At 40.3% G+C, this 288,358-nt stretch overlaps 5 protein-coding genes and 1 long non-coding RNA gene across 12 annotated transcripts; 4 read left to right on the top strand and 2 right to left on the bottom strand.

The window, feature by feature from the left end:
* Positions 1-11,666: 11,666 nt before the first annotated feature.
* LOC123000006 (1-phosphatidylinositol 4,5-bisphosphate phosphodiesterase beta-1) lies at positions 11,667-122,806 on the top strand. 3 transcript variants are annotated; one of them, XM_044377431.1, is made up of 34 exons: positions 11,668-12,417; positions 17,056-17,133; positions 44,579-44,647; positions 74,326-74,466; positions 75,223-75,302; positions 77,974-78,027; positions 79,617-79,692; positions 81,759-81,859; positions 82,711-82,877; positions 88,292-88,438; positions 89,732-89,889; positions 92,345-92,427; positions 92,738-92,822; positions 96,255-96,429; positions 97,836-97,922; positions 98,403-98,473; positions 98,848-98,944; positions 99,111-99,195; positions 99,552-99,676; positions 99,850-100,004; positions 100,105-100,269; positions 100,908-101,007; positions 101,203-101,307; positions 101,423-101,538; positions 103,635-103,773; positions 104,320-104,373; positions 104,542-104,761; positions 106,712-106,880; positions 108,157-108,233; positions 108,358-108,447; positions 108,591-108,648; positions 108,824-108,910; positions 109,719-109,743; positions 120,627-120,745. In XM_044377431.1, the coding sequence occupies exons 1-34, from the start codon at positions 12,319-12,321 to the stop codon at positions 120,635-120,637; spliced, it is 3,549 nt and encodes a 1,182-aa protein (XP_044233366.1). In that variant the 5' UTR covers positions 11,668-12,318; the 3' UTR covers positions 120,638-120,745. The 3 variants fall into 3 exon arrangements, 2 of the variants coding, with proteins under 2 accessions (XP_044233366.1, XP_044233365.1); XM_044377430.1 differs by lacking the exon at positions 109,719-109,743 and having other exon boundaries at positions 11,671-12,417; positions 120,627-122,806; XR_006407870.1 differs by lacking the exons at positions 108,591-108,648; positions 108,824-108,910; positions 109,719-109,743; positions 120,627-120,745 and having other exon boundaries at positions 11,667-12,417; positions 104,542-104,751.
* Positions 122,807-127,116: 4,310 nt separating this feature from the next.
* LOC122999679 (1-phosphatidylinositol 4,5-bisphosphate phosphodiesterase beta-4-like) lies at positions 127,117-199,740 on the top strand. 2 transcript variants are annotated; one of them, XM_044376804.1, is made up of 40 exons: positions 127,117-127,365; positions 130,987-131,026; positions 147,462-147,528; positions 163,853-163,950; positions 168,619-168,699; positions 170,084-170,143; positions 173,203-173,346; positions 176,722-176,801; positions 176,925-176,978; positions 177,102-177,183; positions 177,296-177,396; positions 177,929-177,986; positions 178,948-179,056; positions 179,748-179,958; positions 180,249-180,342; positions 180,581-180,660; positions 180,802-180,886; positions 180,985-181,075; positions 181,183-181,278; positions 181,595-181,740; positions 182,338-182,430; positions 182,560-182,698; positions 182,989-183,073; positions 183,728-183,852; positions 185,038-185,089; positions 185,693-185,795; positions 186,087-186,251; positions 188,266-188,470; positions 189,399-189,487; positions 189,744-189,900; positions 189,994-190,043; positions 190,742-190,807; positions 191,939-192,054; positions 193,877-193,952; positions 194,086-194,261; positions 194,455-194,556; positions 194,705-194,762; positions 195,134-195,220; positions 195,770-195,806; positions 196,635-199,740. In XM_044376804.1, exons 4-40 carry the CDS (start codon positions 163,867-163,869, stop codon positions 196,709-196,711), a joined length of 3,714 nt encoding a protein of 1,237 aa, XP_044232739.1. In that variant the 5' UTR covers positions 127,117-127,365; positions 130,987-131,026; positions 147,462-147,528; positions 163,853-163,866; the 3' UTR covers positions 196,712-199,740. The 2 variants fall into 2 exon arrangements, with proteins under 2 accessions (XP_044232739.1, XP_044232740.1); XM_044376805.1 differs by lacking the exons at positions 127,117-127,365; positions 130,987-131,026; positions 147,462-147,528 and adding an exon at positions 157,048-157,350.
* On the bottom strand, positions 180,252-186,080 carry LOC122999682. Its single transcript, XR_006407802.1, has 3 exons — positions 185,920-186,080; positions 185,697-185,811; positions 180,252-180,333 (listed from the first exon to the last, which is right to left on the bottom strand). It is a non-coding gene; the product is annotated as an uncharacterized LOC122999682 (long non-coding RNA).
* A 558-nt stretch (positions 199,741-200,298) lies between the features above and the next one.
* LOC122999680 (ankyrin repeat and KH domain-containing protein mask-1-like) lies at positions 200,299-202,348 on the top strand. The gene has a single exon (XM_044376806.1). It carries the CDS (start codon positions 200,424-200,426, stop codon positions 201,900-201,902), a length of 1,479 nt encoding a protein of 492 aa, XP_044232741.1. The 5' UTR covers positions 200,299-200,423; the 3' UTR covers positions 201,903-202,348.
* Positions 202,349-202,964: 616 nt separating this feature from the next.
* Positions 202,965-208,916, top strand: lamp5 (lysosomal associated membrane protein family member 5). The gene is made up of 6 exons (XM_044376807.1): positions 202,965-203,513; positions 204,020-204,198; positions 204,774-204,905; positions 205,335-205,431; positions 205,963-206,151; positions 207,733-208,916. The coding sequence occupies exons 1-6, from the start codon at positions 203,453-203,455 to the stop codon at positions 207,906-207,908; spliced, it is 834 nt and encodes a 277-aa protein (XP_044232742.1). The 5' UTR covers positions 202,965-203,452; the 3' UTR covers positions 207,909-208,916.
* Positions 208,917-212,946: 4,030 nt separating this feature from the next.
* On the bottom strand, positions 212,947-287,640 carry pak5 (p21 protein (Cdc42/Rac)-activated kinase 5). 4 transcript variants are annotated; one of them, XM_044329376.1, is made up of 12 exons: positions 287,492-287,640; positions 251,176-251,399; positions 249,247-249,291; positions 229,865-230,704; positions 224,733-224,942; positions 223,993-224,134; positions 223,718-223,872; positions 222,400-222,533; positions 216,615-216,741; positions 215,985-216,110; positions 215,740-215,874; positions 212,947-214,920 (listed from the first exon to the last, which is right to left on the bottom strand). In XM_044329376.1, exons 2-12 carry the CDS (start codon positions 251,377-251,379, stop codon positions 214,765-214,767), a joined length of 2,274 nt encoding a protein of 757 aa, XP_044185311.1. In that variant the 5' UTR covers positions 251,380-251,399; positions 287,492-287,640; the 3' UTR covers positions 212,947-214,764. The 4 variants fall into 4 exon arrangements, with proteins under 4 accessions (XP_044185311.1, XP_044185309.1, XP_044185310.1 ...); XM_044329374.1 differs by lacking the exon at positions 287,492-287,640 and adding an exon at positions 257,928-258,551; XM_044329375.1 differs by lacking the exons at positions 249,247-249,291; positions 287,492-287,640 and adding an exon at positions 257,928-258,549.
* Between the last annotated feature and the right edge of the window lie 718 nt (positions 287,641-288,358).

Here is a 288,358-nt window from a genome sequence, read left to right as displayed (position 1 = left end):
AGTATTTGTCAGTAGTTTGAAGTGGCTGTGGCTTCCTTCTGTCATCATTTTGACATGCAGGTAATGAGTTCTTTCTGACAGAGTGAAACTGGCCCAGCTGCAGCTCTGCAGGTGAGTGATGTCTTCGACTTCCTGGCTGTGAAAGGGCTCTGTGTGGTCCTAGTTTCTTTACATCATACCCAAAGGTGTGCAGATCGGTAACCTGTCATCCATGTTGCCATTTGATATTCAAGAATACTTAGTTGATTGTTGACATTACCAACTGACCTTTTTTTGTTTTTGGTACCGCTTGTGCATGTGCGTGTGTGCATGTATGTGTGTGTTAAGCTTCTGTAGAGGTGTATAGTGTCCACAGCTGTGAGGTAACTGTGCCTATAATCTGTCTCACCAGAACTGTGTAACCTGAGTTAGAGTGAGGTTAAGGGTCAGTTATTGAACTTGAATTACACTGGGAGAGGCCTCCCTCGGCCCCTCACCACCCCTCACAGAAACCCTGTGGGGTTTGTTTGTTTTCTCTCCCAGTCTCTCCCAGAGCTTACCCAGTCCTCTGTAATGAGTATTTAATACACACCCTCAGACATGTTTACACTGCATGTAACAGCACTGGCTGTGTGATCTTGCAACACATTCAGACATGTGTGTCAAAGTATATGCATGTGCATGTGTGTGTGTGTGTTGCTGTGTGCATGTGTATATATACATGCATGCATGCGTGTTCCCTTTCATTCCAACTCCCACCCTCTATTTTCCTCATTTCTGAAGTCTGTAGCCTGAGGGGAAGAACACCTGCCAGTTTTTTTCCCTCCTCAATCTTAGATAAGACAATAGAAGTAGTAGAGGTGTTTGGTTACACACAGAAACAGAGCAAGGAATGAGACATATTAAAACCTCCCCTGTCTCGCCCACAAGGTCACTGCAACACTCCAGGTGTGAATAATATCAAAAAAACAAATTTTTGTGTCAGTGGAGTCGGGTTAGAGAGCAAAGGAGCTTCAGCGTTTCACTTTACACTCATAATTTGACCTGAACCACAAGCCCTGGGCCCCCTCTGCAAGCTGTTAAGTTTTTAACATATCGTTTTTCACTGCACATGTTCCGTGTTATGTTAGTTACCAGGAATTTGGATTGAATGGACAATGAAGTTCCTGAACCTTGAGAGAAGGAATATTGTTAATCGTAAGCAGAGGAGAGCCACCAGGTTTAACTTAAAGTAATGCCACAGCACTCTCTGTTGGTGAGCTCGCTGCATTGTCCCACTGGAAGCATTGAAAGTCCTGGTATGAAAGCTTTGGTCTTTTTATAGGCAAGAAACCACATCCCTGGCTTCTTTGAAGAGCTCGTATTCACTAAGTAGTAGTTAGGCCTGCCAGTACTTACTCACAATTTTATAAGTATGAGTGGTAGAGGAACTCTTTGAACTGTACCCATTTAGAATCCCAAGGCTGATGGTTTCATAATACAGTAGTAAATAGACTATAGTCACATAATCAGCAGGAATGTCCATGAATTACTGTTTAAGGGTTTTCACTTGCACAGGTGGATAAAAAAAATGTCTATCTATCTATCTATCTATCTATCTATCTATCTATCTATCTATCTATCTATCTATCTATCTATCCATCATCCATCCATCCATCCATCCATCCATCTTGTTCTCATGTTACTGTCCTAACATGCCAGAGCCAGATGGTGGTGCTGATCAATTTGCTTCATCGTATCTAATCCCTGTTGGATAGTTGGTACCTAATATACAGTATGTCGATTTTACACACATAACACACAGCTATATAGACATACAGAATTTTTACTTTGATACTCACTGCCAGCCCAGGATGTCAATGTACACCAGAGGCTGTAGACACGTACACAACACAAGTATTTGTAAGAGGAGAAATTGCTGTGGGCCATACTTGTTTTGGGTCTCTCAAACCACAGCAGAAAGAACGCAGGACACAATAAAACTTTGAGCAATAACATTTTTCAATTATAGTAAAATTGTAACCACTTAAGACTAAATTTGGCAGCATGCAGGATTCTAATTATACACTTATAACACATTAGACATTTGGTATGCTTCCAATTTTCTTCCAATTCATTGTTTATTAAACAAATCATATACAGAATGATACATTTAAAATGATACATTTTAAATGGCAATTTCACTGTCAAATACAACCTAAATCCTTCCTTCAAATATAAATATAATATAAATTCATTGAAATTGGAAATATCTTTTTTGTAGAACCTTTTGGTTATATTCAAGGGTAGTGTCATTACTGACAATTATGAATATGGATTGATTAATTATTACAATAAATGTTTCAATTGGGGTTGAGCAATATACTGTGAGATCTGCCTTGCCACTTGTAACTTTCTTTGAGAAAAACCAAGTGTGTTCAGAATATTTGTTATATAATAAAATCATTGGAGCTTAGTGTGTGGTACTGTGGTGGCTGTATCTGCTGTTGTATTAGCCCGTCGTGGGCAAGTTTGTAAATCAATAAGCAGGACTGCTATGTTTTTTGCATCAGTGTGATGAAGCACCTTGATTTGTGTGGTAGTTTGTCTGATGTTTTGTCCAAAACAGACAGACTCTTTGAAGAGTTAATTAATAATTAAATAAAGAGTTCGTAAAATATACTTTAATATATATCGATGTCGCAATTTAAAATTACATATACTATGATAGAGGATCTTATCCATATCAGCTAATTCTATTTTCAAGTCATTGTCTATTACACAGTCTTGTTTCTTACGGACGTTTGTCCTGCTATAAAATTTCAAATACACTTTGAAGGACTTAATGAGAATAAATTACAGGATTTCAGTGTCCTGCTTTTTTAAGGTTTAAGAATGTAGATTTGTTTCACCACGTAGAAAAAACTCATCCAAAAGATGTGCTAGAGCTGGGGTGTGTGTAACCAAAGTCAACGTCCAGAGCACAAAAAGGGGTTCATACACCCAAATCAATAAGATATTTTCTTTATTTTTTTGTTGGTTAAATTGTACAAGCACATGGGAAAAGGTGTGAAAAGGGTGTGCTAACCCATTTTTGTGCTTTGTAGATTTATGTCAACCAATGCCCATTCATATACCATGTCTTAAGGCTGTATACTGTATAATGGACAAATATGCAGGATATTCATATACAGTACAGAAATTATTTATACTGTACAGAGTGCTCTATGCAGGAATTATTTGCATTCAAAGTATTTCCTTCATAATGTTCCTGGACTCTGCCAAATTCAGTTATATTACACACATGCAGACCAATGTGAAAACACATTATCACAAGGTGCACTGGCAGGAGAAATCCAGAAGATGCTGCTAATGTACTGCCTTTGTACTGTGTGATTCTGTTTGGGTTCATACAGAGGACAATGCAGACATCAACTTAAATAGACCTATTGCCATTCCCAGAGGCTTTATTTATACATTCATATAATATAATCCACAGAGTTCTTTCTCTATCACATTTGAAAGGCCAGATAACTGATTCAACAATTTTTTAAATTTAGTCTAATCAATTGTCTTAGATTGATGAGAATGTGTTGTGAACACAGACATGTTCTTTGCACCCTGTTAAATCCAGCATGCTCATTGACCACCCCTCCCCAAAAAAACCATCTGCATTGTCCTCACACAGAGCTGTACCAGTATTGAACTTTGATCCCCATTTGTACTTCTACTAAATGGAGTGTTAATCAGTTTGAGCTTTGACTTCCTGGGTTTTTTCATACATACACATATTAGTCTAATAAGATTTTACATGGATATATCCTGTTAACATCAAGCCAGTATTGGCATCTCTAGCTGAATGATACAGCAAAATGAACAGTGGACACTTGAAGGTGAAGGGGCAAAAGGCACACAGACTTAACACATTGAGCTTTATCAGAACTCATAATTCAGCATATTTAATGGTATGCTGAATGTGCAGTTTAGGAGAGATCTTGAGTTAACACTGATAATTAAAGCTCCAGCAGACAGTCATTTAAGAACACCTGTTCCTCATCATGCACAAGTAGAAACCCTGCTGCACTGTTGTTAATTCTCTCTCGATATGAAACATATTAAGCAAATCATCCATCTCACCTTCACAGTTACACCAGTGTGAGAGCCTGTTGAGGTGTCTGTTGTCTGTATGTGTGTATTGTATCCGTGGCAGGTTCTGCAACCTTAAGTCAAGTCAGGTCAAGTCAATTTTATTTATATCACAAAAGAAGTTATCTCAGGGCACTTTTAATATAGAGAAGGTCTAAACCATACTCTTAATTTAGAGACCCGACATCACCCCATGAGCCAAAACTGGGAGATGGTTCCACAGAAGGGGAGCCTGATAGCTGAAGGCTCTGCCTCCCATTCTTCTTTTGGAGACTCTAGGAACCATAAATAAGCCTGCATTCTGGGAGCATGGTGTTCTAGTAGGGTAATAGGGCACTATGAGCTCTTTAAGATATGATGGTACTTGACCATTAAGGGTTTTGTAGGTGAGGAGAGGGATTTTAAATTTTATTCTGGATCATACAGGGAGCCAGTGCAGAGAATCAAATATGGGAGAAATATCTCGATCTCTTTTCCTAGTTCTTGTCAGTACACATGCAGCAGCATTCTGGATCAGCTGGAGAGTCTTTAGAGACCTGTTGGGGTAGCCTGATAATAAGGAATTGCAATAATCCAGACTAGATGTAACAAATGCATGGACTCATTTTTCTGCATCATTTTGACATTGCCTGATTTTTGTAATGTTACATAGTTGAAAAAAGGCAGTACATGAAATTTGTTTTATGTGTAAGTTAAAGGACATCTCCTGATCAAAGATAACTCCCATATTCCTTACAGTGGTGCTGGAGGCCAGGGCAATGCCATCTAGAGTAGCTATATCATTAGATAATGTGTTTCTAAGGTGTTTATGACCAAGCACAATAACTTCAGTTTTGAAGTTCTGAGTTCAGTAGCAGAAAATTGCAGGTCCTCCAGGTCTTTGTGTCCTTAAGACATGTTTGAAGTTTAGTTAACTGATTGGTTTCATTGATAAATATAATTGGGTATCGTCTGCATAACAATGACAATTTATGGAGTGTTTCCTATTAACATTACCTAAAGGAAGCATATATAAGGTGAATAGTATTGGTCCAAGCACAGCACCTTGTGGAACTCCGTGTCTAACTTTTGTGTGCATGGAGGATTCATCGTTAATGTGTACAAACTGAAATAAATTTGATAAATAGGGCCTAAACCAGCTTAATGCAGTTCCTTTAATGCCGATTAAATGTCTCAGTCTCTGTAATAGGATGTGATGAACTCTGGTATCAAATGCAGCACTCAGATCTAACAGGAAAAGTGCACTTTGTCTGATGCAATTAGGAGGTCATTTGTAACTTTCACCAGAACTGTCTCTGAATCCTGACTGAAAATCCTCAAATAAACTGTTGTTATGTAGAAAGTCACACAACTGGTTGGCAACTGCTTTTTCAGATCTTAGAGAGAAAGGGAGGGTTAGATATAGGTCTATAGTTGGCTAAAACACCTGGATCTGGAAAAGGCTTTTTAAGAAGAGGTTTAATTACAGCTACTTTAAAGGACTGTTGTACATAGCCTGTTAATAAAGACAGATTGATCATATCTAGTAAAGAAGTGCTAACTAAGTGTAAGACTTCCTTAAGCAGCCTAGTTGGGATGGCGTCTAAGAGACAGGTTGATGGTTTAGATGAAGAAATCATTGAAGTTAGTTCAAGAAGGTCACTTGGAGAAAAACAGTCTAAATATATATCAGGTTTTACTCCTGTTTCTAAGGTTACTGTGTTTAAGGATAAATCAGTGTCGGTTGAGGGCAGGAGGTGATGAATTTTCTCTCTAATAATTAGAATTTTATCATTAAAGAGGCTCATGACGTTGTCACTACTGAGAGCTATAGGAATACATGGATCAATAGAGTTATGACTCTTTGTCAGCCTGGCCAAAGTGCTGAAAAGGAACCTAGGGCTTGTTTTATTTTCCTCTATTAAGGATGAGTAATAGGTGGCTCTGGCATTACAGAGGGCCTTCCTATATGTTTTAAGACTGTCTTGCCAGACTAAACAAGATTCTTTCAGTTTGGTGGAATGCCATATCCTTTCAAGTTTTCGTGATGTTTACTTTAATTTGCAAGTTTGAGAGTCATAACATGGAGCTAACCTACAACTCCAAATGTTTGTCTGTCACTGACTGACTGAGTGATAACGTTACACCATTGATGCGGTCGGCCCAGTGTTGGAGTTTCCCCATTGGCTGTTGCTCTTTCAAAATGAATTGGCGCAAACAGTTTCAATTACACCCTCAGGGGGCATTTAGAGTGCAACTCACTGAGCGCAGCCCCAAAATAAGTTTTAAAAACACACATTTACCGACCGTAGCGTCTCGAAGGCTTTGACATTGACAGGAGCACCAACCCAGATATACAAAAAGATGCAACAGATCCATTTGACCATTTTTCTCCTCGGCTGCTGTCTCAAGGAATGTGAATATTAATATGACTGGGGGCAGTGGATTCACACACACCCTGGCCCTAGGAATATATTTGACTCTGTGTGTCACTGAGTGGGGAGAACCTGTTAGAAACCACTTAACCGGCACAGGTTCAACAGCAAGGTCAGTGCAGCATCTGGGATATTCAGTGTGCAGATGACAGCACTATTGACCTCAAGTGGATTTTGAATGCAAACAGAGTCCTGAGTCTGGTCTTGAATACAAAAAAGTTGCAAGTCACTCTTTATTTGGGCAGTATTCTCTCAAATGCAGATATCAACCAAAAGAAATATCCATCATCTGACTTATTGAATCGTAATTGCTGGTTTATAGGCTAAGTCAGTGTTCCCTCCAACAGAAGGTAATTCATGGACTAGCCAATGGGTGCTCGAAAACTGGGACAATACCATCAAAAGCCAACAAAAGATTCTGAGGATCACTTGTATCCAAAGATACTAAAGTAAGTACCAGCAAACTGAAAATGGCCAACAAAACAAGACTAAGAGTCTACAGCCATGCCAGCTACTCTGTGAGGCTATACTTAGGCACTGCAGTCCTTTGAGCTGAATGCTCATGTTGGCATGCTAATATGCCCACAAAATTAGCAAAAAGTACAGCTGAGGCTGGTGAGAATGTAATACCTTTTGCAAGTATTGGACAAATGTATATTTTGACCAAATGGTGGCGCTAGATGGAAGTCTAGCATCACCATTTAGATCAATAAAGTTATTACAAATTTGTGTGCCACATGCCATGTGTGTACCACATGGTATGGCAATCAATCAAATAGTTGTAGAGATACTGTATTTCAATAAAAACCACAAATGTCAACTTCATGATGGCGCAAGAGGAAAAGTCAGGGGATTACCAAAGTCAGTAGAATTCATCCTCTGGGGGCCATGACTGTATAAAATTTCATGGAAATCCATTAAGTAATTGTTGAGTGTGGGCCAAAGTGCCTGACCCACCGACCAGCAGACAGACCAACATTGCCATCCCTAAAGCCATGTTGCTAGCATGGCTAAAAAGACTACAGCAAAATGCAGCACCAACTGGCCAGGCCAAAACATTTGTCTGTCAGACTCCCTAAAGAGAACTGCTACTCTCAGATGAATGAAGGTTAGAGAGTCAGTGGTAGATCTGTGAAATGTTTTGAAGATAACATCAAAACCAGCATGAAGAAACTGGGAAGATGCACTCCACACAGAGACAGACTGGAGGTAGTCAGTTTCAGAAGGAACTGTTTTTTTGAAAATGAAATGAATACTGTGCTGCTTACAGAGGACAAGCAGAGGCTCTGTAACATGAGATTGATCCCCTCCACCAACTAGACAACCGCTGTCACTTGTCTATGAACATAGTGCAACACAAATTGTGATGCATGTGTGTATTTTGGGTCACTTGACAAATCCACATTGCTTATTTGATAAAAGCCTCCTTAATTCTCATCTCTGCCTCATTTCCTCCTGACACATCACTGATTGTTTTCTAAATCCGCATCCGCATTTTATTCTCTTTAACAAAAAGGAAAGAAAAAAAAACACTCCATTCAGAACTTACGAGATTTCATTTTAAAAGCTTAGTGTTTATCAGAATGAAGGTAATGGGAAATTTGTGGTCTAAGTGCTTTTATATACTGACAATCCAATTATTTCCCATTACTGTAGGCCTTGTCTTTCACACGAAAGCACTTTGGCTTATTTTAGAGCTAGTTGGAACCTGAGGGCTGATAGGAAGACAGATGACGGATACCAAAGTCTGAAGCATTGAGGATAACAATGACTCATTCACAGTATAAAAACATTTGTGTCTCCGAACAATATAGATTTGTTGTTCTTGCCCGAAATAAGTACCTCTGGTTTTAAATTGTGACTCATCAGAAAATATTGTCTTTAAAGGCTAATTTTTTCTTCCTGGCCTTTGTATTTCTACTTTTTCTCCCTCTCTCTCTTTCACACACGCACTTATATCCCTCTCTCACTTTCCTGAGCTGTCATCCAACTCATGACTATTCAGGGCCTGGTCCCCAAACTGTCACTGTTAATCAATCATTAATGACAGGAGGCAAACTCAAACAAACTACTATTAAGACTGACATGAAAAGCGCCAGTCAGGATTTGACAGATCTGACTAGTTTGACATGTCTGACGGTCAGCGGCAGCCAGTGACTGACCACAGAGAGACACAGAGGGAAAACTGCTTGGAGGACTCTAAGAGTCTGTCGTCCCTTTTTGGAAATGGCAGAAAATAAACAGTGTGGGTGGCACAAAGCCTACAGGGGCTCTATGTTTTATTTAATAAGAAAGTTAAACTTAAAAAAAGTCCCAAAAGCGGTGACGCACTCTTGACTCACAGAACTTTGAAGAAGTTTAGTCATGAAGAAGTAAAAAAACCTGAAGGTGTGTGGGCACATTTATTGCCCAAACATGGCACACTGCTTTATTTAAAGGGGACCTATGATGCTTTTCCTTATTTTCAGTCATATATATAATGTTCCAGTGTCAGCTGTTCATATTAAAAATGGCCAGAGTGTCAAATAATGAGGTAAACATATGTAGAAGTAATCTCTGTGAGCAAAAAGCAGCGGCTTCAGATGCCCTGAACGCTCAGTTTCCAACGTTTTTTTCTATTTTCAGCCTGAGCCAACGTCAGCTAATGACAGATTTCTTTATATGGTCATCTGCTCCACGTATAGCACACGAGTTCACTGCTCTGCTATGCTAACAGTATGGCATTTTTCCATTGTTCTTTTTTCTTTGTTCTTTTGATACGCCTTACGGTTCATGAGTTATGTGAAACATGTAATATCTGACCACATGGTGGCGCTATTGGTCCCATGTTTTAATGTGTTAAGCATTCCCACATGGGACACCTGTCCATGTAGTATGAATACTTTAGCACTTTTAGTTTTTGAGATACCACCTTGCATTCCTCCATACATTCCTCCCACTTTCTGTCATGGACTTTTTGTGTTTTGGGGTTTTGGTTTTGTTTGTTGCAGATAAGAGATTGTAGTGTTGCTTGGGTATTTGAGTTGTATTCATAATCATTCTGGTGGTTCTATGCAGGTCAGTTTATTATGAAGAGTTTTGTGTTTTCTGGGTTTTGGGTTTTTTGCTGTGCTTGCTTTGCCCATCTACACACCTGCCCTGCATCTAGCATCGTTAGCCCTGCCCTGCTTTGTGTTTCCCCACACCTGCCCTGTATTATAAATGAACCTTTGAAGAACAATAGTGTGAATGTGTATATTATGAGAACTGCACAGTTCTCATGGCATGCTGAGACCTGTTGGGCCGGCAGTGAAGCCCAAGGGGACTTCCTCAGATGTCTTGTTTTGCCCGATCAACAGTCCCAAACCCCAAGATATTCAGAAAAGCAGCAAATCCGCATATTTGAGAAGCTGAAACCAACACATCTTTGGCATTTTTTCTTTAAAAAAATAGTGAAACAATTATATGAAATTAAACATACTTGCTGATTAATTTTCTTCTGATCAACTTTATCAACCAAACATTGTTGATTATCACATTTTTGACATTTTTACTTGGCCGTGAACTAATAAAAAGTTCATATTCATGTGTTTGGTACACATCTAGAGCTAAAGAGGCCTAAATCACCTGACTCACCAGAAAGCAGCAATTGTATTGGTATGTCAGGTAAATAGTTACATTTTGTATTTAAAAAGTCACTTAAGCATTTCATGGTGAAGTTCTTGTTACCTGGAATAATTAGGAAATAGGACTGACTGTAACATGAACTAGAAAATGCATTTCTTGTGGAAAATGCGTGCGAATGCTGACAGCTGAAATTACTCGCAAAGCATTGCTGAAAATGCAGAAATCTGGAATTAATTTTATTTTAATAAGCTGAAAACTCAAATGCATTTCATTGCACTGCTAAAAAACCTGGAAGCTGAAATGTAAAACCTGCAACATTGGAAGCTGAACTGTATTACCTAAAGAAGCTAAGAGTTGAAATACATTAATAGAAAAAGTGGAAGCTAAACTTTAATACTTTCAAAGATGGAAGTTAGAATAAATTGCCTGAAACGACTGAAAGAACAAATGCTTTGTATTAATATCACCAAGATAAACTGAATGCTTGTCAGCATTCACACTAATTAGCATTCTGCTAATTCAGTGAGGAACATGTTTCATTTCCTGTAAATTCTTTACAATAAAAGTCTGCCATTATTTATTAATTAAAAGCTTTTAATATAAAGCAGTAAAACAGGAAATGTTGCGTTTGCATCGACGTAACTTAGCATGACTCTGATATGGCTGCCCCTTGGCAGGCTTCTAGAAAGCTGGCCAATCAGAACACAGTGGGCTCATCGGGAGGGGGCCCTTAAAGAGACAGGAGCTAAAACTGCCTGTTAGAGATGGAGGCTGAACTGAGGAGCTGCATAAAGGGCCAGTATAAGATAAATAATGAATTTTTTGAACTGTGAATCATGCAAAGCTACTCTAGCGGAGTCCAAAAATAACAATATAGAACTGGAAATGAGCATAATGGGTCCTCTTTTACTCTTCAATTATATTTTCCGTAAATGAAATCTCCATAAACGATTGTCTAACTAATATTTCAAAGCCTTCACCAAACTGCCAAACCAATCTTAGTTACTAACTTTTTACATTTTTATTTTAACTAAATAAGTGAAGCGTAGCCTGCAAGCTGCTTCAAGCAGTCAACTCAAGTCTGCCGCTATATTCCCATCGCATACACCTCTCACTGCGTATATCCTACCCCCTTTCAATCATGACAGTTTATTTAAACTTTGAGTGTTCTGTTCTTTCTTTGCAGCATGCCTGCTGCCACACTGCTCACCTGAAATCTATGCTGCCAGTTGCTTCTGCTGCCACTGCTACTGCTGTTGGTACAGGATTATGAGGCTCACTTCCACCCCAGCATCCAACTGTAGGTTCTGAGTTTATGTCTCCCTAGGGGGAAGTTACTATCATCTCTCCCCACTCCACACTGTGCTGAGCTCGGCGCTACTTTGTGGGAAGTCACGAGGTCAGAGCCCTGACACTAAAAATCAACGCTGTACATATTTTATGTTTTTCCTGTCATGCAGTGAAAATCATAACAAAAAAAACATGTAAAGATACGGTGATTACTCAATAAGGACACCCGAATACAAAATCCTTCCTCTATATCTCCCAAAGAAAAACTACTGCAATTTCACATTGAGTACACATAATATTTTCATAAACCCAGAATAACCAAACAAAACTGTTTCATACACCTGTTCTGAGGGTGACATAACTCCCAAGTTTTTTTTCAGCCGTGGCATTACATCCGGTCGAAGCTTGGCCACAGCTTGGCCATTTGTCCCCATATATTGGCCCTGTATTGCCTCGGACGCACGGAGGCGCTAGATCACTACTAGCATCGATCCTGTCCCTGCATTGACTTGTACAATTTTAAACCAGACGTGCAACTCATTCAGACCCCCCTCCTTCTCTCTCTCTCTCTCTCTCTCTCTCTCTCTCTCTCTCTCTCTCTCTCTCTCTCTCTCTCTCTCTCTCTCACACACACACGCTCTCTCTCTCTCCTCGTCTTCGCTTCAGCTGCATGTCGCTCAGTCAGTCAGTCAGTCAGTGGCCCCGGTCCGCTGCGCCTGCGTCTGCCTCAACAGCTCTCCAAAGCCGAGACGCGCCACCGCCGTCGCCAATGCGGGCATGACATACTGGCAGCAGTAGTGGGCTTCCGTCTGCCTTACAAAGGAGGGGAAGAGAAATAAGAGTAGAAGAGAGTGAAGTGACTCATTTCTACCCCTGCCGTGCGTCGAGAAGAGTAGATGAGTCAATGGCAGGGGCACAGCCTGGAGTTCATGCGCTGCAGCTCAAGCCAGTGTCCGTGCCAGAGAGCCTAAGAAAGGGCAACAAATTTATGAAATGGGATGATGTAAGTAATTGCGAGAGAGACCGGCTGTGAATCTTTCTTTTTTCACTGCCGGCTTATTTCTGCACGCTTTATTTGCATTCACATACCACTAGGATGTATTGTATAATCTATAGGCTACTCATGCAACAGTAGCCGATAGATTTAATTGTCAGTGGAGACTACAGTGAATGGGACTGCCTGCCTTTGGCTTGCTGGTTAACGGTTAACATAAAATGCAGCAGCTTTAGTGTCTGCTGACATGTGCTTTGTTTACATATCCCAATGTACAGTACGTGCGCGCGAGTGAGTGCACGCGTGTTTGAGAGTTTTGTGTGTGAGAATGTGCTCATTTAATCAAATTAAACATTTGAACTAAGCTCGCCGCTCCCCCTTCACTGGAAGTGTTTGATCAATTAACTACAATTAATTAGTGTATCGGGGCTCAACGCGCGGTTCATAGTGTAACCACTAAGCAGGAGTTGAATAACGACGGTGTGTTTTGTTTCTACAGTCCGTTATCATTCGCCCGTACTCCTGGCAGTCTAGCTGTAGAGAAATGACCTTGATTAATATTGATTGCACACTGCTGTTTGAGTAGCCGGTGAAAACATACAGTAGTGGCTTTTTAACAAACAGCTATGGCTGCACTGCACCTCCCCTAAATAACAAATGAACACAAACCTCTAATAATCCCGTAGAGACTTAACATAGCTGTTGCATTCAAAGCTGAGTTTAAACTGAGTGACCTTATTACACCTAATTGACGTCTCCATCCTCTGTGTTGCCACCACAGTAGCTCTATAGTCTGACAGGGACTTTCTGTGATATTTGTTTCACATATTTCCGCAACCCATCTCATTTGAATAGCTGCTTGCATTCCTCTGGTTTCGTCATACCTTGATCCATGTGTATTGTGTGAGCATTTGAATATGAGCACTGTCATTCCATCAAACCGCTTGCTCTTTTTCCTTGCTGAAAATGCAGAGAGAAGTCCCCACCTGTAATTGTTGTTAATTATAGTGTTATTGTCTACTGTGAAAGGACAGTAATAAAAATCTCAATTCTCATTTAAGATCAAAATGTACACAAATCTTACATGTAGATCAGTATAGATCAGATTTGTGATGATAAACTGTTTTGTTTGCACTAGTTTTATATGAGTGCCATTTTGAAATATAGTTTTATGAGATCATCAAAGACAGCAGTGAAATGATCTTAATCACTGAGCTCAGGTGATTCAAGCGCAGCACAGATGGCTTTAGTAAATAAGTGTTTGAGGAGTGTGAATTTGGTCAGTACAGGTGGAAGTGATGCATCTTTGCATTCATGTCAGTCTGTCAATCATCAATCTTATATTCAAACAAGAAAACTGAAGTACTTCCTTCACTAGTAATTACCAAGGAGTGTGAACTTCTTTCGGGTCTCTGGTTGGTATGTTGTGAGAAGGGGTTTGAGATGTACGTTTATTTTTCCTAACAGCTGTGTTTGTGTACTGTAGTTTATACATGTGGGCCTATCTACCAAAACCAAATGCCCATCAGGCGTTTCCTGCGAAAAACACACACCCTCCAACACAGACGTACGCACAGATACTTTCTCTGATTCATTTCCCATGCACTCCTTCCTTCCTCTTTCCTCTCTCCGTATCATTCGTGGAAAGAATCACAGAGGAAGACAGGGACAGTCTGAGAGAGAAAAAGCTACGATAAATTTTGAGTGAAAAAGGACTGAATTAAATCAATTTTCATCTTGTCATGGTTTTTGGATGTTGGGTCCACTTCAACCTCTCTTAACAAGACATCTTACAAGCACCTGACAATTCTAATATTTGACTGAGTACAAACTTTAATTTATTGCTTTACTCTGGAAGGGATTTTTGTTAGTTTCAGGGAAAATTACAGACTTCGCCTCACTGCTGAACATTCAGTGGAGACAGAAAGGTGTGCAATTTTATTTACTGTGTCAGGATGGTATACTGCACTGTATGGAGCAACAGCCATGACTTGTCTGAGTTGGTGAAGAGAAGCACCTCAGACTTCAACACACAGCGTTTGGTGATAGACTGTTGAAAAAGAATAGATAGCAATCAGACAACCTGTCAAAACGTTGGTAAAATCCTGGAAGCTTCAGACCTGTCCGACCTCTCTCACACACCTTGTATTTTAGTCGCTGCCACAGTACTACCACTGTAGCTCATGAAATCCCTGGCTGTAGTTTAAAACATTGCCTGGCAGATTATTATCTGTCAGTCACTTCAAATGGCAGATCTAGCGCCATTGTGTGTCATATTGCTGCTTTCCGTTAAGAGAGAGTGGAGGGCAGGCAGACATCCAAAGCCTCTAGGAAAGGGACCCTTCATCTGAAAGATCATTGACAGAAACTGGCAGGAAATATGTGACAGATGATGGTGGGTCAGCGTAAACCCAGATTTTCGTAAGCTTATGCTTGTATCAGGCATTTTGGTCTGATGTGTATTGAATAAGATATTATCAGGCTCAGCGGGGGATCTTAAAATCCCATAAAAGTAGTAGAATGTGTCATTAGCATACAGAACAGAAATATGCTGAGCTCAAATCTCCTCTCTAACACACCCCCTTAGGTGATGGCTAATGGTACAGACGCTTCACTAAAAATAATGGCAACGTCGCCTGCCTGGGATCGGTTCCCTAAGGGGTTTTTGTACTGTTTTGTAAGTCAGTCACTAATCTCATCTTATTTCAGCAAAAAGAAGGCCGCCGCTGCCTAATGTCTCCCCATTAATGACAAATCCTCAAAATAGTCAATTGACAATAAAAAAACATGAGCAGTACCATTCCGAAAGTAGTAATCTCTAAAATCACTCTAAAGTCTAATCAGCAATGTTATTAATACTCGTGTTTTCCTTATATGTGCAGACCCATGGGAAAATCTTTGCTAAGAGTCCATAATGACTTAATGTGTTTGTAGTGGTGGCCATGGAGAGTTAGGACATTAAGAAAGAAGCTGGTGAAAATGACTGCTTTCACATCATTAGGCAGATTCCCAGTGCTCTCAAGCCATCCTCTTTCTTTTTCTCTGACAGCACATACAATCCATCAATCGCCATGATGTGACTTCTTAACTTGGTTTATTGAAAATATAAACAACTTGTCGGTAATTTTATGAAACTCACGATCATTTGATAAAGTCTTCATGGAGTAGCCGATGTCTTCATGAAGGATGGCAGAGAGATTTTCATCTGTAAAAACTGAATTGAAGAAAACCGGGCTGCGGATCGTAACTTGAGTGGAGATCAGAGATTGCGGGGCTGCAGTTGATATGAGACGCTATATCTAAGAACTGTGAACATGAGGCTTTTTTCCTGCCCTCAGGCTGTAAAGCGCTGTGTGCGAGCGTGTGTATGCTGCATGCGTTTAGTGGTATGAGCTGTGTCTTTTGTAATTCAATCAAGCTTGCAAAGATTGTGCAATCATGTGAACACAACCAAAACGATTCCTCTTGAGTCTCTAATAGATTTCACGGGAATGGTGGGTTGCCATAGCAAACGTCACTATAGCAAATGCCTCTGATGTGACAGCTCACCATTTTCAGCATCGAACGAGACACTCATTTACTTTCTGCTCTCTACCCTTTCTTTCTTTCTTTCCTTCTTTTTTTCTTTCTCTTTTCCATATTTTTCTATGGGTTCATAAATGTGTGGAATTCAGTATTAATCTATCAGGTGTGCCAGGTTCCATAAGCTGTGATTGACTTGTTTAGACAGTATGAAATGATTTCAGAGCACTAATGGTCCTCTACACCCCACACAGACTTTGACTCCTCCACTGTCTACCAGCACCCAGCTCAAACCTTTCATGATACCCTACACTGTGTGTTGCACAGGGTCCCACCCAAATATGACAAGCGTGTAACAGATGCAGACCATTAGCTCTATCTCCCAATGCTGTGATAGGGACATCATTAGAAGCCTTATGAAGACACTTTGAAGATTTTCTTGCTCTGTGCCGCAAATGCAGTTTTCATCTCTCTGATCTCACAGCCATGGCTGATTGAGAAGGACAATATGCTACTGTTCAGCTGAACCACAGCCACTGTGGACACAGAAAAAAAAAGCAAAGGCTCTTTCTTTTTATAGAAGCATCCAATAATATCTGGTGTTGCCATGTATGCCTCAGGGTCAATCTTTGTTTGTGTGTGTGAGGCTTGGAGCTATCTGTGTGTATGTGGGAACTGAGGGAAAGCGTTTGTCTGTTACAAGAGGGGAAAATGGGAACATCAGCTGTGAAACAACCTGCACTTAATGATGGCAGTTGTCTCAAATATGCGCATGCACACACATTCGCGCGCGCACACACACACACACACACACCAAGCTCCTTAGTCATTTGTGGTGATGCCAGGTCATAGTGAGGAAAGTCCTTTACTACCCTAGAAGGAAATTATTATGTGCATGCTCACAACATAAATACCACTTTTGGTGTCATTTCAAATTCTAGTATGCATGTGGGATTACAAGAACTGCGCTTTGATACTGACAAATAAATTAATTGATTTACCCAGAGAATATTCTGCTATACACTCAAAAGCGCTTGTGTAAAAGCACAGATTCAGACAGGCATACACAGACATAAGCAGACACACACATTGACTCCAGATGTCTTTTTCTTTGTTTTCCTCCAGGATTCTACCACAGTGACCCCGGTGACTCTAACTGTCGACCCTAAAGGTTACTTCCTGTATTGGACCGATCAGAACAAGGTGAGACAATGCACATCAACTATTTTGGTCTGGCCAAGCCTTGAAGCTTGCACTTGTAAATTTCACCTGAGACACTGGTTCTCCAGTGGCAGTCCTAATCCATCAACCCTTTGGATACATTCAGATCGACAGTAGCACTACAGCAAAACAACAGGAGTGTGGGTACAAGAAGATTAGAAGATTACATTTAAACCAGGAAGCTCAAATTTTAAGGCTTATTAAGCAGCGAGACCCACACAGCAGATTTTAGTCCTTCAAGCCCAGATTCAGCAAGAATTGTTTTCCTCTCTCTGTTTTGAAATAGGAAATATCAAATTAGCACAATAGCATGACGTACATGATACAAGGTAGTGCACCTCGATTGTGTGCTTGCACATATGGTTGGCTGCCCCAGTACGTTGCTGGATGCACTGCATTGCACTGCAGTAAATTGTTGCCTCAGTGCCAATCTGAATGTTCTCAGTGAGTAGTGAAGGAAGTAGGAAATAAGTAAGCGTTTTTATGCCCTCACAGAGATATAAGGAGCTCCACAGTACTTTCTGTTTTGTTGCTGTCTATAGTCAAAATGAAAATCTATCCTATAAAAAATCCTATATAAAATCTAGCCTTTTTTTTGGGCATGAACAGGTGTCAGCAGAAGGTATTGTGTGCACCTGCAGGCACAGAATTGAAAAAATGGAACGGACACATTAACATGCTGTATACATTAACGTTTTGGGTCATGATGTGGGTCAGCTGTCACGGAATCGATTTCTATAGTTGGAATTGTGTTTACAGGGAATGTTACAGTGCTGCAGGGTTGGAAAGCTGATATATCACCACAGTAAAGGCATCATTTGCTCACTCATTTCACAGACAGTTGCTTGAACTATCCGACTTTGTCATGTACCGTCATTGCATGATCCAGTACTCATTACCATGGCAACCACATTAGAATTCTATGACAGCCGTGTTACGCGTTTCAGTTGTAATAATTATCATAGTACACCTAGGATTAGAAAAGGTTTGGAAGCTGTCTGGGAAACATTTAAGCTTTTGGAAACAGCGTCCGGAACTGTGTTGCTTTCAGACTACTTTCAGGATCACTCTATCGTGTATCTTTGATTTGCTTTTTTTTTTTTTTTTCTTTACAAGGCATGTTGCTTAAGGACACTGACCCATCTTTTATTCATAATCTAAGTGCTCCACCAGGAGGCAAGGTCCTTCCTATCCATTTTGACTGAAGCCAGTGAAAGAGCAGCGTTGGAAAAGGGACAGAAATCTGAACTGCTGCACCTGCAGTGCTTAACTTGACACCTGTGAGAATATTCCATAGCACATTGTGTGTTTTCTCCTCCCCAGTTATGGCAAAGACTTCAGTAATAACCAGGAACAAGATTGTGAAATTTAAGATACTAGATGCTATCAGATGCAGTAACCTTATCAAGCACGTGACTCATTTTAACCTTGAAAGCGTGTAATTGGCACAGGCTACTACAGTTTTGTCAAGTTGTTATATGCTCTGTTTTTTTGGTAGTTACATAAAACTATATATAACTACAAGTATGCCTATCCAGTTTCTATATTCTCAACGGGCTTAACGTGTTCCTGCTCTATTTGTGTGTATATCTGTATCAGCAACGGCAGTCAGAGGTAGACTAATTAATAGCTACCATTGATTTTATGTTTGCCTAGATGAGGGTATTTCACTGCAGCCTCACTAAAGCATAGACAGGAGTGCTGAGCATGACTTTACCTCTATACACACACGCACTTCCATACATAAATAAGCACACACACACGTCATTTATGAGTGTAGCGCTACTCCTGTTAGGTCATTGAGGAGGGATCCTATTATGTTTAAATTACAATAATACATTATATGTAGAAAAAGAGGGATGCCTTCAGGGCGTATGTTCTGTTCTGCCGAACAATCAATGAGGAAAGACTTCTCATTCTGGAAAGAGAGAATATATGTATATCTGTGGTCAGAGATAACAAGCACTGAGTGTGATTCTCCACTAAGAGAATTGAGAGAGGCTCTTTGGCATCAATTTGTCATTATTTCCTGTGCCTCTGTCATAAGGCGAGGATTTTGAATGATGAGGCTTTTGTGTGTGTGTGTGTGTTTCCGTGTGTGGGTGTCTGTTCTGTCTCCCAGCATTGAGCGCAGTCCTGCTGCACGCATAATAACTCAAATTGATATCTAGCACAGCCCGAATGAAACTCTATTAGGGCATAAAGAAAGGCACCCGCTATACTCCTGGATGCCATTGTGAACACAAAACTGTGTCTGTGTATGTGTGTTCATAAAGATGTCATGTCTCATGTTTTCCCTCACGTTTATTCATGATCGTTTTGCGCATCTGTTCAACAGGCCAATTTAAACAAGCTACGATGCTCTGTCCAGTTTTCAAGTGTGTTTGTTAGAGACACAGCCTGATGGCCTGCAGAGTAAAAGCATTCCTCAGATTCTTCAGAAGCACAGCAGAACTGTACTCAGTGTGCCTACTGCGCCCACTTTCAAACACACATTGTCACTGATGGCTACAGCTTTTAGTATTTACTGTATTTTCAGTGCTGTTATTTACTTGAGGCCTGAAACAGGACACGTTTAAAGCTAATGAAGAGTTATTGTGCATTTGAAATGCGTGTTTTCCTTGAAAAGTTTGATCAAAGGAAACTTTTATTATGAGCTTATTTGATCAACACGTTAAATTAACTTTGTTTAATCTGTATCCAAACAGAAGTTGTGGTTTTACAGGGAGTTATGTGGATGTTTACCCCTGTTTCAAGTCTTTATGCTAAACTATGTTAATAATCTGCTGGCTGTAGCTTCTGAGATCGGTATCAGTCTTCCCATCTAACTAGATGTCGAAACTATTCCTTTAAGGACATTAATAGTGTGTGTAAACAGTATCTTGGCACGTGTGAGACACTGAGACAGAGAGAGGGGATGAGCAATACATGAACTGTGCTGCTAATCCCAAAGTTTTTCTTTCCTAACTAGTCATGGTTTCTTCTATTATAATCTATCCACACGTGGATTTCAGCCATGTTTTAAGGTCAAAAAGGCAAAGTTTAGTTTTGACAGCAGCAGAAACTCAATGTCACATCTGTTTAGGTGAGATGTTCTGTGCCTTTTCTTTCTGGCTAGCTTTTAAGTTGATGACTCAAAGCTTAGGGATTCCTTTAGTTTCATCTTGATACCTTTGTTGTAGTCACAGTAAGTCATGCTGACAAAACTTCAAAAAGACAGTATTCTGTGCAGATGTTGTCAAAACTGCAGTAAAATACTTTTATTGTTTCTTGATTGATTCTGTCGAGGTAATGGAGGTGACTTAACGATGGCGGCAGCTCAGGAGATGAGCTTAGACACCTTGGATCCAGAGATAAGCTTAATTAAATTTTTCGCTTGCCTGCCTTCACTGGTGGACAGTTGCAAAACAGGAGCTTAAACAATGCTACTCTTGTTGAAGGTAGTTAATCTAGTCTGCTATAGTTGAAGTGTATTGTACAATCTCTCAAATTTTCTGCTGTCCAAACAGGTGCAAACTATGTGGATTCTAATATGACGTGAGCTCAGATCCGCAATATCATCAAACAGAACCGGAATATATTACACAGTGATCCATCCTTGCAGAAATTGTTCCCTGGACCTCCTACTTTTGTCTCTAGAAGGGCTCCCACCCTACAAGATAAGCTACTCCACAGCCATCTATCGCCAAAGACTTCTTGGCTTCACAAACCTATGGGCAACTTCCCCTGTGGCAATTGTTTCCATTGCATCAATATTTCTAAAATGGACAGATTTGTGGATGTGTTTACCAATAAGACATAGGAAATAAATCACTTCGCCAACACTTCCTTTCTGGTATATCGCCTCGAATGCCCTTGTGCACTTCTCTATGTGGGGAGAATAAAAAGGAGATTTAAAGACAGACTTGGGGGGAGCATAAAACTGCTATTCTCGCAAAAAAATCCAAACTATCCTATGGCTGTTCATTACAATCAAGTGGGACATGGGAGCCCCCCTTCCTTGAAAGCGGTTGCCCTTGAAGTCATACCTAAACATATAAGAGGTTGCAATAGACTAAAAAAACTCCTTCAATGAGAAACATTTTGGATTGTCACACTAAAAGCCACTAAGTCTCCAGGATTGAATGATGAGGTAGACTTTCTGTAGCTTTCTATGTGCTTATACTATCACCAGTAGTTAGAAGCTATTGTGAAATTTTAATATTAATTAATCTATTAAACATTATGTTCATCTAATGATCATTGACTATGATCAATCCATATTTATAATGCTTTTATACTTTAATATTTTACTGCCACTTACTTGAGCATAATGTAATATTCTTTGATCTGGCAATTTTGAATATGCTTGTTCATCCCTTATATATGCCAACTTTGCAATAGACTTTATCACCTGCTTTAATTATTTGGCCATTCTGCAGGGGATCAGATAACTAATGGTCAAACTGATATTTGTCTATCTACAAATGGTGTTTTCTTGTATATATTTATTTCTCCATTGAAATGACTTAATGTAAATCACTTATTGTTGTTGTGCCTTATTGTAGATTCATATTTTTCGGGCATGTATGCATGTATGGGGCCCATGCTGTTGTTTTAGTGCCCTCTATTAGTGAAGACTTAGAGTCGATACGTGTTGGTCTGCTTGGTTGCCTAGAAGCTTGAAGAATAAATTCACAATATTATTTCACCTGAAGACGGAGTGTCTTAGTTTTTTTCCATGGTTGAATGCACCACTTAAAAAAAACAAAGCAAGCAAGACTTCCTGGATCTCGTTTTTTTGTACTTTTACCTGCCCCACTAAAGAGCACCTGTCGTATGAGCCATCAGAAGCATCCCACACTTCCTTCTCTCACTGTAAAATAATGTCAGCTGTGTCTGCATTTCTGCAAGGGCTGTATTTTTAAACAGGGTGCTGCTATGTAAACTCCTGCAGTCATAAGTCTCCCATGTTTGTATGTATGAGTGCATTTGGCCAGCTCTTCCTGTTTCTGCATGCTCTCTCCTTCACCTTGAAAGCTCCACTGTAATGAATGCGCACACATACACACACACACACACACACACACACACACACACACACACACACACACAATGTACAAACACTTTCACAGACAGAGAATGAATATAATAATGATGGTGACCTATGACAACATCAGTAACAATAACATCAGTAATGTAAATGAATACCATGCAATGACCTTATGTCAACACATTTCCACCCTACGTTAGAAATACATTTACAATAGTGTCATAAATATTGGTGGAAAGTCACTATATCTCCCATCACTGTAAATCACCAAAAGTTAGTTTCAGTTCAATTGTTGTCAGGTTTCCTATTCTATTAAATGAAAGCCTTCTATGTTTAAAAGACAAACAGGTGAGGTGCTTTCCCATATTCGAGGAAAAGAATACTACACTTAATGACAGGGAACTTAAATATTTTTTTAGGTTCCTGATTCAAAGTTTTAACATAACACTTCCTTTTGGAATGATTACAACAATTCTGCATCAGTGACTGTGAAATGGGTAATTATGTAGCGTCTGTTTAAGATCCAGCGTGTGAGGATTTAGTGGCATCTAGCGGTGAGGCTGCAGATTGCAACCAATTGATTACTCCTCCCATGTCCCTCCCCTTCCAAGCGTGTAGGAAAACCTACGGTGGCCATAAAACTCGCAAAAATGTGAAATGTTTGGTTTGTCCGTTCTGGGCTACTGTAAAAACGGTGCAACATGGTGGCCTTTGTGGACGGGGGTCTGCTCCCTACGTAGATAAAGGGCTCATTTGGTAACGAAAACGCAACGATTAATATTTTCTTGGGATCATATACTAATTAAAATATACTTGTGAATATTATATTCCATTTCTGCCAAGTCCATTCTGCTAGATGCCATTAAATTCTACACACTGGACCTTTTAATTGTATTGGTGACTGGCAAATTTGTACAGCTTCTATTTTTAGAGTGTGGTTGTTGTCATGATGGTTCTGCTCACAATAGCTTTGCTTAGAAACAAGGCAGAAATGGCCTTTAAAATCATCACAAGTATATCTCTGAGTTACTTGACTTGATCCATTATTGCAGTGACATACAGCAAGTCACAAAGTTACCGTTTCCACTGGCCACTATGGTTTACTACTTTACATATCACAGTCACAGTGCCATGGTTACCATGAAATCAGCCTGAGGTATTTAGAGCCAGCTCATTTGACCACATTTACATGTATGCTATGCTTCAAGAAACAAACTCATATAAATGCAGCATACCAGCGTACAACCTAAAACACCCATTCACACACACACACACACACTCACATAGCCACACACATTCCTGTAATGTCCAACCAGGAACAGGTGCTTCTTTAGGAGGTTAAAAATAATTTTTGCTCCTGTTGGTTGAGCCTGTTTTGAAGGGGAGGAGCTATGCAACACTGAGAGGTGGACTGACTCAGTCAAATTAACAGTCTTTTGGTTTAGTTGCCATGGTTGCCATGCAACAGCACACACCTTGGAAATGTCACGTTCTCTTTCGGCCCCCGCTCATATTCTGAAGAATGTTGCCACTTTGAAACTGATATCATTGTTTCCTTGTATGCATGCATATGACTGTGTGTGGTTGTGCATTTGTGTGTGTTCTCCAAGGCAGGCTGTGGTTATGAGAAAAGGTTAAATGCTTTCTCTTGGGAGATTTATGTTTTAGCAGTGTGCCAATTTTCAGGACATTGACTGGACAAGCACTCAGCATATGGCATTGAATGATGTTCAGGGTTGAAAAACAGTTCACCCCACAACGAGACTCACACAATTGCCAGCGGGTGTGTGTGGGACATTTCTGAATGAGCCTTGAATTGACCTAAACTCAAGCATGAATAAAGCAGTTTTATTTTTATGTTAAACCTAATACACATCTGATGCACGAACACAAACACACACCCTCTTCTCTCCGCTCTGTCATAGCAGAGTTCACACATCTGTTTCCCCCAACACAGCAATTTTCTGTGATTACCAAGGCTGCTGCTCCTCCACCTCCGTCAGCACTATATGGGAGTGAGAGAGAAGGCATAAATCTGTAGCCAGTCTACTGAAAGTGAATTGTGACCTCTGCCAGCCTCTTATAGGCTGGCACACCGAGGCCCTATTTCATCTGTAACACCGGAGAGAAACACACAGAAAAAGAAAAGGAAAAAAAGAAGAAATAGGAAGAGGATGAGGACGATCACGATGAAGAAAGTGACTTTTGTCATGCCCTGTTTTGTTATCTGTGGTATGGTATCAGTTCATTTACTTAATGAGTCTCCTTCGTGGTAAATGATTTAGGCTGGTGTTGGTGTTGCATTGATTATGATTGGCTTTTAGCAGATTTGGACCTTTGCTCATGTAAATTTATCATGAAATTGTTAAAAATGGACAGTTTTGTAGCCAGCCAACCTAACATGTGTGACTTAGCAATAATGAGGGGTATTGACACTTTGTCACTAGTAAGCATTGAAGATATATGTCTAAAAATCCATAAAATTACATAATTTGTACTGTATTTGTACTCTAATCACATGTACTTGCATTTCGCAATCTTGTTACATTTTGACAGATCTGCCTTTCCAGTTGGGTTGTATCCAAATTATGTGTAGAATTCAGGTCACAAAGGGAGTTTGATGACCTCTGATGGGTGCTGGCTCAAATGTCTAATTTTCCTGGCATGATCAAGTGATAAAAATTAGTTTCCGATCACAAGTGTAAAGGCAATCATAGTTAATGTAGCATGACCAGTAATAGAAAAAAGGCTGTTCTTAACAGTTTTAACATTGCTTTACTTGATGAGAGATTATACTTGTTAAGTGACTGACACACACACACAGTACTGCCTCTTTGTCATTTTGATCGATTACTTATATGTGCTGAAATCAACTTATCTTGTATAATTATTATATTATATTGTATATTGCCACATGAAACATTGTATTGTGTATTGTCAAAAAAGATTTGAATAGGCAAAATTATAATCACTCTCACACAGGATTGTTTCCTGAAATGCTGAGATCTGCTCTAGGCTAGGTTCTTTGTCAGTATTGTGCTTCATAAAACATGACTTTTGGCTAATTCTTTCTCATGAAAGCAGAGATAAATCTTTCCAAATAGGGTAAAATTGCTTAGTTAAGATATTCAGTCATTACCATTACTGGTAGTGAGAGGGTTAGACATTGCTGTCAACACTGAATGGTTACAGCTCCCAGCAAAAGGTCAGAGCAGACAGTTATTGATATCGGCCATAGATGTCTCTGTACAGTAGTTTTATAGACTTTATTTATTGGTTTTCAGGCGCTGGACTAAAACTGTTGTCCTCATTGTCACTGCAGCACTTAAATATTATGACAGTTAGGCAGGCCACTCCATGCCATGTTGTTTGGGAACAGCAAATGTTCCTACAGTGAAATGTAAAACAAGGATTGCTTATTTTCATCTTGCAGTTTTTATTAGGTGACATGAACTACAGTTTGACACAGGGCACCCATCCTAAAATAGGAGAATGTAAACTGTTGACCTGTCTTTTTTGTAGGGCTGAAGTGTAACATAGAGAAACGGTGGTCTTTGTATGTGTGGCACTGTAGAGTGAATAGTTCTTTGTCAGAGATGAGAGTCAAAAGCAGAAAAAGAAGAGTGTTAAAAGAAGAAAAGCACTGCCAAACTCTTTTGGATTAGCAGTTCCTGGGTGAATTCAGAAGGCTTTGTTTGTGCTTGAGTTAGCTCTGTTTTACTCCTTGAATTCAGATTAGGACTTATTTTCCACTGCTTTCCTGTATGTTATCTGCCAGGACCTATCTATGTCATGCATCAATGCAACAGTGTGTTGATTTGTTTAGATACGAGCATGCATGGCAAACGTCACAACAATAGTGAAAGATGGACTCCGCTAAGCACTCAAAAGTGTGGCTTCACTTTATTCAAGAAAATGACAAGGCAAAGTGCAATGCAGTTAATAAGTTGTAAGTCAGGTTGCACATCAAATTTGACCAAACATTTAAGGAAACTCACCGTCGATCTGGAAGAATGTCAGTGTTTGATGTCTTGCGGTCTCCTAGCCAGAGTGTGTCACCAGCCAGTGCTAGCACCTCGATAGGACCTCCAGTAGAGTCATGGATACCTGTATCTATATGCATGTACTGTATTCCTGTTGTCATTAAGCTGTCGCTTTTCTTTTCTCGACTTTTTCTTGTTGCTCAGTAACATACAGGAACTCCTCAGCTGCATCCAGACTGAAAACAGTTCTGTGTAAAACATTACAAGGGGCTGTGTTGGTGGGGGCGTGTTGTTTAAAATGAAATATGATCCAGCAAGTCTGGTTGGAGTAATAGATTATTGCATTTAAAGGCTTATCAGAAAAACACTGCACAGTGCTTTGTAATAATCACAGACTTGATTTTACAACTCTGGAAAGTTATCACACTGCAACCACATCTGCAGTCCGTGTGCAAATCCACAGCTGTCCGCGGAACGCCGAAAGCATGAATTGGCGTTTACGGTGACAGCACACTGTCGTTGAGGGAAAGATGAGACAGAAAGTATTCAAAACAAAAGCAGAAGACTTTGAATTTACTTATTTTAATAAAACTATAAAAGTCAAAGTAAACGCTTAAAAAAATAAAGATATTTTTGTTATCTTAACATTTGACCTCTTTTTTTTTACCATATTGAAATTGAAACTGGGGATCGATAAGAACCAGAATTGATAATCAGAATCGGTAAAATTCAAACAATACCCGACCCTACTGCTCTGTGCTTGTCTACTGGTAAACAAACACATGCTAGAGCAGGCAGGCACACACACACACACACACACACACACACACACACACAAACACAAAGTAACATTGAGGAGAGACATGGTTCTGTTAATTTCCTCTCCTAAACAACTGGAGTCCGTTCACAAAAGTTGGAGCCACAAATCCGGAAAGAGTTCTAAACAGTATCGGTGCCAACACTGTTCATTGTGAATTTGAGCAACTCAGCTGAGTCTGCCAGGGCAACGGAGGTGACTAAATGATGGCAGCAGCTCTGACTGGGAGGCACAAGAGGGCAGCTAAGACACCCTGGATTCAACATTGCTTGTAAATGATGACGATGATGCAGCAGCAACTGAAGGATAAAAATTATGATTTGCCCAAAGTCAGCAATAATATTTAGGAATGTACAGGGGTTGGACAAAATAACAATAATACCTTAAATTGAATGCAGTCTTATACAACAGCCTTGCAATAAATACTCCCCTTGTGCAGCTTATGCTCCATTCTTGTTGTTAATTTGTTAAGAGAGTGTTGAATCATTCAGTGTGACTACCAACACCTCTAAACACAATGTTGATTTTGAATACTCTGATGTTTAAAGGATAACATCTGTAATTTTAGTATCCTCTTATCACTGTGATTAGTGTCCATGACGAGTAAATCTGTTTTGTTATTGCCACAGTCAGAACCTACCATTGTCTGTTCCACTGCAAGTTGATCGTATCAACCATTTTTTAAGAAATGTACTGTATATTTCCCAACATGACTCTTGTAAACAAACAAAAGTTATGGTTACATTCAGTGTTACTCACCGAAACCTACTACATGTATCCTTGAAGTCTAACAAACATGTTGAATGCATTTCCTTCCTCATAAAACATTTCCAAAGCAGATTTTCAAAATATTTTAAATTGGGATTTTTTTGCATTCATATGCCATGGGCATGTTTGCTTGCGGTCTTCTTTTTCACTTCCTTTGTTGACGCATTGCTTTGTTTCCTTGCAAGTTCATATCATCGTCGATCAGTGGAATACCACAAAACCAACAACAGTATGTGAATTGCTTTGGTGCGTCCGGTTGTAAAAACATGGTTTAATAGCATCACTAAAGGTACCTTTAATAACACCACAATTATAATGTCCTTGTACTTGTATGAAAAAGTATGTGTTAGTACTAAATGTAAAGAGATGGTTGTGTGTATTTCCCTCTCATTTTCCTTTTTGTTTAAGGAACTTATTCCTAAAAAGTGTGTGTTAAAGGAAAATGGTATTTGTGTTTTTAATTGCTAAACACAAACAGCGTTGTAATCATTTCAAAATCATTTAATGATAGTTTACAGCCTGTACACTGGCACAAAATTTATGTTCAACTCGACTGAACATGATGGCCCTGTATTGTAAATGTGACTGGAGAAAATATGATCGTATTGCAGTAATTCATTAAAGTGCTCCAGTAGAATTACATCAGTTACATTACAGACAGGCAATGAGTCATCTGTAAAAACAAAAAAAAAAAAAAAAAAAAAAAGATTGAAATCTGAAACTTATATTAGTCATAGATGATATAAAGAGTTTACAACAAAATAGATGGTCTAATATGATTATTTTTAGACTGAGTGCTTGTGTACATGACTTACTGTCCAGAAACTCAAGGCTCATGATGGCCTGACTGCCTGGTTAAAATATGACAGCAGAGTGAAGAAGATGATTAAGCTTCTCATTGTCTCATGAGTCCAGGTATTTATAACATTTATGCTGGCCTATTTCTGGGCAGCTTATTCAAAAGTGATCTCTATTATGTTGATTCCTTTCATCTGACACAGTTCACACAGAATGCAGTTTGACATTAAGTGCTCGATATTTGTATGACGGGTACGTTGCACACGGTCACAGGAGTAGAAAAGAAGAGCGGGAAGAGAGACTTACCTTTGATGAGGATGACTGAAATAATTACTCTGCTTACTTCAGCCGTCATGTTCCACTCACTTGAACACTGTCAAAAAAAACCCCTCTTATTTAAAGTGTAAAAAACTTAAGGAAGACTTTCTAGTGCCAAAGAAGGGGCTTAATGAAATTTTGATGCACAGTACTGAGATGTATGGTTAAAGTTGATGCTGTTAAAAGTGACTTTATCTCTGTTCAGTAGACTGCAGTCAGCTGAAAGGTCTGCTTCATGCTGTATTTTGTTAACTTCTGTCTCTACCTTTGTCTGTCTTTGCCTCTCTGTGCACTCTGTCATTGCACATCCTGATTACCTTTTCATTATTACCTGCCCGGTTTCATATATTGGTTTTGCTGCAATAATAAGATGCGGTGCTCTAACAGTAGCGACCCTTATTACACACCAGTAATGTTTCTTGATGAAATGACAGTTGCTTCTCTTTTATATTAAGAATTGTTTTTGAAAGACGATTAATAGTTAATCTTTGCCATTGCTCAAGCTTATTGCTTTTTCTGATACCTTGCTGAGTGCAAGGAACAAAACTCAAATATTAATACATACAAAAAGTTATCCTCTGAGGCAACTGAGAGTGATTTTATCACAGGAAGTGAGTTGAGCCAAATGTGAATCTTGAACATTTGAACCTTTACCATAAAACATCAGGAGCATGGCTCTGTAGTTTATAGGCCCTCAAGCCGCAGCATTTACCGGCGTTTTGAGTTGTCATTCTTGCGTAGCTATGATTTGAATAGATTTAAATGTGTGGCAGAAACCAGGCTGCTGTTGAGGCTGTCAGTTAGATATTTGCATGGCTGAGACAGAGCTGAGCTGTTGGTTGAGCTCTGCATCACAACACAGCTGAATCAGTTGGAGTCAGCTTGTTTATGCTTGTTTTGTTTTTTTTTGTTTGTTTGTTTCCCTCTGCGTCGATCTGGCAGTGCCAGCAAACTGAACTAGTAAAGAATGCCTGAAGTGCGTAAATGTCTAAAAAGTGCATAATGGCAGATTAAGATTGTCTACTGTAACCATTAAATGTATCCCTGCCTTCCCCTTATATATTGAGGGGACTTTAAATTTACCATGACACCACTGAGTTTATAAACAAATTATGGTATCAGTATACTATGTGGTGCAACGTGTAATCTGAGCATGTGTGGATACCCGTTCCGAATGGCCACACCCAAACCTGCTGTCGCAGAGAGCGACAAAACGCAAGGAATCATACAAATGAGGATTATGGTGTACCCTCTCAGACAGTCTCTCCTCAAAGGCTTTCATGGTGTTCTATTCAATTTCATGCATAAAAAGTGAAGGAAGGAGCTGTCTGAAGAATGAATAAAACAGAGAGAGAGAAGTTCAAACCCTGCTTCCCTTCTTGCACTCCTCAAGACTCCTGACCAGTCGTTGTGTGAATGATTGTTAGATTTCAATTGCAAGATGAAGCAATGCTAAATGTTGCAAGCCTTTTATTTAACGGGCACAGGTGTGACTTTTGTGTAATCATTAGCCAGTATCAGTAATTTGTCCCACATATGAAAAAAAAAACAGTACCAGTCAAAAGTTTCTCATTCCAGAGAAGGGGGAAGGTGTGTACACGCTTGTAAACAAAAAAAAACGAATGTGTTGATTCAGCCGAGCATTTTCACCATTGTTTTGTCCTCTCCTGTCCCTAATTAATAGTGTTATGAATGATTTTGCTTTGCTCACAAGAGTGTGTCTTAATAAGATGATGGCTGCACATTGACTGTTATGGTGAAAAGTCAATAAAATATGTGGATCTGTGGTTTGTGTGTTGCAATGGGATGATCTGACATTTTGATGATGGGGTCAGAAATCAAAGGTTATAGTTGGTCACAGTAATTTATTAGATCTCTGATAAGTGTTTCTCTGAGGTAGACTGGATGCTACTGTTACAGGTCAGAAGGGATAAATTAAATCTCTCAGTCATCGATTTGTTCTATTAGTTTTAATTATGCTAAATCAATTGCGGTAGAGAATTTATAGCTTAGACGTTTAAACACTCATGCTTCTAGTAAACTGACATTTAAAATTTGTGAGGACTGTGTTTTATGAGTCAACTGGTACACAGCGAGACAGACTGACTCTCTCTCTCTCTCTCTCTCTCTCTCTCTCTCTCTCTCCTTCTTCCTCCATTCCCTTCTTTCCACCTCAAACGCTAACCCAGCCCAGTTGCCATGACAATCCAATCCATGCAGCTTGTTTTTTGATGCTGCAAAGTACTCAAAACCCCCCTGCTGCTGCGATTTGACTGCCATCGCTGTACTAAGCCAGGTGGCTGCTATCCTCAGGGAGCCCTTTCAAATAAAGGCATTCAGCCAAAAGACTTTGAAGTCCCACTGTAGACAAGCTCTCAATAAGAGAACACACTTCCTGCCTGTTTCATCCCAGGCTTGGCCGGGGGAAGCTTAGATGGAGCACAACCTCATGTTGCTCATCAGTTTGTTGCGGTGGAAATGCTACAAAAAATACACAGTGAGTTTTAATCCTCAATTCAACTCAGTCCAACTCTCAATAAAATAATGTCGCAGAGATTCTTGGCTGTCAAATAAAGGGATTAGGATGAAATGTGTGATCAAATGGTGTTACTGGAAGCTAATCTTTGAACAGATCGTACTCACAGTCATGTACAGACAAATCAAGCAATTTGAAGATGTCACCTTGGGCCCTAAGGAATTGTGATAGGTATGTTTTTCTCATTTTTGTGACTTTTCACAGTCCTGTAAAACATTTTTATGCTAACAATCACACTCTACTTTGGAGTCTCCAGTTCAGCTGACTTGCTGAATTTGTCTCTTTTCTTGTAAAGAGAAAATTACCCAAAATGCACACAGAAAAGACCATTGTTGAGATTTGAACCCATTTGATTTTTTTTTCTATAAGTACCTGTGCAAAACAGTTAGCTATCCTGCTACACATTTTTTGATTCAATAATCAATAATTCTAACACATTAGAACCTTTTATATCATAAACAGTGCCGTTATAAAACACAAAATACACAGGAAATCTTAAACTTAACCTCAGAACATTTAACTGCACTGTAAAGCAAACTAATCAAGATGAAACGAGGACACATCTCAAAAATGAGAATCAGTTCCTTGCTCATGTTAGCTTTAGATTTAAAGTCTAGAATAGAAGAATACACATCTCCGTTGTTAAGCCATTAGATTTCCCTTTAATTTAGGATCTTTGCCTGTGCAGTGTGGGTCATAAGTTTACCAAGTAATGAAGTTCTCCCATTCTCTCTCTCTTCTCTTTCATCTACGCTGTCGCCAAGAACAGAAAGATGAGAAGTGAAATTAAAAGAATATTGAAGTCTGAATTGCACATCTTAAATTAGCCCCTTCTCCTCTGAAGAATGTTGTAAAACTGACACAAGTTCCCTACCTTTGGCAAACTCATTATTGTTGCTATTCTTTCGTGTGTGAATATGCCAGCCTTAGCAAAATGGCTACATCTGCTGACAATAGGAAGGTTAATGTGAAAAATTAAATGAACATACACAATTTTAGGTAATGCACATTTTGTCAGTGTGCAGATTGTTGAACTATCAGACTACTACCTGTTCAGGAATGTTGAAGGAGACTGAGAGTAGCGTGTGAGTTTCAGCATGCTAATAGAAAAATCACTTTAATGTCTCAAGGTTAGAGTACAGACCAACACGATGAGCCCCTTCACTTTTTTTTCCACCGCACACTATAAGCACATTGCATTAATTTATTTATTATGTGAATGTATATAGAGTTGTTATTTGTCTATTTTCCCTTCCTCCTCTTCCTCTCTTAACTAATGTTTCAAACAGGTTTTTCTGCATTCATTGAAAGCCTCAATAAATGTTATTTAACTCATTTTGCTGGAGGAATCAGGCCAATGGATGGCTTACACTCAAGTCCCATTTACTAATAGAGCAATTATAGGCTTTTTGCTTTAGAACTATTTCCACTGCTTCCTGCACATAAATGAATGACCAATTGCTCAAGTGGGCGACTGGAAAGAAAAGGTCTTTAACTCCATTTCAAAGAGACAGACGCAGAGCGGTCATTGGGATAGTAAGTATAGATAATCACAGAGAGCAAAGAGTGAGTTTTTTTTCCCCTCTCGACTGGTCTTGTTAATCATTTACAAGCATGTTAGAAAGGGCTGCATGTCTCGTGCTCACTCTAAGAAACCCTGAATTGTACTCGTCTCATATTGCGACAGCTCTCTCAGACAGATTTTTACTTTGTGTTATTGATTGCTTCGATACAGACTAATCGCAATAATTACATTAGATGAGCTTCTGATGTTCGAGAGGGCTGTAATTCCCACAAGCTAGGGGTTTCTGAGTTTTCATGCCACCCTGCTGCTTTTCACTGAATTCCTTTGTACTCTGTCGCAATTATCCAGCTGCTGTCTCTCCATCTCCAAATGTTCATGTCAGACGGCTTATTAACAACACACTGAGGGACTCATTTTGGCCTTTATTTTCGTTTATTAACATCTCTACACAGACACTTACAAACTTAGGTTAGGAAAAAACCCCAGAAATCCCCTTTATCCACTATCATAGCAGTATGTTTACTGTATCTTACATTGTAGAATGACCCCTGATTGTTTTTTGACTGATAAATGGTGTGCTGGAGTGAATCCTGCCAAGCAATCTGTTGTCCATCCCCGAATTTCAGGTCCCTCAGACTCCCCTCTTCCTCTCGCCGTTCCATTTCCGCTCGAGCAATTAAGTGTGTCACAAATGTGGGTCAGTCGCCTTTCTTTACCCATTAAAGTCAATTCAGTTTGGTGGAATGATAAGAAGGTATCAAATTTAAACAGCTTGGAGGTGCTCTGGGGCAAGACAAAAAGCACAGCAGTCTGCCATACTTAAAATACCAGCACCAGCTCCTCTCTGAGAGCCTTCCTCGAGAGTTACATGACGGGAGGGAGAGAAACGACACCTGGCGCATTAGAAGAGAGGACGAGAGGGACATGGAGAATTACTTTTCATCAGTACATTAGGAGACAAGCTGAGGCCAGGGTGGCAGTGAAACCTTTTAGACAGATTTTCTCCATTTGGCTGTCTGATTGTGTTCTGCTGATGGTGATATGGTGTCTTTGTTCTATTTTTTGTATCAAATGCTTTTAGGACCTATTGACAAAGACTCATAATTGCCTGTGGTTTCTTTGACAGGAAAGAGGATAAAAAGGCACTTTGCTTCAGAGTAGCAGCGGGTCAAGAGTAGAGCCTGACCAATACATCAGCATGGCTCATTTTACGTTATTTTATTATATTTTACTATTCAGTAATGTCAAGGAACAAGAAATTGCAGTAGAGGAATACAGATATGTTTGAGGTGATTTAGAAACAGTGAGGCTGTTACATAGTTTGGCCACCAGAGAGAACTAAAAAGTTTATTGGCTGGACCGCAACAGCCGGGCCAGCCCTATAAACACGAATGTCTGTGACTGAGTGATGAAGTTACACCCTTTGCCTCAGCTGGGTGTCACCATGAGTCACTATTTCCTATATCTGTTGTTTCAAATTAAAAGCCCTCTAGCGTTTCATACACGGTCCAGCCGTATACTAGGTTTTGACCTAGTCTTATTTTAGCCATGCTAGCGGCATGGCTCAAGGGACAGCAATGTCAGTTTGTTGGTCAGTTGGTTTATGACCAATCTGACATACCTAAAGAACTAAAGACAATTTGTGTTTTGTGCTAATTAGCAAATGTTAGCAGGCTAACACACTAAGCTGTCATTGTGAACAAACATAACCTCCTAAACATCATGTTAGCATTGTCATTGTGAGTATGCTGACATCCACATTTAGCTTAAAGCACCGCTGTGCCTGGTACATTCTCACAGAGCCGCTAGCATGGCTGTAGCAAGACTTAGTTTTGTTTAACTCTCAAACATCCATACTGATATTCACCTCAAAAACCCAATATTGGTCAGATTCTAGTCGAGAGTGCTTATATATTCAGTGGCTTCAGTGACATGTCTTGATAAACACTTTCAGTGGGGACTTAGTCAAACGGTTCGGTTGACATCGTGGAAATGACACAGAATGTGTAAACAATACTCTTAACTGTGTTTGGTGTTTTAAATCATCTTTTGGAAAGTATTTTGTTTTGTATGTAAACCTTATATCCTGTCCTTTACTCTCTCTCATTGTACTCACGTTGTATTTAGTGTTAACATGCACTGATCAAACTGTTCAAGTTAGACACAAGAAAAGTGTAAACGGAGAAAGAAGGATAACTAGAGAGTGTTTTAAGGAATGATCTTGGGGAGGAACAGACACAGATACAGAGAGAGTGACAAAAGCTTTGCCTGCAGAAAGAAAGTGAAAAATGCATTTCTCTAAGCCGTCCGCTTTGTCCTGACTTCAAAGGGCCCGTGGATTGCACTTAGGAGGTGTCTAAATGAGGCGATGTGAAAGATGAGAGCCAGAGCTGCACTGTATCTGCCACTGGCAGTGATTCTCAAAGGACTTCAGTGGAGAGCCCCAGCAGAGCACAAGCACACACAGGCACACTGCTCACTTGTAGCTCACAGTCTTGAATCGAGAGACGTGTTGTGGTTGAACATACCTTTCAGCCATTGCTTGAATGCCAAGAATTTTATTTGTGTGAAAACTCTCTGCAATGACATGGTGAGTTTAGTATTCAGAAAGAAGAAGAATATAAGGAGAGGTTGTATAGATGCCCAGAGGAAACTGTATTTTCTGACTGAATAGAAAAAAGGTCTGACATAAAAAGGTTGCATGTGTGTGCAGGTGTATTACAGTGTGTGAGTGTGTATGTATTGCAGTGTCTGTATTTGTGTCTTGTCTGGCCTTTAATTACCTCAGTTGAAGCTTTCTGGGGATTTTTTATGTGTTTGTGCATTCCTGCACTCTCACTCTCCAAGGACTCTGAAGGGGATCTCAGATGTTTCACTGCAGCAGATAAGAGTCATCCACAGTGTGCCTGAAGGAAGCCACACAGATAGAGGAGCAGACGTAAATGGTGTGGAGAAGTCAGGACGGAAGAAGACGGAGGAAGGGATGGGAGGTGGTGTGTTAGCATTTCTGTGTGTGTGTGTGTGTGTGTGTCGGCAGGGGATCAGACAAGATGTGAACTGTCATCCAAAGACATGAGAGCTGCTGTTAAGATGCAAGAAAACAGGAGGGGAGCACGAAGGGAGGGGAGGATGAGGAGGACTAGAGGAGGCAGATGTCCAGAGAGAGGATAGGTGAGACGAGTGAGACAGAGAGGCACATGTCCAAGACAGCGGAGGCAGTGATGGACATGAGAGGATAGAGTACGTGAGGGAAGGGGGAGGGGGGAAGTAAAAATCCAGCCAAAAGCATAACAAAGACGGAGCGAGGGAGAACAACAGAGGATGATGGACAGATGAGGGAAGCAGCTTTGCTTTCTCTGTCATCCCACTCGGTTCTGCTATCTATCAGAGAGGAGTACACTCCCTCCAGTATCCCTCACTACACTCCATCCGTCACTGTGTGTGTCTGCGTGTGTGTGCCCGCGATTTGATTGGTCTGGCACGCTCCAAGGAAAATGGTGACCAATGTGAGCTGAAGAGCCGGTCACATCATCGCTCTCCGTCACAGAGTATTTATAATGACTGAACACAGCAGACACTGCAGATTGATGATAGAGAGGAGTTGGAGTTTGTGTGTATATATATGCACAAGTGTGTGTGTGTGTGTGTGTGTGTGTGTGTGTGTGCACGCGCATATGTGTATATATGCCTATAGAGTTGTTCGTGAGCATGTGCTTTACCTGATGTGTGTGTGTGCATGTGTGTGCAAGCATGAATGTGTGCGCTGATGTATAGAACAAAGCTTCCTGCGGCCTTTATCTCAACGTTGGTTGTTTTGCGGAGCATGTCGGCTGCTGATAGCCACTATCAGCCACAGCCATGCTTCTCCACCGCTTGGCCTCAGTGATTTTTTTTTTTTTTTTTTTTTTTAACCACAAAGCTGTTCCTCCCTCACTCCTCCCTCTCCATCTTTCCTCATTCCTTCCCTCATTCCTCCTGACCTCTAATCCATGTGTCCTCTCTCCATCTGTCTGACCGTGATGAACTCAACCTCAAACTCATAACCAAAGTCACATGAACCCACATATTTATGACTTAACTCTACATGTGTATTTCAACCCACTGAAAAGGCACATTTAAATGTATATGTTGATGTGCATGCTACATGACAATGAGGGTTTAGTGGAATAGGAATACCCGTAAATCCAGAGAGATACATTCTTATCGTATTTGTAGATGTGACTGGTGAATCCTGATCCTGATTTTGACTTGACAGACAACTTAAAGATGTGAAATCACATAGGGTGCAAGTAAATTCTACATTCTGAAAGATCCACAATCCCTCCAGTTTGCTTCTATATTATCCTTTTTACATTACTATAGTGTTTGTGAAAGTCTGTACCTACATTTTAAAAACAGCATGAAGTCTGTGGAAATTTGGCCAAATGGTCCGTGTGTAATCGCTGTCTAGGAGGACAGACATGGCAACCGACAACCAATGAGATCTTAAAGTAATGAGACATGACTTGAAGGCTGCAACAGGGGATGACTGATGTGCATTTAGTGACAATGAACAAGGTATTAAAGGACTAATGTAATGCTTATTTACAGTATTTACAACAAAGCATGACAGACTGCACAGAGAGGATGAGGAAGGGAATAGGACCAAAGGCAGTGCCAAAAAATTATATAAATAAAACTCGTTGTAGCTTGTCAGCATCAGTCCAGTTCAAAACAAACAATGTCTCTGTGTACCCACAATGTCAATTCCCTTTAAAATACTGTAATACAAATTGAATTCGATAGTTTTAACAAGCAAAGAAACACCAGTTTGTCAAAGATACACAAGCAGAATGAACAAACAGGGATTTTTTGGGGGGTTTGTTTTAAGGAGTGGATTGTTTGTGAGTTAACAACTAATCCAATCAGTTTAGGTCAGATCAGGACAGGTGTGTAGACCAGGTGTGACTGCACCTGTTAAAGATAACAGGTAGATAAAGCGCATGAGAGAGATACGTACTTTATAACTACAAAATAAATAACTCTCTCACACTCTCTCTTGTGACAAATCTCTACCTGCATTCACAACTTTTAAATGTCAGGGTAAAATTAGGGCTCAGATAAAACTGTGACACATCATGGCTTTAAGATTGTCAGAAGCATGCTGGCATTCACTTGACCAGGTATTGGGTGTACAGGGGTCAGTCGAAGTGTGAGCACAGCTGAGAAGCCTTTGCAGGATTAAGTAAAAAACAGTGCAGCCCCACATGGTGGCTGGCTGAGATCTCTGCATCAGCACAGCACATTTGTCGAAAACACAGATTTTGCAGCAGTAGAGGTTAGGGACAAACTAGCCTAATTTTTTAGACATTTCTCAGAGTGGGTGCACGGGTAGCACAATTAGCTGCACAAAAAATTTAAATTAAAAGAGACTTTTAGGCTTTGCTCGAGCTTATGTGAGTTCAAAATCAATTTCACAGATATACAGCCAATGAGACTCTGAAGAAAAATACACAATTGTGTCGGGGGTAACTGCTTTCAATTCATTTTAATGCCATTGTAGTGGGAATTGTCCTTTGTGGATTGCTCGCAACAGAGCATTGATTTGTTTGAAGATTTTATTTCAGTTTTTTGATGTTGTACTGGAAGAGAAGGGAGAGGGAGAACTGGAGATAGAGAACAGGGTGGATGGATGAAAATCAGAGTGAGTAAGTTGCTCAGTTTAAATAGACCCTTGGGCAGCCCTGTGGCAATGTCAGGCTCTCCAATTTGGCTCAAGGCCTTTGTCATATGCCGTACCTCATTTCTCTCCCACTTTTGCTGTCACTCTCCACTTCATACTGTTTAATAAACCATTTAATCCATGGAAATAATTTTAAATGTAATAGATCTTCTTGTGAGTTTTAAGGCATCGTAGACTACTGGTAGGAAGCAGCATTTGTGCTATCAGTGCAGAAGATGCACACATGTATACTGTATGTGCATACATTTAAATGCAAAATGTACACAAAATCATGTTCCTCCTACATACAAACTTTCTGCTCTTTTGTCTGGCTGTTGGCAGCTCTCTATCTCTTTAGTCAGCCACTTTAGGTGAGGGGGTTTGTGACTTTAACACTGTGGGGCTGTTAAGAGTTGCTCTATAGGAACCCAAGAGTGGAGCAGCAGAGTGAATGTGACTCTCAACTAAGTTCAAGTGCAGCTCTCCACAAACCATTTTCCCTCATAACAGTACATGTTTCCTGGCAGCCAAGTGTCACTGGAGTGCCACTTAAAGTACAGGCATAGCACCTGTGCAGCTTTGGTGTGTTTTGTTCCAGATAAGTATTAGTTCTGTTTATGATCGCTCCTAATGAGCAGGTTTGCACCTTGCATGGCAGCCTCCGCCATCAGGGTATCAATGTGTGTGTGTGAATAGGTGAATGTTTACATGTATTATAAAGCACTTTGAGTGGTCAATAAGACTATATAAATGCATTTACCATTTATCATGATTTGGCGACACATCCATGCCCAGAATCATCTGTTCCTGTGTCAGTGGGCCTTTGAAGACTCTTATCCAAAGAGAATGCAGGAGAGCACTTGGTTATGCAAAAGTCTCATGTAGCTCTGCACCACATAAAACCCAAAACATCTCATCTATTGTATCTTTAACTTCTGTTGCATTCTTCTTTGTGTATTTACAGGAGGTTATTTATGTCAAAGAGATGGCATCAAGGGGTTAGGGGCCACCCTGACACATATAGTCTGTGTGACCTCTTGATACAAACTGGCAGAAGTCCTGAGAGCACAAAACCACATATGATTGGGCAGCAAACTGATTCAAGACATGTACATGCATGGTCATAGATAAAACATGACGCTATGGAATTAACCATTAAATGCTTGTTAGTGGATTTATGATCAGTTATGATTATATCTTTTGTTCTGCTTTTTTATTATTTAAATAGATAAAATTATGTTATTTTAGGTCATTATTATTACCAATTGGATCCCTCAGATCATCAAGCATGTGTCTCCTCAATATACCCAGAATTAAACCTAAATCAGGTAAAGGTGCATTTAGTCACTATGATGCTGTTATCCGGGACAAACTGCCCGTCGACCTGAGATCTGCTGCAACTGTATCTCATTTTAAAAGCAATCTTAAAACAATGTTTTTCTCAGGCTTTTGGTGGTTGTATGTGTATGTGTGTATATGTGTGTGTGTGTGTGTGTGTGTGTGTGCCTTTGTATGCACCTGCTGTAGTCCATGTGTGAGTGCTATAGTAGGAATAGGACAGGGGTTATAAAAACTGTATGTACCATATGTGTGTGTGCGTTGTATGGGTGGCTGAAAGGTTAATTTATTTATATGGAGTATTTTATATATGTGTTTTCTATTTCATTTGTTTAATATGTTCTGTGTTTTACTGGAAAGCACATTAAGTTTACCTGTGTATGAAATGTGCTATACAAATAAAATTGACTTGACTTGACAAATAGCAGCACGAGAGACAATGCCGTGTATTTTCCCAAGCATGGCCTTGGTACAATAAACACAACAGTCCTGCCTCAGATGTCTCCCCCCTCGTTTACTTTGCGCATATTCACCTCTCCCTCCTTCCTGCCCTCACTTTCTTTGCTCCTTGTCTCCGTTGCTCAGCAGAAGCCCTGAGCCCTGTGGAGTGCATATCCATTTTCAACCTGGAGGTTGTCAAGCATGCTGTTGGTAAATAAGCAAGCTCACCCATAGCTGTCAGTTGACCCATTTCCACTTATCCTTTTCCCCATCTCCACCTTCTACTCCATGTTTCCTTAACCTTCTTTCTCACACCAGCGCATCCTTTTCTCTCTTGTACCACTGTGAAAGTGCGTTGCTTCAAAGGGCAATAGAGAGACCAACCAGCCTGGCCAGCCTCTGCCATTTTCGATTCTCAGTAAAGACTGTTTTATTCAAAACACCATGTAACAGATTTTCTTCACAGTTAGCCTCAAGTCAAGTTTTATGTATCACATTACATACGCAGGTGAGCTCAATGTTCAAATTAAAGGATAGCAAAGAGTGGTCTAACACAAGAACATGGTGTATAAATGTACAAAGCGCCTGAAGCAGAGGCACATTTGACAACAAAATGACTCACAGATCAATGATGAATTTCCTGCAAAGTTTCAAATAAACACCGCACTCTTTACTTGCTCCTTGGAAAAGGAATAGGTTTCATTTTAAAAGGAAGGCAGCATGTTGCAGATGTTGTGGGAACAGCAGCTCCACAGCAGAGATAGACAAACAGGAACAGAAAACAGAGCCCAGGGCCAGCGCAGGTTAAGCATGTTCATTAATTTCTGTGGTTTCTCTCCCGCTGGCCCTGCTTGCTTCCTGGACGTGCCACGGATCTTAATAGGCTTTGGATCCCTGCTCACGGTTTTGTGGCACACAGAAATGCCCTGAGACAGAGAGGGGGATATAAGAGACAAAAAGACAGAGCGAGAGAGGGAGACGGTGATAAATAAAGAGAGATGACAGAAATTAAAAGATAAAGAACATATTTTATAGGAAATAGATGAGAGAAACTAGACAGGAGAAATAATGGCTGGACAGCTCGACTGAAAGAAAGTACTTTAATTAACAAACTGTGCAGTGTCTGCAATTATTAATCCAAGTCAATATCAATAAAATGTCATTGGCATCAACTTCTATTTACATCTGCACACTAAGCAAGCCTCTACAGACCAAAACAGATGCTGACACAGGCCTTTAGATGTCACAGTAATGGCTACATGCGTATCATCTTAGTTGCACACTGTGTAAGCAGCTTGTCACCCATACAGGCAGTTTGCTTTACCTTTAATGAGTCAGCTGTACAGGTTAACACTTAACTGATGACGCTAGACCGGCTTAGAGCTGTGTTAACTGTGCAGGGCCAGAGGGCACAAAAAGGACCCCATCAGCGAGCTGCTTCCTGAAGCCTCACTGTTCCACCAGGCCCCCATGCGGAGCTCCGTCTCTCTAAAGAGACTTCAAAGGCAAGCATTTGCAGACCCGATGTGGGCGTTAACCTTTGACTCAGAGGCTCTCTCTGTGCACACAGGGATAGCCTAATTGATGCTATGCACCGCAGAGAAGGAATAGCTTGTCCTTGTGGGTTACAGCTGTAGAATAGAGTGCTTTAATTTCTGTCTCTTACAGCATATGGAGACAGACTGTGCCTCTAGCACAATGACAACCTTTTTTATGATCTCTGCTGAGCAATATTTACTCTCTATAGTTGCAAGAAGTGCAGATTTTTGTCTTATTCAACTTTGGACAAACAAACTGATCTGTGGTCCCCATACAACTTTTTTCCATTCATTTCTGTTAAGTGGCAAAATAACCAGTCCATGCATTATTTTTGCACCTTGAGAAGAAGAATTTGCAGAAGACAAAACCCCGTACTTAGATACACTCATACATTCATATTTTCATAAATAAAAAGATTTTTTTGAATAAAGTAAAGTAAAAATGAGTAAAAATATTATTGGGGACCACTAAGGTAGGCATGGATTAGTAGGCTGGGTGCAATTTTCCACCAAGCCCATGGCCTTTAGATAGACAGATACTGGTTGTGCGGCTGGAGATACCGTCTAGCCCCTGTCGCTCCTTGTCTCTCCTGATAATCCTGAGTGGACACACAGTTCACTCTGGTTAATTTTCCACCTCATGTCTTGGCTCCCTCCCAGAGAGATTGACAGAGCAATAATCTAGATAAAGGGATGTGGTGACTGAAGGAAGGTACCAGAGGCCTTCTGTATGATTGGATTTGTGTATATTTACTGCTAACCACATTAATGGTTGTTTAAGGGACAATAGCTGTGCAAATTGCACAAAACAGAGCTGGCTGATGGGTTGTTGGGTGCGTGAATGGACAGACGGATGAGTTTGATGGATGCATAATTCATGCTGTATGTGTGGTGTGTGTCCACTTGTAGATGGTTAGTTTTAAAAAATGATATCTGTTATTTAAGAGGAAGGAAGGAAACTTCAGTATTGTTGTTGTGGAAGTGTTTGTATCGTTGCTCAAGAACCACACAAAGACATAAAGAAAGCATTAAACATTGTTACTTGTTGTTGCAGACACTGTACAATCCAATACACAATCAATAACAATTATACCAATATCCAAATACCAAAACACAATTATCTTGTATTTTTGGAGAGAAAGCATGTTGTTTAGCCAGCCCTTCCTCTTAAGCCAGTCTCTTCTCTAAAGATTGCAAACACAAACCAGACAGCTTCATACTTCTCCAGAAGCAAAGTTAAAAACAGTCCAGTCCCTAAATGGACACTTGCATAAACTGTTACTCCCTCTTACAAACAAGTCTGGTCATAGGATGATCTCACACCCTAATGGGCAATAATTTCAAACAAGGACATGCTTCAAATTAAGCTTGTGATCTCATGATCCACACAGTTTCTAAGACATTAGGCTTAAGGCAAAGATATCTCAAGGTAATCCCAAAGGTGAGCAAACAACCCTCAGATAGAGACACGTTCAACTAGCCTAGGTGTAGGATTTCTTATACTGCAGTGTGACAGTGACATTACTAACACATTGAATTGAGAACAAACATTGACCCCTTACTTTGAAAACAACATTTGTTACATAATATATACATGAAATACATCAAATGATAACCACTATTTGAATCTCTCTCTCAAGCTATGCAAGTGATTACAAGCTTTCTGCTGACACATTTGTATGTTGTCAATATTTCACTGCTCTTATTTGAACTCTGTCCCAGTTTGCCTCGGCATCATAATAGTGTGATCTTCTTTGTGGCACGTTGGCGAAATGCTGGACCTGTAAGATGGAACAACAAACTCTGACATGGCTTCCCACACTTTTTTGTCAATAATTAATCAACAATGGAACCTATGTTTCCATTTGAATTAGCAGTGATATCGCTACTGCCGTTACAGAGAGCCTTTCTTAACTGATTATATTCATGATGTTCTGATCTAATTTTAAGACTGACTTCATTACAGTGGCATGTTGTGTCTCTTTGCCAGTTGACTACCACTCGCACAGCTGAGTCCGGCCAAGCTGTGGCAAGGTGTTGTGGCAGAGCATCATGCAGCACCATAGAACATTGTTTATGTGTGGAGTGTTTTGGTATCCAACCATGTTTTCCCTGCCAACATTGAGTCCAGTGGTGTGTTGCAGCTAAGGATATTACCTCTCGTGAAATATAATCGGGGCCTTTTTCTTTGGTTTCTGGTATGCCACACCAGACAAGTATCAGATGTTATGAGGAAATTCTCCAGAAATCTATTTTGAGTATTTGTTTGTGCGCTTGTGAAGAGCCAGTGCTCATTAAGTCAGGTCATTAGTCAACATGGGAACATTACATTTTTGTACTAATTCCGTGCATGACACTACAATGACACACTGAATGACTCCCACATGACATCCAGTAATGAGGCTAATGTGTGTCCGAACACATTTGTGGTCTTCACAAACACACAATGCCTACAGCTACAGGTGGCAGGTTTGGAAATAGAAAGGGACACTGAAATTTTTCTTTGCCCTTGGATTCCAAAAAGCTCCCATGGGCACAGAAAGTGTTTGTACCCTGAACTGTCTTTGAAGGGTTGGATTTAACACTTGGTTGACATTAATACTGATGTAGCTGTGTTTCTCCTTGTTTACAGGATACAGACCTACTGGATATAGCATACATAAAAGATGCCAGGAATGGAAAATGCACCAAAACGCCAAAGGTAAGCCCATTAGTTTGAGTTGTTTGCCCAGAGTCAGTTAGAAACATGGATATGCATGTAAAACGATTTCTTCAGATGTGTTTAATATCCACACCTTATAGATTTTTCAATAGTTTCTCTGTTGCTCTTGTTTCTGTCTGTTGAGGTGCCTCTGGGAACACAATGAGCAATGTATTAAAAGGACAGGGCAGACTTTTTTGGGGGGTGATGATACACTTTGTAAGTGTTTGTTTTTGCACAAAAGTAAAAGCGAGTGGGTGTGAGTCTGACCATGAATCAGAAAATGTCTTTATAGCTGTCCAGCCAAAAACTCTGCCCTGGATCGGAATGAAATCAGTTCAGACGGTTGTAATGATTAACATCTGATTGACTTGTGTGTCTATACCTACATGTATATGAAATGGGTGCAGCTCTTTGTATGGGAGGTGTAGTTAACGACTTTCATAACTTCATATTTCGCATTGAAGTTACTCTTGATTGATTTGCATTTGTGTGTAACTGTGTGTGTAAAGCTATGGGTGCCATTCACGATCCATCTGCACACGTTTAGAATAGCTTTTAGACAGTGATGGGAAGACAAAAGTGAGGACGTGTGGATCAAATGACACTCAAGACTGACAAACATGATTCAAATTCAAACCCGCACAGGAACAGTACATGGATGGTTTCCCGGGAAAGCACGCCTGTCCGGGGTATCATAATTGCTATTTCACAGCTAATTAAAATGCTGTTGATTTTAAGCAATGTGAGAAGAATGTGTACACACATTTTTTTAATCTGGCACGCTGGAACTGTCAAGGAATTTGGCATATTCTGGAGCAGTTACGAAGCCAAATTCAGTTCTCGCAGTTAATTTCCCACTTACCAAGCAATGATTAGAACAATAACCCGCATTCTTATCCACTCACTCTGTTACACATCCCTACATAATGACTCAATTTCATCTTGCTTTTGGTTCTACTCAATCATGTGATGAGGTGTTATTATAGCAGCAGCAGCAGTCTTCATCGGTTTGACTCGGTGCATCGGGAGAAGCGGGTGGGGGTCGCGCACTGCTGCTCTGTCTGGGGAGTGAGTAATGATGGAATGAGTACAATAACACAGAGAGGATTCATGCATTTCTAAACAGCTTACAGAGTGATGCTACCCAGGGAGGAGACATGACCACGTGATAGGTAAGATGGTCGAAGCATTGGAAATCCATTACTGGGAGATGGAGTGGTGATGCACCCTGGGCATTGTAATGGGAGCACCAGTGAGACACACTGTCTGTGGAGTTTGATGAGATGAGGAGAGGAGAGGAAGGGAGGAAAAGGAGAGAGGGAGGGGGGATAATGAAGAATATGCAGGGATGAAAGAAAGGAAAGCAGAGAGAGTAGAAGGAAAACCAAGAAGAGATTTTTTTAATGTAAGGATGAGAGAAAGGATGAGAGGAGAGAAGGAAGGACTCAAAGATGATGTGAGGTCGAAGGCGAGAAGTACAAATAACACCAGGCAGCAGTTGCTGTAAGTGGACAGCTCTTTTCATGACTTGCCTCTCAAGCATTTTGTCCCTCACACTTCTTAAGAATCTTGTCAGAACGTGAAAGGATCACTGTGCTGTTAACTTCAGCTTGAAAGAAATGCACAAAGGCTGAAAAAAAGATGAAAAAAAGATGAACTGTGGTTTTGCATTCATTCATACATTTTCTGCAGGCGTTTAATGCTTTGAGGGCACATGCACAAAAATACACTATAATGACTGTCATGGCAAAATAACATTTTAAACAAATTTGAATCAACTCTGGTTAAAAATGTTGCCTTGCAATGAAAATCAATGATACTGATCAATATTAGTGATCCGTCCTCTCTGTCTCTTTATCTACTGTGAGCATATGAGAGGATTAAAATGAGGAAGCAACTTTTCAGATTTAAACTTAATACTCTGCAAGTCGACTGCACATAATACTCCTATTTTTACTGTCTTGTTGTGTCTGTTAGTTTTATATTTATATGCCCCTCTACTTTTTTTTTTATTGAGCTTGTAATGCTCCTTCTGCTCACACTCAAGGGCTCCCTTAGCAGTATTCATTCATTCATGCAAATTGCAGGAAACCAACACACTCACCGGGATGAGATGAGATGTTGGACTGGCGATGACATGTCTCTGAAAGCTTCAGAAGTGCTTTCATTGAGCCACTCAAGAGTCCCGCGTCTCAGCCGAATATTGTCAGACTCAGATACGATCATTCTCAACATACTGGCTCTGAAATGGGCTCCAGATGGAAGGGCTGCTTTGGCTCACCTCTTTTGAGCTCTCATTTCTACTACAGCTCAAGTTTCTTCATATTGTCTTTGAGAGATATCGGAATTTCTGTCTGAACATCATTTAGATTTGGAGCACGCCGCTGTGTTCATCGACTCATCGCAGTGTGTGGGTGGCTCGTCTGACCTCTGATGAACTTATGCCACCCTGCCCGTGGGCTCCAGCTACTCAGTTATGAGTCACACCATTTCCCTGTTGAGATACACACACACACACACACACACACACACAATACACAAATACATCTGATAGAGAGGAACACTCACTATGATTTGTACATTGAGTGCATTTACAGCTCATAGACACAAATCTCACACCGGAACACAAGCGCACATACGCTGACTGGGATAACAAAGCACGACAAAAGCAGTGTCCTTTGTTCTACCATGTTCGGGCTGCTGATGCTAATTAGCATGTGTCCACCCCATCATCATTCAGGCTGATTAGATTGGCCGCTTGTCAGAATGACAAGAGGCAACCTTTGTTTGACGGGTGGCTCCAGAAATAAATCACACACCCTCAGGTCTGGTGAGCAGAGCACTAATAATGATCCACTTTGTATACCCATAAATAGGTGGCAGATTTTCCATGCCCAATGCAAAGAACAGAGGAATAAAAGCATTAGCTGTTGCTTCTACGCTGTTGTGGATATCCCGGAGTATTAAAAATGTGGTGGCAAAGAAGTATCTGTTTCATTTTGGTAGTGGCAACTCTGTCATCAGCTGGATGAGCATAGATTTGTTTTTTCCTTCACTTTGTGCACCTTAAGTATTCAGTATTATTCAGGAGTATCTTTGCCCATCACAAACTGTCAGTTTCAAAAAGCCAACATTGCTGGACAGTGAATGGAACAACAATATCCATGTCTACTATACAGTTCTTAAATATAAGAAAGGAATAATTAAATGACAGGGTCTCACAAACGTTAATAAGTGTTTAGCTGATCTGTGGAGAGACGTACATTATATCTGACATTTCTCATTCCTGAACCAGCTGAAATTTCATGGATGTTGGCTTTCCACTGATATTTAGTGGCCACTAAAGACAAAAGAATACCACATCCAGTTTCTAGTTAAATAAGGCCATAATTATCTGACCAGTTCTCAAGTTCCACATTCACTTCACCAGTGGCAGAAAAAAGACAAAACAAAAAGAAAGAAAAAAAAGCATAATTTACTTGTCAAATCATTTGTTTATTTCATACATTTGTAGGCAGTAGGAATGTTCTATACATTTGGTTTAAAAAAAATGAGTTGAGCCTAGATTGAGATCAATCCATGTCCTTTAAAATGTATTCATTGTTCTACATGTGTTAAAGCCCCTGGCCACTGATGCAGGCCCCACTGTTCTAAACCATCCATTCATACTGTCCCTTTATTAAATCAGTAGATTAGCTTGTTCCCGCACAGCATGTTCCCTCTCCTCAGCACAAACCAAATAGCAAAAGCCAATCACATCTGCGATTTGGTGTGTGCAGCTTACTATACAACTAACTTCTACACAACAGTTCACAGATAACTTGTACTCTGTTCAATTCTACCTCCTGGCACACTTGAGAGGGGCATATTGTAAGGCTCTCTCAGTACTTGTGCTTTCTGGAAGTGGTCTTCTGTCTGAATTGTTCTTTATGGGCAGAACTGTCAAGAGGAAAATGTAATCAGTATCTCACCATGCTGCTTACAGTAGGTGTTTGACAGACAGAATTACATGCTTCCTCTCTGTCTCTTTGACAACCAAACAGATATCTGTCTGTCAAATGTCCTTCCTGTGTAGTTCAGGTTGTAATATACATCTTTAAAATGGAAAAACTGGGTGATCTCTATGGCAGACTTAATTCTCAGGTCTCTCCATTTTTTATAATGGAGGTAACACAGTTGCTGTAACACTGTGGGTGGGCAAAATGTGCAGACAGACTGTGGTCAGATAATTATAATATCCTTATCTTACCACAGCACGGTCTTCCACGTGCTAGGTGATTGTTTTGCTGTGTATATGTGTGTGTGCATGTGTATGTTAAACAAGACATGAGGATCAAATAGCATCCTATGATGACTGAGGGCGATGCAGCAGAGGCAAAGGGGTTTGGCTGATAGTTCATTCAAAATAGGATTTTTTTTTTTTTTTTGGCTGTAGTAATTTCACACAACACAGGCAGGCTTGCTTGTGGAGGCTTGTGCAAAAGGATTAATCACAATCAACTGAGAAGGGAGCAAATTGATTTCTGGAGTGCTGTCAGAGTATAGTTTACAAAGGTAGTCCGTCTGGACTGCTGCAGCCACTGTTATCAGCTAAGAAACACATGGAATTCACTCACAACTGCAAAACAAAGTCACAAAGCAACCATAATCATGCCGCTGCAGTATGATGTGTGTAATTTTGAAAGATATTCAAGGTGCTGTACATCAACAGCGACACTTTTTTTTATACTTTAAGTTCCTCTCTTGGCATTCCTTAACTAGATTGTGAATAAAAATGTAATGAATGGGCTGAAGTCGGCAGCAGTATCACGGCTAAGATTTGCCTTCCCTCTAGAGCTATTTGTTCCTTCAGACTTTTACTGTAAGGTGAGAGGAAGTGGCCGCCAGCTTTGTTACAGTCTAAGTTTGCAGCAGAGCTGCTAAATACAGAGCAGCTTGTATGTCCCCAGCAGTGTAACAGGATCTGGGAGAGGCCAGCAGGCCATTATCACCACCGCTCTGTCTGGCCAACAAAGTCGGCTAAAGCTCTATCTCCCACAGCAGTAAGTGCTTAACAGCTCCTCCGAGTACACAGCAAGCTACTGTAAGGTTTAGATCCCCCCTCTGTAATATACTTATTCAACGCATATTCAAATCAGCTGTGTTGTCAGAGTGTTTAAGGCGGTGATTACATAGCTCAGACAGTAAACATGAAACAGGGCAGACAGTATTAATATCCTGGCATTTATTTTGGGCACTGCAGAGCACTGGCTTTCTTTTTCTTCTTTTTCTTTCTCCAAAATCTTGTTACAAAATACAAAACAGCCCCAAGATCCTGATTCAAGTGAGTATGAGCTCAGTTAAAACGAAACTATGAAACATAAAAATAAAACAAAAATAATATTAACCGCTTCTTTAAATACATTTGTACAAGTGAGGAGGGCTTTTTTAACCGACTCTCTACAGCATGTTTCTTTGGGGGGCATTAAGGCTCTTGCTGTGGCAGTGTTTATTTCCATCATCGGTGCTGTCTGGTGTGTATTGATGAAGGACAGGGTCACAGTATGTGCTCCAGCTGCAACAATCACAGCCCTTCAGATCTATCCACCTAAGAGTGGGCAAGGCCTTTGTCTGACCCTGGACACAGCTACAGTCTCCGCATGACAAGATGAATAGCAGAGAAAGCGTGGAAATTTTAGATAATATGGGTTCAGTAACATTTCATGGTGTGCTTGGTTTATTGTGTGCTGTACTGTACTGTGTACTGTCAATATAAGTGTATGCAGTTACAAAATTAGTGGAGGGCACTCCATATGCAGTATATGGACCTTGGCTGATATATGAAACCTTTCTCATCACTGTGCAGAGGCTTTCAATCACAGGCTCCATTAGTGTTTACAATAAAAATGTAAAATCTCTCACTAAATGTGAGCTAAGAACAGCTTTGTATGTGTATTCTGGTGCTGGCATATTGTACATCGTGATACTCAACATATATAGCAAGTCCAGCTGAGCCATGTTTCGGCTCATCACCGAGCCGCTGATTGATTTATTCGTGTCTGTGCACACGAGTGTGTGAGTGGAGAAAGGTAACATCTCTGCTACATTACGTAAAGGTGTTATTTTCAGTATGTCTCAATGATGTAATGTGTGTGCGTGTAAACATGAGCCTGCGCTGCATGATGTAACACAGTAATATATATGCAGACCCTCTCGACCATCGTCTCACTCGCAATCCCAGAGAGACAAATTGTAATTCAAACTCTGGCCTCACCTGCTGCAAAGCTACACAGTCCCCTGTAGTCAAAGGGAAATAATAATTGTTCCCTGTTTACAGCCTGACATGCAGGGATCAGTGTTAACCTATGAGATTTAGTCAGATGGATGTTGGCAGCACATCTTGCTCACACTGAGGCTGTAGATAAGTGTCACGCGGCAGTGTGTTCAAATAGTGGACTTGAGACCATTAGTGTTTTGCAGTGTATTAATGATCAGATCCTTAAGAATGACAGTTGTGCAAATGAGCGCTGATGGTTTGAGAGATGAGCAGCTGAATGTAAAAGGAAACTTCAGGAGGACAATCAATGATAATGAGTCTCTCTAAAGGCCTTTGTTAGGAAGGCTGAGCATGTGTGTGTGTGTGTGTGTGTGTGTGTGTGACAGAGGGAGAAATAGAGATTGAAAGCACACTATATCTCTGGCTCTGGTACTTGTAGTGAAAAACTTAACCTTACTACGTGGTTCAGGGATGAAACTGGAGCTTTAACAATCAGTTGATTATGATGTGCTGCTTTGTCTTATTTGATAATAAACTGAATATCTTTAGGTTTTAAATGTCACCTTGGGCTTTAGGGAATTTGAATTGAATAATTAATATACCAAATAATTACTCGATTGAGAAAATGATCTGCACATTAATCGACAATGAAAATAATCGTTGATGCAACATTGATTAAACTCACATTCATTTTTCATTATTAGCCATAACGCTTAAGCAGACTCACTGTGAATCTCATAGCAAGTTTTGCCAACTAGTATCATAAATGTTGTTTATTGTCTCGAACCGAGACTTTGAAGCAGTTGTTTCTCTAATAAGTTTCTCTCCATTGATCTGTCTGTTCTCTGCTGGTGAAGAGTTGTGTCATTTAGGAAATTCAGATAGCTTACCAGTAAAATCAGCTGCACAGAACCATGAAACTGTCTGTCAGTTCACAGGTCTGGAGAGAGAACTCCCACACACTCCCGTTTTAGACATGATTCACACACACACACATAGACACAACATGCGAGCACACATGCAGTCATACTCACGACACATTGTGCTCTGTTGGCCACTGAAATAAACATACCATAATGCTACCGAAGCGTGTATCGTCCCCCCTCTCTCTCTCTCTCTCCATTTCTCTCTTAGTCAGTCTGGCACGCTCATTAAGAGTCAGCTCAGTCAGTGCCAATATATGAAGGAGAGATTGGAATCCGTTTCTCCTGACTATCGTTTTCATCAGAGGGATCGGCTGTTAGGCAAATGGCAGCTTGCAGTAAGAGGTGATTAAAGTAAACGAGCATCATTGATTTTCATAAAAGAAACTGCAGCACCATTTGTCATCAGTCAAAGCAAAGCAATTGATCTGTGCCACTCATCAGTGTAACCTCTAGGTGAGCACCAGAAGTATGAAATGAGATATGGGCAGGGACCAAAAAAAAAAAAAAAAAGCAAAAAGCAAAGAGAAGGTTAGCATGATTGACCCTGTAGGGTTTGGGTTTTATTCTTCAGTCAATTACTTAGATGATCCCTGCACATAGATGAATTCCCCCGATGTGAGGCACGCCATCTCATTACCGCTCATGGAGAAATCGAAAGTGATGCTCACTCTCTACCTCAGAAGCTTCTCCTGTTCCAAGATAACATGAGGCCAAGCTGCTGGACCGAGATAAATGAGGAAGAGAATGACCGAATGAATGAACAGATGAAATCAAGACTCTAATGAACAGAGCGGCCTTGTCAGCACAGAGGGAGAGTTACCCAAGTAGGTCCAGAGATGACTATCTTGGTGAAAAGGCCAGGAGCACAATGGTGCACCTGTGCAGGTAAAGTTCCCACCTTTAGCAGAAACCCTGCTGGAATGTCTCTGGCAAACTATTCACTCTGTTAAAGCAGCCCCGGATAAGAGAATTTCCTGAGTTTGTGCATATTTTTGCTTTTCTTTGTATTATCTTAGCTTGGTGCTGGAAAGAAAGAGGGGACAAGGGATATGAGTTTTGTTGTCTGCTTTATGGATCAGCCAAAAGAAATAAGAATCATTTTTCACACTAAGCTTCACAAACAAGCTGTAATATCCAATAATAGAAGGCATTCACAGTGTTGTATTTGTTTCTCGGTTGTTCCTGTTATTGAATTTAGTTAAGACAACTCCGTGGGCTGTGCATTGTCTCAAAGAAATCCAAACAGAAGACCATTGGTTAGATGCGATCACAAAATCTCATTAAATTACAGAGCAAATCAGACGCACAGCAACAGGAGACATTGTAGCAGGATGTTTTTGTAAGACAAAAACATTGTAGCAGCACTATTAAAAACAAGACAGATCAGTAATGTTTCTATTCAGTAAAGGTTGCAGTGATGGACGTTGATCTATAGCATTTGAAGATGAAGGTATACATCACACCATGTCTGAGCAGCCGGTGCAGCAGCTTGACTGAAGGTCAGAAAGTCCTGAAAGAACAAAAATACAGAAAACCATCAAAGTGGAAACAAATAAATTGCTGTACTGCTGGCTTGCGATGACCCTTTCTTTAGTCACTATGCTGGTGTCAGTCTATTCCAGTGGAACTTGGCAAGCCACTTGATGCCTGCAATGAAATCAGATGTGACATTTTGTTAACCCAGCAAAGGTTGTCTCAGTGGAACTGGAGCTGATCAAATAAGAACCAGTCGAGATGGGAGCTCTCATAGAGAACAGAGCCACTGCCAGCTCAAAGTCAGCGTTTTAGCTGGTGAAGAAAAATCGGTGTTAACACAGACACCCATTTGTCTTTCATTTTAGTTCCTACAAGCAGGGTAAGGTTACTCCACACCCACAGCACAAAAACTGTAGGTAGATAGATTGATAGAGAAACAGACAAAGATTCATCAATCTGGCGTGGAACTTGCCCTGTGTCCTCTGTTGTATGAAATGCACTGTGGAAAGACATATAGCAGCCATGACCCTAATAGTAACTCATTTTGCCTGCCACTGACTGGTGACTCACCATAAGTCTACAATAAGTGGCTTTTAGCAGTCCTACTATTGACTGATCCCAGTCTCAATTTAGCTGTTCTCCCATGCTAATCAATCAGTGTGCCGTTGTCAATATATTGGACCAGATGCTCATTCCTATCAGGTATGATTCCAGTTGTTACTTAACATGCTGATGTTTGACTACATTGGGTAACCTTCCACCTTATTTTGCATAATTCACAGGGAAGTTATTGATGATAGTGATAGCCAGGATTGATTTACTGGTTTTTAATGTTTTAGACTATAAATGGGGTAAAAAACCAAACCTGATTTTATATGGTGATAAGAATATCACAAATAATGGCTGTAACAACAAATGATGGAATTAACTTCCAGTGGAGACATTCAATGCTGCTGCACACACACATTGCCCACTTTGCAGGTGAGTATGAAATGTGAGGGTTATGACCAGTCTGATGGGTCTGTTACCATGGAAACCATATGGTGAAGAGGACGAACATGGAGCTAACAAGGGCAGGAAAGGTTCTCTGACACATGGTAGCTTTCCATTTGACAGGAGAGCACAGGAGCAATCACAGCAACTACTAATTAACTCTACTGCCATCTAGAAATATTCACACCTCTTTCCTTCTCTTCACTTCTCTTCTCTATCTTCAGTCTGTTTTGGTTGAAAAGCATATGTCTCCATGAGTTTAAGGAGTTTGTTTTAATTGCAGTAATTGGAGCAACATTTGTTGAGATCTGTTAGCTGTTCCAGACTTGTGATTCTAGTAGTGATTGAGGGAGTTAAAAAGTTTTTTTCTGCTTGACTGAATACGGCTGATTTTGTTTCATTCTGTTTCATCAATAATCAGACTTACCAAAGAGCCAGTGTTTTGCAGCATCTGTTCTTGCGTAATTAAACCAAGCAAAATTGACTTTTAAAGCACAATTGCTTGGACCTTTCTGCAGTCATTGAAGTGTTAATATATCTGCAGTAAGCTATTAGATGGACAGGGAGATAAGAAGCACCACTGGCGCAGCCTCAGCACCATTTTCATGTTAATTTCCTTGAAAGATTTTTGGAGAAATGAGTCTTTGGCAACAAACGTCTCAAATGACTCATAACTTTAATTGAAAACTATAATCTGCCTTACTTGCTAATGATTGCGAATGCTAATGAAGGAATGTTAGCTATCATTGATCATTTCAAACTGTGGATATCTCATTTTGGAAACAGACTCTGCAATTGCATAGTTAAATAAACATCCAGACATGCCTGCAGGCAGAAGCAAGTTTCTCCCCTTTTCCTCTGTAATTTGTTTGGATTTAATTGGGGCGATCAATATCTCCTCCAAGTTTCCCGCCATACAGTTATCATCCATCTATTCATAATAGATATGTGGTGAACAGATCATGGAGGATGGATGAGATCAGAGAGCAGTTCTTGGGTATCCTTTTAATTGCCGCCCTGGTCACACTAGTCAGCTCCTAACACCATTAATCACATAGGTGAGACCGGCGGACGGATCGCACATGGGTATGTTTGTGTGATAGTTTTTTGTAGCTGTATGTATAAATGTGTGTGTGTATTTTAGGGTCCTTTCCAAGCTGAGACACAAAGAGACAGGTGACCTTTCTCACTCCCTCCAACGATCCCTTCCAAGCACACAAGCACGCCAAAGACTTAATTGGTTTTCGATAGTAAATCTCAGGAGGGTTAGTAAAGAAAATGTCTGCTGCTGCTCCAGAGACCACAGAGCTCTCTCGAACTATTTCCTGTCCAAAAGACCGGAGTAAATGGAGGCGGAGAACACTTTCAATTTTTTTTCTTCTGTCTCACTTGTTTTTCTCTTTGAATGGTGTTTAGTTCAACTAAGTTTGGATCAGAGAACTTAGATACTTTGTTGTTTCTGATCCTGAAAGATTTCACTTTCTGTGCATTTTCTTCCACAGGAAATGCTTTTACATGTTGTAGCCAGTTGTTTGGCTAAAAAAGTTCCCTGACTTTCATTCTGCATTCCACATGGTTTTGTGACTGACAGACTGGAGCTCTGATTCACAAGTTTAACACTTGCCAGAGATGCTGACAATGCTCTGTGGGGAAAAAAACATGCCCACTTAACTGTAACAAGTACTGTACTCTAATGTACAGTTTTAAAATCATATTTTCTTGAAAGGAAATGTCAGTAGTATAAGCCAGCTTTATGTCTTTTTTAAAAAAACAAACATTATTACACCAGCCTTATACTAAATTGTATTATCTTTTCATAAAGTATCTGTAACATTCATTACCCAGACAGACCAGTCCATTGGCATTGGAAAACTCCACTTTAAACAGCAATATCAATAAAGGTATTCTGCACAAAACAGGTGGAATTTTTTCATCCCACTATGTAATGTAATGTACTGCAATTATGGAAACATTTCTTCAAGCCAAGCTACACTGCTCAAAGGCCCATTGTTACATACTAGAGGAAGCACCAACATATAAAGCGACTGCCAGGCATTGAGCTTGAGAAGGATATGATGATCTCTGCCAGTAAATACTGTCCGTGTATTGATTAGTTCTGTGTATGTTGATGATATTTGTACAGTATCTTTGAGATATTTATCCACATACACTCACAGTTAATGTGAGGCAATTGAAATTATGTCCACCAAATATGATAGAAGTTTTCATATGTCCTACTTCAAGGTGGAAGGGAATGGATGTCTGATTTGATTTGGCTGAAATGTTTTGGCTTGAAATGGTAGACTGATGATGTTGCAGACTTGTTTCTTCTGCAAGTATCTGTTATAATACAATAAACAGTGAATATATGCCTTTTGATTAGAATAATATTGCTGTAAAATAGATGTACACTTGCAGAGTTGTGACAAATTGCCACAAAGGTTTGTTTGTGTTCCTGTTACATTACACTTGTCATCATTACAGAAACAAAGTGTGCTCCTGCAGTTTGATATGAGTGTCAATTTTAAAGTGTTTGGGGTGAATAAGAGGATTGATGAACACAATGTTTGTCCAAAACCCTTCTAGCCTGTTTCCATAATTTCTTTTTTACTCCTGAAGGACAGCCAAGAAACAAAAGCAATTTCAGTGACTTTAGTGAAAGCTCTCTCTCTCTTTCTGTCTCATATATAGGCTATAAAAAAAACGCCAAGCACTTTTAGCAGCAGATTACAAGTCAGAGGTTTCAATCAGCTGTTTTGAAAAGTCTATCTTGTTAACAAGCAGCAGACATTTTGTCCAGACACATCTCCTGCTCCGCTTTTAGAAACCGAGACTGGCTAATTAAGCTTAGAGGTGCCATAGGTGCCTGTTGTCTGGAACAGAACAACCGTGGACTGATAATCATCTTTTATCAGAGATCGGTCACACAGAATCAAAGCCAATCAGATATGGAGGCTAGTTCTGCATGGAGTGTTGATTCCTCTCATGTGTGTCATTAACACCGTGGCATCTTGAAATGGGGTGTCCCCAGATCACTGTCGGCTCAATGCATTAGCTCAAACATAGACCATAGGATTAAATGGCCATTTGAATATTGTTAAATATCTAAGAGCTTGTTTAAACATTCAGTAATCCTTTGTTGGCAGATCAGTGGAGCACACAGATGCCATACCAAATGGGGCGTTATGTGAAGGTGGTAGGTGGCTGGCATGGCCTGGCCTGGCAGATGGTCTGGGGATGTCGAGACAGCAGGCTCTCTGTGTCACGACGAAACTAATGATGGCAAAAGGCTAAATGATGACTACAGACAGAGGATAAATCACAATTATCACTGCACGATGCTTACCGAGGATCCTCAAATGTTTGTAGAGGGATTTGGAGACCCAATTAGGACTGTTTATGCACAGAATTATGTCACCCTGTAAATTTTGCTCTCTATGCACAGATGAGTAGTGTGTGAATTGGCTTGACAGCATGGTGCTAAACAACTGTTTCTTTAGACTGTTTTGTGAAGGCCAGAATGACCCATCATAACTTGCTTTCTGAAACACACCCACCCCCTCCCTTCTCTGTGATTCCACAGAAAGTGTCCCATCAAAAATAATGAGCTTTGATGTGAGTATACAGAGAGCATTACCTTAATGGTAGGCATGAATGCCCCAGGAATGTAACATTGATTTTGTTGTTGTACTCTTATGATAATTAAAAAAAGGCGAAGCCACATTAGGTACAAATATGAGAAGCGTTTTAACCTTCCCTTTTAGTCAGAGCCAGCAGAGTGGCACAGCTCTGTTAGGTAAAGGTTGCTGAGGTGTCAATGACATCCCTAATCTGTTATAGCTTCAAACCAACAAAAACATTAGCTAAAAACTTTCAAGTCTCTGAATAAATAACTTCACATTCTACATAGACTCTCAGGTCACACTGTCTCTTACCTAAAGAAAATCTTGACAAAGCTTTCTTCTCTCTTTGTCTCATCATCAGTGACTGCTCTGTGCCTGCAAAAAATACATATAAACAGAAATAGCATTAAAACTTGCAGTTGACGGTTTGACAGTGACTAATTGACAGTGAATTATACAAGAACACAGTTTTTTCACAAAACCAGCTTGACCTCCATCCAATTAAAATGTATTTTATGATAACTGCCACAACAATAATCTACCTCCATGTTATGGCTAACTCCTGTCAGTTAATCCTTTGGTAATTAAGTTTACTGGCAAATTTATTTTAAACTTAATACTTTAAACTTTAATCTAATCAATCTGCTATTGTTGAAAATATGACAAAGTTGAGAATATTTTAACATCAAACATTTGAATTATGTCCATTAGTTTAGGATTTTGACTACTTGATTTCAGTCGTGTAGTCTAGTGTGTATACTGTGATGATTCCCTCCCAGCCTTGTACACACCCATCCCGGAACGACACATAACCACCACCACACTCACTAACGCATACCGTAGATGCATTCACACATAATTGAGAGAGTTCTAAAAGACTGGGTATGTGTTATCAACAATTTATTATAAGCAACACAAAACTTTACCAGCCTATGACATTTATAGCTGGAGAGATTTAAATGCTTTGGACTGACTTTCTACTGTTTTTATATTAATCACCATCCCTGGTGATTCCTCATGGCTGGAGGAGACAGTCATTCACTGTTTTGACAGTCAGTGGTGCGCTTCACATGGGGGTTCATCACAATGATAGATCTTTGGGCTTCTTAATCGTGGTCTGGATGAGAGTGAGAAAAAAATACACAGAGGAATGGAGAGGAATTAAAACAGTATGTTCACTTATCTTCCAAACCACTGTCAAACTTGTGCTATGTATCAGATTAAATGCAAGGGAAAGCATCCAAGAACTGCTGCAAGACAAATAAGCTTCAGAGACAGAACTTAATAAATAAAGGCTGGAAAAAGCACTTATCAACATCATCAAATTATGCATGCTGGGTTCACTGTGTGTCAGCCCACAAGCCCTCGAAAAAGGATGGAACACTTACAGACGGCCCAGCTCCTGTTCCACCTGGTCCAGTTTCTTGTGTTTGCTGGCAGTATCCTTGGGATGGGGTAAGAAAGGGAGGTATGGGGTCATAATTAGCCTGGTCGTCAACAAAACTTTCCAAATAAGTTTGTACTCAGGCATCTGAGGTGTGCTTTGCCTCCTTGCTTGTATGGCAGAGCTATGGCTGCTCAGTCATGTTGTGACGTACTTACTTGGCTCAAAAAGACTTACAGGGGGCTCATTGATGCTGATGATCATCAAATTACTTACTTACATGGGACAACAACATTGTAGATCTCTTGTCTGTGCATTAGAGCCCTGCACAGGCCAAAAACACCAGCCCTAGCCCAGCCCCAGCCCAACAAAGTCTGCAATTTTTCAGACCGAGCCCGACCCGAGACCAACACCAATATCATTTTAAGCTCTCTCTGATGTGTGCTCTCTCTGGTAGACACAAACATTACATTACATTACACATATTTCATCAGTGTTGTCGTAGAAACACGAAACATTATTAAAATGCAAAATTTATATTTTATTGAATCAAACTTTTGAAGTAATCTTATTATAGGCCTCAAACATAAATACCAGTGCCACCGACAATCATGCCCACAAATATTAATACCAATTGTCCATTACAGAGAAGCATAAGCATTCAGTAGAGAATACAGCCAAGCTACGTAATCCAGCAGCAAATGAGTAAATAAAGATCTACAGCCAACCTTTCTTTGATGTAATTTTACAGAAACTGAAGAACAATGTTTCAAAGTACTCTTTGCCAAATGACTAATGTCAAATAATATAATACATGTAACAATATTTCATACAGTGGCCTATGTGCACTCTGCACATAAATGAAAGCACAGTGAAAGGAGAGTCTGACCCAAGCCCGATCTATAAAAAATAAAAGAAAAGGGCCTGAGTCCGGCCAGAATCGCCTCAGCATGTCAGGACCCAACAGGCATAAGACTTCCACTGTGCATACATTGTTCATAAGACTGAAACCCCTTTCACACTCAGCCGTCCTGCAAGTGATGGTCTGCATGCATCGTATGAGTGGTTTTAGGCTTTCAGACTCACTGTGTGGGTGCTTGAGGAAATGTTTCATACCATTAACTGCTTGGTCTTCACAAAGATTGAACCGCCTGCACAGTGGTTTCACTTGTGACTCACCACGCAGTATGCCAGGTGTTAATGGCCAGTTGCTTGTGTCCAGAATGCTGAGATCACGAAGCATTTCACCTTCAAATGAGAGGCGTTTCTCCATGTTGTTAATCAGACTTTGTAGGAAGTGCTTTGCATTGATTGGTGTGAGCTCTGCATTTGACTCTAGGGAAACCGATCCAAAATGTCCCGAAGCCTGTGCTTTCAGTGCCTCCTCCGATTTCTTTGAATGACGCCAGCACTCTGATGGTGCGCTTCAGAAGCCTTTCTGCTCTTAAAAGTGTGATTTAATGGGCTTTGAGTTGCTGAGACAGGTTTGCAAGTTCAGACAGTGCATCCTACATGAGTCCAAGATCACACAGAAATTCCTACGACCTCCACACAGCCTTCACAGCTGGCCACCCATCGCATATTTAAAGCACTGCTCATTTTCAGGACTTGTGAGCCCACTTCTTGTGCTGCGTCCAGAAGTTCCCCTGAATTTTGATTGGACTGACTGTAGAGATTGTGGATCTTCTCCATTAATGCTTTGAAGTGGTTGATTGACTGAACCTCATCCACAAGATTAGATACAACCAGTTCCAAACAGTGGTTCATGCAGTGCCATGTGAAGAGGTTAGGGTATCTTGCAGTCAGCCTGGTTGCCATGCCAGAGTTCTTGCCTAACATGATACTGGCTCCATCAGAGACAAATGAGACCCAGTTTTTTTTTAAGCCATTCTTCACTGAAGTCTGCATTGTCCAAACACTTGATTAGAGTTTCCTGTATACTCCCTGCCCTTTGGCTTTCCAGCTCAACCAGCTCCAGAAACAAAAACTCGGGAGTAGCTCCACTTACAAAGGCTTTCATATTGACAATCATGGCAGATTTGTGGCTGAGAGATGTAGCCTCATCAATGAGGACAACTTGCTTGAAGAAGACACAGTGCCATTAACAATTTTTTTCTGCATCTCTTTTGCTATGTGTTCCACAATCTTTGTGGAACTGTACCTTGAATGCAGACTAGTGCCCACGTTGGCACAATTTTTTTTCCTGAAGCTCAATGAGATTTTCATGGCCAGTGAAAGGTTGGTTCAGCATCTGTCTCAGCTAAGACAGTCTCTGACACAGCTCTCACCATATTTCCAAGTAAATCCTGTCCACCCTTTCCAGTGAACTCCTTAGCTATTTCGTGTGCCCTGGATGTCTGTTGACGTCAAATCTTATTCCTCAAAGAGGTCAGGGCTGTTTCTCTGTGTTCTTGGAACCTGAGAACTGGATTTTACAGGAAACCCACTCCTCAGATATGAAAATTCTTTTTTTCTGTGAGGCCACCAGTTGATTTTGTAGTGCTGCAAATAACACAACCTGGAAGTAAACAAAAACATGACTAATTAACATCATCATACAAGTTGTCTTTTTTTGTATCTACATTAGCAATAGCAACTAGAGCTGAACAAGGCCAAAATCTATTCAAAAGTATTTAATAAACTGTTTACAAACTTTGCACCATGGCTAACCAATGCATGAAAAGGAGATGAAAGGAGACAAATGTTCCACTCCTTGAATAGCTCTAATTATCTGACAACTATTGATATCTAACATACCATATAGTAATTTAATGGTGTAAAAGTCTGAAATTACTGCACCTTTAAGATGACCATGAATTAACAATACTCTTATTTACATATAGTAATTGACTTTATGTTAATACCACAGCTTTCCACAGCTTTGCATATTGGATGATATTTACCTAACTTTCTGTCCCTCCACTCTAACCAAGGATGTCTGTTTTAAAAATCCCTGACTCTCAGTATACAAGGCTGACCAGGAGTTCTCGTCTAGAAAGGAACATGGAGATATACAGTGCGATCAAAGCACGCACATACACATACACACACACACACACACACACACACACACACACACACACACGTTTTGTTTTGGTGATGTTACTAGCCTAAGAGTAGGTTGAACTTAAAGCCCCTCCTATACGAGAAGCCACCACATTCTGCACTTCATAACACAGACAAACAGTGCACAGAGTGAATTTTATGAATGGAAGTGAATGGAGGAGATGCCTTCCCTTGCAAAATTAATTTTATTGCAGTTATACTCTGCCTGGTATTTGCAAAACAAAAGTTCTGTCACAAAACTATATTGTTACATATCCTTTCACATTTTTTAGTGTATGCTAAAATCCTGTAGCTTTCTTAGTGGGTACAAAGTGTATACCTGCGTATCACGTAGATTATACGTAGGTTTTTTTGGGTTTTTTTTGCACTCAGTTTTCTGTAAAAGACTCAAAACAATACTATACCACCGGGATTTCTTCTTTGTCCTCCCAGTTACAACTCCACCACTGGTCACAACCTGCAGTAAAGAAACTTTGCATCCTTTACTCCACTTCTACTTATCTTTATTGTACTATTGTTTGTTGTCCCACAGTATACAGCTACCATTTCATAATATGTTCTGACCACATCATCACCCTGGCTGTGACCAATCCTCATTATTAGGTAATATGTAAACAAGAAATGCTCATAATGCATGGTTGGACTACATCAAAATAAAGGTTTTCTGTAGTGCCCTGCCGTTACATTTTGTGTCTCTGCCATGTGGCCTTATTTTAGAAGACAGCAGACTTAGTGAGAATTGTAGGCCATCTACTATATTATTGCACAACTCCTGTGCGTCATTCATATTAACCTAACAAATCCAGACAAAGCCATGTCTCTGGGATGAATAAAGCCAGGTCTCTATGTACGTCTCCATAAGCTGAAAGACAAAGCACAGCCCCATCTCTTCAGCTTCTCTATTACTTTATACAGCATGTCGACTACTTCTGATGCTACACAGCCCTCCCCCTCAGTGTTGCAAGAATGTCCCCCAATAAACCCAATTGGTTCTGGTCAGAATTATTAAAGATGTCATTGCGGCTGGAATCTGCTTAGTGTCCTGTACGCAGCAAGGAGCCCAGCATATTGAAGTATTTTGTCAAGAAGGAAGGAAGGGGGGGTTGTAAGTAAAGATGGCAAGAATGGAATCAGCTAGAGGGAGAGGACATATGCTGCCTCCTTAAAGCAGCAGCAGTGGCAGAGCATCTACAGCCTGAAGGCTGCACTGTGCCAACAGGGACTCATATAAATTATTTACTCCTGGACCCCATTGTGGACATTCCCCCTGCAGGGCCTCTCTCCATGGGGCTCCTGGCTCTCCAGTCCTCCAAAGGGAGGCCATTTTCAGCCTCCAGTCCTCCCTTTAGAGGACTAGAGGCTGAAAATGGCCCTCTTTCCAAACACACAGCCTGATGTACTGTGAGACTTTGCAGGCCTCTTTGAGGAAAAGAGGTTGATTTTGATGGAGTAGCAGGAAGTATCTGTTCAGATACAATCGCGGAAGACAGAATAGTGCCAACACCTTATGAAAAAGACTTGTCCGCCCCTGGTTCTTTTCTCAGGTTGGATTGGTATTGTAACATTTCCTGTGTTGCTTTGAAAAGCCGGATATCAAATTATACTGCTTGCTGGCAGTATGATCTACCATTGTAGTAACATCAGATTTCTTTTCCAGAGGGGAAAGATTCATGAAGTATTTGTCTATATTCTGTATGTGTTTAAACAATTAATCAATAATACTGATCATTGGACAATTTATCGATCCTTCTTGGTTGGGAGGTCAGAGTCACTTTGAGAATACAGCAGGTGGAAATTCAGTGATTCGCTCAAAGATGCATCAAAATGTGGCCACTTGTTCCAACAGTCTCTTGACTGTCTCTGTTCCTCGTCTATTTTTGTACCGACTGTGTTTATTAGTCTTTGTGCGGGTGTATGTGCATCTGTGCTTTCTTAGATGCTTCTTAGGTGCACGTGCATGTGTTGTTTCTATGTGTGGATGTTATGTGCTGATTGCTGTTAACATTTTCTCAGCATTTACAGAGGTCTGCCTCAACTAAATTAGAGCTTCTATAAGGCTACAGGATAATTACTGTAGTTATGTACCTGCCAGTTTCTAGTGCCAGGGAGCTGTTTTTAGTGCCACCTCCTGAAAGACCACCACTTGATGGACAGCTTGAACAGAATGGGGTTCATCCACCTCACAAATTGATGCGAATGAGTCAGAGAGAGTGTGTGGGAGTAATGACCAGAATACCTGCAACACGCTGAGATGGAGGAAGTACTTTGAAGTAACACAGGAGAAAAATAAAAAGCAGAAATACAAACTTTATAAAGTCTTGAGAGTTACTTTAGGTGAAGTTTTTTTCTATCTTGTTTTTATCTTACCTGTTTGTTCATTATTTGTTCAGAATTGTAGCGAGGTTAAATGTCTCTGACTGAAAAGATCACATTCAAAAGCTCTCAACAATGTGAGGGCCAACCTATTTTTTTCTTGATTGTTTGAAATCTGGCAACATTTGCCTGTTTATAACATTTCTCAGTTTTGTTTTTGGCAGTATATCCTTTCATTACACAACCCCTTTACTTCTCATGCTTTGCTGAATACTTCCACCACACGAGCTATGTGTTTGATTTGATTGCCAGCTCAGCTATTTGACTTGTGTGCTACTAAGTTCCCAGTTTTGTTCGGTAATGAGAAGTGCTGAGCTGGTGAGTCACAGTGGTTGATTATTTTTCTCCTGCTGGAGTTCATGTGGTGTATCTGAGGTCAGCTCCCTCCTGTCTGCCTCTGCCTTCCTGTCTGCCCAATGTGAGCTCAGTCAGCGAGAGGAAGAGTGCATGCCAGGCAGACTGCTTCCACCTCATCAAACCTGCCCCTTGCCCCTTCTGTCTCTCCATCTTTCCTTCACAATGATTCACACACAGCTTGAATTGTCCTCTTGCCTCTTTTTCTCTGTTCATTCTCCTTCACTCCTTCCGACTATCTCTCCTTCAGACACCGACCTACTCTTAGATGCTTACAAGCACTCAGTGTGGTTCACACACGCAAGTGTATGAACACATGTAAAATTTATAACCTCATTTTGCTACTGCGGACAAAACGTGCCCTTGTAAGAGATTATTATGCAGGTTACATTACCAGGAATTGAGGTGCAAAGGGATTCTGTAACAGAGATGTGGCGAGCCTCTTCTGTATAATTATCCTCATGTCCTGCCCTCCAAGCTTTTCTATTCCCTCTTAATCCAAGCTGGCAGTCTGCTTTCCTACAGTTCTCTCATTCCCCCTGTGACTCAGGCATCTGCTACAAGAGTCTGTTTTTAGCCACTAATGTCAGTATAATCTTGTATTCTCTTGTGTCGTGTCCAGGTATTGGTTTACGTTGTGATTGGGTTTCGTGAACATGCACATTAAGTCTCAAACAGCTGTTAAAGAAGTTTTTTTTAACAGCGAAGTCAGTCTTAGGGGAGTTTACAGAGCATCTACCATCCACCTTGCACTTGAGTGTAAACATCTCTCTTTATGGCTGCCACATATTGTATCTGCAGCCACCATATGGCTCGAGCACTTAAATTTTTGTCTTAAAGACCCTGTAGTTAAAGGGAAAATCTCTGATCCAAATACAACCGCTGAAATTTAAAACACACATTGATTGCCGGGTTATTTGACACAGTCCTATTGTTTGGATCAATCGAGAGAAATCCAAGCCCTTGTATTGCATAATTGACTACACACATGCAATTTGTGTGTTGAAAATTTACTTAATTTGGCCTCTAAGGCATTGCTCCAGTTGTAATGTTGGCTGGAACTCGGGGTGTCGTATAGTCAGAACTGCAGTAGTCGCCCCGCATATGTTCCTCATGTTACCTTGGTGCCAGAGAAAAGATGATTTCTCAGTAAGATTGTCCAATTTCCTCCCCTATTTCTGGAACCTTATTCAGTTCAAACCCCTGCAGTCATCATGTGCAGTCAATAGAGATTCTTTACTTATTTGTTTTTTGGAAAGATTGTGGCTGTTTGACTATAAAATGAAAAACATTTGTTTAGCAGGCTGTAATACAATTGTTTATTTCAAGAATGAATTGATATGAATTGAAAGAAATTATATTACAGCGATTATGAAGTACAGTAAGGATTTCAATTACTTTGTGGTAATTGATGAGCTATTTAATTGTATTTGGTGCACACACAAACACAAGAGCAGACACCATTCTAGTTTAGGAGATGAGTTATTGGTAGAAGAAACGTCAGAGGCAGTGAGAACTCCTCCGTGGCCAATTCTTTGTGACAGTGTCTGTCGGGTGACAGTTAAATCAGATGATTTAGTTATCAGGGGGGCTGTGATTTGCAGTCAGATGCTGTCAAGCATTCCTTATGTTTCCAATGAAGAATGTGTTTCTCCTCGATGACACAGCACCCTGAATGAGATGTCAGGAGTTTTTATAGGCTGGGTGGCAGACTGAATTAGGAGTTTCTGCCATTTTCTGGCCCGGGCTGCAGGCGCAGCTGTCAACAGCTGTCAGACATTGCAATTTTATTTCACTTAAACACCGTGACAATGGGCAGGTGACTTTTGTCTTCCTTCCAAATTTCCTTGAAATCTGTTCTCGTGTAGGTGGATGTCTTCAGTGCGTTGAGCCCAAGATCCATCCCTTTTATAGAAATAGGCTCAACAGTGCAGCAATTGTGCATGAAAGTTTTATGCAAAACATTAATGCGGAATTAATTTACAGTATAAACAAAGTATTGAAACATAAAACAGAGAGAAAGATTGTCTTAATGCCATTGTCTTCTTGCTCTAGGTATGATATGATATCTCTGAGTGGTTTAGTTAGTGTATTGTGTGGAACCAGGATTACTTTTACAAAATTGTAAACATTTCTGGAACGAAACATCAAACACAACTCAACTTATGAATTTCTATCTAATACCTTTTTGCCTGGAGTCTGGAGTCTGGCTGCCTGCAGGCATAATGAAAGTTTGACAGAAGTCTAGCTGTGCAGTAGAATAAAGTCTGATCAGTAAGAGGAATTATGGCAGTAAGTAAGCGCAGTCCATGATTAGATTATTGGTGATAAAATGAAAAATACAGTGGTTGCGTAACTGCTCTTTTAAAAAAAATGCATTTTTTCACATTCCCCTCAAAGTCTGTGATGCTCACTGTGCGTCATGAGATGATTAGCATTGGGTGTGAATATAAGACCACTTCTCCAAGACATGAAAATGGGTGCCTGTCAGCACAAGTTATTGCTGATGTGCTGGCATTTTGGAAATGGCGTGATATGTGCTCTCTGTCTCCCCTCTGTCCACCCCTCCGTCCACCCCTCCGTCTCTCGTTTCATGTCTCACTGCTTCGGGGTTAATGAAATGCCCCTATTGAAGAGCTGGAACGAGGGCTTTCAACCTCCTCCCACACATTTTCTCAACCTGTGCCTCTATGCATGAGCACCAGAGACGTATCACCACTGACGAATGTATTTCCAGTGGAGAGCTAATGCTGATCTAAAGCTTTGCAATTATCCCTTTAATCAGGATGTGATTTTTGTTATTTTAATTCCCTTCTTAACCATTATACCTCTCAATCAAGCATATACAGGGTAAAGAGAAAATATTTAATTTAAGAGGGTTAACTTCTTAGGATACTGCAATTTAAATCATGATTTTCCTCTTTTACTCTGCCTTGAATAGGCTACTCAGCATCCTTGAACTCACAAACTGTGACTACTGGTACTTCAGTGATGGATAGTAGCCAATACAGCTGCATTACAGGCAACAGATCCAGATGGCTTAAAGGGAAATAAGTATAATTTAAAGAAATTAGCATCATTTAGGCATACTCAACCAGTAGCAAACTCTTATCTAAGATTTTTGAGAGGGTCTTTTATGGCTTACGATATCAGGGACACACACACACACACACACGCACATAAGCACAGAGCAAGATGTGTGCACACTTAGTGCCATACTGTGGTCAGTGATGCATCACCTGACAGCTGACTGATGAAGCGCTGACCTTTTACTCCTGGCCTTGTGGGCAATTCTCTGCCTCATGAAACTGTGGTGGTTTGCATCCACTGACAATTGAGTGCTCAAATGAATTATGACCATGTGGGAGAATAATAAAAAGAAACAAAGACAGTGAGTGAGCCTTTCAGACGAGGGGATGAGGGGGATGAGAGCAGGATGCAGATAGAGGGAGAGAAAGAAATGGATGCCCCAGAATCAGAGACTGCCTCCTGATCCCTCTCCGATACCTTCCATCTCATCCTCTTCTGTTCTCGTTTGCATTCTTTGATCATGTTTACAGTGCAGGTGTTTGCGAGAGGTTTATCTGTAGCTTATCCCCAGTCTGTAGACACTTTACTGTATAGTAGCTATGTTTCACCGCAAGCTAGAAAAATTAGTCAGGCAGTTTTCAAGCTGAGGAAGTTTCACTGCAGAGCTGTAAAGGGAGCAGGCAGCTCTCCCATCCACGTGTGAAAAGCTGCTGCTATTGAGGCTGAATCAAACAGGCTGTTTGATCAGCAGAAAATCTTTAAAGCTGAGCTACATGGTGTTCCCCTGTAGCAGAAATGCTCCACACTGTAGTTCCCCACTGTGAGGGTGTGAACTGTAATATTTTTAATTTTTTTTTAATTGAAATTGTTGGTGTCTTTGCATGTCTTTTTCTTTGTGTGTTTGTGTGTTTGCACGAAGCTTCTACAATCTGTTTAGCTGCAGGTCTGTTTAACTTTTGATTACATTTTTAAGTGTCTTTATGTTTGTGACCTGATTATTTACCATTCTGATGCACTGTAGATGGTAATACTTTGCTGAGATGTAACTATATCACACATTTTGCTGTTGAAGTCCAAATCATTTACAGGGCATTAAAGTTGTGTGTAAGAGGAAAAACAACCCTTTATTCTACAGTGTGTATGTGTCTGTCTGCATGTGCTTCCGGGCTACAGTTTGAGGTATCTTGATGCTTGAAGAATGTGATATCTACATTTTTGCGACTGTACTTGTGTGTCTCTGTGTGTGTTTCTGCATGCATGTGTGTAGATAATTAGGAGGGCCATTTGCGGGAAATAGCTTTAGCTTGGTGAAAAAAACACGGCTCTTTCTTTTAATGGGATCAGTGTTGTGTCTATAGACAGAAAGCACTAAAACATTACATAGATAGATGCAAGTTATGAGGTGGCTAATGTTTAAAACATGCTCTACGGATGCAGCATGACCCTCTTAAATAAATGACTGCATCGCCAGGAGAGGGAGTCGTCTTAGGATTAGCTTTGCTGCGGGTGAAATGCTCTGCAGACTCTGTGACTCATACAGGCAGATAAACAAGAAAATGCGTGTAACAGCAGATATACTTGCACACACACACACTTACACAAATCCATCACACTACAATAAATCCCCATAAAGGTAATTGACTTAAGGCAGGTCATCATTTAGCCACCGCTACGCATCTATTCCCACACATGGGTGCACATAAACGACAAAACACGCGCACAGTATTTGGTTGGCAGAATGAGCACATCACCCCCAGCTTGATTTCCCATAATTTCCCTCCAAATGCCAAAGGCTTTTTGCTGCGCCACCAGCAGCATCTTGCCGCTCTGTTAGTTAACAAGGCTAGCCAGCAGCAGGAGAATTGGTGCCCCGCTTGTAACCTGCATGCAGTCCTGCTTCTCTACGGCGTCTTAGCTCCATAAGTTAAGCTGTACTCATCTGAATCCTGATATTAAAGTTGGATTTATAACTGTCAAGCCATCCTGCTCATGTGAGGTTATGTTTGGCTCTACCTGTGGTTCTCTCGGGTTGAGAGATCCTTAATTGGGTGTTTTTTTTTTAGATGAAGGGATTAGGAATTAATGAGGAGGTGTAGAGGGGTGAGGTCATATGGGATGACATACAGTTGATAATGGCTACCAAATACCAAACACAGCTTATATAAATAATAAAATGTTTAAACTTAACATCCACTAAAATGCTGAGCCCCTAAAATTATTTCTAAAGCTCTGAGCTTTATAAACATCTTCCTGCTTAACAAGTGCAGACGCTTTAAAAATGCAATGCGAACTACCACAAGCTGCACAGCCTGGCAGGGTCAACCAAAGTGCAGCCATCCTCAAGATACCAACCAAAATGGCTTTTTTTTTTTTTTTTTACGCACACGTTGTGAACGTCTTGTGAGAGTTTGGTACATTATGGAGAGAAAAGTAGTTTCCACATGACTTCTGAACAAACTGTAACATCAATTTGTACACCAGCAGCACCTTCCTTGAACGAAGCACTGTTCACTTATTAAAGCAGCTATCCTTGACACCTAATCGATTATTTCAACTGCCACTGCATATTTTTTATGGGAAACACTTCATGAAACATGAAATATTGCCACTACTTCAAACTACTCCAAAATAAGAATTGCTGTGCTTCCTTTGTGAAGTATCACCTGTTCTGCTTATTACAGACACAAATATAAATGCATATTGCAAGTCTAGTGTTGTTCTTTTTTCACATTTTAAAGTGTTTTTCTGTCAGGGAAGGGAAGATATAAGCTGCAGGCTTATAATGTCCTATAGATTAACTGCACCTATAATTTGATGTGCATCATCTTAAGCTGTTTATATACGGTATCACAGTTCTGTGTTGTGATATATTAAAGGCGAGTGTTGAGTCGCATGTGTGTAGGTAGTTGGGCCATCATCAATCATTCATATTGACATTTCCTTTGATCTGATGTCCCCACACATACATGTGACTGTGTGTGCAGTCAGATGTGTGCATCTTGATTTGTGCCTGCTTGAGTACAGCACTGTGCATGTAGACTCTCGTGTGGATGTGTGTGTGTGTGTGTGTGTGTGTGTGTGTGTGTGTGTGTGTGTGTGTGTGTGTGTGTGTGTGTGTGTGTGTATGTGTGTGCATTCACGGTTGTGTGTTTCCAAGCTGGCGTGTGTGAGTTTAGACAGGTGCAGGCTCCCTCCCTCTTATGCTGCAGGTTTAATTACCTGAGGTGTGGCTGACTTCCCTTTGCCAATCTGAATCCTTACCCTTGTGCCTAACAGAGTGTGACACAGTTTGAGTGCATAGCTGGTGACAGGTTGGGCCCTGTGACAAACTAAGGCAGGAAGAGGAAGTTTGTGTATTTCCTCAGGCTCCAACTCCACCTGAATGCTAAGTCTCTGAAAAGAGTTCCCACACTGACAAACTGCATCTGCTAACATGTACCATAAATGCCTGAATAAACACATACTGACAAGCATGGATACACATCACACATTCACACGCATGTGCTCTGGAAATAGTAGACGTTTAACATTAGTGCTCCATGACTGTGTTATACAGAGGCTTAGCTCTCGAAGTGAAGTATGTTGTGAAACACAAAACCATCTTCTCGCTTCAACCACACTATCATTCCAAATCCCATCCCAACCACCCCCCCCTCACCACCCTTCTCTTGTTTGGCTCTAAATCTCCCATCTTTGTGGTAACTAGGACCTCAGGCATGCCTCCAACGGCTCCCACAATGCACCAGCACAAATTACATTTTACTCACATGGCTGAGCCCCCTCCTCTCCTCTTCTGCGCTTCCCTTTTCATGGCTTTACTTCTTTCTCTCTTCATTTTCGCTCCTCTCGTCTCCTCTCCTCTCCTCCTCCTCTTGTCCAGCAGGGTCCGTCTCCCTGACATCAGCTCATTTCTCCCCGACTAAGTCCTATTCCGACTTAACTGCTGATATATCTCCAGTTGATGCGCTGTGAGCGCCTGCAGCTCCCTCCGCGATCAACCCTGTGCTGACTGCTTATGAGGAAATGAGCTGTATGTTCAGCTAATGGCTACAAGTAGCATCAAAACAGTATCAAATTGCATCGACGTTCAAGTGCTGTAATAAATGAAATATGCATCTTACTGCCATCTTGTCTGTTCTCAGAAGCCTTTCATCTTCGGCAGTCTGCCAAAGCATCCCTCAAAGGGTACTTTGGCATTGTGTGTTTTAGCAAATTGAAAGTGGCTTTTATGCTTTGATTGATGGGGTTGGTGGCATTCAGAATACATAAGTGGACAGTGATGGATTCTCATTCAAATCAGCATTTTGTGTGCAATTGATTGGTGGTCAAACCCAGGATCATGTAACCCTCAACCATCTTGAAATGAGAAGAATCTGTCTGCATATTTGCAAATCACACACTGCTGAAAACCTGTAATTTTTTTATAATGTGCAGAAAATGCAGTTAGTTGTCTCTCCTTCCATTCTGGAAATTATAGGAAGGCATATTTTTTTTTGAGAAAGTAGCTCTCCACGCAGCCACATTAAAAATGCTCGTATGAGAGGCAGGACAGACAGACAGGCTGTCAGAGAGGGAGAGATTCTTGAATAGGGACAAATTATCGCCTTAGAAAAGTTGCATGATAATAATGGGCGTCACTAAGCCGCGCAATTTGATTGGGGGGCGTGAGGGACGTGTAGAGGACATTTATCAGCGTGACACAGGACACAATGCTCTTTGTTTGATTGGTTAAATTAGTGGGAGCTCATTTGCTTTCATGGCAAAATCCTTTACAGTGCTTTTTTTGTTGTGTTAATTAAGCCGGAGCAACCATTTTGTATGCTGCTAGGGTACTGGGCCGCAAAGGAGAGAGAACGATCATTGTTATTCCTCTCTTGCACCTCGGAGGCATTGTGGTTTGTTTTTTATATGATCTGCACCAAAGATGAGCCGCTTAAATGTATATTTTCTAAAATTAGTTTGGTTTAGTTTTCCTCAGACAATTACCTCCGCTGAATACACATTCTTCAGAGTTTTTCTCTGTGTGAGCTGGACTGTTGCCAGCATCCAATGTCTCGTTACAACAGACAACAGACTTCTTACAACAGACTCATTTAACCTGCTGAATTTTTTGGATGATTAAGGTTACAGAGGATTAAGGCTGTGTTAAATCTGAAGATTGCATTACTCGGGGTGGAGGGAATGACTTCTCATAAATTTGCAGTATCTGTTACAGCATTTATTTAAAACCTTTCTTAGCGAGAACGGTATCCTCATGCAATCTCCCCAGCTAAGTGAATTCACTGATGAATCTTTATGAAACATTTTGACCTGTGATGTTACGGTTGGTCACAAGGTGCTGCTGTGCATTGGCTGCTCTTCTCAGTAACATCTTCCACAGTGAAGCTGAAAATATGATGAGACGAGAGACTGTTTACCAAAACTAAAAACAAGGTTTGAAAACCAGTAATCTCTCAGGATTTGAAGAGTAATCGCAGTGTCACTGATAGCAAATAACACCATAAATCCCCTGCAGATGTTTTGTGGTAATTTTATACTTTGAGAGTAAAAGTTACCACCACCTGAAAGTTCAGACTTGTCATTTATTTAATATCAGTCTATTCCTACAGCTCTGTAAATTTGTTTACCCTAGAAAATTCTTCTATCATAGTGCTGTGTAATCTGTTATGTTTGCTGCTCTTATAGCCTGAAGTATGGAACACTGTGATCCATTGAGGCCGTAGCCTCCCACCTCACTTTTCACACTGTCTAAGACAGCTGACCTCTCATTAATTAAAAATCAGCTGTCAGACAAGGTGTGAACTACAAAATACTGACAGGCCTTGTTTCAGTTCAGCACATTTAGAGGGCGATTTTTGTTGTGAAACAACATCAAGCCAAAATACCATGACACAGAGCAGTACTCTCTCTTACTTCCTCCAAAGAAAAAAAACATGTCTTTTTCCATGGCCTGTTTTATGTCATTTTCCTTTCCACTAATGGAAGTTTGTTGGGGGTGGTGTTTGGATGCAGGTCTGGCTGATCTGTTCCTCTACAGTGTAGATGCAGCTGGGATAAAAAGCTCATATGACATCACGGGGACTGATGTGATTGATATGAAAATGCACCTTACACCTTCACTCAATGACTTTCATTGGCTCAGTTTGATCTTGGTGATCACACGTTTTTGTCTGTGTTTGTGTTTCGCTGTTAAGGAAGCTAAGCTGCGTGAGCTTCTGGATGTCAGCACCCTTGCGGGGAAGATGGAGAACAGGATGCTGACGGTGGTGAGCGGCCCTGACATGGTCAACATCACCTACTTGAACTTCATGGCCTTCCAGGAGGAGACGGCTAAGGTAAATATTTTGCACTAGAAAAACTGATGAGAACGATGATAGTGATAACTACCTTGTTAAAGATACAACTGAAAGCAGCTGTTAAGTGCAGTGTGTATTACTATTGGGTGAAAACCTTGTTCCCTCAGCTTTAATAATTTCAGTGTTTTAATTGAGGTCTTAAATTCACATCTGTGTGACTTGACTGTTGAAATGTTTTCAACTGAATAAAGTGATATTCTAGGCATGCAGGGACATTGTAATACAGATAACACACTGAGGAAAAACATTTAAAAATGCCTTTGTTAATATTCCAGAATTGAAACTTTGAAATAGCAGATGGTTCAATTGACACAAAGGTTAATTGAAATTATGAAAAAGCTGTGTAACAATAATGTGATCAGTATCTCAACTTCCTCATTTTATAGGTGGTGATGAATAGTTGAAAGGGTGGGATTAAAGCAAATTCCCATTTATTCTCTGTTCAGTTAGGAGGCATTTTAGGCTTTGGATAAAGGCACCATTTGTCTTATGGGTGAGGCTTGAAACCTAATGTTGAAATAAACTTATATTAGTGTGTTTTTCTGATGTCAAATGGAAATCATCAGCTAACCCACATGTGTGAACTAATGTCTTCATTTATTCCTAATACATAACTGAAGTAAGAGACCACCTCATTTAAGTCCTCTGCACGTTTCTGTGTGTGTGTGTGTGTGTGTGTGGGTGTGTGTGTGTGTATCTGTATGTTTGTGTGTTCATATGTTTTATTTACTGCAGGAATGGGCAGAAGAGCTGTTCAGCCTGGCGTCCAACCTTTTGGTACAGAACATGTCCAGAGAGGCCTGCCTTGAGAAGGCGTATGTCAACCGCACACACATGCTCTCTATGCATACAAACACGCATGCACACGCAAGCAGTCACACGAAAAATGTTAGTACACAATCTTTGAGATAAATATGATGATAAGATCTGATAGAAACAAACGAAAAAATGTCAGTCACCACAAGCGTCTTATCAGCTATACTGCATTTTACATGAATACAAACAGCAGGAAAAAGTAAATGAGACACATGACTGACTCTAATGCCAGATGAGCTCTCCCACTACAACAGTCTGAATACACAATGAGTGCTTACTTACAAATGCATGCAAAAACATATTTGTAACATGCATATGCAGTCAGTGCACAAAGTATGCAATAAAACATCATTAACCAGCACACAAAGACAACTTTACACATATACAGCACAAGTATATATGGACATGTACTGTACACACACACAAACGGGAGGTAAGAGGCTGCTTTTTACAGCTCCGCAAGGCAGCCTGAGGGTTTAAGTTTATAAAGGTCACTCCGCCTCACACCGATGGAGAGAGTAAGGAGAGAAAAAACAGACAGGAAGGAAGAATGGCTGTGAATAAAACAGCTGAAAATATGTATTAGTTCATGAACCCGACTCTGTGTATCTCAGTTGGCTTATCTGCGTCTAAACCAGCAAAAAGTGTGTATATGTGCCAGTGTGTCTGAGTACACGTTCATATGGTGCTGTAGCTTTTATTTTTGTTGCTTTAATGACATAATGACAGACCAGTGACAGTACAATAGATCTGTAAACAGGTCAAATTGTTGCTTGCAGCCACACTGCTGGTGCCTAACGATAAAAAGGGAGCCACCAAATCATTGGGTCCAGTCTATTACATAAATCAACCCGCTAGCCCTCATCAGTGACTTTTTGTCCGATAGAACAGTTTTTATCATCAATCACCCTCACACCACCTCTGATCCTGTGTAATAACTGTGTCTAACGGCTTACATGACCACATTCATATTGATCTGATTGGAGCACACACACACACACACACACACACACACACACACACACACACCAATCTATGGTTCACAGCTGATTCATCTGTGCAGTCAGTGACTGAGTGAAGCTCATGCAGAGTGAACTTAAATATGAATCTGCCGTATTGTATTGAGAGAATATGACAGGCTCTGCTGGGTGACAACTCCCAGCTGTCTGATGTTTATCAGTGAACAGAAGCCATTAACTCGCACCCCTGAGGAGGCTAATTGACTTATGAGACAATAAAAGTGGCCATCGACCACATAGAACAGAGAGTTGAACAGAATTGAACAGAGCAGGTTTCGCAGTCATGCTGGTTGTTCACAGCAGCAGTTGTTGTGCACCGCTTGCTTACAAATAAGGCGATCCTTTGTCATACCACCACTACAACATGAGGAGGTTTTATTCCTGAAGTGATGTTGATGTTCCTCTGCGTGTGGTTAATTCTTGTCGCTTGCTCGTGAGGCTGCGATACATACTGGGGGGGGGGGGGGGCAGCATAGATGGGAAATGTTCCCAGCAACAGGAAACAAAATGGGAGCCAGCACGTCTTCAAATAGCTGCTTGCTACAAGATTTTCTTTTGACATAAGTACAATAGGACGTAGGCTGCTCCTTGAATAATGTGGCCCTGTGCATCAGCTATTAGGTTTAAAATTGCATGTTTTACAACGGGATGACCTATGACTGTGCTAGCAAAGAGGGCAGTTACCAGTAGTTTTATATTTCTTCTCGAGACAAAAAAGTGGATGCTGAGAAATAAATATTTGTTTTGATTTTCATACCAAACCTTGCTGGTTTGGTATTAACTAGAGGAAGAGAGAAGACAGGGCAGGCAGGAAGAGAAACAGGGACAGAGGGCTATCGAAAGAGAAAGCAGTGAATAAAGAAAAGGATACAGATGCAAGTAATGTGTTTTCCCCCACTCGCCTTAATGAATAATACAAGCACTTGAGAAGCAGAGGACGGCATCAAGAAACACCTAACTGTTCCTTCCTTGTTTCTTTGCTCCCATTGCTTTCTCTCTTATCTTGCCTTTAGGGTCATTTCCTTTTTTTAAAAACCAATCTACTTTAGTGACGTCAGCTATTTCTTGGCCAACACTCACTCATGTTGTTCACTTCACATTTCCCCTTTTCGGAGGAAAAGCACCTCAGACAAAACCCAGTCTGGCCCTGTTAACCATTACAGTTGCCAGTGACTTTTCCTGTGGCAACCGGCCTGCCCTATAAAGTGGACACTGTAATGGATATTAATTATTAGCCAGCAGCCACTTAAAGCCCAGCCTGTAATGATGGCTCCTGTTGCAGCTAAGCTATTTATAGCCCAGGCTGCGCTGCCTGTGTTGCTGCTGCTGCTGCTGCATGGCTCTGTGCTGCCAACTGAAGACTTCCAGGGATTAGCCAAAATACTAACCTGTCATGTAAACACAGCCGAAATACTCTTGCCTGTGCAGTCGAACGCTGTGTATTTTATAGTCACACCACGGTGATGCACGCTCCGTGATATGAATCTGCATACTTGCTCGCAGACAGACATGGCAAATGGTTCTGGATGTTTACATCAGTCACACATGTAAACTTAGGCAAAACAAATAAATCAATTTAGGCCAGTACATTACTCACAAAGACAAACGGCTGTTTACATGTTGTGTAAGGTGTGTGCTCTGTCCACTGCAGATACACTCGACTGAAACTGCAGCTCAACCCTGAGGGGCGAATCCCCGTCAAGAAGTAAGTCTCTGTGACTCATCCTTCTCTCCCCTGCCACCTCTCCGCTGTTTTGATCAATTAATGTTTTCCACTGCCTTCTCTCATTATTATCTGTCTGCGTATGCTTCAGTTTACACACATTTTGTATATGTGTGCATTTTTTAGAATATGTTATACCATCCTTGCAGTGAAATTTGCTCCATTATTTCTACCCCTGTCCTCTGTCTCTCAAGAGTTGACCCTTATTGGTTCTGTGCATGTGTGTGTGTGTGTGTGTGTGTGTGTGTGTGGTAGCGTGCCCTGGACAAGCTCTGTTTATATCCGTCACTAACTACAGCTGAAAAAGTGCCAGTATGTGATGACTGTGAGAATTTCCTTTTTCGTGTAACTTTTGTGCATTTCAGTGTTTTTATCTGCAAGTTTGTCATCAGCTCATTGAAAATCCAACTCTCTCCATCTCCATTAGTCAAGTCGAGCTTTCAGGCAGGCAACAGTGAACTTCTGCGATAACCTCCCTCAGAGCCGCAGAGGAAAACAGTGGGTGTCAACACAGAGAGGCAGAGAGACACTCCTTGCCGTTTAGGGAATTAACCTCCTAGCTGGGAGGACATGTCAGCTCGACTAATGTCAGCTTGACTCCATTCCCCCACTGAGCATACAGTATGTGTTCATGGATCTGCACTGGCATACCTCTGCATGTAATTAAAACAGGCTATGGCCAATGGAAACAGATCAAACAGCCAGAGGTAGCTGTAATGATACCAGAGTTCATTGCAGTAAATCAGATTTATTGTTCATTGTAGAATAAAACAGCACAGTAGGCCCACCGCACAGATAAAGCAATGCCTTTCCCTGCACTCAGAAGGATTTATGAAGCAGAACAGCATATGATAGTTTCATTTTGAGTTATTCGGGTACATGTGTAGTGAAGATGGGAATATTTTCTCTTCATGTCTTTTGTTTATTTAAACAAGAGAAAAGGTTAGAATGGCATAAGGACTTTCTTAGAAACTGTGATATGGTAATGATCATAATGATATGAAGAAAGTTGTGGATGCAACTTCATAACATTTTTCTTTTTTTATATTCTTTTTAGAGAATTGCACACAAACATTTTACATGCATATGGTGTTGCTATCTGGAGTTTAGGTGAACAGCAGTATTCAGTGTACACATGTATCACCTTTGCACGTCTACACTCACTTAAGTCAGTCAAACCCATTGATTGTATATCAATGAGGGAAGACAAACTATCAGAAACAGCTCTGGGTTTTTTGTTCTGCAAATAGTCAGTTATAATTTTTCATCTAGGCATTTTTTTGTCTCATTTTGAACTTTCAAACTGTGTTTTTTTTCCTGGAATTTTTGGTTGCATACTTTCCTAACGACCATATTTTGCATTGTTTTTAGTTTCAGTTTTTTTCCACTTCAATTCTATTACTGTTTCCTGCTGCTTCAACATCATTTTCTCACAGGATATCCTCGATAAGTATCAGTAAAAAGCTATGATAATTTCATCAGTTTGACACAAAGTATCTTAGTGAAAACCCCTCTATCTGTGTGGTATTTTCTGTGATTACTCAGAAGGGTGTGTTTTTGTGTCCCTGCAGTATCTTCAGGATGTTCTCAGCAGACAGGAAGCGCGTGGAGACAGCCCTGGAAAACTGTAACCTCCCTTCTGGCAGAGTGAGACACCAAAATACTGAATTCCCCTCTTTTTTCAGTGTTACTGTTTTCTCATATTTCCTCCATCTCTGAACCTGCGCCTGTTTGTGTCCCTCCTCTGTCTTAGCCTGTGTCTCTTATCTTAGTCTCCGAGCTCTTTCATCTTCTCCATCTATCCATCAGTCTGCCTTCTCACCATTCAGCTCACTCTCTATCCTCCTGAAACAGCAGCTGATTGCTGCTTTGTTCATTTGTTTGTTGTCTTATTTTCTGGATGTCTGCATGACTTCCCACTCAGAACTGATTTAGCCTTGTTTATAATAAAACAAATAGACCCAGTGGGAGCAATAGAGATGACAAAAGCTGTTTTATCTTTACTTCTCTGAGATATCTCTAGGGAGAAGGTGCCCCCTCATGCAAAGAGGTGTAAACAGTCCCCCAACACAGCAAACAATCTCTGTATTCCAGCAGTAGCAAGCAATTTGCATATTTGGAAGTGGGAAAAAGCAGTTTAGCGGAACCGAACGCTGCTAAAACATATGCATGTACAGTGGGGCAGACACATTGTAGTTGTAAAGGCTTCTGAAGACGAAAAGACAGGCATACACACACACGTACACACGAAACAAGCTATACATAATTAGCACAAGGAGAGAGCAGGAGGTAAAAACGTGTTGCCGTATGAAGGTCTGGTGGGATTTGCTGTTGTTCCAATGCGCAAGTAATTACAACTAAACGGTAGTGCTGTTAATCCCTCAGACACACACACTAACAGGCAAAAGCGCATGCACAACACAGCTCACACCAAGGTCTTTAGAATGACTCATTGAGTATCGGCGGGGCTTGACCTGCATCCCCCTCCCTCTGTGCATCCTTCCTCATCTTCTTTTCTCTTGGTCCTTTCTAAGAGTGTTTGGTTCTGCTCTGTTTCTTGCTGGCACGATGCTACCACTCACTGCGGAGCACGCTGTGTTTTCATCAGGCCCGTTTTGGCTCGGATAGCTCTATAAGGAGTCCTTGTGGCTGTGGCTTTTTGTTTAAGTCAAGGTGCAAATTCCATGCAGTCATTATTTGTTAGTTCTTTGCATTTGAAATAAATATTTGTGGGTAATCGCTTCCAGGGTGGAGCCCAGAGGTCGGAGTCAGCTAAAGAGCATACCATTGCATAAAATATGTGTCTTGCTTATAGACACATGAGGAGGGTTGATAGATGTCTTACAGTTAAACAGTCAGCAACAGTGCACGGCATGATTTTTACAGAAAATATTATTTAAAGTGCACAGACTGTGTAAGTCAGACAAATCATGCTGAAGAAGGGCTCTTTCTGTACAATTTATGCAAGAATGGGTTAAAAAATATGATGCCTGCTTAAGTGGCAAGTGCAAGTAACTATAGAAAACATGGCATTCAACAATTTTCTCTTACATAAAAACAAATTCATGAGTGGTCCAGGCCTGTTATATGAGTCATGTGCAAATAGTCAGCCGTTCTCCACAGGTGAAAACACTTGTTTGACTTTGAGAATCATAACGGCTGTGGATTTGGATTTGAATATGTAACCAAATAGATTTTTTGTTCACTGCAACAATGTGATGTGCATCATGGCTGCCAATTTACTGTCAAGTTTTACAGAGGTCTGCTTTTTTTTTTTTTTTTTTTAAATGTTTTATTAGCTTTTAGTATTTTTATTTTTATGAGAATTTGCTGAATTCTACTCGGAAAACTTTGTACAAGCACGTCTTAAAGAAAGAGAGGGTTGGGATAAGAATATGAAAATGTTCTTGCATGAAGTCCATTGCGTGCAAACTGAAAAATTCCACAGAAGAAGCAAGAAAGCACACAAACAATACCAAAAAGAAGTGATAATATTTAGCAGTACTAGAGGACCACTGGATATGTCTTTTTCAAACATCTCATTATAAAGCAGTATTTTTTTTGTTTATTTGTTTGTTTTAAGTATTTGGGACACAAATGAACTTACAGATACCATAGATTTGTAGTTCTTGGCCCCATGCTGCCCCATAATTTGTGAATGTATGCATGTACCATCATGTATCTGATCATGTTACTGTTGTTGTCTGCTGCAGAACGACTCCATCCCCCAGGAAGACTTCACTCCAGAGGTCTATAATATGTTCCTGAACAACATTTGTCCCCGGTCTGAGCTGGACCACATCTTCTCCGAAGTGTAAGAACCATGTTTTTCTCAGTTGTGTCTGCTTTTTTAAAGGTCTGTCCGGGAAGTACTCATCTTGGCAATCACCAAAGAATACAGACATTTCCAGTTGGGAAGAAAGGTTGTTTGAAAAAGTTGAAACAATGTGAGAGTGATTAATTTGATATTAGTTTTTTTTACAGCCATCTGTGGCTCTTTTCAGACTGCCAGCAAGATAATGGTTTCCAGGGCAATATGGCTTTTCAGGTTTAAGACACCTGCTTTTGCCCATTAGAGTTATCATAAGCAGTTAATTAGTATATGAAAATGTGTTGTAATGGCCCTGGTTGTGACTCCTCAAGCCTGGACATGTGGCTCCTTGTGCTGCAGAAGCAGATCTGCCCCTTGGCCCAGAGGGACTCAGACCATCAGCCGAGGCAGCATGCCAGCACGACCGAGGCCACTCCAAGTCATAAATCTAGATTTTAATCACAGTTAAGTGAGATGGCATGAGAGCCAGGAGGATATGGAGATTATAATTTAGTGGAACAGGCTTAGATATGAAAGACGTTTTAATCAAATCTCATGATTTACTCAACACAACATTTAATCCTCAGCTCCTTTGTGCATCTGTTGCTCTCCCTCTCCACATCTCTTAGTCGCTTTAATTACCGCTCCTCCAGCCATCATTTCTCATTTTATTTTCTTATATTTCAATTTTTGAATTCTGTTCTTGTTCAACACGTCGCTTAGTAATTATTCCCATGTTTTCTCCACACTTGCCTATTTGTATCCCCCCCTCTCCTCTCCTCTCCTCTCCTCTCCTCTCCTCTCCTCTCCTCTCCTCTCCTCTCCTCTCCTCTCCTCTCCTCTCCTCTCCACAGCGGGGCTAAGAGTCGTCCATACCTCACTGTGGAGCAGATGACAGAATTCATCAACAATAAACAGCGAGACCCTCGCCTGAATGAGATTCTCTACCCTCCTCTCAAACCAGAGCAGGTCCAGCTGCTGGTGGACAAATATGAACCCAATACCTCGCTGGCACAGAAAGGTCAGTGGCTCAAATGTCTGTAAAAACAAATGCAGGCATACTAACATGCTTATGTGTACGCCTAAACACACGTAAACACAAGAGTCAGGAAAGTTTGCCATTGTGTTTTGAAGTAAGAAAAATATTTGGAAAGCACAGGCAAACACCAACCTCTTCCAACGCTCCACTCCAGCTCCCACCACCGATAAATTTGGTAGGGTTGTTGCCATAGTGACAGCCCTGCTGGTGTCCAAAAGCTCAGAAAGTGAGGGAACATAGTGGGATGCCAAGGAATTGGGATGTTAGAAGTTTAAGAAAATAAATGTTATTTACAAGAGTAGGATTACAAGAATAGGATCCTTGAGTAAAGAGAGAGTGTGAGAAAGAGGGTGTGTGTGTGTGTGTGTGTGTGTGTGTGTGTGTGTGTTTGTGCTGAAAGATAGCTTGAACAAGTGGCAAGTGGATTGCAGCAGATAACTTGTGGCACTGTAGTATACAAATGCACATTCAAATATACTTATGTGCACACACAAACACTGTTCAGGAGTGATATTCATCTTTCTGTTCACTTTCATTATAACAGTGCTTTACTATGTTTTATCTCTGTAGTTAATGTAATTCAGAAATCTCCTTTTTTCTTTCAATCTTTCTAAAAATTATGTATTGACAGAAAAAAACTAAATATCATATATGATCCATAATATGTGGAAAAGATGATTGTGTTGGTTTAAATAACAAATAATCCTGTATAAAGATATCTACAGTGACAGAGAGAGCTCAACGCACTTGAACTGAACGAGCAACAACTTCTCACCTTGCTGTGGCGATGTACAAGCGGACCGCGGGGTGTGTCAGTACGTTGTGACATCACTGTAGGTTGTGATTACATGTGCAACAGAGCTCACTTCAGACTACACCCAAACACCCCCTTCAGTGAGGGTGGGTGTGATCAGAGAATAAAGAAAAGAAAAGAAAAATGAGGACTGAAAAAGACCCTAGTAGTAAAAGGTATCTATCTACAATCTCCAGTTATATCATAATAATGCAATCTGAATTTTGAAACTAAAATAAAAACTGTTTGCTCATTCTCCAACGCTGTTAATGAGTGGTGGACTTTTGCAACTAGTGCACTCAGGCATCTTCATCAATGTGGAAAATTTGCGATATAGCAAAGCTCAGTCTTGCTCTGAATGACTGATTTATGAATGAATTTTCATCACTTTCATGCAACATACATGTTATCAAATTGGCAACGTATGTCTCATTAAAAGTGGTGAACATATAGGTAGCAGTAAAACCGTCTACCCGCTGAAACTAAACACACAATCAAACCAGATGAATAATCATCATCAACACAAAACTGCACATTTGAAAGCACATAAAGAAGCAGTTTTAAGTTTAAAATTGGAACATCAAAAGTGGCACCAAATAATTCATGAACAACCGACATGGATGAGCACAGTGAATCTAAAACGCCTGGACACGTTGCACTTTCATGTTGTCTGAAGTGTCAGTGGACAGCGAGCTGCCAAAACTGGAGAACATCCCACTCCAGATATCATGCATTAAGGTTGGGTATGTGCCAATTCACATTTTAACTGTGCTAGAAAGTGTGTTGTACAAGTGTGCCAAAAATGGTGACTTATTTTACACCATGTTCCCTTTATTATCTAGCAAATAACTAGGTTGTTTTTTCCCATCTGAAAACACAAAATATGTTGAGAATTCCACCTCTATTTGAATTATTTATGCTTATTCGTATAAATATATATATATATCTTATCAAGTGTTAGGGTATTTTCTATTTCATGGCCTAGAAATCACCAAAAACCAAAATAAAGAGCTGTAGTCAGGACCACAAGCCCTGTCTTTTTCAAATAGAGTTTAATGTCAGATCTGTGTGCACAAATATTTTAAATTTGAATGAATGGGATTTATTGTTACATTGAAAAATTGTTAGATTCATACAACTACATCTGAGCTGAACAATATCACTTTATGCCACAGGATGAGTAAAATGTTTGTGTTTCCCATGCAGCAGCAGTGGATGCAGCTCAACCTTCATAGTACAATAGACCTGTTGATTATCTACCTACTGTTCATCCAAAACCTTTTTCACTGTGATGCAGATCTGAAGTTTAGTACATGGCAGAATATATTTTAAAATATTTGGAGAACAAACAACATTGTCTGGAGGCTCTTATTAAATAGAGTTTCTGTTTTAAAATTAAAAAATGCTTTGTTTCTTTGTTGTTGGAAGCAATTTGAAAATATTAATAAAGATAATGCTGGAAAAAATGCTAATCTTTACTGCCAGAAGAGATTGTTTATCTAAAAAGCTGTTCACTATATCATCATTATGCCAATCACATTTGCATGTTTTATTACTGATTGCATTTAAACTAAATTGACCTCATCTAACTCAAGCAGAGCACAATTTTAATAATCTCTCCTGAGTAAAATACATCCTTTTGTGGCTTTTCAAATGTGTGACAAAATGAATCAGGAGTCCCTAAATCATTTTTAAACCACATTCTAATATCCAATTTGACCGCCCAGTGGTTGACTCTGATCACCGTGATGTGCTCGTACTGTGATGGCGTGTGTGCTCATCCTGTCCCAGGCTCTCTGGAAGCATGCCCTTCTCTGTCCCAGTGACAGATTTCCCCATGTGAAGTATTTATCTAGCCGGAGGAAGTGCTGCCATCTGCTCTGCAGAGGGGTCCAGAGTTCCACATGCTACCTTCACACACACTCATACACACACTTTTTCCTCTTTCAAGGACACTCACACATGCATGTAGAAATGTACATAGATTTATGGGTGGTTATGCACATACTAGGCATTTACATTTAGAATTCACTGAAAAAGCATTTTGTGGATGCATAGATGTATTCGCCTTCGTAGGTCCTGTTTAATTTAGGAGTAGTAAACATTTACTTTAAAATGTTATCTTTTCTGCTTACTCTCCTTTCTCTGTCTCACTTTCTCCATTTCTATCTTCGATTGTGTGAATATTACACCCTTCATTCATCTTTTCAGTGCTCTCTCATTGTCTTGGACTACTTTAGTCTGTGCTCGCTCAAAGGTTTCAATATTATTTGAAAGTGAATGAATAAAATGCTAAATGAAACAAGACACTTGAAGTCTCTTACATCTAAAGTGGCTGGTAGCATATCATTGCATATTCATCTTCAGTGATTGTAGAGAGGAAGCTCTTTGTCAGTGGTTTTGTCAGTTGTGTCCACTCTTGTCTTACAGGTTATCATTAAAATCAGAATGAATTTCCTCTGCAGTGTCCTCTTTGCTGAACAGAGTCCTTATTGTGGCTGAAAGCCTTTTTTTAAAAAAATGGGATTTGGATGTAGCCTTTCATATTCTCCTCCTTTCAGATCCAACTTCACCATTCAGTCACACCTTTACAATCTCACTCAGGTACACCTCTAATCCCAATCATGTTAACACCATTTTTCTTCGTAAGACCTACAAATGTCTTGGGATCTAGGGAAACTCTGTGTCTATATCTGTGTGTGTGAGTATGGTACAGAGGTTAAGCCTCAGCCTGGCAAAAGGAGGTCCTGGCAGTCACCAGGGAGTAAGACGCTGAATGTGACTGAGCTCAGATGTCACAGACAGCAGCCAGCGTTAATTAGTCCAGCAACTCTGCAGAGGGCGGCACCGCATTAATTAGCATAAAGTGGCCGGAGGGACCTGCTGCACCCGTCAAGCTTGCATCACTTAGCATATTTAGCATAACGTCAAGTGAGCGTGTATGCGCGTGGGTGGAGGAGGCTGCAAGTGTTTTAGGTTCGCTTTGAGCACTTGCTATATGCTGAACAAAATGTAATCCATGCAGGTGCGGTGTGTGATGTGTATGGTAATGCATATGGAAATTTTAATCCTGTGTCTGGATGATTGGAGATGTGAATGTTTTTCAAATGCTGCTTATTACTTATTTATTCAGCAGTATTCACTTTCTACAGCACGTTCAGTGAAGACATGATCTCAGTGATGACAGCAAAAAGGCAAAGCTTAACATGAGTGACCTTGACAAAGAAATCAAACATGGAAAGAACAGCTTCAGGGTAGTTTTCTCAGATCCCTTTTTGGCTTATTATGGACAGTAGCAGTGTTAGTGGAAGCAAGTAGAGCCTGAAGTGTTGAAAATTATTTGTGTATTATAAATACTTGGTGAAATCAGAGGAATTTTTATGCATTTATCAAGCTAGCCACCTTGAATTTTTCTAATAAATGCTGATAACATCATAATATGTAAGAAACTGAAACACAGAAGTACAGCATAGGCTTTAAGGATTAACCACAAAGGCTTTCAGCAGACAGTGAATTAGGCCTCCTGCTAATTTGAACTACTATTGTAATCTCAGTGTGGCTTTAATTAGTAATTAGGACCATTTTTGTAATGTAACCTCTAAAAACATTTGAACACAGTCTTCCAACTGTTTATTTGAATGCGCCTGCAAATATTCTTTATGTACACAGTAGATTGTACACACAAACATATGCTTAAAGTATATACAGTATGTGTACATTTATACTGCATGGCTCTAGGGATGGCAGTTGGCGATTGCTGGTAGTTTGGTGGGTTGTTCCACCACTTTGGTCCAGACTGGAATGTCTTAACAATTATTGGATGGATTGCCATGAAATTGTGTACAAACAGTCATGGCCACCTGAGGATGAATTCTAATGACCTTGGTGATTTTTCATCACACCACCAGCAGGTCAAAATTTGGACTTATCCAGTAAAATATCTCAACATTTCTTATTTGGATTAGCACAAAATGTTGTGCAAACATTCATGGTTCCCAAACAATCAAACCTTAATGTTACAATGTTACCATTTCATTTGGCTTTTATCCAAAGTGAGATACATGTGAGAGTTAAAACAACACAGGCAAGGATCTAGTCAGGATAGAACAACACAAGTGCTATAAAGCTAAGTGCATAGAGGCAATGCATAGAGTGCATAGAAGAGGATAATATACATATATGTATTTTTTTTATAAGCCCATCACTTGCGGAGGTGTACGCAAAAGAGCTGGTTCTTTAGCTTTTTCTTAAAGATCAAGAGGTACTCTGTGGATCAGATCTACGGATCGGAACTACAGAGGAGAAGAGTCTAGTTAGCGACTTAGGGACCTGTTGTCGTGGTGGTACAAGGCGCCTTTTATTGGCAGACTGTATTGAGCAGGAGGGAGCGTAGACCTGAGTGAAACAAGTATTTTTTAATGCATTGAAGTTTTTTTAAGGGAGTTTTTCATTATTCAAATTGAGGGTCTAAGGACAGAGGATGTTTTATTGCTGTACATATTATAAAGCCGCCTGAGGCATACAAATAAAAATTGACTTGACTTGACTTTCCAAATTTATCATCTTGAATAACATGTCTGTGCGCTGTGGTTTGTTTGTGCAGGTCAGATCTCGGTGGAAGGCTTTGCCAGGTATCTGAGTGGTGAGGAGAACAGCATCATGCCCCCTGAGAAGCTGGACCAGAGTGAAGACATGACTCTTCCCCTTTCCCACTATTTCATCAACTCATCACACAACACATACCTCACAGGTACACACACACACTTCACAAATCAAAAATCTGTTGCGTATATAAGCTCTGCCTGTCTCTCTGTCTGATTTGCAATCACAGACTCACACTCAAGCTGACTTTATTCCTGACTGATTGCAGACATGCATCCTCATTCATCCTCACGTCAGCAGGTCACTCGTTCATTTATATATACAATTATGGATGCGCAAGTGAATACACCCGACTTTATACCTCACTGGTCAGTCAATCAAATGTGCTGGCGCATATCAGGCCCCCTCTTCTGCATTACCTCTCAAGAGGTTATCCAATCAAGTCATGCCATGAGACTCAATTCATTGATATTCATGAGTTAAATATTTCTTTAGACTGGTAGTCACAGTAACTGGCTCCCGGCAGTGCACAGGCATGGCAGGCACCATACAGAGGCCATTTTCTCTTCAATGGATATTAGAATTCATCTATTCAAATCTATTCTGGGGGGAACTGGAGAGCATTGAATCTTTCAAGTGGATCAAATTTCTCCAGCGATGGAAAAAATGGAATTTCTGTAATAGGCCAGCCTCATAGCCTGCGAAATGAAGAAATGAGAAAAACAAACAACAGGTCCTTGATTTCCTCCTCACGAACACTGTTTTTCTTTATGTATTTTCATTGTGACACATTGTGATATTATAGTAAGCAACAGAGAGATGCAGTAATGCAGAATACATGTCTGTCCTTGCTGTATTTATATTTCACGACTTTATAAGAAAGATCCACAAATGATTATAAGACTGACAGCAGCTTGTGCAACATATTCATTCATGTTGATGTATTTCCATCCTATTGTTCCATTGTAAATGAAAGTAATGTTTTGTGCAGTGTACAACACATGAACTCATTATGTAAAAAAAAGTGTTTCCCTAATGGAGGTTTAATAAGGATGTCTGTCAAGAGAAGAGAAAGAAAGAGTGAGAGGAAAATAAGAATAGGAATGAAAAAACGGGAGGAAATGGATGGTGCTGCCTGAAATGAAACACAGATCTGCCTCTCAGTTTGACACAGTTTCCACCATATTGCAGGAAAGCATGCTGCTTATGCGAAGAGATAATTGCTTTGCTAATGGTGACAGGGTGATGAGATTTGCCTGCTTCAGATAACGACGATTGTATTGTTTTACTGCACGCTAGTAACTAATGTGGTTAATGAGCTCTTGAAAAATGGGAGGACATGCTTTTATAGGCATCCTGATACTTTTGGGATCAATATAACAGTTACCTGAAGTGGTGTTTGTTTGTTTGTGTGTGTGTGTGTGTGTTTACTTATGTACAGCCGGCCAGCTCGCAGGAAACTCTTCAGTCGAGATGTACAAACAGGTTCTCCTGTCAGGGTGCCGCTGCATCGAACTGGACTGCTGGAAAGGTCGCACCACAGAAGAAGAGCCTGTCATCACTCACGGCTTCACCATGACAACTGAAATCTCCTTCAAGGTAACACAAGTGGCGTAGACTGATAGCGGTTCAGGCGAGGGGTTGAGTGGGGGTTTGGGGAACAGAGAAAGAGGGAGTGTGGGCTGAAATCTGAAAGCTGTAATCCACATGTTGTATACATCATCCATCTACTGCAATAAACACTGATTGGTCGGGAGAAATGTCAGTGCTGAGGTTTGGCCAACACCCACAACCAACTGTGTTTTAGTTCAGTGATTCCCAACCTTTTTGATGTTTTTGTCTGAATCCCACATCCCTATCAAATTAACTCAAGTACCCTTTCATTGACACCACCTGTCATGTTTCAAACGTGTTCATTTGAATTGATTTTAAAGTGGATGTTGTTGTTGTACTCTTAGATATTTTGGGGGTTAAGAAAGGGCTCCAGTTTCTGGGTTTTTACCTTTATTTCTGTTTGGTAGAAATGTGTTTGCCCCCTAGTGCACACAATAAGGTGCAAGTGTGTTGGCAGGCATTTATGTGTGCAACAGGGCCACTGCTGGCCATTTGGGTGCCCTAAGTGTAATTGCTTCATGGTTTCTTAGTCCTGTGTCAAATGTCCTTGTTAGATTTTATCATATTTCATCAACCTCAACTTGTTTTTTCTAAGTCAAGTTTTAGTTGACTAAAAGTCTTGGCATTTTAGTCTTATCTGAGTCAAAGAAAACTGTAACTATTTTAGTGTAGTTTTAGTCAGTGAAAACTATTGACATTGTAGTCTTTTTTGGCCTTCAGATTATATTGAACATTTCAGTCAATCTAGTCAAGCCAAAACCAATATTTTTTTACCGTCAGGCTTAACTTTGTCAAGTGCAATCAAACAAAGCACGGGGAGAAGGGGGAGGGGGGCACCATAATTCATTTTATTATTTTGAGCAATTATGTATATTATATTACCTATAATGGTCTAGTGGTGCCTATTGTGGTTGAGCGCAATCTTAAATTTAAATAATTCATCATTATGATTATTAAGATGATCATTAGACTGTTTTGGTGCCCCCTCCGGCACTTGGTGCCCTACGCACAGCATGTGATGTGTGTGTACATAGCAGCGGCACTGATCTGCAACTTCAAACACCAAGACACCAAGGTGCAGTAGCTTATTTTTTTAAAAAAAGATGTAAAGCAAATGGAAAGGGAAAGCTTTAGCTTTATACTGTAGGTGGTTAATTCTGTGTATTGTTCATGGCTTTAATAACATTATATACAGCAGGGACTATGACACAGATAGAAAAACAGACAGATAAAGAGTCAGACACAGAAGATAAAATGAAGTATGGAGGAAAGTGGGGGAAAACAAAAAATTGGGCAAGCTTGCATGCAACAGATGGCAAATCGAAATGGACAGGGACACACTGAATGGCCCTAAAGAGAAGCGCTGAGGGGCGCTTAGCCGAAGACTAAGAAGATGAGAGGACAAAAATAATAAATACATGAATAGAAGGAGGGTGTGAATAGGGCAGAGTAGGTGTCAGGAGATAAAGAAAGAAGGAAAGGTGGGTGGATTGATTGATGGAGGGAATTTAGATCTAATGAGAGTAACAGAAGAAGTAGAACATGCCTAATGGAATTAGACTGGGAGTGAAATACAAAAAGAAGGGTTGTGAAAGACAGTGGATGGAAAAGAGCTACAGATGGAAAAGGTTCAATTACAGACAAAGATTTTTATTGGAGGAGATGGAGCCAATGGAAATGAAGGTATTAACTGAACTGACACTGTTGTTAATGGTGGTGTAATTGACTTAGACAATCAGTGGCTTAGAAATCCGATAACAGATGTTGAACTGTCTTCACTGGATTTAAAGACTTTATGCCTCAGCTCCCATTTCCATAAACATGTCCGTGTTGAAATTTGTGGGATATGAATGACATAGCACTCTGCTTATCATCAGCTACTTAGGATTTACTTTTCCAGGATTTGCTTCACATTATTAACTTAAAAAATGTAACAGTATGTTGACATCCAGCACAGACAAAAAAGAGCTTCACAATAGAAATCCGCTGCACTGATGTTACACTGATACATGCGTTTGATACACAAAGCCACACGGAGTAGACCGTAATGCCATGCAGACATATTGCATTTGGAATAAGGCAGGGTTTAATTTATTTTTCTGCACCACTGAGAAACTATCTTCTTATCTGATCACTGTTGCTATTGCTTTCTCCTTCATTCATTGATTTCAACAGGCATGTTCACTGGGGGCAGCCCTCATGCATCTTGGGAAATGTAGGGAATCACAAAATTGTGGTTATGAATTTTTCTGGCTCATATACGAAATCAACAGTGTTTGAAGTTTTTCCTTTCTTTTGACTCTATAGTGATAGCATTTATTGTTGTTACTGTGCATTACATTTCTAAAATTATAGTAATAACATTCTGTCCTAAGTGTATTCAACATAATTTATAGTTATATTATAATTTCATATTTTTCCTCTCTGTTTGTGTATTTAGGAGGTGATCGAGGCTATCGCAGAGTGTGCCTTCAAGACCTCACCCTTCCCTGTCATCCTGTCTTTTGAGAACCACGTGGACTCGTAAGTCAGCGGATCATTTGAAGTCAGCAGTGCAAAAACTATGATTGTCAAACTTATTGATCAGTGCTGCCTATCATTGGCTGGTTTAACATCAGTAGGCCACATCAGCTTCTGTTTGTATCAGCTGTGTAAACATCTACAGAGCTTTAGGGCAGTAATTCTCATTTCTCATCTTGGTTGTTTGAGCTATTAATGGCTCCAAGGGGCTTTTTAGGATACATATTAAGTATATATTTGGCATCTGGAAAAAAAATTCATGATGGTGTGTATGTTTGTTTGTTTGTTTGTTTGTTTGTTTGATGGCTCCCAGACCAAAGCAGCAGGCCAAGATGGCAGAGTACTGCCGGTCAATATTTGGAGATGCATTACTGACAGAACCTCTGGAGAAATATCCTGTGAGTACATAAGATGCTCAAGCACATACACACACACACAAACACACACACGTGCATTTGCTCACACACACATTCACACTTTGGTGCTCTCTCTCTCTCTCTCTTTCTCTGGCTCATGCACACACATACATACGACATGGCCAGCAGCCAGGGATTCAGCAGATATTATCACACAGATGAGTGCACAGAAGAAGTGTCCTTGAACACTGCTGCCCAGTATGTCACCCATACAGATATATATTCGAGAGCCACGACTTATTTCGCACTCACATGTACACACACACACACACACACACACATATATTAATTCATTCGTTCACATACACTGCTATTTCTCTGTAACTATATCTCTGTTTCTCTCTCATTCTCCATCTTTCTCGCATACAGCAACATATCGACATGCCCTGTAGCACCTGGCAGAACGTATTGTCGTTGTTTTTCCTGACATTCTGTCACTCCGGGCACGCTTCTAAATGGCCTCCTACATACTTTATATCTGTCTTTCTCTCTTCTCATTCTCATTTTTTAATCACGGACACACACATACCTGTGGCTATATAGGTGCCATGGAACTTTTAATGATTCATCCCACAGTGATTTTTATTCCTCTGCATCACCTCTCCGTTATCATGGGAAAGACCGCAAAAGACAGCCGTGTAAGATTAAATGTTCAGACAAAAGTGTTTTACGCTGTAATCTAAACGTGGCTTTTCTTGGCAGCCCTTTATCTGTATCTCCTCTGTTGCCATGGCTACCAGTCAAAAGCTTGCTTTGTCCCTTTGTGGCAAAACTCTTTTTTTTCTCCCCCCAAAGGCGCCTTTGTGTGTAATGACGCAGGCACTTACGTGAGGCAAATGTAGACACTTGTCGCACACACTCTGGCATCCCTCATGGTGTCTGGGACACACATGAAAACATACCATATATACAATCCTATGCACTTTAACATACCACTTACTTCCTTCGCGTTATTCACCAGGGATGTCTTGTCACTGTTGGTATGACACTACAGAGCAGCTAAAGTTCCCAGCAGTCAGATGCAGCATTATCTCACGCACGCAGGGAGCTCCTCTAGTGCTTCTGCCTGCCAAAGACACAGCCCGTTGAGAATTACAGCTTTCTGACTGGATTTGACATTGAAGTATTATCAGGGAGAAGCCTTTTCGAATGGAGCGGAAGGGGGAAGGAGAAGGAGAGAGATATGAGAAGACAGACACCAAGGGAAAAGTTAGAGAGGAGACAGAAGGAGAAAGTGCCGTTGAGGAATCAGATTACTTCCACAGAGCATGTAATAACTGGGAAAGGTGAGAGCAATGACAACCACCCCCCTCTGGCGTTGAGACAGCCGTGTATACAGCATATCGAATGGGATATCAGCTCCATAAGTCCATAGGGGCAGGGGCAGATAGGGTAATATAGCTAGATTGGTTCCAGCTGAGCCTAGGGTGAGAATAAAGAGGATTACAGTTTTCTCAAGCTCCTCCTGTATCGCCACCTCACAAAACTGTCATTTGTGGTGAACAGGAGAGAAAACCTGGTAACTATGTTTTTTATTTTGTTTTTGTTTTTTCAATTAAGCTGAGAACAGTCTGCTCCTAAAAAAAAAAGCTGAAATAATTTAAAAATTTGATTCGCTATGAACATGTTTTCCTGTTTGTTATATGGCTCTCATCACTGCATTCATTATGCTGATGAAGGCTGAATTGCCAAAACATTATTTTCATTATAACTGCTGAAAAAATATGTTGAGAAATAAAGCTATTTTTCTTGCAATTTGTTCAATCTTGATGAGGCTTAGTTTTAAGCTGCAGACAGACCAGAATTGGCAAGGCGAAATGTCCTTGCATGCAGAAAGCAGGCATGATTGGTAATAATGTGGACAGAAGAGCGAGCATAAGCCGCTAGAGCTAGCATGGCTAGCAGGCTAATAATGACCGTCCACAAATTCAAGATGATACACCTATTTAGCAAAACAACACTTCAGTGTCCTTGTACTTGTCGGCACACAGCACAGCTCTTACTCTGCTACTTGTGCTCTTTCAGCGCAGTTATACAAACAGGATATAAACAGACAATACATTTTAAAGGAAAAGCCAGTGCCTGCTTTTCTAAAATGAGCTTGACATTGGAGAGTCTTGTTATTTAACAGGTCAAAGTTCAGCAAAGGCGCCTGCAAATCTGCCACACTTGAAACACAATTTGTCAGCTTTTTGAGGGCTTTAAAATGATGAAGGGCAGAGCGAATATTCCCAAAAAAGACTGGTGCAAGAATGACTGAGTGTTTGCTTTTGCCTCTGAGTTGAGAATTTTCTGTTTCTACCAGCTTTGTTGATGCCCACTTTTCACTCCCTTATTACAGCGGAGCAAAAAGAGGTTTGGAGATTTGGGCCAGAAAAGCTTAATTGAATCCACCCTGTTAAGTTGTTGTTTAAATCAACAGGTTTTGTGTGGTGCATTTGAGTGGAGTCAAGATTACGTGCCAAATTCAGTGTTAAACTAGTTCCATTTAAGTGGAACTGTTTGAGTGAGGCCAAGGTAAACAGGATGTCTAATCTTTGTCTTATCGCCTCTTAGTGGAAAGGTGAGCATGAGTGTGTGTGGGAGCTAGAAAAGTAGGTTACTGTATGGAGCAGCTTGGCTTAAGTTTGGAGTTAAAACCACTGTTTTCTTGCTCCTGAAAGAAGTAAAAGTAAAAGTAAAAGTAAGAAACATTTAAAGTTTGGTTATGTTTATAGCTGATATGTTGTAAACACTGTGGTTGTGCGTGTGTGTGCGTGTATTCAACATCAGTGCTGACTTTCCCAATAATGCATTATTAATATCCCTAAACACTGTGATCCAAAAGCAGTGTACCCCATAAATAAATCAGAGATCTGCCTACTTCTAGTCAGCTCCCTTGAGAGGCTGTGTGTTTGTGTTTAACGCGCAGTTTTCCTCCAGGAATCTGATTTTAGTGTTGGAAGTGTAAACTTCTCAGCTGTTACATCAACAGAATTTGTAATGCTCAGCGCGGATCCTTACGGTCACTAACAAGCTCTATTCAGCAATATTCCATCGTGAATTTTTAACAGAATAGGATTTTTCCCTGAAACTGCCATGAATGTTAAGTAACTCCCTCCAGTACATATCATTTTATAAAGTTATAAAACGCAGCTTCAGTATTTTGGTCTTGTAACTGGCTAATTTGTCTCAAAACTTTGGTAAAATATGGCCGTAAAGGAGAAATCGCTGGCCATATACCAACATTTTGGAACTGATTTTCATAGTTTTGGTTACAAAAAACCTCCATAGCTCCATCCTCCACAAGATCCTATAACCATGCAGTTGAGTATGACATTATCTGCAGAACTTCTTCTGCACTTGTTTCTTCCTTAATTAATCTGACCTTTCTATGATTTTCATTACCTCTTTCATTTTCTACACCCCTTCCAGATGGAGTCTAGTGTGCCACTGCCCAGCCCGATGGAACTGATGGGGAAGATCTTGGTGAAGAACAAGAAGAAACATCACAAGACGGGCGGAAGCACCAAGAAAAAACTGTCTGAGCAGGTGTCTAACACCTACAGTGATTCTTCCAGCGTGTGTGAGCCCTCCTCTCCTAGTGCAGGTGAAGCACTCCCATCGACACAAAAGCACACACACACACTCACATCCTACAAACAGAGCCATCAAGTCACACTGGGACCACTGAGTTATGATGTTTCAGTTGTAAAATGTAGCCTGTCTGGGTCCATCTGCACTATGGACCGACACCTCTGTGCCGTCCAGAAACTGAATCAGTGGAGTGAAACAGTGCTATTGTTTATCATTCATCATTTTCATGGCCCTCTCCATCAGCTGAAGGTATTATAGGCTGTTGCATACACACGCTGTCAGGCATATACCCTGCTAGTCACTGGGGTGTCTTAAACACTGGCCAGTAGTGGCCTTCATTGTGTGGGTGTGTGCATATCACTGTGTGTACATTATACTATAACTGTCTGGTAAACCTTTATATATCTCAATTTATGGATTTAGGTATTTTCACAGCTGCTCTCTGGTTTTAGTTTTCCCTTATCATTCATATATGCTTTGGAGGAGGCCCAACTTTATATGTGTGCTTCGTATGAGTGTGTGTGTGTGTGTGTGTGTCAGTGCATGCATCAGTGTTTTCTTTTCTTTGTACTTTACATTTCCCAGTCTTTACACATGTTTATACATACATCATTCAGCTGTAAATAACGATAGTTTTTATGATCAATCACATTTCCTTTTCTCTTTTTGCTGAGCTGCAAGCTTCACTCTTACATTAACACACACTGCCCCCTGGTGTAAGAAAATAAGCAGCACAAGTATTTGACTATTTTCTAACTGTCAGTAATCACTTTTACTGGTGTGTACAAGGAATTTGAGATGGTTAATCTGTGCTGACAGACTATGAGACAGTCTGTCCAAGGGCGTAGGTTTGGTTTCAAAAGAGGGGGTGAACCCAATGACATTTGTGGTTCTGTAAACAGAGAAAAACATCTCTAAACACAACAATCAGGAAGGCTATTGTCTCCTTCCTTAGTTTTGACTGGTGTTCAGTTGCAACATCATTCATTAAAAGTACAACTACACATTCTCACCTGTAAATAGAAATAGAAATTTCATTATTTTTCCCCAAAAAACATGCAGAGGAGGGCGAGTAGTTTTTGACCATCCTGCAAACTCCACCAATCAGAAGTTTAGGGCTGCCTCTATGTGCCCTGACAGCCAAAATTTGGGGCAAAAAAAAATGTCCTGAATCTTGCTGCTGCTCACAAAGCATGGTAAGAATTGAAGACAACCTAGATGAGTGTATCAACACTAGATTTTGGCAGCTAGACAGTAAGATCACAATATTTAGAGAGTTTTTAGTGAGTAAATGAAACTGAAACTGTAACAGTGGAGGGGACAAAACCAGCATTTTGAAAAGCGAGAGCAGTAGTTTGACCTTGTATTATTGTAAGAGACTGGTCTGTTGTTTATGAGTGTGTTGTTTTCTCTGCATAGGTTCAACCAAAGAGGAGATGGCAGATTCCTCGCAGCCTTCTGAGGGTGCTGAGCTCAGCCTGAGGCCGCAGGGCAGAAAGTCTATTGGTGAGTCAAACATAGTACATGACCTCAGACTCAGTGGGATATCTTTAGTAGAGCTCTCATTAGGCTGGCACAAAAGCTATAGGTCAGTTCGACCATTACGCTGTATTAATTTCCTCAGTCAGTGTGACCTCAGACTCAGAGGCAAATCTTTAGTAGATCTCTCATTATGTGGATACACAACAGGCTGGTCCAGCTGGACCAAAACAATATTAAAATTAATTTCCTCAGTCCATGAGCAACTTGATTTGGGAGCTGTCATTGTAAACCTTGTTTGTCTTGCTGCTTTAAATGTAATGGAGGCAACTGATCCTAGATAAAAGACTTGTTTAAAAGCTATCAGCTTTCAGGCCAGTCTTCCTGAGTTTTTGCATGTCCTTTAGTTTGTTGAAACATCCGTTACATTTAAACAAATTTAACTTTGGTTTGTTTGGCTTAATTTATTTCATTTGTCTCTGATCAAATCTGTGGCTATGATTTTAGGTGAGGTGGAGGCAGAAAGCGAGGATGAAGATGATGACGATGACGACTGTAAAAAGGGTTCAACGGATGAGGTGGGTTTCCCACAAGTGACACTCAACATTCACTACAAATACCAGTAATCATTAACATTTACTGTTCAGTGTACTGTTTGCATGTCATACGCTACGGCTGCCCTCTAGTTAACATTTTTGATGATGCGTTTTATTCCTACTGATGTGTCTCTTCAGTGTATATCTTGAAATGTGTTTTAGTCTATGTCTAGATTTAAACTGTCTCTGAGAAGCCCACAATCTTATTTACTTTTTACAGTATACAGATCTTCTCCGACAGATCATTTTGGGTCTAAGAAGCTCATGAAACAGCTCCTTCATTTCTTTTAATGATTATAACAAACCTTTTGTTAAAATATTGTGTTGCAATGCATTTGGTGTGTTCTCATGTACAGGGTACAGCAGGCAGTGAGGCATCTGCCACCGAGGAAATGTCCAACCTGGTCACCTACATCCAGCCAGTCAAGTTCAACAGCTTCGAAGCTTCTAAAAGTATGTAAGAACAATGAACAGTACAGTCCAACAAGAGATAAGATATGTGCTCACAAAATTAAAAATCAGCTACACAGAAGAGCTATAAACAAGTGTTTTTATAGAAGGAGTAAATTTAGTCTTTGTCTATCCAGTCTGATCAGCATATCACCTTTTCTGTTTACAGAGATCAATCGCAGTTTCCAGATGTCGTCCTTCGTAGAGACCAAAGCTCTGGAGCAACTGACCAAATGTCCTGTAGAGTTTGTGGAGTATCCTTCTCAGTTTTACTGAAACAGTGGTTTGTACTCCTTAATAAAACTGACAATGTTTGAATCTAATTTGCATTAATGTTATATTTCTGTTCTTTGAGCTGTGTCTGTAGTGCACATACTGTAGTATGTCTCATTATATTCCTCATGATTGTTTGTTTCATCTTGTTAAATTAAAGTAATAATGGGATAATAATGATATACATATAACTGTGTGTAATTTGAAGTCATTAATTCTACTAAAGTCGTAATACAAGTAGAAGTTGAAGAAATAGTGGTAGCAGTACAGTAATCACAGTAACAGTTGTATTTTCTAATACAGGCCATGCAGAATTATCCTTAACCAGTTTGTTCAGATACAACAAATTGCAGCTGAGCAGGATCTACCCTAAAGGCACCAGAGTGGATTCATCCAACTACAACCCTCAGCTCTTCTGGAACGCCGGCTGTCAGCTGGTGGCACTCAACTTCCAGACCATCGGTGAGGGAGGATAGTGACAGGCATTTTATTAGAGAAAAAAGTATTAATTGGTCCTCTTGATATAATCATTTTCATTCAATAAACGATAAATTAAAATGATAAATTTTGTCTGTTTTTATTAGTGTTATTGACCCTCCTATATTAACTTTTGTTATTCTGTTCTCACTCCACAGATTTGTCCATGCAGCTGAACCTGGGCATGTATGAGTACAATGGAAAATGCGGCTTTAGACTGAAACCTGAATTTATGAGGCGGCCGGACAAACACTTTGACCCTTTCACTGAAAGCACAGTGGATGGGATAGTAGCCAACACATTGTCTGTGAAGGTGTGTGCATGTTTGAGGTTGCCTGGTTATCTATTTTCACAGTTCTCTTTCTGTCTGATCATATTTATTTCCTTCTCTCTCCCATGTTCCTTCCTTCCAGATCATCTCAGGCCAGTTCCTGTCTGATAAGAAAGTAGGCACGTACGTAGAGATAGATATGTTTGGCTTACCAGTGGACACCAAGAGGAAAGCTTTCAAGACCAAGACATCTCAGGGCAATGCTATTAACCCTGTCTGGGAAGAGGAGGCCATTGTCTTTAAGAAGGTCAGATAATGGTGTTGTGCATACATGTGATGACATACTTAACACAGTTTAAACTGAGTTTGTTTTTGCTTTTTCCAGAAGTGTGATACGAATGTATTAAAGCAGAAAATGAAATAACATAAACTGATATAGGTGCTGAAGACAATGATGCATTCACCTTTTAGATAATGATCCTAGAATATTGTAGCAGTTGATCTTAAGAGTATAAGACCCTTTTACAATATAAATTACTCGTACTAGAATACCTCTCTTAAATACAACCAGCTGACATATAAACACAAAAAATCTTTAAAGAGTTTAAATTCATCACTAAGGGCAAACACTGCGTATGCTTAATGAGATAGAGACAGGTGAAGCTAAGAATTTTGCAGTTCAGGAAGTACAGTATATGCTAATGGGTATGCTCATATTAATGGCCATGCATATATACGTGCTCAATGTAATGTGTAAAAAGTTTTAGAACTACATGGAATATAAAATGATAAAAGAATTTCTGGTGAAAATATCATAGAATAGTCGCAGTTAGTGGTGTCATTATTATCCAGATTGTGTGTTTAAGTGTTGACGATTTGTTTCCACTTGCTCTCTGAACAGCGAATGACATGTAATACTGAGTGCATTTTATACATTCTCCTCAGGTTGTTCTACCCACACTGGCTTCAATAAGGATAGCAGTGTTTGAAGAAGGAGGGAAGTTTATTGGCCACCGTATCATTCCTGTGTCAGCCATCCGTCCAGGTTCGTTTCAACACTTCCCTCTTTATCTACCATCATTCCAAAACAATGAGAAAATAGGAAAAAGCAAGGGTATTTTAGCATTTAAAGACATTAGATCATAGACAAGAGGTCAGAAACAGCATCAAAACAATTTTATATTCTTTGCTGATCATTTCTGACAACTGATAGACCCTTAATCTGACTTTAACCCTGCAGGCTATCATTACATCAGCCTAAGGAATGAGAAGAACCAGTCCCTGACGATGCCTGCTCTTTTTGTATATGTAGAAGTGAAGGATTATGTCCCTGACACATTTGCAGGTGAGTCTGTTGAACATATTGAAACCCAAACTGAAACGTTCAGTCCAAAAAAAACACTTTGGGTTGAGTTTCACGCTCAGCTCAGCTGCTCTGTTTTCTTCTCATTGATCCTCAGACGTCATTGAAGCCTTGTCCAATCCCATCCGCTATGTGAACCTGATGGAGCAGAGAGCCAATCAGCTGGCTGCTCTCACTTTGGAGGAGGGGGGAGAGGAGGAGGGTGACAAAGAGGTGTGTGTATTGTTTATACATACAGGTCATCCCACATCTGTGTGAGCTCTCCTAATTGTTTGTTTTCATGTGTGGAAAGCTTTATTCCTGCTGCCACTGATCAGTTGCTGATAGAGATGAGAGGTCCCTCAGCCAGCTGGCACCTCTCACTAACTGGTTTAGAAATTTAAAACATATGGTGAGTAGAATGAGATGATGCAGGGAGAACTGGAGTTCTCTTTCTTCAACAAAATCCTATTAATATGTAATTTAATAGAAGCAATATGAGGATTTTTTTTTCCTTTTTTCTTACAAAGTAATTTAAAACTCACAACCATCTACCAGCATCATTATAGTCAAAAGATGGATTATGAGCCCCGGCTTGCACAGATCCCCGTAGATATTATCAACAGACTTTGTTTTGGCCATTTTTCATTCCCAGTCCCTCCGTGATAAACAGTACTACAACCACAGCTGCAACACAGTATTGTTGCTGTGTTTCATCAAGCCTCTTCCCAGCGTCCACCTGCGGGCTTTAAGTTGTATGCTTGTAGGAAGTGACACATTTGGTTGTCAAAAATCAACACTGCACATACCACCATTCATTTCCTACAACTCTGTCACATTAGTTGTTCGACTGAAATGATACAAAGGCCGATAACTGATTTATCTGGATACTCCGATGCAACCTCTTCTATGGTGTGTGACACAAGTTATCTGGCTATGTTGATACTCTGCTGTTCAGTGACAACAAATAGAAATTTGGCCAAGGGTTACTTGCTTATTTGTGGTATCTACACTATGGTAGATCTAACCTAGACTTTATCTAAACAGCAATCCTAACTCTAATCCTGACGCAGGCACTAAAAATGTATAAACTATTACTACTACTGCTGACTAACTGGACTGATGTGATTAACTATAAGCAGTAAATATGCCAAGTATATGAATTTAAACCATTAATTTAAATTTTCAGTGACCATTTAAATTTAATACATGCTTTAGCTTGAACATTAACTAAATGCCAAGCAGCTCAGAACATCTTAACAAGTCATTGCTGCTTTAGAGAATGTGATGTTCTGTTTTGTTCCCATTGACATATACAAGGACAGATTGCACGCAAATATCCCACACTAATGGGCTATCAACATTACAACAATAGCAGGAGAATGGATTTTATGGATTGTGGGAACTTGTAAGTGGGGCATTGATGGTAAAGTAGCAGCGATCTTTGTTAATGGTGTTAGTCATTTTAAACGTACTTGACGGCGAGTACAAGCTAAAGATTAATGTTGGTGCAATCAATGGATTAATGTTGGTGATGCCTGAGGAGATATGTGAGCAACAATTTCTAAAATTGAAGTAAGGATACATTTAGGATGAGAGGCAAGGCAGGATATGGGGTTATCTTGGGTTATTAGAAGAGGGGGCTGGAAAGAAGGGTTGGTCCTGAGGGGCTTCCTTTATCTGATTTACCAGCTGATATGATTACCCGCGAGGATGACCGACGGCGAGTTGCTTCATGCTGTGACCATGGCAACAGTCACCAAAAGTGGTAGAGCATGGGAAGGCAGAGCACAGTGTGAGGAGATGAATGTAGAGAGAGCAGGAAAAGAGAAGAGTAGATCTGGCCAGCGTGACTAGAAAAGATATATTTTTTTTTAAAAATTGCATTAACCTTTTAGAGATAAGAACATATAGTCCAAGATTCAGCGGAGCCTAGGGGAAATTAGGATCTGCTGAGTCTCGGCACAGGAAGCCATGCTGAGAGTGGGTTACCAAAGCTATGTCTACAAAGTATACTTCAAGACACAGGTACAACAAGAGACTTCTGAAAGCAGACACCCCCAGTGGAGGAAATCTTAAATAGTGTCATGGGCTTTGCAAGCTCTGTGACAATGAAAAAGGAAATATTTTATTCAAGTCTAAACTAAGAAGAAGAAAAAGAAATGTTGTAAAGACTTTGTCAGTTGGTAAGACAAATTGTCTAATGCAAAGGAGGGTACTTGTGTTTTTTCATGTTATTCTGCATAATATTGAGAGTCAGCGCTGCATTCGGTTGTTTTGAATGACAAGTGGGATTGATCCAAATGTTGAATTTTTCATGTGATGGACAGGTGGAAGCAGGAAGCGATGCCCCCTCAGAATCTAAGGTGGACCAGAGGGTAGCATTGCCTGCAGAGAACGGACTGAGCCACACACCTATTATCGCCCCAAAACAACCTTCGCTTGTTGGCCACCAGCCTCAGTCTGCAGGTACTGTATAAAACCAGCCTGCAAATCCCACCACCACATGTGCAGTAGCTAAAATTTTAAACATTATACTTGCATTATAATTATACTATAGCAATATAAGCCTTTATTAGTATCACTTGGAAAGTCGATTGTTTTAAAATATATCATGATAGACATCACTTAAATTATTTTGGTATACAGTTACAAGTCATGTAAATTTACAAACCCTCGAGTTTTGCATTTTTTTTTATTTCTGTTGTTAATCATAATACACCCATAATTTATCTGCTAATGTGTAATAGACAATATTTTTTATCTGCCTCTAAGACTGTATTGATAATAACAGTTTTTCCCTGTATCATATGATTATTAGTTCTGATTTCTGCATCTGTTCATGCAGATATACCCAAACCCTGTTATTTATTTATATCAACAAAACAACTGCTGAAAATACTTTCTTTGTTGTAAATACACAAATCTGAACAATTTCAGTTAAGTTCCAAGATATACAGTCACAGCTTTACTGTAAAACTAACTTGCAACCTAACCTGGGAACTTGGTTTACAGGCTCTCTGAAACCATCAGTGAAGACTGAAGACATCATTCAGAGTGTCCTCACTGGTAAGGTTATGACCTCTAACCCCAGCCTTGAGAACTTGTTGTTGATTGCCGATTTGACTCCTTACTTAAACTGAAACTATTTCAGTATTTATCTGACCTTCAGGCACTCAGACTCACTGGTTTTGGTGGTCGTGTACATGATACTCATGGAAATGATTTTGCCTTCAGAATTGGAGGCTCAGACAGTGGAGGAGCTGAAGCAACAGAAGGGCTTTGTTCGAGAGCAGAGGAAGCAGTACAAGGAGATGAAGGAGCTGGTTCGGAAACACCACCGCAAGACCAGCGAGCTGATCAAGGAGCACACAGCTCGTGTTTCTGAGTTACAGAGTCAGCATCAGCGCCGGCGTTCCGCCCTGCAGAAGAGCCACAAACGAGACGGTAAGAAAAGGTAGGTAGCCCTCCTCTTCTCCTGTTCAAACTCTTCTTCTGTGCTTCACCTCTTTGAAATCTTTCCTGCATCAGCACAGCTAAGAAAAAAGAAGCTACTGGCAAAATGTAGACACAGTGTCACATTGAGAGATTCCCAGCAGTTAACATTTTCACTATTTACTGTAAAAAAGGAAGGTCACTCATGGCTCCCACTTTTTTTAACTGACTCAAGTCAAGGTTGAAAAGTCATAAAAACATTAATTACAATGCTGTAATATATTGTATACTGTATAAAACATTAATTTTTCCTACCTCCTTCCTTTTGTTTTCTCCCTTTCTTTATGTCCTCCATCTAAAGAAATACACAGAACATAATTCACTGTAAAACACACATCAAAATCTACTGCAGCATATTGAAATGCAACAACACACAAACACTATTAGGCACACACATCCTCCCAGGAAAGAAAAAAGGCTGAGCTATGTGTAGAGTAAGAATGAGTGGATAAGGGCTGCTCCAAGCCTCAGGGACTCATTCAGGACCCTCAGGAGTCCATAACCCTGAAAAAACAGAACTGAACACACAGCAAAGATTACAGTCCGCTCAGACAGTGTGGAACCCAGAGGGGCACTGCAAAAGACAGATAACACATTTCATCCAAGTTACTGTCAGATAAGCGTCTCTGCTAATGTTTGAAATGACCTCAACATCCATGTTCTTTGTATCACTCCCTGAGAAAGTTCTCTGCAAACATGTATAAATGTTATTTTGATGACCGAAGGACGTGCGGTCATGAGAACATGTTTTTGAAAATCAGTGTTACAAATGCTTTGTTGATTAAGGTTCAAAGGTTCAAGGTTAACTTTATTGTCATTCTAAGGCCGCATACTATAGAGGTGCACAGTAGAATGAAACTGTGTTGCCTGGCTCACATTGACAACAAGCAATAAACAGCAATACAAACAGATGTAATTACCAACCAGCTAATATGAATATACACATAAATAAACATATATATACTCTACATACCAGATGACAAGATGTTGAGATTGTTGAGTCTTACAAGTATAATTAACAATAAGATGACCTTTGATAGAAACATATGCTGAATGAGAAAAACCAGTAGCATCTTTTGTGTCTGAGGAAACAAGCCAAGTTCCAGGTTTACGGATCACTGACGACATTGCTTTATAAATCTTTTATTGAGTCAATTTTTGCTTTTTCTTTCATTTGCTGGTATGCATTTCCCAACTTCAAACATAAAAACTCATTAACAAGGGTGATGAAAGTCAGTAGCAATATTATCGGCCCTCTGCAGGAACTGTTAAATAAAGAGATGTTAAAGAAAGCAGAACCCATCGTATCTGACAGTAACCACCCCCTGCACTTAGAATTTAACTTTCTGCCCTCTGGTTCCTCAGACAACCATCATAAACAACTAGCAAATATAATTTCTCTTTCATACCCTCTTCCATTTCACTGCTCAGCTCTGTAAAGTACAGGTGGCATCAGCACATCTCCAATCATGTCTATTTCTCCTCTTTTTCCTTCACTAGTAGTGTAATTTTTTACTTCATGTGTTCACCTTTTACTCCTGTATTTATGTGTTTTTGTCTCGTGTATTTCGCCCTGTGTTGCTGTTTTTTATTGCTACTGTGGCAAAACCAATTGCCCCAAATAAAGGTCTTGAACTTGAACATAAACAACCGGACAATTAGATAAATAAACAACCGGACAATTATATTAGACAACTAGACAATTATGAAGCATAGCAGTTTTATTTTATATAAAAATACATATCTCATGCATTCATTTACAACATCAATAGAGTGAGTAAGGACCACTCTACTTTAAAACTGAGGCAGATATCTTAATCTGTGAATGTTCTGTTTGTGTTTGTGTGTGTGGCTGTGTGTGTGTGTGTGCATATGCGTGTGTGTGTGTGTGTGTGTGTGTGTGTCCGTCCAGCCGGTCCGAACACTCTCTGTCGACCCTGGACCAGGAGCTATGTGAGCTGGATCAAGAGTGCAGCCAGAGGCTGGCAGAACTTAAGGAACAGCAGCAGCAACAGCTCCTCACACTTCGCCAGGAGCAGTACTACAGTGAAAAGTACCAGAAACGAGAACACATCAAGCAGGTACTCACAAACACACACCCTAAATACACATATATAGATGTGACAGAAGCTGGGTTTGCTCATGGTTAAGTAAATAGTTAATTAATCAGATTGTAGCAAAGCTGTCTCATACTGTCTGCTAAGCTACTATATCTCTACTTTTTTCTATTCAACAGCTGATCTCTGTTGTTCTCATTTACTGGCACCATTGACAGTATGCAGTATGGGCAAATCTCTTGGAAATGCCATTTGCATGCACATGCAAAGCTCCAATTTACTTAAAAAATGTTGTTATTTGCAGTGAAATGGCCTGATAATTGGCAAATCTATGAAAGTGGACATCAAGATTTTTCTCACATCTATACTAGCTAAAAGTGTGCTATTTCCAGAAGGTCCACAGAGTATTGTATAATCATTGGGTCTAAGGATAGAGGATGTTATATGCTGTACAGATTGAGGCAAACTTGTGTTTTGTAATAATGGGCTATATAAATAAAAATTGACTTGATTTGACTAATTGTTTAGTCTATGCTGCGCATACTGAAAGACTTGAGTCTGATTTCCTGTCATTTCTGTACATCTATTAGCTGCCTATTTATGGCCACCATACTTGAAACTCATTTCACACTTGTCTCTACTGAACTCGTGTACCCTTGTGAAGTTGTTGTGGCAGATTGATTAAAATGTGTTTATCTATGGAAGGCATAAATGCACTTTCCCAGTCTGCAAAGTTGGACTGTTCCCAGACAAACAGTGCATATAAAATTATATGTGTATGTATAATCAAGTGCATTCAGTATTTGGCACTGGAATAAACCAGCACACATATACTGTACAGTACCACACACATACAGGAGCTTGCCCTGACTTGTGTGGGACTGGATAATTTGCTGACTGCCTCCTGCCATCCTAGTGCAAAGAAAAGCGAACACAGACTATCCATATTAAACAAATGAGTAAACAAATGCTGCTCTAGGTCACTCCCTCCTCCCCATCTACATTATTACAGCCATCGTTCTGCTGCCTGTGCACATGTTGTGTTGTATGGTGTGGAAAAATTAATGTCTTCTGCTCCAGTACACCTGCACAGTAAGTACAGCTGAAGCATTGGACAGGTTTATTCAAGCAAATGACAACAAACATATTGGAGATTGAGTTGTTTCCCGTATCTGAATGCTGTTTAATTTCAATCAGAATCTTTGAAAAATGAAAAGCAGATGTTTCCTGTCTCACTCGCTTCACCGTCTTTCGTTCTTAGTGTCACATTATAACTCATCCTTTATCTCTCTCTCTCTAGCTGGTTGAGAAGTTGACCACTATAGCAGAAGAGTGCCAGAGTGCTCAGCTCAAAAAGCTCAGAGACATCTGTGAAAAGTAAGACTGTGATCATTATACAGCTCGACATATATTCACAAACGCACACCCAGAAATCACATTAACATCATTAACATTTTCACTCCCTCTCTGTCGTCCTCTTTTCCCATCTCACCGTCTATAGAGAAAAGAAGGATCTCAAGAAGAAAATGGACAAGAAAAGGCAAGAGAAGATCAACGAAGCCAAATCCAAAGACAAGAATGTAACAGAAGAGTAAGTGTCTGTATTTGAACAGGAATTGTAAATAGTCTGCTTTCTTGTGGGTTTGGATTTTTTTTTTATTTGGATGACCACTAGATGTCACTAAATACTAAAGATTTGTTTTCTCTGTTTGACTGTTAAAATTCTCCCCACAGAGAAAAGCTGGAGATCAACAGATCGTTTGTGAATGAGGTGGTGCAGTACATCAAACGGGTAAGAGAGGATATGGCTACGGTTTGCTAGAGAACATATAATAATGATTATCAACATAAAACATGTGTAGCGTTTACAGTCAAAGTCAACAACTGCCTTCAAAAAACACTATTAAAAATTCATATTCCCTCCTGTCATGCAAAGACCTTATAGTATCTGTGTGTGTTTTTTTTAGTTGGAAGACGCACAGAGTAAAAGACAAGAGAGACTACTGGAGAAGCACAAGGACATCCGTCAGCAAATTTTGGATGAAAGGCCAAAGGTAAGATGTTTACTATGAAAATGTTTTTAAAAAACCCCTAAATGGCCACAAAGTGTTCATTTAAGATGTCCCTCTGATAGCGTACATCAATTTTTCCTTAATCCCATCACATACTTACCACAGTTTTTGTTTAAGTTACTGGTGTGAGGCAGGATCCACCCTCAGGGTGTCCAGGGTAATTGCATTTGGTCCCTTGCATGTGCAAAAAATAAATAAACTCCCATTGGAAACAGCTGGTTGCAAATGGAGATCTTGCAGCAGATATTTCAAACAAAAATTGAAAACAACTGTATAAAGACCTGTATTAACTGATTATTGAATATTGGCCACCAGAAAAAGGAGATTTATACTTTGGTTATTTTGCAAAGGCTCTGCATAATGCTTTGTCTGATTTATACTGTAAGTTTTGAACAGATAGGGGGAATAGGGGGAATGTAAGTAAATTGTTCTTGACCAAAACTGTATCTCTAACTCTTCCTGCTCATTTTTACCACTAGGGGGAGACTTGGGCCAGGTTTAGTAAGATGCAGCACTGGCTCTTTTGTGCAAAACTATATGGTGGACATTGTTGAATATGGAGATTGTTGCAGCCTCACAGAATAATAGTTGTGTGGTTTCATTTTAAGGAATCTTCCTGCTCATATCAGAATATGTCAACCCAGGTTTATATAACCATACGCACAGTGCATACAGTATCAATATGTGAAAGAGGTGGATGCATTAGTGTGTTTGTGGGAGTTTTAGCATGTCTGCTTTTCCTGTTTGAGTTGCACAGTTCCCAATCTTATCATTGTGACTATCATTGTAGGATGAATGTGCAGCTGAAGAGCATGGTAAGACCATCATTGCACCCCAGTGTTCAGTATTAATACAGCATTGGTGTGGCAGTATTAATATGCAAGTTTTTACACACCTCTGCCACTGACTGGCAACAAGTAAATGTGCACTGCATCTCTGTAATGGCTGAGACCTGCCTGGCTATAAGATATAGCTTAATACAATGCATAATGTTGTATGAATTACTATAATTATGCCAAAAATACAGTGTGGTTTTATTACTGTAAATTTTGTGGTAATCTGAATAGCATGGCAGTGTAACATCATAACAGGTGCAGCAGAATGGTGAGTATAGTGAGATCACACCCCAGTTGGAGTGCTTGTATTTGATCTCAGCTGTCGGTGTGGCCTTTGCGCAAGATCCTCTATACCACCCAGAGAGTAAAAGTGACACAACTTACCCATTTGTGGTTTTAAAGTATAGTCAGCCAGTCTGACAGTGGCACAAAATTTTGCACCAGGATGTCTGTACCCTATTAGGAGGCATAGTTTTGTCACTTGTGCATATAGCATAAGTTATCATAATCTAAAAGTATATTTCTAATTATGAACATGCAATTTTTCATGTAGTACTGCAACATCCGCTAAGATACAAAAGTATAAATTTCTCCTCTCTTCTTTGTTCTACTTATATTTCACTCTAAATATCTCTTATTTTAAAGACATTTATGTATTCTTCTGGGTTTGTTTGATGTATACTGTATGTGTTAATGTAGATGATGTTCAGGTTACCAAGAAATCACCAATGATTTTTGCAAAATTTGTAATGTAATCCAGTACAAACCGCATTGAAACCCACTGCCAGTATAATTGAGATACATGTGTTTACAAAGGAGAAACTCTGATGTGATCTTCCTCTCTTGTTTTTACTCTTGTTGTCAAATGAGGAGCAGAAGAGTATAGTGTACATATACCACATCTATTCAAGTCTAAATCACAAGTACTCTGTCAGAGACAGTTCCATAACCACCCACTCTCAAAGTGACAGCTCCTTGTGCCTTTGAAACCAGTTCGAGTTGAGTGTAGGAGGTGCAGTAAAGACATCCAGCCGAACACCTCATATTCAGTAGGTCTTTCACATTTATCCACAAAGCTGCTATGTTGCAATAGAGGTAAATGATGTAATGAGACTAAACCGCTGGCCAGAATATGTTAAATAGAAAATGGGATGGGCAGAGAAAGAGATGATTGTATTTGCCTTGTTAACCATCTGCTTGTTGTGTAAATCACTCAGGTTATTGAACTATGCTCCTTGTTATGTGACTACCCTTATAATTGTTTTGCTAGAGCATTCTTGTCAATAGTAACAACATTATAATGACTTCAGCGCAGGCTGAATATGAGCCGTATGAAACAGGGTCATTGGGGTCTAATCAACATTGAATTATGCAGGTTTCCTCAGATGACAGAGGGCGATGCTGCTGCTCTCAGTTGCTGATCACTTCAGTGTTGCAATTAGATTTCAGCCTGTTAGCAATCATTGTTTCCCACAAAATTGCTACTGATTATCCATCACCTAACCCACTGTCAGAATCATCTACTCTAAATCAATATCCGGACCATGGCAAATTTAATTCTCTTAAAGGAGGCTATTACATAGTAATCAACCATTTCTGCCATATCTCTTCTCATGCAACGACAGTCATCAGTATGCAGGATATGCTAAAGACGTTAGAGGACACAACTCTGGAGACAGCTAGCAGGAAACGCCCAGGGTTATGTTTGTTAAAAAATTCAGGATGCTACCCACAACATTAGGATACAACAACCAAAGTTAAGAATTTATCTTTTATGACATGATATGCTTAAATGGAATGAAAACCTCTCAGCAAAACAGTGTAGAGCAACCTCACCACAGTGACTGATTTTCACAACCATGACAGCCTCTGACTTATGCTCATCATAAGGGAGAATTTCAGTGCTTCTAATAAGGAAAAAAAAGTTCCCTCACAGTAATTTTAATGGACCAAAACATTTGTTTTCATACTGTAAAACACAGAGGCTATGACTATTTCCTCTGGTCTCTGTCACAGATTTTTTATTACACCGGTTTTTGGCTGCCCTGATTTCGTGTTTCACTTAGTTCGCACTCTCTTCAACTCTGTGAGGTTCACATCCCTGAATGCCATTTTCTTTTAAAAGCACCTTTAGAGACTTAGATAGCCAGAGGTTCACTGAATCATGATTTAGTGGGAATATCATTGCCGTTCCAATGTGTATTTAACTTAGCTGCTATTATTATGATAATTAATGTTATATATCATCAAAATAATATGAACTCACTAACACATCCCAGTCCGTTCGGTCCGTGTTTTCCCACCTCTCAAGCAGTACTTACTTACTTGACTGGTACTGTACATGTTGGTTACAGACAGCTCTGTATATTAAGGCTGCTTATTAAGGAAGCTCTGCCTAATAGCATGTGGAAATGTCCTTGAGGAAGACACCAAACCCAAAACCACTCCCAATGAGCAGATTATTGTCCTTGCATAGCAGCTCCAACAACATCTGTGTATGAATGTGTGTGTGTGTGAGAGAGAGAGAGAGAGAGAGAGAGAGAGAGAGAGGATGAATATAAGGCATTGTAAAGAGCTTGGCTCTTGTGATAAATACTGTGAATGCAATCCATTCATTGTGGTTAAAATCGCCCAAAATTATATTTGGGGTAAAGGGAGATATTGTTGACAACTTCTTTTAGTTGGTGAATTAGCTCACAGGAATTCCCTTCATCAGTCTTTTGATTATTGGATTAACAGACAGACACTTGAACATAGAAAGCAGAAAAGATCAGGACTGACATACAGGATGTGGAGAGCTTCATTGGGGGGTAATTGATGAGGGCATAAATAACCAGGGCAGAGCTACTAAAAAAAATACTTGTGTGTCTCTACGGCTGGTTTGTGTGTGTGTGTGTGTGTGTGTGTTAGTCTTTATGAATCACAGAGAGGAAGATACAACATAATTTCTCTCTCATACAGTTCTGACCCAGTTTCTCCTCTGGGCTGAGAGCAGCCACTAATGGACAGCTATAACCATTCCTGGTGGAGACCCTGAGAGCTGAGCAGCCCACCAGTGTTAATGCTACACTACAACTGTAGTGAGTGTGTGTACACAATTAACAAACTAAAAAATCTCTATCTATGCAAGAAGGCAACTAACAGCTTAAAGCAAGCCGCAATAGGCATAATTTCCAAGCAATTTGAAGTTGAAAGGGTGCGAAATGGAAGAGATACATTATTCTGAGCTCCGCATTATTAAGAACCCGCGACTCCTTTTTTTAAGTAAAATTGCGTGGTCGAAGCCCTTTTTGTTGATAGCATGAGGGTCACGTACTAAATGGTGTGAGAAAGGAGAGAGAAAGAGAGAGACATGGCGAGGTTTGTCGTCACTCCCAGCATGTTCACTCAGGTGTCAGTGTCCTGCTAATGATCCAATCAAAACGCCCCACAGGAGTCAGCGGTACCCAGCACGATGGCAAATGATGTTTCGGTACACTCTTGATACCCTATATCATGACATGTTACTATTTCTCATCCTCTATTTTCTGTGTTATAGCCACAGGGACAAGTTCACATTGCCATGTGTCCACCTCATATTATTTGCATGTCACGTAGATCATAATCATCAGTATTGTCAAAGCAAGTTAAAAATTTATTTATCGTTTGAGATGTATAGTTTGAGACTGACTCTCAGAGCAAGAACTAGCAGCTAATCTTTCACTTTACCATTCATTAATTAGAGTTTTGACTTCTTGTCTAAATATCTTTAGTGCTGGTGATGATCTGACTGTTCAGAGTGAGTGAGCTGAATGAGTTTAGGGGAAAAAATCTGCAATTGCTTGATTGCACAAGAACGGCCGTTTTAAATCCTTTCTTAACAAAACTTGTTTGTTTGTTTTTTTTCAAATTGGACCCAATGAGTCTTTTAAGGGCTTTTGACTGCTTATACATCTAACCTGTTACAGCTTTTTTTCTAAAACCATCCCAGATGTGGTCAGATTGTGTTTTTGTTGACCCAAAAAGGACAGATAAGATGGACAGCTAGTGAAAAGGATTCCATCTCAGCATCTTTGAAGGTTTTTTGAAGGTTTTATGGACTAATAGCTCACCACACTATATTGTAAGTACTAGTCATTCCCTCCACGGGGTTTTCTGGCTGTGAAAGGTGTATGAAATAGTGATTTGGCAATGTGTTTCACAAGCATGTGCATTGGTGTATGTGTGTGTGGTGTGAATCTGTGATATTATGCAGGAGACGTGCTGATTCTTTCTTACTTAAATGAAAAGCAGAAAAGAAAAATGATGGTGTCTCCCCACTGTGCAAGCCTTAAATCAACACGCAGATCTCACACACACAGGAGCTCACATATATGCACGCACACACTAATTTGTTCGACAAGCAGGAGTCCTGTGCGGTTGTCATGGAAACTCGGGTCCCCACTGCCCCCCCCCACCCCACCCCCCCACCTCTTATATCCTCTTCTATCCTTCATGACTCTCTGCAATCTGTTAATTTGGAACTGAATCCTCATGACGCAATAGCAGGGATGGTTACTGGAGGTGGAAGAAAGCAGGAAGAGGAGGGAGGGACAAAGGGAGTGGGCGCAAACAGGTTGGAGGAGACGTTGAGGTCTGAAGTTGAAGAGGAAGGAAGCAAGTATGTGGCAACCTTCTCTCTCCCTCTCCCTTCACTGTGTGGTGTAGGGGTGGCCACTATGTTCCCTCATCACAGACTTTGATCTGCATCATCTCTGCCTGGCGGGTTTGCATCAATAATGCACTTGTGCCCATGCATACACACACACGCAGACACACACACACACACGATACCCACAGGGAACACTGAGTGCAAACCAGAAGCAGTGAAGTAAAATCCATTGTGTACGTGTGAGTGCGCGTACATGTTGCATGCTTGGTTACTCTTCTTGCTCTATTATGCTAGATGCTTTAGATCAGTGCACGAGTGTTCATTATGTATGCCCACATGTGCTAATGAAGCTCTCCGGGGTTATGCTCTGTCTAAGGAACATTCACTACTGAACTCACTGCTGGAAACTGTCCTCTCTACAGTATGATTTCCAGGTTTCCGTCTTCAGCATGAGCCACTTTTTTATTCATTTAATCTGTAGCACAGCAAGAGAGAATGTAAAAAAGAATTGAGAAGGGAAAAAAAAAAAGATTGATTGAGATTTCAGTTTTCCAAGAATTTTGCTCAAAAGCTGTATACTTCAGCACAAAAGGCAGTAGGGTGTTACAGTTACAAAGTAGTTGTTACAGTACTAAGAATCCTGTTGAAATGATGAATAAGAAGGACTTTTAACGTTTTGAAAAATATGTTACCACTTTCATGTCTGTGTGTTAACTATGGAGCTAGAGCCTGGAGTTGGTTAGCTTAGCTTAGCCCTAGTTCTACCATGTAACTCCCTGTAAAACCACAACTTTACATTTTTACATTGCAGTTTGGAGGTATGGGTTTGAAGAAATCACAGACAACATACACACATACAAATCACAACACTTTTAACTTTGGAAGGAGCTGTTTCCCCTTGCTTCCAGTATTTATGCTAAGCTAAGCTAATTGACTCCCGTAACATTCTCTTTGGGACAGCAAGCAGCAGGGTTTCATGAAAACAATTTTTTTAAAGGCATCAAAAATAATCATTTTAGTTATACTTGTTATAAAAGTTGACATTTCATTTCACAATAATAGAGTCATGTTTAAAAAATGCCACATTATATATCTTCTCCTCTAGTTAACTGCGTCTGATCAAGAACATCTAGATAACACCGAGCACATTTCACAGCTAACCTTCCCTTTTGAACCAATCCATCTAGGGGAAACACTCATTACATGCATGATGGAGGTATGCAGGGATGTTTTTTTAAATTCCTGGACGTGAGGAGAGGAATCTAAGAAAAACAGCAGATGAATTATCTGAGAGGAGTCAGGAAAGGGCACTGACGCACACACACACACACACACACACACACATACACACACACACACACACACACACACACACACAGGGATAGAGTAGATGGAAAGGAGCATACAGCCCGTTCTGTGGAGCGGTTACTTCTGTCTCTCTCTTTCATTACTTGTGTTGTTCTTTCTCTTGCCGCAGTTCATTTTCATAGTTATGACCAATACAGTGGAAAGAATGTAAATGAAGGAAAGGCGTTCTCTGCCCTTGCGCTCACTCTGTCTCTCTCGCTCAGTCTTACACGCTCACACACGACTTACACACATTGCTTGACAAACCTTTCTCTTCCAAAAGCCTGTAATGCTGACAGGGTGGTGACCCTGTCTCATCTCATGGACATGGGATCTTGGGTTTTGCCTAATTGGGCTGTGTTTGGATATGCAGTATAGCTCAAGGTCAGGACACACACACACACACCTATACACATCACACAATCTAAGGCTATGCTTTGCTGGTTTTCATCCATGGCAAAGAAGACATTTGTCATTGAAATGGTCTGATGAAGAAACTTGCAAAAACATCAAACAACCTTCTTATTGTGACCATAAGACGAGGCACAGCTAACATAGCTGCATAGATGACGGTTGCCGGCTGAAGGCTTTTTTGTGGCGCTGCAGCAGGCGTTATGTCACAGCTCAAAGCAAAGAATTAATTTGGCTCTTTGGAGGCCTTCTCTGCTTTCTGCTTCCCTCGATAGCTTCTCAAAACGAGGACAGCTGGTGAAGAAGGTCACTGAGTGCTGTATTTTAAGAAAGGCAGAAATGTGTGTGTCTGTGTGTATGCGTGTATGTGGTGTGTGTGTGTGTGTGTGTGTGTGCGTGTGGTTTGTTGACAGATGACAGGTCTTCAGAGATGAGAGACAGATTTAAAAGCTGGCTAGATAAATGCTGCTGGTTGGTGTCCAAGCAGAAACTGGACCGCGCACACACACACACACACACACACACACACACACACACACACACACACACGTACTAATACTGTATGCAGGCAAGATACATACTCAGGAAAAAGCTCACATATGCACACAAAGACTAAACAGGCAAATGAACACTATTCTGACCTTGTGGGTCTCATTCAGTTTCTAAAGGACTATTGCTATTAAAAGCATCACAGTTGGTTCACAGTTCAAAATGTTCAAGCTTTTGATGTCCCAAGTCAAAATTCAATCTGACAAATTTTAACATCACAAAAATTAACCAAAATGTAGCTCCACCATCTCCAGGAAGCCTGAAGAATAAATTTCACAAATGCCTTTACTCCTATTCCCTGTACTCTAACTGTCAAACTGATAAGATGTCAGTTGGAAGGTGATAGTCATCATGCCATAGATCCAAGAAAACCTCAGAAGATAGCAGCTCTAGTAGCTGTCTGTTTTCCCATCCATCTTCCTATAATTCCCTAAGATTTTTATAACTCAAGCTGTCCTTTGGTGATAGCAAAGCGCTGTCTTTGTCGCTCAGCACCCTGACTCTAACAGACGGCTGTCGCTGTTTGCTTCTGAGCTGTTGATTACACACAAAATGACACACACATGCATGCATGCAGATAGACACATGCGTGTGTCTTTCTGAGAACTGCCTGGTGCCCCTCAGACACTTCTGCCCCCTGCTCCCACCACCTCCTTCACATGTGCCAGGGTGTCGTCAGATGGGAGAAAGATGACAGTTTTAATCAGAGGGTGTTTGTGCCTCAGCAGGCAGGGTAAAGGCAGGCTGCACATGTACATGCACACACACACACACACACACACACGCAGCGTGCAGACTGTCCCACCCCTAAGTAGGTCATGCGCAGTGCAGAGCGGGGAGAGAGAGAGAGAGAGAGAGAGAGAGAGAGAGAGAGAGAGAGAGAGAGACAAGCTGTGGTGCATCTTTTGCCATCTGGTTGTGATGTGCTGGATGTCCGCTCTGTGAGACCCACAGAGAGAGTGAGGAAGAAAAAAAGAAGGAAAAAGAGAGAGAGAGGGAGGGAGGCATGTTCCAGAGAAGGTGACCTTGAGTTGCTGTGCTTGGTAGGGGCTTTAGCAAGCTTGGCTGTACCACTCAAAACATCAAAAAGACAAGTCAAGAGCCCCTTCATTTTACACAAAGACAGACAGCATCATCTGATCTGGCTGATTGAGTCGGCACTCAGTCGAAGCAACATTAAACTCAGGTTTGGTATTTTCACTTTTTAAGTGAAGATAATTTCAAATGTACTAACTGCACTCTTTTGCATTTTAAGAGTCTTTTTAAGGTTTTGTGATTATTATGCACAGACACTAGCACACAACTTAAAAAATATGAGAGGTCTTTGTACAAGCTTTTAGCTTCCTACCTCCTGCACAAGTGTTTGTTTACTTTAGTTTTGTCTAAGTAAGATATAGTGATAAATTATCTGATGATAAATATCACCAGATAATAAGTAAAAAAGCCTAAAAATCAAAAATCATGCCAATTTTTAGTATTCTACAGTTTCTGATACATATGATACTCGCTAAAGGTCAGTGCTCAAAAAGTATTGAGGTTCTACACTCACCCCTAGTCATAATCTACATAATCTGATATCAAGCTTCAGTATTGCAATGCGTTTGAGTGCAGGGAAGGACTTTGCAACCATCACGTTGTATCATTGTGCTATGCAGTACTCTCAAATGAAATGGATGTGCCATCTCATAAGCTGAAGTGGAGAGTGCGGAAAATTGGAAAGTCGAGAGAGCACAATGGCAGTCCTTGACCTTCATTCTGTCTCCTCTCTCCTCTCCTATCCTCTCCTCACCTCTCCTCTCCTCACCTCACCTCTCCTCTCCTCTCCTATCCTCTCCTCTCCTATCCTCTCCTCTCCTCTCCTCTCCTCTCCTCTCCTCTCCTCTCCTCTCCTCTCCTCTCCTCTCCTCTTCTCTCCTCTCCTCTCACCCAGTCTTTAATATTCTTAGGAATGTTTCTGAACGACTGAGGGCTTCTCTGTCAGCTGTGAATTTCATGGCCACTGTATTGGCTGGAGGCTTGCTGGAGGTGAATTCATCTAGGAGAATTCAGCTTTGTGTTTAGTAGCTTTATCCATCTAAAATGGCCGCAGGACTGCGTATATATCACAAACTTTTGCAGATTCATGACATTCACTTTGCAGACCTTGGCTTTTGCTCTGCATCAGTCCATTGTGCATTTTTAATTAAGATTGTGTTAGAAATTGAAATTGTTTGAGTTAGAAATTGGTTGTAAGTCTGAAGTGGGCCCTTAATTGATCAACGATCCATATTCTCTCTGAGAAACCTCTGTTGCAGAGGTGTCTCAGAGAGAATATGGATCCTTTATGAATCCTCTCAGAACTCGCAGGTATTTTCAATAACTCATAATGCTGATGTGACGGTATTGAGCTGTGAGACTCTGACACCATTCATCTTAGCGGCTTTTCTTTTAATTACTGCTCTCCCATGGGAGCCAGTCGGGTAGTTAAACAGAGAAATCAGCATTACAGCAATTATTGGCTCACAATGAAATGAATACAATCTTGTCATCTGTAATCATTGGGGGCGTCTATGCCTGGGAGAAAACAGCTTCTCCTTTCCAGCTCTCAGTGCAGAGAGGGAGTGAACAGTGAACATGGATGCCAAGGGAACCCTGGTCTACCTCCAGGACATCCTATCCAAGGCCTTATCTATCACTCTGTCTCCAATCTTTCCTCTCAGTCTCTGTTGTATGTTATGGAATAAAGCGGAATTTCCATAAAAACAATCTTTAGATAACAGTCATGGGAAAAAACTGTGAAATGTGAAATGGCCTCAAGTAGTGACGAACCCACAGAGAATTATTGATGCAGCTCTATGGAACATTTCAGCTCATCGTTTGAGTTTAACAGACCACACCTTAACTGGTTTGGTTCGCTCTCATCAGTGTCCAGAACCAAATGGCAGACAGAAGAAGTTAGCGACTAGTGGTGGTGAACATAGTGGAGCATTTAGCTGCTAAAGCGCCTGATATTTCCCTCAGGAGTTGGTGGACACCAAAACAGAGCTAAAACAAAAGTGCTTATTGGAGTTGAATGCTAGTGTTGCTCAGTGATGTGTAAATAACTGTTTGCTTACACATTGGCCATATCAAGTTAGCAGATGTTTTATTCCATTACTAAAACATCCCGTGCAGGTAATGATTTTCACTCATGCTAGTATAGTGTATCTCTATCTGTATCTCTATTTTGCGACCTCTACCTGTATATCTCTATATACATTTCCCATTCTGGGAAAATGGTCTCAGACTTTTGGACTCTACTGTATATCGCTACTTAGTTACATTATAGTTGCATGGAAAAGAAAACAATGTCATGTTAATTCGTTGGTTCCTTGCATTAAAATGGTTGGTATTCAATAATTGAATTGAAAAAGTTTTTAAAATCTAAAACCTGATTGTTCCATGAATCTCTGATGTTGCTGAGCCTAACAAGTTAACAAGCTATATACTTTGGCTACCTGTGGTTGTTGTCACTGGTTGTATTCTTTTGCTGGTTGTTCCTCTTTGGCAGGAGGTGAAGCTGTGGTGGATAATTTGAGAATGACTTTGCCTAAAGAGGAGATAATGCAAATAAGTGGAACTAGCTGTTGAACTTTCAAATCTATAGGCTACTTTTTAACCTTTATGTACACAGGGAATATACATGTGGATGCTTCCAGTCCCAGTAAAATCATGATCTTTGACTGTTGAGCATCCCGACTGAAATGGGAGACCAAGTTTCTTGCTCAGGGGAACATCAGCAGCTTGTGAAAGAGGGGAAAGATTTTCCATAACTTCCACAGGGATGTGATCTTCTTGTCACAAGCTAGTGTGGCTAATCAGACCCAATCCAAAATTTAGTCTTCTAGTTGTATCATTTTTCCTTTTGTAGGAATTCTTGGCTAATATTTACGTTCTTCCTCCACAGCTACAGAGTGATCTGGACCAGGAGTACCAGGACAAATTTCGCCGGCTACCCGTTGAGATCCAGGAGTTTGTTCAGGACAGCAGCAAGGCCAAACATTGCGACGATGGCGTCCATGGAAACCTCATGGTTTCCCCGACAACAGAGAAGTTCAACCACAAGGCTTCGCACTCGGAGGACGACATGGAGGAGGGATCGTCGGAACGAGTCTATGACACGCCTCTTTAGAGATTTAACCTTGGCGCTTTGCTTCACACAGGGACACTGATTGGTGGATGTGTTTGTGACCACAGATCTAGGATGAGACTGCCCCAACTTCGGTCCTAATTTTAACCAATGGGAGGATTAGATCAAATCTGAGCCTGAATTGGTGAGTAGAGGTCCTCTCTACGTAGAGTGCAGTCCTGTCCAGAAAACCGTTTCATGTAAATAGTACCTTTTGTGTATTTGTATGTTACCTGTATGTTGTCGTCTCTTTCGGTACGGCCACAGGATGTGTTACAAGGCACTAACTATTTGCAGGAAATAACTTACTTGAACTATTGCACAGAGAGAGTAGTTTCTTTTTATTATTTTTTATTATCATAATATTGGTAGTAGTGGTGGTCAGTAAGGTGTGTGGTGCCAAGGTTTTGAATTCACTTACAGTGGACATTGTCATTTAAGTGGAGTCAACTCATACTGTAAACCAACCACTGCATATTCAGCCTTTGAAGCTTCCATCTTTATAAGATTTAGATTCACCCCTACATATTTGCACTGAAGGCTCACTACATAACTATGTAACTTAAAATAATTTTAACCCAGAGGCACTGGTGGCTTGCTGGTTCTCGATTTTGTTCTCACAGAACTAAGCCTATGTGTTGCTGCTATTTTGTTTTAATACCCATCAGTTTTTTAATCCTTATCGGTTTGTACAATATTAGGCATGGTAATAATATGCAGTGCTGTTATTCTTTTTTTTTCTTTCTTTCTTTTTCTTTTTTTTGGCTAGTTTTTAACAAGTTGGTGTTGTTTGTGGACACAATTTTGCCCAGAGAGGAAGTCAAGGGAAAGTGTTGTACAGTATCTGCATGTATTTGAACTAACTGTAAATGTTACAGTAGCTCTGTAGCAGAGATGTTTATTAAATGTAACTAAACCTGCAAAACAATGGACCCAGTGTGACTTGATACATCACTGTGGCATAAACTGAACAGGACTGAAATGAGTTAAGACACAGCCCTCTCCTAGATCTAACAGCTGGCTCAAGTTAACATGTTGCACATTGTATTCTTTACTGTTGTCCCCTTGAACTAAAACATTCAAACCAGGATATTTAAACAGAGGAAGAGGATCCTGATGTAGTTTTACAGAAGTGGCCTTCCCCTTAAGTGGATCATTGTGTACCTACTGGTGGGGAATGTGTGTGTTGCTCCTGTATATACAGAGCAGATGCCTGGGACCACATGTGTCACCCACTGGCATTATTCACAATATTCACTCACTATTTGTAGCTGCATCAGTGTTTGAACTGTGGAAATAGTTCAGTTATGTTAAAACAGACTCCAAACGCTCAGTTTATATCTGTAGAGCACCAGCGGTAACATGATCTTATGAATAACTGAACTGTTTCCTCTTTTTAACTGTGCCCACTCAGTAACCATAAGGGAGTGTTTTTGACTTCCTAACTGTCCAGTGCCATTTAACTCACTGGTCTGTCATTTGATATCAAATCACATTTCAGCTGATTTTTCCTTTTAAAAAAAAACAAAAAACATTAAGAGTGAAGGATTACCTGACATGTAAGTACAAACTACTTTTTAAAAAGACGACAGTTCATATTGATGTGAGAGTCCTGTGCCTTTGAATAGGTTTGCCTTGTTTGATGTTGAATGTGTGAAATGCATCATTGTTTAAATTGCCATTATATTATATTATACAAAGCTGTCAGATATTAAATAGACCGTGTGCACTTTTTAGTACAGTACCACTACTGAGTAATGCTTGTGATGAGCAGTATTTGACATGTGTCTCGTAAGAAATGCGAGACATTCCTCTTTTTGTCTTGAACCACTTTATTTAACAGTCCCCCTCCCCCCTTCATCAATTTAAGTGTATGCACTCTGGAAATGTAAATGTATGTATGGCATAAAGGATAAAACATGAAGTTGATAAAAAAAAAAAAATAGTGTAAAGGGAATTTGCCTGTAATTAAAATAAATGTGGCTATTATTGTACATCGCTGGAGTGAAGTTGTGTGTCCTTTGATTTTTTTGATTTTATGTTTTCATTTTTTGGTGTGGGGGGTTAATTATTTGTCTTTTATCAGTGTATGTGATATATTTTGAAGTGATTTGTTCATCATTTTAATCTCTCTATGTACAGCTGTTCCATCACTGACTTGCATTCAGTTATCACACATTTCCTCAGCAGGCCTGTTGTTGTTGTCTTATTATTTTGCATCAAAGCAGTAATTGCATGTGTGTTTTTTTTAATTAGTTTGCCTCCAAATTCGTCAGTTGACACTGTCTTGTCATGCCTTATTATTTAATTTTAATTAGAGATTTCAATGTTTAACCCACAGTCCTTGTAACAAAGCAAAGACTAAGAGAATAAGAGCACAATAGAGAAGACTGCAAAGTATATTGTAAATACATGAACACATGACACATTTCAAGCATTGATCAAAACCCAGCTATAGAGAGAGAGAGAGTGTGTTTGGCAGCAACTGTGGGCATGTGCGTATGTAGGTGAGCACGTATGTGTGCGTTTGGTATGTATGTCACACTCAGGGGCAGGGGGAAGCAGGGGGGGAAACCCTTAATGACCTACTTCCTGTCATCTCCTAGGTAACAATATCTTTTAAATAAGCCTGAGAGGAACATGAAATCGAGCACGTCCATGACTGAATCACCGGCCTCCACTTTACTGACTGAGAAGCACTGAAATCACACAGAATTATTAGTATTTATTTTAAAAGGATAACACCTCTGAATCATGCAAATTTACACGATTAGCAATGCAAGACCACCTGTGTCCTGAGTATACAAGTAAGAAAGCACGGTGTGTCCAAATGCAGCACATGTCTGTATTGTATTGTATAAGGTTTTGGAACATCCTGTGCCTAAACAGTCAAATTAATCATTGTATTTTGACTTAAAAATCCACTCACACCACAGTTATATCTATTTTTTTTTTATTTGAGCATGACCAATGATAATACACGACCTGTTTTTAAAATCTTGAACAAAATCTTTTCAAACAAAGCTTGTTGCGGACTGTGTGCGTGTGTTGATGTGTTTTCGGTGTGTAAGCCTTTGAATTAGGGCTGGACGATATGGACAAAATCAAATATCACGATATTTTTGACGAAATACCTCGATATTGATATTGTGACAATATCATAGGGATGACAATGAGATTTTTAATAAATAATCATCAGTAATGTGGACATAATGACCAAGTGGGTAAAGGCAAATAATAGAAAAGCTAGAACAGTCCAGTACGTTCAGAAAATTACATCACTTCAAGTAATGCAGCCTTTAAAACCAGGAAAAGACAACACTTATACCATATCACAATATCCAGTATCTAAGACGATATCTAGTCTCATATAACGATATCAATATAATATCGATATATTGCCCAGCCCTACTTTGAATGTGAATTTTCAGCTGTGTGCACACGTGCTAGTGTGTGTGTGTTTTCCAGACTACATAAACACTGTCCTTCTCAGTCTCAGCTCCTGAGCAGAATCCCAACAGGCAAGAGGAGATAAGACAAGCCTGGTCGCCCATAACAACCACTGTGACCATTCAGAGGCCTCCATGCATACCGCCAACTAGGAAGTGAGCTAATTAACCCTGAGTTCAGGACGGAAGGACAGCAGCTTTTTAATAAGATTCTCTGGGTTATATAAACAGTGACGCCCCTCCAAACTCCCAGGAATATTATCGCCCTGCGTCTGTCCATCTGCTGCGGGGAATGAGGAGGAGGAGGAGGTGTCCTGTAACTGGGCTTTAATGAGGCACACCAGGACAGCAGAAGTGAAGAGGACCACAGGGCGCTGCTTGGAAGGTACACTAAAAACACACACAGACACACACACACAACCACATGCATACTGTAGATGGACATATAAAGGCATTCACAGACATTTTAAAGTACTACTTGAAAGGATCTTTACTTACTACTTTCAGTCTTTGGCCCTTTCCGCTATGCCTCAGATATCCTGATGTAAACCTAATTTAATCCTAAACCCAAGGCATAACCCTAAAGTAATGTTAACATTAAACCTTACTTTAATCTTGCCTGAATTAAATTCTGATTGTAATTCCTACATTATCCCTAAAACCATGTCCTGAAACCTAAAATCAACCTCCTTTAAAGGGATGTGGACGGTCAGAGTGGCCTTGCCTCAGAGGATTTTCCTCATTATTATTTCACCGCATCGTTTTTAGACAATTTAGAGTTCATAAGTGTAGAAATACAAGAACATGTACGCACAGAATCAGAGGCTTTTTCTTTCTAATGTCACAACACTTATAGTTTGCTTATGTATTGTGGCACAAGTCTGTGGAAAGAAATTCATCATGTAATGGTTAACCTTTAAAGGAGTACTCCATTGATTTTACACATGAACATCACTTTACTTGTCACGGGGGTACTGCTTGCCTGTGTAATGTCCTCTGTGGGTCTAGAAGAGCTTTCGAATGTCTGAGAAAATAATGATGTTTAACAGAAAGCCTGCATTACAAACCGGGGCATTGAGTTTGAAATACGTTGGCATTTACCAAACAGGGAGAGTCTCATGTTGCTGCATTGATCTTGACCATTTTCTAAAAATCTGTCTCTCCCAAGTGCTCCAACTTTAAAGAAGTGCAGCATTAACTTGCTAGAATACCCCTCAGAAGTATAATGCGTCACCATTTTAGAGACAGAAGGATGTATTTCATTCATCTATAGCCCCTCCAAGACCATATTTTCTCATTTTATACCTGCAGTATATTTAATGTGTCCATCCTGATGCCGCTTTACATCAAAATCTAGCTGTAGCTGCTCATAACTGACTTCAATTTAATTCAGCTTAACATAATGTAGACTATGAATTTAACATCATAATGATTCATGTCTGCCTAAAAACTTTGGTAACTCTATTTTAATGATGTAAAAGCTAAAAGAACCATCTGCTGTATCACTGCAATGGGATTAATATTACATTAAGTGATGCCATTGATAGAAAAAAAAAAAGTGCAATGAACTGACTACTGAGCACCTCTGAGACACACAGTAAGTGCACAATAGTAGAAACAGAGCAGTATGGGATTAAATTAGTGTCATAATAATTGAACAAAATCTCCCAGGAATCAAACAAAACAAATTTAATTGAAAGTGAATAAATATAAATTGAAACAAACAAACAAAAAGTATAATAAAACTATACAAAAGTGCTACATTTGATTACAATATTCTCACTTTTTCTTTCACTGATCTGGATTTCTCTCCTTTTTTTCTATTTCGCTGCTGAATTTTTCAGTTTCAGTTCTGAATTTTTCAGTTCTGACACAAAGCTCTCATGATGGCAGGTGTCACAGGGCTGCATCCACATTTAACATTTATTTTGGGGGGGACAGGTCAATGAACCAAATTGGTATAAGTGACACAATTTATGACTTACAACTAGGCTATAATATTTTCTCCAACTAACTAGTTGAAGCTGGAAAATTCAGAACTGCTACTGAAACTTCAGCAGCGAAACTGCTGTGATTGCAAAAGAGAAATCCGAATTAGTGAAAGAAAAGTGAAAAATGTTTCACTCTTGCATAGTTTTACTGCAAGTTTTGCCTTTTAAGTTATTTTTTGGTTTTCAGTTTATTTCTATTCACTTTCATTATTCATTTTGTTTTGTTTGAATTTTGGGAGATTTTGTGCAATTATTATGACACAAATTTAATCCCGTAGAAGCAGCATAATGCAGTGGTTCTCAAAGTGGAGTCTGGGGACGCCCAGGGGTCCTTGAGGGGGTTCCAGGGGGTCCCCAGCGAAAAGGGGGATAGTTTATTTTCATTATAATTCCATCTATAAGTAACACATTGACAGAATGTGTGACTATTTTGGTCATGGGTTTCATACACGTTATGTAATGAAACATCTAAAAGCAAAAATATTATCAATTGGGGGTCCCTGGTCTAATTTGTGTCAATTTAGTGGTTTTTGACGTGAAAAAGTTGGAGAACCACCGGCAACCAGTGTGTGTCTTTGCAAAGGGAGGAGGGGGAGGCACTGTTTCAACGCATGGCGGCTACAGTAGTCAGCTGTTAGAAAAGCAGGGAGGAGCTGGATCTGGTTCTTCTGGATGACTCACTCTGTCAACCCTAGGCACACTCATTCACTTATTTGCGCACACGTACAAAAACACACGCACGCGCGCACACATACACACACAAACACATTCACGCGCAGGCACGTTGTGGTGGGGGGAGGAGGAGGAGGAGGAGGAGGAGGGGGGGGAGGCACTGCCGAGCCGAAGAGGGGTTCCTAATCAAATCGCATCAGGACCGTTCATTCTCCACTGGAGGGCGAGTGGTACAAGAGCACCGGGACACTCCGGCAGCAGGGAGACGGGATAGAGCCGCGGCAGCAGCTGGAAGGCAGACAGGCAGCCACACAGAGAGAAAATCCCGACCCGGACTCTGCAAAGCATCATTTCTTTCCGCCGTCGGATTAAACCCGCCCCCGTCTCCAACATCACCGAAATAACGTAAGAAACAAACCTAAAGCTATCCGAAATGTCTCTCGTAGCTGCTAACGGAATATTCAAGAGTTAACTGTGCAGACTGCTCCCGTTAAACGTTGAGCTACACTGTGTGTTGAATTTAACGTGTTTAGTTCGGCTGGATGCTGTGGACACACAGGACCTCTCATTTAAACCCCATCACGCCAGCTTTCAGAGGCTCACTCCAAATCCTCCTCGCATCATTCAGACATCACACATCCTCTCTCTGCCCTCTCTCTGTCTCTCTGTTTCACACACACACACACACACACACATACACTAACACACACACAGCTGGAGACAGTAGCCTTTGCTAGCTAGCTAGTCAGACGCATAAAATAGACATTTTAGCAATTTGATATCGAATTTACTATCGCAGCGGCTTATCTTCCAGGTAAATACCGTACAACAGAAAGCCGCTGCGGCTGGAAAACTTGATGAAATGCACGGGTTATTGATGTTTCCAACGGCTGGGAGGCTAGCCAGTGCGGCTAGCTGTAGCGGGACAGAGCAGAAGCCAGCCGGCCGATGACAGGCACACTGCACACTGCACAGTGGCCATAAAAGTCAACCGACAAACCGACATAACCTGGCTTTTTATGCTTGCTATATTTACACACGTGTGTGTGTGTGTGTGTGTTTGTGTGTGTGTACCCTGTGGTTTGCTGTACTGTATTTTTGCAGTGTGTTGACCTGCCAGAGAATTTTTGTACAATATGTAATTTAATGTGTAGAGCTGGTGCATCCAAAGACTGCTGCTGTGAGTCTGGGAGCTGCAGCTGCCATGCATACATCCCAGACGGCAAGGTGTCATTGCTTAGGGCAACCGAAAAGTACTGGTTTCTTACGGGAACTGGGTCTATTTAATGTCCAAATCAGTGCATTTTCTGTGTCATATTAATGTTGGTTCAATTAGCAGTACAATGTTAGAATAATACATTTAAGTGTTAGATCTACAAATATTGTGCCTTATGTTTTGTCTGTTTTCAATGCATTCAGTACATGCATTCATGTTCTCTACATGCATCAAATGAACAAGCAAAGATGTTGAAAGTTGGATTTCGGTGTTGATACCTTGATATTAATTCAAGGTTGCATCAGTGTCAGTTTGCTGCCTGGAACTTTTTATCCATTTTTATTCACGTGAAGATATATATATATATTTAAAAAAAAAACGTCTTTCTGTGATGCCAGAACAAATGACAGCCTTGCTTGGTTTGACACAGAGTCAGACAGCAGGTTTCTATTTTCAAAATCTGTTTTATCACACGCACCCAGAGGAGAGAGCATGCTGTTTGTTCAAGAACAGCCTGCGGGCAACTCCATAGGCTTATTTGCAGTGCAAATAGTACATAATGTGTTTTTGCGTTCATGGTTTTGCTTGGTTTGGCCGCCTCCAAAATTAATTAATGAATGGGTGTAAAGTAGATGGTGCCTCAACAAAAACTTGTTGCATCAGCTAGTTCCACTTGCTCTGTCCACATACCGTCTGATACATTATGAACCGATCTTTGCAGAGAAATCTGAATTTCCTCTTGTAAAACGCAGCACAGGTATATTACAGTGCATTCTTAAATGTTGTTTGGCCACTATATCTAATCTCACCAGGCTTTTGAACATGGGCCGCAGAGTGTGTCGGCCTCTATTATTGTAAAATTACAGAATGTTGTGTCCCACTGCTCCTTTCGAAGCGTGTCCTCTGCTGCCCATGAAAGATCGCGGCCATTATGTAAAGAAAAACAAATTCTGCTCTGGCTTATTGACATTGCCGCGTAAACGTTTCACTGGTGATTACAGAGGCAAACACTACCCTCCCTCACACAATAACAATCCCTTACCTGTGGCTTAAACCCAGACTGTGAAGCATTTTGATGAATAGAGGTGGGCTAAGAAGCTTAAAGGCTAACTGAGGGTGTGCAGGTGTTTTATTATTTTCTTTTTTTGGACCAGATGGCATTGTAAGTGTTTTAGTGTCTTTGGTGCACCTATTGATCAATGTTTTTGATAAATTTTAGCTTTTTCCAGGAGGCTCTGCCCATTATGGTGCTATCATGCCGTATGTTAATTTGGTAAAAGGATGGCTGCATCCCTATTATATTTGACAATTTATTCATTTTAATGATGTCAGGGACAAAAATTGACTGCACTTTTTGTATCTTATCATGATGGAAAGCAGCCAGTAGTCTACAATTCAAATTGAATGTCATTTCAGTGTTGCAGATATTCTGTAATATCCTGTTCTTGGTAGATTTTGTGAGCGCTGAATCTCCCACTTTTTAGATTTTGCCAGTCTAATTTTGATACCCAAGAAATTACCTACTTTATTTAAACTTGCCGGTCCTGAACTGACAGGTGTAACTACATACACAGTGGGTCTGCTCGCTGATTTGTTTTAAACTGAGTGAATTCGCCCTATGGTGTCCTGCTTGAAATGTATAGCATGGAAGTGAGCTCTGTGCAGTGCAGCGGAGGGTCGTGCGCTTTAATTTACTGTTCGGAATTGGATGGATTGAAATCGAATCGCAGTATTTTTTTGACATCTCTGTGCATTTAGCCGGACAGAATAACAATATCTTTGCTTTGAGTCACGGAGAAGCCAAAAATCAAACTTGATTTCAACTCTCGGATGAAAAGAGAGCATATAATGGAGAGGGAGGAAGGTAAAACAACATCTCAGAGTCTTGGCACACATATTCCGAGCCTACTGTAGCATTGCTTTTTACAGTTTCAGGGTTGACAAATGTGACCGTTGCAGCCACACGTATAAGGTTGATCTTGCTTTGAAACGTGTCTGAGGCATACTTTGCTCACTGTTGTGTTTTTCAGGATGCTTATTGTTCTATGGTGAACTTGAACGTAGCTAGGGCTCAGTCCAAACAACAATGAAGAGAGAAAATCTCTTTTTCTCTGTTTTCTGTTACATTGGTGTACTTGCCAACATGATATTGAATTGCTCAAAGTTTAGAGATTTATTCTAGCGGTACTTAAGTTGGAATCCCTCTGCCTACCAGTTTACTGCACATCTCGATTGCTTTCTTTCTTTTTTTTTTTTTTGAAGGCTGGTGAGCTCCCTTGCTTGTTTATTTTCTGCTGCTTCTTCTTATAATTAGGAAGGTCTGGTTTTGATTAGCTCGGCTGTCTCCAGTTCCATCCCTTTGTTTTGATGGGGCTTTTAGGTTTTTATCGCAGTGTAGTTCCTTCCCACAGCAGCCTTGACAAAGCTGTCAGTCATCCCCATAGATGTTTTAAGGCCTCACAGAGAGATAGGCCAACAGAAAAGCAGACCGGCACACCGACAGACAGGTCTAGTATCGTGGTAGTATGTCGAAAAACATGTTGTATCACAGCCTTTGTTGTTAACGTCTGACTAGCAAAGACTGCGGTGAAGTTGCTTGTCGATCGTGTGATTAACTTTACGTTTTCCTTGGCAGTGGCGTAGCGGCATGTGGTATGTGCTCGTCTCTCTCCGTGTGTTTCGGCCTCAGCCTCTGCCCTTCCTACTGTATAGCAGGGTTTAGACCTCAGCCAAATAAGTCCAGATTCAGTCCTCTGTGATTTATGAAATTCTCTCCCCTTCTTACTGTATATCCTTTTTTGTCTCTGCAGGCCAAGACATGAGCTTCTGAACGTTATTGATGCTGAACTGGTGAGTTTTGAGGCTATTCACTGCCCATGATAACTGCAGCAATACACGTTTCTTTTTTTCTCATGTTATTTTTATACAATCCCAGTTAAAGTTCTGCCTAACAGCATTGCTGGCTAATAACCATCTGGTAGCAATTGTTGAAAAGGCTCTGTTCCCAGAGATTGTTTAGTATAAACCTCTATGCCTCTATAATATTAGTTATTTCTTTCCATGGCATCCGGTTCACGATGCATATTAATAACCTAGTCTGCATTAAGTCAGTTGATTAAAGTGTTTGCATGATGTGTATGAAACATATGGCCTCATTCAGCCTGTAGGTCTACCTGACAGGTTATGTAACCTAGATGTCTCTGTGTGTATTCTAATGTGTGCTGGATGCACAAAAAAATCAAAGAGGAAAACAAAAAAACAATGAACAAAAAAGATGAGGAATGATAACAATTTTCCTGCCATCCAACATTTTGCACAGATATCCATTGGACTCTTATTTAGTCGGGGTGTCACGATTTCAATTCTAAATCGAAATGAGCGTTTGATTTCAACCTTCAAAATCACAAGCGTTTTTGCGATTCTCCTAGAATTTTTTTCTCTCCGCCACTGCCTAATTGCACGTGTTTGGGATCCTCGTTGCTTCTGCCTCGCTGCCACCTCAGGTCTGATAGGCAGCGTTATCTCCTTGGCTGAGGAGATGCCACCAGCGTCCTGGTTGTCCATATCCTCTGGCTGTTCGACCTGCTCCTCCAGCTACTCTGGGACATAGCGTTTTTTTTACGTTTAGTGGTCTCTCCGTTTGGTGTTCCCCCTCAGGTAACAACAACAGGAGGCAAGCAGCAGAACGAAAAGTAGCCACCTAGCTAGCACGTAGCATAGGAGCAAGAGGGTATGTATGTAGTAGTGATGACAGGTAAATGTCATCATGTAAGGCCATCCTTGGCACTGAAGTGTATTCAAGATACGGAGGCCCATTAATGCTCTGAAAAGAAAACAAGGAAAAGTTGAGAATTACAAAAATAAAAATATTGATGATAAATTATGAGTTTTACTTTTGAAGTGAAAATTATGAGATACCAAGTCAAACTTTTAACATTTTTTTTAAAAAAAGCAAAACTTAATTCATCAAAAAATTGTACATAAATAATAATAATGATAATAATAATTATAATACATACATACAACACAAAACATAAAGAAAATAACAAGTCTGTTTTAAAAGAGTCCAGGGTCTGGTGGAAGAAGAATTGGAAAATGTAAATGACAGTTGTGAGGGCATAAAACCAATCATCTGTTGATCTTTACAATTCAAGACTTGATAGTCTAACAGTGGCATAGCCATCAAAAGTCAAATGAAATCATGGATTTGGAGAATCATGACACCCCTATTATTTAGCCTTTTTGCTACTCTGTCATTGAGACCTCATTAGGGAATACAGACTATTTTTCCTTCATAGTGTTCAACACTGCAAACGAGTAGCACTGAGAGCTGGATGTTATTGGATTTGTGTTGAATGATGTAAGAGAGAGGCCTAATTTTTCACTGTATTTCTCATATAGATAGACGGATGTGCCGTGTTCGACGGTCCACAGCCAGACATCACTCATTGATAAGCAGATTGCGTGGCCGCTGCCGTGTGCTCCCTCATGCCAAGCTAGAAACTGTAATGGGGCAGAGAGGTGATTGCTCTCTGTGTAATGTTCTGCATTAATGATGTAAATCTGCATTAATGATGTAATGTGTAGCATGAAGGCTGTCTGTTGGCTGGGCCTGATTAATTTTCATATATTTCAAGATTTATTTTTATAAAGGAGAGATCTATACATTTTCATTATCCCAGAGTAATGTTTGCCTCATTGTAAGTGCCATGTAATTAATCAAACATATGAAATACAGTACGATGATGAAGACTAGGAAAACACTACTATAATACTGTCAGGGGCTGAGCTTTTTAAAAAACGAGAGCCCATAGTATTTGTTTCAGGAATTGTATTATGAGTCCAGTTTAATTGCTTGAATTTTCCAAGTAAACAGCAAGAACTGAAACATTCAGTTATTTCAACAAAAAACTTCAACAGTTCATTATTATTTTTCCCAAGATGAGGTTGCAAAAGCATCAATACAGTGACAGAGTAAAGCAAAGTAAGGCATTTTTATATCATACACAGTTGAGTTTTGTCTCTCATTCATAAATATGCTATATTGCATCAACTGAGATTATCCCGCTGATTCCTTAAACTTGCATGATACCACTGGGACTGATATATTTTGTATGTATTAATATTCAAATTACTGCACTAGAAAAATCGAATGCTTATACATTCATTGTAGAACAGGAATTCCGAAATAATTATTCCTGCGCTGCGATCTTAAAGGACCGCTTTGCCATTTTTCTCTACTGATATGAATTATGGATATAGTGTATAAAACAACAACAGTTGTATTTAACGTTCTCTTGTGCCTCTGGGGCGCAGCTGCAAAATCTGTTGTTGTTCTGGCACCAGTGCAGTCATTTGACGTGTACAGTGACGTAGTCGGGGGCAAGGAAGAACTACAGGCTTTATCTGTAGTGGTGCCTTCAAGGACGGTCAAATGTGGGTCTCCCAAAACCCTCTGCCTACCATGTTACGCTAGCGCTAGGGAAAAGCAGAATACCATAGTACTAAATACTATAGCTGAATATCGTGCTGTGTAATCAGACACAACAGACTGTGGAGGAGAAAGCGGCCACCACAGCGATGTTACAGCCATGGCTTCACAGTACTGAGTTTCTCCGTGATTCCTAACACAGACACAAACAAACAACTAGCTTTACAATATAATGTTGGAGCAGAGATGTGGCACTACTGTTACAACTTATGAGGCTAGATATAGTGCTGTGGAATCAAACAAAACAGAGTGTTGTAGAAGGAAAGCGACCACGGGAGCTACGTTACAGTAGTAGCTGAAAGAGATATGCTACAGCCAGAGAGGCTTAGCAGCATCGACCTGTGACCAGTGAGGATCGTCGGAGAGAATGGAGACAGACCGAAAACGCTGCACTTCAACAAACTTTGCGGTGCTTTCGTAAACCTGACTTAGTTTTCTGACAGACTATTAAATCGGACTTTAACTCTGATTACAGAGCAGCGAACAGTGACTGTGTTTAGTTACCTGTAAGTTAACTTATGTGGATGCATCCAGCTTGAGCACAGTCTGGAGTCCAGCTCCTCGTCGTTAAAAATAGCTAAAAGAAACAGTGTTAGGTTGCTGTTTTTCACCCCTTCATCCGTGATCATTTCCCAAAACAAACACAACGGAGACAGCAGACTCTGAGGCCAGCGGCAGCTCTGGCTCGTGTGCAGCACTCGGTAAGTTTGCAATGATTCCCCTTAACTGACTCCAGCGTGCCGTTTGTGTTATGGGTCTTGCACACTGGTACGATATATCCAGACTGGATGAGGAAAAACACTTTGTAAATGAAAATAAGCCTCAGTAAAGAGATATAACGCTGTTGTACTCGACCCCTGCGTTCTGTAAACACACCATCAGTAGTTGATTGGATGGGACAGGCGCAATGCATTCTGGTTGTTTCCCCTTTAAGAGCAGTATGGAAAATCTACAGCCTTTTTCTCAGTTTCCTCTAGTCATAGGGCACCAATTTCAAAATTAACTGCACGTTTCTACTACATAGGTGACCTAGTTTTAAGAAATCCTCATATTCACAGTGATGAATTTTCCCTTTAAGTCATCACCTTTAATAGCCCAAGCCTATTTTTTGTATAATGTCTTCCCCTCCTCACTAGAATTTATGATTCCCACACACCACAGGATTATAACACACTCAGTTTATAAATATCCAACATATTTATATGACTTTACATGCTTCCAGGTCATTGTGTCTGACCAGGGCTTTGATCCTGGGTTCCCCTGCTGTTGGGATTTTTTAAAAAACCCACTAGAGAATTTTGGGCCTCATGCCTAGGACAGATTCAGTAAGAGGAAGCAAGCACTTTAACACTTACATGCAGTTTTTCCATTTTGTCTTAATGTGCCGCATGTTTGCAAAGATATGACAGAAGGAAACACACTTCCTCTCTTTATAGTCGGAGGATTAAATGACTCACAATAGACATAGTTTATATATCTCAGCTTTGTGGTCGTGGTTCAGTTCACTCCAACGTGTATTTAGTACAGCAGAAAAAAGTGCATTTGCTGGTGATACAGTGGCTTCTTACAATATACAGTATATCTCCCAGCAGAACATGTTAAATCTTCAGCCTCTAACCACATTATGTAATAATGTAATACAATACACTTTCATACAATGGAAATTTTTAGAGGTAATAATCAAAGACATCAGGCTAATTATCAATTGTTTAATTAAAAAGCCTTTAACCTTTCAACACTGCTGCACTATCAGCACAGTCAACATAACCTAAATCAATTCCATTTGCCAGTGTTTGCATGGATCCAGTGCCCTAAAACGCTGTATTACCCTCAGCTGCATTGTCAGACATTGATATTCATTGAAAATATGGATGCGACAGTCACTTACTTGAGGCTGTGTCAAGGCAAAGGAGGTGTCACCCTCAAAGAAGCTGCATATTTAAAAAGTGCTAAAAGTGCTAAAGAAGCTTGTTTTGTCATATAAAAAGTGAAGTAAGGGGAGATGTTTGGAATCACTAACGTTTATGATTGCATTTGTGCAAGTCAAGCCTCAAGAATACAGCTTCAGAGACTGTTGCACAAGTCGTGATATATAGTAAGAACACTACAAACACTAACAAGAATTGATTTAGACACCTTCCTGATATATTACATGAAACACTTAATCGTGGTGGATGCCTAGTCCTACAGGCCTGTGACACTGCTGTAAGGCTCAGTAAACTCAAGCTCTGCTCTCTGCACTGATAAACTACTCAACTCCACAGTTGTTCAAACACAATAAAGCCAATCAAAACCTAGTCTCAACCTCATTGGTCCAGATGTTGTAGTTTAATATGAGAGCACACTGTTTGCTGCTTAAAGAATGAGAGAGAGAGAGAGATCAATGATGAGCGAGTGTGTCTTCACTACAAGGGTAAGTGTGGCTGGAGGGTGAATATAATGACAGGGGTATTCTCTGCTGACTCTCAGCCAGCAGCAGAGAGAGGAGGAGAGATGGATAGCGAAAGCAAAGCGGACGGAAAAGAGAGTGAGCCGTTTACTCTCACACCAACAGATGGGAGCTGTAGTCATCAAGTCAATATTTACTCTTTCTTAACAAAAAATTGGCAGCTTTAGCTTAGCTCATTCAGTCACAGGCAGCGGGGGCATCCTGGATTGTGTGAAAGAGTCTTCAAGGAGTAAAAACAGCGCTCCACTGGTAATAATTGTAGCTCGGCAACACGTTCGGCTCTAAAAATACATTGCAATTGAACAGGAAAGCTATTAGCCACCCCTGCACGCTTTGATTCTTCCCTCCTTCCACCCTCCTTCTCCTGTTAAATGCACACACGCCGGCAGTGTGCACATTCACTTTACCCGTGGCTCAATCCACTACGGGGATACATGTGAACGCAATTTGCACTTCCAATTAAACTGTCGACCTTCGCTCCAGAATGCAAAACTTGATTTTGTACCATCCTCTCCTGGATAGCTATTATTACCCAGCCAGCCCAATAATAGAGAGAATACAGCTTTACAACACACTGATGAGGATCATTGAAGTCAGCAAAAATAATGAGTGCATTTATCACACTGTCAATATTTGAGGGGGGAAATTAAGAAAGCTGGAGCGACATTTAAAGATAGATCGATTTTTATATATCGTCTATTAGTGTACTGATTTATTTGTTTGCGTGACATAAGCAACCAAGCCAAATCAATCCTGATCACTACACATGCCATTTCCAGCATAGAGCAGGTTGTGCTTTGGGGTTTGCAGAGCTGGTTGTGGGATGAGAAAACTGTTCTCAGATACATATAATAGATCTGAAATGATTGATTGATATAAATGATTAGTCGATCAACTTTTTTGATGAACATTTTTGATAAACGATTGATTGTTTCAATTATTTTTCAAGCAAAATTTCAAACATTTGTTCTAGTTTCTCCCATGTGAACATTTGTGGCCTTTCTTTGTCACATATTATATGATAATAAACTGAATATCTTTATGTTTTGGACTGTTGCGCAGATAAAACAAGTAATGTGAAAATAGTAAAAAAAATGTCCTTCATAATTTCCCAGAGCCCAACATCTCTTCCATTGTTTTGTAGATAAAATGATTTATTGATTAATTGAGAAAATAATCAGTAGATGAGGTGAAAGTAATCATTTTCATTCATAATAATCAATAATCATAAGCAATTTTCCCAGCAACCTCAAACGAGTAAGCTACAAATGGTCAAATGTGAAGTTGCCGCTAACACTTTATCAGTTTATAAATGGTTTAAGAGTATTTATTAACAGTTGTAACTTCTCCTATAAAGACATATTTTTTATAATTACAACTACTGTGTATTGCTAAATTGTCATTCATTATCTGTTTATACACCAGCAACCACCTATGGGTCCCCACAGGAAGAGTTAAAGTTGTTGACAAGTACATTAATAAACATTTATGTCAGCTTATGACTCCATCATAGTGTGTTATATTTATTAAATGTTTATATACTGCTGATACAGAGGAACTCAATGTAAAGTGTTACTAAGTCGTCTGACCAACAAACTTAACGTGTTTTAGAGAGGACCTCGCTTATTTACACGGAGCTAGAGAGCAGAGTGAAGGAATAATAAGCCGAGAAGCTGAAAACACAGCAGAATACATTAGGCTAGGGTTAGCCTAAAGCATGCTGCCGAGCCTCAAACACGGCTCCAACACATGACTCGTTGGCCAGATCAGATGACTAGATAAACAGCAGGAATGTTGCTTCTTCCTCTTTCTACAGCTCTGCTCTTGTCTGTCTGGAAAAAGAGAGAGTGAAACGCTGCTGTTGTGTGTGTGTGTGTGTGTGTGTGTGTGTGTGTGTGTGTGTGTGTGTGTGTACAGTATGTGCTAGAAGAGCATCTTTAATCAGCCCACTACTGTATGAGATAACAAGTCTTAGCAATTATGTAACATTTAGCAGCTAAGCTTATCACTTCTCCTGCTCAGCTAAGTTGAAACACAAAATACAGAGCACAGCACAATTGTCTATTTTATTATTGACTTGCATAATCTAATGGCTGCGAGGGGATGTCTGGTTTTATGCAGATACAGAGTGGAACAGCACCAAGTATTTAACTCAGGCCTAATTTATGTCTTTAATTGTTTTGTGCATTAAAAGACAAAGTGGATTTTAACAACATTTTTGTCGAGTGTTCTTAGGACTTTACAACTCATAAAATAAAATAAAAAACGCTCCCTGAAGGACTGAGGGAAATAAACAAATTTTAGGCTGAGTATAAACACTCGGTATAACAGGAAAACAATTCCCTCTGATGGATTTCTGACCAGTGACAGATATTTGAGAAGGCCCTCGGACATTTTTCATCAGCCAATTCTCTCATGTCATTTAAACAAACCTCTGGGCTTAGCACATAAATCCATTAGATGGCTATCATAACAAACTGTGGAAGTAATGTAAAGTTTAGACAAGTGTTTCAATCAAAGCACATCATGAGACGAGTGTTGTAAATGTTACTTTGGCAGATGTTGGGAGACATTTTTTTTTTCCTAAATGACACCGTTGTACTGCCTGAGGAAAAATGGGAAATTATACTTTATATATCACATATTTTGTATATACAGTTTTCCCAAGCTGCATTGTGTTTATTAGATTGTTTAAAATATACAGAAACTGTTTCACCTGTATATAGACATTGTATGTATATATGACGTTTGTTGTCGCTATATGTATTTATATTTTTTTCCTACTTCCTTTACATAATAGTCATATATTTATGTTTACGTATCTCTTCAGCTTTGTTGTCTTTGCTTTGGCTGTATGTCCATGTGTATCTCCTGAACACTGTTGTGTTTAAGTACATCGAGAGCCACTAGAAACCAGAGTCATATTCCTTGTATATTCTATCTAATAAAAGATGAACTATATAGTAATAAGATGTGGGGATAAGAATACCTCGCACAGGTCATTTATTAATCTTTCAAAAGCAAAAATGTTTTAAAATCCATCACTGATAGAGCCTTTGAGAGATTAATATTTTACATAACTTAAAGGGGACATATTGTAGAAAGGGAGATTTCCATTTCTTTTTGATTATAAAGCATGTCTAGATGCTATATATATATATATATATATATATATATATATATATATATACTGTGAAAGTATCAAAACAATCAGTCCACAGAGAAATGCACACAGCCCAAATACAGAAACTGTGCCTTTAATTGAGCTGTTTGGACTTCTGTAAGGTTGTGATGTCACAACTATATGCTCAGTGTCTCCCCCCCACCCCTCCTGAAAGAAACAAAATATGTTTATTTTTGTTATTTGACTAATTTATGTGTACTCATTTCATTTCAGCTCAGTGTGAGAGTCTCTACTGCGTTTTGCTGTCATTTATGGTCACGTTGGTTTATCTCCTCTTCTCCGTTCTCTGTATGCTACAGTTCGTTACCTGTGGTTGGCCTGGGCATGCGTCACTCAGAAAACAGTTAGCCAATCAGAAGAGAGGGGCATTAAGCAGACACAAAACAGCCTGTTTCAGGCTGAGTGAGACAGAAGGGCTGCATCTGTGGCTTGTACCCCTGTAACTAGGTGCTTTTAGACCATAAAAACATGCAAATAGACCACAAAAAAGCAAATATTAAACTGGGAAAAGCGCATTATTAGACCTCTATAACTTGCATGCCACTAGAGCTGAAACAATTACTTGATTAGTCAAATGACAGAAGATGAATCAGAAACTATTTTGATGATTGATTAACTGTTTGTTTAATTTTTCAAGCAAAAATGCCAAATATTCACTTGTCTCATCTTCTTTAATTTTATTTTATTTTACTGGTCAGCCTAAAAAAAAGTTTTTCTGGTGTTAGATAGACCAATGTTTCATCAATTGATTGAGAAAATAATCAGCAAATTAATTGATAATGGATATAATTGCTGCAACGCTTAGTGCCGCACTCCATAATGGTCCTATCTTGTTTGAACAGAGACAAATTGAACATTCATGTAATGAAGACGAATGTTTGACAGCTTGATCTACATCCCTAAGCTTTCTTTTCAACAGATAAATCCAGCAACAGATTCCATGTCTAAAAAAGGATAAAGTAACAGTGAAGTGCTGCAAGTTTTCAGATTTGCACTTGCACTTTCGCGATGGCTTCATCTATAGAGTGTTCCACGTCAAACCAGTAAAAATGTATAATAGCTATCAGTATTAGCTGAGGTTGGCTGGCTTTCTATCATAGTTGTTAAAGAACGTGGAAGGAAGGGGAGAACTGCTCTCCATGTGTGTGATGTGTGTGTGTGTTCAGAGAGACCCAGACCTAATTTTGTCCTCGTTAAAGACAGTCGTCTATCATTCTCCAAAGCACGAGAAGTGATGTTCTCTCTGACTCACTTAGGTATGAAACTCTTACCTCTCACCTTTTTGTCTATGCCTGGATTTTACTCTCTCTGGCTGTCTTTCTCTCTCTTTAGCCCTCAGGGAGCTGGCTTCTTGACAGCATCACACAGAAAAGAAAAAATTGAAAAGTCAAAGTGTATGTGAAACGGTTCAGTGTGTGTGCATCTCTTTCTTTATCCGACCGCCTTTCTCTCTTCCTCCATCATTCTCTGCTTCTCCCAGGACGCCTCTCCTTTTGTCTTTACCTCCCATTTCAATTTCACCCACGTTCTAGTGAGAAGACAGTAAGAAAGAACGATGTTTCAAGTCATTCATCCCATTCAAGCCAATGCTGGTCTTATAGTTGGTTTGTAGTTTTTTTATTCTCAGGTGTTTATAAATGTATTCATCTATTTCTTCATCTGGCACATTCACATTCTAAAAAAATACAAAAATAATTAAAATATTGGTACCCTTCCACCAAAAAACCCCCTAAATTTTCTCTGTATTAAGTTGAAACTTAGCACTTTCTGTAACTCTGAATAAGGTTGTTTTGTAGATGCATTTTTGATGGTCACGCTCAGTTCTAACTCCAGTGACAAAAACATTGCATTTCCTGTGACTGCCCTACAATAAAAACCCCTCCTGTGTTTCACCAGTTGAACGCTTATAATGGGAACTAGCGGTGGCAGGAAATGTTCGATTTGCATTAGTAGTGGCATAAGCTCTGATACAGCCTTTGGAAGTGAAAAGTACAAACAGTGAGGCTATTATCAATGAGATAAAATTACAAATAGTAATGCTGGATTACATGCTTCACTGTTTCCTGTGAATCCCTCATGTGTGAAGGCAGTTTGAATCCAGGGTGGGAATGGCAGGCCCCCCTCACTAACAATGAAAACTACAATGTAGAGAGATAATTACTGAATGTTAAGATATTAAATGGCTATTGTTGAAATATGCTGACCATAAACAGTATGGAAAACAGGGTTCATTCATTTGGAAGTTCTAAATTCCTGATGTTCATTTTAAAATTTACACTAAAAATTAAATTATTTAAAAATTGGGTGTCAATGTTAACAGTTCACAGCAGATAAAATGACCTATTTTTCCAAATTGTGTGCAAAATCAGTAAATCTTTGTCTGAAAAGCTACAGTCTAAAAAATATGGCATCTTTTGGCAGCTGCAGATTATGCAAAGGTGAAACAAAATTAGGTTGGAAATTTGCATAACTGTTAACCCTATCCACAAAAGGCTGGCAGTGAAAGTCATGTAGAGTTGTACAGTTTAAGTCATACAGTACCACAGTGATAAGTAGTTCTTAGTATGAAGTTGTACTACATTATAAAACAACCAATTTCATTCATGTAATTTAATCAGTCTCTCTAACAGAATCGTGCTTTGAAATGAAGTTGTAGTGTTAGAATACATCCCTCCTATCTATAGGTCTCACTGCTGCAGATTTCTGGCCACAGAATCAGCACTTTTCAATCTGGTGACCCCCACTTCAACCTTCTCAGAGACCCTGTCACCCTATGGGACGCAGCTGCATGATAAACAGGGGGCTGGGTTTTCTCAGAGTCACTCTCCAGTTAGAGAGTTGGTGTTGTTTGATGTCCCTTCACATCGACTCTCAGGAGAGTAATATAGAAGAGGAAGATAGCTGCCATCGGGGACGAAAAGGAAAGTTATCGCCTTAATATCCTGACAGGTGCTGTACATGGCAGCAAAGCAGCCAACAGTGAGTCCCACTGAGAGCTGTATGACAGGCTATGGGTTCGGTCGGTCTCCTGAAGTGGGGACATATGCTGTTAGCTCTTGATCTACCCAGTCATTCTCTTCACATCTAAACTAGCAATAACAGTTTTACTCATTATTATGTTATGGAAGGTATCATGAATATAAAAGATAAGCTAACAATATACCTTAAAGTGCCAGAGGTTTGCGTTTCATTTCATTGTAAGTGAGTTAAAATATGCAAAATACCATAAATTGTTATATGCAAAACACCATAAATGATCATAAAATTAATAAACCAAAAACAAAATGCACTTTAAAGTGCTGGAGGTTTAGAGTCAAATAGCCTCAGTGAATGTACTTCTCTTGAAGCGCTCACTCAAACAAAGGTGTCTACACCTTCTCCAGAGGGCTTTTCCTCAGAGAAGGAAGCTGCTCGGCGAGGATCATCTTTAACAACATTAGAGACGTTTGGTGAAGTTGAACTTTATAAACTGTAGAGAGAGATGGGAGGGAGTGGCCAGTAATTTTAGTCTTAGCCTTAACTATTTTCTCTCATGCTTTTGTCTCAGCAGCAGTCAAACTACCAAACTGAACTATGATAGAGAAAATTAGCACACTTTTTACAACAAATGTGTAAAACTGGACCATAGCCTTCCTTGAAACACCATATCTTTTGAGCTTCCGCAAAAAATATAATCTATGATGAGACAACTTAACTATTTTCTCAACGTTGCTTTCCCATTTAAGGTTTGCTGAGATTATAGTGCCCAGAAATGTAAACTCTTTCACATTTTCAACTTGTTTCCTGCCAATTACAAGAGGCGGTGTCCCTCACCTCTCCTGAAATCTATGATCATCTCTTTAGTTTTTCTAAAGTAAAGCTGGAAGGGTATGATAACTGCACCAGCTCACATGGTTAGACACCTCTTTCCTATATGCTGATTCATCTGCTCACATTACTAACCCGAGCAATGTGGTATCATCAGCAAATTTAAATAATTTAACTGAGTCATCACGAGTACTACAATCATTGGTGTACGAGGAATAAAGTAGTGGAGAATAGAAGCAACCCCGTGGAGCCAAGTGGTTTAGGAAAACATTCATTCATTTTAACCACTTGCTTCCTGTCCTGCAGCAAGTCAAGAATCCAGAAACACATGGCGTCATTGACCCCAATTGCACTGAGTCTTTGAAAGAGTTTCTCTGGAGTTATGCAATTAAAAGCGCAGCTGTAATCGGACTAGTTTAAGAAGTTAATGTCTGATCTCCTCGACGATAAAAGGCTGAGGGAAAAGGGTGACGGGTCTCTCAACAGGTGTCACTGACCGAACAACCATTCACCTATAATAAAACTAATTTAATTGCATTTGTCCCTCCAATTTATCTTTGTATTGCACTTTTTCCTGTCAGACTGCTTTTCCTAACTCATATTTCACAGCTTCATACATTACTTTATCTCCACTTTTAATAGGACCCTTTTTATTTTAACATAGTATACTGTAAGACCTTTATTAAACAAGAGTTTGCTGTTACTTTAGAGAGTCACCGGCTCAGACTGGATACAAACATCTTCACAGTAATGTGAGTTTCTGTGTGCAGGTGCGCTATTTTTAGATGAGGCTATTCCAGGGATCATGGATAATGTCACTTCCCCTGCCATATCCCATCTTGTGATACCGGTGGGAGTGTGTGTGTGTGTGTGTGTGTGCTTAGGTACATTTATGTGTGTAGTTGGCTGTGTTAACAGTGCTGTCCTTTTAATCAGCACCCCTGTGTGTTTCCCCTGTTGAGCTGTCATTGGTTGAGTGATGACGGTAGAGCTACCACTGTTTACACCATTTAAATCCTCATGCAGGCAGGGGTGAGATTACCAGCCTCTTACCTGTTGCCCTAATCAAAGGAATTATTACCGCACTGCTAGATGTTACTGGAATAGCATCCTCTAAAAAAATACGCACACACTTACACAGAGGGTAAAGAGAGAGAGAGCCTTTCAGGTAGCAAAGCACATACATCCTTTGTTTGATAATGTGTATCCATCACTGGACTATACTAGCAGTGGTGCTTGCTGGGAATTTCCATGGTAGCACTTTAGCGCCCTAGTCTGCCAGTCCAGTTTTTTTAGTATTGAACACGAGCAATATTTACTTTTAAACCACCAGACAAATAGAATTAAAAATGTGTTAATATAGCATACACCCATATGGCCACTCAGCAGCATTTCAAGAGCCATCAGTGGTTTTAGTTTTGAAAGCTGCTGCTTGAGGCTCACTCTTGCTTTGATGTATGGAGGATGCCTGGCAAAAGACCAAAACATTGTTTCTTAAACCTAGTCACAGTATGAAGGAGTTTACTACTTTCTTGACATCTGTCTTAATCAATAAGCTGAGTGTTTAAGTCCTTATGAACCTACATCGGGGCATCTTAGCTGTCCCCCAGTCCAAGCTGGTTAACGGGGTTGCCCGGGGCTTTGCTGAGGGGGGGCCTAAGGCTATGATCTGCCTGAGGAGATCCCTATAGCAAAATTATTGTCAGATGTTTTAAAGTCATACTTGTAAAGGGATGCTAATCCTATTATTTTCATGTTATTTTATTTTTTTTCATCAGGTCTTTGTTTTTATCTTCTTTTTGAATTATTTGCCATGTTTAACTCCTTCTTTAGATTTTTGGTTAGTTTTCTGTTTAAGTAGTTTTATGCTATAAAGCATTTTGTAACTTTTGTTCAGGAAATGCTCATTCCATATTGTTAACCATCTTTTTTTCCCCACAGAAACAATGTTTCAGATTCTCTAAAAAGCTGATGATCAATTTGAGATAACCACACATTTCTGATTTAGTAGTGGTTTCAACATTTAAATTAGTTACTAAATATATATCAGATGTCCCTTGCATAGTAGAATAATGTCTCATCTGTCAGTTTATCTCTATATAATGTATCTGTCTGTCTGGATTCTATTTCTGTGTTCTCACCAAAATGCTCAGCGCAACATAAATACTGGCCTTTTTTGGTGCAGAGTGTGCACTGATCCTCTACTCGGGCTGTAGAGGCCTGTGAACAGCTCTTGGCCATTGAGACCACTTGATATGTAGAATATTTGATCCACATAAGAGGCCCATCCACATGGAGCGTAGAGGAGGGAGAGAGAAAGAGAGAGATAGAGAGAGAGAGAGAGAGATGATAGGAGGCAGATTACTCCAAAGACAGAATGGATTGAGCAGGATCAATATTGTGTGGAGATTACCTGTCCGACAAATATTGACTCTTAAAATCAGTTCCTGATTGCCAGTTGTTTTCTTTTAATTCATTCATGACATAATTCCCCTCTCTTATCCAAAACAAAATATTACACTCCAACACTTTTGGTCCTTTAAATGTGGTTACATGCAGCTAAATGCCATAATATTCTCTGTATACGACTTGATGAGGTGTCCTGCTGACCGTTGTATCCATTTATTCAAGCCCTAACAGAGAGCTTAATAAGTGCCTGTTGGACCAATTGTTGTCTCACACAGGGGCAGACGTGGCTGCTGTGTGTGTGTGTTTTACTTCTAAAATATATAATGATGTTTGGGGTAAACTGAAACATTATAAATTCATATTATGAGATTATTTTGGGTAATAGCCATTATATTTCGTTGACCTTAATCTAAATAAGAGGTTATTTAAACTAAGCTGTTATAGCATGAGTTTCTTTCATTCATAATCCTTCCATTGTGCTAGTGTAATAATCAAGGACCTCTCCTTTATATTATATTACTGTATAAAAATTGCTTTCAGCACTGAGCCACAATAAAAATATTTTAATATTTATTCATGATGTGTAATGTTATATATTCCTCTGACTATTTTTGTCCACGTTTTATTTTATGGGTATACATGATGGGTATCATTAAGCATCTATAAAGATGATTCCCCCTGGGAAAAACACAACATTCAGGAAATAGCCATACAGGCATTAATAGCAAATGTTTCCGGAGTAACTTCTTAATAATGTATTTTCATGCAAATGCTGCAGAAAGTGTACTACAGCGCAAGTTTCTTAAAACTGAAATGATTATGAAATTAGAAAAATGTACTATCTGTCATTAGGCAAATATTTCAGTATTGTAGTCCTTGTAGACATAGTGGATGAGGTTAGACCTTTGTTCCTGTTCAACAAAGATTGAATGGCTTCCGTTTCATCCTCTTCAAAATGTACCCAAAAGATGTATTGCATGATAAGCCCTCTGTGAAATGGAACAAAGGGACCAGTCACAGGATACATTTTTTTTATTGAGCTTTCAAAAATCAACATTAATAAGCTAGGATAATCCCAGATGTAAATACAATCTGCCGAACAGCAACTTTTCCTCACTTAGTTGTTGAAATCTATCCTGCGCTGTCTGCGCTTATCTAGGAAAGTTTATCTTGCAAAGTGATTGTATAAAGAAACCATTACCGCCACAGTTCCTGTCCTGCACTGGGAAAGTCTAGATGTAGCTGTGATGATGAGGTGAGGAGAGACACAAGCAGAATCGCAGTCATTGCTAAGTACAGGAAATGTTATGGAATTTATCTTGTCTCCAGTGTGGACATAAGGATATACGATGCCATGCCAAGTGGAGAATTATCCTTTTTCTCTATACCTTCGTTCCTGTTCCTCTTTTTCTTCCTGTCTCTCTGCTTGTTCGTTTGACCCAATCTGTACTTTATGTACATTTACATTTAAAGCTTTTAGCAGACTCTCTTATCCTCTGTGACATACCTACCACTCAGAAGCTATAGCAGAGCAGATGCGGAGGTGGTGCCGTTTGTCTAATTTGCCAGCTCATTTCCACCGCTCTCTCTGACGAAGGCAGCCTTTCTTAAGGGAAGCAGCTACCTATTAAAAGTTTATATAGCAGAAGCCAGAGGAATGATTAAAATTCTGCACAAGCCAAATAGGATGAGGAGCATGAGGAAGGGGGGGGACTGATTATGCCCAAGTGTGTGTTGTGCGTGTGTTTGTGTGTCAGTGTCTCCCCCCGAAGGCATCAGAAGCATCTGTAATATTACTGCAAGTGTACAAGCTGATGCTGAATAATGAAGTCAGCAGCATGTTGGATATCTGTAGATTACACTCAACATATTTTGTATTTGTCCTTTTTTTATTAATTCCCCATTTTTCTTCCTTCTCCCCTTTTCTCTATCTTTCTCTTTTCAGAGTGGTCCAGTGCTGTCCTCCAGTGTTTCCCCTCCCCTGAGTTTTCTGCCCCTCTGTCTGTCACCTGGTAAGTATACTCACATTCACCCACTCTCCTACACAGACAGTATACAGTACCAAGGCTTTCAGTGTTTTCCAGTCCTTTACGTAATCACCAACTCACAGTGCCTTGAACCGCAAATTGCTGTCACCTTTAAAAAATAGAGCATTGTTTCTTGGTAATGTACATGAAAAGTCATTGTGTGACATCAGCAGTGTATACAGCATGATAGCATGGCGGGTAGGAAAAGTCCAACAGACAATACTTGATGTCACGTTTACACAGTGTCTGATATTAAAGTGATGAATATAAAACTGCATAAATGAGACAATAACACAAAGTTAAAGAATACGCTCAACCAAACCCTAATAAAAAATCTTGATAGGTTTGATCACAGAGCAGCTTGAAAGATCGAATTATGGTACAAACACTCATTTTCATATTGTTTTGACACACCTGGTTATACTGACAAACAATAGAATAGAAACATTTTGCCGTTGTCAATACATTGCCAGCTGGCCTCACAGCAGTCATACACCTGTTGCATGTCACTTCAGTTACTTTCATATAATTTCACTTCAGTTCAGTTTGAATTATCATATAACACACTCATATTAGTGAAGAGTTATCTGTCGCCCACTGAGGCAGGACTCGCAAAGATAAGAAATGATCAAACACTGATCTATCTATGTTTTGTCCGTGTATAATTACTCCGACAGTGTGTGTGCAAATGCCAAGGACAACAGCCTTCAATTTTGAATGAATACTTTATTGTGCAGAATGTGAATCTAGCATCAGAAAGCTGTCTTCTATATTCATGGTGTTGCCAAGCAAAATTTGGAGAAAAGCTCAATTTTTCCACGTTAAAATGGACATACATACTATTATTAAGCTAACAATTGAGTCTGGGCTTTTTGCACGTACCTGAGAAAGCAACAACACAAGTCAGCTCTAATGTATAATTCCCAGCTATCTGTGATCGTCAATTATAGGACTTGTTTACTAGAATCAAGGGACTTGGTGGATCTGTTTTTGTGTGTGTGTGTGTGTGTGTGTGTGTTACTTTTAATGACGGGGGCTCTGTTTAGAGATGTGTGTTCTCTGGTAAAGCCTGAGGGGGTGTTTGGGCTGGGTGGGCTAGTGAGTCCCTCTGTCTCTATAAATACACACTGGGATCCCATTCACAGGCTGAAATGTTCCTGTTTTTGTGTGTGTGTATGGTGTATGTGTGCGTGCGTCTGCATGACGCCGCTGCAGCCAGGCGAGCTAGAGGCTATTACTGGCCAGCAGGGTTGCTATGGAGACCAGTGGTGTCAGAGAGGAGCAACATCTGTGGAGTGTTTGTTTGTCAGACAGGTTTTCCTCTTTCTGTATCTCTCTCTTTCCCTGTCAGTCTCTCAGTCAAAAACACACTACCTAGGAAAGACTAATGCTGACTGAAGTTATAGAGCCTGATGCTAATTATCCAGTCTCTCGTCATTAGTGTTTTCAATCAATGGTAAACATGGCACTTGAATACAGAACAGATTTAAAAGCTGTAATTTCTTGGGCAATAGTTCAGCTGCCTATGCTCAATCATGCTCGCAGTAGGCCCTCAGGCTGTGTCAGTCAGCAGGGACTCGGGGACTCTTTTCACTGGGTTTACGCCAGTGGAAAGCTCACATTCTGGGGAAGCATTTAACCCCTGGCCCCTTCATGCTCCCTCTCTCCACAGCTCTCCTCTCTATATGGACATGTTCTATTTCCACAGCTTCTTTCTCTTGGCTGCCTTATCGGCAGCTCAGCAGGGCATAAATTCTCTTTTAATAGGTACTTATTTGGGCAATGGGAGAAATCCAATATTTTCAAGCAATCCCTACTCCCTCCTCCTGTCCTCCCCCTGCACTGTTCTCCTTGTCTCAAACTCTCAAGCTTCTGTTTATTACTCATTTCACTTGCCGGGTTATTCCTCATTTCCCTGTGTCCCCCTATAAGATAACAGAGGACAGCAGTCACGGAGAACGGATGAAGGGTTGCATTTTAGGCTAAGATTTCGGAAGTGACAGTGCAATCCCCGAATTGAGTTTCTTTTTTTTTTTGAGTATTCATGAATTTGAAACATTTTAATCCCCTTAAGGTACTGTCCCACGTCCTTTATTGGGCTGCTTTGCAGTTGCCAGCACAAACGGGTTTTAATATTAAGTTTGAAATCCAAGATGATTGAGTTTATCCGGGAAAAACTGAATCCTTCTCATATGAAATTCCGAGGTTTCTCGGACACTTCCCATAGGTCAACCTGAATATATTGTGTGTGGGTGTATGCGCATGTGTATGCGTATCCTTGATATGTTTGACCATGTTTGGGCAAACTTGGCCGAGAAGATCCCTCCGCAGGGTATGTGTAGCAGGGCAAACCGAACCTTCGACCTCCTAATCTGGTCTAAATGAGACCGTCACACACACAGCACAGTGCCGCACAGCACAGCGCAGTGATGTAACATAGTAATTTTGGGATAATTTGGTATTTTCACTCTACAGGCATCCCTCCGCAAAGGCCAGTTACCTAACGTCCATGCCCAAATTAACAGGCTTTTGCAGGTTGCCCTGCGCCCACCTTCGTCACCTCCAAGTGAAACATCAATCCATTTGTGCCAAGATTAGACTAAGCCTTGATTTAGATTATAGTTATGTTATAGTTCGGGCTGTGTCCTCATATGCCTGCGGACAGATTATAATATGGTGTCAAATAGCCATAAGTGCTTCCTCACTATTTACTGATTGAATTGTGGGCCAGCACAGCAGGAAAAATGATGAAGTGTTTGGAGAGAATGCAAACTACTGTACATTAAATTTGAGAAAGTTTCAATTTAATTTCTGTTCTGTCAGTCTGTCAGAACAGAGATTTGTGCTGCAGGATGCTCACAGGCTCACTCCTCAGTCACATCCACATCACTGATATCTTTAGCTTTTTTTAAAATATGTTTTTTTCTTCTCTTTCCCATCTTTTAAAATCAATTGCACAGACTTTAAAGTCTTTCTAATACCAGTGTTCCGGTGTGACGTTTTTATTATTAACCAGACACGGATACCATCTCCTAACGATCACCTCATGAAAAATGATCTTTTCCATATTCCATTCGGTTGCTTCAGTTACACATATCCATCACTGTGCAATCACTGAGGATTTCTCTTCATATTTTTAGCCTCTATTTGAACCATTAATCACAAATCTTTGTAGCATTTTTCCCATACAGAGCTACTTGAAACATGGCTGAAAATGCGATTCCCTGAGTGATGTAAAAGTATTTTCAGCACTGGCAGTCATGATGCATTTTGTTCTTGCCTTGAGTGTTAGTCTAGTATAGTTATAGTTCTACGCTCTTGTAATGCCCCATTTAACTGTGTCAAATTCCTTGTGCGCCCCATTATACTTGCAAACAAAAGTTAATAGTATTACTAATCAATCTCTGTTTACAGATAGCAGGGGAGGTTTTCCACCAGAGAGCTGTGTCCCAGTCACAGGGTTGGGTTAAGTGTGTTAATGCTTCAGCTTGGCCCCTCTACCTCATTACATTCAGGGAACTCCCTGACTAAGTGCCTTTTTAAAGAGACACACAAACACGCACACACACACACACACAGTAAAACACGCAGTGCCTCTGATTAAGATTGCTGATAACCCGGGGGCAGCCCTAACCCCTCTCTCACCTCCTTCCCTCCCTTCCTCTCTTTCCCTCTGAGGGGCCTCAGTGTTCCCTCAGTGAGGGAAGTCGTTGCCCTCGGGTCAACAGACTCTGTCTCTGACACCGACACACACACACAGACACACACACAAATATCCACCATTTGGCAAAGGCTTCGGGCCATCATTTATTAGGTGGATACTCCGTCCATTAGGCGATGTGTTAAAGTCTTTGTATAACTCAATTTGGCAGAGAGTGGATGTGGATGGCTACAGGTGTATATATGGAGCTCTGTTGGTGATGTGTATGTGCATGTGTCCCAGTATAGGTGAATGTTTTATGAACTAATTTACATCTTATAGTAGGAATGAACCCTGCACACTGACCCTGACAAAAGATCTTGTGTTTGAAAGTGAGGAAGATCCTACTGCTGTATTTGAATGTCAGACTCTATTGTAGTCAGTATATTCATTTTCACGTCCATGCACACGTTAAGTATGAGTTTTGTGTGTGCAGTAGTAAGGACTTATATGTGCACATATGTTCTGTTGGGCCACAGCCGGGCACACCAGTGTGTGTGACTGAAAGACAGCCAGTTTCCATCGCAGCCTCAAGTTAATTATGTAACCCTGGACCAGTGAGTGAGCGCGCAGGGTGATCTTCAACTATAAAAGGCAAAGAAGAGGGTAGAAGAGGGTCATTTGGCTTGGAAAAAGACATTCTTCCTTTCAACAGCATAATACGTCCTGAGCCATAGTCCCAGAGAAACAAAAGTGATTGCAGACTTTTGTACGTACAGTACAAGAAAAGCATATCTGAGCCAACAGACATTAGGAAGTATTTTTCTTATCTCTATTAACTACCGATTTCTCTCCAACAACCATTATGCACAGAGTGGTCAGTTTTGTTCTCCATGTGTGATCAGAGACCTGATAGATAGATGTAAAATGCAATAATTTATCACTGATTCTGACAGATGGAACTTTTTTTACTCTACTGGTTGTTGCATATTTTGTAGTTTAGGAACAAGAAAGGCTAATATGGATGGTGGTAGTAGCAGTGTATCTAAACCCAGCTGGAATCCCTTTTTTTTTTTTTTTTTTAGATGCTGAACACCTCTTACCTGCAATTTCCCCGTAATTCATTGTGCAATGATGTAGACTGTACGTGTTATATCACTTGTTTTCTCTCACATATTTACACCTGGGAGCTGCCAGATACTCTTTCACAATCTAATGTTAGCCAATCACCAGCTCCCTTGGAGTATTTGTTTACCTTGAGTTGCATGCCCTTGATCAAGGGCAAAATATCTGCTCCTTTGGTTTAAATGCTGTTTTTCCTACTCTGTCTGTAGATACAATTTTGCAATCCCATCACAGTCTTCTCTAATGTGTAGGGTAACACTATCATCTGAATAGTAGTGATGTGTTTCCTGTCAGTCATTCTTTGAGCTGAGAGGGTTGTGGACAAATACCCACAGACAGACATATACAGCCATACACACAGTCACACACTGCTGGAGGGTCCACCTAATCCTTAGCTAACACTCCACAGTCAGTGAGCTGAATGGAGCCCAAATATAGATCAATTGAACTGAGCAAAAAAAAAAGGAAATTTCAAAGAATTTCGGGAATTAGCTGTTTGTTTTCACCATTCAGCTTTTCCACTCACTCCTCTGCTCATTTACTCCTCAGTCCTGCAACCCTGTTCACTCATATCTTTCACTCGCAGAAATGTTTTGTGTAAAATGTAGCTCATGTGTTACATTAGGCTGTAGTTAAACACAAGGAGGTGTGATAGCCAGTGAAATCAGAGATCTTAAACAGGCAAACATGCACACAGGATCTCCATCCTTGTTAAGGCAAGTACATGTTTACTTAGCGATCACCGTCGTTACCGTTCAATGACTAAATGAAATGTAAAAACAGAAGCAGGCGATAGCAACATTGATTTCACTGCCATATGTGCTGTTACAGAGGTCGTCTTGGTGTTATAAAAACACTATATTCCTAGCTGAGGGCTCTCATTGAATTAAAGGCAACTTTTATCAAGTGTAAACAGTAGAATTTTTATGGTCTCGCTTTGTGTCACAGTATGAGCACTGTGTTAGTGATGTGGTAGCAGCAGAGTATGGGCAAACGTGAACCCTTCTGCTAACTGGATTCCATCTGATAGGGCAGAGTTTAATCTAATTCAAGGTAATGCAATTGAGCAAAACTGCCACCACCAGAATGTTTTAGTCTGTCTGTGATCTTGAATAAATGTCACCTCAGAGCAGCAAACCTGTTGAAGTTTGCTTCCAGGATATTTGCGCGCGAGTGTGTGTGTGTCCTTTTGTTTTTTTTTGTGTGTGTATCCTGGTTGGTGGTTGTCTTGCCGGAGGTCATAACACAGACTGTTTGGTGTTTAACTAAACCAGTTGACCTGAGGTGTGTTCTTTTCTTTCTTGCTTTTTCCTCTTTTTTGTGAGTACTGGAAACACGCCATGTCAAGGGGTGGACACTGTATCACACAAACTTGTACAATATAATGCAGTCGAAAAGTTCCTGCAGTAAATGCTGCCTTTCTAAAGCTTGTGTTCAGTTTTTTTGTTTCAAATATGTCAGGAATGTGTTGATACAACAAAGGTGTGCCTTTTGAGACCATAGTTTGAGGTGTTAGATTGCAATATATGTTTTCATGGCGGTGTAATAACTAGTCCAAATACAGTAGTTTTGTGTGTCGGTATTTTCCTAACCTTGAAATGAGCTTCGTCCATTCCCTGGTATTTATGTGTAATGTTAAGGACATGGTGCAAAAATGTAAGCTCCATGCAGATGAAGCAGTGCAAGGCAAGGTGGCAAGGTGTTGATATTCTGTTGGCTCTGACATTGTACTGAGAATAAACACAAGGCTGTTTTCAGTGCAGAATAATAACACTTCAATCTAGACACTTTTCAACCAGTAAATGTATTCAGAGCATCATTTGCGGACAATGATCCATTGTGCTTACCATGATTAGATATTGTGCAACCAACACCAGGCTATTGTAAAATAACCAGACAGACGTGTGTTTGGGCATACATGAGACTGGTTTGGTATAATTTATTAATTTCTTGGTTAATGTAAGACATTCTGAAACTGGAAATACAACACAGAAAGAAATTGTAAGACAGTTAAAAGTTCACTTCCCTCTTATTCTCATGCTTTTTCTAATTTTCCCTCTCTTTCTCTCCTCATCTGAAAACCCCAGGAGAAGGGAATAGCCACGTGCATTAGAGCGTTCTTTCCAAAATGTCTGCCAAAGTGCTGTTTAATTTTTAACTCTTAAGATGCAATTTTAATTGCAATATGATGTGATGCAGCAGAATTATGAACCTAATTGGTGTTTGGTAGTAGTGAGTAGAGGAACAAAAAAAAATCCACTCTAGATAATCATGTTAAAAGGATTATCATGAAAATTGTCAATTTGTGCAAGCCAATAAAACATCTTGAACATCTTAACCTACTGCCTCACTCACAGTTCTGGTAGCAGTTGCGTTATTACTACATGTAAACTAAATCTAATTAAATGTAACATAATTAATCACTTAAGTGAAAAAAGTGAAGGCAAACAGCAAAATGCAACATTTTAAAAATGTATTATTTATACTTTTACTGCAGCCCACAACAGAGTCAGTAACTGCACATAATGGTTATTATCTGCATTATTGTGTTGAAAAATGTGCCTAAAATGACAACACTTCAAATACTCCGCAACTAACTTAAACTTCAACTTCAATGAGCCACTTGTGTGCATCATACTGTACACACAAATGCAGTTTGGAGACTTACCAAGAGCCATAAAATCATTGTTAGAATAAGTGGCCTCAGTGGTATTTGATCCAACCATTGCAGAGTTAGTATTGTGCTCTGTGCACTGAGCTAAACAACCTGTTTGTGTTGACCGACAAGGCCGGCAGAGAGAGGTGATGTGTGGGAAATGATCAGTGTTATTTGTCAGAACCTGAATGTGATCTCAATAGGAATATGATGCATTGAAGAAAATCTGGCAGAACTGATAGACTATATGATCAGTATATGACAGTGCATCAAAATCCAGTATTATTTTCTGTATATGGTTCAAATTGGGGATAGCGCAAGGATGAACCATTCAAATTTGTGTTGCAGTTAATCATCTACTATAACGGATGTAGTCAAAAATATACAATCGTGATTAAAAACGGATCACAAAATCATAAAACCTAGCTGCGGAATTAACATTTTAGTCATAAATATAAATAGTATTGCTTTAGGTTTGTGTCTCATACTTTATTATTAATGAGAGCACTGTTTTAAGTCTTGATTTGATGCCCTTTACTGTTCTTCTATATCAAAGATGGTACATTGCTTGACATCGCTGACATTTTGTGTTAACTGTCTTAGAGGGTGATTGTCAGAGCTACTAAACAAACAGATTAAGGTTCACATCTTTGGCTTTTTGACAATTGAACATGACGGGCATGAAGAAAATTGTTCTTAGTGGCGGCGGATTTGTATTGGATAGCAGAAAGTCAATGTAGGTGAGTTGGTAGATGTCCTAAGATGGCTTCAGCCTCAAGGGCTGCTCTGACCCTAATAGTGAGAGAAGAAGACTGATGGTATTGTTGAGGGAGAGCTATGAAACAGTGTAGGGGGTCTGCACAGGCAACTTTCCATGTCTTTTTGCAGATATGCACTGTGTGAGCGCAGTGTGTAATTGAAAAGCAAAGTACTAGTATTTTCAGTTGTATCTCTGTATTGTTACACTGCACTAACAAAAGCACACTTTCATATACACTTGTTTTGTCATTGTCAGTCAGTAGTTTGGAACCTTTTGTTTGTAGAAAGACTAGAGGGATGTTATCGGTGGCTTCACTTCTACACTCTCTTAGCTGGAAGACAAGGCAAATATCCTAGACAAACAGATAAGAGGACATGATGACACTTGGTCCTATGTACAATTGAGATTAGAATCCAGGATGCAGCAGTGAGACAATAATGTGACTGCATGTTCATGTGCCAAGAAAGCAGCTACTGTATAGGGGAAAAAAAATAAGGACCATGCTGTTATCCTGCCAGACATACAGTAAGTGTTATATCTGACTTGCACCTAATACTTTGCCGCTTCTGTTTGTTTATAAAACTTGACAAAGCCAACAGTACAAGTGTGGAGCAGTACAGTGGAACAGCACTGAAAATTGTGATGCTGCATTACCGTGTGTGCAGAGAATGTACACAAACGCTCGGCTGGTGTTTAAACAAGCCTAACTTTCCCGACACTCCTTAAAGTTCCTAGAATTTGAGGCAAGTGCAAATAATAGAACGAGGCAGTATGCAAATGTATTTGGATTCCCTGATGAACAGGTTTAAGAAGAACATTGAATGATTGAACATTTTGGATAGAAGAATGTTAGAAATACTGTTAATTAGTCATTGTGTTATGTAATTGTTATCATTTATGTTTTTATCTGAAAACAAAGCCACTTGGTAACGTTTGCTCGGGGTTTGTTATGACCGGGTAAAAGGAGTCAACCTAACAGACCTTTTTCGCAGCAGGCATTTTGACATGTCAAAGCAGGAAAATTACAGGCACATTTAATAACATGAATGACAGCTGAATCCCACTCTTTTTTTTTTTTCCCAAATTCATGACCATGGTATAGTGCCTGATGGTTCATAAGTACGGCTTCTTTCACCTGCGCTTGTCCTGCTATGACAAGTCAAAATATTTGCAGCCTTTTGTGGCGTTGGTGTAGGTTAAGCTGCTCAATCAAGGAGAGTGAAAACAGATGTGCATCATTAGGTTGTCTAAGCAGGGAGTGAGTGGGCACTGTCAAGTTGTAGGAGGAAGGGTAAATCTGTCATGTATGTGCCTATACAGTCGGTATGTGCTTATCTGAGCGGGTGGTACATTCCAGCCAGGTGAGGCTAAGAATATAAAATGGCAATCGCTGGTCAGCAGTAGCAGCTTGCTGTGAGGCTGCAGGGTTTATCTGTTGATTTTTTTTCCACCAGCTTTTTTTTTTTTTTTTTTGGCTTGGACCGCTGCCAGCAGTGCTGCTTTGTAGAAGAAGAGTGTAGGGAAAAGATGTAAATGACTCTTTTAAATCTGATAGGCAGCTCTAAATTTAGGGTGAAAATAATCCCACATCATCTTTTCTCAGAATGGACAGATGAGTCAGTGCAGGTAAAGTTCACCACTAAATAACCTTTTTTTCTGCCTTAATGCTTCATAGCCGCAGATAGAAAAAGACTACGTTTGAAATACATTACTTAAATGCTTAAAGGATGTACATGCAGTACTCTGGCATGCTCATGAGTGAAATGGAGCTTGTGAATTAATGTTTGTTCATATATTTTTATAAGTTAGGACAGTAGAGAGATATGGGGTATGAGATGAGAGATACAACAAAGGTCCACTGCTGGAATCGGACCTCACAGTTATGTGGCATGTGTCTTAATCAGTCGGCTACTAGGGCGTGTCATGAATTAATGTTTTGATTTAGAGACACTAGCCTTTGGTGTGGAATTATGGGTGGCAAAATTGTATGATACATGTTTGTTTATCTAAAAGGTACCCTCTTAGCAAAGCACTTTTAAGTCTGACATTTTGGGAAATATACTTTTCATTCATACCCACGGTTGGACGAGAAAATCAACAATTAGTTTCATCCCTGTGCTCTTTGCAGAGGTCCACGAAATGTATAGTGTAAAAAAGACTGGAAGTGGGGAGAAACGGCTTGCTCAGCCCATAAAAAGTGAAAAAAAAGTTTTGGAGTTCTGCAGTTTTTGTCCTAAAGATACAAATCCATAATATAATTTATATTTACAAAGTAAAGCAAACAGAATCGGTCCAGCCTACATCCAAGACTTGAAACGTTTTTTAAGTCGAGCCATATATGGTCAAACAATGAGCACCTGGGAAATCATTGTTAAGTTGCATGATAAAGATCGTCATATACATCACATATATCTTGTGCTCTAACTCCAACCAGCTGTTTGAGTCTGACGCTGAGTAAAGAAACCACGTTTGAGGCTACAAAAGGAGAAGACAGCAGGAAAATTATGTTTCACTGGAATTTAAATACTTTAAATACTTTTTATTAGCCATTGATGCAGTGGATTTTTGTTCAGTTCAGCTGATGGACTGCACTGTCCTGTTCCAGCTGTTATGAATCAGGATTTAGAAGTGGAAACCTTTTTGCCTAGTAGACTAGTGATTGAGTTTACAGTATGTACGGTATTACATATAGTATTCTGGTTATCAACCTAGGAAAGATCACATACAAGAGAACAGAAAAATAAGTAATGAACAGGATATGGACTCAATTTATTATTTCAGGGCACATTTTCTTGTTTTATTTTAATAATGTTAGTATTGGACTTTGTAGCCCATAACTCTAAATTAAGGTCTGTTTTCTGGTTTATCAGAAAAGAGGGAACCTCTTGTCAATCTAGATATTGCTTAGGTGTTGGGCTTTATCTTTTTAAATCTGGAGATTCTCATTTCCCATAACTAAATATCTTTATGTAGCAGTATTATTCAAAACATAGGCTCAGATGGTTCAGTGGGATTAAAATTTTAAATGTATACATGAACATTAGGTTGTGATTTGTACTGTAAGATTAAATGAAGCGTAAAGGCCTCACAAAAAAGCCTATTTCCCCCATCCAGTTTTCTCTGGTTTCACTTGATTAACAAAGCTGCAAAATATGTTATTAGTAACACTGGAGCTCTTTACTTGATACCTATTGTGTATTACGTAGTGAAGGAGAGCTTTGGTTATTGTGCCAGCCACGTCAGATATGCCACTCTGTGTGTTGTTCACTTGTGTCCATTTGAGTGTGTCCCCAGTCAACCCTTCCACCACTGGCTGACTGATGTAACTGTAGCCTAATTTTAGTTTATGAGGTGTGGGACCGCTGGGTGTTACCCTAGCTGCCATTTTAGACGAGGAAGCTGGGAACAGCGTGCCTCACGGGGCTCCTATCTATCGTAATTATCTCATTGTCAGGGGTTGGACAGGGGGCTCGGACCTCACTCGCTTCCTTCAGCTTCCCTCGGCTCCTCACGTGCCCACTCACACGTCCAGGAGCTCAGAGGCCTGATCTGCATGCTGGCATGGCCTTACAGAACCTCCGCCGAGCTGCTATTGGACAGATCTCATCCCGCTGAGGAAAATGTTATCTAATGCATACTGTTGAGAGTGGCAAGATCTAGGCTAATATCAGACAGGACAGCACAACCCAATTAGTCCAAATTAGATATGTAATTTTTTTTTCCCTATCTGAATCATTTTAAATCAGGTTTTGGAATATGTTACATGTCTGTCAGATTTGGTTTAGTATTACTGAATGAAATTTGGACGGCGTGCAGCCGATTTACAGTAGCTTGGGTTGTGTTATTGGCGCCCTGTGTGGCCTCAGTTCTTAAGCTGCACAGGAAGTGTGCATCTGTTTTCATCCCCCTAACAGGATGTGTGTGTCTGTGTTATATATGGTAGAGGGCTTGATTTGATGAAGTATGCCCCCTTTTTGCACATCTCTACATGTATTGACCTGGCTGCTATATCTCCTGTAGCTCTGTGAGGTATAACAGACTTCACTTTTGGCCCAAAATGAGCTAAACAAATCAGCAAATGAAAGGTAGTCTGTTGGGTCCACCTCTCATGTCAAGGGTAATTGTATCTTTTTAATGAACCTTCATGCGCGGGTGAGATTAGCTCGTATTAGCCGCCGTATAATTGTGCGCTCTTTCGGAATCACTCTGTGTTTTCATAATGACAGCTTACAGACATCTCAAAAACCTTGCTTCATCTGCATTTGTCATGCCAGGGGGGTAGACTGTAGCCCACCCAGCCAGGAGTTTTCTGTAGCCTCTGTTGATGTTGTCTGTGATCTGTGTTCCCCACATCAAAAGCAGACACCCCCCCCCCCCTCCCCCCCCCCACCCCCCACTACTCACCATCCTGTCCCCCAGCCTCTCCAGCCCGCCTCTGTCACACACAGCTGTTTCACTCGTCCATCTCTCCCTGCCCAACGCTGTTCTGTTTTATCTCTACGCTTCTCATGTTGCACTCTCTCTTCATCTCTCATCTCTCCGTCACATCTTTCTGTCTCTCACCTTTTCCTACCTCTCACCGGCTTTATATTCTAGCTCTTACTTTTAGTTCACTGCTTTTATTTTCTCTTGACCCCTCTCTTGTCAGTGCCTTTGCGCATTCGTTTTTCCTTTCTCTCTCTCCTCCCATCTGTCTCTGAGAGTTACTCTGTTTATCCCTATTTCTTTTTCTTTCTCTTCCGCCCATCCTCTGGGCTCCCTCTTTGTCATCTAAGCCATCAACATCCAGTACCCTTCTGTTTTTTCCCTTAAAGGAAAATGGGTGGTTTCTGCATGAAATGTGGCACTTCAGTTTCTGCAATATCTGCAGGGAGCTTACACTCAAAGACACTTGCGCACACATATGCAGACACACTAATAAAAGTGTGATAACAAAGGTAATTTGCACCTTCATTACACTGTTGGAGTATTTTAAGACAATTGCAGACGCACCTATCAGAATTTATATGATTGTTCTGTATTAGTATTATTTTCTGTCTGTTAGACAGTGTCTGTATGTAATTATTATTAGAGTAGCCTAGGCTGAAAGACCTCCTAATCAAAATCATATCACACCTCAGAGTATTCCCATAATGACTTAATACCGGCTGAGCTCTTAGACTATACATAGTGTGTCACGTTCTCGCTCTCCGTTTTGCCTGACACATTTGAGGCTGACGTAAGGGGAGCCTATATTTGAGTAGGTGGTGTCATCAACAAGATTACAGTTTCTTGTCAGGACCCCCCCCCCTCCCCTCCCTGAGCCGGATGTCTTACGTGACGATACACGTGCAGGTGTGTCACATGAATCAAGCCTGACTTGCTTTTTGTATTTGAAGAGAAGTACAGTGCACATCCAGACTGTTTTAGGCCAAGTGCGAGACAAAAGTAGACTTAATGGAAAATTCCACCCTCAGATACTCTTTAACTGTCAGATATGCTCAACCTGTGTTGTTCAGTCCCACCCAGAGGTCATCCTGCGATGATGTCGCGCACCTACGTCCCCTCGACCTGCCTTGTTTACTTACATTTCACTACTTGTGTCGTTGCGTCTTACAGCTCCGATGCATTCCGGTGTAATGAGGCTACTGGTGGAGAAACTGGTATCGCTGTGTCTTTCACAGTGAATTGCTCCCATTGTTACTAACATAACAGTTTCCTGGGGTTTGTTTTCCTTCAAGCATGAATAGAAAAATATATCTGCGCTCTGTATTGCAACGTAACAGCACAGCAACATCTGCTTTCTTGGTTAAAACAGAAACACTGTGAAGCTGAATAAGGTATTTGTTTCGAGAAGTTGTTGTGGAGGGTTTGTCTTGAGATGCAAGATATTTGTTAAAACTTGTGCTTCTTTTATCTGACCGGTAACTGCACGATCAAGTGATTGTGATTAGGAGCGAAACAAAGAAATTTCCATTCATGTCTTTGTGCATTGGTCAGAAGCTAGCTCTATATCTTGTCACTTAATAGATCATTACAAATTTGTTTAAAATCACGCTGCCTAATGTAATAGGCTGTCTCTTTGTGCAGGGAGAGTGTGGAGAGATTAGATAAATTAGGCTACAAATAAATAAAAAAAAAAAGATTTCAGACATGAATAGTCACTGCAGTTTGAAATGTGAAATGCAGAGTAGAGTATATCTTGGGAAGTAACCCTGTTCATTCATTGTGCGTTTGTATTTCCAAGGAATATATCGAGGTGTATGCTTCCAAATCCAAACAGTTAACGCTCAGAGTTTTTATACTCAAAGTGAGAGAGACGAGTGTGAGCATGAACTGCTTACCAATAAGGTTTTATTGGACTGATCCTGTTACACTACAGTGTATATGTTTAAATATCTGATGGTTTGGAAGTCTCATTCATATGGTTATTACATATTAAAACCTGCACAATAACTCACACTTCAAGGTGAGAAAATGTGAAATCGGTGTACGTGTAAAGATGTTAAATAAATGTAATTATTGTAGAACTGCAACGATTAGTTCATTACTCAGTTGACAGGAAATTCATCTGCATTATTTTGATAATCGAATATTCATTTGACATTTTTAAGCAAAAATGCCAAACATTCAATGGTATCAGCTTCTCAAATGTGATGATTTAATGTTTTATACATGATAGTAAACTGATTATCTCTGGGTTTCGGACTGTTGGTCAGATCAAACAAGATATTTGAACACGTTACCTTGACTCTGGATAACTGGCATTTTCCATTATTTTTGGACATTTTACACATAAAATGATTAATTGAGAAAACAACTGACATTAATTGATAATGAAAACGATTGTTAGCTGCAGCCTAACATTAATGATAAATAAGCTGTATTTTCAAATGCAGTGCTTTCTGTATTGCTTACTGTAGTGCTTTTGTTGATGTGAAACTAATGTGTTACATAATAACATATGAAACACATTAGTTTCGCTACACCTACATTTCTTCCTTGTATGCATTGCATATTGCAGACCAGCGGTTCTCAAACTTTTTGCTGTCAAGTATCCCCACATTGATACACATCAGGCCGCAGACCTGTATTTGACAAGCTGTAGTCTCAGGGATCCCCATTTGATAAGATTTAGTGATTCCATAACTGTCTATACTGTAGATCGGCAGATTAACAGCGAAGACTGTGAAACCCATGAACGGAAGAGTCATTCTTATACATTCTCTCATTGGGCTAACTCAGTGTCAATGAAAATATGAAAAAGGGGACCCCCTGGAACCTCCTCAAGGATCCCTAGGGGTACCTGGACCCCAGGTTGAGAACTGCTGCTGTATAATATAAGACTTTTTCACAAATAAATATCCACATTGATCAGTTGTGTTGTGTTATTCATATTTTAAACAAATGTATATCTTTTTTTTGCATTATACATGAGGTAATTACTGTGGATGCAGACATCAGTTGTTGGCTGAAGGGGATCTGTCTGTCTGTGTGCGACTGCTTTTTACTGTTTCCTCTGGTCTGTTCTTGTTACTGAAACATTAAGTGGATCTCATTTATAACCCTCAACTTTTTTAATGCTGTGACCTATTTATCATTCCATCCTATTACTCAATTTTCAGTATTTAATTTCTCGTAATGAAAAGATAAATCAAAACATTTAAGGGTTGTCAAATTCCTATTTTGGATGTGTTGTGGGCCAATGGCTTTGGTACTGTACACACACCTGATAACCTCACCAACTACAATATCTGCTCTCACATTTTTTGTATTTTATGTTTAACCCAAAAATAGTCCCGCACATCAGATCTAGTTGATCGGTAAAAAGGTCTTACATGTCACTCTGTTTTGTTATCTCGTTACTCTATTTCTCAGCAGAGGTTATTTTTGGATGAGCCTCTGGAGGGCCAGGTACAGTAGCTGTGCTCAGTGTATGGTGATGCTCATCATCTCTTTATGAAAACAGGAAAGAGGAAGACAGATATGAGTGTTCATATAGCAAGGGTTGTATCTTTGAAACTGCCACCTTTGCAGCCCTTTCCTGTTTGTTGCAGATATTTAACTGATTTTCTCTTTCTCTCTGTCTGTCTCTCTTTCTCTGGCTCTTTTCTCTGTCTGTATTTCTTCATTTTATTTTATGTCTCAGGTTCGTGAGCAGCCATGACAAAGTCCTACGAGTTCAACTGGCAGAAGCACCTGCCTGAGTTCATGCAGGAGGGTGCCTTCTTCGACCGGTTTGATGAGGTAAAAATGACACATTTCTCTGATGTTTATGAGGTTCCTACAAAACGTAATGAATCAATGAAAATATACCAGGCTGTGACTGTAAAAGCAAACAGCCGTATAACCCGTTTATGCCAGATTCATGATTGATTACATCATCACATGACATTCTGATACAGTTAAGATTTGAGCTTGATGTCCTGGATGAGTGTGTGAAACCTGTGTTGCAAGCTATGAGTTTGTCATTAACCTTGTTGATACTGACATAGATTATTTACTATGTCCTATTATCATTCTTCACCTTAATGACTGTCCCCAGGTCAGTCATTAGTGTGGACAGACACACACCCACATACACACACACGTTGTCCTAGGTCACTTTTGGGGACATTACATAGACTTACATTAATTTCCTGGAGACTTACCCTAATTCTAACCATAACCACTACTTGCCTAACCCGAACCCTTATCCTAACCTTAACCTAACCCTAACTTTAACCACTGACCCAAAAATCAGCGTTTTACCTCAAAAGTAGCCTATGAAAGACCCACACACACACACACACACACACACACACACACACATAACAGTGCAGAGGCGTCTTCTTTATAACCTGATACGTCATTGTTGAAGTCAGAACTCGAGCTGTAGGCAGGTCACATTGATCAGGCTCATTAAGATGCTTTGGCGTGGCGACTGCTTGTCTGCAACGCATCTAATGAGGGTCTTAACCAACACACTGAAGAGATTATCTTTGTGTGATGTCAGTGAGTGAGCGTGTTCTGTGTTTTTTCATAGACCATTAATAATTTTCTTTATTGTTATATTGGTTTATTATAGGTGCAAATGGAGTTGAGTTATATGATTGAAATTGGTAGAAAATGTGGAAAAAATACAATTCTGGAGAGCAAAAAGTGTATAAATCAAGATTCCAGTAAAGATCCTCCACTGCTCACAGTGCCATGGTTTTTTAAATGTTGAAGTCATAATAACTGAGATTTGACATACATCAAGATATAGCTCTGTGTTTAGAATATAATAGAATATTACTGAATAATCCCTCAGTTGCAGCCACAAGTTAATCCAATACCAATATAATTAAGAAAGATGTCGACAACAACAATGGTCAATAACATTAGCGTCACCAAATATTCATCTTGTGCACTTTACGTCCGTGTGTATCAGTATATCTATGACCCTGTGTGTATCTTCCTGTCTTTTCGCCCATGTTTCCTCTGACTAACTTAATCAGGACAGTTAGCTAGGACATTTGCTGAGAAAAGGCAAAGTGTGTCACACACACGCGCGCACACACTGACATGCACACACCCTTGCACACACACACCAGGAAATCCCCTTAGTCCTCTTCGTTTATACGGGCATAAGAGGGGGGGAGGAGGATCCCTCTTAGCCGGAGAAGAAAACTTGAAATAGCGAAGGGAAAAGCATCGTCAAATCCACAGCCGTGTCGAAGTGGGCCGGCACGCTTCTGAAGAACGTGCTCAGCGTGTTGCTTCTGTGAATATGAGCCAGGCTCAGGCAGGACAGGGTTAGTACTGGCCTGAATGATACAAAGGTCGACCTGTGTCAATCACTTAACTAAACGTCATTAATTAAGCTTTTTGTTATAACTGATATTATCCTTTTTTTTGTCTGAACAGCAAAGAGGAGAATAATTTTGATACTAGTCAATTTTCAAGTATGTCATCCTCAGTATCTATGTGTGTTTGTATGTGTGTGTGAGTGCGAGTGAATAGCTGTGGCTCTGTTTCCTGGAAAATAGAAAGCCTGCAGGGGACATCTGCGTCGATTAGAATGACATATGCCAAGTCCACCCACAAACATTCACATGCTCTTTATCAGTCCCTCTCGTACGGTCACTCACACACACACAAACACAGGCAAATATGCTAAACAGCATGGATTTTCTTTTCTCCACAAAACATTCTCCACTGACTGAAACCCCACTGAGTGACAGATGGTAGAGACAGGTAATGTGCATGTGTGTTTGCGTGTGTGCCTGTTGGGGATTGTTTGTGTTGCTTTTCAGGGAGCTTTATCATGGATCCCTATCACTATATGGAATCTCTCAACATACTATAGCGTGTCATTATCACTGTCCTTCCCGCAATAGGAAGATCTGACATGGATTATTTGTAAGAGTATTCTATGTTCCAGACATCTGAATAATTATCTTTTTATATTGTTTAGTCTCCTGTTTTTCTTTACCATCTCTGTTTAACTTCCCCTCTATACAACACAGTGGAGGAGGCGTTAAGTGCCTAATTGATATCCAATAATTCATCAGTTTTTTTTTCTAGGAGTGAGATATTTCAGATGAGTTTCCCCACTTTGACAAGTCCAGAGGCAGGAAGGTCAGAGGTTAAAGAGGTCATCAGTTATCAGTCATGCTATTAGCCAAAGGGCTTCCTCTGTGTGTGTGTGTGTGTTTTTTGATCATTGTCTCACTTATTGGAAATCAACCACTTAAGATCTGGCTGGTGTTTGGTTTCCATGGGGACTGAACAGCCACATATTGACAGACAGTTGATGAAGGCAGCACGGGTCAGAATTGTGAGAGACTGAAAACAGAGAGCAGATTAACACATATTTCTGTTGCTTGCCTGCTTATTCATTACTGCTTATTTTATAACATTTAATATAATATTTGAAGATGCCACTGTAAATTATACAAAGCTCAGTTATCAGTTGATATACACTGAATTTGCTGATACATACTGAGGGTACAGTATCAAAAAAATGATCTGTCATCCATTAATTAGACTTACCTAGTGAATATAACTGTATTTCCTCATTGAATAAAATAATACTTATAAGATGACTTTGAGGCAATATAAGCCTATTATACATGCAGCATAAAGATATTTACACTTTCCTTGCAATATTATTATTGTGAAATTACAATAAAATATTATAAATGGAAAAACAAAACAGTGTGAACACTTATAGCAAGATTGGGATGTAAGGTAAATTACATAACATGATTATAATCACAAAATAAGGAAAGTATACACTGAGAATTATTGCCTTTTCATTTTTGCATGAAAAATCATTAATAAACTCTGCGGAGTTTCAGTCATTATCTGTAGAGCAACCAGCTGGTCAGAAGAGTCAGAGTGGCAGGACATGAAGCACTTCCTGTGTTTTCATCTCCCAACCAGTCTCCCAGCCTGTTAAATGCTAGAGGGCACGTGTCTGTGTGTGTCTGTGTGTGTGTGTGTGTGTGTGTCTGTTTTATGTCCCTCGGATGATCATTCATGTCAATGTAAACAAAGGAGTGTTTGTGTGTGTTGAAATCTCTTCAATTTGCTCCCATTTAAGGTAGTTAATAAACAAATAGTCTGGTTATTTTTGTCTCAATGAATGGGACAAAACTGAAAACACACACACACTTTCTGTCTCAAGCTGCACTTGCCCAGGCACTTAAGAAATAATGTACACATGTTGAGTTCATGCTGAACTGCCACAACCAAGAGTATCTGTCTGTCCCTCTGTAAAGAGGGACATTTAGACCTTCATCTAATTGTTCCTTTGCATGCAGAAGACAGAGTGTTCCCATAAACCTTTTAGCTTTACCAGAACAAGTCATCTCCTAGAGTAACAGTAGCCTCCTGTATGCTATTAACAGTCAAGAGGTCTCATTTGGGACCATCTCTCTCTTAGAGTTGGTTTTCACAATGTGCAACTGAAGCTTGTGTCAGTCCTAATTCAGATGAAAGAGACTCAAGCTTTTAACTGCAGTCTCATTTCTAAATGGAAACAACATAGAACAGTAAGAACAGCCAAATAACCAGCCAGCTTATTCCTATCTGCAGTGGTGTTTCTTATGGCAGCAACATCCTGAAATGATAAATTAAGTGTGGGTGTGTGTGAGTGTGTCACACTGTTCCCTATTCCTAACATTAATAGAGTTAGAGTGACCTAGCAGCAATCTCCTATTCTATTTTTTCTCCCTCATGTTTTATTTTTGTCAGATGTGTGATTTAAGTGAGATTAAAAAAACAAAACATACACAAGCACTTTGACGCAGTCGTTCAGCGCAATCAGCTTCTAGCAGCTGATTGAATCGAGTGAAAAATGTTTGGGTAAGATAAGCCGGCCAATGTTAGTAGATTTTCACTCCTGTCGAACTGAATAGGGGTCGCTGCATGTCGCATACCAGCTGATTGATGGAGAACCAAAGTATGTGTGCTCAGTAGCGTCATAGTAGCTGAGCAAGCACGCTTTCGGATCCCTCTCAGACACAGGCACATGCGCTCACGCAAACATTCACACATGCATCCCACCTGCAGTCGTCCCCTGTCTCCAATGTACAGCACTGTGTTCCAGCTAGATGATGTTTGCATTTAACAGTTAATGACAGTCACATTTATCTCACTTTGTGTTTGCTCTAGCGATAGGTTTCATCTCTTCTGAACGCAGTGTGTGTGTACATACTGAATGTATTTGCACATACTTTATGTGTTTTGTGTGTGCGTGCGTGCGTGTCCTTTGACAGGCAGGTACATCTTAGAAAATGAATTAGTGCTACGTCTGTTTTTCTGGTTGTTTAAACTCTGTGTGTTAAACTTGTTGGCTGTTGGCTGCATGTCAAATAAAATCCTGTGATTGATGAACCCTCTTCTCTTATATTAAAAAAAACAACGACAATTTTTTCCCCTCTGCAGGACCCGTACTTCTTTGAGCCCAACTGTCAGATGAAGGTGGACGAGTTTGGCTTTTTCATCACCTGGAAGAGTGAAGGAAAGGTACAATCTCCACCTCTCCACCTTTTGTATTCTCTTGTCTGCCAGGGAGGGTGGGGGATGGGGGGGAGGGTGGGGGATGGGGGGGAGGGTGTTCCCAGCAAAAAGCCTAAACATGAGCTGTTTCATTATCATTATATTGCTTCAGGACAGAAGTCAGGTGTCATGTTTATCAACACACATAGTCCGGACCTTGTTATTCTTTATGTAACATTGAATTTGAATATGAACATCTGTTCTTATTTGCATAAGCTGCCCAGGGATATAAGTAGTTATACAGTAGGTGGTGTTTTTACTACTCAAATAGTCTGGTGCTTAAAGCAAATAGGTCAACATTGTTTCATCACAATGACAAAAAAGCAAATAAAATGAATAAATAACACCTGACCAATTCCTTCAAAACAGAATGTATTCCATTTAAGAATAAGAAATAAGGATAATAAATACTTTATTAATCTCAAGGGAAATTTAATTAACAAATCACATACAATAGAATGAAATACATAGTTAAATAGAAAATAGAAAAGGTTGTTATTATACATTGTGCAGTAATTGTATACGTAGTATATAATAAAATGGAAGTAGTGAGATAGATAAAAATAGTTATTGTCCATTGTGCAGTGATTATATACATAGAATATATGAGTGATTAAAAAATAAAATAAAAGTAGAATTTTTATTAACTAGCTTGTCTAGCCTGTTAGCATCCACAGTTTTCAGACCACAACTCCAGCACACTACTGCATAGAAAATGGCACTGGATACCTCTGACTGGTAGAACATCTGCAGCATCTTGTTGCAGACATTGAAGGATTGTAGCTTCTGCAGGAAGTAGAGCCACCTTTGGCCCTTTTCGTAAAGGGCCTCTGTGTTCTTGGTCCATTCCAGCCTGTTGTCTAGGTTCACTCCAAGGTATTTGTAGGAATGGACTACCTCGACATCTTCCCCGTAGATGTAGACAGGGGTCAGAGTAGGCTTATTCCTGCAGAAGTCCACGACCAGCTCCCTCGTCTTGCTGACATTGAGCTGCAGATGATGGTTCAGGCTGTATCACTCAATGAAGTCGTCCACCAGGCCTCTGTGTTCTACCTCCTGTTTCCACGTTGATACACCCTACAATGGCGGAGTCATCTGAGAACTTCTGATGGTGGCACAACTCCAAGTTGTACCTGAAGTCGGAGTTGTACTTTGTCTCTTTGTAGTGATGCCGCTGTGTGCTGAGTATTAGAAATGACTGCAAAATCACAAACAAAATGCAAAAAATGCAAAATGACCCGTATGTCTTGTTTTCTCAATGTTTTCCCCATCCTTCCCTGTTTTCTCTCTGCATATCCTTTCCTCTTCCTCTTTCTGTTTCTTTCTATCTATCTGTGTATTTCTGCTGCAGGAAGGCCAAGTTCTCGAGTGTTCGCTCATTAACAGTATTCGTGTTGGTGCTGTCCCGAAGGTGAGACCTCAGAGAAGACAATTTCCTTCCTTCCTCCTTGCGTCTGCCTCCACAACATTCACACTCTCTGCCTGCTCCAGCCTAACATTCATTCTTTTGCTCCCATAGTGACAATAGTAGTAAAATCTGGGTAAACTGCCACATCAGGCACGTTATTCATGCCTTAATGAGCCAAGGCTTTGGTGGCATATCCTATCGATTGACTGACTGATTTGGGACTCTCATTTGACTTCTCACGATTGAGCTTCTCTTTGAAATACCAGATTCACCCAGGGCACTTCGAGAACATAAATGCGTAATATTTAACTCATCAATATTTATACAACCCTGGCTGAGTTTAGCCGCAGGTTGTATCTGAAACTTATTTTTTTGCAGCCCTGGCTTGTGCTTTTGCTTGATTATGATGGTCTGTCAGAGCACCACTGGGTTAAGGAGTTCACACCTTGGGATCAAAAGCTCACAGGTGTAAGACGTTCTGTCTCTGACAGATTTTTTCTTATCCTGTAATGGGAAACTACGGAGCCCCCCTGGGGTCAGCTGAGAAAAAAAAGATCCATGTGTAAATCTGTTGTACAGGTCGTTTTACAATTGTTTTACAGGTCCATGTGGATTCATAATCTGGGCCCACAGATTTGTAAATCAAACTGTGTGCACGGATTTGTACACCGTATCATAATCCTGAGTTTTATTCATTTTTACTGTTTTTTTTTTTCTTTTTGACTAAATGTCCTTGTTCTCTGACGACAAAAGTCATTTTAGCGCATGGATCGCAAATCCGCAATCTTTATGAATCTGAGAGCACAGTTTATAAACCGTGTGCACGGATTTGTAAACTGAGAGTACAGATTTACACATAGCTCTTTTTTTCTCAGCTGACCCCAGGGGGGCTCCATAGAAAACTGATCTTGAAATAACCATGTGCACCAACTAGCTGCATTATTCTGTATTTTCAGTGCATCTGGCAATCAATCAGTTATTTTTGGAGGTGATATGGAGCCAGATAGACACACAAACACTAATCTGTATAGTTTCTCTGTATATTAAATATTGATTATTGCAGTTTTTCCTCGACAATGATACATTACATTGCAATATTGGTCATCATGGAAACTAGATGAGTCATAAAAGCTGTTTTGGGAATACCAGTGTGGATGCATGCTGCTAATTAGGATGCAAACCTGCCAAGCCACTAAAAGTCAAAGGCCTGACTGGAAAGACTGGTGTGTACTGTGTGCATAGCCATTACCAGGTTGCATATGTATTGTTGACAGCATGTGGCAATCTGTTTGCCTAGTCCTCCGTGTGGACGTGTGTGTATGTTCATGTGTAAGGGCACGTATACAGATACTGCAGCCTGATAGCAGCTCCTCCTGTTTTTTTGAAACACTGTATGCTGTTCTGTAAGTAGCAGACTAAGAACTAGTGAGAGCAGGACTTCTCCTCAGAGGCTAACATGGTTACACAAGCCCTGAGAGCTGTTTCAGATAATCCAATGAGTGAGAAAAGATGAATGGCATAGGATGATTGCTGGCTGAGGTTTTAAAACGGCAAAGCCTGTTGCCTGTTGCTGTTAATTCAATCATATAACAAAAATGCATTACTATCTTCCACGGTGACGATAGTGGCAGAGTGAAATTTGATTGAAAAGATGAGAGGGAGGAGTCATGCTGACAGTGAGAGAATGTTTTCATGGATTTTCCAATTTTACCAGTTTAACAAGAGTTTGCAGTCATCTCAGGCTTAACTGTGGTTGAAGATTATTCTGAGGAAAATAACCAGGATAACTACATGTCTTTAAATATCCAAAATGTCATATCTAATATCTTAGAAGCATAGGTTATTGTAATTAGAGGTATTCATATGTTCTGCTTTTAATCTAGATTGTTGTAATTCATGTAGTCTTAAATTTAAAGCCATATAAATGCAAAAAATGTCTAGAATTCTGTAGAGGTCTTAGTTTTTTGCATGTATAATACTGTTTTTTTTTATTTGATATAACATTAGATAATGTTATTGATAGATTATTGGTGGTGTGATTTTTCTTATAGTGCTAAATTACAGATAGCTTTCTTACCTTCTTTAAGTGTGCTCAACCAGAATCCAAATCAGTCTGTTCTTGTTTGCTTAACTTGGTCTGGTGACATTGAAAAGGTCTTAGAAATTCTTCAGTTTTGCAGTCTGAAACACATTCATTTGCCTAATCTGATACCCTGACCTTTGACATTATGAAGGGTCTTATAAGAGTGTATGTATGTTCTCTGCAGACACGGGCATCAACATTAAAAAACAGTGACATTAGAGACAACAAATCATGTTTGAGTGTCAAAGAATTTGTATTTTCAGCAAACCTATGGCTCAACAAAAGGATCTGATATGAAAATGAAATGTGTGTGTTATGTGTCCTTTGTTTTTTTTGGCTTGTATCTTTTAGGCAGAGACACTTTAATTCTACCAAACTGCACATGTGCTTTACTCAGCTCACATAACTGATCAGTTAGCTAATCCTTTTAAAATGTTTATGTAAGTTACATAATGTTACTCATCACTTGACATTTGTGTGGCACTCATTCACAGTCATTTCCTCTAACCTTCTCCAACCTTCTCCTGTTAAGTGGTGACTGAAGTACTGCTTTCCAGTACTGTATTCAACCAAATCTGGATTCAGTGGAACTTTTGCAGGATCTGTCACATCATTGGGATGAGTTGTAGCGACTAAGATTTAATTCCTTCTTCCATGATGGATATCGAGTATATCCCTCTTTAGCTGACGTGGAGCTTAAAATCTCCCATGAATAATATGTATAGTATATACAAAAATCTGAGGCTTCTCCACAACAGCAATAAACTTTAAAGTCCTTCTTTCTAAGCTCCTTTCCTATTGTGTTTTTTTTCCTATTGTGAGTAAGAGATTAGACCCCCCTTCCCCCATTTCTTCTACCAAGTAATCTAGGTTTCTGAAATTACTTGACACCCGAACAACAGTTTTCTGTACACATACTGTATTCGTCCACCTCTCTGCGACTGTCACTTTGCATACTAAGCTCTTTTCTCTTTCTCAGGACCCCAAAATCTTGTCATCGTTCGAGGCCATTGGAAAAACGGAGGCAGACTTAGAGGGCTGCATCATTTGCATCTGCAGCGGCACAGACCTGGTCAACCTCAACTTCATGTTCATGGTGGCAGAGAACCCAGACACAGCCAGGGTAAAGGCATGCATGCACCGAGCTAGCTTTTCCACAGCTCAGTGCTTTGGCTCTGCACTCTTGACTGAAGATGAGAAATGGTGCAATGACTTGCTGTAGATGGAGTGTAGAGCCTGATTAAATTTGATAATTTTTCATGTCAGTGCAAAAAGTCAAAGGCAGAGCAGCTTTTATCCAAATAACACTACAGCGAATACCTTTTCCTATCATCTCACAGCCCCAAGAAGCAGCCTAGACAAGCATTTAGATGCATGTCCATGATGGTCAGGAGACAATTTGGTCTGAAAGCAAAGCCAGTGTAAATTCTGCGTGATTCATTTAACATTTCCACAATATAAAGAAGCTAAAAGAACACCCAGACACAGCAAATATTTAATTCAGCAACTAAGCAAATTGCCAGGTGAATGGTTAATATGCCAACTCCTACACAAGGCAGATTTGGCCTTGGTTCACTCTGATAAATAGACACATTTTGAATGACTCATTTTCCCTGTCTCATCCCATCTCTATCTCCCTGTATCCCTCCTGCTCTCCTGCTTTTGCTGCTATTTTCTGTTCCTTTTGTCTTGCTCCCAGTCTCTTCTCTCTCTCTCTCTTTAGCTCTCTCTATGTTGTTCTGCCCACTCCTCTAGGAAAAAGCTCTGTGAGAAGTCTGACTGCCTTATTAAGTAGAGAAACACCTCTCTGGCGTTCTCCTTATCGATCTCTCTCTCTCAGTCAATTCTTTATTTCTGTTTTGGGCTCATACAGACATACAGACATATGACACTCCCTCCTCTGTCTCTGCGGCTCTCTCTTTTAATCAGTAGACATTACGATTGCTGACCCCTGCTGGCAAACCTCCAGACCTTGTACAGTCCACGATACACAACTCTGTATCTGTTTTCTGGAACTGTATTGATCTGGATTTGAAGTATGACACTACTCAGATTACCCTAAAAAGTGCACTGTCAGTGGCGGCATAATGTTTCACAGAAGCCTTAAAAGAAAATTAAAGCCAATGTCTGTTAATGGGTAAGGCTTGTGATTTTTCTTTTTTTACCGTCAAAAAATCATTTGAAATGACCAAAACCAATATTATGTCAATCTGTCTTTCAGTACTCTCCAACATCCCGACTCAGTATGTGGCATTCCCCATCCCATTCTTTCCTGCAAAAGATGTAATTCTTTCACAACGGGTCATCAGTGTATAGTTTCATTTTTTGCCACACTAGTGGCATGGCTGAATTGATGACATTGTCACCATTTTGGTCCAGACTGAAACATCTCAGCAACTGTTGGATAGATTGTCATAAAATGTGGTACAGATATTCATGGTCCCCAGAGGATGAATCCTAATGACTTTGGTGAACTTTTCATGTAGTTACTTTTCGTCTAATTTGTCATTGAAATAACATTCCCATCAGCCTCAGCTGTACTTTATGTTTTGTGCTAATTAGCAAATGTTGGATGCTAACCCACTAAACTGTGGGTGAACATGGTAAACATTATACTTGCTAAACATCAGCATGTTAGCATTGTCATTGTGAGTATGTTAGCATGCTGACATTAGCATTTAGCTAACTAAGAGGCTGTAGACTTGTTTTAATAAAGGCAAAATAATATCCTACAAATGCTGGGCAGTATAGTTTTGAAGAAACATTACTCAAACAATATTTGGTAGTGCATTTGTTGGGAACTATTTTCAGCTGTGGATTAATTTTTAACTGTTTTTGGACAACAATCAAGGTCCAAAGCACAGAGGAATAAACTATGTCTGGCTTTGATTACCACTTATCAATAGGGTGCATTCATTGTTGGTTTTGGTATTTTCATGGGATTTGTTGACAATAAGAAAAATATAACCTAAAATATTTCCAGCTTTATCCTTAAACCTTTTGTCAAATGTTAGGATTTGTGAGTTTAAGGTAACAGGCTGCTTCAAGGCAAAGAAAAACTGTAAAGAAAAAAGAAAACTGTGAAAGTCTTCTATTACGTGACAAATCGAGTGTGGCCCAAAGGTGTGGCAGTAATTGAAAGATACAAAGCCAAAGGAAGAGAAAGCCCTTTGACAACTTAAAGCGAGGTCATTTTCTCAGCCTGAAGGATGCCTGTCAGATAGCACAATCAATCCACAATAAATAACATACAAATAGTTTTTGATACAAGTGAAAAATGTTGTTATATAAGCTTGAACGTTGTCATTCACAGTTTGTCTAGAAATATTTTTCATGCAGAGGAAAGTAAAAAAGAGCCCACCAGCTGTGACATAACACTGGAATGACTGAAAGTCATATTTCTAGCCTCGATGAAAGTATTTTTATGTATATTTAAAGATGTCAGTTATGACACAAAAGAATTTCACAAACAGTTTCAAACCAAACCGAACTCCATGTATGTTTTGTGTCAGTAGAGATCTGTCATTTGGCACCACAGCGTTAGTGTTTATGCATTTCCCATGAGGGTGTTTTTGTGGTGATGGGTGTTATAAATGATGTTAGCGCTCGGCAGAGCTCACTGCCACAGGGCTGCCAGTGATATTCATGCAACAGCCTTCAGCAGGGAAGCCTGATGGTTGAAGCACAAACACACACACACAAACACACACACAAATTCAGGTACACGGTGTGATCCCCCACAGTTTAAAACACATTTGCTCTTACTATTTCTGTCTTCCTCTCTCCCTCCCTCTCTCTCACACACATATATACACACACAAACACACCATGACACCATCACCACCTCCCAGCATGCAGGTGGCCCTAAGTATCAGACCTCGGGAGATGACAGAGTTATTTACATCAGCAGACAGACATTCACACAAACACACACACACACACACACAAACACACAGCTTCACGGACGCCACATGCCCAAACAGACTACCCCTGCTGCACCCGTTATCTTGCTTAATGTTTTTATAATGATGTCAGTAATAATTTGCTGCAGAATTGGAGGACAGACAGAGCTCAGCAGAGAGACGGGAAGACAGAGGGGGGGGGTCAAAAATGTTCAAAGTATCGTCCTCCGTGACATTTCTGTCAATGCAGTTGGCAGTGTATTCATGTAAAGTTACAAGGCCTTCTCTAGCTTTTTGTTTACTGTCACTGCTTGCAGCCTTGCAACAATTCACTGTGTTTATCACTGTGTGTATGTTCTGTATATGCCCGTGTGTTCTCGATCGTCCTGTCAAAGCACTCGCCCGTGTGTGTTTGAATTAAGAGGTAATTAATTTGCTTGTGTTCATTTCCCCAAAGGCACTTACTTCTAAACACAGTGCACACTCTGGATACCCTCTCAGCTGCTGTGTTTTGTGTAGGTTTTTTTGCTGGGCGGTGTGTTTTCGAGGTTTGGAGTGTGTACACGTCCTGAATACTTGTGCTTGTTTGTTTGCAGAAGTGGATCGAGGGTTTGAGGTCAGTGATTCACAACTTTAAGGCCAACAATGTCTGTCCAATGACCTGCCTCAAGAAGCAGTAAGTGCATTTTTGCAGCACACTCCCATAACACAAACTTGTTTTTCTCAAAAATCTGTCCCATCATCATTATCTTAAGGTGTGTCTCTAATCTGTGTATCTTTATTTCCTTCTCTCATTTAGTTGGATGAGAATGTGTTTCCTGACCAATGTTAATGGGAAGATTCCTGTAAGAGGGTAAGAGTAAATTGATGGGATATTTTGTCAACCACTGCCTCATTCTCTGCAAGAACCCATTGTTCCAGTATAATTCACTCAACTTTGCTCTATCCTTGGTCTTTCCCTCCCTCTCATTTATAGAATTACACGGACATTTGCATCAGGGAAGACAGAGAAGGGGATCTTTCAAGCTCTGAAGGATCTGGGCCTTCCTAGTGGAAAGGTCAGATGACAATGTAGACTGTAGTGGTCAGATTCATCTATCCATTCGTTAGTATCAAAGCTTTGTATTATAGCTCTAATGTTAACATTTGGCGGGGTGGTTGTTTCCACAGAATGACGAGATTGAACATTCAGACTTCACCTTTGACATTTTCTACGCACTCACACAGAAGATCTGCCCTCGCACAGACATAGAGGAACTCTTCAAGAAGATGTGATTATCTTTTTTCTTTTTTTTTTAACCTGCCTGCACTTTCCTTTGTAAATGTTATGTTCACTTTTTTTTTTTACCTCAAAAATAATAATAGAACATTTTAAATCCTCCGAATAAGCAACTTACAAGTACCCTTGCACTGCATTGTACTCATGTTATCTTGTGTCTAAATAGAACAATGACATTCACTGTTAAAATATTCCCCAAGTGTGAGCTACTGCATCTTGTTGGAAATAATCAGGACAAATGTTTCTGCGCCTGCTGCACTAACGATGTCTGGACAGCCTAACCTGCTTCTACAGTTCAACATTAATTATGTTCTACCTAATGACAACATTTAAAAAAAAAAAAAAAAAAAGTGTTATCCAGAGTGATGATTAACATGTTATTACTAAAAGTGTAACATTTAAGTATGATCCCTTTCAAGACAGCTGTTCTGCTTTCTAATTTTAACTGAATGACTGTGAGGGTGTCTATTTTAAGAAGCTTAACATTTTGTTGTTTTTTTTTTTTCTAATTAATTCCTTTGCAGCAATGGGAGCAAAACTGATTATTTAACTGTAGACCAGTTAGTCAGCTTTCTGAATGAAGTAAGCTCTTTATCATTCATTAACTTCTCTGTGTATTTGGCTTACCCGTGCCCCTCTCTGCAACTCCCCCGCCTTACCCCCATCCTGCTCTGGGTAGAAGTTGCCCTCCGGCTCTTACTGTACATCAGCCAACCCTCGTTAAAACTCTATTAAGGAGTCGCACAAAATATTTAACTTCCAGTCAGCCTACAAGGGCAACTTCATCCAACTCCTCTATTCTGCATGCCCACACTCATCCCATTTCCCCGTGTTCTCCCTACCGCGGCTTGCCTCCCCGTGTCTGATTGGTGTTGCCATGGCAACGGGAGGGTAGAGGTTTCCATCCTGTTGCTTCCCGCTGTCTGTGTCTGTGTTCTGTGGCCGTTCTCTTCTGTGTGGCTGAATACCTGCTTAGTCCCCTCCGCTGTGCAGTCGCGTGTCTGCTGTATCACTCGCTCTGGACCTGCTTACGGAGCCAAAGCTTGGGTTAGACTAATTCCCACCTGGTTTACTGAGTGGGTAGTGGCATTAGGATGTTTTGATGCTGTTGTGTTGTTAAAGTAGAACTGCCTCATCACATATGGCTCCATGCTTTTAAGCTTTTAAGCAGACACTTAACCACTGCACCTGTTCGTGTGGCTCACATTTTAATGTGAACATCTTACAGTGAAATTTAGTTTTTGGTACATACTATTAAGACCCAAGTGCTACAATAATTAATCTAGTGAAAGCACTCATATTGATGTAGAATAATTAATTTAGGACTAGTTGATATTAGCCCAGATTTCATCAGCACTTGCATTCTTAGAAATTAAAATTCTTGAAATGAGCTCTGTTGGTACTTTGTCCCATGTTGCATTAGGTTGGCCTGTGTGCTGTGTGTCAGTGCTGGATGTGTCTTGTACTTTTATCTGTGGATTGGTGATCCTGTATGCGTAGACAATACGTGTGTATATAACTCTACATTTGTGTTGCTCCTCAGAACCAGCGTGATCCTAGGTTAAATGAGATCCTGTTCCCGTTCTACGACCCCAAGAGAGCCATGCAGATCATCGAGAAATACGAGAGAGATGATGAGCTGAAGAAGAAAGGTAAAAGAGAGGTGTGGAGGGAAGCAGGATGCGGAGAGATATTTTAGGCTACGCTGCCATCTGCCTGTGTGACTCTGAAGCTACAGTGTGTCACACCAGGAAGCTAAAATTATTTCCAGCATCTGCCTTACTTTTCATCATCAGTGGGATAAATAAATAATTAATCATCAGTAAATACACACTTTAGAGGGCCAAAGAAAGTGGTTCAACCTCAAAAAGCTATTTAACATGTTATTTTGACACAGTAGCACCCACACTGCAATGGAGTTACATTATTAGACTTTTTAAATTATTATTATTTTGACTGGTCATATAATTGCCTTCATGTTATATGTGAGTTTCTAAATAAGTGTTAAAAATCCATATTCACTGTATAGACACAAACGGTACATATAGGAGAGTATATATAATGTAAGCAGCCCAGTTTAAAAGCCAGCATTTCTTAGAAAAGTGATAAATATCCAAAACGACATTTAATTCACAAACACAAAAGATTTAGATCTTACTCTATCAGTGTTTTAATATTAACACTTTCAGTAATACACAGTAAATGGCCTTTTCCATTTCAGGAAGTTTTGTTATTATATTTAACCACTACTCCACAATTCACCTAGCTATTCTACTGGGAGAGAGACACTGCTATTTACCCTCAGTCTTACTAATGTCCACTTCCTCCTCCTACTTTCTCTAGGCTGTATGTCCAGTGATGGTTTCTGTCGGTACCTGATGTCAGATGAGAACGCTCCAGTGTTCTTGGACCGGCTGGAGCTATACCAGGAGATGGACCAGCCACTGGCCCACTATTTCATCAGCTCCTCCCACAACACATACCTGACAGGCCGACAGTTTGGAGGAAAGTCCTCTGTGGAGATGTACCGACAGGTCCTGCTGTCTGGATGCAGGTATTTAAGTGTGTTGAGCTCTGTGATGATGATGATGATGGATATATGTATGTATATATATGTATATATGTATGTGTGAGGGTGTAAAGCCACACAGGTAACACACATATAAACATACTTGGATGCACATACACCCTGTTACTTATATGCAAACACACACAACACAGAAAGAAATATGAATGGAGATATTTAACATGTCCATTATATTACATGTACATCATTAGTGGATGCCTGCATGGACAGTTTCTGTGCACACCAGTGAGGTTTCTGTGTGCTTTCCATCCTGTCAGATGTGTGGAGTTGGACTGCTGGGACGGGAAAGGAGAGGACCAGGAGCCCATCATCACTCATGGCAAGGCCATGTGCACAGACATCCTGTTCAAGGTGAACACACATAGTCACACACAGCAGCACAATACAGTGCTGCTCTGCTCACTGCAACAGTTTTTTTTTGTTTTTTTTTTTGTGGCTGCCTCAATATAATTTCATGGTGTATGCCTGCCCCCTTGTGTTAAGAGTATGATATTGCATCTATCATGATTTGGTCTTCTTATCCCTCTCTTTCACATTTTTCATCTTTTTCTCTTTCATCCTGTTTTTCTACTTCCTCCTCTTCCAACAGGATGTTATCCAAGCCATCAAGGAAACAGCATTTGTCACGTCAGATTACCCTGTTATTTTGTCCTTTGAAAACCATTGCAGGTAATCTAGATTTACAATCAGAAATAAGTAAGGTTATTAATACACTTAACATTATACTTTTGTAAATACCTTAGTTGTATTATTTTGTAAAGATACAGTATGTGAATCCAATTCACTGTGTATGTTTCTGTGTATTACTAGTAAACCACAACAGTACAAGATGGCCAAGTATTGTGAGGAGATCTTTGGTGACTTCCTCCTGAAACTGCCTCTGGAGAACTACCCGGTGCATACTTTGAATACCTTCCTGATCCACATTGCTTCTCAGAGTTTATTTCAGCGATAGTCTTCCATATTTAAATGTGTGATTATTTTCTTTGACAGATTGAATCCGGGCGCTCTTTACCCTCTCCGAACGATCTCAAACGTAAAATCCTCATCAAAAACAAACGCTTGAAACCTGAAGTTGAACAGAGTGAGTAAACAACTCAGCGTATCAAACTGTTTAATCTGTTTATTGTGTTTTCTGTGTAGAAGCCAACATGTGTTTAACGTGTGTGTGTGTGTGTGTGTGTCATACAGAGCAGCTAGAGGCCTTTAAGAAACACATGGAGGCAGGAGAGACCAACACCCCCGCCATCATTATGGGAGAGGAGAATGAAGACGACACAGAGAACGGTCAGCTAACTGTCAGTCTGTTTGTGTGCATGTGTGAAATGGTAAATTGTAATATAGATTGAGAACAACAAGGACCTCAGAACTGGCCTGGCTGAGGTTCTCACATAGTTGCATAAACAGTACATTATAAAAGGAAAATTGGTTTTATTCCAACAACGATCAAACATTTGAATGTGTTCTCCATTCGCTGGAAAGTAAGATTTGCTTTAGTGTCACAAGTAAAGACTGAATGCATCAAGTCTTTAAAAATATTATTAATATTTGGGGAAAACATGTGCTTCGACATTAATTTTTCTGTTTGTGTATGTGAGTGTAGGAGAAAAAGAACCTGAAGATAAGGATTTGAATTCAGAGGCTCCCAGCAGTCTGTCAGAGACCAGCGAGAAAGAGGCCAACAGTGTTTCCCAGAGTAACACTGTCAGCTCGAAGAAAGTGGAAGATCGCAGCAACAGTATCAAGAAGGTGGGCTGGCACTTTGACAATTGACTGGCTTCTGAAAATACCAAAATGAACTATTTAAGATTACCATGAACTACTGTCATCTTAGTCTTACAGAAGATGAGTGGGCAATGAGAATTAATGAAAGTGTAATGATACTGTGCAGTATATGCCTTTAAAACAAATTAGAATGATTTAGCCAAAACAAATTTGTTATGTAGAGCCCACTTATTTAACATAAAGAAAAAACAAAACTAGAGTTCTAAGATTGTCATAATACTTTTAACTCATTAAGTGAAAAAACAGAACAGCTACAGGTATGAACACAAATTAGGAAACTGTTGTTGCTTTATAACAATTTGTATCAATGAAGTGCAGAAAGAGATTTAAATGATAAAACTACAAACCAAAGATGTTGGAGCTGCTTATTACAGGCAAGAAACAGCTGATGTTTTGAGCGTTTATGTGTTGTGTCCTCTCTGTATGGTTATTGCACTTTTTCACTGTTAAAATAATAATCCTTTTTTTGATTAAATAAGTCATTATCATTTGAGAAATAAAGTATTGACATTGAGAGTGAATGCTTGATGGTACATTTTCCATGTGTGTGTGTCTCTCCAGGTGCCTGAGGATGAAGTGACAGAGATTTCTGAAGCCACAGAAGCAACAGACGCCACAGATATCTCAGAAGCATCTGACCAAGACAACAAAAAGGCAAGCACACACACCCTAATAAAAACCAAATATCATTATTGGGTTAATACATAAGACTAATCCAGTTTATATAAGTGTATGTGAGACGTACTGTAAGTATTTGTGTATGTTTGTACCTGTGCTGTGCAGGACGTGGCAGAAGACTCTGAAGAGGCTCTGATAGCTCAGTACACCTATGTGGGAGCCACCACTAACATCCACCCATACCTCTCAGCCATGGTCAACTACGCACAGCCCGTCAAGTTCCAGAGTTTTGATATGGCAGAGGGTGAGCTTTGAGTTTGTTGTGTATTTTGCAACTTTTTATTTGTTTCTACTGTGATCATGCAAACATTTCGTTCATGAATACACAGGATATTTGGGATTTCTTATTTAAAATATGAATTTTTAATATTAATTCGGCATTCTTAATATTAATGTGTTCCTCCGTATAAAAGCAACACTTAGATAAATGCCATTAAAATAAAAAGATTAAAACATCTAGAGAACTTTTCATTTGTTACATGTACTCACATCGACTCCTCCTGACAGTCCACATATTTATTCATTTTCTTTCAGAAAGAAACATCCACCATAACATGTCATCTTTCAACGAGTCCGTTGGCCTGGGCTATCTGAAGACTAATGCCATCGAGTTTGTCAAGTATCCTTTTGGGCTTTTGTGAACTCAAAGTCAATCACTGCCTTCATCAAACGAATATAATTGGGGATTAGAAAATGTATGTCTCTACATGTTTTTCATCACCCGTCTATCAGAAATTTCTCATTATACTGAAAAATCCAAAGTGACTGAAACTGAAAGTGTCCATGCTACCATGCTAATGCACTATAATCTCAATGCATTCATTAACAAGGGAAACACGTAACAAATTATGATCACCACTACTGTGATTTCCACTATTCTTCACTGAGCACATTACACTTAAAAGTGAAGCTTAAGTTTTAACTTTACAGATTGAGGTCACCTAAATGAGAGCTGAATGACGGGTCAGAGCTGATGTTTTTCTGACATATTTGTTTCCACTCTGCTTTCGGAAAAGAACTGTAGACCTCTAGAGGCCAGTGTGCCTTTGGACCCTGTGACTTGGCCTGACACACACACACACACAAACACACACACTTTGCTTCTATCTCTCTCCAATGGGACTGCTTGACCCAAGCTGTTCACACTAAAAATAGTTCTGCAGTCTGTCTGATGCACACATGCACAAACATTCAAATGCACACACAAACATGTGCTGGAACACACTTGCTCTCCCTCTCTTTTTTAAAAAAATTTTCCTGAGCGTCAGCGCAGCTACAACAAGCGTCAGATGAGCCGTATCTACCCCAAAGGGGGCCGAGTGGACTCCAGTAATTACATGCCTCAGATCTTCTGGAACGCAGGCTGCCAGATGGTCTCGCTCAACTTCCAGACCCCAGGTACCACCGCATGTAACATTGGACCTCTGACCTCACACACACTCCTGCATATACTCCACATACAGAATATGAATGTATATATGACAAACTCACACGTGTACGCAAATGTAGGCACACAGTCAACCCTCTGACCTAAGAAACTGCAGCATGCACTAAACTTCTGACCTCACATATTCTCACATCAAAGCTTCTCATGCATGTGTTGTTGGCTGAACATGGACCCACTAATCAACTACCCTCACTACCTAACCACCTTTCACGTGCACACAAATGTGCATACAGTATATTGAAATGATGCATTACAGTGTATGACCTTCCAACTGGGACCTTTAGGTTATCCTACTGGTGTCATATGGTGTCTGACATGCTGTCTTGCATGTTTTTACTCTGTTAGACACACAGCAAATTAGAAGATTGAGAGAGAGTATTTGTTGAGTTAAAAAAAAGTAATTCAAAAGAAAACTGTACACATCAAGGTCTGTATTCTGGTCTGATTTGGCTGAGCTACTGTAGATATTTGAAGAAAAGTGTTGATTTGAGTCTGTGCTTGCAGAAGTGTTGCAACTGTCATATGCAAATAAGGCACGCAGGGGTTTTGACAGTGGGCCAATCACTGTCCTGAAAAAACATAGCAGCGTGTGTATGCAATACATTCCACCTGTAGAAATTTAACACAAAATATTTTTTTAGTCTCTGTAATTGTTTATGTCATTAGGCCACGTTAGGCTATGCACGCGTGAGCCTGAGCACACATTTACTCTTCTTACCCACTTCATCTCTCTCTCTCACACACACATAACATTTTCACAAACCGTGGCTGCCACATACACATCTATATAGTGACTGATGCCTGTTGGAAAACAGCTGCTGCCCCATGGCCAGAGGCTAAGGGGTCGGACCATATGGCCTGCTGGGAATGGGGCATGTGCAGGGCTGGAGGGGGGTTCACGCAAGAGGTGGAGCTTCTGCGATGGAGCGATAGATGGTTAGAGGGGAGGAGGAGAGAGATGTCAGGGAAAAAATGTATAAAGCCTTTCTCCCTTTCAGTCAAGAATAAACCCCACAGAAATAAATGCAACTGAACTAAACTGTTTAAGTGTGTTAGAGTTGATGTTTGTTTGAGTGATGTAAGAACCTGATATCTGTGTCTCAGTCTCTAAACACCTCTCATTCTCTCTGTCTCAGATCTGGCCATGCAGTTGAACCAGGGAAAGTTTGAATACAACGGCTCCTGCGGGTGAGAACAGCTCCTCACTCCTGTCCTTAGCTCATTCCCATCCCCTCCTTTCTCCCCCCCCCCTCTCCAAAGCTCATCAATTAAAGCTTGTCACATCTCATTAGTGGTTGCCAGCGGCGACCAAAGCTACTGTCTGTCCCGAGAGCCAATGAGTGCTTTAGAGAAAGCGAGCTCCTCTTCACTCGCCTCTGAGGCTCTCTGCAGTCATCTATCTCTTCCTCTCTCCATCGTTGTCTCCGTCCCTCGGCTCTTAATACTGTCCCCGAGGGCAGAGATTTTACTGCTAATGCTGGAAATCTCGTATGTGGGGAGATCAGGGCTTTTGTAGATACCCATCATTACTAATGTCTCTCTGATGGGCCCTCTGTTAAAAAAAACACACACGCACACACACACTACCCGAGTGCCTTCTTATGCTGGACCTCTTTATTCCATATAGGTCATTGGGGAGCTCAATTGAAACTAAAAATGTTTATAGAAACATGTTATTACAGTTATATCTTACGTAACATCAGCATTCCCTTATTTGATTCAAAAGGTAGATTGATTTTGCTGTGTGTGCATTTTCCACATATTCATCATCTGTGTTTGTGTGTGCGTCAGGTACCTGCTGAAGCCCGACTTTATGCGGCGGTCCGACAGGATGTTTGACCCTTTTTCAGAGACACCGGTGGATGGTGTCATTGCTGCAACTTGTAGTGTACAGGTCGGGTCATCTGGCACTTTAATCCAACAAGAAAACAATGAAATCCTAAAAATAAAAAGTTACAGCATTTTAGAATAAAATATATTGTTATATTTATATGAGGGCTAGTTTCAGGCTGAATTACCTCAAAGCATGGCTCTTAGCTCGTCTTCCTTATCTTCCTTTTTATGTGTTGTAAGCAGCTTTTGTCTTATTACACACAGAGGTTACCGTTGTATGAAAACTCGAATACCCTCTCTAACATTCCTAACTTCAAAAGTATCCATACTGATGTCCCTCTTTTCACTTCAGGTGTTCTCTGGACAGTTCCTGTCAGACAAGAAAATCGGCACATACGTTGAAGTCGACATGTACGGCCTCCCGACGGACACCATCAGGAAGGAGTTTCGCACACGTATGGTGATGAACAACGGACTGAACCCTGCTTACAACGAGGAGCCCTTCGTCTTCAGAAAGGTAGTGAGAAGGGCAGGAGAGGGATCGTTAGGTGAGGGAGGGGGAGAGAGGGAGCAGAGGAGGTGGAGATAACAGATAAAGTGAGGTAAAACAAATGTGCAGGACGCACTGGAATGCTGTCTGCATTGTGATGGAAGCTGTGATATTTGGGCAACAGGAATCAGAGGAAGAGGAGGAAGAAACAGATGGAGGACAGCCATGATTTTGGTTGGAAGAAGCTAAAGCAAAAGTAGAAAAGGATGGTGGACAAAAATGAAAGAAAAATTTAATTTTATTTAGATTTTTTATTTAATAGCGCAAAATCATAACAGAAGTTATCTCAGGGCACTTTTCACATAGAGCAGGTCTAGACCGTACTCTTCATTTTACAGAGACCCAACGTTCCCCCATGAACAAGCACTTGGCAATAGCGGCAAAGAAAGACTCCCCTTTAACGGGAGGAAACCTCAAGCAGAACCGGGCTATAGGTGGGCAGCCATCTGCCTTGACCAGTTGGGTTGAGAGGAAGAGGAAGAGGAAAGGGGAGAGGGGAGAGACACAGAGAAGCACAGCAACAACAATAATAACAAAAACAATGATAATCATAATAATAGGAATATGACTGATAATAATAATAATAATAATAGCAGGCCTGTGAGACGAGAAAGCACAAAAAACTCTTGGGAAGAAGCCAAGTTAGTAACATGCATAAATGGTACATGAATGCATACAGAAAAAAAAGACAAACTCATATAGTGATTTGGGATATTCCTGAAAAATAAAGAGGGTGACTGTGGTCATTTACAAATGTAGAGAGTGGGACAGCAGGAGTAAGAACAAGGGATACAGTTTCCCTGTGTTTTGGTTTAAAGACAGGAAGAAAGGGAGAAAGAACAAAGGACTGCAAGAAGAAAGGAGCATTCACAGAATCAGATGGAGGAAGAGAAAGAAAAGGAGAAAAAGAAAGATGGGAGATATAGAAGGCTAAAGAGAGAGAGAGAGAAATGTGTGTGTGTGTGTAATAGTGCTGCTCTCAGCAGAATGAGGAGTCTCTCAGCCATGACTGTGACTCCAGCTCCCCAACACACACCATCAATCACAGCCTGCCGCAGTGCTGCTCTGCTCATACACACACACACACACACAAACTCAAACTCAAATCAAAGAGGGGCATCATAAGCAAAGCTGCTGGCAACACTCGTTTCTCACATCTACACACACACAAACACAAATGCCCTCAAATACCATACCTTTTGCATGCACGCATACACAGCTCTGTCAAGATGACTCAGTGAACAATACACACAGTACATCAGCAAGGCTACATTTGCGTGAGCACACACACAAGCAAGTACTTCCACCCATTCATCTCTAGTGAGTATTCTGTGGCCTTATCTCTTACCTTCCCCTTCGTCTAGGTATTAATCATCCTCCTCTCTCCGTTCACTTATCTCCACACACAAGGCCAGTTAAGACTCTCGCTCCCTCTCTCTCTCTTTTTTTCCAAGGGGGTGCACACATAAGCTCATCCACAAACACAAGTTACACACACACACACACATAACATACACAAGATATACTGCGCTCCCAGGATGCGAACTAGCTGTGGAGATGGCCTTGTCAGTAGTCAGATATGCTATATGTTGCTCTGCTATCATGCGTTTTCCCCTGTATCACACTGTGACGGTCCCCAGATACTGTAGTGTCCCCTCCAGTTTCATCCTTGACCTTCCCCCTTAATGATGCTGCTTTTGCTTTAGCTTAAACAAGAGACTTTTACTGCAATGCTGTGGAATAGTTTTCACACCAGAATGAGTTAAATAGACATCCCACAGTTGCATGGGGCTGATGACCGACTCCTAACTGCAAGTTCTGTTATTTTCTGTTGCACTTGCACCTCACATCTCTTTTCCTCCCCTGTTCCTAACACCATCTTTTTTTTTTTTTTTTTTTTTTTTTTTTTTTTTTTTTTTACTTTTTTCTGGTTCCTTCTCCCTCCCACCACCCTCCTTTTCCCTTCATCCCTCCCTCCTAGGTGATCTTACCGGATCTGGCAGTACTGCGCATCGCCGTCTACGACGACAACAACAAGCTGATTGGCCAGCGCATCCTTCCTCTGGACGGCCTGCAGGCTGGCTACCGTCACATCTCTCTTAGGAACGAGGGCAACAAACCCCTCTCGTTGCCCACCATCTTCTGCCAAATCATCCTCAAGACCTACGTGCCCGACGGTTTCGGAGGTGAGGGGAACAGAAACACACACACACACACACACACACACACACACAAGTACATTAAATGCAAAATAAAAATTGTTTCATGTTCTTCAATGTCTAAATGCTGAAGTACAGGTTTGTTTCATGCTGACATATGTTTTACTGCTCTCGGTTCATTGATAGCTTGTAATAAAGTGCCATCTGTAGCCTTTAGGGAGTGGAGAAGAGAGGAGTGGAGACAACTCTTTCTCCCGCTCACTTACACCCTGCCTTAGGTTGGTTTGAACATTCAGAGTAATGGCATGGCGCAAATGATTCTGAATCTGCTCTAATGGACAGTTTAAAACAGGCAGAAGCATACAAATGAGAAGGACAATTGGAGTTGTCATTACATAATGCCAAGGGGCATGTGCTGAGGAACCATTACTGTAACCATTAGACTTCTTCTATAAGATCTGCTGCCAGAATCACTTCCCTAACAGACACACAGCACTTTACTAGCACACTAGCTCAAAAAAAAATCCTCTCCTAAAGAAACAGTCTTCTTTTAACTAGAAGTAAGATCCTTCCAAGTATTGACTAGTGTACTTTCTTAGCATATGCAGGCCTTTATTTGGTTACTGTGGTCAAAGGAACATTGTTTTCACCACTTTAGAGGTGGCTCTTAATATTGAATTCCCTTAGATTTCCTTATTGTCTTGTAACGATTCATCTTCATTTAGGTAATAAAAGTAGTTAGGAATCTGTCATAAGCAATATTTGTACATTTTTTCACCATACATTTGAAAAAACACCAACCTTCACTCTCTTAAAGAAAAGTACAAAGTTTATACTGCATGACACATTTTAGTGTCATCTTTATAGCTGTAGACTACAAACCCATCTGGCATGTCAATGGACATTTTTTTTCTTTATCATAATCTGCATTTATGAATCATTTTGTGTGTTGCAGCCATTGTGGATGCTCTATCAGACCCAAAGAAGTTCTTGACTATAGCAGAAAAGAGAGCTGACCAGATGAAGGCACTTGGGATTGACACGGTATGCATAGCAACAGACACAAACACACACCTGAAACTCCAGTCTGGGTTAATAGAAACACAGAACTCCATTGAGTTTTAAGATTTGTAACTGACAACTGACTAACTGAGTACAGCCCCTGTTTAGCATGTTTTCTCACTGTGGAAAAAGAACCCCACATGACAGGAATGCTGCAACTACACTACTCTGTACAACTGCAGTCATACAACAGAAACAGCGTCCCTTTCCACTTAAATCCATCCTTTGGGTTTTGTAGAATGACATAGCAGATGTTCCCAGTGGAAGCTCAAAGAACGACAAGAAGGGAAAGGGTAAAGGGGACACTGTGAAGACCAGTGTGACACCACAGGCCAGCTCAGACATGGCCCAGACCTCCAACTCCGCCCAAAATAACACAGCAGAAACCAAGAAGGGTGAATACCGACTTGAATATATACATATTAAAAAAATACATATGCATACTATGTAGGTACAGACTTCATTTTGTTTTTTCTCTGCTGTTTCAGATACTGCACTTGTGCCTAATGTCAGCATTGATGACTTAAAACAAATGAAGGTTGGTATCCTAACTTCTGATTCTTAACTCCTTAACAAGGCTCTTACAGCTCAGTTTGCAAGACGTAGCATGTGAAAGAACTACCAAACATGTAATAAGTAATGTAGTAACTGTTAGTTCAAAAGGTACTTGTATTTAAATAACGAGAAAGTATGCTATTATTAGGTTTTTATCATCTATAAAATAGTTACCAAGTCAACTATTCATATATATATATATATATATATATATATATATATATATATATATATATATAATATATAATATAATATAATATAATATAATATAATATAATATAATATAATATATATTAAGTTTTGTTATTGCTAAATGACCATGTTGGTATAATCTACTCATGAAATGATACTACTGCTTTGTTAATTTGTATTACTGCTTAATTTTGCATTATACAGTTACTGTAGCTAACGTAAGTAGTAATGACTAAGCACCTAATACTGCACTATTTCTTAATACTCATTTGTACAACTAATTACAATGTAAATACCTTATCTACAACATAATTACCAACAAGAACTCGCAATTATCTCATAAAATACCTCATACAAGTAAATTCTGTACTATACACATTCCTGCCAGAAAATGCAACCATTGTGTTACCAGTCAGGAACAGTATGTTCAAAGCCTCTTTGAAACATAACCTGTAAAAAATAATTAAATATACTTCTCTCCCACTGCAGACATACCTTAAATTGATTAAAAAGCAACAGAAGGAGCTCAACACTTTAAAGAAGAAACACTCAAAGGTGGGTGATTGTTTTAGTGCAGACCTGTCTGTTAAGCCTGGTATACACTGTGCGATTTTGGGCCGTCCTAGATGAAAGACGACCAACATGAAAGAAACGTGGTGATATCTTTAGTCGTGGCTCCAAAACGGTGGTCCTACGTCGCACTGTGAGAGAGGTTCAAAGATGGCCGTTGTCACGGTCTTGCGACCAAAGATAGCCTGGGACAAAATTCTGACAGTGTTAGAAATTTAGGATAACCATCTCACAATGTGACTGCTGCTACGACCTCCATCTACTAACCAACCAATAGGAATGCAGCATGAAACAGAGAAGAAAATCTTGTTGAGTTGAGGCAGCAGAAGCCTTGTTTGTATGACGTGTCTTCCAGCTGTTATTCTTGCTTAGCTTCATTGTTACCACTATTGACTTGCTTTGTAGTCTACAATTCAGTAGATGTGATCATTGTACAGTCTACATACATAAAACTTGATGTTGTACCCAAGTTTATCTGATCCATGTCTCACAGTGTGGCTTTCAGGTGCCATTAGTAATGCAAAGAGGCTCCTGTCTATTCTGAACAGTCATTTATGTTCAGAGGGACAGAAACAGAGCAAGGTGCCGGTTTCACCTTTCATCTTTCACTGACCACTGCTTCATCAGTACATTCACCTACACACACACACACACACACACACACACACACACACACACACACACACACACACACACACACAGAAACACACATTTTCTCCATGAGAAACACACATAGATGCAGCAGCCACATAAGTATGGTTTTGTAAGAAATTAGACTTGCTAAAGTTGCCTTTCCTTTGAGCTCACCATAGAGACCATGGTGGATGCTGGCTCATTCATAGTGGCTGATTAATTATAACACCATTAAATCCTATTGCATAAGACATGAATAATAGTACCATTCAGACCCATCTGTTGACTGAATAAGGATCACTGCTGGCTCATTACACAATGTAAAACAACAACAACATATGAATGTTTTTAATGATCACACTTTATTGCAGCTGCCTGTTGTGATTTCATATTCTATTTTATCATAGAGACTGATACACATGTATATGTACTGTAAAACTATAGTAAGTGATACAAAGTTTTTGTTTTTTTTCCCCCCAATAGGATCAAAATGTAATGCAGAAAGCCCACTGCACCCAGGTGGACAAGATGGTGTCTCAGCACGAAAAGGAGAAGACAACCCTGGAGAAACTACTAGAGAAAGCCATTAAGAAACGAGGGTAAATGAGAGAGAGAGAGAAAAAAAATATTTACATTATGTGGAAACAATTAAGGGGGAAAAATTACAAGAGTACAATGTACCAACAGTGTAGCATTGCATTGTCAGCCCAGAGCCAAACAGTGTGACCTGTGTTTCGAGTACCATGGTAACATGGAGAAACTTCTTTCTTTGAGCTACATTATATAACTACATTATATTAATAATCCATTTTTGACCACAATGTCAGATGGAAACTCCAAGGATAAGTTAAAACACATGTTTTTGGAAACAGTACTATGTGATCAATAAGACACATCTCTTAAAAACCTAAACCTTCCTTAAAAGTCTAAACTGTAAGTATTAGAGATGAAAGCACATATAAATCACTTACAGTATTTAATAAAACTGAGTACACCCCTGGTCAATATCACTAAAATGTTCAGTAATTACAAATCCTTTCCATTTAATACAATTTTGTTTTCAGATAATATGCAAGAAGAATTAAGCCAATTTACTTGAAAAACAGAATGACTAATTAAACTACGATGAAAGGTCCATATTTAAGAACAAGCTGCAACAAAAATCAGAACACCCTTCATTAGTGAGACTCCATTCTTTTATTTTTTTAATATTTTGTATGTCCACCTTTATTTTTGATAACAAATTGGATGATACCAGTCTAGAACAACTCATAAATTATTCTTTTCAGCTGCTCTTTGCTGGAGGGTTTTGTTGCTCTACCTTCCTCTTAAAATACTCTAAAAGGTGTTCTATTGGATTCAGGTCAAGGGACATACTTGGCCAGGTCATAGTTTTCCACTTCTTTCTTCTTTAAAAACTCTCATGTGATTTTCGCAGTGTTTGGGATCATTGTCATGTTGGAAAATTCCTCTCCTGCCAACCCTCTTGAGAGTCATCTTTTCATCCAGTATTTGGGTATACAAACCCGCATTCATAGTGCCATCTATAAATATCATCTCCCCTACAACTTCCATGCCAAACATGCTGGACCCCATCTGATCCAAACTAATTTGTTTTGGTTTCATCTGACCAAAGAATGTGCCGCCAATATTCATCAGGCTTCTTTTCATGTTCCCATGGCAAATTTTTATCTTGCAGTTTTGTGCCATTTTGTGAGCAACGGTTTTCTTTTTGGACGTCATCCCTAGAGGTTCATGCAATGTCCTTTGCACTGTCTGAGCAGTCACTGAAACACCAATTTCCATAGTTAATTGTTGTGCCAAGTCAGAAGCACTTGCCTGTCTGTTTTTCAAAGCAAGGTTGTGTAAATAGCGAATTGTGCGTGCCGTCACTTTTCGAGGATGGCCACTGCGACTTCTGTTATTGGTAGTACAGGTCCTCCTGTACAGCCGAACCACTGCTGCAACTGTGTTTTGGCTTCCGTTCAGTAGCCTACTGATGATCTTGTACCCTCCCCTATCTTTATGAAGTCTCACAATCTGGTTTCTTACTTGTTCAGGCAATTCTTCACCATGTGGAGCCATGTTGCATTAGACACATAACAGGCCAAAACTGAGAAAGTTGTGGTGTTCACAGGTTCTTTTATAACCTTTTTCAGACAATCAGTCTTAAATGGGAGTCACAAGTGTACTCACGTTTGTTGCATTGATGTTGTACTTTGAAGCTGCCTGCATTTTCAATTTAGTCTATCTAACCTGTTTGTTTTTAATTAAAAATAAGATCAAATACCCTTCACTTCACCCTAAAAATACTATAATTATTGTATGATACAATTTTGAATCATTAAACATTTTAGTGATATTGCACAGGGATGTGTTCAGTTTTGTTATATACTGTATATGTATGTGGTTTCCTTACAGGGAAAACAACTGCCAAGAGCTGAAGAAGGAGACAGAGGACAAGATCCAAACACTAGACACTGATCACAAAGCCAAGGTAAGGCTCCTCTGGCTGCTTACCTAAAACTAGCATCCTCTCTGCAAAGCCCAGGTTTAGTTTTGATGTTGACAACTTCCTCAGCTGTGTATAATTGATGGTGTGTACCTGTGGTGTGTGTGTGTGTGTGTAGGTAAAGGACATCACAGCGCAGCACACTAAAGAGTGGTCGGAGCTGATCAGTAGTCACAGCAACGAGGAGCAGGAAATGAAGGACAGCCACGTCACACAGCAGTGTGAGCACCTCAAGAAACTCCTGACCTCCGTCCAGGAGCAGCAGACCTTGCAGCTTAAACTCATCCATGAACGGTGAGAGGCTCAAAGACACACACACACACAGTTGTACACTGAAATATACATGTGTATACACCTATTTACCAAAGAGTAAGTAACCCTGAGATTTCATTGCTAAACTTGTCAGCATACTATTCCTCCAGCTAAAAGGATTACTGTTATTGTAAATGTTGGTTGTGCTTTTCTTGCACTGTATTCCCCAATTTAGGCAGAGCAAAGAGATGCGTGCCAATCAGGCCAAGATGTCCATGGAAAACAGCAAAGCCATCAGCCAGGACAAGTCCATCAAAAACAAAGCAGAGAGAGAGAGGTGGGTCACACACACACACACACACACTCTATTATCATATAATCACTCAACTCTATGTGGCTTTGGCTGTTGCATGTCGAACTGTGATGTGATGACTGTTATATGGCACTCATAATGCCATGGTCCCCCCTTTGTTTTTGTTCTTTAGGAGAGTGCGAGAGTTAAACAGTAGCAACACCAAGAAGTTCCTGGATGAGAGGAAGAGGGTAGGTTGTTTAAAAACTACTCTTTTATTATTTAAACAAAAATATATCAGTTTCTCCCTTTTTAGTCCTGGCACAGGTACTATAGTGCAAAAAGATACAAAATTTTTATGTTGCATAATTTAACAGCTCGACAACTGTATTTGATTAAGGTTTTTTGGCCATCCTCTTCTATTTTACCCAAAGCTAAAAAATGTTTGATCTTACATCAAAGGAAAGCTGAAACACTGCTTTCAGTGATCTTTGTTTGACTATGAATCATGGCTTGAGACTCAGTTTTTTTTAATAGTTAAAACTTACCACTTGCTTATGATAAACAGTAAAAGAGTAACAGTGGTCATAATGTATTGTCTTTGTCCCTGTTGTGTCTGCAGCTGGCCATGAAGCATCAGAAGGAGATGGAGCAGCTAGAGAAAAACCAGAGAGAACAGTTGGAGAAACTGGAGAAGTTCAATGAGCAGGTACAACGATAAGGAAAAGAGGATGAACTTAACAGTCACAAATCGTTTTTATATCATCCAATATGCCAATATATCGCAGATTTTTGAGGAAAAATGATCAAACACAACTGGCTGGTCTCCCAACTTGCCGTCAACCGACTCCTGTTCTCAATTTCATGCCATTTATTAGACATGCTTCCTGCATTTAAACCAAAACACACCAGAAAATCAGTTTGTTTACAGTTTGAGCCTTCATACTCCATAAGTGTAAATGAAACTTGCTGGTCCCAAAGAATAAAGTCCATATTTGAGTCTCAACTCTCATGTAACAATTTACTGTTACACATACAGTAACATTGCTTTGTACAGATTATTCCTCAGTATTACACTTGATTGGACTGTATCTCGGCCATACACATATTACACTTCAAATAATTCATTTTGTATATGAGAGGACTCACATCTCCATCTTTGTGTTTTATTTTCCCCATCTGTCACACCTGTACATGTGTCTTACATGTATGCACATATTCATTTGTTTTTTAATATGATTTGCTTCTTCCGGCACAGCTTTTGAAATCACACCATGCAAACAAACAGGTTCAAGGTAGGCATCTCCATCTCACTCGACTCTACCTCTGATACCACCTTTCTGTCAGCACGTCATGTTTCCCTCCATCTCTGTTTCTTTTTCCCCCACTCACACAAGTTACTTCTTTCTTCCTCGCATCAGTTTTTTCTGCTGAGCCTGTTTAAATTCTGTAGTTTTTCAGCCATTTAAATGACTACTATAATGAGCACTGCTGAAGTGAATCACCGCTGAGTAAAGCAGGGAAATGGAACACAACAGGCCTGTCTTTGAGGAGATTGCAAGATTTTTTAAAAAAAAAAGAAAGAAAATGATTCATTTTCCATTGTATTGTGAAATCCCATTCCCATATTTTCAGTCTGCAGCTCTCCGGGTGTCAGCAGTGCCAACTAGCAGCTTGAGTCATTTATCACTGTGACTCACCAGCTATTACTAAGCAGAAACAGCCAGCTCACAACCTGTCCCTCTGTGCTTTCACTCCAGCTCATAATCATCTGCTTTCATACTATGTGACACAGTGTCCCAATGCAGACATTTTGTGGCAATGACAGTATGTCACTCTTATTAAAAGTATGTGGTTTATATTACCTGCAGTGGTATGAAAGGATATGCACCCAATAGAAGGGATTATCGCTGACGTAGAAACAGATTTGTCTCTTCCTGATAAAGGGATGAGCAACATTCAGAACTTAAGACTGATGATCAAACTAGGATGATAAGAGTGTTGAGTTATTGCAAAACTGTTTTATGCAAATGGGAAAGAGGGTGGATCCTCTACAAAGTGTATTTAATGTAATTTCTGTGTTTGTGTGATATTTATAATGTGGATTTCTGTCTCTTGAAAAGGCCAAGGACATGCAGCAGATGGTGAAGTTGGAGGAGGAGATGGACCGCAGACCTGCCACGGTGGTGTGAGCGACTGAGACCGAGACACAAATACACTAACACACACGCGTACACACATATGCAGGTGCAAAACACTCCACCACAGATAGCCCTCTACAACCCAGAGACGTAAACCCTGCCGACATCTCCCGTCTCACTAATATTCACTCTGTGTTCTCCTACAAAACACACCATAGCTCTCCCGACCTCTTAGTTTCTGTTGAGTCTTTACCGTCCTCTCCACCCTTACCCCCCACATACCAACTTTATATCACTGAGCCATTGGTGCTTATCACTGTTTCACAGGGGTTTTAACCACTTATCAAGAGAGGACCTGTTACCTCTGAGACAAAGCAACAGAGTCAGACACATCCCCTCCCTCCTCCACTGTATTTACATCTAAATTTTTCTATCACCGTCACTGTTCTCTGCATCCTAAGGGCACAACGCAAGCTGCAGCTATTGGTGGACACAGATAAACACACACACAAACACACACACACACACACACACACACACACACAACACTCTCACATTCACAGGTCGGATATAGCGGATATCTGTTCCTTTTCTGACTTGTTTTTTTTTTTGTTTGTTTGTTTTGTTTTTTTTAAAATCGGTACCCGATAAACCGCAACAACTCACAGAAACAGTGTGGAAGAGGGGAGATGAATATGTATAAGACTTAATGTTTCAGCACAAGTGAATAAACTTTGTGAATACACTGTACGCTCCACACCAGTCCTGTCCTGAGCACTTTGTATGTGATAGGCCATCATAACAATGTGGAAAATGTAGCAGTGCACTACTGTAGGTTTTCTGTATTTCACAGTAAGAATGTATTTAAAAAAAAAAAAAAAAAAAAAAAATCACTGTATGAAGGAGTGGCAAACCCCCCCTGTGTCACCTAATCCTACAATGCAAGTTGTTTGACTTCACAATGATGTATTATTGATTTTTTTTTTTGTTGTTGTTGTTCAGCAATGTTACAGCTGACTATAAAAAGGCTTTTTATCTCGCTGAGTCAGACTATAAAGGGATCACAGATGGATGCTCAATTTTGATCATCATGGCCGATTTCTCAAATTGTCTTTTAAATACAAGGGAAACACAAACACAGGAGATGATGTAATTGCTGTGCTTCACTTAAAATTGACATATAATAGTCATAGTTTGGTTTTTTTTGGTTGTTTTTTTTTTTTCTTTCAGAATTGCTTGTGCTCAATATTCACAAGTTTACAACTGCTAAACTCTTTCATGCAACAAAGATATTATTCCTTCAGTATAAAAGATATACAAAATACAGAAAAGAAACCGGTAAAAATGTTTCAATACATTAATAGTAACCAAAAATGTGGTTACTTCTATTAATGTAGTGATGAAAGGGTTAATGGCATTGCTACAAAATGAAACAATGACATTAGTAGTTACAACACCTAATTGAAAATATGCTGATATAATAAACTGGACATCTACTATTAAGTGAAAAGTTTGACAGGATTAAATGGTTTTTGCATTAAAGGGTTTTTGCACTTAAAATTCAGTGAAAACTGAGCCAAAGCTGTAGTCCACTGGTTACATAATAAATCCATTCTTGGCAGCACAGTAATTCTGCTGTAGTACATTCTTTTAATTGACCGGCTCTTCCCAGTCAGACAAGAACTTTGGCCGACAGAAGTCAAAGACATCTCGTCAGTTTCCCACCCATTAAGGCGGTGTTGAAGTAAAGTGCTCCCTTAATAGCTTCCTGACTGCACCTTAGCAACCTCAGCTCGTAATCCTCATTGTTTCCCTGCTCGGCTTTGGTCGGGGCAGATCAGACAGAATAATTATAACAGATTGGTAACAAGGCCTTCGACGTGGCTGCCACACACCATCCACAACAGTGATTTCAGACAAGGCCTGTATCCCCTCTGTGTCTCATCCCTGGTTGATGCTCAAACTGGTTGTGGGACTACAGATGGTTTCGGAGGAAGCATTGTACACAGCACTGGTGACACTGCTGGACTAAAAAAGCCACTGCAAAGAGGGAAATGTGACGTGGAAGTACTATTATGAAGTAATCCTGTGGGTACTGTAGTATTTGTGCACATAAAAGTATGATCATGCCAGATATTCATGTTGCATGGCATAACACTAACAAAGATCGACCAAAATGACAAAAAGTCACAACGACAATGAAATGAAAACACATTAAAAAACGCGGGGATGAAAGCACCTCTAGGTTATTTTGGCCTTTTTAAAGATTTATTGTTTTATTCTGCTGTAATACACATAAAGGGTAGACGGGATGTACTTGTATATACTGGAATGTATGTAGTTTAATTTACTTTTTGACCAATTGTGTTCAACGGTTCTGTCATACAAGTGCTCGGGGATAGAGTGGGTCTGTTGGATGTTGGGGAAAGACATTTATCAACCACTGGGTTTTTTCCTCATTTGTTCTTTTTTTTTTTTTTTTTTTTTTTTTTGGTGCGTGTGTTCCAGTCTGCCCTTACTGCACCACACAACACAGTATAAAGCTCTCACCACATATCTAGTGCAGAGATAAATGAGTAAAAGTGCTTTTAAATTTTATTCCATCGCTTTCAAATGTGCCACTCAGTGTCTGTTAGGACGTTTAAATTATTTTATGAATGATAAATGCCAAATTAAGGGGTTATTTATATGGAGATATATATAAATAAATGAATATATATATTATATATATTAGATATAATGTGTAGTTTAAGATTATTATGTTTGTTAGAGGCTTTTTTGCACTAGTTGAATGTTTCTGTTGTGTGATTACATGTAACCTTTGGCTCTCTAGTTTGTCAAAAAAAAAAAAAAAAAAAAGCAGATTATTTTTGCAGAGCAACGTCACCGATTTGATTTCCTCAGTTTCTACTGTATCTCCTCTTTGTTTTCTATTTTAACTGTAGCTTGTCAAACCATTCTGTGCGTGTTTTTGTATTTATATTGTATTGTTGAACTTATAGCAATGAAAATACTGTTGTTATCCAGCTCCTTTAATACTGTTTTATAGTATGTGTCTCAATAAATCCAGGTGTAAAATGGGACATAACCATGTGGCTCATTTTGTGTTTCTTCAAAGTGCAACTGTGGGTCATTTTGTTATTTGGCAGGACGTAAAGTTGTTTTACTTTCATTTGTTTGTTTGGGAGGAAACCATGACATGAACATAATTGAATTTGAAAAATTACAAGTGGCGTTTTTGAATGGCAGGGATATCTAAAGTTCTTGAAGGGTTTTGTGTACTTTATCAGCATAACAAATTTCTATGAAAATCCATCTTTTCTTTGACACAGTTAAATGTTATTCTGATGCCAACAATAGAGATTGTTCATCCCCTCACTGCTAAGATCTGATAATTCTGTGTTGAAAATGTCTGAAGTGGGACATCGCCCACGCACTTATTTCCCGAACAATGACCACTGCTGTCTAATCGCATTCAACAAGTGCGGGATGAATTAATCTCCCAGAACCGCTCTTGAACGCAGGCGGCTGCAGCGCGGATGCTCTTTATTGTCATTATAAGCAAAGTATTTCCATTAGAAAGACGAACAAAGCATGGTAATTATGTTTGCGTTGCCCAGCAACTCCATTGCCTCCTCTTGACTATATAACAGAGGTGATGGTGGTGTTTGTTTAGTCAGCTCTGGTTTGGGGTAGAGGTTACCAAAACCTGCTCCATATTATAGAAAAATGACCCTTCTTCGATAGTTTTTTTGGACCTATTTCAGAACGATGCTCAAAGCTCCGGGAAAACCCGACGGGCATGCAGGCACTAAAATCCTCCTGGATGCGATGTCCAACGACAAAGTCCACCTGGCGAGGTTCGTCCTGGACGCGCTGGATGGAGAAATCGTGGACTACAAGACAGAGAACGCACAGACCCCTCTCATCTCTTCTATCCTACTTCCTGACGGCCAGACTCGGTGTAAGTTTGTGGAGCTCCTGCTACAGAGAGGAGCCAATGTCAACTGTCAAGACGGCGACGGACGCACGGCGCTGAGTTACGCATGTGAGAGAGGATACCTGGATGCTGTGAAGATCCTGGTCCGAAACAATGCGGACCCGGAGATTGTGGACGCCTGGGGGAATACTGCGCTAATGTACGGCGCAGTGGCAGGTCATTCCACGGTTGTCGAGTTTTTAGTGAGAGCTTTCAAGAGGCTGGGTCTTCAGATAGACCGGCAGAATAAAGTTGGTAACTCTGCTGTTGAAGTGGCAAAGTTTCTGGGCCACACTGAGTGTTTCTTTGCGCTCACTAACACCTTCAAGAAGTGCCGTGAGGCTGAAGGGAGTCTGGGATGTGGTGAAGTCAATGAGAAGTTTGAGCGGAAGGTTGGACATGTAGTGAACAAACTTGAACTCCTCCAAACATGTAATCATGTCGATAGTCCATTAATTCAAAATTACAGCTGGCAACAAAGGCCTCGGATAAAGCAGAGTCGGCTACCATCGATGGACTCTATAGATGAGTTTGACAGAGAGAATGACGGCTCTTCCTCGCCTCTACGGGACGTGGTCTTCTCCGGAGTCCTCACCCCTAAACCTCCTCTGCGGAGTGACAATTCTCCCAACCCCAAGTACCCCAAAACCGGGGAGAGGTTGACGCCCTCTGATGACCACCTCCCCCCTCTTACCCAGAGCTGTGAGGCTCAAAAGTCTATTTTCTTCTCACCCCGGCCCAAAAGAAACACTCCCAAACCCAGCGCGCCCTCCACCCTGGGTATCTTGTTGACTCCCATTCTTGCCAACAAAAGTGAGAATGAGTCGGGAACAGAAAAATCGAAAATGTTAGACTTTGGGGTGCGCAGATTTCACGACAGCTATTATCAGAAAAGAAGTAGTTTGCCAACCAGTATCCTCAGCCCCACACCCCCGGAACGCACACTGCGTAAATCCAGAACCGTGAGGAGGCGCGAAGCGTCTCCCTCCAAGCCTGACCCTCCTCAGTTTACCGCACCAACTGCCGCCACTTCAACCACGACTTTCTCAGTCTTGAGCAACAAACTCTTACGCCGATTTACCTCTCCGGAGTTTAAAAAGGACGTGAAAGATGTGGAGCAGGATCCGGTGTTGACTTCAGGGCGAATTCCGCGATCAGAAACCTTTCCGCAGTGCATAAAACATCCCCAGGTGGGCAGTAAACCCAGCATCGACAGCATCAGCTCCGTAAAGTGTGAGTTTGACTTTCAATTCAGAATGCCTAACTCTTAAAAAGCCAGAGTGCGCCATGCGTAAAAAGTCCACCACTCTGGACCAGCGCGTTACTTTTAAACCTTGTTCCGTTGGAGAGGAAATATACTCATTACTTTTCTACATTCAACCCCCAAACGCGTCCTGTGATCTCACTGACCTCCAAATATGATCCTCACTGAGCTCCAAAACTCAACTGCTTTGCCCGTGAGGAGTGATCAGAGCATCCAGACAGCTCTGCAAAAGTTTCTGCCCTTTTACATCCAGTCTGGAGATCAATCGAGTGAACAGAGGGAGTAATAATGAACGTTACGACTTTTACCTATGATTTAATAACAGAAACTTCAACGGCAATTCAAAGTACTTTGCGTAAACTATGTGTGTAAATGCCAGCACCTGCCAGTTGGAGTCAACCCTTCACTGCGCCTACTGAATGAAAGCCAATGTGTAATCTCTCCGTCTTTGTAGTTCCTCCTGTGTTCAGCAGTGTTTGATGCTCGTTTTGGAGTGGGAGGGGAGGGGAGGGGGGGAGGGGGGGTTCATTGGAGATGGAGGGGCGATGTGCAATAAATTATTTAACTCATAACATTTACCCATGTGGTGCCATGACCTTTCGTTTTATGTGTCTGTTCCTTTCAGCCACACCACTGTACATTTGTTAGGTGTTCAACCATCTTCATTCACTGATTTTAATGATTACTAACAGTGAATAAACTCTCAGTATGTGAAATGAACGTTGTTTCCTGTGCTGTGTGTATGTGTATGAGGCATTCAGTCTCATGAAAGGTTATTATTATGTATGTTGTTCATGTGTCATAACTTTTGAAACGAATCTCAGTATCTCGACAAAGGGAGAAAATATCTACTTTATCCAACATGACTAGTTCATAGATAGAGGGAAATCTTGCTCCATTTAATGATATAATTAGAAGAATATTTTCAGCCTCCGTATGAGATTATTTTTTGCAGCACTCATTCTCACACACTCAGCTGCAGCCTTGCAGAAGTGGAGTTTGGGAGAGGGAGGGCGGGGGTGTTGTCGGCGTTTCCCTCCAGACATACATCATTTCAGCCCAACCTACAGCTGCTACAACAGAGATGGAGACTACAGCATTGCGGGAATAACAGACTGCATGCCGAGTCCTTCCTTACAGGAGACAAATTCAGTTGACGGACTTTTTTTTTTTCCTCTGAAGAAGGACTATTATTCCTGATGCTAATAATGTGCAGAGGGAGCTCAGTCCTGCAGCTCTCACTGGGTTAAAACCTGTCAACCTTGGAGAGGGAGGTCGGTTTTGGACAGCCAGAACTCCTCGGAGCCGGCTGCTTATGCAGCACAAACCGGATCTCACGTCCAACCTGGAAGAATTTTTTGCTGCATTCACGATGATCTGAGCGTGACTTCTGGGCGCTGAGTAGAGGTATCCCTCCTCTCTCTCTCTCTCTTCCCCCTTTCTTTCTCTCCCGCCTCCTTTCTCCGTCTTTCTTTCTCTCTTTTCTTTAACGTGGGTTCAGCACCGGCTGCCCAGACAGTAAGCCCCCCTTTTTCAGCGCTGGGGAAGCTAATAGAGATGGGACGACTCGGTTTCAGCACCACGGAGAGCGCCCGACTTCTGCTGCTCAGTGTTTTCGGTAAGAGTGTGTGTGTACATTTGTCGTGACTGTTCGCCGCAGTGTGTGTGTGTTTGTGTACGTGTGCGTGCGCGTGCGCATGTGCACCTACTGCGTGTTTGGCCATTATTAAGTATTTATGTTCTTACTTTTCACCGAGATGGCATATTTCATCTGATATTACCTGTTCGCATTGATATGGAAGTCATTCAAACATGATCAGAGTGGCAGCTCGTCACTTCCAGTCGTTGTTTAGACTGCAGCCAACGGCGTGCTGTTACTCCCCTGATACTGCAGATTTCAGTCTCGAGTGTTTTAACCTGGTTTTGACTTTGCTGTGAGCAAACAGACGTGATATGTCAATGATCTGAAATTGTGAGAGACATTCAGCTAAATCATAGTAGCTCCATTACGCCGCTATTTCTGCTGATTCTGCATGTTTGGAGCATGTGTGTGTGAATATGAAGCTGTTACTCCGTTGACAGAAGTGCCACACCTTTAACTTTTCAGTATTCTTGTATCGGCAGGTGTGCTGGCGCTGTCCGTGGTGCTGGCTGAGCAGGAAGGAGAGAACCTGTCCGGTCTCTCCAACAACCCTGACAAAGCCATCTTCGCGGTCCGGGAGAACGGCACAACATGCCTGATGGTGGAGTTCGCCGTTAAATTCCTCGTGCCATATGACGTGCTCGCGCTCAACGGGATAGACGTAAGGAATCCCCCGTATTTTTTAATGCATATGGATTTATGTGGATGCTTAAAAAATTACCGCTTGGATGTCTCAAGCGTGTAAGGTTTCTTTCTGTTGAAGGCGTTCAAGTTTAAACGTTGTGCGTAAAACTGGTTGTATTGGAAATATAAGGTTTTACATGTAAATTATATCTAATTTTAAATGTATATTTCGCCATTAATTTACATTGAAGCCATTTTGTCTTAATTATAAAAAGGAAATCTGTTACAGGTACATCAGAATTGTATTTGGAAACTGGGGTTGCAGCGTGTGGTCGTGCGTAAAATGCTGACGTGGTATTAGACACATAATCACGAAAGGGAGTTTTTGATATTAAACCTTTTACCGTCGATCAAAACCGATTTTCCTTACTAACTGTAAGAACAACTCATTTAAATAATCATGTGTGTTTTCTGGACATTTGGTTACCCTATAAATCCGTGCGTAAAATTGGCAAGTTGACGCAGAAATCTCTCTGTAGCGACAATCTGGTGCTTAATCTGTCCCTCTCTGTAACTTATTCACGCGCGTGTTGAATCTTTTTTTTTTTGCAGTTGATCACCGAGCAGGCGTCGTTCACTCTGCCCCGTGGTGCAGAAATCGAGGGGAAATGTGGGAGCACGGAGTCAGAGATCCACATAACCTGGAAGAACAACGCCTACATCCTCCGTATCTACTTCTCCAAGGTAGGCAAGAAAGCGAAAAAAGGAAACTGTAATAATGCATAATATTTAAAAAAAAAAAAAAAAAAAAAAAAAAAAAGTCTGAACCATTTCATGGGAACATCAAGACGCCAACAAAAAACGCTACACGTGACAAAAAGTCTTTCTTTTAACATTTTGTTAAGGAATCTGACATGCGGCAATACAGTCTGTTTTTCTAATATACATCAAATTCTATTTTTTTCCTTTAAATTGTGTTATTAATGTCTAGTGTGCTTATGTTTTTTGTACTGCAGTGACAATTCCTAAATTCAGTGAAATATCTTAGTGAAAGGAATTGCAAACTGGATATTTTTGCTGTGTAGGCCAACCTGCCCTCTCCATACAGAGAAAAGCCCTGTTTGACGCGCGCGTGTGCGCGTGTGTGTGTGTGTGTTTCTCTGCGTGTTGCAGGAGTTCCGTGACAAGGGCATTGAGGTGTGGAAGATCAGCAGGGTCCAGTTCGTCTACGACACCTCGGAGACATCGCATTTCATCAACGCATACAACCGTGAGTCTCCCGCCAAGTCTCTTGACAGTAGCTACTCAGCACATTTCCATCCCGCAACTTGCTCTCATTCATCTCAACGTTTGTATTCAGCTGGAATTAGACGCTTGATTCCTGCAGGGATTTACGATTTTCGCCCACGTATATGGAAAATGAGAGTTTTCGTTAATGCCTGGCAAGTTACATTATGCTGTCTAGCTGACAAATACGCGTATTACTGTTACATAATCCGTTGTGTTGGTTCTCTTCCAAAAAAAACTTGCCACACCAAATCATTTTATTGTTAACTTGCAATATTTTTTGAGGGATTGTATGTTGGGAGTATTTTTCCTGCCACTCCTGGCTGTGGATCATCAATTAAAATCATCATCATTATGAAATTAACAAGAATCTTGTTTTCACATATGTAGGCCTTCATAGAGGCCAATTACACATACACACACACACACACACACACACAAGCACCTTAAACCTAGTTACTGTACATCATGAGGCCTCACTGCCACCTCCCCCGCCCTCTCTCTCTCTCTCCAGCTGGGAAGCACACAGCCAGCACCCACCGCCTCTCGGCCCTGGTGACACCCGCCGGGCGTTCCTATGTGTGTTCAGCGCAGCAGACCCTCACCCTCATCTCAAGCGACCACCAGAAGGGTGTCACCGTCTCCATGTATGACATCCAGATCCAGCCCTTCGACATCACCTCTGACTTCATATTCAGCGAACGTAAGAACAACTAGAACACAACAGACACCTTTTATGGAGAAGCACTGACATTAAATACAAGTCGAGCTTTGCCACACGTTGTGACAGTTTTCTAGTCTCTCGTTCTGAAAAAGCAAGAATGATGATGATGATGATGAGAAATCCTGGGGGTGAAGGTGTTAAAGCTTTACATCTCTCTCTCTCTCACACACACACACACACACACCTCTCTGGGGGGTTTCTGCTGCAGTATGAGGAGTACATTGGGCTGCAGAAAGGGAGACAGGGTAACAGGAGGAAAAATAAGAGGGGGTGGGGGAAAGAGACGCAGAGAGACAGAGAGAAAGAGAGAGAAAGAGAGAGAGGGAAGGGGTGGGGGGTCATTAGGACTTTATGAGTGCAGTCATATCCTTGCCCTCAATGCAGCTTTTATAGACATACTCAGTGTACCTGGCTGTCCTCTGAAGCCAATCACCTTGGAAGAATCATTTGCTCTGAGCTGCTGTAAACTAGGCTGTGCTATGCTTCACTGCCTTCCTCCTCGTGTGCATTACTGCTGTCCACAGGGAGAAACACCTTTAACTTTAAAATGACATAAACACCCTGTGTGCAGCTAGGTCCGGTTTTTGTGTTCTCGTCCTTTTAAAGAGACTTAAAAACTTACATGAAAAAGGTGTGTGTGTGTGTGTGTGTGTACACTAACACACACAAAATAAGGAAAAAAAGACAGAAACAGAGCCATATGTCATTTAGTAGATAAAAACATAAATAACAGTTGTTTCTGTGCAAACACACAGATGCTAACTACCTCCACTTCCACACACATACACACACACACACACACACACACACACACACACACACACACACACACACACACACACACACACACACACACACACTATACATACAGCATAGATGCCTGATGAAGCCCATAAGAGGCCACATGTGTTTCATACTAAATCCTACAACCACTGAAAACAACTAAAGGCAGTAGGGTTGAGTGATATGGCTGTAATCAACAACATCAACTTTGATGTTCAATGCAAATAACTGTTTCGCTGTACACATCACATCAGAAAAAAAATGTTTAACTCAGAAACTAGTTACATTTTAAATTGTAATTTACTTGGAATCATTCATTTAAACTACGGCTGAAACAACGACTCAATTAACAGCTCAGTCAGTCAACGGAAAATGAATCACTGACCATTTTGAATAATTGTAAAAAATCATGGTTTCCAGCCTCTAAAAGTTTTGCTGTTTTTTAGTTTTTATATTAGTTAACTCAATTTGGGTTTTAGATTTGAAGACATCTCCTTTGGATTCAGTAAATTGACATCTTTCACTATTTTCTGGAGAAAATAATCAGATTAATTAAGAATGCAAATAATTTAGACATAACTTTATAAAATCATAGCCTGATACGCTCATATATCATCACAATAAGATTCCATTAAAAAACATTATAGAAACGAATATTGACTTATCACCCAGCCCTACAAAGATAGTCCACATGAATTCTGACTCATCTACACAGAATCTCCGTCAGGTTCGGTTCATCCAGCGTGCTGACTGTGTGCATATTTACACTTTCCGCAGCCTACAAGTGCATCATGGACCAGCGGGAGCGCCTGGAGGAGACCCTCCCCCTCGTCCTGGGCCTCATTTTGGCGCTCATCATCGTCATCACGCTCACCGTCTACCACTTCCACCTCAAGCTGACAGCCACTCAGCCCCAGCTCCCCAGAGACCGCTCCATGTACAAGAACATGTAGTCAGCGCGGCGGCGGCGGCTCCCTCGGCTCTCTCCAAAGCTACCCTGATTAAAAAAAAAAAAAAAAAAAGACTAAAAGAAGTCTCCTCGATGTCCCGGGCCTAACACCACAGAGGATCGAGCCATGCGCTGGACTGACTCCCGGAGTGAGAAATGTATGTGTAGCCTGTACTGTAGGCCCACTGGAACTTTTCAACAGCTAAAACACAAGGGGGCATTTAAATGTTTTGGGCCTGGCATGGATGAAGTTGAAGGGTAAACCCACCAAAACCTGCTGTTTATGCTGAATTGAATCTTAATGTCACAAATTCATAGCCTACATTACAGTAACCGGAATTTTAATGAAAATAAATACTTAAAATAATGCCTTCGTCATTTGAAGTCACACACTTGAGGTTACTCATATTTCCTACAACATTACCGGGGCCTATTTTATCACTTCATCCATTTTCATCCGACTTCTCTTTGGAAGAAATTTCAGAAATTGCCCGAGCTTCTGCCGTCATTTGTCAACACTTTGTCGTCTTCTCCTCTTTCTCTGTCTGAAATTGCTGCTAAAATAATTTCAAATACCTATTGTTGGTTCAGTATTTGCTATTTTTTTTTCTTTTGTTCAATAAACCCTTTTAGTTGATTTCTGAATGCAGCCATAGTGACAGTGGACAGTCTTGTAAGTGTGTGCAGTGCAGTGGCATTCAGAGTTGCGATGTTATTTGCTTTGACTTCAACAAATCTTTTCTTCACAGTGATGTATGGAACATATCAAAAAAAAAAAAAAAAAAAAAAAAAAAGGAAGGAAGAAATACAAAAATTCTGTACTGAATAGTGAAGAATGGATCAGAATGCCATATGAAAGTGTTTATGAAAGTACAAAGAGGTTTTAAAATTTTAAAAAATGAATATGTGTATAATATTTTCAGAAACAAAGTCTATGCATAAACCTCTGCTGATGCAATCCTGTGCAGTATTCTTCTGTTCATTGAAATAAATTGCTGGAATCATCTCGACACCTCTTGTAAAGTTATTTTTACGATCATTCATTACAAAAAATACAAATTCTCTTCTATACTTTGGTGAATATGAAAAAACAAACTATCAAACAGCACTACGGTGTCCAAGTGAAATACAGCAACTGGAAAAAAAAAAGAGGTGACTGATGCTCCTGCCGGTGGAGACGCTGCAGGGATGAAGTATTGATTTTGTCGTCTGACTCTGGGCTTTCAAACGGAAACGCAATATGAACAAGTCTAATTGAAAATAAATAGAGCATTTGTGTCAGCTACAGCTATTTGTTTCAGTCGTACATCATCCTCGGTCACAACATGTCAAAGTCAAAGTCCTTAATCAAGTTTTCACTTTGCCCGGCCCCTTCATTGTTGGAAAAAACATAGTTTGTGTACATTTTACCAAGAACAGATGCGTCAGTTTTTGTAAAATGTAAAAATGGGTGACATCATTAAGGGTTGTGAGCCATGGTGTGGAGGTGCTAACAGCCTCTCAGTCTCAATGTATAGAAGACATGTCCATGGTCTATAACCAGACTTCCATCTGAATGTTTATCTGTAAAAATCCTGACCGGCTTTCAGCAACAGTCTTTATGAAAAGTCAACTCAAGTCTAGGCAGGAAGGAGCTGTGGTGGTGGTGACTCAGCACTGTACTGGATCCATTTCTGATCTCACTAAGTCGTCTTTGGGCTTCCTACTCAAGATTTTGATGTAATAAATTAATAATATTTTGGTTAATATTGTTGTTATGTAGCCTCAGTCTACTCTATCATATTGTATGCCAAATGAACTAAAACTAAGTTGATTGTGTTAAAATTCTAAATATTTTATAAAAGGGGCAGTTTGAGGGGAAAAAACCTTTCAAATGAACCTCATTTTGGTAATCATCCCTCCCTACAGCTTCATGTCGTACTATTTATTTACAGTAGAGTGGTACTAGTGTCTTCTATAGAAACAGTAGCCCAGTTTAACATATTTGAACTTTTTGAATTAGCATAAGATCAGCTGATTGTCTTCCACATCTGTCCACCACAAAAATCTGCAATATCATGGTCAGAAAACAGTGGGGTGACAGAAGAAAGGCACATGAATATAAATAGTTATACTATACATGTGACAACTGAGCAAATCATCTAAAGTTACACAAACAAATCAGCTTTTTTCCCACCATTTTTCTTACAAGAAGGGGCGTTTTTAATCAGACGCTAATTAAAATCAAGAAGACCCAGAAAGTAATGTATCAGTCCTCAACAGAGGTGGAAGAAGTATTCAGATCCTTTGCTTAAGTAAGAGTACCAAATGTACAAATACAACAATGTAAAAATATTACATTACAAGTAAAAGTCCGACTTATGTACTTTTACTTAAGTATTATGAGCTTGATGTAGTTAAAGTATTGCAGAAGTAGTGGTTTGGTCCCTCTGACTGATATATTATTATATATGACATCATTAAATTGTTAATACTGAAGCATCAGTGTTAGAGCAGCATGTTATTGCTGTAGCTGCTGGAGGTGGAGCCAGTTTGAACTACTTTATATACAGTTAGCTTGTTTAGTCCAGTGGTTCCCAACCTAGGGGTCGAGCCCCTCTGAAGGGTCACCAGATAAATCTGAGGGGTTGTGAGATAATTAATGGGAGAGGAAAGAATAAAAAACAAAGTTTTGATAGCAAATCTGTTTTCAGTTTTTTCTCTAATCTTTGATTTTTTGTGAAATATTGGATCATTCGAACATTTATTGAAATGAAACCATGTGAGAAGTTTTGAGGGAAAAATCACTGTTTGGTGGAGCTGTTAACAACTCATATACATCTGAAATGTGACCTGGACTACACACTGCTTTTTGTAAGACATCAAAAGTCAGAAAGGTTGGAAACCACCTTGTTATATTATGCGTTGTGTTAAATCTTCATCTGAAAAGTAACTAAAGCTGTCAAATAAATGTAGTGGAGTAGAAAGTACAATATTTCCTTTTGAGATGTAGTGGAGTGGAAGTATAAAGTAGCAGCAAATAGAAATACTTAAGTAAAGTACAAGTACCTCAAAATTATACTTAAGTACAGTACTTGAGTAAATGGTCCTCAAGCACACAACAACAAATCCACATGGCGGGGGTTGCTATGGCAACACACGAACGAGGTCAACAGACAAACAGCCGTATTCTGTGCGTCAAAGCCGGATGAACTTTTGACGACCTCAACTAAAAATACAACAACACATTACCCAGAGAAGCCTCTAAGCCTCTAAACACTCAACCAAATACAAACACAGGTTTGCAGGCTACTAAATTGTCTTCAATACACCTGAGAAATGACACTTTATACTCACATAGACCCAATCAATAAAACAACTCCATGACTGACAACACAAGCTGACCGAGTGACGGTGAGAGACGCCTTACTCAGCAATGCCAACAGCTATCGTTGCACAGTACAGTAAATAAACTAACAAACGGAGTGTCACTGCCAACTCTTAATTAATGTGAAAAAAACTCACCTGTTGGGTTGTAATGGGGCCGCTGCTGCACTGCAATTGTCCACATGTATGGCTGAAACGTGCGCAGGATACAAATATACTTTTTCTCTCTTTGAAAGTAAATTCTTTGGCGTTTTTACGGTAAAAAAAAAAAAAAAAAAAAACACCTACTTGGACAGGTTTGACCAGCAAATACTCCTTGCACTGTATGGTGTTTGCATTTCATCGAATACGTCATTTTCTGAACTTAAACTAGCTAATTAACGGCCTGTCAATCACACGTCAAAGTGTAGAAAAGTATTCCACGTTTGGACATTTTTCTGCCTGTCATGAAACACTTTGAAACCGTTTAAAACTCAACGTCCAGTCCAGGAAATACATAGGTGTAACCAACATCATTAATGATGGCGGCTCTGCTGCGTTCAGGTGTCCCCAGTACGTAACCACGCATTTTATTTGACCTTTGACCTGACACGTCAGCGTTGAGCCATGGCCTTAGGTGATGACAACACACCAACAAATAGAAAAATAAATTCATAAATAAAAATTCTGTAAATATCCTTTCACATGACACTTCTATATATTTTTTTACTACTGTATATCCCTATCCTGATAGTTGAACTGCTGTTTCAAAGAATAAGAATTTACCACATTGCTGTAAATATACTTTTGAGGAAGAAATGCTGAATCTTTTTGAATCTTTTTAACATAAATGTTTAACTGTGACATTTAAAGATATTGACTGATATTACCATCAGCATTAAAAAAAAGACAACCAGATGTCTGTTGCTGTGTGCAAACAGATTTAAATGCAGCAATTGATTCATTACATTAATTGCACCTGTGCTTATCCTACTGTGAGGTGTCAAAAGGACTGAAAAAGATATTTAAGTGAAAAAATAAACATCCTGCGATCAGATAATTATTGATGCCGCTTCTGTGAGCCGATGGCAAAACCACCAACATACCTATAGGTACAAATTCACAATTTTGAATTTACCTTTACATTGTGCTGACTTTCTGTATTTGGAACAGTTGTGAAATATATTGATTATTGTAACTCAAACATGGACTCTCTACAGACTTCACTTTGACGCTCATTGATGACCTGCAGTCCCACTGGCCCCGGTACTTGTGCTTTTATTTACTGAGCCGTTGGCGGAGGTATCTTTCTCTGTGAAAGAAGCTCCATTCTCTGTCCGAGCTAAATCAATATCCCATTATAGTGTTTCAGAGGGAAATGGCTCAGAGGAAAGAAAGAGAAATAACCTCATATATTATGGCAACACCAATCCATGGATGTGTCTTTTCTGCTTCTCTGTTCTGAGGTGAAGTTAGGGTGAAATAGTTGGAAATGAGAACTGTTGAATTTAGAGAATATGGAAGACCCAAACAACGAAGAGAAAATAAACTGTTGATGACTGAAAGGAACTCCCTTGAATAATCTGACAGTGTGCTGTTTAAAAAAAATCTCTGCTTGATATGAGACACAGAGAGAGAAGAAGAAGAAGAAGAAGAGACCGTAGAGGGTGATGAAGGAAAAATCCATGCAACACATCTCAATGTTTTTATGGGCGTTTTTTTAATTGAAACCAGCTTCACTGATAACAAACATGCAATATCACTGTACAAGCCAACACCACAGATAAGTGTTACTCATTCAAGTCTTGACACATTGTCAAGGATTAGCCAGCAGCACACACACACACACACACACACGCACACGCACTTTCAGATGTTGTACAGAGATAAACACGCTCTACCTCTTTTGCTCTTCGACATACACAGACACACACACACACACACACACACACACACTCTCACGCACACAATCACACACTCACACACACACGCACACACAGTCATATTTACATATCACAGTGAATGATGGGTAAAAATGATGCAGGGGAGGAGGATTACACTGTTCTCCTGGTCCGACCAGAGATGAGAATGGCAGCACAGTTCCAGTGATAGCGAGTGTGTGTCTGACTTGAGGTGGGATAAGGAGTGAGATGATGACAGTGAGGATGTGAGTAGAAAACGAGACCTTTTATCAGCATCCTAAAATCTGCACGGTAGGCGGGCGTCCTGGATAGGCGCCTCTCAGCATTTAGAGAAACAGGATGAGACTTCTAATATAAAAAAAAAAAAAAAAAACAGGTCAGCGTGGAGTAAATCTTTTTTTTTCTCCGTCAAAATCCACTCAATCTGTGCTACATTTAAATGCATGGTGTAATTACAGTATCATAAATACAGGGCTTTCATGGTGTCATAAATAGGTTTGGGGTATTGCTTGGATGATATAACAACTGATATCACTGTCTGCCGATGCACTCTTAGAAATGTAAATCAAAATCCAACAAATAAAAACAAAATAAACAAAAAAAAGGCCACACTACCAAAAAATAAACCTTCAATTCCAATAAATAAATAAATACTTTAAAACGTCATACAAAATTCTGACATTACCCTTTTTTCCAACATTTAATGGAAGTTCTGTCTACAAATGTAAGATAATAAATATATTTAGTATTTTTAGTAACAGTTAGGTTTAGGTGGGTTTATTTGGGATATCTCTTATATCTTTAAGCAAAAACTGGATTATAAACAGTAGGAAAGATCTCTGCAGAAACTCTATTTAATACTGCTCATATCACAATGGTTACGACACGATAAAATACTGCAAATTATCAAAACTGTACAGAAAAACTTACAAGTTTCTCTAAAATACATTTTCACTGTTAGTGTGTGAAAAGAGAGATACAAGAGAGCTCGTCTGTTTGACCGGCTGAGCAGCAGCCTGCCCTTCAGGTTCAGTCAGGAACTGACGACACAGCAGCCATACGACAGTCTTTACCAGTCAAAAGCCCCTCTCCGCATGCAGCTGATCGTTCTGCCCTCTGCTGCACTGGTCTGGAGCAGAGCGCCGTTCCCCAGGGTCCATCCACCTCATCAGCATCAGCTCGCTGCACCCTTTGAAGCTCTCGCTGATGGCTACTACAACTCTACATGGAGCTGAAGACTCAGAGTCTAGGAAGAGAAAAGACTGCAGCATTGCGAGCCAGCCCACACGTTTCTACTGGACGTCTAGTGAGTTCCTCTGGCACAGAACACGCTTCTACTCCAGGTCATAGTTTTAAAATAGTAGATGATTTTTTTTTTTCTTCTTTTCTCTGTCATGTGTTTTTTTTTTAAATGTATTTCTTAGATATTCCTCTAGCTAATCTACGTCACGGTTACAGGTGTGAGTGTTAGTGGCGCACCACCAAGCGGTGGGGTGTTTTGGCTGGGTGAGGGCAGTGCCACCCTGGAAGTGTGTGTACAGTATGTGTGTGTTTTTTTTTTAGTGTAGAAGAGGGCGGGTTTGAGCCAGGTGGTCAGCGGTGGCGATAGTGTCTCATGAGGGGGACGATGCAAGACGGAGGGCCCGACAGCTTGAGGAAGGGATGCTGGAGGAGTTCCTGGGCCGTGGCTCTCTGAGAGGGCTCCCTCACCAGCATCAGGTCAAGGAAGGACCGCAACACCGAGGACACCTGGAGGATGAAATGGAACAATAAACTTTTACCATGTTGTTATTGATTGTAAAGGAACATCTACTGCTAACACAAATATGTATGCAAGAAAGATATCACATGTGCGCTGAAAATGGTAGAACCATGATTTAAACCTCTGGCTGGGATCCTCTCCATAGATACTGAACTAATAAGTACATGTAGTGTGTATTTTAAAACCATTAGACATATCAGACGCATGGGGACAAGTCTAATAGTCTACAGCCATGCTAGCAGCTCCGTGAGGTTATACTTTGGCACAGAGTGCTTTGAGCTTAATGCTGATGTCAACATGCTAACATGCTGATGTTTAGAAGTTATAATGTTTACCATGTTCACCATTTTAGCTTAGCATGTTAGCATGCTAACATTTGCTAAATAGCCCAAAACACTAAGTACAGCTCAGGCTGATGGGAATTACAGCAGTAATTAATTTTGCATAAAGTATTGGAAAAATGGGAATATTAAACCAATGACGGCACTACAGGAGAAATTTAATTAAAATTAATTAAAGTTAGATTGATGAACTAAATTTCATCATATGTTAAGACATATCATTTAGAGCAATCATATAAACTGTATAATTTTACTGTAGTCATTCTTAAAATCAATCACAGGTATGGACAAAGATTTTTTTATGTGGAGACTTAAATACCTCAACACATTGTTATGACTATCACAACAAGTTTTTATTTTTTATTTCTGGAATGATCTATTAAATAAGTTGTATGTCTTTAACTTCAGATTTCCTATCCTCAGTGCTTACTGTCCAAAAAGACACTGCACTAAGGTTTTTCTTACCTTATGTGACTCTTTTAGCCGTGGGGGCAGGTTGTCTCGTATCCTCCTCATGGCCTGCAGAGGGGGCTCGTTAAAGTAAGGGGGCTCTCCATCCACCATTTCGATCACCATGATGCCTAAAGACCAGATATCAACCTGGACACACACCACAACATTCAGTCAGTACAGTGAAGGACTGTGTCTCTCCCCTCAGCCTCTAATACCTGGTGCAGACTGAAGTTAATCCATGTGTGTGTGGTCCTCACCTCAGTCCCATAAGGTAGTCTAGAGATGACCTCTGGTGCCATCCAGTATGGTGTGCCCACAAGGGATTTCCTTTTGGGCACCTCTTTGGAAACTTGGGCACAAAAGCCAAAGTCTGATAGCTTGATCTGCAAACACACACAAACACCACGAAGCCTTCAGCTTTCACATGACATACAGCAGTGATTGTACTAGTTCAGAACCTCAGTGTTTGATGTCAAGAAGTGCACTGACCCATTGTGATGAAGAGCTTTCATAGAAGACACTAATCTCCCGTATTAGTGGTTAATTATGCTTCAATTAATCATGTCTTATCAGCTCGTTAGGAGGCATTAGGCAGGATTTAATTACTGGGGCACAAGTGGTAATTGATGATGATGAGTTTCTGGCACTGGCTGTTGACAAGTGGCAAGACTGGCATCCGTGGAGAAGGTCAGTGTGTGTGTGTGTGTGTGTGTGTGTGAGACAGTAAAATAACAACTGACAGGAACAAGGGTATTAATATTGGTTATACCTGGGGTTGTTCTGTTTAAACTGGGATCTTCTGGATTAATAACATCCCAAAGGAACAAGTGTGAATGGATAATACCTCTAAACACACACACGCACACAAACTCATCATGTGTTCTTACCCTGCCATCACTGGTCAGGAGAATGGAGTCGCTCTTGATGTCGCGGTGGATGACGCCCTGTGTGTGCAGGTAGGACAGAGCCCTCAGCACCGACAAACACACTGTAGCGATCTGCTCCTCATTCATCCTGTGAGGACACACACACACACACACAGACACACACACAAACACGTGTTAGTAATGACAGTGGAAGTAGCAGAACATGTGGTACAATATTTGGCATGTTGAAACAGATAGATGTTTAAAGATGTTTTAGAGGTCACTGAGGCATCTAAACCTGCAAGAGAAAAATACAAGAACCATTTACTGACTGTACAAAAACTATTTGGGGGGAAGGTTGTGGTCACAAAAGGGGAAGGACTGAGAAGTGGGTAGGACGTTATTTGGGAGAGCAGGGGCAGGTCTTTTAGTTTTTTTGTTCCCATATTTAATATTTTATTTAAGCCTCCCATTAAAATGTTGTTAATAGTAACTTTTACCTTCACTGCAACTTTAATGACTAATCAAAAAGATTTTGAAACTATCATTCTAATCAGTGATTTTCAGTGGTATTCATTATTTTCATAGCGAATTATGTACTATTTATGTGTCTCTTGCCTAATATTTATACTTTTATGTATTTATAAATCAATCCATTTGTGTCCTGTATTTTTTCTGTACTTTCTTTCTCTGTGGTGCTTTGTTAGAAAGGTAAAGGTAGAGCACGCAGCTGTGAGTGAAAAAGACCAGATTGTTTCTTTAAAAAGAGAGAAAGGATCTTAAATCATTTCTCAAATTTCTAAATATGCATAGATTTCCAAAGATAACTACAACAAGACTAAATAGGCAATGACTCAGGGAAGTATATTTAATTTTTTTCAAGTAACACATTTTTTGTGGTGCAAATTAAAATTAACAAATCCATTTTTCATTAAGCTACAGCACAGACAAGTCCAGCTTCAGAATTTGCTCTAATCCTAAAGAGATTATAGTCCAACACAACCGAGATGGAGCAGAATCCAGTTTGAAAATATCTCCCTGTAGCCTGCAGCGGCTGTAGCTGTGTTGTGCAGAGCAGGCAGGAGGGTCCCATATGGAGAGACGGGGCGATGCAGTGCGTCTGACTGAGCTCACACAGAAACTCACAGCTCCACTGAACATTAACATCTAGACCCAGCTGGTCAGGCCAATGCTGTGAGTGTGTGTGTGTGTGTGTGTGTGTGTGTTATGAGCTGCGAACATATAGAGTACATGTGTAGAAAAAGAGACACGCTCATTTGCAAGCTGGATCAGTCTAACATACATAAATGTAGTATATGTACAAACACAGTCATGTATGCTTTAAGTCTTTCATCACACACACCTATACACACACACAAACACACACACACACACACACACATATATATATATATATATATATATATATATATGTACACACCTCACGATGCAATTGCATCAAATTTTATTGTCACACGTATGCATTTACAATCAAAAGATAAATGAGCCTTCTGCTAATGGAAAAACAACTGGCTAATTCAAAGTGTATGGGATAGATACGTGTACGCAAAAGCAATTCACCTCCTACTTCCCCCCCCCCTCCCTTACCCCACCCCCGCATCCCACACACACACACACACAACCGAACAGAAAGCAGGATCACTGAAATAGAAAATTGTCTCAAACACAAAGCGAAAAACAATTTTAATGAGCCTGTAAAGGTTGTTAAGGGGAGGAGAATTACACACGCACCTACACACACACACACACATGCAGGTATTTATCCACACACACACACACACACACACACACACACACCAGCACACACTCTTACATATGCTTTTGCAGTAACATTAGATAAAATCCCAGTGAAGTGCAGCTCATTAACAAACTATAAAGTATAATTGAAATTTGATCGTGATCGAAACAGTTCAGAAACAGGGACGCCCATTTTGCCACTGCTGACTCGCCCGTGCGTATTAGCCATGTGTGTGTGGGTGTTCACGTTTTTCAGTGTGTGTGTTTGCTGCCAACAACCCAGCGAGCTGATGAGCCTTGCACAACGCGAGGCAGGCAGCAGTTATTTCCACAACAAAAGGCTTAACAGAAATAGCACAAAGCTTTCACCTGGACAAATATGGCTGAAATCATCAAGGAAAAAACACGTTGCTGTATTCATTATATTATTATCTTGGATATATAATGTCTAATAATTAAATCAAGTGGTTATTTTGTATGATTACTAACTCCATAAAGTTTCATAATGATATCTAGCCAGTAAGCTCAATTCCAGAAACATGTTTTTTTCTCTTTGTTTTGTTTACTTGTTCTGATTGGTGATATTTTTCAAGATATCAATTTGACTTTTGTTCCAAACATACACATTTACTTCCACTTGAAATTCAGCAAACTCATGTGGGGTGAATGTGTGTGTTTTGTTTGAGAGATGGTGATAAAGAGAAAAAAAAGAGAGAGTTAAAGAGAGAACACGTGTGCCCAATAATATCTTGTTAACTGAGATTTCCATTAGTACCTCCACAAGCACTCACATGCACACACACACATACACACACACACACACACAAAAACAGGCAAACACATGTGTGGGAGACTGTTCAAAATACTTCATGGCAGCAGCGGTGCTGAGCCTCACCAAAGTATGTTATTAGCATCCGACACCGCGCAGCGCTAAAGCTGACACTCCACGCAAATTACTGTAATTAAGTACCAAGCACAAAGTAAGCTTAAAACAATGAGGCGGCAGCTTAGAAACACGACTCAACAACAGAGACGCAATTAGGAAAAGTTGGAGAACAACAATCCTAAAACTATCAAAGCCAGGACTGGATTACAGCCCATCTGTTTGTTTCTCCTGGTCGTCCTGTGAAATCATCCATTTTACATTTTTGCTGAGTGAAGTTTGATTTTTTACAACACATGGTACCTTTGCTTGTTGCTTTTCATGTCATCACCTGAACTTCAAATGTGTTCAGTCATTTAGACATCACAAATAAAAATGAGCCTTCTCTCATAAGGCTGCTCCCTCTGTTTGTTTCAGCATTTAAATAAACACTCAAGGCTAATTTATTCACCACACTAACACACACAAATAACATGCACAAAGCAGTGACCTAATTTCTGGGATTTATATTATTTTTATTACATTAGCTTCTTCTTTTTTTCTTTTTCAATCAACTTTGGCTCTTATCACCCTTTTCGACCCTCCTGCATCCAGTCTGAACCCTATTGTTTAGGTTTTAAAGAAATAATTTGACACTTATTCTCTTTCTTATTGAAAGTTAGATTATATGATTGATAACACTCTCTTGTCTGTCTGTTACAGCCAGTGGCCGTATTTTAGTTTCCACAAGTTAATAGAAGATTTCAGGAAGTTACTGTGTCTGGCCAAGAAATGGTGCAGCACATAATAACTTTAATAACTAATAACTGTAAAACTTAACTAGTGAGCTTTGGAGGTGCTTGTAGGTGGATTTTATTACATTTGGACAGAGCTAGGCTAGAAATTTCCCCCCGTTTCTAGTTTTTATGCTGAGCTAAGCTAATCAGCTGTTGACTGTGGCCTCAGTGGTATCAATCTTCTCATCTTACTTTATCCTTTTATTCATTTATCTATTCTTCTCATTACAACTTAAGTTTATTGCACATGGACTTCAATTCTCTATGGAGACTCAACTTCATCCAGTGCTTCATGTATATTCACAGTGCTCTCATGGCTAGGTATGTCCTTGAGTACAACTTGTTGGATGTGGGTAGCTGCACTATCAAGGGACCCCCCTGTCAGTGTCAGGGTTGTTTCTGAATGCCCCTTGTTCCTTTTCAGTGGGAATTCTACTCTGTTCATTTCTGTTTTCCAAGGTTCCTTTTCATTCCTGGCAGCATTTATCTTGTGTTTTTTCTCTTTATGTAATTATTCCCTCTTTCTCTCTAGACTTGTCTGGTAAATACCAGATCCAGTATGGGCCATATTCTCAAATATCTCCAATATGCCAGATAACCAGGTGAATAAGACAGCTCTGACCAGGGGAGGAATTGTGAATTTCTTAATTTCTTAATCTGGAAAGTTCTGGTATCGAGGCCTTTTTTGACTCATTTTTATAAATAATGAGTCTATTTTAAACATATCTGTTACACTTTATTCACCAAGAGTTGTTTAGATTTCTATAAATCCATCTTTCTGTACAGTCCAGATTCCCCTCTGTCTACCAGCAGGCTGTTTCAGAAGCGATTTACATAAAATCTGCATTATTAATGACCACTTACTCCGATTGACTGGAGCTGTGGCTCCCACCTTCACCCCCAGCCAATCGAAATACTACCTAATGAATAATGCAAATTCCCTTACGCGGCATCTTTACCTGGAGTAATGGCTGCAACTGGAGATGTAAGAGAGTATACAGCAGTCTATGAACCAGAGTCTGATCATGAATGAAGGGGGAGAACCTGCTGCTACACAGCTGAGATTTCAAAAGGATGTTTCAGATCATGTCTAAGTTTCCTGATGTAAGTTTTTCAAACGTAGCTGGAGGCCGCTACCTTAGCTTTAGCACACTTCCTGTGTCCTGCTTTGCTCGTCATCCGACTGAAATGCAAACTCTGACTACACAACTTATGTACAACTCAGGAAAACACTGGGTGGCAGTGGGCTCATGCTAAAGTTTCCTGCATATTTGATTGACTTGCTGGTGTGACGTATTGACAGGTTCTGCCTCAATGCCGCTAGCTCTTGAGACGCAAATTTCAAATTTTCAGAAAACTTAAAAAGATTGAGGAGATAGAGTTGAGAATTTTACATCTCAGGAGGACCCCCACCATCACCCCAAATCCATCCCAAAGCTAATTTTTCTTGTTTAAATTCTTTAAATCAACTCAACACCATCGCCTCAGTAGGCCCTGGATCTCACAAGTCTTTCACTCTTATTATTTTGAATTTGGGAAAAAAAACCCAGCAAACTACTATCCCTGCAGTTAAGGCAACAGAGGGCCCAAAATTTGATCTCTCAAATCTGTTTCCCTCTTGGTGACATCCTCACAAATCCATCTGATATAAACAGGTGCTTTTCAGATTACTACGCTGGTCTTTAGGGTCAGGTTAGGGTTAGTGCAGATGCTTTGTCATTTGATTCATTCTTCAGTGGCATAGAAATCCCCACCATTAGCCTTGATTGCAACGCTCAGCTTGACGAACTTCTCTCCTGCGACAAAGTTTCCAGTGCCATCCAGTCTATGCAAAGTGGCAAAGCCCGGACAAGTTTTCCATTGAATTCTTTAAAGCCACACACAGCTTCCTGGCAGCTCCCTCTTATTATCCTTATCACTTATCACTTATAATTAATTATTTCAACTAACAATTATTCCAACTGCCAGAGATGATACTGTTGTTGTTTGTTTGGTTGTGATAGCTTTATGTGTCATCTGTGTGATTGTCTCTTGTGCATGTTGTTAAATAAAAAAGCGAAAAATAAAGCTAATAAAAAAATAAAACTATTTAAAAAATTGATTTTATTTAGTTACTTTTAAAGCAAAGAATGTCCTGGATCCCAGTTATATTTCAATATGTATCAACCTTTATCCTGAGATCATGATATCATTATCCTCATATCCCCTATAAATGTACTGTCCTTCCCTTCTTATAACTCTTTTATTTCTGTTTTTGTGATTCTTTCATTAATTTCTACATTTAATTTAGAGCATTTTTTGGTATTTTCCACTGCTGTACCTACAGAGTTTTTGGTAAATTTGGCATTCTTATGTTGTATTACTCTATTTAAAGGAGATGATTGAATACCTGGTGTGAGTCACAATGTCCGTGAGTGCGCCGCCCTCTAGAAACTCCATAACGACCCACAGCTCATCTCCCACCAGGTAGCTGTTGTACATGTCCACAACATTTTCATGATGGTAGTCCCTCATAATCACCACCTAAAACACACACAAAAGAGAGACAGAGAAGCAGAGAGAGAAGGAAACCTCTGTCATTATATATTTACTTGTTCAATTTTTGTTTTCAAGTCAAGGGACATGCTGTGTTTTTATTGGACTGATGCAAAACTGGCCTGTAAATTACATTCTCAGATACAGTATATACTGTACATTGCTACAATAAATACTGTATTTGTAATATAAACAAAATATAATTTAATATTTATTTTATTTTATTTAATTAAAATTATTTATTAATTGAACTTTTCCTTTGTCTCATTTCAACATGTTCTGGAGGCTTAAGTATAAAAGGATTACATTCAGAAATTAATAGGATTACATGAAGCAAATTAGTCCCAAACTGAACACCCACTGCTTCACATCTGTACGCACGTGTGTACAATACATGCAGTCATGCCTTATCTGTCTCTCCTTCTCTCTCCTACACACACACACACACACACACACAAACACACACACACACACGCTCCCGAAGTACAATCAGTGCAATACTGCTTGGTTCACCTTTCACATTTTTTTTGCAACACAAGCAATCATAAAGTTTGTCTGCAATTATGATTCAATTCAACACGACTGCAAATAATATGAAAGCGGTATAGAGCTCATTTTTCAATAGTTACCATACCGTTGATAGAAACAGCTATGAATAAATTTCCTGCCTAGGGTTTTCAGCGTGAACACTACTTAATTTTTAGTAAATAAATGCAATTATGGATGTAAAAATGCGTTAGTGGTTTGATTTCCATGGATATATGTCAGGGAAATAGAAGCAAACTGAACTCATGTTTTATCATTAATAAGAAAGGTGGCAAGCTACTGCATTAGTGTGAGATCTATTTTTATCTATGTGGCATGAAATGCACAATATTTTATAGTGTTATTTAAACCAGTTTCATCTCTGCTACTGTCATACTATATGTGTTTGATCAATCAAAAAACAGTGACCGATGTAGGAGGTGGGCATCATGCCTGACCTACAGTAGCAATCAAATCCATAATTACTCTGTTAAATATCACATCTCAAAACCAGATTTAAATCTATTTTTGTATAAACTAATAACACCCAGAGAGGCTGGTTGGTGGTAAAATGTACTGCTTTAGGTGTGTGTATTCTTGACATAACTATACTGCAGTTACGGCCCATCTCTGTTAGTGTTTCACACCTCATTAAAGAGCAGCTCTCTCCTCTGCTGTTTCCTGAGGTCCATCTTCTTCACCGCCACCTGCTTGCCACTGTGTTTCTCGCTGGCAATGCACACGATACCCGTGGAGCCCTCGCCGATCTTGATAAAGCTGTCCAGGTATTCCCTAGGGTCGCCTGATGGAAAACACAAACACAATTCAATTTTGATGCAACACCAGAAAAAAAAAAAAAAAAATAGGAACGTTTATGTAAAGCATTTCAGTGTTGCTTTCATTTTCGCTGTCAATTTCTCACCTGGGTTGACCACCAGTTGAAGTGCAGCTCTGAACTGCTCATGAGAGACCCTGGAGGGCTGAGTATCAGAGCTGGACCCCCAGGAAGGAGGCGGGTAGGCTCCTGGGGGGATGTAGGGTGATGAAGGCTGTGAGTAGGCCCCCTGGGTGGAAAACACAATCATGCCCAGAGTGAGAGTAAAATAGAGACAGGCTATAAAAAGTATTCATGTTGTGCTCAGTGTATTGTATTCAGGAAAACCTTCCAATATAAAAAAAACTTTCTATATTTTAAAGGGAGTTTTGAGCTGACAAAAGTCCAAAAACTCGAATTAGTCTTGCTTAGCTTGCCTCAGTGATGCTAAAATCTTTCTAGTCAGGCACCATGTTGAAGTGCAAAGTCTCCACTCAGTAGGTTTGCCTCTTTTGAAGAAGAGGTATTAGTAAGAATCTCCCTGTGATCACTTCAAATTAACTTAATACACAAACATTTAACTAAACTACAGCGACTTACAAAACATCAGGACACAACATAAGAAACAAAAAGTTCAACATGGAAAATATTTCGGGGATATGAGGCTATTGTGGGGTCTCTTATGTGTGATCTTTCTGTTAAATGTATATGAAGAGGAAACAAGTTTAATATTGAATCCTCCGGTTCTACTAGATATTAAACTGATGATTGTTATCGACCTTCTGGAGCCTGAATGGAGCATCTTTAAATCATCATTTATATATCTGAACATAGCGGACATACTGTACCTGAGGGGTGTATGGTGGGCTGGGCTGGGATGGGGGATGATGGTAGGGCGAGGGTTTGTAATGGTGAAAGACAGGGGGGTAGGGAAGGTGCACTGGGGGGTAGCCCGGCGGCTTGGTGTGGCTCTGAGGTAGCTTGAGAGGCCCTCGGGGGTAAGTGTCACCACCCATAACCTGGGGACTGCCGTCACGCGATGGACGCTCGTAGTCACCCTGAAGGAGAGAGCACAAGGACAGATGATTCAGTTCACTTTTTAAGTTATTAATATACTGTTACAGTTACATGGTGAGAAATTATTACTAAATCAACAGAGATTTACAAAAACATGAAAATCCCTCCATACACATGCATGACCACACACTCCGTTCCTTGGTGTCAACTGTAAACTGCCAGCTCTACTTCCAGGTATGTCTGCAGGTACATTAACCCTAGACAGATCTAATGGAGGACATTTAGTCCACCGGACAGGGACCATACTTTATCATTAGCACCCCGCAATGCTCCTCAACTACTCCATTCATCAACCAGGAGCAGAGGGAACATCAAGATCTGGGACACACTTCTTCCTTAAGACCCTAGAAACACCTGAGTTTCCTTTAAAGTAGTGTGGGTGCACACACATAAGTACTAGTATATATGAACACACAGAGAGCTTATTTAGAGAGACATATTAAAAGCTGGCTCGTATGACTCAGCTAAACTGATCTGACTCATAATATGCCTGCTGCAGACACACAAACTTTGAGAAGAATCTCAAAACCATGTCTGATGCTCCTCCCACTACAGCACTGCACCAGCGGCTATATTTTTCAGTTTTGATGCTTTACAGTCATCATTGTATTATGCCGGTTTGTTTGGGTTGAACATTGCATTCTGAAAAATGACCACTATTCATTTAAAACAGAAAAGAGGTGGAAAAAAGTATTAAATACTAATTGGCATATGTGATATCTGATGGATGGCCAGGGTGGACTAAACATAAACTAACGTGCTGACAGAAGTGGACCAAGCAGCCTCCACCCTGCGGAGACTAAATTAAATTACCTTTGCCACACCTCCTGAAATGCTCTTTAAACAGCTTTTTTTTTTCTCATAAACTCCCAAGAGACTAAGAGGATAATATAAAACTCTCTTTTATTTGTTTCTCTCTTTGTGACGATCACTCTTTTCCTCTTACACAAAGAGACACACACAAATACACACACACGAGCATAGACAGTGCAGGAGGAGGATCCCTGATGTGTTGGGATGGTGTATAATTACATGGTGTGAACTCTTTTAATCAATCACCCTCCAGCAGGTGTGGGGAGGGGGGGGGGTGCTGCTGGGACAGCCCAGTCTCGTACCCCCCTATCGTTGGCCGGCACCGCTGGCTGGCTGTCAGCCAAGGGTCTCCTGATCCATGTTGGTTAAACGCGCATTAATCTGAGTTTGGCAGGGTAATCAACAACCTAACTCAACTGTGAAATTGAATTCCGCGGTGGAACATCGTTCGGCCAGTTTTATGCTAAGGCTGCAGAAAGGGAAAGTGCCGCAACATCAATTTGTCACCGAGAGCTGCGGCACTGAGCTCACACTCGCCACAAAACAGAGAGAGAGAGAGAGAGAGAGAGAGAGAGAGGAAGGAAGAGAGAGAGAGCGAGAGGGTGTGTGTTTGTCTCTTTGTGTGTCTGTGTGTGGCCAAGTCTCGGTGCTGTCTACTGTTACATCCCCACCGGCTTCCAACAACAGCAGGGAAAAAGAAGGATTTACTTCAGTGGTGTGTGTGGGCTGAATGAGGGGAAAAGAAGAAAAGGCAGAGAATGAGAGAGGAGAGAGAGGGGTGGATTTGTTACAAGGTCCATGAGCCGAGAAGAATAGTGATTCTTAAGCTGCCAGATGACTCCTTGTTTTTTCCTTACCAATGCTGCAAAGTCTCCAAACATCACAAGGCAAATTAGGGTGCATTGACTCCTCTGCCAGCACTTCACTATAGCCTATATTCCATTTGATTTCAAAATTGACTTAATGCATCGTACATCAAATCAAATAGTATCAATACACCAAATATAGTTAGGTTGAGTTCATATCTTTTTATCATTTTTAGCTTTTTGGAATCTTTACATTCCCTGCACATACTGTATATTTCCAGGAGAGAAAATGTGCCTCTTCATGCACAACAGCTCAGAAAGCCGTAATAATAAATAACATGTAAGAAAAATGACCTTCTCCTGCATCACTTCCAATCCTGCTTCTCTTGCATTCTCCGTAGCTATTTTTTTTTTTTTTTGTATGAGTAGCTGTTTACTGAAGCATGCAGGTTAAATGGTTTTTTCATCAAGGCACCCTGGGATCTACATCAGCAAACCCAGTTTTCCTCTCAGCTACTGGACTCGCTGCGTGTGAAGGAGGGATGGTGGAGAGCTGCGATAGTGCTGGAAACTCCTGTGTAACAGGCCTAATGGAGCACTGAAAGCTTTGGAGAATGATATAAAGAAAAGAGAACACCTTACAGATTGACCACGCTCTCTGTGCCTTACCCCTGTCATCTTTTGCCCCCCTGCTACTGTGTAACATATTCTAATTCTGACTTGCACTGGGAACATATGTTTACATTACAGAGCCACTAATGCATGGAGGGTTTGTTTGCTATTGTCTGTGGAGTCTCCGTGTGGAGGTGTCTCCTGGGTGTCCCAGTCTTTCCCACTGCTCCACTAGAGCACATCGCAGGCTGCATCATGCTCTCCTTGGGACAACATACACTACTTACAGTGCAGGTATTTAATAAATAAAGGAAAACTATAAGCTACAAAACTTGGCATCATGGGCAATTTACATAAAAATCAAACTTTTCTCATGTAAATAATAATATAATACTCTGCTGAGTGTATTTGAATCTTATATAGTACGTCAGAATTTGCACATAACTTTCGTCATCACCTTGAGGTGCTAATCTGAGAGATCTGTTTGTTGTTGGTGACACCATGATACAGTTGACTGTGACATATTATTCTGCTCTTCATTGGTTCCTTTCTCCTCCTCCTTGGTTCACCACATATATGGCGTGTTATCTGCATACAGAATACTGTAGGTAGCCCCTGGCCATCATTTGCAAACATAACATCTTACACCAATCGCTTCTATGCAGATGGCACACAGCTGTGTGAATCTGATCATTCTAAAATCTCATCCTAATTTTAAGTTGGCCTAGAGGATATTTAATTGCAATTAAGTAAAAGCAATGTTTCTCTTTGACCCATCAAACTAGCCTCATTCATAACTGCAACTGTAATTGTCTGTAACTGTAATTGTTAGCGCTAAAAGAAGTAGGAGATGTAATCATACAGTCTTGTGATCTTCTCTCCCATGTTACAAACATGAGTGTTATTTAACAGTGACCTCTGATCTATCACATCCTCTTATTTTGAGAGAATGTGATGAGATTATCAATGTCTTTATCTCATCTTTTCATAACTATTGTAATTTATTCCACTGTGACCAAAGTCACGAATCATTCTGTTGTTTGCAGGTAGTGCAAAATGCAGATGCAAGGCTTCTGCACAAATCAGAAAAAGGAAGATTTGAGTATAAATGACTCAAGTTTGATGCCCAGATTTTGTATAATGCTCTTTTTATTCCTTGCATTTTTCCCTGGTCTTTACTGTTTTTGTACTGCTTCATATAATTTGGTTTTATTAAAAAGAGGCATTTGTTAATGTTAATGTAAATGTACAAGATTATAAATAAAAGTTTTGTGCCAACTTCTCTTAGTCGTGTCTACTCTGATTTAATCTAGTTCTGGGATTTTCTTTTTCGTTTTTTTGTCACTCTGCTTCTTACTTCTTTCTTTATTCTCTATTTTGCTCATGCCTCTCTCTGTGTAGTCTCTGCAACTCTCTGCACTTCAGAGCTATCTGATTGATGGTCAGCGTGAGCATTAATTAATCTGTGTGCAGAGACAGTGGCTACTGAAGAGGGGTAATTCTCTATGTGGCAGCGCCTGCCTCCTTTGAGGAAGAGTAGATTAACAGCTGACACCATCTATCTGGCAGGAGGGCCAGAAAAAGATGTATTAAGTGACATAGACTATGTTTACATATTCCGTTCTTTGCCCTTATTCTGAAAAAGACAATACTCCTACTAAGTTGTTTGCATGGCTAATGAAAATGAATATTCCACTAAAATTCCCATTTACATGCATCCGTGCATACTCTGTTTATCACGTCAAAATATGGAAAAGTGGAACGGCTGGAGCCGCTTGTGCCATTTTGCTTCTTTGCATCAAAATAGGATTTTTTTTTAAGTTTTCCAGTGGTGGCGGACTTGTTAGATGGTGCAAACACAGCCTCCCTATTTCACTCATTCAACCAACTTCTTGAAAAGGTCGGCATTGTGATGTTTGTGCATATCCAAAAACCTGATGATATCCAAGTCTTTCAAAATGTTTAAAAGTAGTTGTGTTTCTCCTTCTGACCAGAAATGTGGGCTTTTCTTTTGGGCATGCATCTCTAACCCAGCTTTGCAAACTGCTGGCTAGTTGGTTTGTTTACAACACACAGAGCTGACCATAAACAGGCAAGAGGCCACGTGTTGCAAACAAACAAAAAAAACAAATCCCAATTTAGATGCATATTTCTAAGGCACTGTGTACACGTTCAAAGAATGCTCCTAAAACCCAAATAATATCGGCATATCCCACATGTCTTAATCAAAGATTCGGAATATGCTGTTTACTTGACCCATATCAAATTAGGAATGTTGTAATATTCAGAATAATAGTGGAATATTAGTGTGCATGTAAACATAGTGAATGAGAGATAACCAGGAAAAGAGAGAGAGACTGAGCAGAGACTAAATGTTTTAAAGAGACTGCAGGTGGATGTGAGGCACATGTGCCATACATCTATGTAATTTTCTCTGCAATGTTACTACAAGCTTGTCAGGGGTGTGTGGAGCCTTGTGTTAAACCATGTTTCCCAGACAGCCACTGTAATTTGGCAGCTTATATAATACCCTCTGCAGTTTAGAGTAAACACTGACAAAGTCTATGTCGCGATCATTTTCATAGGTGAATGGAAAAAAGAGTACTATAAACTAATAAACAATTAAATGTACTAGAATGCATCATTTTTGTGTTTTGTGATGACATATTTACCTTGGCTAAGGTTTGTGAGTTGGTGAGACTCTCCGAGAGGCGAGGGTAGGTGTAGGAGCTGTACGGGTGGGCCTGAGGAGGGTTCTTAAAAGCCCCACTGGCCACACAGGGGACATTTGGCTCCTGCAGCCCAGAGCCTGATCGAGATCTCTGCCTTATAGCCGGCGTGGGGCTGGTCTGCGTCACATAAGAACTCTTGGGTCGCTTCTCATACTCGTCCCGTAGGCCACCGTAGCTCCACTCACTGTCTGGGTAGTTGATCTGCTCGCTGTGTAGTGAGGCACGTGATGGCGTGCCTACTGAAGTGTCCCTGTAGTCCTGGCTGGATGAGCCTCCCACAGATGCCCGGTAGTAGCCACTGGAGCCGACCCCGCTCCCCACTGTGGAGGCCACCTCATCAGCTGAGCGCCCTTTGCTCTCCAGATAGGTGTGGTAGTCTGGAGGAAGCTTACCGTAGTCTGATTTTTGGGGCATGGCGTCAGGGTAGAAGGGGCTGCGTATGGGATGCGAGTGGCCATTCTGCTTGGTGAATCGGTAGTGCCTCCCCATGGCCCAGTCCCCATCTATGGAGAAGCCTGGCTTGCCAGGATCCAGAGAGAAGTCCCTGCTGGAGGTGTCCAGGTCACAGGAGTAGCGGGAGTAGTAGTGGTTGAAGCCATTCTCCTCCGGGGCGATGGGATGACCACTGCTGGAGGGTTTGGAACTGCTTCCAGCCTGGTGGGGGCCTGGTGGGCTCTCTTTACGCAGGGAGTTGGAGCGTGTCACTGAGATGTTGTCAAACTCCTCCAGCAGGCCGTTGATGGATGCATCTTTGGGTGGCCGGTTCCCTCGAACAATGGTCTAGAGGAGAAACAAACACATTTACACTAAACATACAAGAGAGCCTGCTGTTTGAGAGCTTGATGGAGACAGCCCTGATACTTTGGGTTGCAGCACATTCAATTTCAGTTTAATCATTCTGGATGAAAACTGAATGAGATGAATTGAAATTCCTGTTTAATCAAATCCAGTTAGCAAAAAAAACATAAATATTCAGGCAGGAATTTCAATTCATGTGTATCAGGGCTTTGTGACAAGTATGAAATCAATCATCACTTGCAATAAATGAACGCTGGTAGTTGTCATCTGAAAGAACGGCAGATATCAGTCCACACAACCATTAGCTGTTGTGAGTTGGGATGCAGCTAGAAAATGCATGGAGATAAATGACGGGATACCTCAGATGCTAAAAGGAAACCAGTGGTGGATTGAAGGAGCTAATTCCTGCCCCATTTCCCTCACAACAGATTAGCTTCATTTTCAGTGGGCTGATCAGGATACATTAATAGTCGTGACGTTTGGTTTTTACGCTCGTGAGGTACATGAGCACACCAGCATGCGCTTGCACACACAAACGCAGAGAGAGCGAGGAGGAGAGGGAGCGAACACCCATGCTCACATCTGCTTCAAAGCAAAGGCAGCTTAAACATCAGGGGTGCTGCTTATCCCCTCCTACCTTGTGTTAAGCCCTTTACACGGCTGTGTCGTGAGTCATGGGGAACTGGTGCTACAGCAGCACTCATTGAACTACACTACCTTGTGTGTGCACGGGTATGTGTGCACATATCCTGTTTTTGTGGTGTGGACAACGAGGATCACCACTTCCACATAGTGAAAATCATGAGAGTAAAAGCCAGACACATAGCTTTTATCTACCTGTCTCTCTAGCTCTTGGATGTTACAGGAGACACTGCATTAATACAATAGAAATATGCCGCATGACTGCTGAGTGCTGAGAGGAGGTCCAACTGTAGGGATCATTTGAATTTCAAACTCTTGCATAATCTATCTGAGAGCTTTCTGTAATGATTAAACAAAACTGCAAAATACTGTATTTCATTTTGTATATCAGACTGTGTTTCTGTGGTGTTTTACTTGCATTACAGCCTCTGAACACATGAAGTATCAAATCCATATACTGTATTGTAAGTGTATATACAGTAAGGAGTCAACGTCTTGTCATTCGCTGTATTTTGCACAATCCACATTTGTCTTACAAATCTTTGTGTGTATTTACACTCAGGCTTTCCTTTCTTCTACTCGCTTTTACCTGGAGCAACATACTTGGTGTGCTTTATGAAAGGACTAAGTTCCCATGATATTTTCTGCTTTAAGTCTATTTGCACCTTGATGTTTTTATGGTCTCAGTGATCAGCTGTTTGATTCCTAATGTGGAGGCTATTGATAGAGATGTACTGCATACAGGGTACATGGTATGCGTCATCAACAACAGATTCAACAAACAAGCAAATGTCATACATAGGAGTGAGAATTCGATCTGAGGACTGAAACCATGCCACTAAAATAAATAAAACCTGATCCAAACCAACCAAAATTAATTTGATTCTTCTCTAAATTCAATTTAGAGCTACCAAACAAACCTGTTGTATTGTTCGTCTGTATACTTATAAGTATCTTCCACCTTTGAAGGTGTTTTCTGAACGTTACTCTTGGACAACTGACAGTGTCACATCAGCGAGTTCAAAGACATCCTTTGACAGTACTCACGTCTCGCTGCCTGTCACATAACTGTCATACTTGCCACATGTGCTTGTCACATGTGCTGAGGCAGACTAAGAAAAGCCGGGATAATCATCAGCTCTCTGCAGCATTGTGCTGACAAAGGGATACATCTAGACTTCTTTACTTAGCTACCTGCAAACTGTCACTGCAAACACACTCACTTCCTCTCATCTCATTCGTCTATCGGTGTGTTTACATGCACATTCATACCCTGGTGTCAAGTCTTATCAAGGTTTTGATCATGGTGTTTACATGGGTTGGTTATTCACATCCCTGTTTACATGATCATAACAGTATCCAGGTTTCTGATGCATGCAGGTGTGCTGCATTTACCACTCTGCAGGATTCAGTTTCTCCATCTGATCATCAGTAATGGAAAATACTTGATCTCAGCTCAATCCCATATAGGATCAACAAGATAAATGATCTTGTCTGATAGCTGAATTAAATCTCCCTTTCTGCCCAACTAGGTTCATAACTCCCAGTTAATTTGTGCACACTTACTCTTTAGAAAAAACTATCGAAAACCAGCAAATAGCTACCTACTTTAAATGATATAACAAATGCATTTTCTTGCTCAATGTCATCATAGAAATAAGGCACCCAGTGCAAGCTAATAACAAATGTTCAAATAAATTGTTGGGGTTACCATGGCAACAACCCATTTTAACTTTTAACTTGCTTTTTGTGAAGAGCTGAATACAGTTGTTTCAGACTAAAAGAAAGCTCTCTTCACAAGCTTCTACTATTACTCGGGCTGGCTCTTTCACACATCATCTCTTCCCTTCTATTTTGTTACTTCGTGCACCTCCATTCTCCCTTTTTACACTCCAGTTGCTCCCCTCTGTTTGAGAGCTATTGGCTGTTTGGTGCCGTGAACTGGAACCCAAGGTGAAATGGTCTATAAAAGCAGTGAATAAAGTCTAGCTGAGAGGCTGAGGCTGCAGGACGGATGGTCTTTTAAACAGGCTGGTGAGTGGAAATCGATCATGCTTTGGACAGATGTTTCAGTACATAGACCTGACAAAAAAAAAAAAAATCACTACTCATACACTCTGCTGTTCATGTTGTAAAGCTGCATTTTACTGGAAACAATGCTAATGCAACATTAACGATCAAACTGTGCTCTGAATTTCAAAATGGTGCGCTTTGTGCGAAACCTTAGATGACGCCAAGTCACATCATGTTACGCTACGTGGATGCTGGTGATTCAGAGCTAATTCAATTGGCAGACAACAGTAGGGAGTGTCAGTTATCTAATAAAACATCATCATCTCTATTTGGTTCATAATCAATAAGACTGTGTCAAGGAGCGTGACAGGTACAGGAGATAGAGAGAGTCGGAGAGAACAAGGCTGCAAATGAAACCGAGGGGGTGATGAGAGTGCAGAGGGGAGAGGGAGACAAGGTTAATTGTGTGCCAAATCACTGTCAAACGGTCGGCATCAAGCCTGAAAATCTTTCCATTAATTTGAATTAGGGGGCTGCTACTGGCTTCCTTACCCCCCTCCCCCCTGTCCTTCTCCCCTCTTCCCTCCATCCTTACAGCTCTGCGAGCTCTGTGCACGGGTCGTGTTCGGCGGCAGCTGTGACAGCAGCCATATTTCACCGGCGTGCATCGTTGGCCTGTCCTTTAGTGATAAGCTGTAATAGATCTACTCTCTCTACTCACCATGGCCTGCTCAAGGTAAGCACAAGAGAGAGGAGAGGAGAGGAGAGGAGAGGAGAGGAGAGGAGAGGAGAGGAGAGGAGAGGAGAGGAGAGGAGAGGAGAGGAGAGGAGAGGAAAAGATCAGATGAGAGATGGAAGGGAAGCAGAAGAAATAAAGCATGTGGGGAAGGAATGACCGAAAACAAACTAGGTGGGATGATTGCAAAGTAGAAGAGAGAAAGAAACTCTGAGTTGCAGCTGTGAAGAAAGAGAAAAAGGAATCACAGGGAGGAAAGGATGGAGAAGGGGTGAGGAGGGAGGGAGTGAGGGAGGCGTTGTAGAAAGGGAGCCATGAAAAATGAGGCTCATTGGGAGATAAGGGGGGATTAACCTTGCTGGTAATGAAGGGAGGGTGTGATGGGAGGATGGAGAGAGGAAGAGAGGGAGAGATAATTAATGAGCTTGCCCTTCCCGTGACTCCTAGCTAGAACCCTGGTTTGGAGGCTGTGCTTCACTGGCTAGCAGGGTCCCGGGACAACTGAGGGGCCAGAGGAGGAGGAGGAGGAGGAGGAGGAGGAGGAGGAGGCAGAGGAGCCGCTCTGCTCCTCTGCTGCATGGCTTGTCTGCAAAGCTGTTGCTTTAAATTTTACTTTAAATTTTTTGCAGACGCATTATAAAATTATAGCAGCAGTCACGTTTGTTAGGTGAATTTTTCTCATTTACAATTTGCTGATACTGGATCGTGGAAATTAGATGACTCTTAGGCTCATGAAAACATTTTAAAATGTACTGACTTAACTGAAAAATGAATAACTGTCAAACTAAACTCATTCTTATTGACATTTTTAAGATGACATTTTAGTATAGCTTGCTTGTTCTTTGTTTACATGAAGATTTTAGCTCTTTATTACAGTAAAGCAATACTCACTGGAATAAGTCAGCAGTATCCAGACACTGTATTAAAGCTTGACATTTTTTGGAAATGCTTTGTCACTTTATTGCTGAGAGTTATATTAGAGGATTAGAGGATAGCACTCTCATAAAAAAAGGTATGAAGCTGTAGCTTCATATGAAATTATTGGACATTTCATACAGCTTCATATTAAGCAGGGAGAAACAGCTAGCTTTGTCCAATTTTAGCACACTGTATCTCATTTGTTGTAGTTTTTACACTTATACATGTTTTTTTTTTTTAATAAAACGAGGCATACTGTATTAATTAGTGAGCTTTGAAGGTGCTGTTGGGCTTTTTTTTTAGACAGAGCCAGGCTAGCTGTTTCCTCCTGCTTCCAGTCTTTATGCTAAGCTAATTTAACCGTCTCCTGGGTGTAGCTTCATATATAACTGACAAATAAGTGAGTTTTATTGATCTCTTGGCAGCCAATCAGCATATTTCACACAATGTTGAGTTATTTGTTTAAAGCTGCAGACTGAAAGAGGCCACGTTTTAACCCAACAGATCGTCATCAGGAGAACAGCTAGTTAGTCAGATAGTCAGCTGACCATCAGTTTGATGTAATCTGTTCTCTGATGAAGACCCAGTAGCTGTCCTGTCTAGTCAAATTCTCAAGGTTTCGTCCTTCATTTTAACCTTTCATGACTGAATTTAGGAAGTATTTTGAGTCTATCCAAATTAGTGTGCTACAAGAATTGTTTAAAGATATTGGATTTTATTGCCCTCCACAACAACACTTATGTATATCATACATACACACAGAGAGATTGGAAGCTGACATTTTTTTTGGGAATCCCGTGGATCACCGGGATTCGTGTGGGACTCCCGCAGGATGGGAGTCAATTTCACTGTTCATCATGTGACTGTGACAGGACGGGAAAAAAGTCAACAGGAGCGGACTGGAATCATAATAACAATAAGTCAGTTTTTATATATAAATATGCAGTTTGAATATTAATAAATGCTATTTTATTTATTTTTAGCATAATGCTAGTCGTTCTGTTGTCTTTTTTTTACTCTTTTTTGATTCTCTCCTGTCTGCTCTGGTGGCTGGTTGGTTGGAGCCACTTGACCAGGTGTGGTGTGAATAAAAAACTGTGCAGTAGAACACAAAGTAATCTAAGAAAAGCATGGCAAGAACATCAAATCAAAATCATTGCATTGCCTAAAAAAAAAAAAACACAGCACAGGAACAGGATGGGATGGGAGACATTCTTCCGGGATTGGGATGGGACAGGAGTATTTTCTTTTACTCTGTCATGGGATTGGGACGGGATGGGGGTATTTTGTGGGAGTGGGATAGGACAGGAGTGAAAATCCGCTCCTGTGTCACCCTCTATCAGAGATACACACACACACAGAGGCAGATGTGTAACTCCTCCCCTTCATGGGGGACACATGAAAGCTCATTACCACACCCCCGCTCTCTGCCCTCTTCTGCCCTCTGCTTCTCTCTGACACACACACACACACACACACTGCAGAGTATCGCCTACTCAACACTCCCACTCTAAACTCTCAGTCCTGCCAGAACACAACCACATAAAAATGATATTTTTGACTGGGACATGTTTGCTGACATGCTGTGATATACTGAAGTACAATGAGACAACATGTCTGATTACAACAGCAATATTTCTCATCTTCCATCCACATCTCGCTTTCCTTATTTTTGTATTGAATCCCAGGCACCATTTCCACTCTGCGAATCTCTTTGTCACGACTCACACTGCAGAGAACAAGCACGCGTGGGTATTTATATGCACGCACACACACACACACACACGGTCAGCAACACACACCTCTACTACGACTACTACTACTACTGCTGCTTGCTGCTGCTCCTGGAGTGCAGTATCCTTCTGCATCAGTGACCAATTTGTGAACAGAAGCTTATTCACTGCCGTCTGAGAAAGATAATATCAGAGAGCCCTTGAGACAGCAGACAAAGGGACTACTCACGACTCTCCTTTGAATGTCTTGATAAGGACCAAACATTACCTACAGTACTGATTAATGAATGGTCAAATAACACAACTACCACAGGTGACACATATATGAATAGTTAAGATATTATTTGTATACAATGAAGCGTCCATCATTCATATGGTGATAAAAAAAATAGCTCAGTGTATTATCGTTGCTCTGTATCAGGCTCCTCTCTGATGTAAATGATACAAGACAAGGGCTTGTATCTTTAGCAACAATGTATAGTGTGGATTTATAGAGATAATCTCACTCCATTTAGGTAAATACAGAGATTAGGGCGTCTTTATCCTCTAGCTCTCTCTGCTGGATGGAAATGGTAAATGCAGCAAACTGCTAAAACTAAAATGGTATTTTTGCTCCATCATCCAAGGCTCTATTAATAAAATATTTTAGGATAAAGCTACGATGCTGAAAGAGATAACAATGTGAGAAAGTTTCCCAGATGTCAGTATTTTTTAAAATAATAATCTATTTGTTATTCTCCGCCAAAAATATAGATGGAGAAATAGCAAAACATGACAGCATCAGTGTCAAAATAGCACTGTACATTCACTACTATATACCATTGTATTATATGTATCATAACAGTATTTAGCTTAATATATTGAGAATAATGTCTCAGGTTTTATAAGCAACTTTATATTTCCACCACAAGTAACCCGTACAGGGTTACTTGTGGTGGAAATATAAAGTTTTTCATGTATAGTTCACATGCAAACACACACACAGACATCTCAATACCGATTCTAACCACTAACCGTAGCTCACATGTACAATGTAACCTGGCAGTGGGAAAAGAAATAAACTTTCTGACTTCCCCTCCTTGTTTGTGGCACACAGCCCCAAGACTATTAGTTCATACTGGAGAAGAAAATCTGGTCACAAATATGTAGTTTTTATGTAGTATTTTACTAAAACAGCTGGGCACTGTAGTATTGAGCAAACGTGGAATAAACAGGAGTAAATAGTGAATCTGCTGGGGACTATTTTCAGCTGTGGATTAATACACATTTTGTGTGCTAGTGAATGAACAGGACAGTGCACCTGGGATTGACTCAAAATAAACAACAGTGCCCATGTTCATCAAAATGAACATGTCACCCAGTGCAACAGTGGGGCTCACTAATGTGTTTGTAATAGTTTTTGGACAACAATGGACCTCTTTGGTACAGAGGAATAAGATATATCAGATTTTGGATACACAGACAAGACAACACGTGTTATTTGGATCAATTAATTGTTGGTTTTGGTCTTTTAATGGGATTTGTTGACTATAAGACTGTCAAATATATAAAAGAAAAAAAGTTTGTGTTGAGTTCAGTATGTTCATACTAATCAAGTCATTTCAAATTAGATTGTTCGATCAGAACAGCAGTTAAGTCTTGTAATGTTTTGGGCTAAATCCCAAAGATTATACGACAGCCAGTTCAGAATGCATCAATGTAACTGAACCAAAAGTAATAACAAAACATTTTAGTGTCGAGCAATGTCAAAATGAGCCAGAGAACCTGTCTCATGGCAGCAGTGTGTTGTGTGAAGTAAACTGAGAGAAGCTCTAGGTGTCTTGTGCTCTGCCGCTCTCTGCTGGTCTGACTCAGTATTTCAACTCTAAACCAGCACATATATTTTAATGACCGGAAATAAAATGATGTGGATGTTAATTTCACTGATAAAGGGACAGAGTACAGTGAGGCTTCTGGTAATAAGATTCCCTGAGGCACATATCTTGGATCTTAGTTATTAATTAGAACGACTAATCCTGACCTCAAAACCCAGTCGAATACGACTTTCAGATCAGCGCGCAGGCTGACAGGTTGACCCACCTGTATTACTTAGAGGAGGATTTCACGGAAACAGTTTCGCTGACTTCTTGACATGTTATTAGCTGAACTACAGACAAGGTCTCAGCAAACATGAACAGGATTATTCAAGGAGTGGATTTTGGAGCATTTCCATGATTAATAGGCTGTGAGCTGACCTGTTTCCTCGGGCCATCCTGCTGCCTGTTAGTTACAGTAGCTAATAACCATCATCTCACCATGGTGAAGAAAGGCTGTGCACTGGGGGTTTATAATCAAAGTTGACTTGAAAATGATTCTGATAAAGCCGATTACAATGCCTCACAGCAAAGGTTAGTCTTTGTACACATATGCATGCGTATTTGTGTTTAGGCATAAAAGGATGAAGAAAAGGGAAGTATCGAGGTCTTTGATTGTAACAAAATATTTAAAACATTGACAGTGACAAGACCTTAAGTAGGTTCACCCCCATTAAACAATGCAGCGCTGCTTCCAAACACAAGATCATGAGATGAAGCTGAGGGGTCGCAAGATGATTATGAGGGTAGGAAAGAATATATTATGCTTATTATTCAGACTTTTTTTTAAATCTTTGCTTTTAGCTTTTGAAATACCTAATAGTTTAACCCCTTCAGGGTTTATTCAAATGAAATAGCCCCTTTTGACCCTTGCGTTTGATACCAATTGTCAGTCAGTCCAGCACTTTGTTCCAGACTGAAATATCTTAACACTAGTGTGTGGATTCCTGTAGTCCTCTTTACATCTTATTAGAATATTTATCTGGAATGGGGATTCCCTGTACATCTACAGAAAATCTGTCTCTGACAGTGTATAATGGGATTAATGTGTATGCACGTAATGGTTTGTATAGCATTGATTTATGTATTGTGTGTGTTTATGTGTGTCGTTCTGCTGTAGGCCGACTGTGGAGGCCCTTACACAAGCTGATGAGTTTTTATGGCTGTGCTTTTCTCCTTTGACGTTATGCATCCGACCCCCACAGCTCCCCAGCAGGCAGCTCAGACCAGTATGACCCAGTCACCTTTGACCTCAGCTGGGTAGAGTCTCAACTACAAGCTCCAGGATCCATGAGTCACACAGCGGGCAACGCATGGAATGAGGGATGATTTCCAGCAAAATGGATTAGTGGTGGAGGCATAATGAAATACAAACATACAGTCGGACCAAATCCCCTGACCTTAAGCATATTAGTGCAGTAAAGCCTGGACACTCATCTTTTTTCCCATCCCTCTAAGCATTGGCAGATTTAGATTTTCTGCTGGCAGAAATTTCTAGAAAATATAATATAAAGATGATGAGTAGACTCGATAAACTGCAGCACCGTGTTCTTGCCAGCGTGATCAGTTAGGTGATCTGAATGGTTTCTGGCATGGTCTTCCTTTTTCAAGCAGTTTCCAAGTGAATCTGTCACTGTCAGAGAAACTTTCTGATCTAAAGGAGGAGAGAGGAGAGGAGACAGAGAGCAAGAAGAAGGGGAGGGGATCAATTAGGTGTCCCTCAGTTATCTTCTTGTCAACTCTCAGACAGATAAACAGACAGCTGTCCGCTATAGATTAATTACACACCAGCACTCATTAATCTGAGCCCTGTCAGCCAGTTATAGGCCCCTCCAACAAATTGCTGCCCTTACCATCCTCATTCAACACTCACTTTCTACTCTCTTTTCCACTCATTAGACTGCTCTCCTGTTGTCTTTTTTTCCTCTCATTTTTATTCTACACCTGTCGTTCACACACATATATATACACACTTTGATTCTGTATCTCACATCTACAATCTTCAAGGTCACTATCAAAAACAGAGTGAAAGCCTATTTTAAATAGAGAATGAAGTTTACATCACTGTACAACATAATGATAATCTAGAACCAGAGCAGGTGATGGGGGAGTGACATTAGGATTATTATAGCATGTATTATAGCAATATAATATGGCACATTTAGACTCTGACTAACATCACAGTTTAATATTGAGTGTGAAAAACAGTAAAGATCCTGAGGAAAGTATAAAAATCAGATGTTTGCTGTTTCTTTTTCCACAGCATGGATACTCTCGTCCTCTGTCATTTTACAATGTAAATGTGCTACATGCTAGCAGCTCTGTGAGGCTGCGCATAGGCAAGGCAGTGCTTTAAGCTAAATGCTAACATCAGCATGCTAACATGCTTACAATGACATTGCTAACATACTGATGTTTAGCAGGTATGTTTACCATGTTTACCATCTTAGTTTAGTGTGCTAAACTAAGATAACATTTGCTAATTAGCACTTTACACAAATTGTAGTTTAAAGGCTTTATAGGAATGTCAAAAGATTTGCAGGTATTTAGTCATGAACCAAAGTGCTGGACAAATTAAAAATTTGACCTCATGGCGGTGCTAAAAAAGTAAATATCACCAAAGTTATTACAATTTATCTTGAGGGGATCCTAAACTGTACCAAATTTATCCCCCCAATAGTTGTAGAGCATTTCACTCAAAATTAAAAATATAGTTATTGAGATATTTCAGTCTGGACCAAAGTGGTGGACTGACCGACTAACACCAACAACAGCCATCCATACAGCTATTCTGCTTGCTTGTTTAAAATTATATTGCATACATACCAGAGGTGATGTTTCTATTCTACAGTCATTTTGGATTTACCACATCAAGTCAGTCATGTACAGTTTAAACTAAACCACTGAAGGATGATTTTTAGCATGTCACATTTTTTAAAATATAATTATTTTACCTTACTTTTTGTAACGACAATATTATCCTTCCCCATTCATAAGTATATGAAAATGATTTTTTGTTATGAGTTTTCTGGTCTTGTAGATCAAAATAAAATAGATAAGGCTAAAGAATAGTGGCATAGATTAGACTAATGAAACAATTAAAATAATGCCCCTAACATGATGAAAAATGGATCATAGAGTGATTTTCATTCATTAATCCTCTAAAAAAAAACAGTAAGAGAAGGGTTTGTAAGACACTGAACTGTGAGTTGTAATTTACTATTTGGCCACACGAGGATACTGCAGGTCCAGTCATCAAATTATCTCACACCAAGTGTAAAATAGCATCTGCTGATTGAAAGGCAAAGAATGTAAATAATGTTTTGGACCCCATGTTATTTCATATTAACACCAGCTTGTATTCAGTGATGGTGCTGATTTTTAAATGCTGTGATTCACTTCAGAAGGATGCAAAGACCAACATAAGCACATGAAGGGACAAAAAGAGGCGCATTTATACTCACTCCACAGGACACAAAGTATTAATGTGTTCAAGAAGATTAGGATTTTGAAAAGTCACCCTACAGTTTCTCATCAAGGAACTGGAAAGCACTTCCAATCCATTTTAACTCGCAGCTTTTAATATCTGACACACCAGTCATCTCAAATAAATTTTTCCTGCAGCAATCATTCCCTATTTAAAATTCACAGTCTAAATGTCCTTCCAAAAATCCCACATTCAGACACTGAAGGATGGTTGTTAGCCAGGACATTTTGAGCTGCCCTGGCAAAGTATGGAGAACGTTGGTGAGAGCCAAAATTCCCCTGCTGACTGTGGCTCCGAAGCCTCCGTGAGAGGTGATTTGCAGAGTGTGACTGTGAATGGCAGCCGCGAGAGAAGACAAAGTGAGAAAGCAGAGGAGGAGGAGCAGAGTGGAGAAAGGAATGAGAGAGGTCTAAATCAATGCCATCCACTTCAGCTCAGTGCCAAGAAAGACAGATGCTCTCTCTATCTGTTTGTGTGTGTGTGTGTGTATGTGTGCCTGCACACGCATCAATCAGGAGTTATTTTCCTTCAAGTCTATTTCTGCTTTGACCAATTTAATCCTAGATCAATGTAAGATGGAATGTAATACATACTGAGTTGAATTTAAATTAAACTTGAAATTAAACGCATATTGATCACAGCATCCAACTTTCATTCTGTCCATTAAGAAGTTGAATGAATGCCATAGTCATTGTGCACTTTAGCACAAATGCGGTTTGGCAGATTTGGAGCAAAGAAAAACTGTAATGTATGTGTGTATCTGCAAATATACTATACCTGTGCCGGAGGAGGCAAAAACGTCATCAGAGAGTAGACAGACCATCTGACATGTTTGTGGGCTACAACAACTTGTCAAGAGGGGACATATTTAAGATTCTGGATCCGGTCCACATCTGAGCACTTGTCTAGACATCACTCATTCTCAGTCTAGAGAGTTCACTGCGTTGGAGCTCATCCAACATCATTAATACACACTGCAATAAAATGCCGCCTCAAATTAGCAACTCTCTACACATGTCAAAACCATAATAGCCCACCTCCCTATTCAATAAACACGTTTGCATTTCTGCCCCTGAAGCAAGGACTGGGTGACCCTGTTCAATCAGAAACACTATCTCTCTTAGCTCTGTTTCCATATGTATAAGTACAGCAAACCCAGCAAAGCTACAAAAATAACTCTGCCATGCAGCACTTAAATAGCACAAACCTACCCTCTCTCAAGAAACATGAGAAAACAACATTCACTCTGCACAGATATAATTATTGGAATGTCACAGTTCAGTGTTAAAAATGCAGAAAAAATAGAAACAGGTTTTAAACACAGTCTATCTGTGTCAGCATGAAACCACAGAATAAACACCAAATGGAGCAGATAAAATCATACCTGCACCATCACTGTTTAGTCCAGTATGTTTTCACTGAGAACTGCTGGCAGTGAGACCTGAGACCTGTTGCACAGACAAATCTGCATAGCCAGCATACCAGCATGCAGTCTTGGCTCAACAGAAACAGAAACAGTTGAACACCCTACCTGTAACTGTTTACGAATCGTCTGTGCCTGGGGTTTAAACACCACCGCCTCCTCAGTCATCACCGCTCCTACCACCTGCCTGAGCTCCGGTCTCAGCTGCCACCTCCTTGCCTCTCTCAGCTCCCCAGTCCTGCTGCTCGCTCCAGCCTTAATCCCTGTCGTTCCTTGCCCCCCTGCCATAACAAGTCCCTCGGCCTGGCTGCAGCTGTATCCGAGCCCTCTGCACCCACAGCAACTACCGTTTGAGCGACCCAATGATCGGGTTTCCTGCTCCGTCACCTGCCAAAGAGTTGTTGGGGGTTGGGGGTGGGTGGCTGTTCAGTGCTATCACTGACCCACTGACATTTACAGTAGTGCTGTACCAGTTATCACCCTGTGCATCATGCCCATTGTCACGTGCCGTCATTCTTACTGAGCCATTCCTTTGTCTCAGCCACTCTGATACAGCCTTACTACTGTTTGACCCTGACTAAACGTCCAATATCCAGATACAAAGATTCAGTGTCATTTAACTTACTGTAATATGACTTTTACTGTATGGATTAATAGCAATAAAGAAGGATTTCAAGTAATCTAAGACCAAACTGTTACATTTTGATTTTCACCAAAGCCAAAAAACACTTTTTACAGTATATAACCACAATGCTGTACTGTTCTAAAAATAAAAGTGCCCACCGAAATCCAAACATTGTTAAATAACATCTATTGGCAATTCACCTTACAATTTTGGGTGCAAGTGTTGCATTATTTCTTCGTCTAATGTGATGTAAGGTTGAGATATTTTGAGTGCAGCTATAATCGGTTTGACAGCGCAGAGATGTTCAGCTACCTAAAATATCACTAGAGCTCTCTCCACCTACACTACCTACAGCACATGTAACCCACAGCTCGATGCAAGAAGTTGAAGCACAGACTCTGGAGGTTGTCAGCAGTCATTTTGGGAAATGTGAGAAATTGCAAAACAGGGGAAGAAAAGGCAGACTGAATTTGACTGTATTTTACCTCTGAAGCACACACTGCACTATGTCTTTATTATTGAATATAATTATGTACTGTATGTACTGACATAAATGCATGCACCCCCCTACAGCTCTGAACCACAATACATACATAAATACTGTAGTAGTGCTAATGCAAACCACTGATGTTCTCACCCTGCATGTCATACTCTCAATTGCCACATGGTTCCCTTCCTGCAACCTTTGCAGCAGTTACACCAAACAACATCCTAACCATAACATCTAACACCTTTTATTTCTTAGTACCAACATGATCACTCGTGCCATTGCCCTCAACTTTCACAAAGAGGTAGAAAACTGCCTAAGATGTTTTTTTTTTAATGTGTAATCTGAATAAAATCAGCTTTAATTTCCCTGTATTAATAACTACAAATCTCTGTGAAATCTCTTAATTTGCTGCCTTTATCAGAGAAATCTTAAGAAAACCTTTGCATCAAGTCAAGATGTTAAACTACTCTCACTCACATGGCATGAGACTGAAATTGTTTTTATGATGAAGCCATGCAGTAAGTGTTACAAGAGCACACATGTAATTCAAGCTTGAGAAACTGACTACCTTAGATGGCAATGCAAAGTACTGATGTTCATTGTATTTTTAGGAAAATATGCAGGCAGCGTTCTGCTGTATTTGCTGTCAAAGACTAAAGGAATAATGAGAGGAATTCAGATATCAGGAGATACAAAGGAGATTCTGGAGGGATTTGATCTTCATCCAGAAGAGAAACATGTTATTTCAAGAAGAGAGGGGAATTAAAGTCCCCTTCCACTCAAAAATATGTTTTTCTTTTTGTTTCTACAGTTGGATTTTTAAGCTTCACTGTGCAGAATGATGCATGTGAAGAGTTTGACACTAGAAGCCTGTTTTCACATTCATCTGCTGAAAGTCGAAAGTTTCTCTGAGCTCACTGGAAATCTGATTTTTAGGGGTGGGCCTACAAGCATCACAATTAGTTTGGAAGCCAAAACTGGTCCAATATTCAACTTACACAAGTGTGGAAACTTGAAGCCTCCAGTGCACATGAGAGAATGAACTTTACTGTCAAGTAGGAGACATTTTGTGTCCACTTTTTAAATTAAAAATATTTGCATATTTCTGGATTTTGGAAATTTTTAATGAGGGAGAAGGAGTAAATGCCATTTTAAGGATTTTAAGAATATAATTTTTTTTTTTTCTAGAAAAACCATATCTGACACAGATTATTATTCAAAGTAGAGTATTTTATATACATCTTAACACGTGTCTGGACGGGATTGTTAAAACATGATGCACATATGTTATTCCAGTGATCCCACTAGGTTCAGTTATAATCTGTGAGCAGTAGCTCTTCTACAGCTACTACAGAATTTAGGGGAATAAGCTTCCAATTAGTCTTGGTGAATCTTGATGGTTTACGAAATTCTTTCAGGTTTTTTTGCGTTTTCTTTTTTCTCCCTCCCTAACTGACTTACTGACACTGATGTTCAGTGCCTGGAGGGCTTTCTGGTAGCCCTGAGATCAAAACAAAGTATTTAAATTGCATTCAGAGAAAACATACATTTCCCTTTTTTACTTTAATATACATGTGTTCAGGTGAAGCTAAGCTTTAACAACTTTGACTGCAGCTACTCATCATGTCTTAACTCAGTATATCACTATGGTTTTGTCTGAGATGGCAATGCTCTAACATTGAGGAAATGTCCTTTCCTCTGCCACTGGATCAGCCTGGTGTTGAATTAAGGATGTAAATGTTATTGCTGCAGTTTCTTCCTTGAGCACTTTGTATTAGTATGGCTCTAACCCATGGCCTATGCACTACTGAATATTGGTTATGGAGGAAATAAGTCTTATTCTTTTGTTGAATGCATGTAAGTTTCTCTTTACCTCATAAAAGCTTAATATGTAAACTAATGCAAATGACACAAGTAGAGGAAAGCAGTATCCTATAAACTGAGGTAGCAAAGCCTCCAACAGAGGCAGGAAATACAGCAGAAACACAAGCACTGCAAGAAGAATTCGCTCAAACTAAAAGTCTTTGCTTTTACATGTGTCACCTTTCACATACAGGTCATTCTGGATCTCATTTACACAAACAAAGATATCTAATATTGGACAACGGCTGAGGAAACATGAACATATAGGAACAGGGAGATAGCATTAACAGGCCCATGAACACACACACACACACACACATACACATACCGCACTGTACATGCATGCCAACAAACACATGCACAACCAAGCACAAACACAAACACACACTATCATGGTAAATTACCCCTCAGCTCCATAGGAGTCGACAATTTGAGGGTGTGAAAGTCAAGGTGCAACATGAGCCATTAATAATAGCCATGGCAGTGCCCCTGCAGTGCTAATGAATACAACACATTAACACACATGTAACCTCGCATCACACACCCACCCACACACACATACCCACACATTCGAACCATTAACGTCGGCATCAAAAAGAGAAATGCAACATAAAAATGAAGATGTTTTGCAAGAAGGTAGATATAGTGCACTTACTCATGCACCGCCACACATTTCAAATTGTGAGACTGGAAAAGCTTTAAGAGCACAATGTATAAAACATGGAAATGCTGTTAGGGCATGGTGTTAGCCTATACTTCTGGATTAGCATGTGTGCTGAGGGCTGGTGGAGGGGCAGGGAGGAGGGGGAGAATAGAGATGAGAGCCAAGGCTTTAAGCAATACTAATGCTCAGTTGAGATGAGCAGTCTGACAACAAGGCTACAAGCCTTGTGAATAAACGATGAGCGCACAAGCCAGAGGGCAGAGATAGTAGTTATTTCTGCATGATGACTGCGCCGACCTCTCTAACTGCTCTCCGTGCATGCACACTAACAAAAATATACATATACAGACACACATAGACAGGAAAATATGCACAAACACACCATGTTGACCTTTTACTTTACTCTGTCCCTCTGTACTGTTTGGTGAGGACAGCACTGGAGGTCTGCCAGACTTGAAACTGCTTTGTCCGTGCCCACCTGGTGTGTGCGCACATACACAAACACACACACACATACAGGCACACACACTTAGTAGACAGAGCTGGGGGAGTCTGCCAGGCAGAGGAAACCTTATGTCAATCAAGTGTCAGGGCAACCATGGGAGAAGGATATCAGGCCATGGGTAAGACCTATAAATAACCTAGCCCACCTTGGGAGTCAGGGTCACACACACATGCCCATACACACACATTCATTAGACTGACAAAATGCTATTAAAAAGGACAGAGAAGCAACTAAATACCCAAAAATCGGGGCAGTAATTTTTGAGTACACAGAGAGACACTTGTAAGTTCAGAACAAGTTTTGAGAGGAGGCCTAAATTGTGTCATCATGGTCACTAAATGTAAGCAAACGGCAGGACTTTCCTTCATTTGCTTCTTTAAACTAGCACACAAACAAACTTAAACACAAACTTGGCAGTCTGTATTCTTTGCATGCACACTGCAACTGAGAGCAGTGAGAAAAGTTTGACCCCAAATTCATTAAACTACTTTCCACAGCTTTTTTATTTGTCTAAAAGACTTAAACGTGAGCTCCATTTAGAAGAGTATTTTTTTTTCTAGGGTAGCCTGGGTCATTTTAATATCACATGTGCTGATCAACGATTTTAATTTGAATTGAGTTTGGAGATCATGTGTGTGTGACTGTGACAGTTTGTAACTGGAAAGAATGGGAAGTGTCTTGTTTCGTGTTACTGAGTTTCATCACTTCTGAGTTACAACGATCACATGGTTTTTCAATTGAAATATCCTTGTCTATTACAAACTGTTTCCTAGAGTTTAGCAATGGCTCAAAGGAAGAAGATATGACAGATATGGAATGTCCTGTTTAAGTTTGTTGTTAATTAACACCTTTGGCAAGCCCCATGTAACATTCACAAGCACCCAGAAATTGCCAACAAAGGTGAGGAGAGGAGAGGAGAGGAGAGGAGAGGAGAGGAGAGGAGAGGAGAGGAGAGGAGAGGAGAGGAGAGGAGAGGAGAGGAGAAGAGAGGAGAGGAGAGGAACCGCCTCAGTCTGACTAGGCTAGTTTGGGATAGATTGGGATCAAGAGCTGGATTGTAGGAAGGGTTCCTCTAACACATGCAAACCCTTTATGACTTATTTTCTACCCAGCGGTGGCCTACAGCAAAGCAGAATCAGCTGTCATGGCAACATGCACTTCACATCTCAGCACCCATCATCATCATTATCATCATTATGATTATCATCATCATCATCATCATCATCATCAATGGCGCTCCATAGCAAGGGTAGAAACATGGGAGCATGCCGCTACACTTAATCTTGTCTTTTCTGGGGAGGCTCATGCGAATGAAACAAAGGGAGAGTGGAAATGAGGACTAAGAAAAGACTTGGCAGCGCAATGTAGTTATGTCATGTGTGGAGTCATTCTCAGTGTTTCTCTCTGTTCCTGCTGACACACCACCTCCACCTGAACGCATGGCAGCAGGCAGCAGAGGAGAGATGTCGTAACAAAACAGCGGGTTGTGATTGTGTGAGTGCGACCAAAAACAAAAAAAAAAAAAAGAGAGAGAAAGAGGGATTAAAAACAGAAGGGAAAAGGAAGTCATACTTTGGGCAACGGCGTTTCGGATGACCGGACTTTCTTGGGAGATATCTGTGAAGAGAGCAAGAGAATTATTTTCTTGTTTCCCCCTCTTCAGAGATATCTCCTTTGGCATATTGCTGTTCTCTGTTACGGGAATTTTGTAGATGTCTGATCACGTATTTTCCTGTCAGCGGTACCTGTAAGTGGTTCCTTAGAGACTAACATATAAGTTATTAAGTATAAGCTTGTTGTTTTAGATTTATATAAAATACAAGTGTTGCACTGTTCAACTTTCAAAATCAGAAATGAGAAACTGTTTAAAAAATGGTGTGAGCAGGTGCTGTAACACATACAAGACAATGAGTCCTATATTTCTAAGATGAAAGGCAGTGGCCCTCTGAAAGGTCAGAGTTTAGGTCACAAATACTGTATAATGGAACCACAGACCACACAGGAGAAGAGTAAGAACGCCACGTTTTAAGCAGTGACCAAGTGAAGAGGCCTAATACCACCTACAGTATGCAAGAAAAGGCCCTCAGAGTACAAAACAACCATATGTTCTGCTACAACCCAAAGAAAGGTGCACAGAAATATTAAGGAGTAATCTCTTAATTGTTCAGGTGTATAATTGACTTTTTCACTTCAGCAGAAGTGTCAGTGTGATATGTTAATAAGAACCAATGAACAACAACACATCAGAGGAGACACTCAGAAGGTTTAGAGACAAGAGGAGACACACAATCACAGTTACAGGGGAGGTCAGGAGGAGAATTCACACAGCCGAATGAAAAATAGACATCACTTTACTTTACTGTTAATGGAAAATGAATAATAAAATTATCTCTTTAAAGCTGCATTAAGCATTTTTTTTTACCAGTAGAGGGCAGACAGACAAACACAGTACTGACAGTCTATTGCATTGTCAAGTCCTTTAGGGTACCATGTAAGCAAACATTTGCCTATTCACAGAGACAACAGATACAGAATTACAAGAACATCCCATTGGAGTGATGTTTCTGGCCAGCCGGCGAATAGTACCACATCAATTTGTCTGTAAATGTGTAAGTCAAATACACTGGCTTTCGTTTTAGACTTTTTGCCTTTATTTGCTAGTTAATCATGCAACAAAGTCAGACCATATGTTATATTTAGTACGGTACACTTTTATGACCACTAGACCTAAATGACACAAGTATCTCAGCTGCTAGATGCAGAATTTTGTACCCTCTGATCCTTTTGATCCTCTGTTTACCTCAGTTCTCAGCTGCTTTGTGGTTGGCATTTAGCATACAGTTGTCTTATCAGAGCGTGTTTGCTGTCTGTGTTGTGTATATGTATATATATGGTAGGTTGCTGAGACTGATGAGAGTCTATGTGCACCCACAGAACCAAAAGAATGAGCATAAAGCAGCTAAAATCTACAGAGAACACTGAGTTGGCGGTTCGTTCTCAGCGGATTTGGCACTACAAGGAAATTTATTTGATTCAATGTTACTTTACTATCGCAAATGTAGCTTAATGCAGGTTTAAAGCAGTATTATATACAATGATATGATTATAATTTAATATACTAGGGCAATTTTTAATGTAAAGTGACCAGATGGCACTGGAGAATTTAAAATTTTGCTTCAGAAAACAGACAACAGAGTGTAACAGAGTGGAGTGGTGGGCGACAAGAGACACTGAAGTGAAAGACAGTAAGTAACGTAGGAAAACACAGATAGAAAAGCAAAAGTAAGAGTTTCAGAACAGTGCAGGTATCATTCTGAAGGAATGAATAAGTACATATATAAGTGAGTGTAGACAGAGTGAGTGAGGGTTGGGGAGAAAGCCAAAATGGACAAATAAGGAGAGGAATGAAGAGTGACAGTCGTAAAGATGCAAGAAAGGTGAGAAAATTGTGATTTTTCCCCAGTGCTCAGGCTTGTTGGCCTCTTTCCATTCACACTCTACCTTCATTGGTGCAAGCTGGATGGGGGTGATGTAGGAGGGGTCCACCATGGGCTTGGGGCGGTTGGCAGTGTCCGCCAGGAGGCTCTGCCATTGTTGTGGCAGCCCGGTGAACTTCTGCTCCCGCGGATCGAAGCCCGTGTGGACCCGGTGCTCAAAGTTAGACGGAGCTGAGATCTCCAGCCGTTTCTTCTTCTTCCCAAACATGCTGGAAAACCCTGACAAACCTGCCAATCCAAAGAAGAGAGTTGTGGATTAATATTCTGTCAGATGCATCAAACGACTGACTTCAAGAAAAATAGATACAAGATGAAACCCAGTACTGCACATGGGTTATAAAGTGCATCAAAGTGCAAGTTCTTGCCTTTCAAAGGTTCTGCTTTTTTTTTTCAATCTTTCTTCTCAGTCTGTGCTTCACTTTAACCCATTTAGCACTGTGACCTTGAATGCATTCAACATTCAATTGTATATTGAAGGCATGATACCATTTTTAAACCCAAAAAAAAGTTAAAAAAAGTTCACTCCCGCTAAACTTTTCTATTAAATTCTTCTGTAGGGTGCTAGCAAATTATTGTTGTGAAGCTTATCAACGAGAATTCAACAAGCAAACCTGAAAAAGCTCCATAAAACTCTCGTAAAAGTTAAGAGATTTGGTGTGTAGCAACATTTTAAGTTGTGTAAAAAAACCTCAGGATCTTTCAACATCTCACAAACCATCTCTCACCAGCTTTTCCATCCAATACTGAGCCTTACAGATGGCACATTGTGGTGCACTGTATGGTAAGGAACATCTACTGTATGTAAGGTATTAACACTTTTATATTAATGGGATTAATGGGAAAGATAACAAAGCAAATAATCACCCTGGTTGTTATAAAGTTAGTATAGCAATCAATTAGGTTTTGCTTGCCATGCCTGCAAGCTGCACAGCTGTCAAGTCAGATTGATTGGCTGTAACAACCAGTTTCAAATTGATGTTTTATATTGTGCTGTGATGTAATGTATTCTGCTGTCCTGTAGCATGCTAAGCTCTGCCTAATAATGCTGCAGGATATAAACAAAGACAGAACAAGCAAAAATGTCCAAACATGCTAAAAAAAAAAACAAGTGTCCACTTTGGTTACATAATATAAACATCAGAAAAAAAACAACTGATGCACCGAAGCGGGAAAAAAAGGAAGAAAAATGAGATGCCAAGTCGAGATTGTGAGGTTTTTACATACACTATGTAACAACATTCAGAGGCACATCATGTATGCATGGCAGCACTGCTCCTGTGCTTTTACTCCAACATCAACATGTACTGTTTGGAAATCCTGTTGTATTAGTGGTTTGGGTGGATGCGTGGTGTCCAGTCATAGGAACAAAATGTCATGATGGCTGGAGTGGCTGTGAAAGGAATCTATTGTGTTGCTCCCTTCTAGGAAGCATTGTCCCCAGAGAAAAACAAAGTCATTCCCCCCTCCACCTCTCTCATTTTCCCTCTCCCCCTCTGTTATGGCTTTTGCATGGATAACGTTTTCTGTGCCAGTCCATACCAATCATTCATGAGTTTACATATGTGTATTATACATGTGAATTGTGCACAAAACAATCAAGAATCCTCCACTCAAGCAAACACATTGGAAGGTCTCAGTAAAAATCACTTGAAGATTTTAATGTCCACATTGTATTAGGAAAAACACATATGGTGGTGACCCTGTCAATATGAAAGTATGACTTACATGGCTGTTAACGTGCTATAGAGCATACTGTGTAACTCTGTAACTGACTGTTTGCTAAGTTACTGTTACTACGTCTGTCAAGCTTTCCAGTATAACACCTACGCAGTTCACAATAACAGCTGGCGGATTCACCACTCGAAAATCGCATTCATTTTTGAAACAATGGGTCTTGGAATTTCACATTGAACTAAACAAAAACAGACATCTGATTTCTACCCGACGACCAAGGTTTTTGTGGGCTGAAATGATGACTGTCGCTAGCAGATTTTATCAGCTGTAACTATACTTGTGTAACAATAAAAAACGTGAAACTTGAAACATAACACTAACACTATGAGATGGTTGAAACCTCAGTCTCCAGGTGCCATGCCATTGATCTGACAGCCCATTATTCTGAAACCCTGACAGTTTGAAAAACCTTCCCAGTGGACTGAAAGCCCGTAGTCCGTTTTTTTTTGGGATAACGGCCCGTTATCCCAAAAAAAAAAAGTCCACTGCTCCAAAGGCCCGTTGCTCTGAAAACACACACTCTCCCTTGACGTGCAAGTGACCATTTTAACCCAAACCATGATCTCCCTAACCCTAACCAAGTGGTTTTTGTGCCTAAACCTAACCAGACCTTGACCACAGTGTTGTCACACCATAAAATATAATTTTTTTTTTAACAAGCACGTCAAAATACACTAAGATATTAAGTTTAACAATATGTTAACAGAGGTTTTCCTCCAACAGTAGGAAACAGGTGAAGACTTTTGTTTTTACTTTTGCTTTCGATCCAATGGGACATTTTTCAAACTAGGTTTCGGTTTAATCTCCAACTGACAGTGAAGCAGGAAAGAGCCGCTAACGTTGGCTTAAACTTGGATATACTAGCATTTTGGCTCCTACATAAAATACCTTCTAAAAGGTATTTTTCCAATCCAACCTGTAACCCCACAAAATAATTTAGTTAGCTATCAACATGCCCCTTCTCTTTGGAAGTAATGCTCGGTTACTGTAGGTCGAAAGCTAATTAGCCAGACATGCTAACATTTACGGCGGTTAAACACATTGTTTAATACATTCATTACACTTTTTTTCTTGTGTTTTTGGTTTTGTACAGGCTAAAAAAAAGTTACTGCTATATTTAGATACCAAGTGTAGCTCTCATTGGAGCTCCATGCACACAAGATATTACAAACATGAAGGTTGGTCGCTAAGTGCTAATTGAGTCAGCATAGCAGTGAGCTAAATCAGTTTTAGTTGTGAAAATGACTAACTTTTGACTTGGCAGAACGTCCTGGACAGTTGCAATGACAGAAGTCACCAGAGACTCTATTTCTAAATGTAACTTTCAACAGACAAGGCAAAAAATGTAATCATGGAAATCTTTCTCAATCATTTCCTTTGCTTCCCAGCAGGAGAGCCAGACAGACCAAATTAGAGGCTTCAAACAGGAAAGATGGAGAGATAGATTGATGGGAGAGAAAGAGATGCGGGGGGATGGGTGGGCACAGAAGATGAGAACAGAAGGGAAGCATGGTCAGGAGGTTATGGAGAGATGAAGGGATAGAGGAAACGAGGGAAAGAGAAAGAGACAAAGATGTAAAGAGTCATGGAGAGAGGATGGAAACTGAGAAGGCTTAAGGCTTTTGTGATGCATACAGTGCAGCACAATCATAGCACAACAGATTATTATGCAGCACACTGCTGCCTTCGGAAAGCTCAATACTGGATCAAAAAAGGTGTTAAGATAGAAACCTCGTCCCACAGGCATGTTTACACAACCCTGCCTTCTACGCAGCATTCACTGTAAGCCTTGGTTTACGCTGTAATGACTGGAGGATGTATTGCATTGATTGTGAGTAAAATATGCCATTTTTCCACAAACAGAAAAGATAGAGAGGGTTTACGTATAAATCAAAGCACATCATTTTATATTTATTATGATGTGATCTGAATTTGAGAATAGAAAATATTGAGATATAACATTTAACTTTAAAATTGTGAGTCATTTACTGTATGAGTCATGAGAAAATTACATCAAAGTGCAGGATGCAATTCAAGAAGAGGAACTTCCACAGCCGCATATCACATTATCCCCCTGGAGGGATAAATACAGTAGCTTATAGGTCACTTTTTATACACCTATCATATGACCCTATCCACTCAATCAACACCAACTAGTGTAAACATCTAGCAGAGAGGTACGTCGTTAAAGAAACACATGATTACTCTTACACAGGTGTTCTCTTAGATAACCAGCAAAAACAAATGCCTAACAACCCTCAGCCCTAATCTCTTCCATTTTTTGCTGATCTGCAAATCGTCTCTTATGCAATGTGGACATGTCAGCAAACCTTTCCTCTTTTGGCTGATGTCCACGTAAACCGCCAAAAATCGACCCAAGGTTTCCGACCTTGTTTCTATTTTTAGAGCGTGTGCACAAAGCGGCCTCTGCGAGATGCAATACTGACATGTAGACATTATGCTGATGAATAAAGACATTCCCGAAATTAAGTCAATGAAGACAACGTCAAGGATGAGGCTGAGGAAAGAGCTACTGGGACAGGAACGGTCTGAGAGTTTTAAGGCAATGCTCAAATATTTTGTAAATATCGACAACCAAGTTGCCTTCCGTAGACGCCGCAGTGAAACACACAATGACTAAACAGGGCTTGATCGCAGCCTTGCACTGAATCATCAACTGAATCATCAGCTGACACAAATGTGGTAGTTGAAGCCCTTGTTACCTTAGAGCAATATACAAATAGCAACAAAAACACATCCCATAATACTGGATTCAACAAAGATTCAGATTTGAACGAGGTAGTGGAAGTGATAATCAGACTGGGTCTAAAAACAGAACCGTTCTCCTGCTACAAAACTATACTAGTTTGTTGACGTTTGTCGGTTGGCCACTGTGGTCCGACCAGGCTATGCATTATCCTTATTCAAAAGTCTATTTAAAAGAATTGTGTTGAGCTCAACAAGAGGGATATTTTCATGAAACATTTATTTTATGTCAGACAAAATGCGTTCAGAACACTATTTTTGACCGACGACCCCTGACCTAGATGGTACGTCTTGAGAATGAGATTACTAAAGGCTAGTAGGGCTTAAGTCGTCTAGGCCAAGCTCAAGTGCTAAGAGACACAACAACACATGCACACACACTTAGACTCCGCCGAATGCATGCAAGAAAGCAGATGGAGACTCGTGTTTATGCACTCACACAGTCCAAATGTACTCCTGCAGAGCTTTTAGGAGTGAAATGAATCTGAGTGTGCACCGCTGCCCTCTCCAAACAGTCAAAACTGCTTTGGACTGAGATGTACTTTAAGTGTAGAGGCCTCTGGGAATTGCCTCCATGCAGAGGCCAGAGGAACTACTTACAGCACAACTTCTCCTGGCTGCCACATAAGCACCTCTTGAGCTGTAATTTATGGGCAGATTGTAAAGCACTTTGTGAAGTTTCACACTAATGCCTGGCAAGTTATTCTGCCAAAGAGTAACAATGTCACACTCATGAGAAATTGCACCTGGTAATATATGGCAGAGATTATTCTAGCTGTGCAAGACTAGATTGAGCTTGGACTGTGTGTGTGTGTGTGTGTGTGTGTGTGTCTGTCAGTGAGTTATATGTATTTACTCACAAACTAGCTCTGATGCCTCCAGCTGAGTGACCCCTGAATAACTACAAATGCATATTGTTCTGTCACATGGATACGTACCCTTTAAATATGTGAAAGCAATATATTTTGATGTTCCTGTCACATTCAGTGTGCTGTTACGAGAAGCATTACGTAACTACACCTACACAAACCATGAGTTTAGCAGAGATGCTCAGCCACGCACAGGCACACAAAGACAGGCACATGCAAACACGTGTGTACATACAACACTAACCTGGACATACACACGCAGGCATAAAACATTCATTAAAGCACACACACACACGCCACATACGTGTCAACACATGCACACAAACACACTTAAAGGGGCTACTAGTCCCAGGGCAGAGATCCTGACTCCCAGGCTGATTTGTCTCCAAACCATCTGTCACCATCTGAGCCTCCACAGGCATTTCCCCTTTTGTACAACACCTCAACACGCACACACACTTTCACTGGAACCTGTCCCACGTTACGGCAAAACAGAGATGCTGTATGTGTGTGTGTGTGTTTGCGTTGAGTGTTTTTTGTGTATGTATACTGTGTCTATTTTTGGATTCCTAAGCACATGTTAACGCCCTGCAGCAGCGTGGTGTGTTTGTGTGTTTTCAAAACATGAATTTTGCATCCCTTAGATTGTAATTTAGAAGCATAAATTGGTATTGAGATGCAGAGCATTCACTCATGCACAAATATGCAAATACATTTCATACATAATTTAAAACGCAACATGAAAAGGACACAAATTCCCTCTGATAAACAAGTCGAGGGGAGGGGGCAATGCTCTCTCCTTCATTTTGCTGCTACTGGGAAGAGGAGGAATTCCTAATTTAATTAAAAGGTCAAATGTTTCACAAGCAAAGACCAAAACCTGGCATTCCAGTTTTGCTTGAGGTATTTAGCTTTTCCCAGTGTCCTTAAATACAGCTTTGGTCTGCTTTAGGTGACAGGATGCTGCACAAAAGTGAGACCGAATTATTTTCTGCGTCCTCATCAATAGTGGGTTTGTTCTGCTTTTGTCGTGCCCTGCTCTGTGCTGTTCAGTTCTGTACCATTTGCATTCACTTGTTCTCTCAAGACCTTGTTCCTTTAGATGATTTAATTGGCTCAAAAACTGTTTACACAGACGTGCATTTCACCTTCCATTCCCTGTAGATGTATTTGTAGAGCAGTAAACAACTTCAGCTGACAATCTGGAAGAGGCGTTTTTATCATTCGCACGCTGTTTACAACTCACTGGGAAGTTTGTATCATCCCTCACTTGAAACAAAATTAAAGACTTGAGATGATCGGGAGGCTGCAGCATGTTAAATTATGGCTCAGATGATGAACATCTCATCTTAGTCGTTAAGTGAACTCATTAAATCGCTGCTCTTACCTGGCAAAAAACTGACTGTGTCTTTCAACCAATCAAAGTGCTCTGGATAAGCCATGGAGAGACAGTCCGGTACAATCAGATCCTCCTCAGATGTGTTGCTTTGATGTCAAATTGCACTCCTGATAAATCCATTACGCACCTCAATTTTCTTTCAACAAAACAGAAAACAGTGAGTACCCTGCCTGAGCCATGATACCGAATAATGAGCCAGTGATTCCTTGGAGGAACAACCTTTCAGTGAAGTCATCGAATTGACAAATCGGGTCAGATCCAGGACCCTCTGCAGCCCCAAGTGAGCTGCCACTACTACTACTAGCCTGCTGCTGCTATGGCTCTCCCTGCCTGCACGCTCTGATAACTCCCAATGTGAGATGCACAGGGCACAAAAAAGTGCCTACGCCAGCAGCCCGGGCCAAGGCACGGCCAGACAGCTTAAGCCCGGACCCATCCCATTTCACGTTCACTGTCTGTCTAACTCGGTTTGACCGAGTTGTCCCAAACTGAGCACCCTCTGACCTTCACTGTCCTCCTCCCACTTGTTGGTCGGTCAACAAAAACAACAGAGAGCGTAAGTGTTCTCTGTGTTCCAACAATCCACGGGATGGCGTATGTGCCCTGTCAAACACACACACACACATATATATAAAAACCGTCTCCCACTGATGCCAGCATGTTCGGATATCAACTTTGGTGTCAAGTGCTGCACCACCAGGCACCCTGTCACTGCCTCTTTCACAAGGCAAATCACAGAGAGGAAGACAGATAGTCTGACGGAGGAGATAAGATGGAAGAAAGAGAAAGAAACAGCTGGTCCAGTCAGCGGCTGTGACAGAGTCTGGCCGCTTGCCGATTGCTAAAGGGACATTCAGCGGTGGCAGCCACGGACGGGCTCTGCGCTGAGGGCAAACAAAGATTAACAGAGCTGGGCCGTCAGGATCGCATTGTACAGTATTTTGCCCTCACAGAGAGCGTGAGAGTGAATAGAGGGTGCATGGGAAATTGTATAGTACACCTCTGCCTTGGCTGTGGGCCAAATTAAAATATTTGTTTTGAGAGACTAAATGAAAGAATGCCTTTTGTCTGCCAGTGATGCTGCTGACTTTGTCTCTATTGATCTGCTTCTCTGTCGGACTATGATGCACATTGTTGACTGTGATGCGGGCCTCTCACAGTGAAACCTTTGCTTTGTGTACAGAAATTGGGTATACATGGGTGTATACACTGCATAAAATGTATGCAGTTCCTCTTACGCTGCATTATTTATAAACTCCTACTGTATGTAAAACTCAGTGGTAAACCATCAAATGACTACATTTTATTCAGTCATTTTTTTAAGCAAAAATGCCAAATATTTGCTGGTTGCGGCTTCTAAAATGTGATGATTTGAGACTTTTTTGTGTCATACATGATAGTAAACTGAATATTTTTGGATTTTGGACCTTGGACTCTATGACATTATAACAGCAATCAATTAATTACGAAAATAATTGTTAGATTAATCGATAATGACAATAATCGTTGCAGTTGCAGCCCTAGTATCAAATGCTGTGTAACATAAACAGATATTCTGGGATGATAGGGATGAGAAAAATCTGTATAGTTGATTAAAAAGAAAAGCGGAATGATTTAGTAGAGATCCTCTCACCAGACCAAAGGGTAAGACAGTTTTAGTATTTCATAACTTTCATGGATGACCTACTAGCAACACACATTATGTTGTCCATGACAGAGCCTGTGGCAAAGATTAGTGAAAAGATTACATAGATTATTCAGGATGTCTGAGGAACCTAGCTGAGACACACCAGTGTAATTTAGGCTTTTAAATGAATCACATTCAACTCAATCTCCCACAAAATACATGTATGTACTACTAATTTGCTTTGCCCACGACATTGCATTTTACAATCCAGGAAATGTGACCTTACACACAGGAGTCATAGGGAGGAGACTGCGTGATGCTAAAGCTACTTTTGCATTATGGGGAAGAGAAAATGTGTTTGATGGTTAAGAGACTTGCAAAGCAGACACACCCCTCCACAAGTAGTATGGGATATAAATACACATGCCACCTTCAAGGGTCTCACCCAGGCGCTCTCTCTCTCACTCTCCGTCTTTCCCTCTCTCTGCCAAACACAAACACACATGCAGAGGAGTAACGTAAAAGCTCTGGAGGTGGGGAGCTGCAGGGGCAGCTGCAGACTAAATAGAGAAAGAGACATCTAGAATTATGGCAGTTGAGGCTCATTTGGCTATGCTAAGCACTCCACTCTTTAAAAGCATCAATACAGCACCCTCCACACGGTTAATGGCCGGCTACATCATAACTGTCACAAGACGAATGCTTGTTAGTGAGATAAATGATAATTCCTCTAAAGTATTTTAGCGCAAAGTACAGGCTGTTACTGAGTTCTTTGGAGGTGTGATGATTAGAAACATTAAAATCCTGAAAAAAGAAATTTGTGAAAGGGAGATATCCAGTTCATACACCGTCAAGTCTCTTACTGATCTTTCACTATCGAGGGAAAGGATCAGTTTAAGTTGTTGCTATCTCCTTATGTGGTAACATAATGGATGAATATAGCAGGGAAGGGCGACTCTGGGAGGTACGGAGAGAACAGGAGAGTTATCTAAATGAAATCACTGCAGTCCTGAGGACAGAGAGGGTGTGTCAGCGTCTGAGAAAGATTGTGTACATGTGTGTCCATGTGGACGTGTGCAGCGGTGTGTCCCTGCGTTAAAAACACATTAAAGTAAAGGGTGACCTAAAACGAAAAAGTCCCTGATGTGTCTCTTTTGTGGATCTAAGATGAAATCTCACAGTGTTTTACTATTTCTGCCTTTTGAAGAACCATGCAAGGCACAAATGTTACTGAATAAACTATTTAGAAAGGGAGGATGCTTTTAAATGCCATTTGAGACACCAGAACTTTGTTAAGTGATTACTGACTGACCAAAGTTGTCTATCCATTTTCCACCACTTATCCTGGTCAAGATCTTCTGCTGCACACTTAGTAGAATATCCCAGACATCCTTTTCCCCAGCCACATCCTCCAGCTCCTCCTGGGGCATTCCCAGGCTACATGAGATATGTTATCCCTCCAGCATGTTCTGGGTCTGCTTCCAGTTAGCAAAGCCCAAAATACCATCATTGGCAATCCAGGAGGCCTCCCTGTCCCCTTTCAGTGAAGAAGAAGCACTTCAATTCCCAGATATCTATGCACCTGAAGCTGTTTTGTAGTTTCCAAAAATGCCACAAGAAGAGAGTAATTTCAGTACTTTAGCAGTTTACTTACAACAATAGCAGTTTTGTTATCTATAAACTAACACAAGCAGGTGGATGAATTTTATTCATGAACTACACGTGAGATAAAAGTTTCAGTGTAACTTCAGCTGCCGTAATCACAGGGGACAGAACCTGTCTGTAGCTGTTTCCACAAAACAAATAGACGTAGTTAAACTTGGGAGAAGTAAAGATTTTGTATGTGTCTTGGAAACATGGATGTATTTACACCTTTTCAATGTTTGGCTAGAGTGGCCATTAGATTTCAATCCATGTCAAATGCTTCTTTGATGCATTTACACTTAACTTTTTTGATATCCAATAAAGATCCAATCCACCAAAGACGCATTAAATGTAAATGGGGTCAAACTCACTAACCCTTTCACTAAGTTTAAACCCAGATGCCATCTCATTCTGGATGCTTGTAAACGTATCCTTATGCCTTTGGTGACTCCATAAAGTTCATTAGAGTAGGTAATGGTTGGAATGTAGACTTTCTGAGGTTCATCACTGTGACACCCTCAATGCAAATCCACCTGTTGATCTCACTCTTCATCTAACCTCCAGTCCTGTACAAGACAAGTGAACAAATATATGAACGTCATGTTTTGAATCACTGAGTCATCATTCAAATGATTAATTTCCATTTAATCATTCACTTGAAGTGTCACTGTGCTGTTGAAAGCACTCAAAAGTACTTGTATGGAGATTAGATACTCATTGTGTTTCGGTACTAAAAATGTTTTTTTCTTCCGCAAGCATAACCTGTGGGCGGACAGACAAGTCTGGACATTGTTGCAGTAATTCCTGACTCACAGAGACCCTGAAGGATCCATCCTGCATGGCTTTTACAAACACAGTGCCAAAACAGAAAAAAAAACTTGGGAAGCATTAATATTTCCTGAAGTCTTCAATACTTTAAAACAAAATGTAATGTATTTTTTTCTACAGGCAACATCATAGTGAAATATAACTTATGTAAAGGCATCTATTAATTAAAAATAAAGTGAGTCAATAGATCATTGTGTTCCTGCAACCCACCTCCTGGTCTGAGCCCAAAGTTTGAAAAATGCAGCTTTCTAACACATCCATTCAGAAAGAATTTGCAGGGTGGGTTGAGCTATGGAAAAATAACACACCAACACAACAGGACACAATAAGCTCTACTAAAAATGTAGAAAAACAAACAGCAAGACAGATTTTTATAAAAACCAGTGCAAGTACCATAATTGTACGCAGCATGTACAATATCTTGCCTTGACACCTGTGGTGAGGCTTGCTATTTGTTGTTAGTTGTTACACTGTAAGTCAAGAATACTGCATGTCTCAGTCAATAGTAGATAAAGTAGATAAAGCTATAAAGCTAATCTGCACAAGAGAACTAATATACTGGTTGAGAATAAACATTCCTCAGTCCTGCTATCAACACTATCAAGCGCATTAAAAGAAGGCTTTGCCATATGGTATTAGTTTCAGTGCCCCAGGGCTAACATCTGTATGCAGACAGCATCCACATCCAGACTGAAGAGACAAATGTTTCTTTTTTCAAAACTGAGAGGAGTCTTTTCATAGACTTGCCATTTCAGTGGGAAGCAGTCAGACATTAAGAGAATGACTGGCAACCCTGCAGGGCACTCTGTGACTATCTGTTTATGTTAGCAGCTGTGTGTGTGTGTGTATGCGTCTGTGTGCCTTTCTGTCTATGTGGATTTGTGTGATGGTCAGTTATTGACGCACAATGAGCCACAGCCTTAGTGGATGAATTTCTGTGATGTCTGACCACTTTAGACACGGTACATGAAGTGATGGAAGATTATAGACTGTGTATTTACAACCGAATGGCATCTGATGAAGCAACTTTATTCATCTTTATCCCCTTTTTCAATAAGAGCTCAGTGTTTTTTTTTAATCTATGAGTATCTAAGGGGGAACATCCTCAAGGGCAAGAAGAATCACAAACCTCCTGAGGCACTCATGCCCACAGACTAAATTGTAAATCTCAATCTCTTAGTCATTTCATTGGAAAGTATGGAAAGTATCCTGATAAACTCAGTTTTCCCAGCTGTCCCACAAATTTAACCCAAATACCCTCCTATCACATGGTACTCAGGATTTGTTGATTTGACAGTCAGGACATCAAGGTATTTAGGGTTAAAACTGCCCAGTACAGCAGTACAATTAATATATTTCAATGTGTAGCCGCTTTGAAAATGCATCACACGCAGAAAGTCTCAACCAGACCAGATCCAGAGCATCTGAGTGTAGAGTCAATTGTATAATCCAGTATTCACCCCTTGGCAGGGAATTTCAATCCATCATTTGACTGGTACATCATAGAATCTGACCCAGCACTCAATAAATGTTTACCCACACAACCTTGAATTGTCTACAAGAGACCACCCAATCTGAGAAACCTGCTGGTGAGAAAGCCCCCAGCCCCATTTTTTTTTACAGACTATTCCATTACAGATGTGGTAACTGCCCACAATGCAATTTCAAACACAAAGCCACTACTTCCAATCACCCATGAAAAGGTGAACCTTTCAACATCAAGGGTGTCATAACATGCAACACCAATAATGTGATCTATATGCTCAAATGCCCATGTGGCCTGGCCCACATCAGAAAAACTACCAGACCACTTAAAACATGAGTTTCTGAGTACAGGTCTGCCATTCAAAACCATGACATCAGAAGCCCAGTGGCAGTGAATTTCACACAAGCACCTCACAACGTTTCTTCTCTCAGATACTTGGGCATCGAACTGGTCAAACATCCCCGTTGTGGAGGTTATATACACTCATTTTTACTCAAAAGAGAAACATTTTAGATCTACACCTTGGACACGCTGGCTCCAAAAGGGTTAAATGAGGACTTTGACTTGCAGCCATTTCTGTAGTGACTCTCTTGTGTAGGCGCTCTCTGGTCAGTGTCCTCTATTCACCAGTTCTGTGTATTTATGATATACGCTGTCTTTTGATTGTTCTGATGTTGACATTATGTCCTCAGCTTGTGGGTTATATGACTTTTACAGCTATATCTCTACATTGCTGTGGTATTGTTAATTGCCATTCAATATTACCAGCTTTTTAGATTAACAGAGGCGCCTCTAAATAAATTAGGTTACATTTTCCTTTTTTCTTATTGTTATCACATGACATTATACCTGATGCTCTAGTGATGTGATATTCAAGATCTGCTTCAGCTCTAAGTACTGTACAAGGTCTTTGACCTGACAGACAAGTGTATCTTTTCTAAGTGTATTATGGAGTTTTGTACATATCTTGTGTGTATATATGGTGTATTTTCTTGGGATTTCATTGTGCATTTTATGTTGTTTATATACGCAGCCGCACAGTTTCTATGTCTAGTAACATACTAAGTATTTTATCATAAGATTGCCTGCATTTATGTGAAGTTTTGTATGATGGATATATCTAATATGTATGTATTTATCTATCCAATCCAATGGAGCCTATAAGGACCAGGTGACCTGTCAGGTGACCTGGCCTAGTAGGTTTTTGATAATGTGTCTCTGTATGCTTCTTTGTCTGAAGAAGAGCTTAACGCTCAAAATGTCACATGGTGGGATCATTATCTAGTGTGCAGACTTTTTCACATGTTCTTCTGTCCAGCACCTACTAGTATTTATTGTTCGGATGTGCATGCTTTTGTAAACTTTTTACATAGCCAGTCCTGACTACACACTGAAATGTAGTCATTGAAATAATGTTGAAATAATGTCTCCTTGAAATATAGTTTTATTTTCAACCAAATTTACAGGGTTTTTTTTTTTTTTTACCTTTATTCGATAGTCAAAAGTGCAAAGAGGAAGAAGTCATATCTGTCTCTGCTCTCCTCTTGGTCTAATCAAAAGACCCAGTTCCAGTATTTTACCATTTCTGAAAAAAAGCTTCAAGCAATTATAAGAAATGTGGCTCACAGGGTTTTTGGTCATAGGAAAACCAAAAAAATAGCAATGTTAACAAACGAAAAATGTCTACTCCAAGGTCAAATATGCATGTGTTGCTCAGGAGAGCTTGACAAACTTTGTTCACCCCAGATAATCTGACTGGAAAACTTAATTTGAGAAAGTGGAGAGAGATGCACTGAATATTATTTGTTCAGTTCAACTTAAAAGCTGAAAGCTTTGATAGCTGTGATAATCCAACTATAAGCAGACAGACAAAGTTAGCTGCTAGCTAAGTGAAAGTAGTGGAGCATTTAGCAGCCTGGGACTTGGAGAAGTCAATATGCTCCAAAGCAAAGGAGAGTGAATATTAGACTTACATTCATCAGGTGACCAGAAACACAACTCTGACTTGTAACAATAGGAACTATTGTTTAGGTATACTAGCTCCACCTTAACCAGCTAAAACAATAAAATGTTGTTCACACACTGATGCATCAGTATTAATAATCTAATAATGTCATATTAACGTCACTGCACAAACACTATTTTCACTTTTTATACTTATACTACGTTTTACTCATGATATTTATGTTATATTGTAGTATTTGTGCTTTTAAGTAAAGGATTTAAAAACTTCTTCCCCCACTGGCTGCCATGGAGACATTTTGTTGTGACAGCCTATATTATCAGCCTATATATCAAATTATCTATATAAGTTTTGTATTTTCTTAGTACTATTGCCTTTTGCTAAAGCGTTTTTGTTTGAGTGCAGCAACAGAAGTCTACAGATTTCAAAAGTTTGGATGGAAGACCTTTGCAGACTACCAAACACTCCCATAACTGTGTGTCTGTTGGTTTTATCAGGTTGGTTCACACACTGTAAACTCAAAGCCAAAGACTCATTTCATATGTTTTATTTGGAGGAAAAAACTGAATTTCACTGAAACACTTCACACAGTAATATTGATGAGGAAGGATAAAACTTTTCTATACAGGATGTAGTCAAGGTTATGCTTAAGCTGATGATAGTGTATTGTTAGCAGATAGAGAATCAACATTCAACATGGATTACAGATAAGTAAAGCTGGGTTTTAATTTCAGTCTTCTCTCTTTTTCTTTTCCTCTTTTCTTTTCACTCCATGTGGAAGACTTTCCCATCAGGCTGTTCTCTCCACTTCAGGGTGACTCCACTCACTCCTTGCTCCTTCAGTCTGTCCTGGAACTGGGAAACACAAAAGGAAGCCGTTTTGCTGTTGTATCTAAAAACCCACTGGATTTAAGATATTATCAAACGCCATCGTGGCAAAACACAGCAAGCAGAATAAGCATGTTAACAAGTATTCTAGACCTGTTTGAGACACCCCCAGCCCCCAACCCAGTCTGGATTTTGGAGACTTGCCTTTTTCAGGGTGTCTGCTTTCACAGCAGGGTCATTGAGATCCACAGAGGAGTCCTGCGGCTTCACCCTCAGCTTAACTACCCGCCTCTTTACTGCTGTTGAGACACAGAATGAGAGGAGAAATTAATCATTAATTTGCTGTTGTATTAGTTCTGTGATATCTAATTCATTACAGCAAACAAGCACATTTTTCATGTACATTCAAACATGATTTATCCTAAAGTTATGCAGCATTCTCTGGCTTCATCTGAAGGACGGTATACCACTCACCATGAGGGATGCCGTGGTAGACGAATGGAAATCTCTTTTCGCAGGACGTAAATGTCCATTGGTCTGATTCCTGCACAGCAGACATTGATCATTTTCATCAATTTGAGTGATTGTGAAACTGAGCCGCCCCATTTGGTGAACGAGTAGGCACTCCCATCAGACCAGTTAAAGTTAAAAGGATCTCTGTGCAGGCTGATCCATTCCCACGATACACTCGTCAAATTCTCGACCTCCTGGTTCTCAGCGTCGTTCCTCACAGTGGCCAGGTCTATGAAGTTCTTCCTGCAGTACCTCTGAGCATCAGACCAGTTCATTTCTTGATTCACAATGACAAATACAGGATCCAGCTGTGTTCCTGAAGTGAAATTATTGGGAGAAAAATGAATCATTGATTTGAAGTTCTGAACTTTCAATATAATCATTATTAGAGAAAAAAATAATGCTTTGCTGGGTACTTACCATTATAACAGATTAATTCATGTATGTATGAGCAATAATCATCCCACCATGAGTGACGAGAACTTCCAGTGACTACACAGAGTTGACTATCAAATAAATCTGGTTGATGGGATTCCCAGTCCCTATAATCAGCCCAACTCCCTCTGTACCCATCTGACCACTTCCAATCAATGTTACTGTACACACCAATCCAGACCTTTCCTTTGTAACCAGCAGATCAAACTGTCTTGATGAGTTGGTTCATATCTTCAGTGTTTTCAATGGTGGCCAGGTCTGTGTACGTCTCTCTGCAGAAGTTCTGAGCTTCAGACCAATTCATCAGTTCAGCAACAAAGTGGTACTGATGGAGACGACATGTGGAGAAGATTGACCAGCCTGTGAACATTTGGGATAATGTACACAAGTCAAAAAAATATATAACATAGGTCCAGTCGTTTTTAGACATTATAATACTGAAAAGTTACATATACCTATAAATATTTCACTGACCTGAGAGATACAGGACACCTATCATGAACCTTTCCGTCATGATGCTGCTCTGAGGTCTCTGCGTGCTGATGTTTACTCTTAAAATAAAAATCTACCCCTATATTAGCTGTTCTTAAGCAAATGTAGGCAAATTCAATGCTAACTTCTGTTTCTGACAAAAGTCATTGTTCATCTGCAGTCTATATGCAAAAATTACTGTCATATATGTAAATGTATGCACAGAGTATTTTTGTTTTTTCAGAGCCACACTTTGGTTGCATGCAAAGGAATCAGTTCATGCCAACTACAAAAAATTTATATTTGATTTCTCACTTACCTCCAGTCATATCTAGCGTGCAGAGTTTCAGTTGTATTTGTCTTTATGTTCTTCTGAGATTTCTGCCTTCTATACAGTAGAGGTGAATGAAATTTTTTGTCTGTTTGTTTTTTTGGTGTTCACAGCGTTGAAAAAGTAGCATTCAGAAAGTTCAGCAGCAACGTCACCCTTGTCACCTTCATTACTCTTAACAGAATTCACTATGATCAGTTTTCATTGGGACTATTTCTTCAGTAGAAAGTAGTTCCAATGATACCTGTTCACAGAGAGGTTGGGCTGGAGGAATGAAATATTTAAATGTGGTTACCGCCTCTAATTAAAATTCCACCGATTCCAATGTGTATATACATCAGATGAAAAGTCAAAAAACAAGAAAAAAGTAGTGAAAGAGAAAAAATAAATATAATAAATAAACACATACATATATAAATAAATTGAGCAATTAGTTCACATATTTAATAGGAGATAGTTCAACCAGTTTTGGCCCATTGCTGGTATTTGCCTACCACTACTCTACTGCATATTGTTGCCTTGAGGCAGCAGGAGATCTGTTGAGCCTCTAACTTATACATATTGTAATTTTCACACATTGTAAACCTTGATCAGTTTCTATGAGGAGTTGAAACAGGTATAATGTTGCATTTTTGGTGTGGGTCACACTTTCAGGAAGTAAAGCCACATGTGGCACAGTGATAGAAAAGGTTAAGATATATTTGACTATATAACACCTTATAATCAAGATGACCTTTTAAAAAATACAAGCATGTGCATTCATCTCTAAAAAAAAAAACTGAATTGATGGTTTAAAGCAATGTTTTAATTTTTCTAAACTGTGATTTTTCATTTGTTGCCTCAGGGCATAATTAGTGCAGTTAGTGTAAACAAGTACAGTGCCCATTCAAAACATGCCTGTTATTATTTCTTGAGAACCATATATATCTATGTATCAACTGAAAAATGTATCAATGTATCAGGGATTTAATAAATTAAATGGTTTTAATCCAGACAGAAACCTCACCAGGGAGACTAAACTGAGGTTGATTGGTTGATTCATTGGTTGATTCTGCTGCCAATCAAATGTGTCTGCGCTCCTATTGGCTAATTTTACTGCCTCTGTCTTGGTTTTTTTCTCCCTTGTGCACTCATTCGTCTCTCTCAGGCAGTTTAATTGAGTAGGACACACAGACACACAGACAGAGATTTCTTGCTTTAGTAGTTAGATATTGCAGTAGATCTGCAAACCTAAGTATTGCAGCAACATGGACCTAAGTTGTTGTTGCACCTAAAGGAAACAGGTGCAACACATGTGCTGAAGTTGAATAAAACTAGTTACCCAGTTGGGTAAAAATAATAAATTCTGTGGTCTTCATGTTGTTTTGTGTTTGCTAACACATTCACTATAACTTTATAAGGTGATAAGTCAGTGTTGTGTTTACAACTTGTTCTTCTGCCCCTAATCAATTAATATTGTTTTATATACAATGTGTATCATTGTCCTAATCCTTCATATAATCAGTATATTAAATATCATACATGATTTTCTTACAACACAAAATAATAATCATCGTTCACATTGACTTTAAATACAAACATATTGAAGAATAACCGATAATGTTTTTGTATTATATGATAAAATTAAATTATATGTTAATGTAAACCTTCAATAACAAATATTTTTGCCACTTGGGGGCAGCAGAAATAAAATCTGAACACAACATTGACATATCACCTTTTAAGCTGATAACTTATTAGCAAACAATTACTTATATACACATCCAGCAGTTATGAAGCAACATTATCTACCAACTCTTTTGGGAGTATCTGGCTCTTCAGTTGCTAAATGCTTGATATGTACCAACTAGTTGCTAACTCTGTCTGTTTGCCATTTGCTGTGGATTAGGTACTACAGGTACAGTGGGTTTTGACAGAAGTGCCTGCTGTGGCCAAAAACAAAGTTATGAGAGAGGTGTGAGCAAAAAAACAACAGTAAAGTTGTGTGCTAGACAGCTAAACAATGATCTGAAAGAGACGGATGATCATTCTCTGTAGGTTAATCACCACAAGCGACGCCTCTCACATTACACATTGTCATTTGATACATCATTACTATAAAATAATTGATTATAGACACTTTAAGTACATTATATGTACCCTGTGCAGTAGAGTTAAAGATCACAATTTCAAGTAAGTCATTACCCATCTGTAACAGATGACTCCTGGAAATAACCTCCAGCCTGCAGCCCTGACCATTAAAAACCGTGTACTTCCTGCTGGTGGCTTTCTGGACTAAAAGCACTCTGTTCTTTGAAAGCCTCCTTCTTTCCACCCCATTATCTACACAAGCATGTTAAACCCTTGACTTAATCGTTTATTATTGATAGCTCGGCAAGAAGCCTTCCCTCCTGGCGTTATGGGAAAATGGTTAAGGCTGAGATGTAAAAGATGTAGGTTAAGGATTTGTGGAGCCAGCCACTACAAGGCACGGTAGCCTTGGAGCTGTGTTTATGTGTGGGGAGTGGGGACATTGTTGTGCATGAATGTTCTCCAGCTGAAAACTGCTGGGGCAGAGTGTGTGTTAAGAGGACGTTGATAAAGGAAAACTCAGCATGTTTCCTGTATGTAAGTGTGATTTTGTGGTTGCATAAAAGCAGGAGCACGGGAATTAGAATGGGATCAAGAGAGTCTTTTTCATACGCACAAGTTAGCTACAATTGATAAGCACAACGTCTCTTCATTCATCAGCCTTTTGACAGCTTTTCTGTATAACTGAGACTTATGATGGAGCAGGGCATGGTCTATGTGTGAGCCTGGTATATCTGGGGTCATGTTTCTGTAAAAGCTGTGGCAAGGCCTGCTGTTTATGAGCTGGATAACATGGCTCTGACAGCATATCAATCCCTCACATTTCAGCCAAGGACACCAAGCAAAATGTCAGCTTTGACAGATGATGCGGCGTGGGATTTTCACCATAACAGCAGAGGACTATCCAGTTTACACCACTGCTTCGAGCCTCTTCTAGTGTGCCTATTAATCCTCGGAAAGCCACACACATGCAGCAGAGAAACACCAATATGACCTCGTTTTCAAGAGTAAAAGGTCATGTGACCATGCACTTGTGGACAGAAAGGAAAAGATAAAGACCATGAGCGAACATAATGAGGAGATAATGTTCAGTGAGCAAGCCGGTGAATCAGAACATCTTGACTTGATGTTGATTTTGCAACAATGACCAGCTCTATGTGCAATATCTGACTTATCACACTTCACCTTACCAAAGATATCGACCATTTAAAGTGTAATATTACTATGAAATAATGTACATTTGCAAACTTTTGCCAAAACAGTAAAAAAAATATCTCAACTGGAAGTCATCCACAAAGACGTCTGTGTTGCAGCAGAACTGCAACCATGGCAACGTAAACAAATCTGGCCAGATTGCTGTTCAGCCTCAAATTTCATAAATTAAATGGTTTCATGCTCTCTAAATTAAAAGTAATGTTGGTTAATTGTGTTGCTGGTTAATTGTATCAAGGGTAAAAAAAAAAACAACAAAAAAAACACAACAAGCGCACACAATGCAGGGAGTTATCTTGACAACACAGCCCAGTATGACTCACAACTCCACCATTAGCGCACACATGGGAGAGGAAAGATAAGTCTAACCTACAGACAGAGTAGTGATACTTATAAAACATTGATCAGACCACCACTACAGTCTGTGGACCAATCATTTGCCAGCCCTCCCCCTCCACTATCTATTCAGCCTGCATGGTGCTTAAATCGGACTGCCTCCTCTTCCACTCCACTTGTCTTTATCCGCAGAAAGTAAATGGAGGCTTATACCTGCTGACCTACATTACAACTGTCTTGCCAGGATTGAGCAGTACAGCAGCAGGGCTATCCTTTGACTGGGCCATATGGGTTCAAGCATGTAGGATAGCAAGCAAGACAGTCCTGTTCAGGTGACAGCAGGAAAAAAAATGGAACAAAAGGGAGTTTTCCAACAGGGAAAGTGATTTTTATTTTCTTAGGGGTAAGAAGCAACAACAAAATGACAGAGAAGTAGAGTTTCAGGTGCTGCTCATGAGCAACTGTGGTCAGATTCAACAGATGCAGACCAGTGGGATAAGCCTCCCACTGCCCACCTATTGTATTCTGGCTCCTGCTTCTGTGTTATTTTAAAAGTTGCCCATCTTTAAATTGCAACAGTCAAAACACACTACAAAACAGGCAATACAAAGACGACATCTTGGACTCCCAGAATTTGACATTTTATAGTCATATAGACTTGTTGAGTGCATTTCCTTCCTCATAAAACATTTCCAAAGCCAACTTTTGCATTGTTTACATCCATGTTCACTTCCTAGCAGTCTTCTTCTTTTTTTCCTTTTGCTGTTGCATTGCTACATATTCTTGTAACCTGTAGATCAGTAGAATAGTGTGAAACCATTAGCAGGAATGTGAAACACGTTACTCCACATGCATGTGTATCTTCATGTGCTTGCATGAGAACAAACAAAATGAGGAAGAATGTAAAAATATTCCTCTACAAGTGGTGAACAATTCCACAAGGTACCTTTAATCAAGAGTCCAAGGTACAGCCAACAAAGTGTTTAAAGTAGGGAGAGTTCAGTAGATCCATATAATTTCTTATGGAAATCTTTAAACCTCATCACAGGTGTCTGAAGGTTTACTGGTTTACTACGGTGAAACCGTTTCCCTACATGCACTCTCTCCCACATCTCACACATTTTAGGGCAGCCAGCACCCTAACAACGTTGACTATATACATATGAACTACCTCCTGCACCAGTGCCGTTTATGGACAGAAAGTCATTGCTTATAGGCTTCAGTTTCTGACAAACAATGTTCCCTACAGGCTCTGTCTGCAGTCCGACTAAACAACTGTATATCACAATGATATTGGCTTCTGCCAGGCAAGTCTTCAATGCTGGAACTGTGTAAATACAGTGTGCACATTCAGAATGTACTGTAGGTCTGGAAATATAAAAATATGTCTACAGAGACTGTAATATCTACATTACATACATACTGTGTGTCAAACATACTATAGCATATATTTCAGTGGATTTGGTGTAAGCAAATACTGAAAAAGCCAAAGAAAAACATTTACATTGACACTGAGAAGAAACAGTCAGTGCTTGACAAGCAGCAATTCAATTTAGGCACTAGTCCAAAAATAATAATATAGTGGCTCAGTACAGACCAACATCTAGTAGCAACTGGAACACAGAGTGATTACAGTGTTACAGGAAACCAAACAGGCGCACATGAAAGAATTCACTTAGTGTAAGCTGAACTGATTCAGCTGAAAATCAGTGTTTGGCAAATCTTGGACCTATCCGAAATGGCTAAACGATCAATACAGAGATCCACAATGAAATAAAGTTTAATAGTAAAATAGAATTTGTTCTCTATCCAAAGTCTGTAGAGCACAAAACAAATGTCTCTTTGTATTCTGGAAGTTAATTAAAATGCTCTACATGATTTTTGTTTTCAAAGAAATTATCTGAGTAGTACAGTGGCAGCACAGTACTGTGAAAGCGGAGAATTTTGACTACACATGACTTTTGACTGGTCTCCTGACTACAGAGTCTGTTGACTACATGTAATGCTAAAAATAGCCCGTCTTCTCTCTCCACCAAACAGCTTCTGAGCTAATGTGGCCTGCTAGGCAGTGGTGGGTAGGGGTGTGAAAGGATGACATGCATCCAGTGGAGATGCTCTCATCAGCGGATCTCAGCTGCGCAGCGTTTGAGGATCAGCCGCAGACTCATACCAGTCCACATGACTTCACACGCTGATGCTCACTGATAACGTGTTGGGATTAGGGCCACTGTGTGTCGATATGTGAGCGCGTACATGAATGTGTGTGTGCCTGAGTGCCGTTCTCAGGCCTAGGATTCATGGAGAAGCTACAGATATACACACCCCATATAGCCACTGATTCCTGAAGGTGGCACCCACCACGAGCAACTGCATGTGACCAGATTCCAGTTAGTGTCAGTGAGTCCTAATCTGGGGGTTGGGACCCACCCAAGGGGTCACAAGAAGAATGCAAGGGTGGTTACCAGGGTCGGAAAAAGAAAAAACTAAATTGTTCAACATAAAATTAGGCTTATTTTTGTGTGACTTTTTTAGACTTGGGTGTTGCTTTTTTATTTTTGAAATGTTGATTGTTTTCACCTCTTCAAGCTTCTGCATTTTCCTCATTTAAATGATTTAATTGAAACAATCTGAGATGGAAACTCCTTACAGCTCATAACTTGTGATGAGGGGTCATAAGAAAAGTGTGAACCAGTGATCTATGGACATAAGTTGGGAGGGTCAAAGATAGAAAAAACTTGCTGGAGTTGGAGCAAACTTTTTAAATCATAGAGGAAAGCTACAAAAAATGAAAAGAGAAATAAAAGGTATAGCGAGATTACACCTTAGTGTTCCCAGAAGATAAATGCAGAATGATGTAGGCCTGCCATGCTCATCTGAAATGTTCTGTTGTGCTAATTTTGTGGAGAAAAGTGGCGAGAAAAAAAGAGTCCTGTAGCTGCTTTAAACCTCCTTTAATGTTTATGAAGTGTAAAAGTAGTAAAAGCTTTTTCTGTATTTCCCTGTTCTTTTTTTCCTCTAACTACCTCTGCCTTACTCATTGTATCCCAAGAAGAAGTGGGAGCAGATAATACTGTCACAGCCTGTTAAGATCAGGAAACTGGGTGTATTCTTAGTCTCAAAAGCCACACAGTTAAACTAAACTTATTTTTTCATCCTTTTTCTCTTTACTTGTCTATCTACTGTATCTCTCTATCTATCTATCTATCTATCTATCTATCTATCTATCTGTCACTGTCCTCATGCTCTCTCTCTCTCGTATCTTCTCAGCTCATCTTATCCTTTTAACCATAATTTGTAAAATTTGATTATTGCTATACTTACAGTATATACTAGCATGTTATACATAAATATATGCAAACAAATATGCTCATCACATATTTCCATGCAAAAGATATAAATACATTTTGTCACACCCAGACACAGACTTCACACAGATGCATTGACAAACACGATGATTGGCATGAGTGACATGAGATGTAGCAGCCATCGTCATCTTGATTACAAGGACAGTGTATCAGAAAAGATAGCTAATAGCAATGTGCTGATTTTTCATGTCAGTGTTAAGCAATCAAAAGGCATCACATATTATTTTTTTTAAAAAACTCAAAATGTGACATTTTTCCTGTGAGATGACAGGTTTAATGCTTAACTAATGTCACTCTCATTAAAAAACGATCATTAATATCCATAATGATGTAATTCTATAATAGATCCAACAATAGATGCTTTAAATGCTCATAAAAATGGAAATTTTAACATCTACAATTTTAAAAAGAAAAAAAACATTCTGAAGATTTTAAGCAATACCCACAGCACTACTGTTTGTAAACCACGACAGCTCTCAAATCCATTTCCTACTACTCATCACACACACACACACACACACACACACACACAAAACCTCACTTCAGGGGGATTGACTGGCACTGGCTGAGAAAGTAGCAGCCATCATTACCTTGTCTGCTTGTAAACCACAAGGGCCATAGCAATCATCACCCTTAAACACAACGTTTCCTATTACTCAGCGCGCACACACACACATATGCACACACTTGTGCATGGTCCATTTCTGCAGATGGATAAATTACAGGAAGGGAAATGCACAGTGGCACAGCCGTCCGAGGCAGAGGAAATGAAGAGGCTTGGCTAGAAGGATAATTCAACGACAGGGGAAAAACAAGGCCAAATAATTCATAATGCATTGTAGCAGGCTGCATAACTGCACAATCAGGAGAGCTGCCTCTTTCCTGGAGCATTACAAAAGGGACGAGACAGCTGCTTACGGGGCTGAAAGAGGTGAAGGACCTAGTTTTTGCTGCTGGCTTTTTTGGGGGAAGGAGGTCATGCTATTTTTAACCAGATAATGTAAACAAATGCAACTGACCGCTGTATATGTTGCTACATGATGAATGTTAATGTATGAGTGACAAGGAAATTGCCTAATCTACTCAAATTGATTCAAGGATAATCACTTTAGAATTACATGATAGCCTTTGTCAGCCAATTAGAAATGGGCTCAACTGTTGCCATTAGAGGGATCCACCATTTTGTTTGCTTTGTTGCTGTAAAAACTCACAACAAACAAAGATGTGCAGCCGATTTATATTTCAGCAGCATGTGGCTTCCTCCTCCTCCTCCTCCTCCTCCTCCTCCTCCTCTTCTTCTTCCTGCATCTCATGGCTGACTTAGGGAGTTTTTTTTCTTTTGTTCTTAAACACACGGGGGGTTTAAAAGAAACTCGTGCCTGGCTTAATTAGAGCTACGCTGGCAGCGCTGTGAATGCTGCACAACCAGAACCCTGCAAGGCTGCTGGAGCTCCTCTGAAAAAAAAAAAAAAAAAAAAATCCAGCCTGGCAAGCAGGCATACAACATACCCCCATGGAGTAGATACAGCTAACAAGCCTATATGCTGCACATTTAGCCTTGCCTTACACTAATAGATAGCTACATTTAACCCAGCTACAAATTAGCAAGTCGGTCCAAAAGCATGAGAATGTGGATTGCTACTTATAGACATCCGTTCATCTGCACAATGTTGCTTTTGCAAATGCTATTAAACTACAAATAAAGGTGCATAATGTTGTGAGTTATGATTATTTTGCCAGTAATTCTGCCTTTATAACGTCAAATAGTTCAATAGTTTGCTATTGGTCTCATAGCATTGCAGTACTCCACAAATAGAGAAGTATATCAATCAGTCTAATAGATACTAGATGAGCATTAGCCTGCAGCAGCTGCTCTGACGAGTTACAGAGCGTTAACATGCCACACACGTCACTGTAGATCTCTTTTTTTTATATCAGCTAAGTCTCTGCATCCCTCTTTTGTTGTAATTTCCTGCAGTTTCATGCCCAGGCATCAAAGAGAGCACAGCTGTGTCATTGGATGAATGCTTTAATCTATTCAGCCAGCGCATCTGTGAGCTCTGTCTTATGCTACGTCATTAGCCCCCCACCATAATGTGTGTATTTGTGTGTGTGTGTGTGTGTGTGTGTGCATGTATGTGGCCAGTTAGGGTTATGTGAGTATTCATGTGAACGCATATGCATTCAGTCATGCACACATACAGCGTACAGTATATATGAGTCTGGCTGCTTACTGTATCTGCTCGAACTGTGTGTGCTCTCATGCAGGAATCAAACTGAAAAATCCAATGTACACACTGGAAAACACACACACACACACACACACACACGTTTGCACAGCTATCCTTGTTGGGACATTGCATTGACTTCCATTCATTGTGGACAGCCTAATCCAAATCCTAACCCTAACCTTAACCAAACCTAATCCTAACCTTGGCCTAACTTCAGAAATTACATTTTGCTTCATTAGGACCGGGCTTTGGCCCCCATGAGGACTACTGGTTCCGACAAGGTTGGTATAAGGGAAAAGGTCCCTATAAGGTAACAAAAGCGCGCACGCACACACACACACATACAGATGATGACATGAGAGGATAATGAGACTTTTATTTATGCCCCAAGTTGTGTTGGGTTCCCTGCTGAAGGCCATGTTAAGACATCACATCACAGATGCTAATCTATGTGATGGTCAAGTTTCCAAGCAGTGCTAATCTTAGGCCAGATAGTCACAGAAAAAGAGGAGGGAGGAAGAGGAGATTGGTGAGAAAAAGAGTGGTTCCCCACATGCCAGGACAGCCACATCCCCAAACACTAGTATTTATACTGTTTCAGCCCAGGGTCCTGAAAAATGTGTCTGTTTGTGTTGACAAGGCTACATCAGCTGACATGTGAACACATCCACTGTGTTGACCGAAAAGCATGGCAGGAATCTTGATTGCAAAATTGACTCTGGGAACTGAATGGAGTCAACTTTTATAGGGCCACCAACCAAATATTAGGACAGATTAGATTGTCTTGGCTCATATAAATCATAGTCAACTGACTGCGTCCAATCAGAAAGTCATCTATTCTGTATAATTAGCTTAACAACAGGATACTATTTGTCCGCTGTAATGCTGATTGAATGGATTTCACTCATTTGTTCAGAATAAATGGAATTCCAAACACTTGCTGGTCAATGGGAGGACACTGTTGTCCAGTTTTAGCTCAATGGCTTTGACTAACTATAGTATGATGTTTATTTAAATCAGATGTGAACATTTGTGGGCTTTAGTCCATTTTAGCAACCATAACTTGGCACAACAGGCCTGTCAAACTCTGGATTTCTCCATATGCTGAAACAGTGTGTATGGAGCTGTAGTAAGAGCTATACTCTTTATTCATTTATTATGTTTTTTTGAGACTTTCCAAAACCTAAAACACAAGAATAAAAGTTTAAGGAATGGATTTATCTGCTCAAACTTAAGCTGCAAACGTCCTCTAACAGTTTACATCCTACAGTAGTAACCCAGTGTTACTTCCAACACCAAGGAGTACATTGTTAACTAACTATATTAGTTTGTGGGGTTACAGATTAGCCTTTGGTCTAGTGACGGCAGAAGGGAAAATATACTTTTTAAAGATAAGAACGCATGTCAGCTAAGCATTCAAACAGGGTTATGTTAGAAGGAAATAAGTCTGATATTACATTTTTCATCAGCATACTTGTAATACTGGGACTAACTAGCTGGACCCACTGTTTCAAAAATTACTAAGAAGTTCAAGGCATAAATCTGGCAACATAATCATTATAAACAGCAAACAGTAAAACTACTGTATTTTTGAGAAGGTCCAAAGGTCAGACTGAGGGTTGCAGTTGGCTCTAATACACAACAGTCAGGTTTGGGCCCCTGTTGCACAATGTCTCATAATTACCTCCCACATGCTGGATCCAGTGTGGATGGTGAAGAGGATGCTGTGATGTAAGCTTCAGTGTGATAGCAGTCTGCATCTTCAACCTCAGAGTTTCCTTTGAAGTCTCCCCATGAGGGTGTGGGAGCTGGGGGTTGGTAATGAATCAAGCTGAGCCATAATGAATGTCCTTATTCAAGTCTGCTTTGATGAAATTCAACCAAACTGATCTCGAATCACAGAACAAAATAGCGAGAGCTTGCTGACAACTGTTATGAAAGCTATACTGACTGGCAATATGATGGGAGAGTGTTGAGCAACTTAAGGGATCCCTTCGGGATACTTTACTCTGTTTCTTCCTTTTGCTCATTCTTCCCTTCCTCTCTTCTCACTTCCTCTGTGATCACTGACTGGAATGAAATCAGATGAGCGTCTACAGTTGCATAGAGCTGCTCGATTATGGCAAAAATCATAATCATGATTATGTTGATCAATACTGAGATCATGATAATTTAACATGATTACTCATTGACTCATGGAACAGAAACAGGCAGATTCCAGTCACTCGCTATGGTGGGTCTGGAAATCAAATCAATGAATCAATAGATACAAACACTATTGATTTCTTCCTGTGGAGCTGACATGAAAACTATTTTGGTTCACTAAATTTCTGCTGTCAGTCAGCCCGGTGAAGGCAGTTTGTCCAACCGCTGTCCTCTCAGCTCCCCAGGAGCTGCAGCTGACAGACAGACAGCTGCTTCTGTGGACAGAGATGCTGAACACAAGCCAGAGTCGGTGTGAATTGAACACATAGACTGCACCTACACGCCGCTCACGTCTTGCTTCCTGTGTGGATTCCCAGTGAGAGTGAGTTTGGGCTTTTAGGAAGGGGTGCGCTGGATTTAAAACTCAAGACAAAACAAGAGCATCGTTGTGAAACGGAATGTGGCACATTAATTGTTTTATCTCGATTATCTTGTTTTCATTATTGCTGGAAGCAAAACTCGTAATTAAAAATAAAATTTGATTTATCATCCAGCTCTACAGTTGCACCAATGTTAAAGGTCCAGTGTGCAGGATTTAGTAGGATCTAGAGGTCAGGTGGCAAATCGCTACCAACTGAATACCCCTCCTCTCCCCCTGCCCTTGCAAGCGTGTAGGAGAACCTACCGTGTCTGCGAAACTGCCGAAAAATGCGAAAGGCCCTCTCTAGAGCCAGTGTTTGGTTTGTCTGTTCTAGGCTGCTGTAGAAACATGGAGGTGCAACATGGCGGGCTCTGTGGGAGGGGACTTGCTCCCTCTGTAGATATAAAGGGCTCATTCTAACGTAACGAAATCACAAAGATTCTTATTTTCAGGGGATTATACACTAATTAAAACATACTTATGAATATTATATTCCATTTCTGCCAAGTCCGTTCCGCTAGATGCCACTAAATTCTACACACTGCACTTTTAAAGTCCAACTCTGGACTGCTGGGTGGTTGTCATGCTTAGCAAATGTTTGCTCCTTTACAACACACCCTCATACAGTACATATCTTTTTGTACCTATAAGAACAGAATACACCCATGTTTATCATCATGTATCATCATGTAACATCATGTATTGTTGCAGTCCTGAACTGGGACCTGGTTTGACAACTATGCACATGTGCAGCAATGAAGCTGTTTATGAGCTCTATAGAGTCCACTGTGAGTCTTGCACATTCACCACTGCGTTGTGTAATTATACAAACACAATAAAACATCATAGAATACACAATCTTTACTGTAGAATAATAATCCTGTTAACAAAGTCAATACAAGCTGCAATTTCACTTATCTTAAAATTGATTGCAAAATAACCACTAGTGTGCTGCATGAGGCCACAGAAATTAGCCAAAATGGCTTTTTACACTTAATATAAGAGGAGGTGCAGCATCACTGTTGAGATGTTTTATAGAAGTCTGGGGCCCATCTGGAAACCTTCGGTATTCAGGATGGGTAAAAAAGACTGCCAGGAGTAACAAAAGAAGTAAGTAATTATGGAGAGGAATCCCAGACAAAGCGTGCAATAGACTGCCAACGACATAAAGGTGTGCATGAGACCAACCGCTGCTGCTGCTTCCGGTTATGAGTTATGTTTATGATGGTTTGCTATGCAACTTTTGGTTTTTAACTAGACTTGCAACAATGCAGTAAAACTGCCTTTTAAGCCACAGTGCAAATCATGTCAGGATTACACATAAGAAATTCAACCCAAAAAAAAGGGTAACTGGGGACTAAAGCTGAGCATTTGGGATGTAACAAGGTAGGTGTTCGATTGAAGCTTTTGTGTCAGCTATGTTTATTATATAATATATTAATATATATATATTAGTAGTAACAGTCTCTGACAATGACTTTAACTCAGATTTGGTATTGGTCTTTCATGAAGTTGGGGGGCCTCACAACACAATACAGTAGCAGATGCCAATATATTATGATCTTGAGTCCCTAGTATGATCAAGCTGCAAAATGCTGGATATAACATTTCCCACAATGCAACAAATGGCATATTTTGTCCCTCCCTGCCTGGTAAACACCCATGTCTTTCAAACTCTACACATCCAGTTTGTAACACATAGCATTGCATTAAAATATGTCTCGTATCCAGATTGTATCTAGATATGATTTAAACTGATTACAGTTACACCTGGTATTAATATGTTTCTCCAGTGTCCACATTGAGATCCGATCGCTCTGTCCAGCTCAAACATCCAAACGTCACCTCCTTTCATTTGCGTGGGTCCAAAAAAAACAAACAAAAACCCCCCAAACAAACAAAAATAAAGATGGTAGCCATCCATGAAGCTGCGCTATTGTATGGACTGTTGCTTCCTTTTCGACGCGGGGGAAGAAGCCTACACTTGACTCTATCCACGAGTGTCTTGAATATCCATTGCTTTCTTGCTACTTTCTTGCAAGTGGCTTAGCTCGCTAACTGGCTGGTGGCTGCTACCTCACTGGCTTGGAACAGTCACACATTATGTATTTCCACCCACGTAGTTATTGTATGTGAATTGACAACACAATTGTATTTACACTTGTGTTCAGTGTGGTCACAACGCATCCCTGACCACCTCTAGAGGTGGTCCGGCTGACTGGATCACAATCTGTCCTCAATGCGTCTTGGATGCATTTACACCTGTACTTTCATGTGGTCAAGCACTATCCTATTGCAATCCAATCACCCAAAACGCACTTTAATGCAAGATGTAAAGGGGGCTTTCTGTTATAAATCTTTAGTCTCCAAGCCCAAAACAGAGATATCCCCTGATGACATCATCAGGGTTATTTTCTCTGACTTTAGAAAACTCCCTCCAGAGCCACAGAAGACAGAATACAACTGTTTTATCACAGACTAAGCAGTTCTCTCCATGACAAGCAAACTAACCATGATGTGTAAAATCATGACGTGTAAACCTTTAATTGACTGCCGTAAGAGGGCATAGTGGATATGAAACAAATGAGAGTGACACTAGTTTTCTTTTGCATCAGTACATCAGTTTCAAAAAGCGATTCAGAGGAAGGGCGCAGACACAGCAATAGGCTTTCTACGACTGCCCATTCTAAACAGGTATCGCTTTAATAGTGATTAAACTGGAATTAGGCTTCAACTGGTTACTACAGCAGTTTACTAGTCCATGCTCACACACACACACTCACACAGGTAAATGCAAGTATACTCAAATATTTCTGCCTCTATGGAACACGTAAAACCCTGCACAATGACACCAGTTTTTGCCAACATACAGAGAAGCTAAAGCCTCACATCATAGACATTAACCACCACACACACACACACACACACACACACACAAAAATAGCATACCACCCTCAGCCTGGAGGGTCAGTGACAGAGCTGTAAGGGCCTGCGCTGTGTTGGGCAGCAGCAGAGGCAGATGCAGCACTCAGTAGCCTGAGGGCATTGCTGGGTATTCAAGCTTCACTGGGCCTCTTCATAGTCCTATGACCAACGGCACACACACACACACACACACACACACACACTTCCAGCACAGAGCCAGTCAGGCCTATCCAGCCTTTCGGACAAGAGGGGAATCGGTAAAGAACAGCCTCATTGAGCACAGACACACACAAGTTAGACCGAGAAAAGTGAAGAGGATATAGGTTATGTGTCTCTTCTATTACTTCTGATTCTATGGAAGTATCTGGGTTAACTCTTTCTGTGTGTATGTGTGTGTGAGGGAGTGTGTGTGTGTTAATGTGAGTGTTATCAGGCTGAGAAAGGACACTGACATGACACAGCTCAAAGACGGTTAGCACAGCTTAGCTTCATCTAAGCTTTGTTTATGACAAACAGCTTTTTAATTCAGTTGCTGAATATGAGATGACACCAGATTTTGTTCGGACCTGCTTTGATTTATACAGTTTAATAGTTATTTCATGATCACAATACAATGCAGATTTACTGATCACATTATAAAGATATGATACTATGCCTGTACCATTTATTAAGCCCCTGACTGGAATGGCTCTAAGGATGGCAATGTTGACTGGTCAGTTGGTCGGTCGGTCCACCACTTTGGTCCAAACTGAAATATCTCAACAACCACTGGATGGATTCATGGAGTGCCAAATTTGGAACAGAAATTCTGAATGAACTGTAGTAACTTTGGTGACCCACTGGTCTCGTCAAATATTTTGTGACTAAATACAAAACACCTGTAAAACTAATCCCATCAGCCTTAGATGTACTGTGTGTTTAGTGCTAATTAGCAATGCTAGCATGCCAACACGCTGAACTAAGGTAGTGACAATGATAACACCAGCTAAACATCAGAATGTTAGCATTGTGAGCATGTTAGCATGCTGATGTTTGCATCCCTGTGCCCAGGTGCAGCCTCACAGAGCTGCTAGCAGGGCTGTAGATGCTTATTTTTGTATGTAAATTGTGGTATCATTTGATAGCATGTATCCCTAGAGAGACCCAAACATCTACCTATGCACACACAAACGCTGTGTCCTCCTATATTTCTCTAAATTGCTTATGCTCCTCTCCTCTGTCATCATGTCTCTTTTGTACACTCAATCTCTCCCTCTGTCTCTCCCTCTCGCGCACAGACAAAAACACACACATATACACACATCTCATTCTGTTACTGACATGCCAAGTCATGCAGAAAACACAAGGGAAGCTTTTTTTAATCCTGGGACAAAAACAGCAAAATGCAATAACCTGGGACAAAAGTGCTGACATCTGAAGATGAGTCTGGCACTCGGACAGACTACTCAGTTGCAGCTGAAATGAATATAAGCAACAGACTAAAGACAAAGCAAGAACTCAAAGACAGATTCCTCTCAGGTTCCTTTTCTATATTTTTTCTCCGAAAAAATCATCCTTTCAGTTGACTCTTCTCTGTCTGCTAGTCTCTGGCCTTCTGATCCTCTTATCCTCCCCCTTCTTTTTCTCTCATCTTCATTCTTCAGCCCCACATTCATCCCCCTTTTTAGCCCAATACTTTACCCATCTGTATTTTCCTTTCATCCCCACCTCCTGTTAAACCACCACCACCTCTGGGCTGCAGCTTATCTCTCTATCCCCCTTTCCTCGCTCTCTTATGGTCACCTGTCCTGCTCTTCCTTTTGTCTACCCTCCTCTCATATCCTTTCTTCTCACGTCTCTTCTGCCTTCTTCCACCCCCCCCCCCCCCCCCCCCCCTTCTCTCCTTCTCTCTTCATCTTTCCTCCCTCGTCTTTCCCTCACCGTTCTCGCTCCCCTGACTATCCTTTCCTTTTCTCTGCTTTTTTTCCCCTTTTTATCTTCTCTTCTCTATCTGGTACCTTGTTTGCATACTCCCCAACTCTGCTTCTTGATTAGCGAGATCGACCAGTGCAAGTCTGCCAGACACTTGGTTAAAATGGCCAATGGGTCTTTCGAGAGGCGCCCGTATAAATAGAGGGCTGAATCAGACGTTTCAATTACAGTTAACACATTCCCACCCTTGCATTTCAAACTCTATTTAACCACAAGGAGAGAGACGGAGATGTTGGCCTGTGACACATGAGGTCAGCCTTGAAGGTTGAGGAAGTAGCATCAACAGAGAAGACATAATGACAGTGTGCATAGCAAAAGCACTGCTGATTTTCTTCTTCTGGTCAAATTATTCAATGTATGACTCCCTCGGACTCTTATGTAATTGCGAATTTGTGCGAGCAATGAAGGCCGCCTCCTCATAGACAGCGAGAGCAGTCTAGTGCAGAGCCATAGGGACTAAAATAGTTAGTCATGTGTTCATTATCGCTATCCTCTTTTAAATACTCACCCCGTATCCAGAAACATTGAACAGAAGAGGACCTTCGAGTGGGTCTGTGCATGTGTGTGTGTCAGTGTGTGTGTGTGTGCAAGGTTGAGAGAGAATGAGAAACAGTAAGAGAGTGAGAGAGAGAGAGAGAGAGAGAGAGGCAGAATATGAAGGGAATGAGGTTGTGGGATTGTGATAACTTCAAAGGTTATTATTATTATTACTGCAGGCTGAAGCCATGCTCTGGCATCCCTCAAGCTTTGATCATTATGTAAAGCTGTTGTGCTCGGTGCTGGCACTGAATACATTACAGAGTGGATAACCAGGGAGTGCGCAAGCAAGCGTACACAGACCAACACATTGACTCAGCTTCTAAGTTTCCTCGGATTTTAAAATAAATGCACATCTTCATCTCTAGAGAGAGCCTTTAATCTCACCTTGACATGTCATCTAGATGGGAGGAGGACGCAGATGGGGAGAGATTGGAGAGCAGCAACAATATTCAATTTGTGATTGATAGCAAAGGGCTTTACTTTGACTTACAAGGTACAGAGATCACAACAATACCATTATCATAAGGCCAAAGAGCAGCAGTTTGGTGAAGGGTAATCCCTCTTAAAGAAATAGGTTGATATATTGGGAAACATGCTTATTTGCTTTCTTGCCAAGAGTTACGATGATTTGGTTTTTGTATGAGACATGACGTGTTAATTAGTGAGCGCCGGAGGTAGATGGCAGATTTTGTCACATTTGGGCAGAGCTAGGCTAGCAGTTTCCCCCTGTTTCCAGTCTTAACGCTAAGCTAAGCTAACCTGCTATCATTTTGGGAGTAGTATCAATCTTCTTTTGCCACCACAGTTTTCGGCAGAATATAGTTTGCCAACATTTCAAGGCTGCATGATACACATTTGTTGAGATATTATAAGTTGTATAACGATAGAAAAAAGGCATGAATACATGTTTCTATGAAAATACTATACTATGGGATATATTTTTGGTTGTTTGCAGGGCTGTACCTAACAATTATTTTTATCACAGATCACACATCTGCAGATTAATTTCCTGGTTTAATATCAAAAAATTAAAATGCTCAATTCATTTCTTAAAACACCATTAATCGGCCAATTGTTTGGGCCCTAGTTGTTTGCATTAGGATGCTTGTTGACCAGAGGGGACAGTTAGCTCCCTTAATATTGACATCCCTGCCAGGCACAAAAACACTGCAAACTGCATCCACTTTATCTCCTAGCAATATAGGCCTAACACTAGCAAGCACCACAGGTCTATTCTCCATGCTCTAGGGCAAAAATATAGGTCTCTTGACAGCTTTAGAGATTTTGTGCTAGGTGTTTATATTACCCCTATTAATAGAGTGTTGTTGTTAGGGCGATTATGGGCTTAGAAGGGGAACCCCAGCTCAGAGGGCCTAGCCACCACTTTTAATTTTCGTCTACACATTCTAATCCGAAAGCCACGTTGAACTTGAAAACAAGCCATCTGTTCCTACACTTACCTGGCCTACATTAGCCTGAGCACCCTCAAACACTGCCTGCAAAAAAACCCCCACAACATATAAGCATGGGCAGTGCAAATACATGTCTTGCACTGTCATCATCACTGTGATACAGTAGAGCGATAGAGAAATATAGAGTGGTCCTACAGTAAAAGGGATGCTGTCACAGTATAAATGGAATAAACAGCAACAACATGACAGCTAAAAGTCCATTAAGGCTGTAAACTCACTATTGAGCACCATACACACACGGAGTCCCTGCTAGATTAGCGGGCTGTAGGTGAAATACACTGATTTTTTTTTCTTCTTCGACCACCAACCATCGACAACGACTGCTCCTCCTTTACACAACAATGACAGCATTTAGGAAAATTAGGCATAAACAGGCCTTCAGAGTCTATTTGCAACATGCATTAGGTGTGATGCCCACCCAGTTCAATACCAAGGACAGCGGTCGACGCACGGAGAGCCTGACAGCCATGACAACACATGCACTACAAAATGACAGATTTATTTCTGCACGGATGCATCGTAAGCACCGACACAAACCTGGCCCGAATGACACTGCTGTTTCAGTGTGAGGCATTCAACCCGCGAACGGAGAGACAGAGACACAAGCTAAACCTTTAGACAAGCATTTCGCCTTTCCAGAGCGGCTTTTTTGCCCCCCTGCAAGAAGAAGAAGCAGCCCCAATTTCACCAAAACGCATCGTCAAAGCGCGTTTGTGGAACAACATGCTGAGCACCTACCTGCTTGTCTCGGGGTCGAAGAGCTCACATGTCCCGTCGTTTATTTTGGTCTGTTATTGTGGTTATTATTACTATGGTGGGCAACGTTATGTGTCTGCCAGCGCCATGTTATTATCACTGAGTGGAGGACTGTGCGGTCCTGTGCGCTACATCCGGGCTGTTGAGGAGAGCGAATGAGCGCAGTTTGTGGCGGCGGAGAGGGCGGAGAGCGCGCTGGATACAGTATGTGGAGCACCTGTGCAGCAGACTGTACCTCCGTTACATCCACACACCTACATCGTTTAGTACGTTTTCCAGGAAACTCCAAGTATCTGTGTGTTTTCATTTCCTTTAAAACGTGAGGAACGAGAGTCTACAGAGGCAGTTTAGTGCGTTATCAGAATCAATATCAAATTTATTCGCTGAGTGTGTAAACGCACACAAGGAATTTGGTTCCGGCTGTTGGTGTCTCTCAAGCAATATACAGGCAATGCACATATTATTTACAGACAAAACAATATACAAGCAATATACAGATTATATAAAAGACAAAGTGCAAGTGTGTGTGTAGTACTGCAAACAACAATAATGTGCGTCACGTATGGGAATGAAATTGGGATATATGAGTATCCTGCAAAACCTTTCTTTTTTAAATATCTATTTTCTTTGGAACAAATAAGGTACAGGTGTACATGATACAGCATAACTGACTTCTCCCATCACCTGTTTTTCACATTTAGCCTGAAGAATAAACAAACAACAGACACACTTTAAAGTAAAACATATAGGCTACTCTAGACTACATTTATACACGTACCCATACCCATATACATGCACACGCAGGCTATGATACATATATGTTTATGTTCATACACACAAAAAATATGT

Source organism: Thunnus albacares, chromosome 16, assembly GCF_914725855.1.
Source record: "Thunnus albacares chromosome 16, fThuAlb1.1, whole genome shotgun sequence".
Lineage (NCBI taxonomy): Eukaryota > Metazoa > Chordata > Actinopteri > Scombriformes > Scombridae > Thunnus > Thunnus albacares.
Note: the sequence above shows the minus strand (reverse complement) of the source record. Positions and strands in the feature narration are given on the sequence as shown.

Excerpts from the sequence above, each read along its gene's own strand:
- LOC122999680 (XM_044376806.1), top strand. The coding sequence starts at position 200,424 with ATGCTCAAAGCTCCGGGAAAACCCGACGGGCATGCAGGCACTAAAATC.
- pak5 (XM_044329374.1), bottom strand. The coding sequence starts at position 257,982 with ATGGCTTATCCAGAGCACTTTGATTGGTTGAAAGACACAGTCAGTTTT. Across the intron at positions 222,534-223,717 it reads GAGAGCTGCTCTTTAATGAG|GTGGTGATTATGAGGGACTA; the intron begins GTGTGAAACACT and ends TGTGTGTTTTAG. Across the intron at positions 215,875-215,984 it reads GACTACCTTATGGGACTGAG|GTTGATATCTGGTCTTTAGG; the intron begins GTGAGGACCACA and ends GTGTGTGTCCAG.
- lamp5 (XM_044376807.1), top strand. The coding sequence starts at position 203,453 with ATGGGACGACTCGGTTTCAGCACCACGGAGAGCGCCCGACTTCTGCTG. Across the intron at positions 205,432-205,962 it reads TTTCATCAACGCATACAACC|CTGGGAAGCACACAGCCAGC; the intron begins GTGAGTCTCCCG and ends CTCTCTCTCCAG. Across the intron at positions 206,152-207,732 it reads TGACTTCATATTCAGCGAAC|CCTACAAGTGCATCATGGAC; the intron begins GTAAGAACAACT and ends CACTTTCCGCAG.
- LOC123000006 (XM_044377430.1), top strand. The coding sequence starts at position 12,319 with ATGGCAGGGGCACAGCCTGGAGTTCATGCGCTGCAGCTCAAGCCAGTG. Across the intron at positions 89,890-92,344 it reads CAACTGAAATCTCCTTCAAG|GAGGTGATCGAGGCTATCGC; the intron begins GTAACACAAGTG and ends TTGTGTATTTAG. Across the intron at positions 104,374-104,541 it reads CATTCAGAGTGTCCTCACTG|AATTGGAGGCTCAGACAGTG; the intron begins GTAAGGTTATGA and ends TTTTGCCTTCAG.
- LOC122999679 (XM_044376804.1), top strand. The coding sequence starts at position 163,867 with ATGACAAAGTCCTACGAGTTCAACTGGCAGAAGCACCTGCCTGAGTTC. Across the intron at positions 168,700-170,083 it reads CCTGGAAGAGTGAAGGAAAG|GAAGGCCAAGTTCTCGAGTG; the intron begins GTACAATCTCCA and ends TTTCTGCTGCAG. Across the intron at positions 177,987-178,947 it reads TAGTCAGCTTTCTGAATGAA|AACCAGCGTGATCCTAGGTT; the intron begins GTAAGCTCTTTA and ends GTTGCTCCTCAG.